The sequence below is a fragment of the Passer montanus genome, unplaced genomic scaffold (assembly GCF_014805655.1).
Source record: "Passer montanus isolate IOZ18808 unplaced genomic scaffold, ASM1480565v1 scaffold116, whole genome shotgun sequence".
In the NCBI taxonomy this organism is placed as follows: domain Eukaryota; kingdom Metazoa; phylum Chordata; class Aves; order Passeriformes; family Passeridae; genus Passer; species Passer montanus.
In genome coordinates this window covers 553,480-833,306 of record NW_024358278.1, presented here as the reverse complement: position 1 = coordinate 833,306, position 279,827 = coordinate 553,480, and the positions used below count along the sequence as shown (strand labels likewise).

The 279,827-nt window shown below is 50.8% G+C and overlaps 5 protein-coding genes across 18 annotated transcripts; 3 read left to right on the top strand and 2 right to left on the bottom strand.

Moving 5' to 3' along the window:
* The first annotated feature begins 10,122 nt into the window (after positions 1-10,122).
* SCAF4 (SR-related CTD associated factor 4) lies at positions 10,123-32,894 on the top strand. Of its 2 annotated transcripts, XM_039696967.1 has the most exons (20): positions 10,123-10,227; positions 10,819-10,863; positions 11,262-11,423; positions 14,051-14,186; positions 16,397-16,536; positions 17,041-17,217; positions 17,433-17,533; positions 18,016-18,063; positions 19,152-19,260; positions 19,600-19,767; positions 20,398-20,483; positions 21,162-21,352; positions 22,181-22,281; positions 23,239-23,352; positions 23,982-24,138; positions 24,753-24,907; positions 25,653-25,815; positions 25,905-25,985; positions 26,068-26,256; positions 31,748-32,894. In XM_039696967.1, exons 1-20 carry the CDS (start codon positions 10,156-10,158, stop codon positions 32,572-32,574), a joined length of 3,222 nt encoding a protein of 1,073 aa, XP_039552901.1. In that variant the 5' UTR covers positions 10,123-10,155; the 3' UTR covers positions 32,575-32,894. The 2 variants fall into 2 exon arrangements, with proteins under 2 accessions (XP_039552901.1, XP_039552903.1); XM_039696969.1 differs by lacking the exon at positions 18,016-18,063.
* A 2,080-nt stretch (positions 32,895-34,974) lies between these two features.
* On the bottom strand, positions 34,975-37,868 carry SOD1 (superoxide dismutase 1). The gene is made up of 5 exons (XM_039696970.1): positions 37,746-37,868; positions 37,288-37,381; positions 36,867-36,936; positions 35,516-35,630; positions 34,975-35,251 (listed from the first exon to the last, which is right to left on the bottom strand). The coding sequence occupies exons 1-5, from the start codon at positions 37,818-37,820 to the stop codon at positions 35,141-35,143; spliced, it is 465 nt and encodes a 154-aa protein (XP_039552904.1). The 5' UTR covers positions 37,821-37,868; the 3' UTR covers positions 34,975-35,140.
* Positions 37,869-43,183: 5,315 nt separating this feature from the next.
* Positions 43,184-194,142, top strand: TIAM1 (TIAM Rac1 associated GEF 1). 10 transcript variants are annotated; one of them, XM_039697027.1, is made up of 28 exons: positions 43,184-43,209; positions 82,363-82,422; positions 117,698-117,876; positions 122,706-123,676; positions 137,099-137,546; positions 139,288-139,460; positions 143,015-143,239; positions 144,445-144,630; positions 146,912-147,058; positions 149,360-149,434; positions 149,876-150,046; positions 154,904-155,008; positions 156,986-157,067; positions 161,101-161,187; positions 165,002-165,223; positions 170,890-170,993; positions 180,510-180,689; positions 181,087-181,155; positions 181,382-181,507; positions 183,293-183,401; positions 186,119-186,298; positions 186,411-186,529; positions 187,390-187,498; positions 188,482-188,540; positions 188,858-188,960; positions 189,097-189,184; positions 189,969-190,141; positions 191,849-194,142. In XM_039697027.1, exons 4-28 carry the CDS (start codon positions 122,717-122,719, stop codon positions 192,310-192,312), a joined length of 4,764 nt encoding a protein of 1,587 aa, XP_039552961.1. In that variant the 5' UTR covers positions 43,184-43,209; positions 82,363-82,422; positions 117,698-117,876; positions 122,706-122,716; the 3' UTR covers positions 192,313-194,142. The 10 variants fall into 10 exon arrangements, with proteins under 10 accessions (XP_039552961.1, XP_039552964.1, XP_039552963.1 ...); XM_039697028.1 differs by lacking the exons at positions 43,184-43,209; positions 82,363-82,422 and adding exons at positions 94,041-94,100; positions 113,710-113,990; XM_039697030.1 differs by lacking the exon at positions 117,698-117,876 and having other exon boundaries at positions 43,196-43,209.
* A 24,164-nt stretch (positions 194,143-218,306) lies between these two features.
* On the top strand, positions 218,307-220,089 carry LOC120496513 (claudin-17-like). The gene has a single exon (XM_039697036.1). It carries the CDS (start codon positions 218,483-218,485, stop codon positions 219,125-219,127), a length of 645 nt encoding a protein of 214 aa, XP_039552970.1. The 5' UTR covers positions 218,307-218,482; the 3' UTR covers positions 219,128-220,089.
* A 3,712-nt stretch (positions 220,090-223,801) lies between these two features.
* On the bottom strand, positions 223,802-226,522 carry LOC120496510 (protein let-653-like). Of its 4 annotated transcripts, none has more exons than XM_039697021.1 (2): positions 224,954-226,522; positions 223,802-224,812 (listed from the first exon to the last, which is right to left on the bottom strand). In XM_039697021.1, exon 1 carries the CDS (start codon positions 226,175-226,177, stop codon positions 224,960-224,962), a length of 1,218 nt encoding a protein of 405 aa, XP_039552955.1. In that variant the 5' UTR covers positions 226,178-226,522; the 3' UTR covers positions 223,802-224,812; positions 224,954-224,959. The 4 variants fall into 4 exon arrangements, with proteins under 4 accessions (XP_039552955.1, XP_039552953.1, XP_039552954.1 ...); XM_039697019.1 differs by having other exon boundaries at positions 223,802-224,449; XM_039697020.1 differs by lacking the exon at positions 223,802-224,812 and having other exon boundaries at positions 224,865-226,202; positions 226,308-226,522.
* Positions 226,523-279,827: the final 53,305 nt, after the last annotated feature.

Sequence of the window (279,827 nt, the reverse complement as noted above, 5' to 3'; positions counted from 1 at the left end):
TATATACATATTTGTATGTAAACGGTGAGGAGTGTTGAGTTGGCTTCTGATGGAATGGCACTGAGCTGTACATCTCTCGTGTCTCACTGTTCACCGAGGCCGAAAATGGAATAAAATCTTTTAAAATGCCCCTCAGCTGCCCCATCTCTGTAGAAACCAAGAGAGCTCCTTTGCATCCCACTGTGTTTTAGCCCAGGAACTTTCCCTTTCCACACCCTGCTCCTGTCTGGGGTGCAGCTCCTCCAGAGGCTCCCTGCTCCCATTTATTTCCAAGTTAATTTTCCCTTTCTTGCTTGTTTTTCAGTCTCAGGAGAGTTACCCACAATCCCAAGCCCCCTATCACCTTGGTTCAAGGAACACAGAGCAGGAGGAACTCTGGGACCATTGTTCCAACTTCCCCCTCAACAGAAAAGAAAAAAAAAATGTTGGTGAAGTCATATTTCCCGTGAGATTTTGTTGCTCTTTCTGCTCCTGGTGCCCTGGGTTCAGAGATGGGTTTGTTGCCCCCAGCTCCCACTGTGGCTGCTGCTGCTGCAGGCACTTGGGATCCGATCCCAGGGGTTCCAGGGGGATCTGCTTCAAACCCTCGGGGGGAGAGAGGTTCCAGTCCACACATTCCTGTACATTCTTCAGTGGAAAACTGGGAGACAGCTCCTGAATTATCCAAATTATTATTTTTTTATATTTTACTGACAGACTTTCTAGAAAGAATTAGAAGAAAACAAGAGAGATAAAAATACATAAAATATAAATAAAATATAATATATATTATATATATATAATATATAAATATTAGGATTTGGTTTATATATATATTTTAAATATTATTTAGGATTTTTTATGCTTGGGTTTATTTTTGGGTTAGGGGTTTTATTAGCTGTTTTAGAAATTTTAGTTTTTATTTTAGAAAATTTGTAGATTGTACAGAAAAAGTTTATTAGAGTAAATATTAGAAAGATTTTTTTAAATATTTAGGGGAAATTTAATATTTTTTTAATAGGGATGTAATAGATTGTCAATTTGTCCTGAGCAGGAAAGAGAAGCATTAAAATAAAAGTTCCTGGGCTTTGTTCTTCAGCCAGAGAAGTCTGATCAAAGCCATCTTTTACACACCGGCCCCAGGTTTCTGCTGGCACTGCTGGGACACAGTTTGGGGAGAAAAAATTGTATTTTCCCTCTTTAGTGCGGACATCAGGGCCATCTCCTGGCGGCTGCAGGCACCGGCGGAGCAGCAGAAAATGGGAAAAAAAAAACAAAAAAAGCTTTGAAATTGAAGGTGTGAAGCCTGGCAGGAATGATTTTATTTGCTCCCCAGTACCCGGAATGTTTAATAGAAGGCACAGGTCAGGGTTTGGTCAGTGCTTCACCAGAGTAGGAAGGAAATCATCTTTATCATCTCTGATCTTTGGCCTAAGAGGTGTCTTCTGCATGGGATTTATATTCCCTCCCTCAAATACAATACAAATATATACATATATACATATATAAATAAAAATGTATGTATGTGTATATATAATGTATGTGTATATTTAAAAACACACTAATATATATACATATATTTATATATATATAAAATATATATATATATATTTTTATACATATATATTTTTACACATATATATTTATTTATATATATATAAAAAAAAGTAAAATTTATTTATTTGTGTGTCATTTTTATATATAAAAGTAAAATTTATTTATTTCTTTATTTGTGTTTCATTTTTATATAGAAAAGTAAAATTTATTTATTTATTTATTTGTGTTTTATTTTATTTTTTGATTTTTTTAACCGGCGTACTGCAAACCCAAAAAATGCAAAAAAAGTTAATTAGTCAATAATTCCTCCTCGGGCTTAAGTACCCCGCGCTTACACGCCACAGAAAAGCGCTGACAGGACCCGAAGCTCGGCATTTCACGGCTCAATTTCATTGCACCCACGGGGCTGCCCTAAGGCCGCGCTTCCGAACCGAGCCGGGCCCAACCGGGCCGAGCTTAGCTAAACCGAGCCGAGTTCAGCCGAAAAGAGCCGAGTTCAGCCGAGTTGCGCCGAACGCAGCGAGCGGCTCCGAGTTCGGCCGAGCCGATCGGAGCCGAGTCCGGCCGAACCCGTCGAACCTAGACGAGCCCAGCCGAACCGAGACGGTCCGACCTCACGAGCGCAGCCGAGCTCGCCCGAGTTCACACGAACCGAGCCGAACCGAGACGGTCCGACCTCACGAGCCCAGCCGAGTTCACACGAACCGAGCCGAGCTCAGCCGGGCCCGCTCTGAGGGGCGGACCCGCGGCGCCTGTGGGCCGTGCCGCCACAGCGGTGCCGGTGCCGGTGGCTGAGGGCACCGACGCTGCCGCCATTCTCCCCCCGCCGCGGCGGGGGCGGCGCTGACATGGCGCCGGCGCGAGCGCGGCGGTCACGTGGCGCCGCCATCGCTGCCGCCCAACGTCTCGCGTGGGCCGGGAGGAGGCCCGGCCGCTCCCGGCGTGCTCCGCGCCCCCGCCCNCGAGCCGAGCCGGGCCGGGCCGGGCCTGCGCGGGGGAGGCGTGGAGCGAGCCCCGGCTGCTTCCCTCCGCTCGCTGCGGCCTCGCTTTCCTCCTGCCCGCGGTGGCAGCCGGGGGTCGGCCCCGGTGCCCCGGACCCGGCAGGTCGGGAGGCGTTCGCTCGCCTTCCCTGCCGCGCGGAACGTCCCTCCCGGTCTCCTCCTGGTTTTACTTTGGTTTTTTTTTTTTATTTCTTAGTCGGCCGAGAGGAGTTGGGAGCGAAGAGGGCCGCGGTTGTTTTTTTTTTTGCATGATATGCAGCAACTCAATTCAGCCCCTGCTGTGTAAAGTTTTCGACACGTGACTTTAGTGTGGTTATTAATTAGCGTTAGCCGTGCTTGTGGCTCGGTGGGGCAGCGCGGCTCTGCAGACCCTCCGTGCACAGAAAGTCACCTGAGGCCGGGCCAGGCTCCTGCTGGAGGCTGGCTGTGCCCGGGTTCGTGCTGGAGGCTGGCTGTCTGTGCCTGTTGAGCAGAAGCAGCACAAACGGCAGCAGCTCCCTGCCATGGGCTGGGGCTGTGCGAGGCTCACTCTGTGCTGGGCTTTGTCACACACACACACCTGGGAGCGCCCTCGTCCCTGCCAGACCTGTGCAAGGTGGACGGCATGCAGCTCCTGTTAGCGGTTCGTTTGCCAGTGTTTTGGGGGTTTTGTGCAGCTCTGAAGCAGGGGATGGCAGGGTGCAGAGACACCTTCCCCAAGAACTAAAACAGCACCCGCATGCCATTTTCGGTGTCGCTAGGAAGAGGGAGCAGCAGTATTGTGAGTTTCCTGCCTCAGTGTGAGCAGTGGTGGTGGCAGAGCCGTGCTGCAGGCCTGTCAGACAGTGACCCCCGTGCTGGTGCTGCTGGCAGCCCGTGGCCTGGCAACGCCGTGTTTGGATCCTGCCTCTTCCTCTCTATGCAGGAGCAGAGGGGCATGCAGTCAGGAATCCCTGCTGTCGAGCCGAGCCGGGCCGGGCCGGGCCTGCGCGGGGGAGGCGTGGAGCGAGCCCCGGCTGCTTCCCTCCGCTCGCTGCGGCCTCGCTTTCCTCCTGCCCGCGGTGGCAGCCGGGGGTCGGCCCCGGTGCCCCGGACCCGGCAGGTCGGGAGGCGTTCGCTCGCCTTCCCTGCCGCGCGGAACGTCCCTCCCGGTCTCCTCCTGGTTTTACTTTGGTTTTTTTTTTTTATTTCTTAGTCGGCCGAGAGGAGTTGGGAGCGAAGAGGGCCGCGGTTGTTTTTTTTTTTGCATGATATGCAGCAACTCAATTCAGCCCCTGCTGTGTAAAGTTTTCGACACGTGACTTTAGTGTGGTTATTAATTAGCGTTAGCCGTGCTTGTGGCTCGGTGGGGCAGCGCGGCTCTGCAGACCCTCCGTGCACGGAAAGTCACCTGAGGCCGGGCCAGGCTCCTGCTGGAGGCTGGCTGTGCCCAGGTTCGTGCTGTGCCTGTTGAACAGAAGCAGCACAAACGGCAGCAGCTCCCTGCCATGGGCTGGGGCTGTGCGAGGCTCACTCTGTGCTGGGCTTTGTCACACACACACACCTGGGAGCGCCCTCGTCCCTGCCAGACCTGTGCAAGGTGGACGGCATGCAGCTCCTGTTAGCGGTTCGTTTGCCAGTGTTTTGGGGGTTTTGTGCAGCTCTGAAGCAGGGGATGGCAGGGTGCAGAGACACCTTCCCCAAGAACTAAAACAGCACCCGCATGCCATTTTCGGTGTCGCTAGGAAGAGGGAGCAGCAGTATTGTGAGTTTCCTGCCTCAGTGTGAGCAGTGGTGGTGGCAGAGCCGTGCTGCAGGCCTGTCAGACAGTGACCCCCGTGCTGGTGCTGCTGGCAGCCCGTGGCCTGGCAACGCCGTGTTTGGATCCACCTGGGAGCGCCCCCGTCCCTGCCAGACCTGTGCAAAGTGGACGGCATGCAGCTCCTGTTAGCGGTTCGTTTGCCAGTGTTTTGGGGGTTTTGTGCAGCTCTGAAGCAGGGGATGGCAGGGTGCAAAGCCACCTTCCCCAAGAACTAAAACAGCACCCGCATGCCATTTTCGGTGTCGCTAGGAAGAGGGAGCAGCAGTATTGTGAGTTTCCTGCCTCAGTGTGAGCAGTGGTGGTGGCAGAGCCGTGCTGCAGGCCTGTCAGACAGTGACCCCCGTGCTGGTGCTGCTGGCAGCCCGTGGCCTGGCAACGCCGTGTTTGGATCCTGCCTCTTCCTCTCTATGCAGGAGCAGAGGGGCATGCAGTCAGGAATCCCTGCTGTGGGGCTGCTGAAGGGGTTTCAGTCGGCTCTCAGCCCTGGGGGAGAGAAGAGCACTCTCTAAAATCCCTGCTCTGCACTCCTGGTATGCCTGAGTGCTTCCCAGGAGCTGCTGGGGTGCGGAGCAGCACTTGGATCACTTCAGGGGAGCAGCCAGGAGAATTGTGGTTCTGCCATGGCAAATCCAGCTGCAGTTTGGTGTGGAGGTGGCACCTGCCAGCTCCTGGCCACTGCCTGGAACAGGAGATGCCACCCACTCCCTCAGGTGGTCCTGTCACTTGGGGTGTTGGGGAGGGTTTGGGGTTGGTGGCAACTTCTCACATGGTGGGAGGCAAAAGTTCAGAGTGGGGCTGTAAATGTGGTGTCCCCGTGGCTGTGGGGTTGGTGTCCTCACAGCTGTGGGGTTGGTGTCCTCACAGCTGTGGGGTTGGTGTCCCCGTGGCCGTGGGGTTGGTGTCCCCTCTTGGCAGAAGGGCTTGGGGAGGCAGAGAAGTGATCCTGGCTCTGGCAGGGGGTGGGAACTCCTGGGTTACGTAATTTATTGTGGTGCCAGTGCCAATCCTGTTCTTTGGACCTGCATTTTGAACGCAGCTCTGCCAGTAAAGGTCCCCTTCCCAGCCCTGGTGTTTCCACAGGAGCACGCAGGGGTTTTGTGTTGGCTGCTTTTTTTCCATGCAGCCGCAGTTTGGGTTCCAGGTGGGGTTTGACAGGTCTGGAGTGGAGTGTGTGCTCTCTGGGGGATTCACTTTCACCAGTTAGAATCTGTGTGCTCTTAGGTTATGTTACAGTGATGATACAGTGTAAATAAATCACAGAAGGTAGCTGGATAATGGGACAGAACTTCTTATGGTTTTAAGAAAGCAAGAAACATTTTTCTTTAAAAAAGAAATTAAAAAATCACACCCCCAAAACACAAGCAAACAAAAAAGCCCCCCCCAAACCCACACATCTGCCATATAAATCCTTGGCATGTCTTAGTTTAGGATGCCTGTCTTTTTCCTTACTCTGGAAAACTTGAGGCGTAGTTCACTGGTTGTAAAAGTTAGAAATAAAGATTTTTTTTCACAATCTTGCTGCTGGAACTAGAATAAGTCAACTTTCCTGTTTTGTAATCTTTTATTTGCATTGAGTAATGCACATCATTCACTTAGTCCCGTGTCTCAGTCATTAATGTGCACCCCTGAAACAATTGATACCCCACCTAAACGTGCCTGGGGACACAGATGAGAGGAGCTGGGGGCTGCTTATTTAAAGCTGGAGCTGCACGTTCCTTCTGTGCTGCGTGCCCTTCCTTGGGGCGCTGCACCGTGGAGGTTTGCATCCAGCGGGGCTGTTTCCTGCCCGTGGCAGGACTTTGTTTTGCCCTCGGTGACAGCCTTCCCCTCCATCCTGAGGAGCTATAAATAGAGCTCAGCAGGATATCCTTCCCAGTGCTTCTCCAGCACTCACTGGAGCTCGGGGTCCCCACTGAGGCTCCACGCGCACAGAAAAGGAGAAGGACACAGTTCCAGTGCCTGGCTGCAGGCTTTACCCTGCTCTGAACTGGCTTCCAGCAGCACTGGAAGTTGTGGCATTCTGGTGGGGATTCCTGGGAAGAAGCAGTGAGCCAAGCAGCTTTCCAGGAGCTGTGCTGGACAGGAGAGCCTGCACTGGTCCCAAAGCTGCGTTTCCAGAGCACATGAGTGGAAAACAGAGCTCCATTCTGTGCACTCGCATGATGTCATTTTCATATGAGTGTCTTTGTGGAGATGTTTCTCCCCAGTGGCTCGGGATTTGTGAATGGTCTTTCTGGGCCGCAGAAGTAGCTTAGTTGATGAAGTGCTGTTGAGCTTCATTGCCTGGGGGTCATAGCTGGTCAAAATCAAATCTCACTGTATTTCCCAAAGAATGCAGCCTGACAGCTCTGCACGCTACGTGTTCTCTTACCTTCAGCAGCACCTTACACTCGCTGTGCTTCACAGCTGGTGGTCAAGCATTTCAAACTTGCAGTGATCCTCTGAGATAGATACAGCTTAGCAACAGATCCCTCTCCTTCCCTTGAGGAAGAACGGGGGCCTTAAAATGTATAGAGCTGGCAGAATTCCTTTCAGAGGTCTGGTGGTGCGTTAACAATAAAGGTGTTTTGTTAACGAAATAGTGCAGTATCATGTCCTCCACGAGCCCTTCTGTAAGTCACTGATGGTTGGCTGGGTTGGGTGCTGTCTGAGTGCATGAATAAAATACATTCCAAAAGACAGTGGGTGAATGTGGAGCCTGCTTTGGGAAGGGCTGGTGGACACCTAAGGCGTGTTGGGATGGTTGAGGGCGTGTTAGACTGCTCTGGGAACTGGAGAAGGGGAGGTTGGATGAGGTGTCCTGACAATGACCCGGGTGCTTGACACCCACTGATCACTAACCACTGACTGGTTCAGTAGCTCCTGCTCCTCTGTGTGCAGCTGCTGTGCTCTGGGGTGTGTTTAGTGAGTGTACAAAATGGGCTCATAGCTCTTTATTTGTAAATAAAGACACCTTTTTGTGGCACAGACACTTGAGCAAGAAGGCAAAGCCAAGGAAGTCAGTTCAAGTCCTAAAAGGTACTTTTACTGTCTTACCTCACTTAAAACAGACTTCAGATCATACATCAGGCTGGGTAAATTTTAAAGTAGCGAAAGTTTTTTACTTCCAAACCCCCTGGTTCTCAAATTTCCATGTAAACTAAACCAGCAAAGGGCATTAATTATAGAATGAGAGAAATTAATAATTTGCTGCTCAAAAGGCTGAGAAGTAAAGGCCATCAGCACCCTGTTCCTTGTGCCATTACCTGCACGCGCAGGGCTCCTGGGCTGGAGCAGGGGCAGGCTGGGAGCTGGAAGGCCTCTTTTCACTCTGCCCGGTGTGGAGCTCCTGTGTTTCACACTCCCTTTGCATCTGGGGACACTCACTCTGTCCTGCTGTGCTTTAATAGCCTTTTTAGCCTGAAACTGAGCAGGTGGATTTCCTGCCTTTTGCATCCCTGGCTTTATAGGTGCTTTACCGTCTACTTCCATCCTGCTGGGAGGAGCACCCAGAAATATTCTTAAATCCATATTTTCGACTTAAATACCCTTTAACACCTCTGCTTCTGTTGTACCAACATCCTGTAAACAGGCAGTTAGGGGCAGTAAAAGCAAAAAGTCATTTCTAGCAGGTCACAGCATTCCAGGCACAGGTTCCTGTTGTGAGGCAGGACTTTGGAAACCTCTCAAGCTGTAAATTTTCTTTGCTTTTGTCACATACTTTTTTTGTAAATAGAGCATAAGTTCTCGTGTCCAAGTTGTTCCTTGAGCTGATCATGGTGTCCTTTGAGAAACTGGATGTATTATTGTGAAACAGTCCTCTAAAAATAGTGGCTGGGTGATTGGTTTGGGAAGTGTGGGTGAAAGAAGATCCAGGTCTGATTGAAGGAATGCAACTGGAAATACCTGGCTGTCCCTTCCAACAGGGAGAAGCCACAAGGAACTAGGAAGGGAGCTGAATTTTAGCTGTAGCCATCTCTAAAACATGGTGTTGACACATGTAACTCACTAGAATGACACAAAAATTGACTATAAATAGTTATTTGGTGTTCTGAGATCTTAGGTAATTTCAAAAAGAAGAGCAAAACTCTGAGGTAAAGCTACAAGAAATAGTGGGAGGGGGTGAAAAGAGCAGGGTAGATGGATAGGATGTGGACATTCATATATATGTGCCTTATTTCTCCCTGGCAGTTTATGTCCTGCTTGGGATACTTTAAAGACATTTCTTTTTATTATTTTGCTGCACTCGTTTCTTGTCACCTTGGGCCCTGCTCTGAGCTCTCCCAATTTCCTTGGGGTCTCTCCTTGTGTTCCTGGAACACAAACATCAAAGCAGTGCTTCCACACCAGCTCCTTTGTTCTTTTTCTGTGGGACTGGATCCTGTCCTGGAGGAACCAGTTGCTTCTTCGTGGGTAAAGGAGGGGATATGGAGTGCCTGTTGTAATGCTGGCTCTTTTTCTTCTCCTCAATCTCAGTTTTTGAGCCTTCTGGTGGTTTGTTTGTGGATGTTGGGGTTTGGATTTTCCCCCCTTTCATTACCTCTTCAGACAGATTTTCCTGAGTTTTAATGGTAGCACTGACTTTGTTCATCAAGAGTCTCTGTGCTTAATTCTGAAGCACTTAAAACAAAATTTTTTAAAAAACCCATATCAGCTCACAGAGCCCTCTCTCCTTCTGTGTTTTATTTGGCAGTTTTTATTTGTCCATACTGTGATTTCTCAGCAAGCAGTGATGTTAGCTGAAGTATCTCTTACAGCTGAAATGGCTTTAAAACCCCAACGTTCTGGCACAGGAACTTGCATTTTGTGGGCATGAATAATGAAAAGTCATGGTCTTGTGTTGGTGTTGGAAAAGGCATGTGGCTGCCACTGTCTGCAAGGACAGTTTTTCTTCTGTCCTGTCTCCTGGAATAGGAATCAAATTAAGAAAGTAAATACAAAATAAGAAAGCAAATTTCCTGCTCTTGGTGTTTTCTAGGTGTAAAGCTTCCTTTTGTACAGCTCAAAGCCCTGTTAGCACTTTCCTTTTCTCTGAGTATGTGGCCAATTTTTTATCTCCTTCATTGATTTTTTTTTCCTTAACTGAGACAGTGAATAAATCTGTGTAAGTTGGTCACTTCACCAGTATCTTGGAACTTTAATTAATAACATAAGAGACAAAGTTTTAAATGACATCTTACTTTCCATTACACTGATAAATGAAGACACTTTGATTCTCTTACTTTGCTGTGTGACCAATAATGGATGACATTTTTTACTCACATTCAAGGGCTCAATTTTTTCTTTATGATGAAGACAAAAAGGAAATTATGTAACACAAACCAATTTTTTTTCTGTGATTTGTGAGGAATATTTCAAGGTAAAAACAGTTCTGTGTGTGTGCTCAGGTTTCTGTGTCCGTCTCTGTGTGCGGTTCTGGTTTCCCTCAGTTTCTGAAACGTGGAGCTAATGTTTATTTTCATTTATGGCCAATGTCACCTATAAAGATGACACATAACTACTGTATACTTAATATAAACCTCTATAAACTTCATATAATACCTATAACTTCTGCAAAGGTTCCCCTTGGGGAGTGAACTTTTCCCCTGGGAGCCATGTGGAGGGTAAGGCAGCCAAGTGTGCAGAGCAGTTAACTTTTTTTTCTTTCTTTTTACTTTCTTTTTAGCAGTACCCTGGTCAGTGCTGCTTTCCTTGGCTTTGTGAAGCAGTCCCTTCTCCCAGGGCCAGCCAGCAGCGTGGCCATGCACAGTGTGGGGTGGCACTAATCAAATCAGCCACCCGAAATGTTGTTTTTGCTTAATTGCTGAACTTCAGAGTGCATTTTTAATGTTTGTTTTCTCTGTTTAGCTCTTCTCACTGATGGAGATGAAACCTCCTATTTCCCGAGCAAAGATGATTCTCATCACAAAAGCTGCCATTAAAGCTATTAAGGTAAAGTACAACAGAACAAAGATGAAACTGTAACAGCAGCAATGTTTTATTATTTCGCTTGTAAGTAAATACTCAGGATTTCCCAACCTCAGCTTCGGGGATGGTTTATGCTAGTTGCTGTTAAGGCTGTTGTCTAGAAACAAGTGGGTGGTGAATATCATCCCTTGGTTTTGGACTGGGAGCAAAATGCCAGCTTGATTTTTTTGAGTCGTTGCTTTTTCATGCTACACCCACTCGAGTGTTGTGATTTTGTGTAATAAAACTAAATATTGCAGGATGCAACTGCGCCTTAACATGTGAAACCAGTGTGGATTGCAGAGAAAGTAAATCCAGAAAGCTTTCACCAATACTTGGCAAGCTCTGTGCCTTGTGTGCACACTGACACACTTCTGACTCTGTCTGGGTTTCCCCATGGAATATTTTTCTGTTTGGGAACTTTCTGCTTTTTGGAAAAAAAAAGTCACATTGCATGTGACTGCAATGTTCTGTAGCCTTTCTGAAATGGTAGTAAGCACAAAGAGTTAAAATGCTTCTAAAATTATGTGCCACTGCTGAGGAGATGATAACTGAATGGATGTATTTATTTTCCAGCTCTACAAGCATGTTGTCCAGATTGTGGAGAAGTTTATCAAAAAGGTAAAAAGTAAAAAAAAAAAAAGAAATGTATTGATACGCTTTGCTAGATATTGCTAATAATGCTGGTAAATAACCAGAAAAGCTTCTGTTACTTAGGGATTGAGAGAGGAAATTCTGGTTTGTTAGGTTCCACATTGTAGTTTTCCATAATACATTTAGGAGGGGAGGAGAGCAGTAAATTGTGGGATTTCCCACCCTACACAGCAGCTGGGGAGGAAGCTGGAGGTGCTGAACTGGGAAGGAATCGTCACTAGGACAGCAGACAGTTGCAGAGGATGCATGCTCATGCCTGCCGGGCTGGCAGAGGCAGGGGCTGTGCAGAGCAGTGCCTGAGGCCAGGGCAGCGTGCAGGGGCTCGGGGCTGTCCCTGGCTCACGTGGCACTCTGTGTGTTTGCAGTGCAAGCCGGAGTACAAGGTGCCGGGCCTGTACGTCATCGACTCCATCGTGCGGCAGTCCCGGCACCAGTTCGGCACCGACAAGGACGTCTTCGGGCCAAGGTTCTCCAAGAACATTACTGCCACATTCCAGTACTTGTATCTGTGTCCCTCTGAAGACAAGGTAGGAGAGCCCTGCACTCGTGTTGCTGTGCACTGATGGGTGCTGCCGTGGTGCTTGCCCTCCTGTGGCAGTGGTTTGGGGTTCTCTCTGACCCTCGTGGTGTCTGCTGCTGAGAGTTATTTATCAAAGGCAACAGCTAATTCAAGTTTAAATTTATTTATTTATCAGTTTTGTTTTGCCTACACAGACACTTGAGCATTGCGTGTTAGTGTGCCAAAAGTTCTTCTTGAGGCTCCTTCAGAACTTTGGTGCTTGCCCTCCTGTGGCAGTGGTTCAGGATTCTCTCTGACCCTGGTGGTGTCTGCTGCTGAGGGTTATTTATCAAAGGCAACAGCTAAATGCAAATTCAAGTCTAAAATTTATTTACTTATCAGTTTTGTTTTGCCTACGCAGACACTTCAGCATTGCGTGTTAGTGTGCCAAAAGTTCTTCTTGAGGCTCCTTCAGAACTTCCTTTGGAAGGCAGTGTCTGCCACAACACTAAAGCATTGCAGGAGTAGCTTTGGTTTTCTGGGCAGAGACTGTTCTGTTCTGAAATGTTTTCTAAGAAAATCATCATGTTGGTTTCTTCAGTCTTTTCCAGTCCCATACCTGAGTTTTGTTGGTGCTCTCCACTGTCAGGGCTGGTCTAAGGCCTCATTTTTCTTAGTTCTGCTGTACATTTTAGTAGAACAGAGGCTCAGAAAGTGGTGTGAATTCCTGGTGGTCCAGAGAGGATGGTTTTTGTGACCTCTGTCAGAACAGTTTTGAGACTCCCAAGAACAGTGTGTTTTAGAAGCTGCCACTTGGTTTCCAGAAAATCTGCCCCTCCCTTTCTCCCTGTAAGGGTGAAATCCTCCTTTTCTACCTGACTTCCTCTGTAACTCTCTAAATAAGCTCCTGAAAGGCTTGGATGCTCTGCAGTTTTCTAATGTGGAACATTTAGACCTTCAGGCATTGAATCTGATATTTAGGAGCTCCTGGCTTGCTAGCCTGTGAAACAGAGCAGTCCCTTCTCCTTTCTGTTTCTGCATTACCATTTTGTTCATCTGAGTGAGTGAGATTGTCCATCTCCTTCATGGAGCTACTTGAAATAGGGAATATTATTATTTAAAACACACTTGCTTTGATGAAGTTCTAGTTCCTAAAAAAAAAAAAATACCCTGATCTGCAGATTCTCAATAAATGTGGGGGATATCTGAAGAGGATAATGGTACCTTTTTTTTTTATTTTTAAACAGCCTTTCTGTAAAATTAATACGTGACTGAAAATGAGAGTATTACATTTACCCATTTTTTTTCTGATATTTAGGAGCTCCTGGCTTGCTAGCCTGTGAAACAGAGCAGTCCCTTCTCCTTTCTGTTTCTGCATTACCATTTTGTTCATCTGAGTGAGTGAGATTGTCCATCTCCTTCATGGAGCTACTTGAAATAGGGAATATTATTATTTAAAACACACTTGCTTTGATGAAGTTCTAGTTCCTAAAAAAAAAAAATACCCTGATCTGCAGATTCTCAATAAATGTGGGGGATATCTGAAGAGGATAATGGTACCTTTTTTTTTTATTTTTAAACAGCCTTTCTGTAAAATTAATACGTGACTGAAAATGAGAGTATTACATTTACCCATTTTTTGGCCTTTGAATGATTTTCAAGTTTTCTGGAGAGACAGAATACCCAAAGCAAAAAAAAAAAAAAAGTTAACTGTTTTTCAGACCAAAATGTTACTTAAAAATAGACATTTCAGGTTTCTCTGTAATAGATGTTATTTTAGCAAATATTTTGTAAAATTCTTTAATCACTCAGTTAGAGGTGGATTTACATGGGTGTATATAAGTGAGTCACAGTGAAAGAACAGAATCAATTCATTTGAAGGTGCTTAAAGCTTCTGTGTGTGCAAGTGAATGACTAAGTCTGCAGAGAGGACAGCCATACAACGTGTGTTCTGCCTTCTACCTGCTTGCATGTTCCAGCTGAAGCAGCACAACTACTGAGACATTTTTGTTTGAAGGCTGGGCTGAAGAAGGAAAGGACAATTTCCAGCTTGTTCTTGGAAGCTGCATTGTTCTTCATGTCAAAAAAAAAAAAATAGAGCTTAAAATAACAGCTGACAATCAGAGATTCTAAATTAATCCTGCAGTGATCAGTGAGCATGTTTTTCACTTGCTTTCCTCATCTTTTGGGTAAGGAAGGAGATGCAGTTTCTGGCCTCAGCATAGAATTAGGGATAATACCAAGGAAGGAACCCTCAATCTGACTTCAGAGTGTTGTGGTGGCATTTTCTGGCCTAACTCTCTTCTGAAGGCTTTCCAGCTCATCTTCCTTTTCTCTTTCTGGTCACATGGGCTGCTTGTTTCATCCCTGTGTAGACGTGGGGCTGAAATGATGTCCTGGATTGTACATCACTCCTGGATTTCTGACTGGCCAGAAGAGTTTCAGGGAATTGTCACAGCTTGCTTTGACAGTAAAATAAGTTAGCAGTTTTTATCCTTGCCAGTTCAAAGGTGTTGCTGCCCTCTGTGATGACACAGGGTTTGTTAAGTTGGTGTGATTATGTCAAGTGCTGTTCAGACCTGCTCTGCATACAGAGATAAAACGGTGACTTAAGAAAGCTGGATTCAGCATTGGTGCTTCCTTTTGTTTCAACAGAGTAAAATAGTTCGTGTCCTGAACCTCTGGCAGAAAAATGGAGTATTTAAAATTGAAATAATCCAGCCTCTCTTGGATATGGCAGCAGGAACCAGTGCCACTGCACCCATGGCAGAGAATGCTACTAACAATGAAGGTAGGAATGACATTTCAACTTCTGCTCTCAAAGGGCAAATGGAAACAGCTTGTTTGCTTCCAGCACCAAGTGCCTGCTCTTAGTTCCAGCAGTGACATAGCAGTGAAGTCAGCTTTGTCACAGTGAGCAGCCAATTAATTTTAAATAAGTACTGATACTGTACTTCAGAAATTATCAGTGTGTGAATACTGACTTGGGAAATGTATTAAATGTTTTTCATGTATATATGCATGTGTACATTTATATACAGGTGCCCTCTTAAGCAGATTCTCTTTCTTCTTTTGCTTTGGAATGTTTTTATGTGATTTCTCAATTTTCTGATTCTGATGTCAATTTAAATGCCAGAATCCAGGTAAGTAAGTGGGATCTTAGATGTTAAATAGTTTCATCTTCCTTTCAGTGAGCTTAGTAGCTGAAAGCAGCAGCTGTCAGTGTCTGAGTGTGCAGCCCTGGAAGTCTTGGGCTGGTGTTTCACATGCAGGTTCTCAGACAGAGCATTTGTGCCTGGGATTTTGCACAGGCTGCTGGCTGGGAAGCACAGACCTGCAGAGCCCAGCAGTGCCAGCCTGCCCACAGTGCCTGCACTGACCTATTTAGTGCCACAGCAAAGCTGGGAGCCAGGTTCCAGGGAATATGCATTCCACAATTCCTTCTTTCTCCAGAGAGCAGCTTTTGGCTCTGCATTCTGTGTTTCACACTGAGCTGTGGTAACCTCCTTATTTACTGTGCTCATGGAGCAGGACTGGGAAAATGGAGCGGAGGGAGTGAGGTGTGGTGCGAGACAGCAAAACAGTGAAATCATTCCAGCTGTGTTCAGGGAAGTGTATCCCATTAAAGGGTTTCTAAACCTGGCAGGGCCAGGGAATGCCTTGGCATCCGAGCCTGGGGGCACAATGGTGGCTGTACAGTTGAGTTTTGGGACAGGTGAGGGGCACTGCCTGGCCAGCTCTGTGTCTCCTCAGTAGTGGTGAACAGGTTGGTTGCCTTCTGCAGAGATCTTCAGTGAGGTTATTCAGATGCAACAGAGGGGCTAATTTGGCCCTGCAATAAATATGCTAATGAATAATAATAATAATAAATATATTAATGCGTTATGTGAAGTACAGTCTGTTTCACCCATAAAGACAGAGAGAAATGCAGATTTTCTCCCTTGAGCAAGCATATATCCTGCTGAATGCATTCAGGAAATAATTGGGGAGTTACTTTATATTTAAAAACAACATATACCTTTTTTGCTTTATTTTTGTGTTTCATTTCACTTCTGGGAAAGTATTATTCAACACATTTGCCTGTACTTGCTGCCTGTCAACACTGGAGTTATTTGAAGTGCAAACAGAGGAAGGGCTTTAAAGGAGCTGCTATTGCAAGGCAAACATGTTTGCTTAGTGTTTCAAACTAAATATTTCTGTCTGTAGAGGTTTATTTTAACTCACTCCTTGTACAGCTTTATTATGTCCATTAAAACAGATCTGGTGAACAATAGTTACTCACAGTATGTAGGAATTGATGGGATTATTGCTAATTTACTTGGTACTGGCAAGATGTTTATTAAAAAAGGTGTTGTAAGGCAGAGAGAATGGGAACACTAATAGCATGTCTTAAATTGTGATCTCACAATTGTGAGTCTTTTCCTGGAAAAATGAGTAAATATAATTTTCCTGGTAGGAGGATTTATCCATCAGCTGCAGGTGTGGCATGTGCACGTGCAAAAGGGACATGTGAACAAACTTTGTCAAAGAAAACTACCTCTGAAGTAATCCTTAAAAACCTTTAATTATTGCCAGACTTCCCTGCAAAGGTTCAGTTACTGGTGGAAAATACTGATAGAAACTCAGCTGCTCTTCCAGTGAGCCATGAGGTGTTGATCCAAAAGGATGAGTCCAGTCTGTGGAAGCAGAGCCACCACTCCCAGGATATTGAAGCTCACTGCCAATGCTGTTTGAGGGGTGAGAGCTTTCCTAAACCTGCTCAGCTACAGACATGGAGCTGGGAGCTGAAATTCCGTGTGGGACCAGCTTTTCTGTCTCAGTGCAGGTGTGAGCAGTGAGCAGAGCAGTTCATGGCAGAGCGAACAGAAAAGGCAGCTGGCGTGCTGCAAGTAGGCCCTTTTGGGATAAATAGGGGGGTGCAGGCAGCAGACACTTGTTGTGGGGAGCAAGAGGGACGTTGTGGAGTCACACAGCCCTTCCTGTGTTCCTGCAAACCCCCAGGCTCGCCGCCCCCCCCGGCCAAGGTTCCCTCGGAGCCGCCGCAAGTGACCGCGAACTCGGTGCCCGCCGTGCCACAGCTGCCCAGCTCCGACGCCTTTGCAGCTGTAGCCCAGCTGTTCCAGACAACACAAGGACAGCAGGTAACCTGCTCACTGATCCCCTGCAGCTCCTGGGGAAATGAGGGGAAATGCTGGGGTTGAGAGCCTGGGTTTGAAGCAAAGGAGCTTCACAAAGGTCTTCAGCGGGATAGAGTATTTAAATTCTTCATCCAGTAGTTGTGATATTTGGTGATACTCAGCTTTATGTCCCTAAGTAATTAGTTATGAATTGATGCAGTAACAGGGTTTCTGGAGCAGGTGGAGTATCTCAAAGAAAACGAGGAGTTTTATTGTTCAGTCCATTTAAATGTTTGCTGTGTTGAAGGGCCTGAACACTGCAATGTTGGGATCTACTGAACTTTGCCACCAAAGTATTTAAAAAGGGGCTCGTGGTCTTGCTGTAAGTGCTCCACAGTTCAGTCTGGTTGTTGCTGTGTTCATCCCCTGCCACAATCTATATTGACATAAAATTTATGTCCTACAACTCTTTCAATACTTGGTGTTTGTATGAGGACATTCACTTCATACTGTCTCACGTTTCTGTAGCTCCAGCAAATCCTGCAGACCTTCCAACAGCCTCAGAAGCCCCAGTCACCGGTCATAGACAACACTGTGATGGCTCAGGTTCAAGCTATTACTGCTCAGCTGAAAACCACAGCAGCACAGCCCCCAGAGCAGAAAGCTGCTTTCACAGCACCTGAGCAGAAAACATCATTTGACAAAGTAAGTCTTGGTTTGCATTTTCTGAAGCTGAAGAAATCTGGTTTTGGACTGTTTTTATTTTGTATTGGAATATAGATTTCTATTTTTCCCCAATTTTAACCCTGTCTTTAGTTGCAGAGCTTACATTGGTTGTAAGAATGTGATAATAAGGATATTTTGGCTGCCAGTTGAGTAAGATACAGGAAAAATAGTTGTCCTGATGTGGTTTCTTTCAGAAGCTGCTAGATCGGTTTGACTACGATGATGAACCAGAAGCTGTGGAAGATGCAAAGAAAGAAGATTCAGCTCCTTCCCCTTCAGTGTCTCAGCCAGCTTTGTAAGTTCTGTACCACAATAAAACTAAGAAGTCTTTGTCCTAAAACGTTTTTTAGGTTAGAAATTAGATTAAAATTCCAAGTTAGTTCAATTTAACTGCTACACTGTTAACAGGTTTTGGTGGGGTGATTTTTGTGTCTCATTACTTTGGTGAGCTGGTTTTGCCTCATTGGTGGAGGACTGTGTTCTGTAGAGAAAAACTCTACAGAGTTTTGGTTGCAAGATAAGTTCCATGTTTTTACAGTACACCTGAGGGTGTCAGGGCATCACTGGATCAGCTGGATTGCTTTGCTGGCTGGGCAAAAGCTGCTATCCCAAACGTTGTGATAGTTTATGGTATTCAAGAGATGAAAATTTGCTTTACAGTTTTATGTTGGCAAACATTCCGTCCCCACACAAGCAAGCTCAGGCTCCTGTTTCCCTTTTGCTGTGCATTATGATAAAGTCTGGAATGACATGACCACATCCCAGTTTTTTCCACAGGACCTCTCTCTCATTCAGTGCACAGGCTGGATGGTGCTCAATGCCGGGGTTAGTCCATATTTCTTTTTTCCCTGCTTCAGTACGTGGCCCCATGTCTTACTCTCTGTATCTGCATCTAAACCCTGCTCTCAAAACCAGAACCACTAACTCTGTCATAGCTTTCTGACTGTGTCTCTCACCTCGAGCACTTTATGTCCACGAGTAGTAGCTCCTTTAAGGGTCTCTGAAGGAAATGGAAAGTATTTGCCTTAGAATGCAGATGGAGCTCTGGAGTGCAGAAAGATGAGGTAGGTCATAGGCACTGCTTGGTCTGCCCAGCTGGAGGCTTGTGGGCATGTTTATGTTCTGTAGGCAGTGCCTCACAGCTGTGTGAGGTGTCCCTGAGGGTGGCATTCCAGTGTTCCCCGTCTGGGGCACGCAAGCTCAGTAATTCTCTCTGTAAAACACTGATCTGTCCAGAATCTTCTCAGAATTGTCTTCAGACACTGCAAAGTTCCATTTCCCATCACCAGCAAATTGCTTTATCCCCCTGAAATCCTGCTGAGTTTCTTGCACAGGCTGCATCCTGCAAGCAGGTCGTGTTACCTGCACAGACCTCCAGAATTCCCTGAGCACTGTCCATTCTGTGTGTTGAATCAGGAAGTGATGGGCATCCCTGTAATAATCCTCCTGTGATACCCACCCCCTTCTACTCTGCCCTCTTTCCTCCCAAACCAAAGTGTTTTCTTGCAGCAAAAGTACAGCCAGTTTCTTTTCCTGGAGGAGAAAAGCATTGCTTCTTTTGTTCCCAAAGGAGGAACTGCAAAGGAAGAGAATGAGCCCAAGGCAGAAAACCTTCCTGAAATGTTTCTGTAGGCTGAGAACTGCAGCAAGCTCATATATCTGCAGGGGCAAGAGAGGCTCTAACCTTTGTGTAGCATTTCTTTAAATGTGAATGGACTGCTCTTGGAGTGGAGAAAAGATCAGGAAGCCACGCTTTCTTGCTTTTCTTTTTTTGTTGGAAACAGGATCATAGTAAAGATAATTGTTCTGTCTAAAATAACAGCAAGAATGTGTCAATGTGCATAGAAATCTGTAAGATAAAGACAAATCTGTGCGTCTACTGACTTGTCTCACCAAAATATTCCTGGTTTTAGTGGGTTTCCAGGAGAAGGCATGCAGCAGCCAGTATTTCCTCAGCTCCCAAACATGGATCCTTTTCAGCAGCGGATGATGGGAATGCAGCAGGATCCGATGCGGCACCAGGTAACCCCAGGCTTTTCCCTCGTCTCCCTGTTGTGTTTTCCATCCTTTGCTCTTTTCTGTGGTGCAGCAGGAAGGAGGGGATTTTCCTGCTGGTGAAGAGTGAGTGTGGCTTAGCCCTCCATCTTCCCAAAGAAACGTTATAAATATTTTTGGTGTCTGTCCTAGTCAGGCTTTGAAGGACAAGATTGTTACTTCTACACCCAAATGCTTGGCCCGCTTCATCTTTCCCCATCTTTTGTTGTGACTTCTGAGCAGACATAAAGCTTTGCTTGAGCCTGCTGGGAAAGCAAAGGTAATTCCTTCTCCTAGCTGGAATTCTGTGTTTTTTCTTCTCCCAAGGTGCCGCTTCCTCCGAATGGGCAGATGCCAGGCTTTGGTCTCCTGCCTACCCCCCAGTTCCCACCCATGGCTCAGCCAGTGATGCCTCCAGCAGCACCAGTGCAGCCAACTTTCCAGTCTCCCTTCCCAGTGCAGGCTGAGCCACACCTGCAGAAACCCCACCAGCAGGTGAGCAGCCTTGCAGTGAACAGACCCACTCAGATGCTCTCAAACATGTCTTTTCCCAAATGTGTGTGGATTGTCCTGAAGCAGAAGTGTCAGGGTGACCAGGACACAGCTGGCTGTGAGGGGAGATGTCCTTGTCCGTGACATCCAGTTGTCTCTGCTCTGCTGGGAGACACTGGAGAGCTCCAGGACTTAGCCCTTTCCTGTCTCCAGCATAATTCTGGCTTAAAGTAGTTCCTTATAACATCTTGGGGAAAAGTTGCAGCAGATCTCACTTTGCCTGGGATTTTGATGATGGAGCATGATCCACTGGCTGATCTTAAGGAATAGACTCATACTCTGTGGAGATGCAGGTGTTGCTGAAATGGGCTGAAATGTGGAAAACCAATAATTTGCAAATTGAAAATGGGAATTGTGTAAGTTATTTCTATGGTGCCTTTTCAGTGGCTGTGTTAAGTACTGGACCCTATCCCTGCTAGCAACCGCAGAGTGAAGCTTTTGAGTCACATTACTCTTTAATTTCACACATTTGAATATCCAGTATATTTCAGTGCTGTTAATTTAGTCTGAGCATAAAAAGAAATAAAATGCTTGTCCTGCTCACCCATAACACCTGTCAATTTCACGTTTTAGGACATGGAAGTGGAACAGCCACCCATTCAGGAGGGAAAACGGCATGTTTCTGACAGTAGGAAATCAAGGTCTAGATCTGCATCAAGGTAAATGAGTGAAAGTTCTTTTTGTGCAGCAATGAAAAGCAGATTAATGAACCTCTGAAGTCATCTCCCTTCTGGGGAAAATATGATATCTGTGCAGTTCTCTCTCACTGGGAGAGAGCGACTTCCATGCCTTTCAGTCCAGAGTAAATTTTAGGGATGCAGAATGTGATAGTTTTAATTTTCCTGTGCTCTAAAAACACTTTTCTTAGGAAAACATTTGTGATCTGTGATCTGTGACTTGGATAAATCTGTAATGGATAAATCTTGATGTCACATCCCAGCTGACCGAGCAGATCTGGCTTCACTCTCTGTTTAGTTGCCAGTCATCTTGTTCACAAGCTCCACACGATTTCTCTGAAGGTCTTCCACACCTGGAGTGGGTTAGAACTAGAACACGATGCAGAATACAATTTCAGTGGCAGAATTTATTTATAAATTGTAAAAGCAATAAACACTTTCCTCATTGACGTGGGTGTGACTTTCCCCGTGTTGAAGTGGACGCAGTTTTGATGATCAACTTCAGGACAAAATTAGTCCATGATGAGAAAAGGGAGAGGAGTCAGCTACCGCAGTAATTCACGAGCTTGGACTGATGTGTTCTTTGGGTGCTCTGTAACCGAGGCTGCGTGTCCGTGCCGGGCTGCCGGGCGCTGAGCACCGTGGCTCTGGTTCCCACAGGTCCCCCAAGAGGAGACGCTCGCGGTCGGGCTCGCGCTCGCGCCGCTCCCGGCACCGCCGCTCCCGCTCGCGCTCCCGCGACCGGCGCCGGCGCTCACCCAAGTCCCGCTCCCAGGAGCGGCGCGAGCGCGAGCGGGAGAAGGAGCGCCGCTCCAAGGGGCTGCCCCAGATCAAGGCAGAGACTGTCAGCGGTGAGTCCTCTTCTCTTCTCTTCTCTTCTCTTCTCTCTCCTTCTCCTTCTCCTTCCTTCTCTCCTTCTTCTCTCTTTCTTCTGTCCCCTCCCCTCTCATTTAGATCACTCTGCACCTTCCTGTAATGCCCAGTATTTTCACATTTCTGTGTTCCTTGGGTTTAATGCTGCTTCTTGTGGTTTCTGAGGCTCATCCAAACAGAACAGAAATTAACGGCCTTGTGATTCCCGGCAGGAATTTCACCACACTTCCCTGTGCTTCTTTACTCATATTTAGCACTTCTGGAGTATCTCCAAGTTTGAAATGTTTTGGCTGTAGAATATGAAAAAGCTGAAACCCTGTGTTTTTCTTTTCTTTCCTTCAAGACATATAAAGTGAAGGAGATTGAACAAAATGAATTTGAGTTAATTGTAAATTATTACAATTTTTCTAAGTATTCAGTCTTGTGTATCTCTCCAGCCCGAAGGGGAGATTTGACCTGGAAAGCACACAGGCTGAAGTTTGGATTTCTGATACAATCCTGGCTTTGCCAGTGTTTATAGACCAAACACAGTAGTTGTATTCTGAATATTCCTTGGAAGTGTGGAATCTTCTTCGGGGTCATCAAGTAAAATAAAAACATTCTCTCTTATATAAGAGAGAAAAAACCTGAGGTGTATCTCTCAGGTGGAAAACCTGGCTGAGTGTTGAATGTTGCTGCAGGAATCTGCAGCCTGGGGGATACCTTGAGCTCCTTTCCTGGTTATTACCCTGGCTTTAGCATGGGATGGGTGCTGGTTATCTGTGCTGTAAGGAGCTCTGACCTCCTGTGCTAACTCTTGCTTGTAGTTTGCAGTACCACACTCTGGGTAGGACAGCTGGACAAAAGGACAACTCAGCAGGATGTGGGAAGTCTCTTGGAGGAGTTTGGCCCCATTGAGTCCATCAATGTGAGTAGAAGGGGTGCAGTGTAAGCTGCTCTGGTGTGCTTGGGTGCAGAGCATCTCTCCAGGCTGCTCTGAGGCAGAGTTATTTCTGATCCCTTCCAAAGAGCTGGCCTCTCATCTCCTCTGCGTTGTGTTTGCAGTGTGAGCACTCAGATCATGTGGCTGACTTGTACACAAACAAGAAGGGAGCTGCTTTGGTTTCCTGCAGTATAAAAAGGCAGAAGATTACCCCATTTTCATAAAAATCCTGCTTTCCGTGCAGGATGATGGCTGCAGAATTACATCCCATGCTTCTGAGTTCCTTGGCTGCTTCATTTTATTTGATTATAGAATCATGGACTCTCAGCTGGTGTTCTTGTTACTCGTCTGTCATTTTAGCCATAAACACAGAGAACTATTGTTTTATTTTGCTGTATTTAAGGATATTTTATGTATAAATTATAGCTGTTCCAGTAACTTCAAAAATTTAATTCATTCAAACAAAAATAAGTGACTAATTTTCTTCCTATTCCCAAATTTTGTAAAAGACCATAGGAGTTTTTTCCTCAAATTCATTACAAATAAAAATTATGCCAAATCTGCAGCTAGAACTGAATGTGGAGGTGCAGCTGGCAGAGTGAAGGGGAATACTGTTGTGCATTCCACAAAGTAACTAATTGCCAGATGTTAGAATTTACATGAACACTATTGTTTAGCAATTTAAAAGGATTAAATATGCAAAAGTCAGCTGTATTTTAGAGTTTTGGAGGTTTTCAGGGGTTGTGGAAGTTTCAGTTCACTAGAAGTGTGAATTTCCAGAAGATACTGGCTTTCTTAGCCTCCTAAACTGACATTTCCTTCCATGCTTCCACAGCCCCTTTGGAACACCCCCTGATGTCCCAGCTTGCTGTAACTGAACATTTGTGTGTGTTCACTGTTTGTTTCCTGCAAAATGAACTTTTTCCCTCAAACCCCACCCAGATGATACCGCCCAGAGGATGTGCCTACATTGTCATGGTGCACAGACAAGATGCCAACAGAGCCCTGCAGAAGCTGAGCCGAGGCAACTTCAAAGTCAACCAGAAATCCATCAAGGTACTGCTTGAAAGCATCAGGCTTTCCAAAGCTGCTGTAATTACTGCCATCCTCTCATCTGTGCTGGGCCTTGGGGTATTTCAGACTTACATGGGTTCTGGAGATGATACTCTCTAAAATCCTGAAAAAATGAATCAGTGAGCTGGTTTTTGAGAAGGAATTATTGTTGCTGGTCTGTAGTGGGATTAGTGGAACCTTGTGTCAGCTTCCTGAAAGATTTCCAATAATTATCTGTTTAATCAACAGAAAGGGTGCCCTTTTGCTCTTTACAGGGGACTGGCACTGTGTGTTTCTTGTTTCTGTTATTTGTCTCCTAACAGAGTTTCATTACAAATGATAATCCTCCAAAGAGTACTAGTAAATAAGGAAATATGCCTCAATTAGTGAAGTTCTTCCTTCTGTAGAATGTCAAATTAGTGTGACATTGTCCTCCAAAGGGAAATGGAATTAATCTTGGTGGCTGGGGATCATCAGAAGAAGCTGGCTTTATACATTTTTACAAATGGTGTGCAAGAGTCAAGCCAAGAAATAGGAACTGTTTACCCTCTAATGCTGTTTTGTGAGAATGAAGTATTAAATCCATTAAAATGGAAACATTTTGCTGACCACTTGTGTATCCCCCACCCAAGATTGCCTGGGCTCTGAATAAAGGAATAAAGCCAGACTACAAGCAGTACTGGGATGTAGAACTGGGTGTGACTTACATACCATGGGACAAAGTCAAACCTGAAGATCTTGAAAGTTTCTGTGAAGGAGGAATGCTGGACAACGAGACCCTTAGTCCAGGTACAGTGTCACTGCATGTTTTGTTATTGAACCTGTCTTCCCAAAGTGCCCCCTCACTGATCCCTCTTTGTGCTTAGCTGGCTTTTCCCAGGAAGTTCTGACAGACAATAGGAGCTGTTTCTTCCATAAATTAAGTTTAAAGCTATATTTGACATTTTTGTTGTTTTGCTGCAATTCTTTATAGTTGTATTCTCCTTTTCCTTGTTTGAGACTTGAAGGTGTTGGGTTTTTTAGAAATGAGTTCTCAAATTAGTGGCAAAGCTGCTGCCTTCTTGCCCGAGAGCAATAGAATGAACCTGTTGAAAGCTTGTCCCAAAGAGCCTTACAGTTTTTGTCACAGATAATGTAACAGAATCCTGGGTGTGTATGAACACTGTCAGTGCAGAGGATTGTTACATGACTACTGAAAGGAACGAGTTTATTTGCTGTTTCAGTCTTTGCTGTGTTTAAATGAATTTGGAATTTTTATTGTCAGAAACAGTATAAATGTTTCTTAGCTGTGTGGTGCTTATTACCTGAGTATTTTCACTTAGTATTTTTGTAAACATGACCAAGCATGTTTCACGTGGCACTGCTTGTCTGACCTGTGTCTGTTGGGATTTTGTTTTGGACAGAGTGGAAGGGAATTCCCAAGAAGTCTGAAAATGAAGTGGCTCAGAATGGAGGTGCAGAAGCTGCACACAATGAACCAGTGTCACCTATTCCCAAAGCTTTACCTGTCCCAATTCCTGTTCCCATGCCTGCACCAATTACAGTACCTCCTCCACAGGTGAGAGTTGTTCCACAGAAACAAACAGAAAGTCACTTTTAATAAGAATTCAGGGAGGGAGGGAATGCCATGAATGGGAACTCTCTTCTCTCAGTCACAGAGAAATTACTGCAGTAGAATCTTTGTAATAGAAGGGCTGAATTATATCTTCAGGTTTTGTGATTGGCTTTTTTTTGTTGTTTGTTTTATTAATTAATGTTCCCCTAAAAGCTTTTCTTATTGGCAGATACTCCACTACTTTTATATCAGTAGTGTTAAAATAGTAGAATCCCTTAAATCGGAGCTAATTGAAATTGAGAGTTTGATATAAATCAGAAATAAAGGAAAAGGAAACACCAGTCACTCTAATGTGCAAACTCAGGTAGTGAGAAGGAGACAAGCAGAGGTTTTTAGTTGCTCTGAAGTTGTGAGCATTGCAGTGGATCCTGTCTGGAAATCCATCACGCTGGGTGCACATGAATCCCAGGCACTGTGTGAGGGGTGTGTGGAGGTGAGTTACTGACACACATTAGTACCCATGTAGCACAGAGGAAAATTCTTCTCTAATTACAAAGGCAGACAGGGCTGGTGTTGGTATTTCCAGTGATGGGAGTTCCTGGAGTGCTCCTGCATCTTCTGTGCAAGTGCCCCCTTGTTGCAGAGGAATTTGAGGTCGCTGAGATGTCCTGGAGAGAGATTCCCAGCGGGACACAGAATCATTGGGGCACTCTTGGGGTAACCCATCTTTCCCCTTCCTTTTTGCCAGGTTCCCCCCCATCCATCAGGGCCTCCCGTGGTTGGTGCACTCCAGCCCCCTGCTTTCACAGCACCTTTAGGAATCCCCCCTCCTGGATTTGCCCCCGGGGTGCCGCCACCGCCGCCGCCTCCGTTCCTCCGGCCCGGCTTCAACCCGCTGCATTTACCTCCAGGTTTGTGGGGTGTGCCAGCCCTGCTGGGCCCAGAGCTGCACGGGGGGTTGTGCAGGGGGGCACTCAGGGCTCTGCTCTGCTTTTTGTAGGATTCCTTCCTCCTGGGCCACCGCCTCCCATAACTCCTCCGGTCTCTGTCCCGCACACTCCGGCAGTGAACATCCCAAACTGTAAGTGCTGGGCCCCGTGGAAGGCAGGGATGCTGCAGGAATTGCTGGCTGGTGTTCAATGTGTCCTTGCCTTGCTCCTCAGCTACAGCAACTGGTGGGAATGAGGACACTACAAAGGAGTCGTCTGTAGGAAATCCCATCCCAACAGTGGTTTCTGGAGGCAGAGGGAATGCTGAAAGTACTGACACTTCCAAAATCTATGGCACTGTTCCACCTCCTGTAGCACCTACCAATGTCCCTGCTCCCGTCACCCAGGCTGTTCCACTCCTTGGTAAGTTCCCTCCTGGGTAAGTTCCGCACTCCATCGTTCCCTGCATTTTAATACCATTTTGGTTTGGCTACTGACTTACAGTCCAGGGGAAAGGGAAGCACATTCTTCTCAACTTGGTGAAATTTCTGTCCTACTGTTGGCTTTGAAATCAATTTTAAAGGCCTAGTTTTGCATAGAAGAAACAGTATTTTTTACTACTGAAGATCTGTTTTCTGAAGAAACAAAACCATGATGTGTAAGTTACAAATTCAAATGCTGTCCACTTTTAACAAGTGAAGGTTTATACACTCTAGAAAGTGAACTTACAGCAACACATGTGTGTGATAGGAACTAGCTCTTGGACTCACCTATTAGATGTATAAAACTAACATGCAGGAAAACTATTTTTAGTGTATTTTTGAGATCTCTGAGGATGGGGTATATTCTTGTTATGTATGGAATAAATTGTTTTAATAGAACAGAGAACCAAAAGCTTTTGTGCAGCCCTGCAGTAGGACAGGTTTTGAAACCTTTGTACGAAGATATTATTTAAATATTACCAAATGTTTTTTTGACTAGCAAACCCAGGGTAATGGGAGTATGTTGCTTAAATTACTTTTCCTAATAGGATACAAACTTGGTCAGGTTTTGAAAGGGAGTGTGAACTGTTACAGAACTCTGCTAAATGTTTATTTTATGATGGCGTGAGCCAGTGTCAAGAATTTACTCCAAAGACTTGTTACCTACAAATTTTTGAGATTACTGCATTTATAAGAGCCTAAGAAATTAATGAAAAGCTAATTTTGTGTTAGTGGGTTTCTGCCCAGAATTTTCAGTGATCACTGAAGAAAATCAGAGATGTGTCTCCCTGAGAGCTCACTGCTCTATTGGATGTGAGGGCTAAATTTTCCATCCATGACTATGATTTATGAATCCTGCATGTTGAAAACTTGACAGAAGACCCTTTCAAAACGGAGAAAAGCTTAAGAAACTCTGTGGTGACACCATGGAGTCAGGGAATTCTGTTAGGAATTTCAGAAATTCACACCTTCCTGCTGAATGACACTTTCTGTAGAGGTAGCAGAGTTTTGGAGTTTTGTGTCTTGGACAGCATAACCTGCACTTCATATTCCAGGCCTTTGGAATGTGTGTGATACACTTTGCTGTATCTCTGCACACATAACAAAAAGCTTTTACAAAATGAAGACTGAACTAAATTAGACACCCAGATCAGTTCCTTGAACAGCAGCTGCTTTTTATTCTTTAAAATCCAAGGAAGCTGAATTTGAGAAGCTGGAAATCAAGAACTTGCCTTTGCTTTCGTTAACTCATTCACTGAGTTGTTGAGGCAGGTAAAGTTCTCTGTGTGGTCAGAGTGACTTGTGTCAGTGAGGGGAGGGTTTAGAGCTCCCAGAGCAGTCCTGAAATCTGTGTGTTTGCCTAAAAGCAGTAGCACTGGATGTTGGGGAGTGTCTAATGTCAAGAAGTTATTCATAATTAAAGGGTTATGTAAAACCCATCCTGAGCATTCTGGAGTTTCAGAGCACTGTTCAGTCTGATAAAAGAGGAGAACCAGAAGAAACAGATGATAATATTCGATGTGATTGAAGATAGAAGGGTACTGTCAGTTGTCCTGGCTTTTTAAAACCTTTCAGTAAGTTAGCACAAATTACACTCTTCTGAAAAGCACTTGGAGTCACTCTTGCATTGAGTGTAGCTGTGCATGTGGGAGGCCAGAGAGTGTCCTGGAAGGATGAGGAAATGTTCTCTGGGAACTTGGGCAGGATGGGGGAGCTCCTGCAGCAGGCTGGACTCAAGATGAAGATTGCTGGGAAGAGGCTGTGAGAGCCAAACTTCTGGCTTGGGAACACTTCTGTAATCCCTACAAAGCACAGGAGCTCTTCAATAACTTTTGTAACTTCAAACAATGCCTCTTCTCTCTTGGTGCAGTTTTCTGTGGAGGACACATTACAAAGTAATTCTGAAGGGATTATTGCAGCCTTTCATACCTTTTCATAAGTTCTGTCTCAACTCCACTGGTTTCCTTTGTGCCTCCACTGTAATTCCTCCATCCGTTCCAGCCAGGACATGGTTGTGCTTCAGAGGAGTGATGCCTCTTGGACTTTGGGTCTGGATTTTTTGTGCTTTTTTCCTAAGCCCACCCTCAGGTTGTTGTGATTTAGTTGTGCCCTTGACCTCACTGTCTGCCTCTACACCTTGTTGTTCATGGAAACAGGACAGTCCAGGCTGTGATGGCTCAGTGAGTGTGTGCTCAGGGAGTTTGAAATGGTCTGCAGAGCAGGTATTTGTAGGTTCCTTTGGCATGTGTCTACTGCAGGAAATGACAGCCTTTAAATCCTTTGGGATTGGCCCACGTGTTCCCTGCATTGAGCAAATGCTGTAGCTCTGGCTAGAAATAAACTGTAGATGCTGTGTTTGGAATACTCAGATTCTGTGATCTGTTATCATGATGAAGTACACCCTATTGCAGTTGTAAGTCTTGATCTAATGCTCTTTTTATCCAAATTCTTACAAGGATCATAACATGTAATCAAAGCTAAGTTATTCTGGAGTTCCCATTGAATTTCACATTCACTTCCGGTAGTGCAAGGTCATATGTTACTCTCTGCTCCACTGATGGTTTGTTCTGAAGTGATTTTTGTAATCTCATTAAATCATAAATCACAAACATACCATTCTCTGAGCCCCTCAGAGTGTGACTGTCCCAAAAGACTGGGATTTTGGTAAGATTTTACAGCTGTGACTCCACATTTAGGCCCTTTAGTTCAGGCTTCTTCCTTTACAGTCCTGACTTGCTCTGAAAGATTCTGTAGCAAACTCCAGCAAAAACCCACCAGACTGACAACATGGTCCCTCTCTCAAGAATTCCCTGGCAGTATTTAATGCTCTGGCTGTAGGATGCCACATTCCCCACTGGAGAACATGCAGAGATTCAAGGTGGAGTGAAACTGCTGCTGTTGTGCTAGATCCGTGAGCTTTTGTCTTGTTCCATGTGTTTCCAGGAGGTTTGTGTGCTGGGACAGACAGAAACCACTGAGCTCCACGTGCTGGGAAGTGATTTGAGGGGTTGGGAGTTACTGGAACCATTTGGTGAGCAGAGTTTGTGTAAGAGTTAATCAGGTGTGGCAGCACTGGTGACATGGGAATTATCCCAAGGGAATGTCGGCTTTGTCCAGCTGGGGGAGATGAGCAGGTCTGGATCACAGTGACGTGGAAATCTGGCTTCATACCTAATTTATCAAAGCAGTAAGGATGGCTCCTGTGCCCTCTCTGGACAGGAGGTCCTTCAGGCCAGCCTGAGCACTTGGGGCTGTGTTGTAGGAGTCAGGTGAGGAAACCTGGGACACTTTGGGATGATGGTTGCTCCTCTGAAACCAATAAAATCTGTTGTGAAGGCAAGGTGTGGTTTTGCACATTGGGACAGAGGAGCAGGTGTCAGGTGTGAGGGAATGGCTCCAGCAGGACGAGCTGGGTCAGGAAATCCCCTCAGGGTTTCTCTCAGAGCTCAGGGAGTTCATACCCAGTTCAAGAAACTGCTGAATGTCAGGTACTTCCTAAACCAAAAGAGGACTTTAACTTGCCCCAGACCTGGTGTGTGTGTCTGTACCATGAATTTCCCTGATCTTTTGAGTAAACTGGGATGTGTTTCTGGACAGCTCTTTAGGTTTTTAGTTGGTGCCTGATTTTTCAGGAGAGTGAGGAAACTCCAGCAGTTCTACAGTTGCTTGAGCCTCAGCCCTGAAGGGAGTTGATATTTGAAATAAATTTAAAATAAAAAGCATGCAGCTCTCTAGCCAATGCAGTTCAGAGTGAAGGAGTTCCAGGTACAATTATGTTGCTTCAGTGCTGCAGTTTGTGTAGAAATAAGGTTGAGAAATTAAATGACTTGTACTTATTAAATGTGAAACTTCCCTCCCTCACCTCATGTTCATGCCCTTGTAACCCACATCTGCTCTGCTGCTTCTAAGCAGAAGCACAGGCTTAACTTCAGCTCTTTAGTTCTCAGTTACTCTATTCTGCCTTGTTTTAATCTTCTGAGGAAGATTAAAAGATGTTTTTACCAACAAGAATATCCCCAAACCTCAGAATTCCTGGGGGACATCATTAGCTATGAATCTGTCTTGTCAGATCTGTACTTCTGTCACAGGAGGAGTTTAAACTGGGTGATTACAGACTTGGTTATTGGCCAGGAGGGGAGAAGGCTCTGCATTTTAGAGAAGGGAAAAATGCTGTTGGTACTGGACCATTTCTCTCCAAGATTGGGAAGAGGATATAATGGGCTGGAAGATGTCACACGAGTCTTCTCACTGGCAAAATACAGCTTCCTTCCACTCTGAATTTAAAGAGCACTCGGGTGAAAAGGTTTCTGTCAGAGATGTCCCTCAAAGTCAGTGTTTTGGTGAGGGGGCAGCACAGAAGGCTCAGCTCTGGCTGGGGATAGGTGCCAAAGCTGGGCAAGGGAGGATGAACACCACAGCTGAAGGGGACCTGCTCCTGTCACTGCTTGTGTCACTGCTTGTGTTGCTGCACCCAAGTGCAGTTGTCACTGCTGACACTAATTCCAGCATCCATTCCCACAGTATTTCATCCTGGTTTTACCCAGGCAGGGCTGTGTTCCCAGGGCAGGAGGTGCTGGTGAGCAGGAGCAGAGGGCAGCAGTGCAAGGGCTCTGGGAACACCGGGCAGTGTTCCTGGTTCAGACTGAGGAGGCATCTGCCCTGGGCTGGTGGGAAGGGCTCAGCTGGAGCTCAGAATTCTTCTCAGAAGCCTTCTTTCTGGCTCTTTGTGTTGGTGTCCAGGAGCTGTGGGCTGAGCTTTATCTGACAGTATTTTTGGAGAGGGAGTTTTTTCCTCCTATGAAGAGTGTAGGAATAAAACTGGAAAATAGTTGGTGCTGGATATGTGCTGTAAAGGATGAAACACTATTACAAAAAAAAAAGAAGCCAGGAACGACCTGTTGCATTTCCTTTTAGTTTATATTGTAAGGTTTATTCTCCTGAAATGTATTTTGTGGTGTCCCTTTTCTCTGGAATGACAGAGAGCTGTGCTCCAGCTGTGTTCCAGCTTCCTCTCTGCTGCCTGTGTGCATGAGCCTCTTGCTGGTGCAGCTGTGGGCTGTTCAGCTGCTGTTTGGAGGGAAATGTTTGAATCTGACTGGAGGGGGTGAGGTATCTTCACCTGGAAGCACAACCCCAGGAAGGGGCTTTGGCTGCACTGGGTTGAGGAATCAGGAGGCTGAGCTGGGGCTGAGGGGCAGCCGTGACTGCACGAGGGCAAAGGCTCCCCAGGGCAGCCTCTGGGATCAGGGATGAGTTGCTGCCTGGGCACAGTCCTTGCTGCCAGCAGCACACAGCAGGTGGAGAGCCCAGCAAGCTCGGCCGCAGGTTCTGGGATGCTCCTTTCCCGGGATAACCGCAGGTGGGGTTCGAGGCTGGGGAACCGCTCCGCGTCCCTGGTGCCCGCTCTGACTGTCCCTTGTGTGTTCCTGCAGGCACCCAGGGCGTGGCCCCGCCGCCGCCCGCGCCCGTGGTGGGGCTGCAGACTCCGTCCACGGGGCTGCTGGGCGCCCGGCCCGGGCTGATCCCGCTGCAGCGCCCGCCGGGGCTGCCGCCGCCGCCGCCGCTGCCGCGCTTCCCCATGCTGCCGCCGCGCCACATGCCGCCGCACATGATGCACCGAGGGCCCCCGCCGGGCCCCGGCGGCTTCGGGATGCCTCCCCCGCACGGAATGAAAACCCCCTTCCCTCCGCCCGGCCACTTCGTGCGGCCCGCGGGCGGCCCGGGCGGCGGCGGCGGGCCCGAGGAGAACCGCGACGGGCGGCAGTTCAGGAACGACAGGCAGTTCACGCCCAGCAGGGAGCAGGAGCGCTTCGGGAGGAGATCCTTCGGGAGCCGGGCGGAGAACGAGCGGGAGCGCTACGGCGGCCGCGACGAGCGGGAGCACGAGCGGCCGGGCGGCCGCGACAGGCGAGACTGGGGACGGCGCAGCCCCGAGCGCGACCGGCACAGGGACTCGGAGGACAGGAGCAGGCGCTCCAGCGGCCACCGAGACAGGGAGAGGGATTCCAGGGATCGCGAGTCTCGCAGAGACAAGGAGGAGAGCCGCGGCAAGGAGAAGCCGGAGGTGACAGACCGGGCGGAGGGCGACAAGAACCACGAGTCGCACGGCAGCAAAACGGAGGGCGCGGAACTTGTTTCAGAACTCGCTGCGGGAGACGCCGACCCCGCGGGCGCCAAAGCCGCGGCAGAGCCAGCGCCCGAGGCTACCTCATCCCTGGAACAGGCGGACAAGGACACGGGCTCGGCGGAGCCGCGCTAGGGCCGCGGCCCGGCGCCGAGCTTTGGTTGTACAGTGCTGTAAATCCGCTTCCGCCCCTGCGCCCCCGACGCGGGGCACTGTGAGCAATCTGATTGCTTCCCTTCTATTTAAAATAGCCACCACATAACATAAAATACTGAAGAGATGATTAAAATATTACCCATTTTTGCTGTAACTTTTTTAAAGTTTTGACTTTAAAAAGTTTACGAATCAGAAGTAGAAGTGCTTTCTATTTTTTTTTTAATTTAAGAAAAGGTAACGGTGAAAGCTCCTCAAAACAATAGGGATGTGTTTTTAATAAACTCTATTTTCGTAACAAACTTTTAACGTGTGCTATTCTTCCTACGCTGCACTGAAGTGGAAAAGGAGTGTTCAGCAGCCTAAAGTTGGAACTGTTAATGCTGTACTGGAGTCTAAATTAGACTGGTTTGGTTCTGTTTGTTAAAGGAAATCCATTTGTTTGTGTAGCGATTCACAGAAGTGAATTTTTATTTGTAACAATCCTCTGGAGTTTTAGATTGCTGCGTTTTAATGAGCTACCTGACCACCCCGGGTAAAAGTTAGTTTTAAGATGTTAATTGCGGAGTTAACTGTTTTAGTGTTTGCAATGCAATCCATTCTTTGCTTTATTTTTTTTCCTCCCCCCTCAATTGGTTCTGTGGTTCCTGTTGCCTTTAATTTGCCTTTTTTTAAAGAAGTGACACCTTCAGGCACCGACGGTCTGCTCTGAGGTCACAGAGTGCGTGCCAGGCTGGACAGTGCCCGCTGCACAGCTTTTGTACTTGGTGGAAGTGAGACCTCGCAGGCACCACAATTCCAGCCTGGCTCTCCAGGCGGGCTGGACAAGGACTTGCCCTTCCTCCACGGACACGGGGCTGCTCCTGCGGGAACGCCGGCCCCTCCTCACCCTGCCAGAGGTAGGTTGTGCTCCCCTGGGCTGGGCACAGAGGGTGTTCCTGCTGCTCCTGGGTGTCGTGGCACCTCCTCTGCAGAGCACTTCCCTGTCCTGGCAGCTGTAGTTTCTCCGAGGCCGCTCCCTGGGGCAGGGACACTTTGGGAAGCTCTGCCCACCCCACGTGGCTCGGCCGTGGCTCAGAGCTCCCAGCAGTGCCAGTGTATGAATCCTGTGCATATTCAGTGGTTTCTTTTCTCCTTGCTATAGGTGTGTTCTACCTTTAAAGCTGGGGATTTGCCCCAAGGGAAGGGCAGCTGCTTCCTTACATCAGTCCTTTTTCACAGCTGCCCTGCAGCAGAGGGAACTGTCTCTGGGGGAGGGAGAGGGTGGGAGAGCCACTGGAGCTCTGGACTGGGGAGAGGACATCTATTTTTATGTTCTTGCAATAGCAGAATAAAGAGAGAAAGAACCTGTTTACAGATTGTAGTGACCTCAACTTCCATGTGTTAAAACTCGAGTCCTCACTGGTTGTTTCCTGCTGGGCCCACAGGACATTCTCTTGTCCCACACATCGAGGTTTGAGCCTTGGAAAAAGCTGCCCCAGCTCTGTAAAGAGGGTGGGTTTGTTTCACTGAGAACACCTCCTTAAAGAGCTGGAGACAAGGAGACACAGGGCTGCTCTGGAGGAAGGGTTTGTTTCACTGGGAACACCTCCTTAAAGAGCTGGAGACAAGGAGACACAGGGCTGCTCTGTTCCTGCAAATCCCTGTTCTCTGCCTCAGAGCCTGGAAAACTGGAACAACTCTTTCCCACCTTCTACAGCAGTGCCTGTGCACAACCCTCACAGCAGCAGCAGCACCAACCCTCTGGAAAGGCACAGGGAGGTGAAGACTCACACAGTGCTCTCTGGCAGCCACAGGGAATGTAAGTTCTAAGGATTTTTACAGTATTCCTGCTCTGCTACCCAGTGCCCTTAGCACTGTGCCTCAGTGGAGTGGGGTTACCACTACAGCCTGCTCCTTCCATGAATATCCATCCTCAAGTGCAGAAGAACGGAACACTGACACAAGTCCTCATTAAAATGACATTTTCTCCGTGAAGAGAGACCCTGAACTCTGTTTCAGAAGGACACACCAGAACAGGATGGAGGCTGGCACTGGCACACAGTGGGCACTCCTGGGACACTGCCTGGAACCTCCTGGATGGAATTTACCCACGCAGCTGCTGAAGCCCAGGCCCCCTTTCCCAGCAGGGGCAGGGCTGGGATGCTTCCCTGTCCACAGAGAGCCAGACCCGGGTGTATCTGCCCACAACATTTATTACGCAAGTGTGAAGCTACAGATGCTGCCCCTGCCCCAGGAGGAAGCCCTGACACACCCAGGGGCTGCTGCTCTTTGCCAGAGCCTGGGGAGCTCATCCAGGGGCTGGGATAGGAGCACATCGTCCCTGACAGCAGGGATGTGACATGGAATAGTGGCAGCAGGAGCGTGAGCACAGACCACAGAGCCATTCCATGAGGGACACTTTAATTGAATGTACATCATACAAAACTCGGTCAGTCTCCGGCGTGTGCGTGCTGCTCGGGCTGCAGAGGAGCAGGAGGTTAATGACACATGTTGAACTTGCAGGAGGAAGGGCAAGAGCAGCAGAAGAGCACGGCAGGTACCATGCTTAGCTCTTGGCAATCCCAATGACCCCGCAGGCCAGGCGGGGCCCCGCGTTTCCAGTCTTCAGGCTCTCGTCGTTGCCCCCCTTGCCCAGGTCATCCCGCTTCTCGTGCACCTGCAAGAGAATGGAACTGGTCCAGTCCTCACTGCTCTGGCAGCAGCAGCACACCAGACGAGTTACACAAAGCCAAACCCATCTCCATGCTGGAAACTTCCAGCTGGACCTGCCCAAGGGCCATTCAGGCACCCACAGCGGGAAGGGGCAGAGTTAAAAAGGGACATCTCCAGAAGGCTGGCAGTGAGGTGCCACACTGGGACACAGTAAGACACACGGGGATGGCTGTACATCCCTCTCCCTCCCCAAGGTCCCCTCACTCACCACCATGGTGCGGCCGATGATGCAGTGTGGTCCCGAGAGGGAAATGACGGAATCCTGCATGGACACCTCGGCCACGCCTCCCTTGGCAAGCACATTGCCCAGGTCTCCCACGTGCCTGCACAAACACAGGGCAAACTCACAGAGTGGCCTGGGCTGGAGGCTCTCCCCAGGGAAGGCTGGCAGTTTAGGTTACAACACAACAAAGGCTCCCAGATCCAGTGGAACAACCTTTCCTGCAGATTTGGTGGAACACTGCCACTGCTCTGAGCTCTGGCTGTCCATGACAGCTCAGCTATTCCACAGGCAGCTGCAGGCTCTGGGTTTAAGGAGGATTAGGAGAAGCAGTTTGTCAGGCAGCAGGTCAAAGGCAATGCAGGAACTGCTCTCTTCCAGCCAGCACCAGGGATGATTATTCCAGTCTGGCATTGCCCCATCACTTGGCACACTGCTCTGCCACACAGCTTCTATCAGAGCTGCATCTCTGCTAAGGCTTCCCTCGAGAGCTGAGCCTCGAGCAGAGAATTTTCACAGGACTCCTGGACATGCTGCTGTGCTGTGTCCTGCACACCTGCCCCAAGCACAGCATTCCCTCAAAATGATCCTGTTCTGTCAGGGCCCAGTGTCCAGATGCAGAACCTGGAACACTAACACATCCCAGCTCAGCCAGCCCAGGGCTGACAACCAGCTTTCTAGAAAAATTATTTTTAACCAAGTCCTACAAAACCAGGTTAATGGCAGCTCTCCCCTGAGGAATTTTCTTGAATTACGCTTCCAGGAAGCTTCAGTCCAGTTGCTTCTGTACACTGATAGAAGCAAGATCCACTCCTTGCACCCCTCTAAGGAACTCCCCTGCCCACAGCAGCAGGAGCAGGATGTGCCAAGGCTCCAGAAGCCCCGGTGTCCGTGCAATCCCAACCTTTAGCCCCGAGCAGTTGAGCCAGGGCCCCGACACACATTTCATGCTGTGTCATGCAGGAGCTGGCCCTCATCCAGCTCTGCCCGGCCTGTGGCTCAGGTGGGGTTACCAGCCACCGACAGGAGCATTCCCAGGGTGATCCCGATGCCAGGCTGGTCCCTGTGCCAGCCAGGCTGCCTGAGCCGGGCTCCCGGGGAAGAGCCAGGTCTCACAGCCCAATCCAGCACAGATCCAGCAAGAGCATCAGGCCCTCGCTGTCCCCTCCACCCAAGGCGTGACAAAACCACAAAATGCCCCCAGGAGAGCATTTCACAGCACGCTCTCAGAGGAACAAGCTGCCGGGGTTACCAAAGAGTGGCTAAGGGAACCCTGCAGGAATTCCCATGGATTTTCTGGCACGCCCTGAGCCCCGGCAGTGCCCGTGCCCGGACTCACCTCTCGGCGTCGCTGGGACCGCCGTGGTTCTTCTGCTGCGGGTTGAAGTGGGGGCCAGCACTGGTGCACCCTGGAAAGAGCACAGCGTCAGAGCAGGATCCCAGGACGGAGCCGCTGCTCCCACACCGCTCCCAGCGACAGCAAACAGCTCCTCTCCGTGCCAGCCCTGCTAATCCCCTGCAGATAAATCACCTGCTGCACCCGGGCTCAGCCAGGAGCTTGCTTATTTCATAACGCTGACTTATCCAAGCGTTCAGGTGAGCGCTCGGTATGCCAGCTCTTGACCACCAGCCTCAACACGCTCAGAGTGTGCTCCAGGAAGCGATCCTCGGGAATGGCCACGATTTGCTCACACGGATTTGCAGCCGTGAGACCCGAGAGCGGCTCCTCAGAGAGCCCGGGGCCCGCGGGCACATCTTACCATTGGTGTTGTCCCCGAACTCGTGGACGTGGAAGCCGTGCTCTCCGTCGGCCAAGCCAGTGATTTTCCCAGTCACTTTCACCGGTCCGGTACCCTTCAAAGGAGAGAGTTTATCAGCACAAGGACTTTGGTGTGACAGGGCTCCGTGTCAAGCGAAGGTGACGGGAAGGCCCCGCCGCGAGCAGCGCTGTCCGCCCGTCTGTGGCCGTTTAACGCGCTCCAGCACGCTCCTGCCCCTCTCTTATCGCTGAGAGCAAGCAGTACCCGTTCTCTGAGCGGGCCTTCCAGAAGGATCCCGCACGTTCCGGCGCAGCGCCAGTGACCCGCGGCTCCCGGCCCGGCCGCACGGCACGGCGCGGCTCCCGCGGCCCTTTGGAGCCGAGCTCGCCCCGCCGCCCGCGGGCAGGGGGCTGCAGCGGCGCCCCGCGGGGCTCGCAGCGGCCCGGCCGTGCCCTCACCTGCTGCTCGAAGTGGATGACGCCCTCCACGGCGCCCTCGCCGCGCATCACGCACACGGCCCGCATCGCCGCCATCTTGTGCCCGCCCCGCCCGCAGCGCCCGCGGACTGCCGGCAGGCCCCGCCCTCCTCACCGTTATATAGGGCGGGCGGCCGGCGCCGCGGCCAATCGCGCTGCGCGGAATAGGAATAGGAATAGGGACCGGGATCGGGAGGTTGGGCAGGTTTGGTTATGTTTTGTCCCACACACTTCTTTTTAACTCCTTTATTTTCTTAAATCTCGCCAAGAAGAGATTTAAAAAAAATAAACAACCCTTTCTTAAAGTAGGGAAAATCCACCCCCCCAGTGCAGCTGATTTTGACAGCACAAAAATCATCGTTTGACCATGCCACATCAAATGGTGACGTGATTGTTTTGCTATTTGGAGTGTCAGAGTCAGAGCTGAGAGGGGAGAAGAGAAAGCATCTTGGTTCTCTCCCAGTCTGCCAAAGTCAGTTTTGGCATTTTAGTTCTCTCCCAATCTGCCAATCTGCCAGTTTAAATAATTTCTGCGTGGAGCAGGTTAACAACAAGCAAAGCTACGTAGAAAAAAGTTAATTAAGTGCTCAACAAAATGTGACAAAGTAGCAAAACATCCCAACCCCCTAGGTCCTGTAAAATGTGGCCTAGAGCAAGGATAAAGCCCTTGAGGGAGCAATTCCTCAGTGAGATTTTATAGGAGTTGAAAAATAGGGAATTTTGAGAGTTGTGTTTCCCGCGGCAACCATGCACGCGGTGCAAATAAATCATATTTCCTGCCTGTGGTGATCCTGTGGGAAAAGCACGGAGCTGGAATGTCTGTGTCCCTGTGTCCTGAGCAGGAGCTGTGTGTCAGGGGCCATTCCCCCTGGACCAGAGGGTACCACCACTCCTGCCCCCGGGATGCTGGCACAGGGCAGTCCCTGACTGTGCTGCTGGAATTCCCGGGTGAAGCGCGCCCTGCAAACGATTCCTTCCGCACAAGCGGGTGGAAATCCCGCCGTCGGAAGGAGGGGAGCTGCTGCTAGCCAGCCAGAGCGATGGAAGCAGTGCCAGCAGGAGAACGATTCCTTCCCCACAAGCGGTGGAAATCCCGCCGTCGGGACGAGGGGAGCTGCTGCTGCCAGCCAGAGCGATGGAAGCAGTGCCAGCAGGAGAGCGTTTGCAGGATTAAACCCGCATCCACTGGGAGCTGAGCTGAGTTCATCCTTGTGCTGCTCCCGAGCTGGGCGAGCCTGAAACGCGAGCCTGGGAGCAGAGGTTGTGCAAACGCGGGCTGGGAACTTTGTCCCTCTCCTGCACCTCTCTGCCGAGCTCTGCCCACCCAGGGCTTGGATTATTGCAATGCTCCTGCTGCTTTTGCCAGCTCGCACTCGCCAGGTGCTTCAAGGATTCCACACAGCGCCAAAGCCTGCAATCCTTCCCCTCTGCAAACAGCCTGGCAGGCTGAAACTGCGACCTCAGAGCCGGGAATGCCAGGATGGATGAGGGAAATTTGGATTCTGGAGCTGCTGCTGTGCACAGAGGGATGAGCGCACTCAAACTGAAACCTAGCTGGAGTTTAAAATGGTTTAAAGCTAAAGCTTGGAAATATCCCCTCTGAAACTGGCCAAAGACAGAATACTGTCCAGAAAGCACAGCTGAAAAATGTTGGTTTTTTGGTTTTGGGTTTGTTTTTTTATTTTTTTTTTCTTTCTTTTTTTTTTTTTTTAATGAGAGTCTCTCAAAGTGTTTACACGCTCAGGAATGTTATTTTGGCCACTGAAAGGCACCTAAAGGAATGCAACCAAAACACTGTGTGTCTGTGAATAAACACAGAGATATATTTATGGGACGCGTATTTCAAAATATCAGCTTGGGTAAACATCAACAAAGTCCAAAGAAACCCCATACCTTGTCATTGCTTTATGACTGGATAAGGATTTCTTTCACAGGATGAGAAAGAAAAGCTTGGTCTTAGATTTTATTGCCAGGTTTTTATTTGTGAAAGTTCTTAGAGTGGTAACTAAACTGAACAAAACAAAAAACTTTGCAGATCCCAGCCCACGTGAGCGTGTGCCACAGGGAAGGTGCAGGGGGCTCCATTTTGGATTTATTTCAGACACAAAGTGCCCTGCACTCTCATTTCTGCCACATGCACACTTTAGCAGGTGTCAGGACACCCGAGAGTGAGGTGCCTTGGATTTAACTCAGCCCTGTTGGGTAATCCTTGAGATGCAAAGTACAAAACCACAGGGAAAATGCCAATTGTTACGCAATTACGAAAGAAATGCTGCCACAGGGTAAACCACCCCGTTTCTGCAGGAAAGCAGGAAGGGCAAACAGAATATAACAGGCAGGCGTCCAGAATAACAAAGATGTGGTTTTATTTGTGGTTTGAAACACGTGCTTTCTTCTCTGGGAGCTCTGGATGGTCGGGGACCACGCCGGGTTTGTAGAGCTGTCAGCAGAACGAGGCTTTTGGGTGCTGCTTTAATACAAGCAGTTAATAAGTGCTGGAAAATACACCAGCCACGAATTTTCATACAGCTTGCACGGCACCGTGGAGTATTTATTCATTCACATTGATGTGCCCTGCATGTGTGTGGAAGTTTTTCTGCAGTCTCCAGCCGTGCCCAGGGGCCGAAGGGCGCTGCAGGAGGCAGCTGCAGACTTTGCACCCCCGTGCCCACGGGCAGCCTGGGGCTGGGACACCTTCCCCAAATGTGCTCCCAGCCTGGCAGTGCCGCTCTGTCTGCAGCTGGAGCTGCTGGAGAGCAGCACTGAGCGTGGTTATTCCCTAATCCCAGCCTGTGGCTCTGATCCTGGCTAAGCCAGGCTTTGAAGAGCCGGGGTTTTCCGGCCAGGATTTGTGACACGGCTCCAGGTGCAGCCCTGCTGGGCTGTGCACAAATCCTCCTCACTGCAGCCCCCTGGCTCCTTTCCTCTCCTCCTGCCCCTGGCTGGGAGCTGTGGGCAGCCACAAGCTCCCCCCATGGCACTCACATTTCTGGGTGTTGCTTCAGACACTGAGCTCTAAGTTTGTACAGAAAACAGAGGTGGGAAAGGAAAAACCTGCTCTACACGAGCTAGAACCAACTTGTTGCTCCTTGCATTTTTTCAGGTTCAGCTTGGGCTCTGATGGGGGCAGAAGTGGCAGAGTCAATGACTGCAAATGGTGAGGGGGAAAAGTATAAGGAATTGGAGAAGAGGAGGCTCAGAGGTGACCTTACTGTTCTCCACAGCTTCCTGAAGGGGAGGCTGTACACAGGTGGGATCGGTCTCTTCCACCAGGAGCACCGACAGAGCCAGAGGACACAGCCTCAGCTATGTCAGGGAAGGTGTAGGTTGGATATTAGGAAAAAAATTGTCACCAAAAGAATAATAAAGCACTGGAATGCTTTTCCCTGGGAGGTGGTGGAATCAGCACCTCTGGATGTGTTTAAAACAAGGCTGGACGTGGCACTTGGTGCTGTGGCCTGGTTGAGGTGTTAGGGCATGGGTGGGACTCTTTGATTTTAGAGGTCCGTTCCAGCCTCATTATTCTGTGACTCTGTGTGATTCTGTGTGATTCTGTTCGGGGTTGTTTGCCGCAGGCAGTTCGGGTTTTTGGACGCTGGCAGGGGTCAGGGAGCGCCACTGGATGGCACCAGCGCTCCACGTTTGGGGGACAGGCTCTGCCTCCCTCAGTGCTTCTCTCTGCAAAATACTGTCAAATCGGGAGTAGCAACAACAACAAAAAAACCCACAAAAAACAAACAAACACCCCCCCCCAAACCAACAATAAATCCTTTTATGAGTGAGGGGTCTGAGGAAGCAAAGGGAAGGAATGATATAGGGATCAGCTCCACAATAATAAAAGTCTTTTTCCATCTAGGTTTGTAAATTGGGTACCTTGATGAATCTTGGACTGTGTGACAACATAAGCTGTGGAAAGAAGAAGAAAACAAACCTCCTTCCATGTCCCACAGGAACTGTGGAGGATAGCTCATCGTTTTGTGGAGGAGAGAATCTGCTTTGCAAGGGTTGAAAACACCTAGTCTGGAAAAAGATCCAAAGGCTTTCACAGGGCTAGAAATGATTGCTCTAATTCCTCTGGGGACACAGAGCAGATCTTTGCATGGCATCTTGCACGGACTGTGATAAAAACAAGGAGCACAGGGACTTGTGTTTGTGGGGGAAAACCCCTCCCATGATCATGAAATCAATTTTTTCTGGGGAAAGGGGATTTTGAAGTGAGTGGCACCACAGGTAGCAGGAGAACAAACGGCCTGGGCCTGCCCTGTTGGTTTAATTTGATTTTTTGCTTCCCAGTGCTAGGGTGGCGTTGGGCAGACCGTGCTATAACCCACTGTTGATAAAAGGTCACTTCTGCATGGCTCTAATATTTTAAATGAATTATTCAGGGGCGTACACGGGCACAGCCACCTTCCCATCAGCAGCAGGTAATCAGGAAAACATTAATATTTGAGGAGGAAAAGCTCTGGGCTAGTGATTTAGCCAGGTGCTCTCTCAAGCAGCTGTGGAAGGCACGGGAGGACATCTGAACATCTCATGGAAGTAGAACCATGGACTTGTTCAGGCTGGAGAAGTCCCTGGAGATGGCTGAGCCCAACTGTTTTCCTGTGGGAGAGCTATCTGATGTCTTTGCTGGTGACAAGGACGGTGGGGCGGACGGCACCGAGCGCTGCGCTGGTGCCACACACAGAGGGAAGGCGTGGGACATCCCTGGATGGGCTGCAGAGGTGGCCCTGTGACAGCCTGGAGGTGTTCACTGGAGCCAAGGGGCTGGGAGAGAGTGAACCTCCCGCTGCCAGAGGGATGGGATATTGGGAGGAACTGTGTGGAATTGTGTGCTGTGAGGGTGCCCAGAGCAGCTGTGGCTGCCCCTGCATCCCTGGAAGGGTTCAAAGCCAGGCTGGATGGGGCTGGGAGCAGCCTGGGACAGTGGGAGGTGTCCCTGCCATGGCAGGGGTGGGAATAAAAATCCTTTAAGGTCGCTCCCAACCGTCCTGGTGAGCATCTTTCCGTGAGCCACGGGGAAATCTGACAGGAAAGTAAGAGTTTCACCAGTACAGAACAAACATTCAAACCCGTTTGGATGGCCTGGTTTGTACTGGTCACAGTTTTGAAGAAACAGTTTCCTCAATTTATTCTTTTTAAACCCTTTTTCCACCTTCCCACTTGCAATGTCCCCTGTGGTCCCCGTCTCTCAGGAGCATTCTTTTGCGTGGAGGAGAAATTGCAAGGAGATCACTGCCACAGAACATCGTATTTAAGGGAATTTCGGCACATCCTGCATTTCGGGACAGAGGCAGAGATGGGCTGTTACTGTTATATTCTCTTTTTCCCTCCTGGGAAGCTGAGAAGCCTCACGGAAAAATGAAAACAATAATAATTAGCCCGTCGCCAGCCGGACACACATACACCGACCGGCCCACACACCGACCGGCCCCGCGCCGTGCAGGTCAGTGCGCCTCCGCTCGCGTCGCCGCCGCGCCGGGGCTCGGCGGGTGGCCCCATCCCCGCGGCGCTCCCGGGACGTGGCCCCGGGATGGCCGGCAGAGCCCGCTCCAGGCCGGGGTCCGTGGGAGCCCCGCAGGGTCCCGGGGTGCTCCAGGCCGGGGTCCCCGGGGTGCTCCAGGCCGGGCACGGCGCGGTCCCTATGGGATGTCGGGAGCAGTGCGTGTTCCCGGCGCTCCCACGCCGGCTCGGGGAGCCCTGGAGAAACTGACGTGCTGTTCCTCGTCCATGTCCCTCCGTTCCCCTTGGTCCCCAGCGCGGGGCTGCGGGAACCTGACCAGGGCCACGGAGCGGGCAGCGCCCGGGAGCTGTTAATAATGCTGGAATTCCAGCTGAGAAACGTGTTGGAATAAATCGGGGGAGGCCGAGACCTATGGAGTGGTCAGTTGGGTGCTGTGATTAGAGCATCTTTCCCCCTTGCCGCGTTATTAAAACGCTCCTGTCGTTTTCAATGACCCTTCGGCGCTGCGATGTAAACTAGTGAGCGAGGGCAGAGGGGACTTCCTTCACCTGTGCTGTAAGGGCCCAGTCCCACAGAGAGAGACTTCTGCCCCCTTCCCGGCTTGGCAGCTCCTGGAGCTGCTCTGCTGTGTCCCCAGTCGTATCCCTGTGCCGTCCCTGGCTGCCCTGCCCTGGAAAAGCCGTGCCAGGTGTTGCTGTGGGATTGCACGGAGCTCTGTCCTTGCTGCTTCCCCGGGAGCCGCAGGGATGGGACAGTCCCGTGGGGTTCTGGAGGTGTCAGTGACCTTGGCGAGCGTGGCTCCCTCCCAGCTTTTGCCTGCTTTGCCCTTCTGCAGTGGTTTGGGGACCCGGAGGTCCTGGAAGGGGATGGTCACCCTTGCACCTCATCCTGCTTGGGGGAAAAGCAGTGGGGAACGACTGGGGCTGCTTCTTCCCTTCCAGGAATGGTGGAGGTGGAGAGGGAATGCAGCACAGTTGGCTCACCTCAGCCCTGGCTGCAGGGAGATCCCTGCCGTTCCCACTTGATTCCCGTGGAGGAAAAAGCCATCTCCAGGGCAGAGCAGCTTGAACATGCCCGTTGTGACAGGGATTCTCCCCAAGATGGTTTATCCTGCAGCCTTGCTGCTGCTGCTGCTGTTGTTCTCGCATTAATGACCCAGTTATGCCTCCCTGGATTTTGAAGGCAATGTTCTGAGTCCTTGCACAAACAAATGGGGACTGACTTTGGGCTCTGGCCCTGCACGATCCAGGTGATGCTGGTTCCCTGGATTTTGAAGGCAATGTTCTGGAGTCCTTGCACAAACAAACACCCTAATGGGGACTGACTTTGGGCTCTGGCCCTGCACGATCCAGGTGATGCTGGCTGGGATTTGCCTTGAGGGAGAAGACAAGACCAGCTGCTGTTTGAAGCAGCCTTTCTGGTGTCTCGGGGAGCTCCTGACCCAGGCAGAACCCAGTGGCTCCTGCCCCGTGTCTGTGCAGGGATTCCCCACGTCCAGCTTGGAAGAGCAAAGCCACTGCTGGGTTTTTTGGTGTTTTCTGGTGCTGTGTGGCCCTGCGGTGGTGAGGAGCACTGGGAAGCCTCTGGTGTGGGGGATCAGTGTGTGTGTAAGAGGGAAGAACCGTGTTTGTGAGTACCAGGCTCTGCTCTCCAGGCGAAGTCCTGCTGCTGTAGTGGGGAGCAGGGTATAAATAGCAGCGCTGGGTTTTGGCCGCTGAATTCAAAGTTATGGTTTCCACAGCAACCAGCACTCGGGCCGAGGTCTGTGTGGGGAATATTTCCCTGTTTTTGAGCAGCCATGTGGCTGGCGTCTGGCGTGCTGCTGTGTCCGGTCCTGCGCCGTGATCCCCCTCGCTCTGCTCCCTGTTGGAGCATCCCCTCCTGCTCCCAGTGCCTGCTCTTGCTGTGCTCCCATCTTCCTGGGAGCAGCAGTAATGCATTCCCAGCCTTCTCCTGGGCCAGGAGTGTGGGCACCAAATCCCAGTGTCCCTTTGTCTCCCCAGCCCTCCTGTGTTGCTGACACCAGCACAGCTCTGCATCCCTGGTGCATCCCCCAGACTCCCACCCCTGCTTCCCTTACCTGGGGGTGTTATTTCAGCGGCAGACCCCTGAGCTGGCAGGAAAGCAGAGCTGGGGGCGAGCAGGGGATGTGCCCTTGCCGTGGGAGGAGGCTTGCTTTAATAAATGTTTGTCATACAAATGTGCAGCGCTGCTAAAGTGGTTTCATTTATAGCCGGGGGGCTGATGTATCTGCATGGCTGTGTCCAAGTTACAGTTTCCAGAGCAACTGGAGCAGCTTTGTGTCTTGGAAGACTGTTAGCTAAAGCATGAAACGTTATATCAAATTTTCCTTTCTTAAATTCTCTAATCTCGGCTGCTGTTAAAAACACAGCTGTGCTTATCTGAGAATGTGTTTGAAGGACCAAGCAGATCTTCCTCAGGTGTGTACCTCTGCCATGGAAACTGGGATGGGAAATGCCAGCCCCCAAAGTAATTTTGCTTAGAGGTAGAGCAAAAGGCACTTTAATTAAAAAAAACCCAAATAATCCACAAGAAAAAATCCCAGGCAAAGAAAAAAGACAAAAAGGAATGACATGTGCCCTGTTGAGTAGGGGTAATTTTGGACACCACAACATCAGAAAGGTCTCCAGCTGTTGGAGGGTGCCCAAAGGAGGGACACGAGGGTGGGGAAGGGTCTGGAGGGGCCACACAAGGAGCAGCTGGGGCTCCTGGAATGTTCAGCTGGAGGAGAGGAGACTGAGGGGATCTCACTGGGGTCTGCAGCTCCAGTCTCTGCCCCCTGGGACAGTGGCAGGGAGGTTTGTGTTGGATCCTGGAGGGTGCTGGCCCTGCCCAGGCTCCCCAGGGCACGGGCATGGCCCCACAGAGCTCCAGGAGTGTTTGGACACCGCTCCAGGGATGTCAGGGTGGGATTGCTGGGGTAGGTGTGCCGGGCAGGGCTGGATGATCCTTGTGGGGCCCCTCCAGCTCAGGACATTCTGTGGCTCTGGGAGGATATTCAGGCTCTTTGATCCACTCTCTCCAGAACTAAAGACAAAACTACAATCTGGGAAAACGGTGTGCAAAGGCTGATGTCAGCTGAAGGCTGGAATAAGAAGGATTGGGGCTCAGGATCCCCTGTACCTGGGGCAGGCATGGTGCCAAAGGCTGGTCTGTTGTTATTATTTTTATTATTTCCTTCTCCTTGCCCTCTCCTCTGGCAGTGTCCTTACCTGAGCAGTAATTTCAAGCCCTTGGCTGTAACAAGGAGTCCCTTTCCCAGTGCAGCTCGGTTAATTTCCGAGCAGCGGGAAGCTCCGTGTTGGTTTCTCCTGGTCCAGTGAGGTGTTGTGTCAGTGACAAGCTGCATTCCCTGGAAATGGACCTGCTGGGTGCTTGTTTGGTTTGGGCAGTGATGCTGTCAGTGCTTTGTAGGTTTCTTGGGGAAGCTCAGCCAGGAGACTTGAAGTGTTGGCTGGTGTTAAAAGCCAGTGTCTCAGGGGTGTTCCTCTCTGTTTTTATTAGTAGCCTTCAGCTCAGTGTTCTCTTCTTCACATATTCATGTAGTGTGATGTCCCACTGATGCTGCCCTGCCCGTGGGCTTTGCTGAATAAAATGGAGGAGGGATTCTTCTCCTACGAGATGCTTCTGGAATGAAACTTAAACCCCAGACCTTGTGATCTTTGGTGTGCTGCCCAGATTAGGGAAACAAAGTGATGGAAACAGCAGCTGGAAGGGAGCTGCAGTACCTTGAGCTCCTCCCTGAGTGGCTTCCAGGGAAGGGGAAGGTTTTTCCTTCTGCGTGCTCAGCCCAGGCTTTGCGATGAGGGAGGGGATTTCAGTCTGGAGCAAGGCTGCAGAGGGCTGTGCTGAGCTTCCTCCAGCGGGGCAGTCTGCCTGCAGCTCTGGCAGGTGGCACAGAGGAGAGGGAAGGCAAGGCTGCTCTCTGTGCGCTGTGATGGGGAGGGCACTCCCGAGCACTCACCTGGGGCAGAGCAGCTCCTCAGGTGCTGTGCTCTCCCCCACACACTGGGATTGAAAAAAAACCCAGTTTTAAACTTCTGCCCTTCCATCTAGGCAAAGTACCAACTTTGGGCTAGGGCTTGTGCTGGCTGAAAACAGTAATTTCCCCTCCCAGTGGGGAAACCTTTCTCCTGGTGGCAGCAAATCTGTGTTTTTGAGTTGTGCAGCCCGGGGACACCTCTGGCCAGGGTTACCTTGTGCGTGAGAGGATTCTCTGCTGCATCACAGCCTCTGGCACGCCTCTGTGCCTGTTTTCCCCTTCATATGCGCTCTGCCTGAGATTAGTGCAGTTTTCCTCCTCGTGGATAAATAATTTAAACACCTGGACTGATTAAGTGTGTGCATCTCAGCTCAGAACAGTCGTGACTTCTCTTTATTTCTTTATTTATTTATTTAAATTCCGAGACTGCCTTTCCTGAAGAAGATTCAAAGCGACTGAAAATAGCTTCATCACAGACACATCAAGCATCGCTGGGGATCGCTGCTCTCGTGGCAGGGATCCTGACAGTGTACATTTGCCTCCCCATTAACAACATCCCACTGAACGCCCAAGGCTTTATTGACAGCTCGTTTGCTTTGCCTAATTGTGTGCCTTGCTGCGGGGCAGGACTGCTGTCCCTGAGGAGCCACATCCCAGCTCTCCCAGCCCCGCAAACCAAGCACCTGAAGAGAGGAATCTTTCCCCTGCTGTGACCCTCTCCTGCTGCCTCAGCCAGCGCTCAGGCTGCCTGACAAAAGCGCTGTCAGATGACTGGAGTTTCCTCTCCCTTTGTTGTCAAAAAGTGCTCTGGGAGCTACCTTTATGGAGCAGCGGAATGTCTCCGGGCTGCAGTTAAACCACAGCTGGAAAGCATCTCTCATCTCTCACTCCAAACGTCTTCTAGCTGGAGATGTAAAACCTCGTGCCAGAAAGCTGCACTGGAATTCCTTTGCCCACGATTTTTCCTGCTACACCAGCGCTCCTCTGCAAGAGCAGGAATGCCCTGACTGCCCGTGTCTTGCCTGTCTGATCTGCAGGAGCAAGTGTGCAGACAGCCAGCAGCTTTAGCAAAGTTTTCCTTGGCTTTTGGGTATTTTTATTCTCCACTTCCCCCTTTTTAAGTATATTTTCATTGATTTTTTGTGTTTTACAGCGGCCTGGTAGATTTGTCAAGGCTTCAGCCCTCCCTCTGGCTTCCCAGCCTCCCTCAGCAGCAGTGCTCAGCCAGACACACAGCTCCCAGCAAGCCAGGGCAATTCCTGCTGGGATCCAGTCCCTGCTTGTCCCTGGGACCCATCCCCGGCTGCAGCAGCAGGCAGCTCGTGTTGTTTCAGGTTATCCCATACCCGGTGTATCCATCACACTTTGCCTCTTCTGAGGCCAATCCCAGCCTGGCTTGGGGAGGAATGGCCTCTCCATCCTCCACTGAACTCTGCTGGGGTTTTCCCTGGACGCTGCTGCCCTCAGTCTCCAGCAGGCCTTGGACAAAAAGCCTCTCCCTTGGACAAAAATCTTCTCCCTGCGTGTTCAGCCCGGCTCAGTTGGGCAGCACCAGCCCCTCACCTCAGCTTGCTTATGGGAGGTGTGTCTGAAACCCTGAGTCCTGCTTCCTGACCACCCAGCCAGCGAGATCCCGAGGTTTCTGTGCTCCGTGGAACTTCCATGAAAGCCCAAATTCATGCCCCACCTGCGTTTCTGCATTCCTGCCGGCAGGACTTGCTGGAGGCCTCCATCTGTGGCTTGTTCCTTCTGCAGGAGCCTTGCCTGATGTCTGGGCAGGTGTGATGCAGTTGCAGAGGCACTTTAAAACCCGCAGGGAGGGCTGAGTGCAGTTAACTTTTCCACTTAGCCTGATGGCACCAGGGATTTTGATTTTCTGTGGTTTTGCTCCAGAGGGTTTGGTGTCTGTCATCCAGGAGCTGTCAGTGATGGCCGTGGACTGAAACACAACGAGTTCACCTCAACCTGAGGAAAAACTTCTGTCCATGGAGGGGCAGAGCCCTGGAACAGCTGCTCAGCTGTCTCCATCTCTGGAGACATCCCAAATTCCTGTGCCACCTGCTCCAGGTGACTCTCCCTTGGCAGCAGGGTTGGCTGGGTGATCTCCAGAGGTTCCAGCCATCCCAGGACTCTGGGAACATAAATCCCGGCTTGTTTCTGCTGCACGTGGCCTGGCCATCCCTGTGTCCTGGCAGAGCCACGCTGACACCCCGGCAGGAGTGGCAGTGAGGTCAGTGGCTCTGGGATTTCCCACAAAACTTGGTTTATTCTGTGAGTTCACCCCTTTGCTCGGGGGGACTGCGAGGAAGGCACTGGAGCTGACAGAATCACCTGCCAGCTTAATGAAATGCACAGCTACATGGGTATAAACGCACCAGGCGAGAGAGCTGTTTTTGTACAAATCTCCTTTTGTCTCCGGTTCACCCCTTTGCTCAGGGGGGGCTGCGAGGAAGGCGCTGGAGCTGACAGAATCACCTGCCAGCTTAATGAAATGCACAGCTACATGGGTGTAAACACACCAGGCGAGAGAGCTGTTTTTGTACAAATCTCCTTTTGTCTCTGCTCCTTTGCCGAATGCAAAGATCCCTGTGCGAAAATAAGGCGAGCAATTAGCACGGATTGATCTGGGGCTCCACGCGGCTTGGGACCGGCTCGCCCAGGCTCAGCCTGGCGCTGGGTGCAGTTCCAGCAGAAATTGATTGCCTTTTGTCTCTTGCGTGCGTCGCTCTCCCTTAAAGCACTAATGAAATCCCCTCACTAATGAACAGGATGTTCCATTAAACGGGCATTCAGCTCCTAATCGGTAACAAGTGGCTTTTTAGGATCCCTCTGCCTCCCCAGCCCCTGCTTTGCTGGGTACACAGGACGGGATTTTCCTCTTGGTTTGTGGAGCTGTGAGTGGAGAGCAGGAGCTGTGTGTCCCTTCCTGTGTCCCTCTTTGCAGAGTTATTTTGCGTGGCCTGGCCGGGTTTTTGTGTGTTTTGCCTTTGGTAGCAATTACTGCTGCCTGCAGTTGTGGCTGGCAGTGCAGAACAAAGCTGGTTTGTGTGCTGGCCAGCAGGAATTGTTGACAATTGATAATGCTGGAGACCTCTCATTGTGGCCGGGATCTGAATTGTACCAACTTCTGCTGAACCCAAATTACAGGGGTTTAATTTTAGCTCCTGTGTTTGGAATATTTCCCTTTCCTCTGGTAGTAAAGCAAAGAAAAAAATGAGTGTTTGAGGTCTTTCCTAAACCTGCCGTGTGAGACACAGAGCTGAAGTGTCACAAAACCTGCCAGAATTTCTATTCTTGCCCTTGTCAGCTCTCAGCCCGCGTTGGTAACACGGAGTTATTGTGTCCCACGGGGTGTTAAACTCATTCCCTGCCTGTTCCAATCTGTTCTCTCCGTGTTAGGTGGAACACTGTGAGTAGGAGGGACTTGCTGGGGGTTCTGCATATCCAGTTACTGGAGCAGCTCATGCACCATGAACCATTCAAACCCCAGCCCCAGGAGCTGGATGGGACCCCCCAGTGTGGGAGCCTTGGCTGAGAATCGGCTTTTCTTGGAGCTTTGGATGGAGCCACTGGTGTTACCTGGGCGTTTTCCAATTTCTTTTCTCTTCCAGTTTCCCCGAGGAGGATGGTTTGAAGAGGAATGTGTCATTTAGGGGGGTTCAGGTTGGGCATCAGCAGGGTTCCTTCCCAGAAGGATCAGACGTGGGAAGGGATGTCCGGAAGGCAGGATGGCCTGGATGTGGCACTCAGGGCTGTGGCAAGGTGGGGATCAGACCCAGGTCAGATTCCCTGGCCTGGGAGGGCTCTTCCAGCCTGGATGATTCTGTGGTTTACAAATGTCTGAGAGCCCAGGAGTGATGAGGAGATTAAGTAATGGATTAATTGTGATTATTGCACAGGAACCCTCCTGATGTGCCTGTCCTCCCTCAAAGGGTTTATTCTGTGAGTTCTGTTTTGCTTTGGGCAATTATTTGTTGGCAATGCACGTTTTTTGTCCCTGTGTCCCAAATTAAAGCTGTTTGGCTTGCAGCTCGGAATTGGTGTGAAATTCCTGCTCCTCTTCCACACGTGGAAATTGTTTGTTGGCAGCGTGTGATTTCGGGGGAGTGCTCTGATTTGCATCACGGGAAGGCTTCAGAAGACAGGAGAATAAAAGGACAGTTTTCCTTTGGCCACTTGGAGGTGTTTGGGGCCGGATTTGGGGTGAGCTCAAGCTGAGCTTTTTGCGCAGCTCCCCCTTCCTGTGAAGGCATTCTGGATTTTCTTCCACTCTGAACTACATCTGTATTTCTATATTTGCAATATCAGGGTACTAAACAGTGCCAGACCCTTCTGTCCTGGGCATGAGGACAGACCTTATGACACTCCCCACAATGCTCCCCCAGCTTCCAGTGATGTGCATTTTGGGGGGGATTTTGCAGCCTGTTTGTGTTTAGCAGCTTTATTTTTGTTTTTCCCAGAGGGAGCCTCTCCCTTGGTTTTTAACAGTGGTTTTTGAGGACTGCATGGGTCTCTCCCTGGGCAATATGAGGTTGAAAATGGGCAGATGGCATCGTGTCTGTCAGGTGTGTGTTGTGTGAGGCTCGGGTGGTGCTGACCAGCGGGCAGCTGATGGCCACAGCCACGCTCCGGGTGGCTGGCCTTGGTTTGCTTGCTTTATTTATTTACTTTAATGTGTGTGTGGCTGAGGTGAGGGGTGAATGAAGTGTGGTGTAAAAGCTCCTGCAGCCCCTGCAGCCTGGCCTTGGGCACTGCCAGGATCCAGGGACAGCCACAGCTGCTCTGGGCATCCTGGGCCAGGGCTCACCACCCTCACAGCCAGGAATTCCTTCCCCATTTATATTATATTGTGATTAATATATATTATATCAAACATTTTTTATATATTTAATAATAATATTCAGGAATATATAACAATAGTTATACATTCTGTATATTATAGGTAATATATAGATATAATAATATTCTATAATGAATCTATTTAAAATATATTCTATATATAATGTTATATATTATATATATGTGTGTGTGTGTGTATATATATATATATATATATAATTGTTCCCCCTGTCCTTGTCACCAGCAAAGACAGCAAATAGCTCTCCCACAGGGAGGGAAAGAAGTGCCCCAAGCTCTCAGAAGCAGAGCAGACCCTGTAAAACAAATTCTGTGGGTTTGGGCACCCCTGTATCAAGCCAGGGTGAGAAATGTTTTATAACCGAGTGCCGAAAGAGACTCCCCCTCCCTTCCCTTCCTGGAAAGGAAGGGAAAGCACCCCTCAGAGGGACCCCGGGCTCTGATGGATAAGCTGTGTGCATTTTTGTGGCAGGAGTCATCTCCTGGCCTCAGCCCCTCTCCATCCATCCCTCCAGGCTTTACCTGCCCCAGCTCCCTGGTGTTCCTGTTTCACAGCACCAAACTTGCTCCAGCCCAGGGGGCTCCTGGGGCACAGGGATGTGGCTCTGGGGACCTGGACCTTCAGGCACTGCTGCTGGGAGGGGAGCAGTGCCCTTGCTGGGAGCTCTGCTGGCCCTGGCCCCTCCACTCTGGGCTCCTGCCCTGGCCCTCTGTCCCTGCAGAGCTCAGACCTGGAACCTGGGCTTGCTCTGGGACCCTCCCGCTGCCTTGGACTGTTCCATTCCCATGGAGCACGTCAAAAGTCCTTTTTAATTTTTTTTTTATCTGTCAGTGCTTTCTCCCTTGCCTCCTTTTGCCCTGCAGTGGGAGCAGGAGAGGCAGCAGCAAAGGGCACTGAGCCCTGTGCCTGAAACCCAACTCTCAGCTTGGTGTAGCTGTAGGGAGCACATCCATCGTTTTTTTTCTGCACAAAACCAAATTTTCTTGAAAAGAAATCATGCTTCAAGTTGTTCCTTGTGCTGGAAGTGTGGAAGGACATCCTTGATCCTGACCTGACCTCTTTGCCCCATCCTGGGGTGGGGGGCAAAGCCAAAGGGATGTGGATGGAGAAGAAAGAGGAAAGGATGTTTTTCCAGAAGGACTGGAGCTCTGGTGTGCTGCAGGGCTGGCAGCAGAGCTTTGCTGAGAGCCTGTAGGATCCAAATCCTGCAGAGGAGGCAGGGGCACCCTGGTGGGAATCCTCCTGTGGGGAACTGGGGCTGGCAGGACACGAAATGCCTGGGAGATGTGCCTGCTGCAGATGCTCCAGGTCTCTGGAATTCTGGACAAGCGAGCCTCGTGCACAGGGAGGAAATTCATCCCTGTCCTCGTGGGCAGGGGAGGGAGTGAGCCTCGGGATAAAATGTGAGCAGCTTGGGCTCTCAGACGCTCCCAAATCCGTGTTGACAGGAGGAACGTGTGGATTTCTTGCCTGGTGGCTCATGTGCAGCAGCTCAGGCAGACAGGGACCTGTGTGCCCCCTTGGGCCAGCAGGAATGAATCCTTTGGGAGCAGGGAAGGGGTGCTGTGCCCCCTTCACGTGGAGGGCTTTGTCAGCACCCCTTTCTGGGTGGGGACCTTGGGAAGACACGAGTGTGCTCTGTGACCCTGCTTGTGCAGGGAAGCCTGGGCTGGAATGGGGGAACAGTGGCACCAATGGTGGCTCAGAATCCTGTCCGTGGTGGGCACCGGTCTCTCTTCAGGCTGTCCCAAAAAGAATATAGCCCTTCTGCCAAGCTGGAGCTGGGAATTTTTGTGGTTTTTTGTACTTTTGAAAGTTTTGCAAGGAAGAAATGAGAGTCTGAGAGTTACCCAGGGGTGCTGCCCTGCCTGGGGTCTGCAGGGTGCTTTCCCAGCACCAGTGGTGGTGTGCTGATGCCGAGTGTCTCTCCATCCACTGAATTATTCTCTTGATCTCAGCTGTCATTGTACTTCAGTGCTGAACCTGCATCCTCTGGAGAGCTGTGCCCAAAATGGAAAAGCCTGTGCTTGGCTGGTTCTAGGTCTGCACTGAGCTTTGTGAGAAAGGATCATTTAATCACCAAAACCCCAGGGAAGGGCTGGAGCTGTGCCAGGGCAGGTTTAGGTTGGATTTAGGGAAAGGTTCTTCCCCAGAGGGTGCTGGCACTGCCCAGGCTCACCAGGGAATGGGCACAGCCCCACAGAGCTCCAGGAGTGGGATTTGGGGAGTCTGTGCAGGGACAGGGTGGCACTGGATGGGGCCCCTCCAGCTCAGGAGTTTCTGTGATAAGTGATTACAGAAATACAGAGGCACTTGGGGACTCAAGGAGCCGGGAGTGTTCTCACTCAGCTTGGGCTGGCAATTCTGGGTTACCCCTCAGCGTGGACAGAAAGAACAAGTTGTCCCAAGAGGAGGATTCTGTGTCAAAAAACAAAATCAAAACAAACCCCAGACCCCCCACTTTTAAAACATTCATTTCTATTCTGTCTGTGCACTTAGTCACCTCTTTAACACAGGGGACACAGAGCTGTCACCCCATCCAAGTGCCCGATTCAAATGTGCAGCATTCTCCCAGCACATCCTTCCTTCCTTCCCCAGCACTTTTAGTGCTGGAGGTGGTGGGAGGAACTGTGTGTGAAGCTCCTTATCTCCCTGAGAGAAAGTGTCTGGAGCTGTTTGTGCTCAGGGGCAGGCACTGCACCTCCTTCTGTGTCCCTGTGCAGGAGCAGCTTCTCTCCTCTGGGGTGCAGGGTGCTTTGGGCTTTCCTCTTGCTCTGCAGCAGTGCAGAATGGGAAGATGACAGAAGTACAGGAAAGGAGGGGCAGTTATGTGGTGTGTGCTGTTTTCTGCTTCCCTGCACAAGGTGCCTGTGCCCTTCCTTCCGTGTTTTTAATTACCTGTTGGAGAGAACTCTTAACCAAGAGCAGACAGCCAAGTGCTGCTGGACTGGGCTCGTTTTTGGGGCATTAGGGGTTTGTGTCCTGGAGGAGGTGGGAGGTGCTGGGCTCTGAGCTGTCTCCAGATCTCTCTGGCATGTGCCACTGCGTGTTTCAAGGTGGCTGCTGCTGGTTTGGCTGGTGAGAGGCTGGGAGGGAGGGCTGGGGTGCCTCAGAGGCTGCTCCTTGCTGGGGTCACTCTGTGTGCCACCAAACACCTCCTGGCTTGGCAGGACAGCTCTGAGATCCATGCAGCTCCTCTGGCTTGCCAGCAAAGCTCAATCCAGCCCTAAATCTTGTCTTTCCAGCTGGGTATGGCACTGTCACTCCCCACTGGATGCTTGCCTTTAAAATTATGTCAGCTCAGTGCAAAAAGATAATTTCTGCCCTTCCAAGCTTTTGAAAGAGATTCAATCAATTTGTCTTCTGCTAACCTGTGCCAATGTTTTCTCTGTTTGAAATACTATCTCTCCTAGCTGAGATGAAAATTTCCCATTCTTATTTAACTTTAGAACATTCTAAAATCCAGGGCCTGAAAGCGTGCCAGAGTGGAGCTGTTCTGTGTAACTGCTTTTTGCAGAATAAGATGTAACTTGTAGAAATGGTGTTTCAGGGGATTGAAACACTGATAGTGATCTCTCCATCCATACAGCTGAAATCACAGCGATGTCAGAGTGATTGTCAGACCTTAGGTTTTTCCTTTCAGATCTGTTAAAGGTTGGTTCTGCTCTTTGGGTCTGTTTTCATCTCCCTTTCTCCTTATCACAGTGCTGCTGCCACTTACTCTGCCCTCTTTGTACTTGGCATGCAATACCTGCTCCCACTCCAGAGGCCTAAAGTAAACATGCTGCTATTTTGGTTCAAGCAGTGTCTCTAGCTGTGTTTTTTGTATTTTTATTTGAGGTGAATATAACCCAGCATGGCCCTCAGTATTTATTTGTGCTCAAGTGGTGGCCAGCCCGTGACCCCAAGGGCAGCGTGCTTGAGCATTTCATGTACAATAGTGCCTGCCTCACAAAGAAAACACTGAAAAGAAAATAAATCCAAGCCTAGCCAGGAGGCTGTGAGCATCACAGAGTGCTGTGACCCTGCCAGGGGCTGTCAGCTCCCTGTCTCACTGGATAATGGGAATAAAGAGGCAGTTCTGGTCAGTGGGACTTCTCCTGGTCCCTGGCATGTGGCTGCTGCTGCAGGTGTGGCCCCAGCCCCAGGCAGGGCACAGGGGCTCCAGGCAGCCCTGTGATGTGGGTTTGCACAGCCCAGGGTGTCCCTGTGCCCCTGCTCTCCATGGGGCTCCTGCTGCAGAAGGAAATGGGTTTGGGTTTTTGTCCTCACCTTATTGCTGCTGGTGATCCCTTGAGTTCTGGAGGCCTGGTCCTAGAAAGAGGCTGCTGAGCTTCCTTAAAATAGCTAATTAAGTGTGTATTTAAGCTTGTGTGAGTTAGAAGGAGCCAGCCTGGCTGTAATAGGATTGCTGTGGCTCGTTTTAATTGTGCTGATCTGACCCGTGTGGATGCCTCAGTGCAGGACAGCGTTTGGGAGCAGACCTGCAGCCAGACCAACCCTTCCCAGAGTCACAGAATCCAGGATGGGACAGGCTGAAGGGACCACAGTGGGTCACTGGTGCCACCTCCCTGCTCCAGCAGGGCCATTCCAGAGCACAGGAACCTGTCCAGAGGGGTCTGGGATATCCCCAGGGAGGGAGATCCACACCTCTCTGGGCTCTGCTCAGGGCTGTGGCTCATCCTGGGCTGAGCAGAGGCAGGATCCCTCCCTGACCTGCTGGGAATGCTGTCCCCATCCCTGTCTGGCTTTGCTGATGCTGTGGCTGACTGGGGATGGATCCTTTTGCTCAAAGAGAGCCAGCAGAGAGAACATTCCTGCTGCTGCTCCTCCCTGCTGGCTCTGCCTGCTTGGCACTGCAGGTGACCCTCACTGGGGGCACTGACAACACTCCTGCATAAATATTTGAAGTCAGGGTTACTCATGCATCCAGCATTGAGTTTGATTTATTTATTTGCTGCAGTGGTAAGAGCAGAGGAGCTGAACTCTCGGAAGTGCAGGGGAAGCCCTGCCTGCAGACTCCTTGTGTGCTTCCAGCACAGGGGTCTTGAGTCTGAGCTGGGCAGCTGTGGCAGGAGTTTATTTTTATTTCTTCCCGGGGCCTTCCGTCAGGATGTTTCCTTTTAGCAAAGAATTAAAAGGGTTTTAGTTTGTTAAACATTCCTTATGTAACCTCCAAAATGTATTCTAAGCACAAGTCTCTTTTTTTTTTTTCCTCTTTTTCTTTCCTGCTGAAGTAGCAGGACAAGTCTTTGGTGGGAGGTTGTTGCTCTGCTTTGTGCCTCTTGTGGCTCTGCAGAACTGCTGTGGGAATTCCCACTGGAAGTGATTTAGGTGCTGTTTCATGTCAAACCTTTGCTGGGCTGCAGACAAAGTTGTCCTCACTGTTAAATTCCTCCTCCACAGGCAAGGAGATCAGGAGTAGCCCCTAATTAGAGCAGGGAGGCTCGTGTGACATCCCACTGACAGGAGAAGCTTTTGGCTCCTTCCCTGGGAAAGCAGCCTGCCTCTGGGGCTGCTGCCTGCTGAGGGAGGGTCCAAAAATCCCCCCTGCCATTTAAGCAGTATATAAAAATACAATAACCTGGTGTTTTCTCCTTTGGGGCTCAGATCGAGCTTTTGCTGCGACAGTGTCACAAACTGGGGAGGAAAAATATGAATAAATGAATATGTCAAAGCTCCCAAAACCCCCACTGCCTCTGAGCCCTTCCCTGCAGAAGAATTTGACTTTACTGGCTTGTTCTAAGCCTTGGCTGCTGAGCCCCTTTCAAATCAGAGGTGCTGCTGAAACCAGCTGCTAAAGGAGGGGAGTTCTGCTGCTGACTTTGCTGGGTGTGAGGGAATCCCTTTTTTCCTCACTGCCAATGGATTGCTATCAGGTCTCTTCTGGAAAAAGGTTTGCTTCAAAAGGCTTGAGGTATAAATTCTCTGTCTGATATTTGCCTTGAATGGGTAGCACTGCTAAAAAATTAATGGAGTGCAATAGCCTGGATGATGATTGTGCCTCTGATGTGAAGCAATTTTATATTCTTCTTTTCTTTTTAATTGCCTGCTGCACTTTCTTCTTAACTATCTGTATATCTCTCTCATTTTTCTTTTTTCCTGTGTGTGCAATTCCCTGGGATCCTGGTGATCATTGCTGGGTTAGCAATTCAGCCTGGCACGGTGTGACTGGGGCACCTTTGATGTTTGTGCTGACACCCCCAGGCAGCTCGGGATGCTTCAGCCGCGTGGAAATGCAGCTGAAATAAGAAGTTTGTAAACCTGAGGAGTTTCCTGGAGTGGGGGTGACAGTGATTTCCACTGCCAGGGCTGGGGAGGGGGTGCCCAGTCTGGGAAGTGCCCTCAGGAGCTCCCCCACTTCTCCCAGCTCATGTGCACGTGTGGATTTTTCCAGGGAGAAATGAGGATGGGGCAGAGCAGTGTTTTATGTCATTTTACTCTGGAGCAGTGTTTTATGTCACTTTGCAGCAGTGTTTATTTCCCCTGGGCAAAACCAAATGGTGAATCCCTTGTAGAGATTGCAAAGAAACATTAATTGCTGTGGCATATTCTCCTCTTTGGCTCGACTCGTGCCATTTTAAAAGCGTTTTCCATAGCTTGGATTTGTTTGTGTGGGAAGTCAGTTACATAATTAAAGCAAATTCTGTTCCATGGTTCTATGTTTTTCAGCCAAATGTTTTCCCTTAAATTAGTGGGTGAAAAAGAGGAGTGTCTTTGTCGAAGTTTTTATCTCTTTTGAAGCTTTTTTCATGTACTCTTCCTAATGGGCATTTCCCAATATTATTCTTTGTAATTGTTCTGTGCTCACTGTCTGCCCTGGTTTGAAAAGGCTCGTTAGGAAGCACAGCCCTTGATGCCCAGCTCGGAGTGGTATTTATGAGGTGTGAGGTGCCCTCAGTGGGGTGAGGGGGCTTTGCAGGAGGTGTTTCTGCTGCTTTGGGTCCTGCTGCCAGTGGAGGTTGTTCTGATGAGGAAATTGCTGCTTTCCTGCCTGCACGCTCCAGACTCGTGTGCTGGTGCTGCTGGGACGTGTCTGGGGCTGTCAGGACATGGGTGGCTTTTCCTGGAGCAGAGCCTGGGGCAGGGTCAGACCCTGCAGGGAGCTCGGGGGCTCTGATCCACTTGGGGCTGTCTGCTGTGAAGTGGAACAGCAAATGTGCACACAAAATCCAGGAGCTGGGCACGGTGCCCCTGCTCAGCCTTCCCAAAGGCTCGGGGGTGCCAGGGCGGGTGTGGGATGGTGTGGCAGCTCCGGGAGGCTGCAGCCCCCTTGGGTTTGTGGGGTGGGAACAGAGGTGAGCGTGTGTGTGCCAGGAGAGGGGTCTGGTTCAAGGCAGGCTTCACAAAACAGTGTGGGAGCATCTCCCTTCTGGCAGTGTCTTTCTCCTGGGTGTCTGGGCCATGGCTGTAACCCTTGAGGTGTTCAGGGAGAGGTTTTCCTGCAAATCACAGCAGAGCTGCCTTTGGAGGGGCCCTTGGCTGCCTCGGTGTGGGAGGATGTGCAGTGAGAGTGGGAGGTGCACCTCAGCTCACTCCTCACCCACCCTTCCTTGCTGTGTGGATGTACTGCAAGGAGCAAGCCCTGGGTTCTCCTGTTCCACAGGAGATCATTTCTTGTGCCTGCAGGGAATTGGGAAGGGCTCCCTCTCACTGTGCTCACGGGGCAGCCAGCCCTCAGAGCTGACCTGGGCTCCCGTGGAGCTGAAGGCATGAATCAGGGCCTGGGAGAGTGGATCCCTGTTGGAATGCACAGGAATGCCCCATCCTGGTGTGTCAGGCTCTCACCAGGGGGCTGGAGTCACACACACACACCTGGCTGGTGGCCAGGGGCGCGCCAGGAGGAGGGACCAGACGGAGCAGTTCTTCTTGTTCCTGCTATCCACGTTCTCCATCTCTCCAGAGCCTGCTTTTCCAGCAGCAGACATGCCTGTGCTGTTCCTTGGCACGGTGGGTTTGCCTTGCCAGTCCTGAGAGGATCCTGTGGGGTGCTGCAAGGAGCCTCCCCCCGTGTCCTCTGTGAGGAAAGCTTGGCACAGGCACCCACTCAGCCCTCACTGGCTGCTCCAAGGATTTTTGGGGGGATCTTGCCCTGAAAGCTCCCTGTACTTGGTGCATCATTATCTTCGGCTGCTCAGAAGCAGAAAGGTCACGTCCATGAACCATTCTTCCTTGCTGAGTTTCAGCATGACCATTACCCTTCCTGCAGTCTGCCCGCCCTGCTGAGCATGGCAACGTGTGGGACACGGCTCTTTCCTGGTCCCTTTGAGTAACTGTGGACAGACCACCTTCTCACCATCTCCTCACCCTAAAATCCCTGCTTTGCACTTGGGCAAACCAGGAGCTGGCTGTAACGGGAAAAGATCCCAGCTCTTGTATTGGATTCTGCTCCTGAGTGCATCCTGGGCTGTCTGGGATGGGGAGGAGCTGCCTCTGGAGTGACCACAGAATCACCCCCACCACCAATTCCAGTGCTCCTTTGCCACTGAAACAAGAAGCAAAATTCCTTTTCACATTCTTTCTTTGGAGCAAGCACTGGTGGCTGTGGTGGCACGGCCGAGCTCAGGGGGTGTTGAGCCACAGCTTACTCATCCCATTCCCTCCCCAGCCCCTCGAGTGGGCTCTGCCTCGTGTCCAGTGCAGGGCCACCTGTTTTCCTGTGTGTTCCCTATTCCCTGGCAGCCTGATCCCAGTGGAAAGGTGAGGTTGCACACACGGAGCAGCTCCTTTGTTCTCAGCTTGTTTGCCAGCAGAGGAACCAAATGACAAAGCAACAAAGCAATGTTGGGGTTTTGCTGTCCTGAAAATGTGCTCCTAATGCAAAGTGCTGGGGATTGTTGGCAGCTGAGCTGAGGGGCACCTGAGTTTTGGGGTTAATTTGGAACCTAAGACATAAAGGTCTCTTGCACTGGGCCTGAGCAGCCTTTAAAAGATGCTGATATCTGTATTTTGAGCTGACACAGATTTCACTGTGTGGTTCCTCAGTGTGCCTGCCAGAGACCCCCATCCCCCACGTCCCCCTGATCCGTGCAGAGCTGTCGCTGCCATCCTGGTTTTCAGTGCTATCTCCTTCTGCACTGTAAATGGTAATTTGATTTCCGCATTTGCAGGCCTTAATTAATTATGAATAAAATCATTTGTATGAATTTTAGAGCTGAAGGCTGGTGGATTAATGGCTCTTTGGGAACCAGAGGTCTCCTCAGCAGAGGAGTGGCTGTGCCAGCACTGCTGCTTCTGTCCCGTGTGCATCCCTGACACAGAAGGACTTGTGCTGTCTGTGCCCCGGTGTTTGTCTGTGTGCAGACACGCTGCACTGCCCTGCTCTCCCCTCTCATCCTCCTCAGGCTCAGGTGTTGCACTCCAGGCCCGAAGGGGTTTGTTTTCTTTTCCTGGAAGCCTTGCTCCGGAGCGAGCAGCGCACTCCCGCTCCCAGCAGTTTGGCTTGGCAGGTTTCCTGCTCTGGGCTGTCTCCAGCCCTTCCTCTGCAGCACCGGGGCAGGCTCAGCAATGCCAGCAGCCTCCCCAGAGCCCCGCTGCTGTGCTGCCTCCTGTGCCGGGCTTTGTCTCGGGTTCCAGTCCCCCGGGCTGGGCACGGGTCGGGGTTGCGCAAAGCTGTCTGCAGGGCACCTTGCCATCAGCAGCTCCAGGAGTTTTTTGGATTTTTAACTTCCCCGGGTCAGCTGGAGGTGATGGGATCGTGTTGCCTGCAGTGACAGAGTTTTGTGCTGCACAGCTCCTGGTTTTATTCCCACCCTAAACCCACCCGGCCCCGGGAGCAGCGGCAAAACCGAGCGGGGCTGAGGTTTCCATTCCAGGGCCTTCTGGTTTTGGGTCACTTCCTCCTGCTTAATCATTTCTTTTCCAAGCTAATAATTTCGTGGCAGCCTCTTGGTCCTTATACTTCTCTGCATGTTGTCCCTGACTATCATCCTGCTGTCCAGATCCTTCTCTCCGTGTTTACAAAATTATGCTTGGTACTCATTGGTGCCATAGCCTGGGCTCATCTTGGGTGAGAAGATGATTTGTGACTGGAGAAGGGAGGTGCAAGCTGGAGGCCTGTGCAGTCTGGGTGTTGTACCCCAGTACTTTATGGAATCAGAGAATCACAGACTGCTTTGGGATGGAAGGGGTGTGAAAGATCATCTGGTTCCACCCTGCTGCCTTGGGCAGGAGCAGCTTCCACTAGCCCAGGTTGCTTCAAGCCCTATCCAGCCTGGCCTTGGACATGTTAGGTTGTGCTTAAGTTTTCTTGAGGGTTTAAAGACAAACTTTTAAAAAGCCCCAAAGCCCCCCAAAAAAGCATGTTTGCATCAATGTATTGAACTGGCAGCAGTGGATGCAAACAAGAACGTGTTGAGCCACTGGAGTTCCCCCTCTGGCACGTGGCCACAGCCTCCTGCTGCAGTGCTCAGCTGCTTGGGAAGCTGATCCCAAAGTCTGGTTTACCCTGGTCACACCAGTGGCTCCAGCTGTGCCCAGGGCCCACACCACCAGCTTATAGTTAAAGGAAGAAAAGGCAGAAAATGCAGAACCTTGGCGTTTTCCTGTTCTTTGCCAATCCTGATTTTTTTTGTTCAGTTCTGCCTTTACAGTTCATGTGGTTGCTCAGTCTTGCTTCTGTGTGAAAGTGTACATTTTAGCTGCTGGTTTCCACAGGATAGAAATGGGTGGATTTTTAGTTTTCTGTAGCTAATCGTGTCACACCACAGTGGCTGTGCATGAGAGGGTGATACAGCAGGAGGAGGTTGCCCTGAGATTATGTAACACAGCAAGTGTTGCCCTTGCTTAGAGTGTTCCCAAAGAAAGGAAAAAGAGGGAAAACCGGAGGTAGGTGGCCCAGGGAGGACTGTGGATGTTGCACTCTCAGTTTGCCAGAAGGGTAAAAGTCCTGAGGTCCCTTCAAAGAGAAGGGACCAGAAAAAATCCAAAGGATCCTGGTGGGCACGAGAGCCCCAGGCTGTTGAAGGGAGCAGCAGAAGGAATTTGGGCACAGCTGGGAGCTGGGAAAGGAGTGTTGAGGGGTGACAGGGATGCAGAAACATGGGCTGGACAGTTTCTACCCTCACCAGATTAATTCTGCCTGATGATTTTTAATCATTGGTCTCTGGGAGTCCCTGCCCTCCTGCCAGGGAGGGGAATGACATTGCCATTAGGAGCCTGGGAGGTGTGTGAACCTCAGGGCTGCTCTGAGGGGCTCTCAGAGGTGCCAAGGTGTCATTGCTGAGTGAAATTGTGTAAAATTGTAATTTTACACCCTGGGTAGAGGTGTGGGTGTGGGTGAGCCTCCCTTGCTGCAGATGAGACCCGTCCCCATTAGTCTCAATCCTCACTCTGTTGACTTTTGGCCATTTCTTAACCAGCTTTAAGGAGTATCTGGAGCAAAAAGGGGTCGCCTAGCAACGAGGGCGGCCGGAGAATGGGTCAGTGATTAACAATTCTGTCTAATGAAGGTTAAAAATGCAGGGCAGCCTGCGCCGTCCTGGCCGGAATGCCTCAGCGCTCCCACCTGGGCTTGCTGCTGGTGGAAAGGAAATTTATACCAGCTGTAGCTCTGACCTCATGGACACAGCGATTCAAGGCCTGAAACCAGACCAAAGTCTCTTTCCTTACCGATATCTCACCAAAAAAAGCATTTAGTAACCCTTGGATGAGTAACACGGGCATGGTCTGTGTTTGACGTGTGTTTTTCCCAAGGCTCCAGGCTTTCCCCTGGCCGTGTGACTTTGCAAACAAACAGAAATAGATCTGCACAGGAGTGTGGGAAGTGTGTGGAGAATATGGAGTCTGGCTGTAGAGCAGAAATGGGGAAGGACACTGGTTCTGGTCACCTGTGTGTGTTGGTGCAGTGTTCCTCCAAGCAAGCAAATGACCAATGCCACGGGAGCTTGATGAATGTGTTCTTCTGGATCTTATTTGGCAGAGCGATTCTTTTCCTGAGACCCTGGTGATGCTTTGGTTTCTGCATGAGGAGGTCCCTGGCAGCTTTTTCTCTTGCACAGAGTAGGAAAGGAGGTGACTGGGCTGTGATTTCATTTACCCCCATGAATGTCCCAGCACTGCCCATGGCTGCAGGAGCATCCATGAGGATATCAGTCACCAGGGCAGCCCTGCATCTGTTGGATGTGATACCGGGGTTGTTCTGCCAAGTCATTTGCTTTCATTGTCTAATCAATCCCTCAGGTCTCTTGCCTGTTTGCCTCTTTGTTTAATTAACGCCTCTTTTCAGCCCTATCCCCCAGTCGTCATCCTGCTCTCAGAGGTGAGGATCAGCTGACAGTGCAGTCACGGGCAGCAGTGTGTTCCAGAGCCCTGGCTGAAGGTGATTTATATTCCTGAGCACTCATCTCCCATCACCGTCCCAAGCTGACAATGTCAGCTCTCTTCCTTCACTCCCCTGACCATTTTTCCCCCTCCCCTGCTCCCGCTGAATAGACTTATTCCCTGCCAACTGAAATAATGCATATTTTAAAGATGCCTTTCACTCTGATATTACTCATCACCTTCCTCACCTCCCACCGCTGGTCCAGGAGGAAAATCATCCTAATGCCCCTTTCCACAGGAGTCAGATGATGTCTTAATGAATGCTTTCCTTGCTTGGGTTTGGTCATTAAACACACTCTGCCACCGTTGGCTCTTTATGGCTTCAGCCCAAGTGGTAAAATCCATATGTGAGACTGCAGAGGCTTTCAGGTGTCATTAGGGCTCATTAATATGCAGAGCAGTGCCAGGCAGGAGAGGCTGCTGGGGTAGGCAGTATCCATCATCTGCTGCAGGATAGCTTCAGGTCAGCAGAAAGGGGGTGCAGGGGCTGGACTGGGGCCAGGATTCCTCACTGGTGTACCAGGGGAGTGTGGGGTGGGATGGGAGGGAAGAGGCACCCCTGAGCAGCTTGGGGTTCCTTCCATCCTCCTTCTGCAGTGCTGGTCTGCAGCGTCCTTTGGGTCCTGTAGCTCTCGCAGTCACTCCAATGACTCCTCACCACAGAGAGGCTCTGCCCAAACTTGATAGCTTGGACTGCATTTGGATAAATTGAATTAATACCCACTTTCAGGCTATCTACTGCCTGCTTCCACAGGCCAAAGGGGTTTTTTTGGTTTTTGTGGTTTTTTTTTCTCCCTCCTGCCTTCTTCATTAGCATCCTCATTTCTGCCTTACGAGCCTTTCCCTGGTTTTCCTTGTTAGTTTGCCACCAGGGATGGATTTCTACACCCACCACCCAGGCAGGGGCTTGCAGGGGGAGCCCTGGCACCTTTGTGGTGGCACTTGAGTGGCTTTGGTGACTTTGTGGGTGCAGCAGGGGCTGCCTGGGGGTGCCTGTGATGGTGGTCTCCTATTTACCTGTGGCTGTAGGTTTTCCTGGGATGCAGGGAGAGCTTTCTGCCTTGCTTTCCTTGCTCTGCAGGCCTGGGAGCATCAGGGGTGTTTCCTGTGGTCTGTTGTGGCTCAGCAAGGAAGGCAGACCAGCTGAGCAAGGATTTGTGTATCTCCTCTTTATTTAAAGAGTGTTTCTCCACCTTGCAAAGTTCAAAAGATGGTTCTCTGCGTGCTGGTTGCTGATACCAGACAGGCTGGAAATGTGAGTGGGTATGTTAATGCTGCTCCTGGCCCTCGTGGCATCCACCTCTGAAAAACAGGAAGGGTTTTAGTGTGCTCGGCCTGGGAGCTTTGATTTGAAATGAATACTGTCAGCCATGTGGAGCAGATGATGAATTACACTGGAAAACGTGGTTTGGTTTCCAGCAGCATTGCTGGGGTCGTGCCACAGCCCCAGGAGAAGCAGAGCCATTGGAAATGCAGGTGTTTGCCCTCTGCTGTGCTGCTCCTGAGCCACCTGGGCTGCTGGGAGCTGTCCCTGCCCGGGCAGGGGCTGGAGCTGGCTGGGTCTGTCCCATTCTGGGCTGGCATTCTGTGCTTCCAGGCTGTTCCCGTGGCTGGTTTGGGCTCCAGGTGAAGCTGCTGCCCGTGCAGTGACCCCTGCTCCTCAGGGGCACCAGCATGGAGGGGGCAGGAGCTGCCACATCACCCCAAGGGGCCTTTCCCCAGGTGGAATCACAGAGTTATTGAGGCTGGAAAAGACCTCTGAGGCCATCCAGTCTGAGCTGTGCCTGATCCCCACCTTGTCCCCAGCCCAGGGCACTGGGTGCCACCTCCAGGGGACTCCAAACCTCCCTGGGCAGCCCCTTCCACTGTTTAAAACCCTTTTCCATTAGGAAATTCCTGCCGATGTCCACCCTGGCCCAGCCTGAGGCCGTTCCCTCTCCTCCTGTTCTTGTTCCCTGGGATCAGAGCACAATCCTCCCAGCTGTCCCCTCCTGTCAGGAGTTGTGCAGAGCCACAAGGGCCCCCCTGAGCCTCCTTCTCTCCAGGCTGAGCCCCTTCCCAGCTCCCTCAGCCCCTCCTGGGGCTCCAGCCCCTTCCCAGCTCCTGAACACATTCCAGCCCCCCAGGTCCCTCCTGGGGCTCCAGCCCCTTCCCAGCTCCTGGACACATTCCAGCCCCCCAGGTCCCTCCTGGAGTGAGAAGCCCCTGGGCTCCTGCTTTTGGGATTTTTTTTTCTCAAAAAATGGGGAAAAAAAAGTTGCTGGTTGCTTTATATGCTCATGAAAAGCAATGGCAGTTTGTGGGTAAAAGGGAGATAGCAAATGTAACCCAGTGTAAGCTCTAATGTGTTTGTAGATAAAAACCAAGCTGACATGTTTCTGTGCTGGAGATTTATAATCTAATCATTCCTTCACTTGCTCAGCAGGAGCAGCATGTAGTTATTTACATATAGGGAACATTAAACAGCCACCTCTTTACACCAGATGTGAACATAAAGTCCTACAACCACTGCTGAGTTATGGATATCTGTGAAAGGCAGGAAGGAGAAAAGCAGAAAGGAGCAGAGTGAGAAGGTGTCACTGCCAGGAGAGCTGTGCCAGGGCTGTATCCTGTCCCTGTGCCATGACTCCATGTTCCAGAAGGCTGTTATTACTTTATGATTCTATTTTATATTAAAGAATACTAAACTATACTAAAGAGTACAGAGAGGATACTTACAGAATGCTAAAAAGATAATAATAAAAAACTCATTACTCTTTCCAGAGCCCTGACACAATTTAACACTAGTTAACCAGTAAGTCAAAATAATTCACAGCAAGCACTCAATGAAATAACCACCTGTAAATAATTTCCAACCACATTTCAAAGCAGCAAAACACAAGAAAAGCAAATGAGATAAAATTGTTTTCTTTCTTTTTTCTCTGAAGCTTCGCAGCTTACCAGGAAAAAAAAATCCTGGGCAAAATAATTTTTCCAAAAATACAAATACTACATGTCAGCACTGCATTGTCAGAAATGGTGGAACAGGGTGAAGCTCTGCTTGCACCTTGCCCTCAGGTGGCTTTGGCCGTGTCTGGCTGGCTCTGGCAGGGATCAGGGTGAATTTGTCAGGTGCTGGGCTCAGCCCTGTGATGGTGGTGTCAGGCACAGCCACCCTGGCTTTGTCACAGCTCCTGGGGACACCTGGCACTGCCGTGGCTCCTGCCAGGGGCTGCCACTTTGGGCTCTGGGCTGTGCATCTCTGGGGGCTGGCAAAGGGATTGGGGAATGTTAGTGGCTTTCCCTTCCTTTTTCCCAGGAGAGAAATGCATGGAAAGGGCAGGCTCTGGAGAAATCGCTGCTCTCTGTATCACAGGAGCCCCAAAATATCAATTTTAATGTGACATTGTTGTGCTATTCTAATGTGGTAGTGTTGTTAAAATATCAATTTTAATGTGTTCTTTCTGTTGGTGGCTTAGTTTCTTGCAGTGGACTCGCCTGTGCTTTCCCATTTCTTCTCCTGATTCTGAACAGGAGCTTGGGAACAATTCCCCAGCGCAGGGGAGTGGCTGCAGCTGCACCCTGCAGGAGCCTGGCTCACCAGGGCAGGTTTGGTGGGGTCAGCAGGTGAGAGACAGAGCTCTTGGAGCTGTGGATTTATCCCTTCCCCAGGAATCTCCTCCTTGCTGGGCTCTGCTGATGGTGAGCCTGAGAAGAACAACTTCTGGGGGGATTTAGGATGAAAGGAGGATATCCCTTTCTGTGATGCAGGGGGATTAGACAGTGAGTTTCTGTCACAGAAATAAAACTGTTTCCTACCTGTAAAACATCCTTTTGGTGGCATTTTGGCAAAAGCCTGACCTTTGTATCTCTCATCTTTTAACCCTCTGCATTCCTGGGCCCTGAAAGGAATGTGATAAAAAATGTGGAAAGGGGGAGCCTTAAGCAATGTTTTGTTCTTAAATCCCCACCACTTTAAAGCAGTATTTTCGAAATATCTACTATATTTTAAATTAGTTTGTCAGAGTATAATTACCACGAATAAGGTAAGAAACTCATTTAAACACTGCAACTGTAGTGGAGAATCCAATTTTCAGAAATCAGTGGAAGTTGTAATTGGAGTCATTAAGTGCCGACTTCGGTAATTAAGAGTCGGGCTTTGACATTTCAGGCTCTGTTGTTAATTGCCCGTGGAGAGGCCACAAAAATGTGGAAATGTTGTGTTTGCTGAGCATTTGGGGGCTCCCTGGGCCAGTGTTCCAGTGACCACGCTCACACAGGGCTTGGTAGCCCAGCAGAGCCTTCAGTGGTGCCTCCTCTTCATTTGTGTCACAGGACAGAGAGAAAAGCTAGAGAAAAAAGGATTCTTAGCCCTGGGTGATACTCAGGAGTTTCCTAAGCAAGATGCCCAGCTCCTCAGCCTGTCACGCTCTCAAACCTGGGCCTGGGAGTGTAAATCCATCTTGATAAAACATCTGGATCTCCCTGCGGAGTGGAAGTGCTGATGGAGTTATTCAGGAGAGGAATCAGTGCTGGAAGTGCATCCCTGTCACTCCTTGTTTGCAGAATTATCTCTGGGAAGTCAGGGTGTTCTGCATTTTTAACTCCTGCAGTTCAGGCAAGATGCTTTTATCGTAGTGATGGAGAAGCCATGAAACCCCTGAGATGCTGATGGTTATCAGCTGCAACAAGCCTTATGTTTACTTTCCTGGTAAGAATTCTAATTTTCCACAGCAATGCCATTTATGAGGCTTTTGTCTTTAATTTGTTGTTTTTCCAGCTCCCAGATGATGCTGCCTGGGCTTCCAGCATGGGAGCTGAGGTGATGGTTTTGTGCTTTTGAGCCTTTACACTCATAAACAAATCCATTGGCAGCAGCAATCTCCTGCTCTGGGTTGGAATTTATCATGACCTTCTGTCTCAGCAGAAGCCAGAGTCCAGCTAAAAAGTTTCCTAAAACATGTTTTTAGCACTCTGGCCATGCTCATTTCTTAGCCATGTGGAAGCCACTGGCAGTTAGTTAAACAGTTGTTTTACCCAGAAATCTCCTTTTTGCCATGGTGGGGTTTTTCCCAAATTGCACTTCCCTTCTCTGACCTCTAAAGCTGAGTGGGTGCTTTCTCCTGGACTTGCTCATGTTTATGATTAATGTGAGGATGTTTCATGTGGCATGGATGTTCTTGGAGTTGGGCACCTGCTGGGATGGACACAGGGAACAGGCACCCTGAGGCAGGCTCCAGGAGCAGCCTCAGCCACCCAGCACTCAGAAGGAATGGCCACAGAATCATGGAATAGCTGGAGTTGGGAGGATCATCCCCATGTCCCGTTGTGCTCAGGGTACCTGGCAGTGGCCGAGTGCTGTGTGACAGAGGGCAGGGAAGCAGCTGGAGCAGGCTGGAGCCAGCATTCCCGGTTTCCTGAGCAGGCTGCTTGGGAAGGGCTGGCTGCTCCTGCAGCTTGGGGCAGCTCCAGCCTGGGCTCTCCCTGCTCCCAGCTGAGCCCCTGCTGGAGCTGCGGGTCGGGCAGTAAGGAGGATACACTCTGCTTCAGGCTGTTTTTCCTGTTCCTTCTCCCTTCTCCTGCTTTCCTTTGGGTTCATGTCTCCAGACAGCCTAATTGGATTAGTGGGTCACTCTGCAGGGCTGGGGCTTGCAGCTGATGGGGGCTGGCAGCCTCTGAGCCCCCCTTGGGTGGCTCAGAGCTGCTGAGCCCCCCGGGGACCCCCTCCAGCCCCTTCAGTGGTGGGTGCATTGCATTCCTCATTTCTCCTGGCTCTGGCTGCCCGAGGAACAATTCCAAATGGCGTTGTTTGGGAGCGTGCTGCAGCCCCTGGAGGGACTGGCCTGCTCTGGGCAGCACGTGGGGATGGGGAGCCTTGGGTGCAGCTCAGGGGTTTGCCTGTGAGCAGCTCTCCGTGGGCTCTGTGCCTCAGACAAGGCAGCTCCCTGCAGTTCCCATGGCCAGCTGTCCTTCCCAGCCGGGCTCTGCGCCTGCTCCCCGGGCAGGGGGACCCTGCTGTGCCCACGGGGGCTGCTCTGCACACCCTTCTGCCCCCCTGCAGGAACCTGGGAGCTGAATCTGCTGGCAGTGGGACTGCCCAGCTGAGGGAAGCCCCATCCCTGTGCTTTGCAGGGATCTCTGCAGGCAGCGCTGTCCAGCTCCGTCCCTCTGGAGCTGCTGCGCTCCCCTGGGAGCTCTCAGACCCCTGGAAAACAAGATCATGTCAAGGTGAGTGCAAATGACATGTCAGACCATCACTCCGTCCTTCTGCTTTATTGTTTTCTTTCTTCGGTGGCTGAAGTGTTTTCAAGAAAGAAAAAAATGAAGGCTTTGCTACTTCTGGGACAAAACTCCTGTGCTGTGCTTCCTCTTAGGTTTCTGTGGTTTAAAGGTGTGGGTATCTCTTTTGGCATCATGTGTGTCCCACCACACGGCCCCCCCTTTTCTCTGCCTCTTTAGTCATGAGGATTCAAGTCTCACATGCTTAAAATTTGTCACGTGGACCCAGTAGCAGCTAAAAAAACCAACCCACTAAAAAAAAAAACTCAAAACTCAAAAACCCCAGGTGTGAAGCAGAGCTCATGGTTTGGATGCCTGCAGCTTGGCCACTCCGTAATTCCAAGCATGATTTGCAAGGAGGGGGTTTCTCCAGTGTGTCCCTGAGCCCAGGGTGCAATTCCTTCCCAGTATCCCACCTAACCCTGCCCTCTGGCAGTGGGAGCCATTCCCTGTGTCCTGTCAGCCTTTTAAACAGTCCCTCTCCATCTTTCCTGGAGGGCTGCAGTTGGGTCACCCCAAAGCCTCCTCTTCTGCAGGCTGAACAATCCCAATGTTCCCAGGCTTGCAGAGGATGTGGAAGGAAAAACCAAGGAGGAATTTTCCCTTGAACAATGCCTCGTTGCACAGGAGCAGCATTTCTTGCCCTCTGGCACCCTCGAGTCGGGAGGTCAGGGTTTGGGGAGGGGGGAGTGGTGCAGGCTGAGCCCTGCTGTGACCCGGGGAGCACAGTCCCACAAGCAGGGCTGTTGCTCATTAGAGTGTTCCAGGGAGCAGGGGATGAGGAGGACACGGAGCACATTTCCTTCCCTGGCTGTTTGGGAGACCCTTGAGGGAGCAGGGATGAGTCAGGGCGCAGGGGAGCTGCAGAAAGTGCTCACTGAGCTGCTCTGTGTGGGGCTCTGCCCTAAGAAACAGCAGTAAAAACCACCAAGGCAAAGAGCCAGGTGGGTTTAGAAGCTGTGCAGCTCGGGGAGGAGGCTGGAAACAGGGGTGCAGCAGCTCAGGCTGCCCTTCCCATCCCATCCCATCAAACCCTGCAGAGGCTAACAGCATCCCAGAGGGGTGACCCAGGGCTCTGGGGCAGCCCCCAGGGACTGGCTTCTCCTCTCTGCCACACTGCAGGGTCCAGGGCTGGCCTTTGGCCACGCTGTCCCTCCCTGGGGCAGCCTGTGTCCCCTTGGAGCAGCTGGTGCCACTGGCCTGTGCTGCCTGGCACGGGCAGTGGTGGCTGCTGAAGGGTTAATGCAGAAATTCCTGGTGTGGGAATCACCCTTAACACAAAGGAATCAGGCTTGTTGTGTCCGGTGTGGTTCCTCTGCTCCCATCTCCTCTCCAGCACGGAGCTGCCCAGTGAAAGCTGCCAGCAGAATTCCACAGGCAGGAATTTCCATGGCCTTTGTTTATATAGATCTGAGGCAGATGAAAGCACCTTGAAACTCAGAGGCTGTCAGGGGATGGGGTGAGTCTGTGTGTATCTCACCCAAAACATCTCAGACCTCCTGGTTCCTTCTATCCTCCTTCCCTGAGAATTCTGTGTCCTCCCCAGGAGATTTCTGACCATCCCAGTCATGCTGCAGGCACCTTCCTTCCCAACATTTATTACCCTGTGTTTCCTCTAATGGCAGCTGGAGGAGGGAACCACAGAATCATCCAGGTTGGAAGAGACTTTCAAGGGTCTCCTGACTGTGGGGGATTTCAGCAGGTCTTCCTCTTAGTCCTTTACAAAGTTATTTTAAAAAAGCCCTAAATTGTGATAAGTGGATGTGTTCCTGTACAAGTATCACATGGACACACACATATATATATATATATATACACATCTATATACATGTATATATGGATAGTATTTTTAATGGCATCTTAGCAGCTTAGGAAGCAATTAGTTTACTTTAGAGCTGGTGTTTTTGCCTGTGTGGAGTGGGAGTTCTTGCTGACATGTGCTGGAGTCCTTCTCTTGCCCTTCAGCTGATGATGGTTTAAATCAAAACCACTTTCTTTAGGAGTGTGGCAGAGGAGTTCTGTTTTGAAAAGCTGTTTTCTTTCTTAAGTCCATGTGCACATATGTTTTTCTCTTTATGGTCTTAGGTTTCAGTGGTGTTTAAACCCCATTTTTCAAAACTGAGTTATTTAGAAGCCTAAGTGACATTATTGTATGAGTTTCTTCACTGTTTGTGGCAAAAAGGGAACAGATTTTATGCCACCCCCAAACTTTGTCCCTCTTTGCCACCTTTGTCCTGTTAACTTTCTAAAGATGTGTTTTGAGCTGAAAGCTCAAAACAAGGGATAGAAATGGATGGAAAACTGTCATGGTCTTTTGTAAACTACGTAAGACTATCCAGATGTGTGAGGGGCTGGCGCAAACCAAGGCTCCAGCAATTCTGAAAATGAGAAGCTGTCCATGCCTGCAGCTCCTAGAAACCCGATCCACCAGCTATTTGTGGGCTTTTGAGCATCTGGAGCGGTTTCCTAATTTTGCAGGAGACTTGGTGTGCAGCTGGGGGCTGAGTGCTTCCTCCTGTCTGCCTTGCTGAGTGTGGAAGCAGCAGGAGCAGCATCCCAGGAGAGCTGTGGGAGCCCAGGGTGGCTGGGATGGAGCCCATCCTGCCTGGGGGCAGCAGGAGCCTTGGGAATGTCTGGGAGGCTGCTCTGGGCTCTGCTGCCTCGCTGCAGCCAGGCTGCTTTCATGGAGGATCCAGGGAGCTCTGCTGGGAGCCATGGCCATGTTTTTCTCCCCAGGCTGGCATTTTGTTTGGTGTCTCACGTTTGTTCCCCTGCTTAGTCATCTCTCCTGTGAATGCTTCCCCCTCTCCTGGCTGGCACAAAGACCCTGCCTGGAGGATGGTGCTCGTCACTGGGAGCTTGCCCTAGCAACCAGAGAGATCTCCCAAAATAGCTGCTCCCGGGGTGGCAGAGCCCCTCTGGAGCTCAGCACCTGGCTCTGGGGCTGGATGGGACAGAGCTGGCCAGGAATGGGCTCTGTGCAGCAGAGGGAAATGCCTTTCCTCCCGAGTGTTCCTCCCCTGTATCCTCGTGCCTGTCACCTGAGCTGTCACCTGCCTGGCACCGCGTGGTGCCAGCCTGGCTGTGCCAGCTCTGGAATTCCTGCTGGATGCCTGCTGGTGGCCCTGGAGCAGGGCAGCCACTCCAGGAGGGCTCTCCTTTCTGGGAGCACACGCTGCTGTTTGTTTTTGTCGTGGGCAGCACGGGAAATATTTTAAGGCTCTTTTGGAGCGTGGCTGTTTGTCTCTGTCTCTCCAGTGTAAGAAGATTCCTGTGTTTGGGATGTCACTGCATTTCCATGGCACTGAGGGATTTAGGGAGAATTGTTCAGTGGACATCTGTTGCATTGCACTGAATGGTTATTTAGTTATTTGCACCCGTCACCTTCTGCTGAGGCAAAGCTTTTTTGCAAAGATTGTCTTTCCATTGGTCTTGGAGGGTGTTCTGGAACCTGGTGTGTGGTTCCATTCCTGATTATCAGCTTCATTTTCCTCCAGATCCTTTCCTCTAGCCATCTCCATTTTTGTGCTATATTTAAAACAATCCCAGGTAGCTCATATGTATTTTTTTAAAAAATCTTTCCCTTAATGTTTTTTGCTCTTGGTGCAAACTCACAATGAGGAGTTTTAGATAACTTGATTTCACTCCTACATTTTGTGCATAACTTTTATCATTCGCAGTTGCGCTGGAAGTGTAAATACTGCTTATAAAATATGGAATAATCCCAAATGTTCTCAGTGGTGTGCTGGGGTTTCAAACAGCTTTTAGGTGATAGGAGGAATGCTGAGTTTATGCTTGGCTTTGTCTTTGCTGGGATAGCTGTGGGGAGCTGAGGAAAGGAGACATTGCTGGGGTACCAAGGGCGTTGTGGCTGGATCAGGCTGTACCACGCCAGCTCCTGGCACTCCCTGCCACACTAAAACGTGTCTCTGACACCATCTGCTTGTTTGTCTGTCCTGCTCCTTTGTGGCACAGCTGTGACCTGCTCGAGATGGAGATGCAGCCCAGAAGGGAGTGGGAGCAGTGGCAGGGAACTGGGTTCTGATGTGTGGTGACATGCAGGATGGGGGCTCTCAGGGCCAGAAGTTATGTACATTGTTGGTGTAAGGAGGCACAGCACAGCCCACGTGAAGGTGGGGGCACGGATGTTTATTTGTGTGTGGGAGAGAAGGGACCATCAGCTGTGATATTTACACTCGATTAGCCAGGGAGGGCTTGTAATTCCTTGTGTTCTCTGGAGCATTCTGTGTTCCCCAGCATATTCCTGCCATATGTGTTTGCCTGCCAGAAGTTTATATACATTTTCTGCCTTCTGTTCCAAACAATGTAACATTTATTACAAGTTTCACCAGTTGTTGTTTCGAGGGGTGGAAAACAAAGAACCTGCACAAAGCTGTGCTCTGGCACTGTCCCATGGCTGTGTGTATGGTGCAAAAGTGCTGGATTTGCAGCCCTACAAGCAACAGGCAGGAAAACTCTGCTGGCCACAAGGATGGACCCGTGGAGGAGCCACTGCAGTGCTCTGGCATTGTTTGCCATGCTCACCTCTATTTTTTCTTTCATTTCCTTTCCCTGGAATTACTTATGCTTGATTGTTGCAATTGATTGCAATTGTGAGAGCTAATTTTAGTGGATAAATTTGACAGTGGAAGCCTGCCAAGTGTTTGTGTAACGGAGGAGAAGAACTGCACAGGATTTGGTGTGGGGTGTGCTTGTCTTCCTTTCTCCAGCCAAGCACCAGCAACCAATCCATGGGCTGATTGAGGCTTATATATTGGGAATATTTGTACACAGCCAGTGTTCTCCAACAGGAAAATTCAGCCTCCTGTGGAGAGCAATTTACAGAGCTGTGATGAGCTCTAAGGACAAGATGATTTTATTGCCAGTGATGAAGTGGCCACTGCCTTGGTTTTAAGACAAATAAGCAACCTGAGCTGACTTTTTAACTTTGTGTGATGGAACAGAGAGCAAAGAGTGTAGTTCCAGCCCTAGGAGGCAAACGTGGTGTGTTCAGCTGCTGGAGTTGAAGAGCAGCACACGGGTGTGTGGATCTGGGCCCTTGGAAAATGTCACAGCCCAGTCCATTTCCACAAAGCTCCAAGGACTGGCAAGGCTGAGTTACCACAGGATGACAATGGAAGCTTTATTTCTGAGTGAAATTTTAACTCAGGGGTAAATTTGGCTTTCTACATCCATGTTTTCATCTATCCAGGACTCAGGATAGAGTGAAGTTGGGCTGCTTTGTAGTTGGAGTTCCCTCCTTTTCCACCTGCATTTGGCCAGAGAGGAGCAAGAAATGTGAGGGGAAAGAGAGGATGTGCAGATTGCAGTGGTTGGTGCTCAAGGCTTTTTGGGATAATTTTGACATGGATTGAAAATTGATGCTAAAGAGGAAAGCTCATCGAATGGATTATTTTTGGTGCTGGAAAGATGGGCTCACTGTAAGATTAGATAGCAGAACTCCGTGGAACTTGTGTTATCTCTCTCCCACGGGTTTTTGGTGTCTCGTCTCGCTTGGTTTTTTCCTGTCATTCCAGTTGTGATTTATCTCACATGCTTGTTTCAAAACAAGCTACACTGTCAAGCTGCCATTACACAAACGTTTGTCCTGGTTATCCTTCCAGAGTTATTCACAGATAGAAGTTCTGGCAAAGGCAGGGACAAGAATGATGAGAGGTGGAAGATCCACCTGCTGGAAATATCAGTTCATTTCTTGTGTCATTTTGGGGCTGTTTAGTTCACCTTGGTGCCATATGGGTTTTACTTAAGGACATGGTTTGTCCCTGGAAAAGTGTCTTTAGAAAGGATGGAAGAGTTGAAATATGTTCAAGACAATTAATTAAAATGCCTTTCGATGGAAAGGGAAGGAGAGGGGATTTTTTTCCCAAATGAAAGCTCCAGCCTGGTGAAACATTTTGTATCAGTTACAAAAGGAGCTGCAGCACATTGCTGTGAAACAAGGGATGAGCCAACTGCGTCTGCGAGGTGTGGGAGTGACATTTCAGAGCCCACTGACAGTCTCATTGTCAAACTGAACATCATCTCTCTGCTGCTAGCTGAGAGCTCCTCACTTTCCAGGGGCAGGGTTGCTCCTCTGGAAAATGCCACTGCAAGGCACCTTTGGGCTGGGAACTGCCTTAATAAAATAAAATCAAAGCTTCAATTGAAAGAGCCTCCCTTCCCTGTCAGAGGGCACTGGGCAGAGGGAAAAGCATGAAGTGTTTTTTGAGCAGTGGGGACTTGCCTGGCGCTTTCTCCATCCAATTCTTCCAGGTGCTGCAGTAATTGCACGTTACACTGTGCAGGTGCAATTATCTCCTTCCTTGCGGCAGTTTCCTGAGCTGGAGCACCAGAGAGAGACCTTTGAGGTGCTGTGTGAGTAGTGCTGGCTTTGGGGAGGGAAGTGCCACGGCAGAGGGGACAGGGAGCTGCCAGACCTCTCTGCTGTGCTGCCAAGTGAGCAGCCGCTCCAGCTCCAGCCTGGATCACTTTGTTTACAAGAAGCTGACAGAATGGTGGGATTGTGTAGGTTAGAGGAGCTCTCTGGTCCCACCTCCCTCTCAAAAAGCACTTAGCAGCGTTCTTGTGTGTGTGTGTGTGTATAAACAGAGATCTGGTGCAGATTGCCACCTTGCTGCGTGCTGCTGTGCCATTCCCAGAGCTGGGCTTTGCCACAGGGCACAGCCCTGGAACAGCCCAGGTCCTGCTGTCCTGCCACAAAGAAAGCATCACCTGCACGGGACAAAAGTGTCTGGGAGGAGCAGGTGCAAAGGTGGGCTCTGAGGGAGGAGAAGAGTGGGCAGGCACTGATGAAATATTCCGGGTGATGGAGCTGATGGTGTAATCGAAGGCCAGAGCCATGGACAGGAGCAGGGGCACCAGGAGCAGTGACGGGAGGGAAGCAGCACTTCAGAGAGGCTGGTTTGAAGGCACAGCTGCCCTGAAAGCACAGGGCAGGTTCCCCTCTTTGAGCTGTTTGTCCAGCACCTCCTGCAGAAATTCCAGAGCACTGCTGAGCCAGGAGACATTGCTGCAGGGCTTTGTGCTCCGTGGGCTTGCTGCAGAGCAGGAACCAAAGGCAGAGCCCAATCCAGGTGTTCTGCGAGCAGAGGTGAGCTGGGTGATGGGTGAGGAGCGTGTCACGGTCAGTGGTGTCTGTCTGAAATAAACCACTCAGCACACACTCAATTTTATACATTTTTCCCTCTGGGAACTCTTCCATGTTCCTAAACTTTGCAGTGCTTGGGTGCCACAGGGCCGTGGGGAGAGGGCAGGGGATCAGAGGTGCCTGCAGGGGAGGACAAAGGCTGGGCTTGTTGGCTGCTGGGAAGGGGCCAGATGGAAGAGGAGGGGGAGGAAGGGATGCTGGAAGTGGTGGGTCAGGGGTGAGGGGCTCAGCAGCCCCACCTCAGCTCTGACCGTGGGGGCAGAGCCAAACAGCACAGCCAGAGGAGTTCAGGGTGCTGCAGGGTGGGGAGAGGATGTTTTCCAGAGGAAAGAGCTGGGATCGTTCCCAGGAATGTTGGAGGGTTTTATTTCCCCGTGTGAGTGAAACTGTGGGTGTTCCTGAGAATGGCTCCCTGTGGGGCTGCTCCCAAGGTGGGGTGGGCTGTTCCCCTTGGAACCAAAGCAGCAAGGGGAAAAGAGGGGAAAAGAGGAGAAACTCTTGTGAGAGCTTCAGTGGGACTGCTTGTGACCTGCTCCCTGCTTCCCTTGGCGTGTCTCCCAGGAAAGAAAAGAAAACTGCATCCGCAAGTGTCAGGGTGATTTTATGTTTTTAAAATTACTTTTTGAAGTAACTCCAGAACCGAGTTGCTGTGGGTTTGGGCAGCTTGATTTTACTGACACATCTGCACAGCCATTGTTCTCAATCCTTCCTTGCCTCTCCACATCCATCCCAGAATGCTCCAGAACCGAGTTGCTGTGGGTTTGGGCAGCTTGATTTTACTGACACATCTGCACAGCCATTGTTCTCAATCCTTCCTTGCCTCTCCACATCCATCCCAGCCCGTGTTCCTCGGGTGGAGCTGCTGCAGGATGAGCCCAAAGCCCCTGGAAGTGCCTCTGCTGCCCTGGCAGCTGTGCCTGGAGAGCTCTGCCTGCTCCTGTGGGAGCAGGACCCAGGAGGCTGGGCTGATGTTCTCACAGACACAGAGGCAGCTGGGGTTGGATTGCCAGCAGTGACTAAAGCATGAGTTGACAAGAAAGTGTCGGAGGTGTGATGTGAGGTAAGAGACAGGTGTTGGGCAAGAGCACGGGGAAGAGGCAGGTGGATGGGAAAACAGCCTCAGAACTGGGTGTTAGATGGAGGAGATGGTGATTCAGGAGCTGCACACCTATCTCGTGGATGGAGGCCTGTGGGAACAGTGCTCCTGTGGTGCAGCTCCAATTTATTGTGTTTTTTATGCAAGAGGTGGGTGTGTTGCTGAGGCACGGGGAGGGCTCAGTTTGCTGACAGAAGCAGGCAGATGAGTGGGGCACAGGAGGGGCCCAGAGGCACCTGGAGTTTGGGATTTGGTTTTGTGTTTTGCCATCTGTGCTCTGGGTGGGCTCTTTGCCCTCCAGCTGGTCAGACCTGTCACCTCTGAAGCCACCAAGACCCTTGGGAGGGTGACAGGGCTTCCCCCTCCCTGCTCTCCTGGGAGGGTGCACAGCAGCTCCATGAGCTTTTCCCCAGATTTTCAGCAAAAACAGGAGGAGCATTTGGATGTGACCCGTCTGTAGCCCGAGATGATTTCTGCCCTGACGCAGCCAGAAAGAGATAAAGCAATGGAGAGCTAAGAGCTAAATCTCTGCTGTACAAACGCTGGAGCACGTGTAATAGGATTGCTGAATTGCAGTGACATGTTTTCCAGGATCACTGCTGGCTGATGACACCGGGCTGTTGGAGCCATGCTTAAATCAGGGACAGAACTGGGGATTTGCAGCAGTTCTTGGGGATGCTGGGCTTTCCCTGCGAGCCTCCAGAACTGCAAAAGGGAAGAAAAGGCTTTTGTAGATAAGACAAAACAGATCCTTGAGAAGGCTGGAGCTCCTGGGGGGAGAAAACATCAGTGCTCTGACCTGAGGGTACTTGGGTATCACAGGTTTTTCTTACACTGAATAAAATCACTTTTAGATCTTCTAGCTGAACTTCCATTAGTCTGCATGGGAAAATAGAGTTTTTTAACAACACTTTCATTTGTTTTTCTGCTCACCTTTCAAGAGATGCATTAAAAACTCTGCATATCCCAAGCACTGTGTTAAACACTATTATTGAAATACAGCTCCAAGCTAAGCTTAGGAGCTGCCAGAGCTGAGCTTGTGTGCCTAATCTGGCCTTGGTCTCTTGCCCTGTGAGGGCTCTGAAGCAGTGTTAATTACAGGACAGCTCCTGCCTCACCCAGAGCAGGGGTGATTCCTGAGCCACGGAATGGGATTGCATTCCATCCTTGTGCTCTTCAAGGGAGGGAAATGCCTCATGTCCCAGGGAGCTGCTGGGGGGCAGGCATGTGTGATGGGACAGGGGCTGGGAGGAGGGGGTTTGGGGCTGGGAGAAGGGGTTTTTGGGCTGGGAGAAGGGTTTTTTGGGCACCCACTGGTGTTGGGTGTGTGCATGCTGGCAGAGCCCGTCTGTGCTGAGCACAGGGTGCTGGTGGGGGCTCTGTGGAGCTGCTGCATCCCCAGCCCAGCTCTCCTCGGGGCTCTCCACACCCCTCCTGGGACAGGGAAGTGCCTGGCCCAGACCTGAGAATCAGCTCAGATTTGATCATGGCACAGCGACAGCTCTGCCCATCGTGAGGACTCAGGGCAGCAGGAATTGAGGCTTCCAGGCTGATCTCCACGTCCTTCCCAGGGTGAAATGTCCCAGAAGTGTTGCTACTGTGCTGCTGCCTGTGCTGAGCTCCCTGCAGGCACTGTCCCTCTGGTTCCAAGGCTGTGTGGGACAGCCTGTGCTCAGCTGCACCTTCAACCCCATCCCATCCCACCCCCTGGCACAGGCAGGAGCACCTTCCAATGCTTGCACCAAGCCCTGTCCAGCCTGCCTGCTGGGACAATCTCCTTCCCAGCCTGCCTGTCTCTGCTCTCACCCTCTGTAAGATTCCTTTCTGTGTCTGAGTTTTTCCAGGAGCTCCTTGTTCATCCACACGGGGCTCCTGGAGTTCTTACCTGCCTTCCTGCTTGGAGGAGGTGAACACTGAGTATTAACCAGGTTTCATGGGTCCCTCTTCCACCCAGGGCTTCATCCTGTGCCACTCCACCAAGCAGATCTCTGGGATAATGTTTACATCCAATTGTTGTTGAGTTTTTGAGGAAAATCCCTTTTTTCTGGCTGTGCCTCTTCTTCCCTGTGAGATCCCATACTTTACCTGCTGTAAAAACCTGGGAAATTATGCTGTTTTCTGGCAGAGGGGAGGTGTAGCTGTGACCCCAAATCCCTGCTGGGGTGAAGGGAATCCCTGCAGGGGGTTTGGGTGGAGGAACTCCTGTTGGGTTTGGTGGATCCTGGAAGTGCTTGTGCTGTGGGATGGGGCTGCTGGCTCCTGGCAGCTCCCTCCTCTCTTTCCCAGCTCTCTGGCTGCTGGATTGTCAGCGAGCAAAAGGCCATTCCCATGGAATTATGGATGGATAAAACAGAGCAGGTGTTTCCTCCCGGGGTTCGAGTTACCAAACTCATCAGGACATTCCAAGTTCTTGCATTTTAAATTCCCTGATCGCCAAGAACAAAGTCGTTTTCCCAGCTTTGGAGGCTGACATCTGCTTACAAGGATTACGTGTGTTCCTGGAGCCGTGGGCACAGATTTTCCTTGTGGAAAGGGATGCATTGGAGAGGCTATTAAGCCCCAGTACAAGCTTCTGCTCTGGAATGGAAATTGCTGTGCAGGTTTGGAGCAAGGCAAGTTGGAGCTGGCTTATTTCTTTGGCAGATGTCTGATGGTGTTACATCATCCCCAGCCCTCGGAGCTGCCAGTGTCTCCTGGTGGCTTGGCCATGGGATGCCCTGCTCTTCCCACTCCCCTGGTGTGGGAGAAACAAGCATTTTCCATAAGGAGCTGTCAGGCAGCTCTGCCTCCCTCAAATCCTGAGGTGCTGGGAAGCCCTGGTCAGGGAGAAGCCACAGGGAATCTCTGCTGGATGGCAGATGTCAATGCACTTGTGTTTCCAGTCTCTGAGCAGCCTGTGGGGATGGTGTTTGCTGGGGATGAGTGACCTTTTGCTGCTTTCCTTGTGCAGGCATTCTAGGGATTTGTTTTTAAATACATTCTGTTTTGCTACCTGAGACCTCTGCCAGTGCTTCCAGGTTATTGTTCTGTGAGATCCTTGCTAATTTTGCTGAGAGCATTGAGCTGGGAGCCAAGCTTTCTGTAAATCTCCAGCTCCATGGCAGGGGCACAGCTAGCAGAACCCAGGGCCCAAGGAAAGAGGTGCTTTAGAACAAGGAGGTGCTGCCTGCAGCCCTCAGTGTCTGAGCTGAGCGACCACAGAGCAAAGGGAAACAGCCTGAGTTGGTGTTTGTGGCTCTGGCAAATGCAAGCAGTGAGGAGGAATTTGGATTGGAATTGTTTCCCCCTGCACTAACAGGTCGAGGTGGTGTCAGTGAGACAAGCCTGGCTGCTGGAGGTTGGCTGAGGTGTGTTTCAGGGCTCAGCAGCTGAACAGCTCTGTGCATGTGGATGCTTCCAGCTGACCTTTCCATCTCTCTTTTTCACTCCAGGAGCTCCGTGGGACAGCCAATGTTTCCCTTTGGTCCCGTTCGCTGCTGTGACAGCCTCATGTGAGTAAGGGCTGGGGTGCATTTGGTGCAGGAGTGTGTTTGCAGCTCCTGCCCAGCCTCCTCCTGCTCTGCCCACCTCCCCTTCCCCTGCCCGTCCTGGGGCAGAGCCCCCAGCCTGCAGAGCAGGACCAGCGGTCTCTTGGGAAGAAAAATGTTCATGCTTCCTGGAGATGCAGAGTGAAATGTTTATGTTCTCAGCAGCTGCATGTTTTATCCCAGCAAGCAAGTCCAGGAATGTTTACAGGAACATGGCAGCACTAAATCGGGACAGTTGGTCGCTAATCTTTGCAAAGATACAAAACTGATTAAACAAAAAAGATTCCCTGAGGCAGCCTGGAAGTTGCAATGTAAGGGTGAGCCAGGCTTCTCAAGGCTCCTCTCTGGCCCCTGTTCCTCCCCACACTTCCTCTGTGTGGTCACTCCAAATTGCTGCCAGCTGGCCCGTTCCTCCTGGGGGCTGTGCTGCTCCTGGCTTCTGACCTGTCAGAGACAGACAGAGGCTGTGGGGTTTGCAGTGACAGGGAGGGGTACGGGGAGGTTAAATTGCAGAGAGAAGAGGTTCTGTCCTTCAGTGCCTCGCTATTGACCACAGACCCCAGTGTGCCCATAAACGAGTCTGAGCCTTCTTGCCTTGCTGTGCTTGAGGTTTTCTTGCCTCTGTGTTGCCTTCTACCCTTGTTCCAGACATCAGGTTATGGTGTGTTTCCAGCTAGACAAATATGAGCTGGTTTTTTGTTCCAGGGCAATTTTTGTTGGTTTTTTTTTTTTTTTCCAGCCCAGTGGTTTTGTAGTGTGGTGCCTTCACAGAGACAAAAACAGAACAGAAAAACAGGATTTAAAAAAATGTCAGCATCATAAAGGAGGAAGAATGAAACCAGAGGTCTGCTCTGTCATCAAAGTGAGCGTGCCAGTGTGTGAGCTTGTGGCAGGGCAGCCAGTTAACAGAAAATGATAGTGAAATTGGGTGATATTTCCAGTCTCCCCAGGGGAAAGCACATGTGGTTTACAATGGATAATGAAATGTTATGGTTTTTATGCCTAATACGTTAAGTCTGCCAGGGCAGTAATCCCGAGGTTCCAATCCACATTTAAGTTGGAAAGATATGCACAGGCTTTTATTGAGGACATAAACTACAGTGCATTTAAGGCAAAATAACAGAAGATTATTTTCTGGGAGAGGTTTCCATTTCTCTTCCCTTCTCTGCCACTCTGTTGTATCAAATACTGACTGTGCCAGAGGGGCTCTGAAGCCTGGTGCTTCTTCCATGGCAAACACAGAAGTTAATCCCTTTTTTTTTCTGGTTTTGGGAGGGACACATCATTTGTGATGGTTTTGTGCTTGTGTGGGTTTTGTAAGAGCAAGTCTGGAGCACTTCTAGCTTGAATCACCTGCAGGGCCAGTGGTTGTGGCTCAGCCCAAGGTACTGATCCAGATGTGACCCGTGTGTTGTGCACCTGGCTCACCCACTCCAGCCCCAGTTCCCTCCTGTGTTCCCCTGCCCAGTGGTGCAGGGGTGGCTCTGAGCCCGAGCTGGCCTTTTGATCGGGGCCTGTGTTCCCTCTCCCCTCCTTGCAGCAGCACCAGGGCTTTGCTCAGTGCACAGTTCAGGGAGCCAGAATGGCCAGGAAATAAACTTGTGGTGTTTTGGCCAGCTGTGTTTTGGGAGCCAGGTTGCTGGAAGAGGTGGGCAGGATGTGGCAGCCCTGATGTGGTCATTTTTGGAGAGGTCTGGGGAGGAAGGAGGCGTCTTGGAGCCTGTTTGGCTCTCTGGTTGTCCCAGTGGTGTCATCAGAACAGTCAGCAATAGATGGACACCGTGGTTTAAGCTTTCCTTGCCAGCTGTGGGGCTGCTTAGCTGTGGCTTTGAGAGCTTCTCCACCTGTGTCCTGCAAGGCTGTCTCAGGGGACACGTGCTGTGAGGAGCAGGGGAGAGGGAGGCAGAGGAGGCTCCTCCTGGAGAGGCCCTGGGTCACCCGGATGGGGAGCGTGCAGGAGAGCTGCTGAGCTTCTCGGGGCTGGTTCTGCTTTCCCAGGGCTCTGTGCAGGAAGCCCTGAGCCTGGTGTGTTACTGGAATGGGAGGGCAGGGATGCTCACGCCCTCTGAGCTGGGCTGGCCTCAGCTCGGGGAGCTCGGGCGGGTTCTGCAGAGCCCCAAAATGAGGAACGAGGTTATTTGTGTCTGGGAGTTCCCTCCCCTGCCCCACTGTGGCTGCTCTGGGGGAAGTGGGCCACCTTATCAAAGTCATTTCTCCCAGTGACCAAGCCCAGCATTCTTGACATGCCTCAGCACACTTCTGCTTTTGGGCAATCAGTGCAGCCCCTGACACTGAGCTGCTCTGTTTCTCTGCAGTGTTCTTGTTCTCCCTGCCTATTTACTGCACTTCAATGCCTCTCCACCACTAGCCATCCCATGCCCTGTGCATTAATCACGTCTGTGTGCGTGTGTGGGGGAATAGAATGAAGGGAGAGCAGCTTTGGCCACACAGACTTACCCAGAGCAGGATCTGCCCTGATATCTCTCCGAGCTTCTTAGGGCTGGAGCAGTGACAGCAGGCAGCATTGGAGTGCACCTCCCAAACGTTGTGTTTAATCCTAAATCTGGCTTTAGCGTTCAAGTAACAGACAAATACTGAAAAGCCTCATAAGAAGTAGGAGGAACAGGCAGGACTTTTTTTTAAAGTACAAATGAGGAAAAGTAATCAGCAGTTCTGGAACTATTATGGTTTTCAGAATGCAAGGCTTTTGCCAGTAAGAGGGACCAGGTCTCTGCCCTTTTGCTTGCTTAAGAAGTTAATCTGTGCATGAACTCTCAGTCTTAGGGATCACCCAGAGCAGTGATGGCTCTCTGAGCCTTCAGCCTCACATTTGTACCAGTAGGAGGGCAAGGTCACACAGCAGTGGCACCAGAAGCTGGAGGCTCGGGTGAGACCCCAAAGCACCCCTTCCAGGGGTGAACATGTAATCCATGGCTGCAGCTGTTGTCTGTCAGGGTTGCTCCAAAAAGCAATTTGGAACAAGGTTTATTTAAGAGGCTCTTTATTTTCTTTCAAATGTGCTGGAACCAAAAGATGGCCAAAGACTTGTACTGCAGTTCAGAGAAGATGCCTCCAGTTGCTCCATGCTTTTCTTCTGTGCTTGTTCCTCTCCTTCCCTGCTGGCCATGGAGAAGAGTCATTGTTTAAAGGTGTGCCCTGGTCGTGCTTCTCAGCTCCTGCCATTCCATGGACTGTGAGGAGGCTTCCAGGCAGTGCTCATCTCCCCTTGGTGCAGAGATCTCTGCCTCATGTCCTCTCTGCCAGGCACGGGAGGCCCTGGGCATTTGGGAATTGCTTGGAGAGTTCCCCTGAGCTTGGGGTCACCGTGTCAGTCAGGTGGGAAGGGATGTGTGGGGTCCTCCCCAAGCAGGATCAGCTCAGGGACCAAGCCAGGCTCTTCTCCAGGCAGGGCTTGAAAACCTCCCAGGGGTGGAGCAGGTTCAACCTCTCCTGAGAACTTGATCCCACCTCTCTTTTTGTCAGGAGTGTCTCCATGGTGGAGATCTCAGTGTATCCCAGCTGCTGTGCAAGTGATTCCCTGTGTCCCACTGAAATGTGGTGCACCACTGTGGGTGCCTGACAGAGGCCACAGATGGGTACAAACTGTGCTTTGAAATGAAAGGTTTGTCCCTCCTGAGCAGCACAAACAGATACAGGGAAATGGAATTATATGGGATGTTGTGGCATGGCTTTGAGTGAGGGGAGGATAAACAGGGAGGGTTGAAAATCAGCATTTACTTTCCTAGAAAGTTGTGCTGCTCTTTCAAATAACTGACTTGATGGGAGTCTTAAAAGGGAAAAAGACCCCTCAAGGCAGCTTAGCTCAGTGACTGGAGAGGAGGAGCAGGAAGGCACTGAGGCAGAGCAGAGCCATGTGGTCAGTCCAGTTGTGATGGTTATAGCCCTGAGTCAGCTGGGACAGTCAGTGCTGGTGGCCCTCTGGGCCGGTCCTGAGGTGCAGATCTGTGCTCACCCCACAGGGCTCTGGGCCAGGCTGTGAGTGGGGTCAGGCCCCTCAGAGAGGTGTTAACAGTGAGCTCCCTGTGCCGTGCTCTGGTCCGTGAGGTTGAAACCAGGTCAGGGCTTCTTTGCATTGAGGTGACATTGAGGGGACATTTGTTGGCTTTTTTTTTTCTTTTTAAACCATCTGGCTGTAATAGAAGAAATAAATTGGAGCTTGTTTTTCTAAAAATGAGAACATGTGCAGTCAACCAGCATCTTTTATTTTTGTGCAGCACATCTAAAATAGCGCGAGTCTGCCTCTTCCTCAGCGCGCATCCGGCACGGAGGCACAGCAGCCTGGGTGCTCCTGCCCTCCTCTCGGGCTCCCTCCCTCCCTCCCCTGCTCCCACCGCTTGGCAGGGAGCTGCTGAGGCAGCCACTTGGGTTTGGAGGTGCCAGTCACCCCACAGGGCAGGGGAGGGTGGCAGGGACACGAGGAGGGTGTGGGAGGGTGGCTGCGGCGCTGCTCTGGTCCCTGCTCCCTGAGGAGGCTCTGGGGGGACAAGGCGGGGACAAGGACACTTGTGGCTGCCCTCCTGCTCAGCTGGAAGGTAGAATTGGATGGACAGGGAAGGAGCAGCTGCTCACAGTTGTTTTCTTTGGGTCTGCTGGCAGTGGAGAGCATTTCCTCCTTTCAGTTCCTGCCTCCAGCACATGGGGAATCATGGAATCACAGAATCATTTAGGTTGGAAATATCTCTGAGACCATGGAGTCCCAGCTGTGCCCAATGCCCACCTTGTCCCCAGCCCAGAGCTCGGAGTGCCACACCAGGAATTCCTTGGGCACCTCCAGGGTGGGCTCTCCAAACCTCCCTGGGCAGTTCCAAGGCCTGAGCACCCTCTCCATGGGGAAATTCCTGCTGGTGCCCAGCCTGAGGCTGTTCCCTCTCCTCCTGTCCCTGTTCCTCTGGCTGTCCCCTCCTGTCAGGAGTTTTGCAGAGCCACAAGGCTCCCCCTGAGCCTCCTTTTCTCCCTTCCTCTCTGATGTCCCCCGCTGTGTCTGGGCAGCTCTGCAGTTGTCCAGGGCAGGGGAACAATCTGCCCAAACTGTGTTTTTTATTCCATTGGGGCCATGCAGGAGATGGGGACAGTACTTGCCTTGCAGAGCATTGTGAAAGTTAATTTGCTAATTATTTACAAAGCACAGCAGAGTGCTGCCTCAGTTACACACAGGGTTATGATAACAGCTAATTAGTAATTCCTTATGACACTTCATTTTCTTTCTGCCATAAATATTGGCCTAATGGAGGGACAGCCCTGCCTGTGCTTGTCATCCCAGCACCTCAGAGGGAATGAAAAAAGCTGGATTTGGTTTGTAAATGGTGCCTCTTATCCCCCTCCTCCTATCCCAGCTGACCCACAAGGCCACTGAGCCTTTGGTGAGCTGCTGCTGCTGGCCTGGGGTCCATCCATGGTTACTGCTTGGGGAGAACTCACCCCTTCCATGGAAATCTCATCCCTCTGCTCACCCCCTGCTCGTCCCTGCTTTCCCACCCTTCCCAGCCTCACAGCTCTGTGCCCTCTCTTGCTGGGCAGGGGCAGGTGAGGGGTGAAGGGCAGGAAAGAAGGAATTGCTGTGGGAAGATCTCTGCCCTCCCTCTTGTGGGACCTGGACCAAGAGCTGGGATAACAGGGAACAAGGTTTTCTCTCTCAGCTTTTCCCTTTCTTTCCCTCTGTCTTTGCCCAGGTTTGCATCCCATGTTGTGCTGTTCTGTTCCAAGGTGTGTGTGCAGCATCTTGTCTTTGCTTTGGCCAGCGTGGATAGGAGATTTCATCCTGTGCTGTGTTGTTTTCCCTCCTCCAAATAAGTAAAACCCAGAGACCTTTGCTGCCCATCACACGCTGCTGGTTTTACTCGGCAGGGAGTGGCTTTGGGCGCCTCTGAGGGTGTCAATATCCTGTGTGTTTAATGCTTCAGTGCAGTGAGTCCAGAAGCTTGTGATACCTATTTTTAGCGTTGAAAAGTTTTGACAGCTAAAGTAAACCTACATTATCCATCACTTGACAGCCTCGTCACCAGCGTGCAGCTTGTCACTCTCGCTCAGAGCTGATTTTTCCAATGAAATTAAAACTATTGGCAGGGATGTGGTGCCAGTGTGTCAGAACGCAGCGTGAAAATGACAGCAGCTACTGCCTGGTTTAAAAAAATACATGAGAGGAGGTGTTTGCATTAGAGGTCCTGAATAAAATGTTCCTCCTTGAGCATTCCCATGGGAAGAGGAAGCAGGCCCTGTTCTGTTAAGCTCTGCCCATCCTTTGGAGAAGGCTCCCGGGGATGCCCAGGGTGGGATTGTTGGGGTGTCTGTGCAGGGCTGGATGGTTCTGGGGGTCCCTTCCAGCTCAGGAGGTTTTTGGGTGTCTGGAAGCAGAGTGCCCACGTTGGTGTGAGAGCTGCCAGCCAAAACCTTAAATTTTATCTTGTTCTTGGGCCAGAGGTGGCTCCTGCCTCTTGTCACTTGTCTTGGTTTCACAGGCAAAGGTGCTGGCTCGCTGCCACCATCCACTCCCTGGAGCTCATTAGGAGCCTTTTTCAGCTCCCCTTGTAGCCAAACAAGAGGGATCAGCTTTCCCAGGAGCTGATATATCTGCTGACCTCTCCAAAGGGAAAAAACCCTCCTGTAATTCATTACCTGACTTCTGTAGAGGCTGAAAGGGAACCATTTGTGACTGAACAATACTTGCCTTTCACAGCTCCCTTCCTAATCCCAAATAGAAACATGAGGCTGAGAAAATCTTTCTGATAGCAGGGAGTGTGGATGCATTCAACCCAGTATAATTTTTCATGGCATTAATGTTCTGTAATTGCCAGGGGTTGGTTTGCAGGTTTTTATTGGACAAAGTGAAGGCAGGCAGTGTTAAACATCAATTGGAGGGGGTAGAAACAATTCTGGTGGTGGTGTGATGGTTTTCCATCAGTGCCCTCTTGTGAGGTGCTGCTTCACAGATATCCAGATTGAAAGCTGAGGTTTCAAGAGAAAACAATGCAAGCTAAGTCAACTTTCTTCTTCAGTTTATGACTGAATATGAGATGGCTCGAGTCAAACTGTCCCCTGCTACAGAGACAGCCCTTTGCTCCTGCCAGGTGTGTGAGGCCACACAGAGTGGGATTCCAGGGTGAAAGTCTGGCCACATCATCCACAGGGAGCTTTGAAGGCCAGATTATGTGTGTAGGGCTGCAGTTTCTCCAGGATTCCCTGGAAAAGGGCACCAATGTCCCAGTGATGTGTGCCCGGTGTCATCTGTGCTTGTGGGATGTTTGGAGAGGCACCAAAAGTGGCCTGGACATCAGCTCCTTGGTGTTCCCAGGGGGTGTTCCTGAGGGATGATTAGTGGCTGGCAGGCCCCAGGTCATGTCCTGAAAGGTGCTTGATCAGAGAGGGTGATGATCACCTCAGGAACTCCACCGTGACTTGCAGAAGGACCCGAGTGGCTCCAGCTGTCTGGGTGGTGGAGACAGAACGCTCCTCCAAGGGCACCTGTGTGTGCAGGTGAAAAATAAGACAGATACAATCATGAATTTTTGAAGCACCTTGGCTTTGTAAAGTAAGCCTTAGTTAAGGAGATACTGTGAGCACAGCAGATGCTCCTCGTATCTCACCTTCCTGCTGTGCTCAGGGTGACTCCCTGGGCTGAAGTGACTCCCCTTCTTCTGCCCCGAGTGCTAATCCATTGTTAAAATGATATTAACTCATGTGTGCTAATTAGCAGGTGTGCCAGGGTGTGAGAGGCCCAGGATGTTAATTAGGGTTGATAAAAACACCTTTGTGCAGGATACAGACCTGGATTGTGTCTCCCTTCCTTTCACCACAGAGGAGTGCTGTGTTGGGGGACCTTTCTCCTCTGGGAGACATGGTGGGATCTCCATGTCTCAGCTCAATGTTTGGGGGAGCCTGGGGGCTCCCTGGAAACTTCACAGCATCACGGAATGTCTTGAGTTGGAAGGGACTTACCAGGATCATCCAGTCCCACTCCTGTCCCTGCACATTCACCCCAACAATCCCACCCTGAACATTCCTAGAGCAGTGTCCAAAGACTCCTGGAGCTCTGTGGGGTCATGTCCATTCCCTGGGAGCCTGGGCAGTGGAAGAACCGTTTCCTGATATCCCCTGACACAGCTCCAGCCATTCCCTGTGTCCTGTCCCTGTCATAGGGAGCAGAGATCAGAGCTGCCCCTCAGGAGGAGCTGCATCCCCCATTGAGTCCTGACCTAAATCGGCTCCAGACTGGTGGGATTCATCCTGCCAGGAGGATGGAAGGAGAAGAGGCTTTCCCCAGTGCTGTCATTACTCAGCTGAGGAGGGAAGGGTCATTTTGTGCCCTGCTCCAGGGCAGAGCCCATGGAAGCTGCTGGAGGAGCCGTTCCCTGCAGCCATCCCCCTCGGAGCTGGCCGGGCTGTCTCCGTGCCGTTCCGGGCTGTCTCCCAACAGGTTTTGGTAGTTCCTGGCTGGCACAGGGAGCACGGCTGTTTACACAAGCTCGGAGGAAGCCCACATCAAAAGGGTGTATCCCAGTGCGTCAGCAGGGCCGGGAGCCAGGGCCAGGCCTGGAAGTGCCTGCTCTCCCCAGCGGAGAGCCTGGCACTGCCCGCCGGGGCTCCTGCTCAGGCTCCTCCACCCCTTCCCTGCTCACCCAGCATCTCGTTTCTCTTGGATCCTACACAACTCAGGAGTCCCTCCATGGGTCTCTCTCCATGTTAGGATTGATGTTTATGGCTTGCTGGTTTTTGCTCCACTGCTCTGGGTCATGATGGAGGGGGAAGTCGCTGCTTTTCTTTTGCAGATCTGCACTGAACCTTGTGGCTCTGCACAAGAGGGGACAGCCGGGGGGGCCAGGCTCTGCTCTCAGGGAACAGGGACAGGAGGAGAGGGAACGACCTCAGGCTGGACACCAGGGGGAATTTCTCCATGGAACACGTGGTCAAGCATTGTCAGGGACTGCCCAAGGAGGTTTGGAGTGCCCATCCCTGCAGGTGCCCAAGGAATTCCTGGATGTGGCACTCAGTGCTCTGGGCTGGTCACAAGGTAGGCATCAGGCACAGGCTGGACTCCATGGCCTTGGAGGTGTTTTCCAACAAAATGGTTCTGTGATTTACAACCCGCCAGTGGTTACACCAATGTCTGAAGCTTTCTGCAAGCTGCTCTTAGAGCAGCTCATGCTTTCCTGGAGTTGTGGCCATGCCCAGGGTTTGCCTGGCTAGCAGGAAGAGATGTCCCCCAATGCTGCTGTGGCAGGGTGCAGATGGCGCTGGCAGCAGGAGGCTGGTGCTGCCTTTTGCCCCCGAGTGTGAGTTCATGCAGACAGTGACTGCTGCTCTGTGGCAGGAAGAGCTGTCCCTGCTCTGCAGCGTCATGGGAGCTGGCATGTGCACACCGTGGGTGGGTGCAAGCCAAGGCCGCTCCAACGGCAGCGATCCTGCTCCAACGGGAGCGATCCCATTCCAATGGGAGCAATCCCACTCTGACAGCAGTGATCCCCTTCCGACTGGAGCAATCCCACTCTGATGCCAGTGATCCTATTGTGATGGGAACGATCCCATTCCTATGGCAGCGATCCTATTGCGACTGGAGCAATCCCACTCCAGTGGGAGTGATCCCATTCCGATGGCAGTGATCCTATTGCAACAGGAGCAATCCCGTTCCGATGGGAGTGATCCCATTCCAATGGCAATGATCCCGTTCCGATGGGAGTGATCCCATTCCAATGGCAGTGATCCCGTTCTGACGGCAGCAATCCCACTCCAGTGGGAACGATCCCATTCTGACAGGAGCAATCCCACTCCAGTGGGAATGATGTCATTCCAATGGGAGCAATCCTGCTCCGACAGCAGCGATCCCATTCCAATGGGAGCAATCCTATTGTGATGGCAGTGATCCTGTTCCGCTGGGAGGGATCCCACTCCAACAGGAGTGATCCCGCTCCGGCGGCAGCCATCCCTGGGCGGTGTGGGAGCTGTGCCCTGCTCCGGCGGGCCGGAGGCGGCTGATCCCGCGTGGAGCCGCGGGCAGGCACAGCAGCCCTGTCGCCCTCTGAGTCACTGGTGGCTCGCCAAACCTGCTCGTCCGCTCGGGGTTTGCGAGTTCCCAGCGCCGGGAGCTGCTCTCCCTGTGTTTGTCCTGCAATGGGAGCTGCCGGTTTGCTCATTCGGGGTTTAAATTCACCATAGTGCTCAGCATTTTCCAGTGCTCCCCAGGTCTGATCCCATCCCTCCTTCAGCCTTTGCTGCTGTCCAGGTGGAGCTCTGGTGCTTCTGGGGCGTGCTTGTGGTCACGGGGGACCTCGTGCTGGGCGTGGGTGGACCTGTCGGAAACATCTGAGATGAGAAGTTAAAGCCAAGGTGCTGTTTGAAGTGGGCTCAGCCTCACTGCTCACTCCTGTTCCTGGTCACGGGGGCTGTAAGGATGGCTGTGCCATGTCAAATTGCTTCTCTGATATCTTGTCCCTCTCCCAAAATAGAATCATCTCCTCCCTTGCTCCGCAGCCCCAGGCTGTGGAGCCCCACAGCCTCACTCCAGCTGTTAAATCCATGTGGTGCCACAGCAGCGTGTCCAGCCCTGGGTCACAGCCAGGCTCCTGCACGTACCTTTTGCCTTTTTGTTTTATTATTTTCCTCGTGGTTCTGTCCTGTTCCCAGCTTGTGGTCGCTGCTTGGTTGCAGAGGGTGGGACTGCAAAGGCAGGGGCATTGCTCAATAGTCGGTATGTGTGAAGCATCAGGCAGAGTTGTAGCTGTTAATTTGTTAATTAATTTGATTTCTGCTTGTAAAGAATATTTACTGTGTTGTCTGCCTCTTTTTCAGAGCAGTTTCATACCTGTTTTTCTTGTCCCATATACGTGGTGCAGAGCCAAGTTGGGGGATAAACACAGATGGGTTGGGTTTTGTGTTGGTATTTCTTATTTATAGCAACCATTAGCCAGCCCTGGCCTGGAGGATGCTGCTGCTCAAATCTTAATCCAGGGACATATATGTGGAAGTGGGAATTAAGTAGAAGCAGATCGCTGTAATTTCTAATTCCCTGCAGTTCCCGATCCTGGGAACCCTTCTGCACCTGTGTGCAGCTGACTGGGAGCAGCTGCGGGCGTGTTCTTAACGAGTCCCCTCCAGAAGCCCCATCCCACCGGGAGCAGGGACACCCGGGAGGGCAGAGGCACAAGGCACGGGCTGGTCGGAATGTTTTATGTTCTGCCGTGCTGCTGAGCCGGTGCCTGCGAGCACCGCAGAATCCCGAGGAGTGGGAGCTGTGCGCCCGGAATCGGGAGCCAGCCGCCTCTCCTGCTCCTGGGATACAGCTCCTGGCGGCTGTCGGTGAGTTAAAGCCACCCCGGAGGGATGTCCTGGGAATTCACGTTTCAGGAGCCAGCGGGGCTGAGTGGCAGCTCGTCTGAAGCCTGCGACGGGAGGAATTAATCAGGAGAGGGAGGGAGGAAGAGACGGAGGGAGGGAGGAGGGGAGGGATGGCAAAACCCCAAACCTTCAAACACACCCAACTGACCCATCTCATCTCGGCGTGAAACTTCGCCAGTTACACCCACTCCGGAGCGGCAGGGAACGAAATGCAGGCGCTTCCTCCTTTCTGCTAGCGGCGGCCGGGGCTCGGGAAGCACGGAAGGAGAAGATGTTCGTGCTGCTGATGATGAGCGGTGAGATTCAGACTGCTGGGGATGCGTTTGGTGTACAGCACAGCCGGGCTGCCTGAGCTGTGTGTCCGGGAGGGCTCTCCCCTCCCCATTCCCATGTTTTGTGGATAGAAGTGTTGCTTTCTGCGAGTTGTGTGTCGTGGGGTTGTCAGGTACTGTTTGCTTCTCCAGTTTTTGTGCTGCTCGGAGGGCTGGAGCTGATTGAATGGGAGCTGGGGAGTTCATAGCTGAATTCCCTAAGAGAGAAAATGTGGTATCGTGTTACTGACTGGAGATGTTCCCTTCTCCAGCTGTCTGGCTTTATTTTCCATAATTGCAGGTTGCCATGCTCTTTAATTGTTGAAAATGAGCCCCGTGAAAGGTTTCAACTTGACTGCAGCTCTGTTGGGTGTCTGTGCAGGGCAGTGCTGCTCCCCGAGGGGGGAATGCTGCCTTTTGGGGGGGCTCACACTTCCCAAAGATTTGGGAACACCGCGCAGCCGGGACTGGGGGAACCTCGTCCCTGTGGAGCTGCTCATTTTCCTCCCGGTTCCTCCAGCGATGGCTTATCAAGTTATTTAATATCCCGGGCGCTATCTCTGAATCTAAATTGCCTAATTCTTGGGTCGGTGACAGGAAATGTGAGCACAGAGCCCTGGCTCTGCAATTACTGTGACTAAGCATCGGGGCTGAGCACGGAGCAGCAGCAGCAGCGCTGTCTCCTGGCCCTGCTCCTGCCCCGTCCCGGCTCCCCAGCCCGAGCTGCTGTCCCCAGGGCTGCTGGGACAATGTCAGGGATGGCTCCTGCTTCCCCAGGGCCACGGGCTTGCCTTCCCACGGGCAGGGTTCAGCCCTGACTCAGAGCCCATCAGCTGTGAGTAATCCTCCGGGGCAGAGGCAAAGGCTAATGCATACCTTTTTCTGGGGGTTAAGTCACTCTGGGGCTGTTGGAAATGCGCTTTCAGAGTTTTGTTTCACGTACCAGAGCCCCGTTGCTGAGCTGGCTGTTGGCTCCTTGGAAGGTGTTTTAATATTGCAGGAGGGATTTACATTTCCACACGTGATGGGCGCTGTGGAACGAAGCGAGCAGGTTTGGTGGGTGCCACTGGCTCGCCTGCTTTCCCCCGTCCTTTCAGAGTTTAAAGTGATCTGTGCATCATGGAAAAGGTGTGGAAAATTGCTGTGCTCAGCACAGCACGTGGGGCTGAGGGATCAGGTGCCCAAACGTGGCAGGCCTGGTTGTGCTTCCTGGGGAACTTGCTCTTTAAAGGGTGCCTGTCTGGTTTCTGACTTGTTTTGAGGCAGAAAGGCTTTATTTTTCCAAAATGCCTGACAGAAAAAATTCTGCCAAACCACAAATTTGCATCATTTAAGCATTTGCTTGAGCTTAATGCTTTTGCTCTGGGAAATCAGTGGTAGGACTCCTGCTGGAATTGGTGTTGAGAAGAAGCATTGATTTTGCAGTGGCACTGAGTCTATTAGGCAGCAGTGTCTGGAGCAGGCTCGTTTGTCTCTAATGAAGTTACACACTGTGGCTTGACTCATAGGTGATGGCTGTTTGGAAAGGAACCCCCAGGAAAACAGCTACTTCCCTGCAGGATCAGTGACCTGGACTGCTCCGGGGAATGCCTGGGAATCCTTCTGCCCAAAGCTGGGGCAGGAGGATGAGGTGGCAGCAGTGGGAGCTCCCAGCAGCTTGGCTTGGGTCTGAACTGTGACCTCACTGCTCCCCTTTGGCTCTGATGAGTGCCCCAGTGCTGGTCTTCTCCCAGCTGTGAGGGTTATTAGCTCAAAAAATTAAAGGCTCTTTTATGGGGGGCAGAAAAAGCTGCTGGAATAAAATAGCTTCTAAATAATTAACTGTAAAGAAAAATCCAGTGCAAAAGTAACAGTGGCATTGAATTCATCAAGGAGGAGGGTGAGACTCTACTGATGTGTCTTCCTGGGTATTATTTTGTTAAACTGGCGACTGTGCAGAGCATTGCAGGGAGTTTTATGGCCCAGTAATCCATTGCTGGATGAGGGGAATGCATTATTTATAGATGAGAGTGTTTTAACATCCTCGCATGGGGTTGTTTAAGGAGGTCAGAACGCAGAGCAGTGGGAATGGGATTAGCCCGGCTGTGCCACAAGCAGGGGGCAAAAGGAGAAGTTACCACGTAGATGTTCATGTTTTCATCGTGCCTCACAAGGCACAGGTCACAAAAGAGGGGTTTCTAGAACCAGAGTGGAGTTTTTATTGGTTGTGACATCTCAAATGCTAAGCGAGCTGGAAGCAGACACGAGCATCCTTTTCCCTGGTTCAGCAGCCCCGCTCCCGGCTGCGTGTTTGTGTTCCCAGTGGGATGCAGGCAGAGGGCTCGAGGAAGGGGATGTTGGTGAGAGCTGCCAGCCCCTCCTTCCTTGCAGGGGCAGGAAGCTGTGGTGTTGTTCCACGTGTGGAGGCTTTCTGCGTGCCGTGTCCCAGAGGCACAGCCCCGTGAGCCGGCCCCGCGGCTGCCAGACAGGTGCTTGATTCACTGCAGAGTGCTTTTAGTGTAATTGCTTCTTGAGGCTTCCAATTAGGCTTTGCCTGAGAGCTGGGATGTGATGTTCTCAGGCAGCTCGAAAAGCCCTCGCAAAGCCAAGCAGGGGAATGATCTGGGCAGGGGAAGGGGTGCCCATCAGGCAGGACCTGCAGGCTGAGCCCAGGAGAGCTCTGCTCCTGGGAAGGGGCTCTGCTCCTGCTTTGCCTCAGGAATCTCCCTGCTTCCAGCACCCACAGCAGTTCCCACTCTGCTTTCTGCCTTTGCTCTGCCCAGCAGTGAGCTCTGGCAGGCTGGAGATGGGGAAAGCAGCACTGGTTCAACTCCGGCACTTTGTAGTAGTGTCTAGACAGATGTCCCATGGTGGCACTCCACGGTCTCAGAGGTCTTTTCCAGCTGTAACAACTGTGTGATTCCATGGTTCTAGGGGTAGTTAGGAGACTCCTGGTGATGTTACAGAGTTTAGCAAGTGGCCAGGCATTCTCTGGGCTGCAGGAGCCTGTTGTTAGGAGGAGCACGGAAAATGTGCCGTGGTGCCACTTGAGCAAGACTGGTGCGGGCTGAACTGCGTCACCTCGCACTGCCAGAGCTGCCCCTGAGTTACAGGGAGTGAGCAGCAGCTCTGGAGGCTCATCGGGCTGACCACAAATCACCCTGCACACGTACATCCTGCTGGAAGGGCACGAGTATCTGCAGGCAGGGACATTGCCCAAAAATGTGCCGTGGGGACACAGGAATGTGGAAGTCGCAATGGGTGTGCTCTTCTGTGGGTGTCAGGGCAGGAGGGGTGCCAGTGGGCAGCCACGGGCTTGGGAGCAGTTGTGTTTATTTCTGAAGAGGCAGAAACAGGTGTTTTCTTCTGAAAGCTGCTCTGCATTTCTGTTTGTATTTTCCCTTCCTAACAGTGTGGAAGCGACGGGCTCAGTTTCTCTGTGAGGTGCAGTAGAATGAGTCACTTGTTGAGGGGATGTGATACTGGGTAATATGTGCAGAACCAGCTCTGGAATAGCAGAGTCTTTATGCAGGAGGTGTTTTTCCTGTGTGTGTAGGGAAATGTTCCTTTCAGCCAGTGCTGGAGCTGTTGTCCCCCTCCAGAGATGAAGCTCCCTGAAGTTGGGCAGTGTAGGGCAGAGCTGCAGGAGCTGGGGAAGCTGCCAGACCTCTCCTGTAGCTTTTTGTCCAAAGCCAGAAAGTGGTTTTTGGGTCTCTGAGATAGCAGAAGTTGGGCAGAAGAAGGGAAGTATGTAGGTTTTGCATGAATACCTTCTTCCCCTGTTTCTGGGGGATGCCAGGATCTCCCTGCACACCTCACACTGCAGAAACACCCTCACAGCAGCTTGGCTTCGTGTATTGCTGTAACACCCAGCAGCCCTGCTGTCCTGCTCTCCCAGGTGAGCACACAGTGCTCCCAGTCCAGTTCCTCCGACAGGGAGAACAAAGAGCCTCCTGCGCCTGCTTCCCAGCCGGGGATTGCTCTGCTGCTCGTTTGCATTAGCCTGGGTGGGGAAGGTGTGTTCAGAGTGTGCCCCAGGCCCTCAGACACTGAGATGGAGACAAAGGCTCCCATTGCGCAAGGCCACCCCGGCAGGGGAGCTGGGAATCTGCTGGGAATGGAGCTGGGAAAGGAGCTGGGAAGCTGCTGGGTGCAGCCACCTCACAGAATCTTTTAGCTGGGAAAACATCTCCGGGATCAAGCAGTCCCAGCTGGTCCTGCTGCCCACCTTGTCACCAGCCCAGAGCACTGCCAGGTCCAGGTGTCCCGTGGGCACCTCCAGGGATGGGCACTCAGCTGGCTCAGGAGCCTGGGAGACCCAGCCCAGAGGTTGTGCCTGGTCCTGCCAGCTTTCCCCAGCTGCTCCTTCCCTTTGCCAGTGGTTTCCCCCTCTCCTGGTGAGGGGATCCCCCTGGGCAGGAGCTGGGGTGCTGCAGTTTCCCAGGGGTGTGTGATGTCTGGGCAGGAATTTCAGCAGTGGCTGAGGGCCCTTGTCAGGCATCCTCTGGCTGCAGGTGATGTGTAACACATGCCAAAGGTTGTTCTGGTGAAAAATGACTGATGGGCTGTTTTAGCACTAACAAAGGAGCCTTTTCTTTCTTCCTTTGCGACAATGAGAATCTTGTGGTGTTGTTTTTTTTCCTCTGAAGTGGGAGGAAAGTTGTGTTTTTGTTGACTCCCTGGTCCCCCATGGTGAGTTAGAGGGTGCTGCTGTAAGAGCTGTGAGGTGGGCAGCAGAAACTCACACAGCCAGGGAGACTTGAGGCACAGTCCAGAACTCTGTTCTCTTGGAAGTTGCAGGATAAAATTTATGACAACAAAAAGCCTGTGGGAGTCAGTTCCTTGCTGATTTTTTTTTCCAAATTAATCTTAATGCTTTAGTAACATCTGGATGATTGCTTGGTAATCTTTTTCTGGGAAGTGCTTTTGTGTGTGTGTGTACTTTGTTGTGGAGTGATAAATCACTGTAATTTACCAGCCTGGTTTTTAAAAATTTGGAAAGTCATGCTGTGTGATGTGTTCCTTCGAGCTGTCATTCCTGGAGGCACCTGAATGAATCCATGACATTTCAGCTCCTGTTTACTGCTTCAAACAGGTCTTTATGCCTGACGTGCTTACCTGAGTGTACCTTTAAGTTTGGAGTTTATGGAGAGTTTTGTAAAAGGGAAATTAAAAGGAATAAGGGATTTTTGAGGAGGAGCAAGATGCAGCCACTTTTTTAAAGCCACCTGGAGTTGGGGAATTCATACAGATGTCCAGAGCGCCATGAAGAGTGAGAAGCTATTGGGAATATCCCTGGGAGCCCCTGGTCCATTCCCACTGGCTCTTGGCTGAAATGTGCCCTCCAGCCCTGGTGCAGCAGGGCTGAGGCAAGACAAGGGCAGGGTTTCACAGCCATGCAGGTGCTCCAGGAGCTGAGTCTGTATTTCCAAACGAGGTGAAGCAATGCAGGGAACAGGCAGTGGCTGTCTGGGGCCATGAGAAAATCACAGCGCCCTTGGTTTGTGCTTCTGGCAAGGAGAGAGAGAGAAACCAAGGCTTTTTTGGCAGCGTGGCTTGGAGGGTAGATCCACCTGCAGGGCTCGGGCTGCATCTTTGGGAGAAGGGGCTGGATTGTTTGGAAATAGAGGCATTGCAGGGAAGGTGTGCTGGCAGCCTCATGGGGCTTCACAGCTAAGAGAAAAACCTCGTGTTTGCCAGCACCCTACAGCTGTCCTCCTTGGGAACCCATTTCCAGGCAGAGGTTTGGGTCGGGAGCTCAGAGAGGCTGGCACTGAGCAGGGTAAAGATTTGGGCAGGATGGAGGTCAGGCAGAGGGCCTGGGCTCTCTGAGTCTCTGCAGGGACTGGGATCTCATCAGGCATGCATTGAGTTCTGCTGGAGAACAGGAGGCTGACCCACTTAGTGCCTGCCAAAAGCCTGGCTCCGCTGTTGGGTAGCACTGATCTCTGCTCTCTGGGACAGGGACAGGACCCAGGGAACAGTGGATCTGTGCCAGGGTAGGTTTGGGTTGGATTTAGGGAAAGGTTCTTCCCCCAGAGGTGCTGGGCACTGCCCAGGCTGCCCAGGGAATGGGCACGGCCCCACAGAGCTCCAGGAGCCTTTGGACAAGGCTCTCAGGGTCAGAGTGGGATTGCTGGGTGTCTGTGCAGGGCCAGGAGTGGGACTGGGTGATCCCTGAGTCCCTTCCAGCCCAGGATATTCCATGGTTCCATGATTCTGTTGGGTGCCACAGGAAATGGGAGCTGGGGCTGTTCTGCTGCCTGAGGCAGGACAGCGATTGCCCCGTCAGCACCAGAGAGATGGAAACGAAATAATTGCCAGTCCCAGGTCTGTGATGACAGGAAAAACAGCTCCAGCTTTGTGTGAGCCCCTGGACCCAGGCTCACATATCCTCACGTGACTGTGGAGCTCTGGTTTCAGCCCGTGCAGGAGCTCTGGGGTACAGCTGCAGGATGGATCCAGCCGGGCCCCTGAGCAGCTCCTGAGGAGGTGTCCCACAAGGAGGACTGCTGCAGACAGCACAGCCCTGCTGTAAGGCACAGATCCATCTTGCAAACCATAGGAAGCGTGGCTGTGGAATGTGCTCTTTCTGCAGAAATCAGCAACGCAGAGCCTCGAGGAGAAGTGCTGCAGCAAATGTTGGTTTGGTGCTGAGGACAAATGTGCAGGGCAGAAAAGCCTCAAATCTTTGCAGGAACCCAGTGAGACCCACAGCTCCTGGACAGCACATGGTTAGGCAGGCAGAATTGCTAATCAATCTATTGAGAGGAGAAATAACCCCTGCAGACCAAACTGTGCAGGGCTGTGGGGACAGCACGAGCAGTCTGGGATTCCAGGCTTTTCCTGAGGGTGCTTCTGGCTGGAGGTGAAGCTGACTCCCTGCTCATAAGAGGGGCAGGAATTGCCATGGTATCCCACAGGGGCTTTCCTCAGGCTCAGAATCACAGAATCCCAGAATCACTGAGGCTGGAAAGGAACTCAGAGATCATCAGGTTAAAACTGTGCCCCTTGTCACCAATCCAGAGCACTGAGTGCCACATCCAGCCTTTCCCTGGACACCTCCAGGGATGGGAATCCCCGACCTCCCTGGGCAGCCCCTGCCAATGCTTAATCACCCTTTCCATGGGGAAATTCCTTCAGATGTCCAGCCTGAGCCTGCTCTGAGGTCAGTGCATTTTGCTGGGAGCTGTTGTCTACAAGGGGAGCAGGAAGTCTGCGGGATTGCCTTTGGAGTCAATTTGGGGTCCAGCCAGCCTCATTTCTGGGACACAGACCCGCCATCCCTGGGAGCACGTTCTCCCTTGCACTGGGATGGGGTCCTAGTCCCAGCTCCAGGGTTTCCCAGATTGAGGGGCTTATCCTGCTGGTCCCCAGAACCTGCTCAGGCTGTGCCGTGCTTATCCCAGGTTTGATTTGATCACTCTGTGTTTGAAATAACTGCCCAGCCCATGCTCCCTCAGCAGCTTTAGGAGGAGCACAGCTCACCTGGCATTCACACAAGATTGCAGATATTTAGCTCTTTCAGAGCAATCTTGAACCTGCTCATCAGAATGTGCATCTCACTTGAAGCCACTCCAGCTGTGCAGAGCTATTTTTGTACAGGAACCCTTTGAAATTTTAATGCACTTTTTGCTCGTTGAACCCCAAAATGAGTCACTTAAGGGAGCAGCAGCAGTTTTTCAAAACCTCTGCCTACCTGTTGCTTCCGCTGACTTTTCTGTAATCTGCTTTGGGCCTTGATTATTCATGGAAAAAGTGAAACACATCCAGGTGTTTCTCAGGAATGCGATGGGATTGTTGGGGTGTCCTGTGCAGGGTCAGCAGTTGGACTCAATCCTTGTGGGTTCCTTCCAGTTCAGGATATTCTGTGGGTCTGTGGTTCGAGGTTATGGAAGCATGTAATACTGCTGAGAAGGAATCGAGGACCAAACCTTTTCATCAGGTATATAAAATTACCCTTTCATCAAATTCTTCTCAAAAATAAGATCTGCATTCGAACACAGGAAGACAAAACCTCGTTGGGGTTGTGCTGCTCTCAGAGCTCCTGATTCATTGTCTAAATGGCAACGAAATGTCTTGCCTGGCTCAGCCTGCAGCGGGATGTGAGTCACGTCCCCACGTAGCTGGGAGCTGGGGACAGAAGGGACAGACTTCACGCCTCCCTGGCAGCTCCTGCTCCTCGTGGCAGACGGCAGCGCCACGTGTCGCCGCGCGCTCCGGAGCACAACGCTCTCAGGAACTCCATCCCTTTCTGGGGAAGCCTCCCCAGGCTCTCCCCCAGCTCCCCACTTCCAAAAGCCCCCAGTTCTCAAACTGCTGGAGCTCCCAGCCGGAGCTCTTGGGAGCCTGGAAATGAAAATCTGATTTTATTGCTCAAGCTGGACCAAACTTCACATTTAGAGTCTCTGCTAGTGAAATTGACAGAGCAATAACAGGATTATCGTTGTCCAACCTCTCTTTTTAAACCTAGTAGAGGAATGCCAGAGGCCAGGGATTTGTATTCCACTATGCCTGACCTACAATTTATGGCAACATTATCCCAGAGTAATTGAGTGGGTCCCACGGGTCTGTGTAGCAGCCAAATTCTGGAGGTGCATGTGACTCCTTTCACTTGAGTTTAGAGTGAAATTTTTCACTTTTCTTATTGTATTTGCGGGGTTCTCAGACGAAGGAAGGAATGATGAATCTGACTCCATGTTCTCAGAAGGCTAATTTATTATTTTATGATACTATAATCAGCTAATTGTTGTTTTCCTTTTTCTCTGAGGCTTCTCAGCTTCCCAGGAGAAGACTCCTGGGTGAGGCGATTTTCCAGGAAATGTGACTGTGGCATTTTCTGATGAAGTGGCACCGTGCTGAGCACAGCCCCTGCTGTCTGAGGAGATGTTTGTCACCACCACGTCCCCTGCATGGCACCTCACCTGGATGGAGGGATGATTCCCAAAGCATTCTGTGATTCTGTGATTTATTCTGGCTTTCTTTCAGTGGTACAGGAGAGGAACTTCTCAGGCTGTGAAAGGGGCTTTGGGACTCAGGGAGATTTCAAGCTCTTGCCTGTGAATCCCTGGAGCTGGGTTGAAGAGCAGAGCCCTAATGTAGCACCTTTTTTGTCAGACACAGCTTTGGTTAACCCACTAAAGCTGTCAGGCAGCTGGGGTGCTGCACGCTGAAATCCTTGCCTTGCAGTTGAACAGAATCTCTAGAATTTAAAAACATGGGGAGGAAAAAGGAGCCATGAGCATTAAATACCCCGTCCTTCTGTGATGAACATCCCCACATCTGGGCCGTGTGTTCTCTGGGAACGTTGAGAAGGTGAAAATGAGCGGTGGTAGGGAAACACAGAGGGGATGAACCCGCCCTGTGCGAGCACTGCGGGTTATTCCATGGGAATAACGGCACAGAAGGGGCTTCCCCAGGCCCAGCTTTGTGTGAGGCCGGGTTTATCCAGCAGCACAGAGTGGTGTTCCTCTGAAATGCCACCTGTTGGCACGAGCTGCTCCCTGGGAATCGGGAGGGATGGAGCTGCCTGGTTCCTGCCCGGCCTGGTGTCATTATCTCAATAGCTGCACTGGAGAGCTGGTCTTTAATTTCCACTGTGGCACTGTAATAGTGCTCAGAGGATTACGTGGAGATGGATGTGAGCAGCTTGATCCCCGAGAGCGGGAGGCTTTCGTGCCTGGGCTGGGTTGTCAGGGTTTCTTGCAGAAACTGAGCTGAGAAATTGAGAATTTGGGCTAAGTGACCATTTGTGCCTCGGCTTCCCCCAGCCCTGTGCAGATAACTCTGTTCTGTGGCTCCCTCTGCAATCAGGGAGGTGGATGCACGTCGGCTGTGCTGCTTTTAATGTTGAAAATATTCTAAATATAACTCTTTGTTAGCCCAGTGCACGACCATTTTAATTCTAAATCAGCAAATATTTCAGCTGGGCTTCCACAAGGGGTATTAGTTTTTAATTATTTCTGGCATTTTCCCTGATTAAAAATGGAATTTATTACTCTTCTAGTTCTAATTTTGTTTACTGACTTGGCAGGTAGCATTGCTCCTGGTTTCTTTCATGAAATGCACTGTAATTTTGAAAAAGCTGGATGGCTCTTGTGTCGATGTATTTTTTCACCTGAATGGATTGGGAAAATATTGGTAGAATTTTCACATTTTAAGGCTGGTGGTACTAACGGCTTATTAATTGTTGTTGTTTAAGCATCAGATTAGCTTTGTGTGACATCAGTCAAACTTCATGGCCAGTCTAGTCCAGGATGTCAATATTTGGTTTCCCTTCAGCTAAATTAAAATTTATAGTTGGCTGTCATGATAGTAAATGGGATTTATTTTGATTAATTCTTCTTTGTGTGCAAATCCCAACCCGTTGTGGTGCATATAACCTGTTGTGCATCATCTTTTGCTGAGTACATCCCTAAAAATTGTCCCAGCAGAGGCTTGTAAGGTCCTTATGAATGATATCCTTTCTGTGGGAATTTATCAACCAGTTACAAGTGGCACAGCAAAGGAATCAACAAAATTAGACAGTGTTTGGTTTTTTAAAATTTTATGTTGGTGTTAAGAACTGTGTTCAGTGCTGTTATTTATCGCTTGCCTTAAATACAGGCTAAGTTAGGAAACATCGACAGTGGGACATGTTATTTATCTGCTCACAGCATGTGGCATTCTCCAGAATATTCCCCCCAACTCCTTAATGAATTAATTGGGCAAAATCAGCCCCGACAGATAAATAATTCTTGTCTGTTTGACGTGGGTGTATGGTGTTTAAGCAGAGAAAACCTCCAAGCAGTGTTCCAGTGGGATTCCCAGTTCCTAATTCAGTTTAGGATGAAGTCACCGGCTGGCAGGCTGGACTGGGAGCTGTCCTGCTGTCTCCATGAATCCCCACCTGGAAGTTCTCTGGGAAAAGCACTCCAGGGCAGCACTGCAGTGACATCAGAGCTGGGATGGAGCCTTCCCTGGGCTCTGCTGGGAGCACTTCCCACTCCAGCAGCACTCGGCTGTGCCCAGCTCTCCCATCACCACACTTCAGCCTCTTCCTTCTGAGTGCTCAGAGTGTTTCTGGGGCAGAGGAAAGATGGATTCTGGAAGTCTTGCATGAACAAATTGCACTTGGCAGGCAGGATGCTGCCCTGCTCTTCCCTGCTTGTTAAGATTCCAGTAGAACGGGCTCTCTGATACAGAAATATCCCAGAAGAGAGGCTGGGTCAGGAGAAACTGGAGCCAAGGCAGGGCTGTTCCTTCTCCCTTTGAAGCACCATCCTGCCCGTGTTTGCATTTTCTGCAGTTTTCCTCATGTGTTGGCAAAGAAATGTCAGGGTAAGTTTCCTGAAAACAAAGGATTGGAATGAATGAAGTCTTTTTCTCTGTTATTCCTGAAACTGGTTATGGGCTTTTCTTTTTTTTCTCCTAAGCCAGTTAGGTTGGGCTTTAAAGAACAAACCTCAAACCCCAGACAATGCAGTAAAGCCAAAAGCTTGGAGCAGGTGTTGCCCACTTGTTCAAACAAGTCCAGGACTTGTTTCCTTTTCAGAAGGCAGTTGGAAGTCAGGCCTGAAGGAGAAAAGCTAAAATGGAACTATGGAGCATGAGCTCAGAGCGCCAGCCCTGTGCCCCAAAATTGTGTGTTTACATGGGGGCTGTGAGAGGAGCAGGTTATTAACCCTGCTGAGCCCTGGGAGCAGAGACACTGAACCTTCCCAGAGTTCTCCAGCCTTTTGTTTGCTGAGAGGGGTAGCTGCAATCCCTTTGCCTTCCCTGGATCCCTGGGAGTGCCCAAGGCCAGGCTGCACAGGGCATGGAGCCACTTGGGACAGTGGAAAGTGTCATTGTCCCTGTTAGGGGGTGGCTCTGGGTGAGCTTTAAGGTCCTTCCAACCCAAACCATTCCATGGTTCTGTGATTCCCATCCTGCAGATCTTGGCTGCCTCATGGGCTGGTTTTTTTTCCAGAGTTTGCTGCATCTCCTGCAGAAACAAACACTCATTCTTTCTAATTTCACGTCCGTGTCCAGATCCCATCAGGACATGCTTCCTCCATGTCAGGAGCTGTCAGCCTGTTCTGTCAGTGGGCTGGGAAGTTGTTTCCCTTGTAAAGCTGGAGGTGCCCACTGTGTAAAAAATTTCACAAGTCACATTGGGCTGGGAAAAGAACGTGGTGGGGCAGAGCCTGCAAGCTGGAGCAGAGAGGTGGCCTGCCAGGTGATTATACATTCCTTTTCATGGCTTGTTTGGGTTTTTTTTCAGAGGCAGAGAATAAGTTGAGGCATGTTAGAGCCTGTGTGAGGAGCGATAATGGAGTGCTGCTCTCCTTTCCCACAGCTGGGCGTAGGGAGGACGTGCCAGCCCTCAGTGCCTGGCTCCTCGTGCTCACAGCCCTGTCCCGAGGGGGCTGGTGGCACATGGGGAGGGCTGAGGTGGTCGGGGGGCTCTCCTCTTCCCCGTGACACCCACATCCCTGTGCCCTCCTCACCGTGGTGCTTGCTGTTGTCCCTTTCCCATCCACCACCCATCCAGGGAGTGAGCTCTGTGCTCCCTTCTCCCCCATCCTGCTGCCCAGTGAGGTCATCCTGGCTCCTCAGGTAAAGCAGAGGGGGTGGGGGTGCTGGAAATGGGCCTCAAGCCACAATTCCAGCCATCCCTGTAGCAGTTTATTTGTCTCATTTCAAAGCCATTCCACGGCTGGTTTGAATTACTCCTCCCTCGTGACCTGTTGTGCTGGTAAATGGTCAGGCTGAACAATATCCCGATATTAATTGGTGCCGTGGGATTTCGGGTGGTGCTCGGAGGAGCTGCGCTCTGCTTCTGAACATGAAGTTACACTGCAAGTGTTTTCATTGTCTTAAAAAGGACTTTACTGCCTGTTTACATAATTACTATTCTAATAATTATAGTGGAATTGAACCCTGAAAGTTGGTGGATCTTTCTGAAACACTGAACAAAGGAAGCCCATCAGGTTTTTGTATCTTTTATAAATATAAGCTTCTGGACCAATCAAACCAACAGAAATCCCACAAAAATGTCCCAGTTAATGGATTTTCTGTTCGCAGCACTATATAGGGTTACAGAAATACTGGTAGCTAATTGCAGCCTTACAGATGGCACCAGGAGGGACGGATTTCTCCAGCCTGTGCTGCCTTCCTTTGGCTCCCTGCAGTTCGGAGCCAGGAACACTTTTTGCAGAGGGAGAAGAGTATCTGATTGCTTTTTGGGTGCTTTGCTGGGAGGATTTCAGGTATTTAAAAAAATTATACGTACGTTGTTAACAAGGATGTTTTCAGGGCTTATTGTGCACTTCTTTTGAAGGGCACTTTTTTGTTTTAATGGGAAAATCAGATGGGGATTGTGACCTGGGCTGGTGCTGGGAGATGGTGTGGGAATCTATAAAATCTGAGGGTTTTAGGAAAGCTGTGAAAGGTTCACAGCTGAGGGTGGCTGTGAGTCAAAGAAAAGGTCCTAAAATGGACCTCTGAAGAAATGGTTTGTGGAAAACTTGTTTTAATGGGAAAATGAGATGGGGATTGTGACCTGGGGTGGTGCTGGGAGATGGTGTGGGAATCTGTAAAATCAGAGGGTTTTAGGAAAGCTGTGAAAGAGCAGCTGTGAGTCAAAGAAAAGGTCCTAAAATGGACCTCTGAAGAAATGGTTTGTGGAAAATAGAGAAATAACACCTTATTTCTCTGAGATTTCCCCCTGTTCTTTGCTCCCTTTGGCCTTTTCCTCCTCGCTGTGACCGTTCAGTGCGCGAGGCAAGGCGAGATTCCCGCTGCGACGTCGGAAGCTGGCCGGAGCTTTTTACTTCCATGTGCCTCTCTCTAAACCTCGTGGCTCCTCCGGGGGCCCCATGCAGAGCCCAGGGAGGGAGTTTTGCCCTCTCTCAGCCTGGCTGGCGGCAGGGTGCTGGGGAGCCGCTCTGCGCGGGCGGAAGCCGCTCCTGCGGCGGCTTGTTCCCAGCTGCCCCATGCGCAGGGGCTTGGCAGCTCCCCGGGCAAGGAAAGGCTGCAGTCAGCACTCTGCAGCCGGGGAGACACTTCTCCTTGCCCTCTGCCCATCCCTGCTGCAGCCCTGCAGACGGGGAGCCCTCGGGAGAACTCCGCCGGGAGCGTTTGTGTTGCTGCGTCACGCCAGCGAAGCTGTGCTGCTGCTGCTGCAGGAGCTTATCCCCAGCTGGGCTTCCTTTGGGGCTTAGAGATGTGTTCCTGTGAGTCACATCATCATGTTGCTGCTGTGACCGTGTTGCAGTGGCCTCTGCAGGCTCAGTCAGAGGTCGTGTCCCAGCGCAGCAGCGGATACAGCTGTGCTGGCAAATATTTGTGATGTAGATCTGGGCCCAGTGTGGAGGCTGTGCTTTGATTCCTGCAGTGCACAGAGCTCTCCTTGCTCCTTTATGTACAGGGAATAACGTCTTGAAAAAGGTTTTGTAGGAGATGATTAAAAACTGTAAAAAATAAAGTACAAAATATGGGGTTTTTAACCTCTTCCCCCTCTTTTCATGTAGGTATGTCAGCTCTAAAAAGTGGTGGAAAAAACCTAAGAAAACAAGTAAGGAAGGGAATTGCATTTGAAATATTTTGATATTGCTCATGGGTGACTTGAAAGGATGTACAGCCCACGAGTGATGTGTGACAAGGAGATCTTTTCAGACCAAGGCTCTTTGATGACAGAACATCCAGAGGTCTCCAGGGCACCTGTAGGGCAGACTCTGCAGCAGAGAGCAGAAAAGTTCAAGGGAAAACCCCCTGCACTGGCACAAAGGTTATTGCCTCCCAAAAAGAGATGCAAGGGCTGGTGCAGAGCCACGGAATCTTTGTTTAGCTCTGCTGTAAATGTGTCCTTTGCGTCTTTCTTTTGTCCCCTCTTTGAAGGGCTTCCCTTGAAAATGGCAGCAGTGTTTGAGGTGCATCCACTCCCTGCAAAAATAGTTACTGCTTCTGCCTGGGTCTGTAGGATCAGTGTGGAGACGTGGCTGTGGCTGCTGGTGGAGTGGAAGGCACGGGAGAGTCACCTCTCCTGGTGGCCTTGGCTCAGGAGGGTGGAAAAGTGTCTTTCAAGAGGAAATTCCTGGTCCCTGATGTTATTTTTAACACCCTTTTGAGTAAAAGTTGCTTTAAGCAGTAACGCAGTTATGGCTGTGTGCATGCAGACAAAAACAGTGCTGGGAAGTTACTGGGAAAGGCTGGATGTCCCTGCAGCTTGGAGGTGGCTCTGTGGGGGGACAGGAGCCATTCAGGTGAATTGAGGAGCTGTTGTGAGCTCAGGTGGGTGAGTAATTCCCTGGTAGCACAGGCAAGGTGACTCTGGTCAGTGTGTGCACAGATAGACAGAGTGTGCATCTGCTGCAGGGTTTGCTTTCATTTGGCTGGGAATGGTGCCACAGAAAACACCAGTGGCTTTGGCAGCCACTAAAATCATCTTCTGCTCTTTAAATGTAAAGAGGAAACTGTTTTTTTCCTTGCAGGGTTATTTTGGAAAAGTGAAGCACTGAAATGATGGAATGGCACTTGCTGCTGCTGCTGGAAGTATCAATCACAGGTTGGAGAAGACCTCTAAGGTCGTGGGGTCCAACCTGTGCCATGGCCACTCATTGCAGTGCTGGGTAGATTTACTGCCTTTTGTTTTGCTGATACCTCACCAACCTGGCATTTGGAGGAGGCATAGCTGTTGTTTTACCAGGAGTTTGCGTTCCTGACGCATATTTCAGAATGCCTGAAAAAAATTCCCACTTCTTCATACTTGAGCTCAGTGTTTTGTTTCTGTGGCTGTAGCCAGCAGTAAGTGCACGGAAAGGAGTGAGAGCCTGGTGCTGAAACATTCCCACTAGGGTTTGGTGCTGAAATATTCCCACTGGGGTTTGGAGCATCTCTCCCTGCTCCTTCTCTGGCACTGCTTTTTGAGTCATTCTCAGGGGAGGGCTCGGCTGAAGCTGGTTTGGCAGCGTGCTGTGCAGGATGTGGGGAGCTCACAGGTACAAGCCCTGCAGCTGGTCACCTGGCACCACTCACAGGCAGCTCCCTCCTGCCAGCAGCAACATTCCCCTCTGATTGACCACAGATTGCAAAGCCAGAGGAGGACCTGAACCAGCTGTGGTGCTGCCAAACTGAGGAGGATTTGTGTTGTTTTTTTCCCATTGCTCATGAGCAGCTTGAGGTTGGGAAGGACGAGCTCTGTCCCTCTGTGTGATCCCTGGGTCTCCCGAGGCTGGTCAGGGCTCCAGGGCAGTGCTCAGCCCCTGAAGCCCCAGCTGGATGCTCTGGGGCTGCTCAGCTGCCTCTCTGCCCGTGTTCCACTTGACAGCAGCTTTGGTGTTCTGAGCTCCTCTCGGAGTGAAGCCTCACTTTTCTGAAGGTGTCTGGTCTGTGTTAACCTTGGCCACGGTGAGGATTGCACGTTCCAGATGAGGTCAGTGTCTTCTGCAGCATCAGGCACTGCTGTTTCTGCTGGGCAAGTCCTGCTTGGTGCATCCTTTGATTTACATTTGCTTTTCTTGGCATTTCTGTCACACACAGGGAGCTGATGGCCCTCTGGGATCAATGAGACAAAAGGTCTGTTCTGTGCTCCGACTTTTCCCAGCTTTGTGTCCTCAGCACAAGTCACCAGCACATTTCATTTTTATGTGTCTGCACTAAAAACATGAAAAGACTTGAGTGAGGTAATTCTCTCCTCAGCACAACCTCTGTGCAAAGTTTCTTATGCAGATCATAATTCCTGTGCCAGTTTTTGTCATCTTCAGCTCCACTAGCAGTTTCCTGGAAAGGTGTCTTCTGCCTTTCCTCCTCTGGAAAATGGGTCATCTTCTTGCAGGGAGTGATCAAGAACAGCAGGCAGAAATTAATTCCCATTTTTTCCCGTGTCACTCCTGGTTCCATCTCTCAGCTGTGCTCCCCAGCCTTGCATCCCACTGACAGACAGATGGATACATCACTGCTGGGATCACTTGTTCTGCAGTCCCAGGCAGGGTCCTGATCCACAGGTTTTAATATAAAAATTCCTTCCCATATCCCTGTGGTTGCTTCTCTCATAGTTTTGGGATGCAGATTGAAAGCTGCTGCTGACTGGCACGTTTCAAACTCTGGATTTTGCTCCTGATAACCTCAGATGTGGTGATTCACATGCCTCTCTCCACCATGCACTCTGTGGAAAGGAGGCAAAGCCTTCATTTCAGTTGGAGGCCACACTCGGAGCTGATGGTATCAGCTTTCCACGCTGAGCTGCCTGGCTTTGGGTAGCTCTGGCTTTTCCTCTCCAGAACATTTGCTGATCCATCCCTTTTCTGTCCCTTCCCAGGGTGGGGGCTCACCCCCTGAGCCCCGAGGGTGTCTTCTCCTGGGATTTCCACCCCTCATGGATGGGTTCTGTCCCCTGTTCATTAAAGAAGCAACACCCAGCCGTGTGGCCCTGGAGTTGTGTGCTCCTCCCTGGGGGAGAGCCGTGTCAGGAGCTGTGAGGGACGAGTCGTGACAGGAACCGGTCAGCCCAGATCAGCTGAAGCCATCAGGTTCTGCCAGGACGTGCAGGATAAAACCTGAGTGCTTCCTTCACCTTTGGCAGTGCCAAGCTGGTCCCAAGGAGCCGAGCTTTGCATGGTTTGGAGGGATGAGGCTCTGCCATGGCAGAGCTGCTCTGCTGGGGCTGAGCAGGAGATGAGCACAGCAGCCACCAGGGCACTGCTTGCTTGCTTCCTCCAGCTCTTCTTAAACAGCAGGCAGCATTCCCAGTTGGGATTTGGGACATTTGGGCTCTGTTTGTTGCTCCCATGGTCTCTGCCAGGAGCACTGGGAGCAGGAGGAGGGTGGGCAGTCCTGGCTTTGGGCCTGGCTGAGTGGCTGGGTCAGCATCTTCCCTTGTCCCTGTCCCAGCAGAGAGCCCTGTCCGTGCTGCACTGACACGCCAGGCAATAACCCCCCCTGGTTTTGGGAATTTAGGATGTTCAGTGCGTGCTTTCTGCTGGTGGGACACAGCTTTCCTCCTTGGTCACCCCGTACCCTTTCCCACTGGGATGGGGCTGTGCTGGGTCTCTCTGCACTCTGTTCCCAGAGAGAAGGGAGCTCTGGGGAGCCTGGCAGCAGGAATCCAGCCCTGGATTCCTGCAGTGCTGGCCTTTCCACCCCAGTGCAGTTTTGGTGAAGGACGAGTCCTGCATGGTGCTGATTTCAAGCAGGAGCTCCCAGAGAGATCCTGGTGCCAAAACCTGTGCGAGGCATGCTGTCATCTGCAAAGGACATCCTTTGCTTCATCCTTTTTCTTATTCTGGAAGTAGTTGTGCTGTTCTTTCTCCTGACTCCGAAGCAGTGATTGAGGAAGCTTACACAGCTCTGGTGCTCAGTGAGGATCCTCACCCTCCCTCAGGGAGAGGGACCAGAAAGGGAAAGCTCTGCTGATCTGCCCGAGTTTGTATTTCACACCGGTTTTTCCACAGACCTCTGGAATCCCTCCCTAGTACTTAAGTCAGGGTATCTAAAATTAGATACTTCATATCTCAGGCACCATCTTAATGATCTGTGTGAGGTCTTTGGCATTGCTTGAAAATCAGATTACTTACCTCAGTGCTTAAATGAGGAGATACACCAAGCACTTCCTCTGCAATTCCCCCTACCACAATTATTGCCCTTAATTTTTTTTCCACACCATTTTAATCCTTCACATCCTGTCTCGTCGGTCACTCAAGCCAAGGGTTTCAGTTTTTATTGCTGGAGCCTGTGGTGCTGGGTGGTTCTTCTGTGCAGGCAAGGTCCCACTCCTTGGCTGTACAGGGAGAGCTCCCACAGATCCATTTGGAGCTCTGTCTCCTGGCCTGAACATTTTCTTGTTACTTCTCAATCTTTTGAGTGCATTTGGCACGTCCCACCCTTGCTGTGTATCAGCAGTTCTCGGCTCATTTGGCACAAGCAGAAAGCCCTTTTTAAGCTGAGTGTAATAACAATAACATAGAACCTAAAGGTAAATAAACAAGCCGCACCTTATTTTTTGTTTCTGCTGCGTTTTGGGAATTCTTTTCATTTTTCAAGTATCATATAAATGTACATGCAGTCCTCAGAGCCTCCACGGAGGCCGAGTGGGCTCCTCCTTCCCTGCAGTTCCCTGTGGCTGGGCTTAGTCTGCCCCACAGGCTCCAGGGAGTTGCCCTCGTGGCTTCCCCATAGATTTGCTTATGTCTGATGATCTGAAATTAGAATCCTTCCCCTGCTCTGCCCTTTGCTGGAAACGTGTAAAGCCTTGCAGATTCCCCCCCAGGGTAGAAAGGGGGATTTTCCCACCATTAAAAATAAAAGGGAAGGGAAGGAGAAAGAGTTAAAACATGCTCAGATAGTTGTAAGAATGATTGAAAAACAAACAAACCCACAACCGTGTCAATTATTCACATCCCCTCTATAAATAGAGACACCCTGGAGAGGGGGCTTTCCCTTGGGCTACCTGCTCTGCTCTTTGATTAATTTATTGCCAAGGCCCCACGGTGCTTTCTTGGTGCTGTGCTCCTGGTTTTGCTTCCTTTAGCAGGGATTTGGGGATGGCTGGCTGCTGCCTCTGTGGAGGTCTAAAGTCTCTCGACAAACCTTCCTCCCTCCTCTCTTCTTGCCTTTTCTTCCCTCCCTTGGGAATTGTCGTGGGGTGGTGCTGCAGCTGGAGGAGCAGGGCTTCCCACACCTTCCCCGTGAGGAGCTCTGCTCAAAGGGAACGTGGGTTTGTTTTGCTCTGCCCTCCTCTTCATCTGGAGCATCACCAGCGTTGTTCCCGCGGCCCTGACAGACACGGAGGTTGCGTGCTAGCGAGACGCTTGCCAAGAGGCTTTGCAGTTGGAGCTCTACCTGCCCATTCCTGGGGATGGATGGATGGATCCTGACCTTCCTGCATGGTCACTGTCGTCACACTCCAGCTTCAGGAGCAGCCATCCTCCTCAACAGGTAGTGCAAGCCGTGCTTGCTTTGAAATTCATTTTTCTCACAAGCAGTGCTCGGTTTGAAATTAATTTTTCTCACAAACAAAAGGCTTCTATGGCATTTAAAATGTCATAGGAAGAAAACACAGAGAGGAGCACGTTTGTCATTTATTTTCGCTGCTTTAAAAGTCAACCAGCTTCTGCAATCCTTTGAAGTTGGTCTTGGGGCTCAGTGTCTGGAGTGAGAGTGGGGAAGCTCAGAGCATTTCTGAATTGCATTTCTGAGCAAAGATCTGAGCACAGAGCAGTCTCTTCTCCATCCATGGATCCAGCACTGCTGCAGCCTCACCTCAAGGCGTGGGGCAGCTTTGGGCACCACAGATTGAGAAGGATCTAAAGCTATTGAGAACAGCATCCCAAGGAGGGATGGTGAAGGGTCTGGAGGTTTGACAGGGTGTCTGTGCAGGGCCAGGAGCTGGCCTCTGATCCCTGTGCGTCCCTTCCAGCTCAGGATATTTTGTGCTGCCTCTCCTGTGGGATTTGTTTTGCGGAGGGCAGCCCAGGGACATGGCATGGGAGAGGCAGAGCTGCCAGGCCAGCAGAGCCCTGGAGCACAGGAGAGCGTTCACCTGGGTCTCAGGGCAGGGCACTGGCTGGGCTGACCTCAGCAGCACTCATGTTAGCTGACTAACTATTAACTAACAAAATGTGGCCTCCAGTCACAAACCGAGGGCCTGATTGTCCATTTCAGGAGGTGGGATCAAACACTGGAGTTACTGTGGCGTGGAACTGGGATGGTGGGTGGGGGATAGAGCCCGGAGTTGCTGATGGATATTGGATGGTTTCTGTAGGGAATGCCTACTGCTTCCTGTCTCTGTATGTACATCCTGCTTGATGGTAGCATTACAGAGAGCTTCTCCAAACTGGATGAAGATTTACTTAACAACCAACTGATTGCATTTGAAATCTGACAAAAACAATGCCTCATAAAATGGAAAAGTAAAAATAGAATTGAAAGAGAGCTGTCGTCCCTCTCGCCAGCTTTTCCTGTTCACTGGACAAGGGGATATATTTGCATACTGATTTGTTTCATTCTGGAAAGGAAGGGTTGTGCTTTGGAAAGGAGGCTCTTAGAAAGCTACAGTTTCCATATTTTTCATCCATTAATGTTCCTGTCAAGTGTCCGCAAGCAAACAGAAAACAGGCGTGCTGGATTTTTCCCCAGACCCTTGGCAGTGCAAACTGCTGCAGCACGTGGAAGCCAGAGCTCTTTGCCATACCTGGAGTTGCAGGTAGCAGATGTGAGGAATAACAAGGTGCTCCTTTAAGCTGTTCTGCTTGCCTGCTCTGCGTTTAATCCATGCGTGGAGGTTTCCTGCGCTCCTGGCCGGGATTGGCAGCACGACGAGCCCTGTGGGAGCTCCTGGCCTGGATTTTGGAGGCTCTGTTGTGTGGCTGTGCAGTAAATACAGCTGTGCTGCTGCAGCCCTTCAAAGGACGGGGAGCTGCACTGACGTGTGCAGGCGTTGGCTGCGCACACCAGGGACGTGTCGGTGTGTCGGATGTGTTGGGAGCGGTCGGCGCTGACAGGGGATGTTTTGTCTCCAGTGCAGAAGTTTCAAAATCTTTATTTGATTATTTTTAAAAATAAGATCAGTTATTCCACGTGTTGATGTGTACAACTGTCCATCTCCCCTGGTGGGTCACTGGTGAGCTTCTCCCTTGGCCAGCATCCACGGGAGCAAACGTGTCCAGAAGGGGCTCTGTGCTTGTGTTTGCTTCAGCCCTTCCTCCTGAACAAGGAGCATAGGCACCACTTTTTGCCCTGTTGGACCTTCCAAGACCTTGCTAGAAGGAAGGCTTTGCTGGAGGCTGCTCCAGATCTCCAGAAGTTCTGTGGTGGCAGAGCCTGGGCTGTTGGAACCAGGACACTGAGGACTGTTCCAGTGCGCATTCATGTCAAAGTAGGAAAAACAAATGTTCTTCTTGAGCAGTACGAATTGGTTTCGTTTAGGAAAGACTGTCTGAGGTGTAAAAGTTAGTGGGAGTAAAACTTTTCAGGAAAGAGTGGATGGGTAATGATAAGCCCTTGTCTCCTGGAGGAGCTGTGGTGCCCAGTGCTCATCTGCTCGTGGCAAAGGATGTTGCCAGCCCTTCAGATGTACTGGAGCAGCGTGAGCATTGGGATAATGCAGGATCCAGGTGTAAACATCCCCTTTTTGACAAAGGACTGCCAGGAGAGAAGGGGTTTAGCTGGAGGAGCACAGGTGTGTGGGGCTGCCCTGGAGCTGGTTTCTCAGCAGAGTGACCAGAGTTTGTGTCACCCTGGAGCAGATTTTACCGAGTTACAAACTTCTCAAAAGCCGTGTCAGGGTGGAAAACCTGACAGAATGCTGGGCTGTGTTTGTTTTGCTCTTCTTTTGGGCAGGTTTTTTGAGGCAGTAGCAGGCAGATCTGAACAGGGATGGTCACAATTCCCTTTCCTGGGAGGTGAGGAATGCTCGTGGCAGGGTTCCTCCCTGTGTGGTGGGTGCAGGTGGGGAGCCTCTTGCCTGTAGGACCTTTTTTGTCAGCAAGATTCCCCTCTTGGAAATTATTGGCAGCTGGCATGATAATGAGTCCATTTCAATATAAATGAGCTTCATTTTATTAATTTCTGCCAGCTCCTGAGCAATTCATGAACTGTTTTTCAGATCTCTACCAACAGCTTGGGGGAAGAGGGGGAGGTAGGGAGCAAAGAAGGGAACATGAAGGAAGAGAAAGAAAATGAGAATATTTTTAATTTTAAAAAGAGCCAGTGACTCTCATCTCTTGAGAATCCAGCCAAGAGTGAGGATCACACTTTCTCCACACGAAGCTCCAAGAACATGAAGGGCAGGAGTAATCCCTCCCCAGGCTTTTGCTCCTTGGGACCTGTGGAGAAGTTTATAACTCTCCCAAGTTTGTGTGCAGTGTTGAGGTGACGTTTTAGTGCTGGTGATTGGCTGGGAGAAGGGGGAGTTGGGTGAGAGCTGGATTGAGAATGCATTCAGCCTCTCCCAAGCCTGGACTAGAGCTGGGCTCCTTGCAAGGGAGCTCACCAGTGGCTCTGGAAAGGGCTGGGATTTGGCATCCACATGAGCTCAGTGTCTGACTTGAGGTCTGTCCTAAGGACTTGTCTCAGGTCTAGGTAAACACAGACTGGTCTCTTGTATCTGTGCCTTTGTGAGCACGATTAACCCGAGAACCCTTGCTCACAAAACCAGATGTAAATGCTCTGCCCCAATGGCTGATTCGCCCTTGGAAAATGGAAATGAAATCCCTGCCTGGAAAACTGCCCTTTCCACAACGGAGACAGTCTGCAGGGAAGTCTCCTGCGAGTCTTCCAGCGTCTCCTGGGTTCCCCTTGCTGCCAGAAATCCAGCCCTGCTGGGCTGGAAGGTGCCTCTCCTGCTGGTGGTCCTCAGATGCAGGTGTGGTTTTGGCCCTGAGCTGAGACAGAGCGGCCTCAGCACGGCAAGGTTACAGTCTGGGGGGATTTTGGTTGGGAAGAGGAACTCTCCACATCCCGTGGCTGGGGCTGGCGGTGCTTGGCGGGGTTTTTCATTTATTCTGCCACCATCAGCTTTCATCATCCCAATGTGAGCACAGCATTCCGTGCCGTGCTGCCCAGTGCTCCTTGGGTAAGTGCTGATGACAGGCCCCGGCAGAAGATGCTCCTGTCTGATTTGTTTTTCTCCCCTTTCTCCCCAGGTTTTTGGCATGTAGTCATAGCCTCTGACGCGGGAGTAATGGAGTCGCTGAGTGGCAGGTGCTGACAGCTTCTGCAGCCCCAGTAACTGCTCCTTTTGGGGTCATTTGCAATTCTGTACCTCTCAATGCCACAGCTCTCTGGGGGAAGGTTGCGCTGGATACCGGGACTGCCTCGGAAGGTACACGTGTGTTTCTGCAGGGCTTGCTGTGCTCTGGCTGCTGGGGAGGGCTGCTGAGGCTGCATGGCTGGGTACCCGGGCTGGGCAGCACAGGGCAGCTCCTGCTGCCATCCCTTCCTCCCTCCTCCTCCTCTCACCCCAGCTGCCTGCGGGCTCTTTCTGGAGTCCATCCCGTGCTTTAACACATGTGAGAGAGGCTCACAAAAAAGAAGTGGCTGGTTAAGAGGTTCTGATGTGAAAACAATGAAATACGCTGCTGGAGTTTCTGAGAAACTCAAAGGCTTTCTGTGGAATTTCAGCCTCTCTATTGCCCTTATGAAAAAGCACATTTTAATTACAATAAAATGTGTGTGTTCACACTCGGTTATTAGTCTTGTACATTTTTCTATGTGGTTCTGGTGAGTTCAGTGAAAATCTTTGTTGTTGGCTGGCAGATTTTAGCAGAAGTTTATTTCTGTAGGCTCACTGCCCGCTGTGGATTTGATCATTGTTCTGGTTCTCACAGCCTTCGAGCTACGCTCCAGGAGAAAAATACAGATTTGTCACCAGGGCCTCCCACTAGAATCTAATTTTAAATTTGCAATCTGTTGTCTTGTGAGGTGCTTCAAATTTGGTTGGAAATTTAGTATTTTTCAGATATGCTCCTGGAATGTGGTGGTCCAACCTTTTGCAGGTTCAAGAGTTAGTAACATAGGTTTAATTGAAATGAGTATTCTGGTTTTGTAATTATTTTAAAAATTAATTTAATATCAGGGTAGGGGAAGAGGAAGGAAAATTGCTGTTTTTAAAGGAAATTATGTTCTCTGAGTGGGCCATCATCAGTGGTCATCTAGAATGTGATATAATTTATGTGTAACCGTTTCATGTAAGAGTCATCCAGCAAAACCTCAGCAGTTCAGCTGGAGGTCAGTCTGCTTTTCCCACATACCCAGTGTAGGCAACACTGTTTTTCCTGCAAAATTCATGCTCTCCCTGCTGGCAGCCTAATCTTGATGCCAGTCTGAAGTTTTAACTTTCAGAAAACATATCTCAGCCCTCTGTCCCGTCTCTTGATGTGCAAGCTGGCTTAGAGGTGACTTTATTAAAGTCACCACATTTCTGACATTTTCCCTGCACCAAAGCAGGAAGGAGCAGGTTTTCTGGGAGAGAAAGCGCTTTCCCAGCATGGCCACCTTTTGGGGATGTGGAGGCAGAAGTTGCCACCCCTCATTTGCCTGGCTGGGGCTGCAGATACAATCTGCATCTTCAGCGAGCGCCTGAGTCAGGGCGCTGGTGCCTCTTCCAGAGACGTGCCTGTCTCCCTGCTTTGCTTTTCAAGCCTCTCCCTCCCAGAGAGAGAGAGGGAGATTTCGTCAGAGGCCCTCTGTTCCCACAAAAAGTTTGGGTTCTGATGAATCGACGTTTTCTGGGGAAAAACGCCCAGCCAGTTGTGCTCTCAGTGCGTGGCCCCGTGCTGATCCTGCGAGGTTCAGGGGCACTCACAGAGATTCCTGACACCACCACAGACCTGTCTAAAGCATGGAGATGTGTCACACTTGATCTGTGTCATATCCTGGTGGTACCTTGATGGGTCTTTAATGGTGGCCTTTGCGTTTGGCAGCCCAGCTAACAAGGGGAGCCTTTGTCCTACCAGCACTTGCGTGCAGCTCCCATTAACATTACTCATTTTCTTAATTTGATACAGATTTTTTTCATTGAGTGTGCTAAATGCAGTTAAGCCACAGACAGGCAGCATCTGGCAGTTGTAGCCAAGCACTTTGAGACGCTGTTGCCCCAGGGTGTCTGCTGTGGCCCGTGGGAGGGGGAGGCTGGGGCTCCCCTCCCCTGCCCAGCTCCCGCTCGCTGGGGATGCTGGAGTCTGTAGCAGTGCCAATTCCCCTCTCACGATGCCTTTCCACATCTGCCTGAGCTCACCTCTCAGCTGCCTGCTGCCAAAAAACGTGGAGGTGTCACTCTCCAGATGCGTTGTCCCCTCCTGTCCCCACTGTGTCCCCAGACAGGCGCCCTTGTGCTGCCTCTGGCATGTGCCAGGCCAACTCTCTAGCTCAGCACAAACTAAGTAATAAGTTCTTCTTTTTGTTGTTTTTTCTCCCCCCCCCCCCCCCCCCAGATTTGTTTTCCGCTGTTTTAGTGGACTCTGCTGCACAGCACTTGATTTGGTTCAGGGTAGCTGGTGGAAATGCTCAGGAGGCAGAAATGGGGTGAGAAGGTAGGATTGGGGGGTCCCTTTCAGAGGATCCCCCTCAGCCTGACCTGGTGGGGCTGACTGAGCCACCCAAGCTGTGTCCTGCCTGTCCCAGGGGAGATGGGCTCTGCCAGGGGATGGTGACAACCTTGGGGATGGCACTGTCTTGCATGGCTGCAGCTGGACCAGCTGCACTGCCTGCAGCCCTCCTGCACCCTCGGGCAGCATTCCTGCAACCTTGCAGCTGGGAATTCAGCGGGATTAGGCAGGGCTTTCCAGGGTGCAGGGCTGAGGTGTGGGCTCACTGACAGCCGCTTGTGGATTTGCAAACTCCTCACCCAAAGCGCCAGCCCACTGAATAAAAAAGGGTCGGCTCTTTGCTTTGAAGTCTGACACTTCTTGCCAGTCTGTAGCAGATACTTCATTGTGTGAAATCATTCCCTGAACATTCCTTCTGTGGAGGGAAGGCTTCCCTCCTTCCAGGAGAGTGTTATTTCCTCACAGGATGCAGCCTGAGCTGCTGCTCCTTTCCTCACTGAGCCCATTTGTGGTCCTGTTGCTTTTCTGGCTTGGGGAAATCTTGCCTGGTGTGTCTGGAAGGTAAAGAACCATTGCAGGTTTCAAGAGGGCTTTTACAACTGCTGATTCTCCTTGGGGTGAGAAGGGATGGCTGGAGATGGGATGGATGGATGGAGGCTGGGGGTAAATGGTGCAGGCTCTGCCGGGCTGTGCAGCCAGTGGAAATCCCCCTGGATGGAAGTGTGGTCAGCAGGAACCAAAGCAGGGAAAGCATTGCCCCGAGAGGGTTTCTGCTGCAGGACAGAAGCACTGAGGGCTTGGTTTAGGTATCTGCAGAAGAGAAGATGCAGGTTTTGTGCTTTAAAATGTTCCATTGCCAAAAGCTGGCTGATTGTTCTTCAGTCTGTATCAAAGAGCTGTAGCTCTTGGGAGATAATAAACCCTTGTCTAGGGATTGATAAAGCTGTCTTTTGGTTTTTTGTTTTAAGATTTAAACCTGCCCTTTATTCAGTTCTTTTATTTTTCTAAACAAGTCATGGCAGCCAAAGGGAGTTCTGCCATTCATTTCAGTAGTTATAGGGCATTTCCTCTGTAGTTTACTTCACCTGCAATTGTATTTATGTTCAGCGCAGAAATGCTCAGATATTCATGGTGTTGTCTGTTGCCCCAGCACTGAACAGACTTCTAGTCTCAGCCATGAGCAGCTTTGCTGGGCAGAGGAGCAGAGGCACGGTCCTCTTGCTGAGGTCAGAAGTGTCAGTGCAGAGCTCAGTTCTGCTGAGCTGTCCCATTGTTTAGTGCCATCAGTTCCTCACTTTCCGTGTGTTTGTGTAGGGCTGATTCACTTCTCTGCAGCAGCAATTGTGTGTATGTAGATAGTGAGGGAAAATACGTGGTTGCATTCATCCTGCCAGCATCTGGTGCAGTACCCACCAGCATCCTGGCAAAGGAGAGGAAATTGCGCCAAGAAATTAAAAACTCAAGATCATTTTAGTGTCAGGGCAGCTTTTTTATTTTCAACCAAAACTGATGGAAATGCCTCAAAACAAAGAAGTTTTGTCTTGGAATGTCTTTTCAAGACTGATGGAGTGTTTTTCTCTATGTAGTTGTCTCGTGTGCAATTCAGGATCTCCTGTTTGATTTTGAACTTTGGCATTTGCTTTTCTTCTTCTGCTTCTTGCTGTCAGGCCAGAGAGGAAGGACCCAATACTACTGATAAAATATTTCTGACATTTGTTGAGTGAGATCACAGACCTCAAAGTGTTTTCCAAGGTTGAATCAGATCATCACTCCCACCTCCTGGATGGGAAACCTGTTCCACGGCGGGACGTGCACAGCTGAATAATGCAGGAGGCTGGGCTGGGGCTGGGGACACCAACCCCATCCCTGCGTTCCAGCTCAGATCAAAGAGCTCAGATCTGCTTATCTGCTTCAGAGGGAGTGGGAAGGAGAGGTTATTTTTGTATAGTCTGAGTCACTCATGCTAATTTATTTTTCATAATATGGCTTTCTTGTGGGGGACTCTCCGTACCTGCTTAATGTTGCACAGTTTTTTTGTTCCAGAAATCAAACCTGTCATTAGCTCGCTGCCAAACGGGTGGGTTTGTACTTTGCTGCTTGGTGCTTTGCTTTGCAGCTCCTAGCCAAAAAAAAAGGTGAAATCTCAGCTAAAGGTGTACATCCCTCTCGTTTTCAGCATCTGTTACCTGCAGATAAACAAGAGCTGTTGATTTTTTGAGTTTGTTGGCTGGAAGGACGATGCTGAGGGTCAGGTGAACGTGCACAGAGCTGAGATGGCACTGTGGTGCTAAACTGGTTCCAGTTCACACCGAGCTCCAGGCTTCAGTCCTTTGCTCTTCTGCACTCGTGGTTTGCACCAGCAGAGCTGTCTGGCTGTTTGCTACCTTCTGATTTAACTGTATTTCTAGGTTTGCTGGTACAGCCGCTGGCTCCCCTAATTAATTAATCTGTGGGGTTATTGCTGCAGTTATGGAAGTCCTTGCAAGAATCTGTGGTGTAGGTTTTGGGAGGGGCTCGGTAATTAATGAAATGAACAAGCAGCTGTTGTTGCACTGGGATGTCGTGTGCCTCCCCGCCCTAACGGTGCCCGCTGTGTCCCTCGCAGACCGTGACGCCATGGGCAACGCGGAGAGCCAGAGCGTGGAGCACGCCTTCTACGGGGACAAGCAGCCGGGGCTGGGCCGCAAGCACACGTCGCGCTCGCTGCGCCTCTCGGGCAAGGCCTCGCGCCGCACGCGCCACGCCTCCTCGGGCAAGATCATCCACCGCAACTCCGAGGTGAGCACGCGCTCCAGCAGCACGCCCAGCATCCCGCAGTCGCTGGCCGAGAACGGCCTGGAGCCCTTCGCCCCCGAGGCCAACCTGGAGGACTTTGGCAGCGCCATGTGGGTGGAGCGCGTGGACATGGGGCTGCGGCCCGTGTCCTACCACACGGACTCGTCGGTGACGCCCAGCGTGGACAGCAGCACGGTGCTGACGGCCGCCTCCGTGCACAGCATGCCCGACTCGGAGGAGAGCCGGCTCTACGGGGACGAGCCGCCCTTCCTGGCCGAGGGCGCCGGGCGGGCGCTGCGCTACGCGGCCAACGGCTCCGCCTTCGCGGACGCGGCCGGCTTCAAGAAGAAGCGCTCCAAGTCGGCCGACATCTGGCGCGAGGACAGCCTGGAGTTCTCGCTGTCCGACCTCAGCCAGGAGCACTTGACCAGCAACGAGGAGATCCTGGGCCTGGCCGAGGAGAAGGACGCCGAGGCCGCGCAGGGCCCGCAGGCCGGCGGCAGCCCCCAGCCCCTGGCCGCCTGCCAGCGCGCCAACTCCATGAGTGACCTGTACTCCCCCAAAACCCCCGGGGTACTCCCCCAAAACGCCTTCGGGGGGTACTGCCGGAACCTGGCGTCCGACATCCCGGAGCTCGGGAGCCACAAGATGGCTTCGGTGGCCGCCGAGGACGCGCCCTCCTCCTACAGTAACTACAACACGCTGCCCTGCAGGAAGTCCCACTGCCTCTCCGAAGGGGCCTCCAACCCCCAGATGAGCCACAGCAGCAGCATGCAAGGCAGAAGGGCGAAAACCACCCAGGTAAGGCAGGTTTCTTCTGTGGTTTGGCATTTGCTGGGCTGGGTCTATAGATGAAGGTTTTCTGGGCTCTCCCAGGCCATGTTTTCCTTCAATATCCCCTTTCCAAGCAGAGAGCTGAACTAGCCAGTCTCCAGAGCTGGCTCGATTCCATCACTGTCCCTTCTTTATCTGCAGCTCTCCTTGGACCTTTTGCACTCTTCACTGCCTCTGAGAAGGGGAAATGTGCATTTGCCAGCAGAAGATTTCCCTGCGTGTTTTGCAGTGCTGACGGTTCCTTTTTTTCCAGGGTAGCTGCCAAAACTGATCACTCCTCTGCAAAATTGTGTCCCCCCCTTTTGCCCTCCCCACATTGTCACCCTCCCCTGCCTGCACTCATGGCTGGAGGCAAAGAAAAGACCTGTCAGTGTTTCCCTTCTGTGCTAAACACTGGGCTGAAATTTCACTCTTCTAATTAGCTGATGTTGGTGTCTCTGCAAAACATCTCCCCAAAACAGCGCTGGCACTGCCAGGCCTGCTGTAAACTGAGAAATGCTGGGGCATGGAGATGTACGGAGAAGATGCTGCTTCTCTGAGCCAGGGACAGCAGAGAGTCGAGAGAAGCTTGGCTGTCAGGTGCCCCTCCTGCACTCCAGACACCAGGCCTGTGATTTTGGGGCTTTCTTACATCTTTCCCTACTTTTCCCAGGGAGTTCCTGCCTCAGGCTGCAGGCAGTTGTTCTGCTGGCAGTTCAGTGACAGGTGACTTGTAGAGAGGGGCAGGAGGGAGTTCCAAACCCTGCCCAAACTGGTGCTGGGATGGGGCTGCTCAGGGACTCCCTGGCTGAGCTTGATCTGTGGAGATGGGCTGCTGCTAAATATAAAACTGGCATGCTGGAACACATGCTGCATCGTCCCACAACAGCAGCTTTGTTCTTCAAAATCAGCTCTTTGCTCTCCGAGGTGAAAAGCCTTTGGTGTGCCAGTGCAGGATAAAAACCTAGAGAACAACAAGAAGAAAAAAAAAATAGATGGGTTTTGGCAGCCTGGGACCTAACAGCTTTCCTGAAGATTGTTGGGTGCAACTGCTGCCTGCAGCCTGCTTTCGAGGGTATTTAAGGAAAAAGAGAATAGAGTTGGTAATGAGCAGCCAAGCATTTGCTTTTCTTCTTGGTGCCTATGCTGGCACTCAGAAGATTCCTCTGAGGCATGTAGTGAAAGCCTGGAATTTAAGTAGTATTTTGTGAGGCCTCAGCCATACCCAGGGAAATTATTTCGTGGGGCTGGTTTCACTAGACAGATCTCCCGAGACTGGAGATGATGGCTGTAAGGAGTCTTAGCAGTGATTATTACTCTGGATAAATTCAACAAAATTAAAGCTTTGCAAAGGTCAAAATTCCTCCTCCCAAGTCTCTAATCCCAGCAGCACCCTGTAAGTATAAGATAGTTGTCAGCAATGAAGTCATGTCAGCCCCAGCCTAGCCTGAGCAAGCTTAGGGAAATGACTGCCATTATGTGTTTGAAAAGGCAGAAATGAAGTCCGAATTTGCACACAAAGTGAAAGGAGTTCTTGGTGAGGTGGCTTTGGGTGGGGTGAGGGGAGGGCAGTGACCAGTCTGTCTGTGCCAGGTCTCTCAGCAGTGTCTCACACTTCGCTCCTCTTTCCTTGGCACTGCTGCTGTGGAGTGTGCTGGGGGCTGAGGCTGTGCCACTGCCCTGCTCTTACTGTGCTCCTTGGCACTGTGCTGGCCTCTGCCAGCTGGCACTGGGCACCTTTGGGCAGTTTTAGTTCCCTCTGCCCTCCCAGCACTTTTATCTTTACACCCCTGATGCCCTGGAGCCTGCCTTGTGTGTCCTTCCTGCTATAAATGTGTGTTTTGGCCAGCCTTTTAAACTGCTTCCCCCATCCCAATCCCACAGAATAATTGTTACATTTTAGAGCCACGAGGCCAGCACACAAAGGTGACCCAGGGCCAGGTGTAATGGGGTGTTGGACACAGTTTTCCCTCTTGGCCTCCGGGCCAGTGAGGTGTCACTGCTCCATGGAGTCACCTAATGGTCTTGATGAACCCCTTGCCCTGGAGCCTGCCTTGTGTGTCCTCATGCTGGAAAATACTTCCTGCTATAAATGTGTGTTTTGGCCAGCCTTTTAAACTGCTTCCCCCATCCCAATCCCACAGAATAATTGTTACATTTTAGAGCCACGAGGCCAGCACACAAAGGTGACCCAGGGCCAGGTGTAATGGGGTGTTGGACACAGTTTTCCCTCTTGGCCTCCGGGCCAGTGAGGTGTCACTGCTCCATGGAGTCACTTAATGGATTTTCCTAGCCAGGAGTGAAGTTTCTGCCCAGATCCCTCTTTTCAGGCCTCACAAGACTTTGGGGTTGTGTTTGTCAGTGGTTTGGTGGTTTTTTCCCACTTTTTGGAAAGCTGTAGCAGGGGTATCTGCCTGTTTCTTTAATCTCAGCTGCTGGAAGAGCCTGATGGTCACTGGTGGGTGACTTTTGACTGGTTTAATTCCTAAAGAGGGTGAGTCTGAGAGCACAGCCATGGCCCTGTGCCCTGGTGTTTGGTTCCCAAATCCAGCCATCATTCCATGGCATGCTCAGCTGCATTCCATGGTGCAAACCACGGTGAGCACCACCATGGTTTCTGTAAGTTCAATTTGCTGCAGGTTCTCACTAGCTGTGCTTTCTGGGCTGTCCTGGAAAAATGCATCCCAGAAAGAAGATGCCAGACTCATGGCTGCACATGTTTTGTTCTAATGCTCGTCCATGGGTTCTTTGCAAGTGTGTGGTTTACATTAAAGTGAAAAACACAACACACCAAAAACAGGCAGGAAAATCTCTCCCCGTCCAAATTTAAACCTTCAATTGAACGGTGGGAGTCACTCTCCAGTAATGGAAGGGAGCTTTTTCCCATGGAGAGACAATTCTATTCAGTATGCACAAGTGATTAGTGCTCCCAGGGTGCCTCTGGGGCACCCACGCAGCAGTTCTGCTTTTCCCAGCACTGTGCCATTGAGGGCTCAGCTCCGTGAGCCAGGCTTCCCGGAGAGCTCTGCTGGGATCTCTCTGGCTTTTGGAGCTGATGGGCTGTGGGTGGAAAGGCCTTAATTGGCTGCCATTTGCACCCATTTTTTCCTGGAAGGGAGGGAGCACCGCTTGGATACAGCTTGTTCTGACTGTGGGTTGTGAGATCCCCAGGATCCTGCAGCCTGTTTTGTGGGATCCAGATTTTATTTAGTGGCCCTGTTGTGTCCTGGGGCAGCTAAACATCTGCCTGCAGGAGACTCCCTCCTCCTCCTCCTCCTCCTCCTTCTCCTGGTAGATGTTCAGGGACAAATGTATCCCATGCTTGCCTGCTGTTATGAGCCCTAATTGACATTTGAAGGAGGGAGTTTCCCAGAGCAGCTGTGGCTGCCCCTGGATCCCTGGAAGTGCCCAAGGCCAGGCTGGACAGGGCTTGGAGCAGCCTGGGACAGTGGAGGGTGTCCCTGCCATGGCAGGGGTGGAATGGGATGGGATTTAAGGCCCCTCCCAACCCAACCCATCTGTGGTTCTGTGAATTAAGGGATGAAAACCTTGAGGTGTGGTTTTGTGCCCCTTCCAAGCCTGTCTTGCCACCTCCTTATTCCATATTCTTTGTGAAGCTGAGTGGGGGGGAAGGAACAAACTTCCTGCCTGACTCACTTGGAAGCTGTGCCGGCTTCAGCGCCAGCCCCAGGCCATGTCCTTGGCCTGTTAAATCCCCTTTTGTCCAATTTGCACATTGATTACTATTTTTAGGCCTCTCTAGGTAGCCTGCAGGAATCTGGGATCTCAAACCTTAAAAAAAAATTCCTGCATTAAAATTTTTGCAGAATATGCAGGAGATGAAACCAAGTGGGTTTGTGGGAATTAGATCAGGATGTACAGAGAAACCAGTCTAAAATGAGACAATCTTTCCAGTTGATATTATTTTTTTACTATCTCAGGGAATTTTGTAACTGGTTACAGTGTTCCACTATGTTCTTGGGGTGTTGGACACAGTTTTCCCTCTTGGCCTCCGGGCCAGTGAGGTGTCACTGCTCCATGGAGTCACTTAATGGATTTTCCTAGCCAGGAGTGAAGTTTCTGCCCAGATCCCTCTTTTCAGGCCTCACAAGACTTTGGGGTTGTGTTTGTCAGTGGTTTGGTGGTTTTTTCCCACTTTTTGGAAAGCTGTAGCAGGGGTATCTGCCTGTTTCTTTAATCTCAGCTGCTGGAAGAGCCTGATGGTCACTGGTGGGTGACTTTTGACTGGTTTAATTCCTAAAGAGGGTGAGTCTGAGAGCACAGCCATGGCCCTGTGCCCTGGTGTTTGGTTCCCAAATCCAGCCATCATTCCATGGCATGCTCAGCTGCATTCCATGGTGCAAACCACGGTGAGCACCACCATGGTTTCTGCAAGTTCAATTTGCTGCAGGTTCTCACTAGCTGTGCTTTCTGGGCTGTCCTGGAAAAATGCATCCCAGAAAGAAGATGCCAGACTCATGGCTGCACATGTTTTGTTCTAATGCTCGTCCATGGGTTCTTTGCAAGTATGTGGTTTACATTAAAGTGAAAAACACAACACACCAAAAACAGGCAGGAAAATCTCTCCCCGTCCAAATTTAAACCTTCAATTGAACGGTGGGAGTCACTCTCCAGTAATGGAAGGGAGCTTTTTCCCATGGAGAGACAATTCTATTCAGTATGCACAAGTGATTAGTGCTCCCAGGGTGCCTCTGGGGCACCCACGCAGCAGTTCTGCTTTTCCCAGCACTGTGCCATTGAGGGCTCAGCTCTGTGAGCTTCCCGGAGAGCTCTGCTGGGATCTCTCTGGCTTTTGGAGCTGATGGGCTGTGGGTGGAAAGGCCTTAATTGGCTGCCATTTGCACCCATTTTTTCCTGGAAGGGAGGGAGCACCGCTTGGATACAGCTTGTTCTGACTGTGGGTTGTGAGATCCCCAGGATCCTGCAGCCTGTTTTGTGGGATCCAGATTTTATTTAGTGGCCCTGTTGTGTCCTGGGGCAGCTAAACATCTGCCTGCAGGAGACTCCCTCCTCCTCCTCCTCCTCCTCCTTCTCCTGGTAGATGTTCAGGGACAAATGTATCCCATGCTTGCCTGCTGTTATGAGCCCTAATTGACATTTGAAGGAGGGAGTTTCCCAGAGCAGCTGTGGCTGCCCCTGGATCCCTGGAAGTGCCCAAGGCCAGGCTGGACAGGGCTTGGAGCAGCCTGGGACAGTGGAGGGTGTCCCTGCCATGGCAGGGGTGGAATGGGATGGGATTTAAGGCCCCTCCCAACCCAACCCATCTGTGGTTCTGTGAATTAAGGGATGAAAACCTTGAGGTGTGGTTTTGTGCCCCTTCCAAGCCTGTCTTGCCACCTCCTTATTCCATATTCTTTGTGAAGCTGAGTGGGGGGGAAGGAACAAACTTCCTGCCTGACTCACTTGGAAGCTGTGCCGGCTTCAGCGCCAGCCCCAGGCCATGTCCTTGGCCTGTTAAATCCCCTTTTGTCCAATTTGCACATTGATTACTATTTTTAGGCCTCTCTAGGTAGCCTGCAGGAATCTGGGATCTCAAACCTTAAAAAAAAATTCCTGCATTAAAATTTTTGCAGAATATGCAGGAGATGAAACCAAGTGGGTTTGTGGGAATTAGATCAGGATGTACAGAGAAACCAGTCTAAAATGAGACAATCTTTCCAGTTGATATTATTTTTTTACTATCTCAGGGAATTTTGTAACTGGTTACAGTGTTCCACTATGTTCTGTAGGATGGCTAAACTCCAGAGAGCTGACACTTGCTTTTAAGTTGTGTAAAACTTTTCCACCAAATCATTTTGTGGCTTAGAGGACATAATCCCAAAATGGAAGAGGACTACATTGGGTCAGTCCCACGGAAGCACCATCCACCTCAGTACCTTGTTCCCCAAATAGCAACTGCTCAGGAAAAAAAAAGAGAGAGAGTATGGGGTGAATTTTCCCTCAGGGATTTTTCCCAAAGCCAGCAGGTTAGAGATTGGAGCCTTCCTGTGCAAGGATTGCATCCAAGGCTCTCAAGTTGACCTCTCCCCTATGGATTCTCTTCTCTGAAATAATTTTCTGCTTCTGGCTTCCACTGCATCCTGTTCACTCTCTGCAGAGCACTTGTGGCCTTCCAGCCTGCTCTTCCAGCCCTGCCCAGCCATGGCTTTTCCAGGCAGAGCATCTTCAGCAGCTGGAGCTCTGCTCCTCTAGAGGAATGCTGCCTGTAGTCTGGAAAACGTGGCTATTTCCAGCCCAGGTGTGATTCCTAGTCAGATGGACCCTTAATCTGAGCTGTCTGACTCCAGATGGAATCGAGGAAGGAAATTAAGACGAGTTGCACCAGTTCAGTGATGATTGCTGGCACACAGGTTAGTGAGTAGCCAAAACCAGGGTGCTGCTGCTTGGCAGCTGCACTGTGGGGCTCACTGATCCCAGTCCCCTCCTGACAGAGTCTGTTCCCAAGGTCTCAGATGTAGCCCGAGCCACATTCCCAATCCCCAAAAGATGGGAATGAGACTGTTTGGCTCGGCTGGATCCCACTGAGGAGCAGGGCTCGGCTGGTCACCCTCACCCTGCTGAGCCTCCAGGCAATCCACCCTGGAAAACCAAATATCTCTGCCTTCAGCCCCAGGGCAAGGAAGGGCTGGGGATGGGCTGGGGGAAACAGGAACCACTGGTTTTTGGGGCAGCCCAGGCTTGCACAGGGCAGAGTGCTGAGGATCCACATCTTGGGTCCTGTGTGGCAGCTCAGGATGACCAGAGCCCTGGAATGTCTGAGCCAACGAGCTGTTTATAGCCTGGCTGACTGGGAGTGGATTCGGTGAGGAAGAGAGAGGGATTCAGTGGGACAGAGAGCTCCAGAGCCAGACTCAGAGGTCTTCCCTGCCCTGTCACCCAGATGGAGGAGATTAGATCGGGTATTTCCTAGTCGGGATAGTTTAAAGCAAATAGTCACTCCCTTCAGAGCACACAGCTCTGCCCCAGCGCTGTCAGGGAAAGGAGCATGTGAAAATTGGTGTTTTGGCCTTCACTGGCAAATATTTTGATACTTTTTCAAAGACCTTAATTTGTTTTTCTTCCTTTGCTCTCGGCCGGAGGCCAAGGGAAATCAAATCACCAGCCCTGATATTTGATCTAGCTCCACTCAGGCATGTTTTCTTAAACAGTAGGACTTTGTCATTTATACGTCTGAAGTGTGTATAACAACATTGGCAATAGCTGTATTCTCTGGGAAGCTCTACACCCTGCGTGGTTTTAGTTCCAAGTGTTTTGCACTTCAGAATCACAGACAGGTTGCCCCAGCTGCTTGTTTGCTGGGCTGAGCTCGCTTACATCGATGCAGTTTGCAGGGAAGTGCTCCTTTCCAGGGAAGTGCTCTGTTGAAATGCTCCTTTTCAGAGAGTTTCAGCGTGTGGTGCTGTGCCTGGTTATCATCCCTGCTGACAGGCACTTCCCTGCCTCCTGGGTGGTTCAGGTGAGCTCCTCCCAGCCGATGTGTTTGGGTTTCAAGCTGCTGTTCCAGCTGCTGTCCCCCATTTCTACCCTCTCCGCTGCATTTCTCAGGAGGAATTGCCTCTTCTTGGCTTCAGCAAACAAAAAGTAACCCAACCCTGTATTTTAATTTAACTGGGAGGATTTTGATGGCACGCTGCCCTTGGTTTAGCTCGAGCACAGTTCGGCTGCTTTTATGAGTTTATGGTTAACTCAGCTCCTCTCGAAACTTCTTCAGCTGGGTGGTCCTGGGATGAAAGCAGGGTAAATTTGGGGGTTCCTCGGTGTGCCCGTTGGGAACAGAGGCACTAAAACCCTGCAGCACCCCAGAACTGAGGGGATGGAAAGTGGGAACTCACCTCAGATCTGTGCAGGTGTTGGCAGCTGCAGGCAGGGACCACACTGCAAGAGGGGATTAGGGCTGGATTCTCCTTCATGGAATTATGGAGTTAGCACCCCTCAAAAGCCAGGGAGGAGCTGGTAGGGACGATTTTATTTTCCACATTTTATGTCTGACAGCTCCAGGGCTGTACTCTCCTGCCTGCTGCAGGAGTCCCTGTGTGTCCATGATTTGCCTTTAGGGCACCCAAGATAAGAAAGGCAGATTCCCTGGGGAGGCACAGGGATGATCCTTCTGCAAGGGCCCGCATATTGGCTGGAAAACATCTGGGGAATCAGTGAACCAGAAGTGCTGCCCAGCCTCGTGCCTAGAGCTGAGGTGACAGCTTAGCCCTGAGACTTTCCCAGGGATTGTTGCCCAGACACCTGTGACTGATTCATCCTTTCATCATAAGGCTGCAGTTGATTGCCAGAAGTGTCTGGAGGTGTGGGTTAGTCCCTTTTGTCAGGGGCAAATCTGATTTCAGAGAACCATGACCCAAACCTGCTTGCTTATTAAACTAACCTGAGCAGCTTTTAATGGCACATGGAAGGATTTGTTTATTTTGTTTTTCCTAAATTTAAATTTTTAAAATTTTTGACTCTTTCAGACATCTCAAGAGCTGCTGCCCCGGTGCAGTGAGTGCAGAAGCAGGAATCAAACCATTTCCCCCACTCAGGTTTCAGTTGCACTCCATGATTTATTTTTGCTTTTCAACGTGACTGTGGAGAAAGGATTCAATCTGGATTTGCAGCAAGCCATACCTTGACCATCAAATGATGGCAGAGTCAGTCCTGAAAAGAAAGGAAAAACACTTATCAGGCCAATCTTTCTCCACAGAGGAGCTTCAAAGGGACACCAGTCAGATAAAAGCATGCAAACCATCAGGCTGCTGGCCCATTTGAAATGTATTCTGTGGTGCTCGCCCCAGGAGCAGCCAGACAGGTTGTGTGCAATCACTCTTGCTGAGTGTGAGCATCTGATTGCTCTCTTGCTCAACAGGACGGGGAACAAAGGATGTGCATTGGCTTGGAGGGAGCCCCTTCCCAGGCAAACCCCCACTCAGCTGTACTTTTAACGTAACGCTTCATTTAGAAAGGAGTTTTAGCCATGAGGAACTGTTTATATTTATGGAAGTAAGATATTTTTCCTACTAAAGCAGCCCCAAGTGCCCGTGAATCAGCGCTGTTGGTGGGGCAGGAGAGGGTGATTCACCCAGGCCTGTCAGTGTCCGTGTCCGTGGCAGGGCTGGTGCTGGGAAGTGCAGCTCCTGCAGGCACTCCGAGTGTGCCCAGCCATGAGCCAGAGCTGGGCAAGGCTTGTCCCATCCTGTGGTTTCTTCCAGCAGAGCCACTACCAGGTATGTTCAACATGGGGACACCTGGAACTGTCCCAAAGCTCCTCCCCTGATTTTTGCTAGCTGAATGTAGACTTTTTTCCTGAAGCAAAGGGGTTTTTTTCTGTTTATCTTTTAAATTTAGCTGAAATTATTTACCAGATATGGCTGCAGCAGACATGCAGAGTTGTGAGCATATGCCAAAGCTACAGCACCAGGGTGTGAGTACCACGTGAGCATATGCCAAAGCTACAGCACCAGGTACATTAGCCTGATGTAGCTTGTGCATTACAGCTCTATTCCCCACTGCCTTGTTTTGCTTGTTTTGCCTGAAACCCCGTGTTGGTGTGAAGAAACAAGCCTGTATTTAAGTGGGTAGCTGATGCTTGCAGCAGCACTTTACCCACTTGGTTCAGCAGTTCAGTTGCTCTCTGCCCTTGATGGGGCTGTGATAACTCATTGCACTTGGCTGCACTGGGATGCTCCTGGGGCTGCCCTGGTTGGTGACAATGGCCCCATTCAGCCCCTGGTCCCTGTTCCAGGGCTGATCTCTGTGGCACTGGGCATCCCACCTCTCCCTCCTCCTTCCCTTCAGGACTGTGAGCTGAGCCTCCTTTCATAGCCCTGGGCACCTCAGGGACAGGATGGTTCCTCCAAGCCCTTTGGCCCTGCCAGGGATCCCAGGTCCCAGTGGGAGCTCTGCTGCTGCTTCCCACATCTCCCCATCCCAGCAGAGTCCAGAGCCCCTTCAGTTCCCTTCCTCAGCCCCTGCCCTGCACGTGCCTTTCTCCTGTCCACAGGGTGATCTCGAGTCGAGCCTGTGCTCACAAGCCCTGCTGTGGTTTGTTCCTGCCCTGGGACTGTTCCGCCCTCAGCCCCAGCAGGTTTCTGTGGGATGACAGCATTACAGCTTTTGTGCTTTGTGCAGAACCCTGAGCCGAGCGTGTTCCGTGCAGCGCTGCGAGGCTCCCGAGGATGGGAGAGAGCTGGCACTGCAGCAGGAACTCAGAAGCAGAGACCTCTGAGAATGCCCTGAGCCCTGCTGAGCCCAGCCCTGCTCTGCTCCCAGGGCACACGAGGCTCCCTCCATGCACATTTTGTTTGGTAACTCAGAGCAGAGCAGTGCTGGCAGCTCCGGGCTCTGAGCTGCTCCCACCTTCTCTGCTCAGACCCTCCTCCTGCCAAGGCCTTGAGTGGGCTGCCCACGAGGCTTTGATAAGGGGTGTTGAGGAGTGGAAAGGGCAGCAGAGGGAATTTAGCAGCAGGGCTGTAGCATTGCACTGAAAAGATCTTTTGAGTCCCGCCTATCAATTGTGGTAAAGATTGTGGAGATCTTTGCAAAATGTGCTACAATTTAACCTTATGAGCAAGTGTAACAAATATGTTTACTCTGAGTTCTCCATTCTTGAGGGTTTTTCGTAAGCTACTTTTTGTATAAGCTGATATGCTCATATGTTAGTTACAGAGGAATAAGCCCCAGATATTGACAGGGAAACTGATGCAGTTAAAACAGTGTATCACCGAGGTCATCTGAACAGGCTGTAGCCTTACAAATCCTATCTCCCTCAAGTTGGTGGTCTCTTCTAGTAGTTCTTTGTTTTCTTAAATCAACTCATTTTAACTGGAGCATGAGATATGCTTCCTAAAAGTTACATCGGCTAAGATTTTGGAACTAACTGTGTGCTTTTTGTAGAGCACAGAATCATGGAATCACAGGATTGTTTGGGTGGAAGGCACCTTAAAGCCCATCCAGTGCCACCCCTGCCATGGGCAGTGACACCTTCCACTGTCCCAGGCTGCTCCAAGCCCTGTCCAGCCTGGCCTTGGGCACTGCCAGGGATCCAGGGACAGCCACAGCTTCTCTGGGCATCCTGTGCCAGCCCTGCCTACCCTGCCAGGGAACAATTCCTCATTCCCAATATCCAGTGGAGGTAGTTGTGTTCCCAAAACCAAGAGCCTCGGAGCAGCAGGGTGCAGGTGTGGCTGTGGCAGGGCTGTCCTTCCAGGAAAGCCTGCTCAGCCCATCCGCACGTGGAGCAGCAGGGCCTGGCCAGAGCAGCCTGTCAGTCACCCCGAGCTGCCTTAAATCACCGCATGGGCCAGCGGGGAAGGAAGGGCTGCTTCTTCCAGCTGGACCCCGAGCCTCCCTGGGGAAGCCCTGCTTGTAAAGAGCGGGCTCATCCACTGCAAATTAATGCCTGGAAAGTTAGTCAGCCCTTGCCCTGCCCCTGAGCTCCCCTCCAGCCCCTGCTCCGCAGGAGGATGGTTTCACACTGAGCCGATGGAGGGTTTCTTTGTTTCCACAGAGCTGCTCTTGGATACAAAGAAAACTGGTGCTTGAACCAACATCTGGAAGCTTGTTTTCTCTCAAAATAAATACTCCATTCTGCTACCTCTTCTCTTCTTTTTTTTCTTTTTTTTCTTTTTTTCTTTTTTTTTTTTAACTTGTGAATCAAGAACTAGCTGCTCTTGCAGGAGAGGTAGAGGCTGAAATTCCTGTTGGTTTTGGCCATATTTCTCACTTCTTTGCATCCTCTTCGCTCAAGTACCTAAAATATTTGTTTCTATTTACAGAGTTTGGCCTTCATTTGTCCTCTAAAATCTGCCACAGATGCCTGTAGATACCGAAGTGGTGATGGGCATCCCCCTGGGGGGATTAGCCTTGTGGCAGGGGCCAGGCTGAGTCACAGCCTTCAAAACCCCAATTCAGTGGGGTTTTCTCCTGCCTTGGTCCAGCTGACTGTACTCTTGTCTCTTCTGATCCTTGCACTGCAAGTTCCTGGGGACCAGGAAAGGTCTGTGGGATTTGGTGGGGAACATCACATGGCCCATCATTACAGTTTGTGATGAGAACAGAAATAATCTCAGCCACGTTAACCTGTCAGGAGGAAAAGAAAAATAAGAGCCTTTTTGGTTACGTAATTTTCAAAGGTCAGCCTTGGGGTGTCTGAAATGTGTGTTCAGCTGTAGGTGTGAATGCACAATATCAATGTTTTCTCCTCAAAACGCGTAGGTTGGGCGCTGCTTTTCTCGACACTGCCAGTTTTTGCTGCCATATGTTCTCCTTTTGCAAAACCTTTAGCACCGTTAACTTGTCTTAATGTAAACAGATGATGCTGCATCTTATATCCCAAATTGCCAAGGCCGTGGAGGCACCAACTGGAGTGGCACATGTTCTTTCCTAACCTGTGCTGGAAGCTCTGCCTCCACCCCACCCTGGAGTGGCACATGTGGAACTGTTCTTTCCTAACCTGTGCTGGAAGCTCTGCCTCCACCCCACCTTTTCCTCCAGCTGTTTGTCTCCAGGAGAAAGGAATCTTGCCTTAGGTGCCCCAGCGGCAAAGTGTAGACCCACAGGGACTCCTGCAGCAACTGGGAAAGTACAGCCCTGGAGCTGTGAGATGTTCAGTGGTGAAAACTGGAGGGAAACGCATGGGGCAGCTTCACCCTTGTGTCCAAGGTGGACAGCGCCTGTTTGTCACCATGTCACCTTTTCCCTCACCCTTCTCCCCAAGGTGGACAGCAGTTGTTTGTCACCATGCCACCTTTTCCTCCACCCTTCTCCCCAAGGTGGACAGCAGTTGTTTGTCACCCCCCCACCTTTTCCTCCCTCCTCTCCAAGGTGGACAGCCGCTGTTTGTCCCCCCCACGTTTTCCTCCACCCTTCTCTCCAAGGTGGACAGCGTCTGTTTGTCACCATGCCACCTTTTCCTCCCTCCTTCTCTCCAAGGTGGACAGCGTCTGTTTGTCACCATGCCACCTTTTCCTTCACCCTTCTCTCCAGGGTGGACAATGCCTGTGTGTCACCATGCCACCTTTTCCTCCACCTCCCTCCACCAAGGTGAACAGCAGCTGTTTGTCCCCACCATGTTTTCCTGCACCCTTCTCTCCAAAGTGGACAGCAGCGTTTGTCACCCCCCACCTTTTCCTGCACCCTTCTCTCCCCCCCCACCATGTTTTCCTCCATCCTTCTCTCCAAGGTGGACAACCGTGTTTGTCACCCCCCACCTTTTCCTGCACCCTTCTCTCCAAAGTGGACAGCAGCGTTTGTCACCACCCCACCTTTTCCTCCACTTGTTTGCCTTAGGGATGAGAGGAGACACGGGATTTCCATCTCCAGCCAAAATGGAGGCGTGAAAACCCGCGGCGCACGCGGGCTCTCGCCAAGCTCTCCCCTCACCCGTGTCTCTCTCCCGAGCAGGACGTCAACGCGGGCGAGGGCAGCGAGTTCACGGACAGCGGCATCGAGGGCGCGGCCACGGACACGGAGCTGCTGTCGCGGCGCTCCAACGCCACCACGGCCAGCTACTCGCCGCCCGCCGGGCGCGCCTTCGTGGGCAGCGACAGCGGCAGCAGCTCGGCGGGCGACGGGCTGCGCCAGGGCGTCTACGAGAACTTCCGCCGCGAGCTGGAGATGAGCACGGCCAACAGCGAGCACCTGGAGGAGGCGGGCTCGGCGCTGAGCGACGAGCAGAGCAGCGGCACGCTCAGCTCCCCCGGGCAGTCCGACATCCTGCTGAGCGCCGCGCAGGGCACCGTGCGCAAGGCCGGCGCCCTGGCCGTCAAAAACTTCCTGGTGCACAAGAAGAACAAGAAGGTGGAGTCGGCCACGCGCAGGAAGTGGAAGCACTACTGGGTGTCGCTGAAAGGTACGGGGAGGGCAGGTAGGGGTGTGTCCTGTAGGGTGGCCAAACCAGGGACTCTTAAGAGGAGGTGCTGTGAACTTCAGTTGACGCCAAGTGTGGGGAAGTGGCCCTGCTGTTCTGCAGAGGTTTTAGTGGTGGTTGCTGATGTGCTCAATGTAGGCACCCCAAGTGTGTAGGGTCCATGCCTTGCTGGGAGCCCTGCTGGCACCATCAGGGCATTGGGTGTTCCCTTGGATGAGGTGTCCCTGGCTCGCTGGCAGCTGAGTGAAACCCGTGTGCCCCTGCAGGCACACAAAGGTGTGTGTTGGTGACAGTGGCTGGTGTTCACACAGGGGCTCTGCCATGCTCTGCATCCCTCCTGTATGTCTCCTTCCCCCAGAGGTGCCTCATGAGTATAAACACTCACGTTTGCAGGCTGGACAGGAAGCTGTGGTTGGTCACCAAGGCTGGCATGTGACTCTGGCCGTGTCACCCACCCTGTGGTGGGCACCCAGCTGCCCTGCTCCCTCGGCCACAGACCCTCCTCTCTCTGGATTGTTGCAGTTGCTGCTGGGCACATGCTCAGAAACTCATCTTCATGTGCTTCATCAGCAGGGAAACGGGAAGCCACAGCTTTGGGACCGGCCTCCCTCTGCTGTGCTGTGGCCAGAGCCAGCAGAGGCAGAGCCGTGTGTCCTGCTCTGGCTGGGGTCACCCAGAAGCTCAGTGTGGTCAAACCCTGCCCTCCCCGCAGAGAGCTCTTCCTAGAGTGCTTGTTTGTTTTTGATTTGCAGCGCTATTTTAAAGCCAGCAGCAGAGTTTGGAGCCAGCTCTTCCTTGGGGTGGCTGCAGAGCTGGGGAGGGGGGAGAGGAGAAGGGAGGTGAGGGCAGCCCTGGTCTCCTGGGAGGGGCAGGAAGGTCTTGCTGTGAGGAGCTGGCGAACAAAGGGCCATCTGGGAGAAGAAAGGGGGAGGATGAGCAGGGGAGTGATGTTGTTTTGAAGTGCTTTGGCTCAAGTGGAGTGTTAACTCCTTGGATTGCCGTGCCTTGATGCTGGCAGTGTTTAACCGGGGCTTTGAAGTGAACAGCTGCCATTGTTTGGCTGCAAATTGTTTTTTGGGAGGCTGGAGCATCCCTTTCCAGTGACCAGAGCATCCCTTTCCAGTGACACAGCAACTATGTGCCAGCCTGTAAACAACTGGAGACAGTGTGGGAAGGTGGGAGAGGAGGAGACCCTTTTCTTTTTGGAATCTCCCAAATTGCACCCTTGCTCTGCTCTTTGTTTTCCTTCCTGGGGAGGATTGTAAAGATTATTTTGTAACACCGAGCAGGTTGTTTGCTGTCCCCAGCTAAGTTTTTTTTATCCATCAGTCTTTCAGCAAGCACAGCTCATCCCAGCTACTTAATTCCAGTTGCTGTCTGCATCCAGTAATTAAATGGCTTGATCTTTGCCTTGGGGACACTGCAGCTGCAGAGGCTGAGGCTGGGCCATGCCCGGGGGTCCAGTCTTTTCCCAGAGCTGGCTGTCACCCCCTGGGATCTCACCGTGTGTGATGGGGTGGCCATGGACAGCCCCAAATTTGGGATTTCTTACGCTGTTTCTCATCTGGGAGTGTGTTTTACTGCCCATGACTTTTGGCAGTCCTAGAGAGTGCAAAGCTCGGGGTGCACAAAGCAGCCGGGCGTCAGGGCTCACAGCTCGTGGCGTGCCTGCTTGGCAGCAGCACCAGCAGAGCCTCTGCAGTGCTGCCCCTGTGTCCTGCAGGCTGCACGCTGTTCTTCTACGAGACGGACGGCCGCTCCGGCATCGACCACAACAGCGTCCCCAAGCACGCCGTCTGGGTGGAGAACAGCATCGTGCAGGCCGTGCCCGAGCACCCCAAGAAGGACTTCGTCTTCTGCCTCAGCAACTCCCTCGGCGACGCTTTCCTCTTCCAGGTTGGCTTCTGCAGAGTTCCCTTCTGCCTCTAGCTCTGGCATCTAGCTGTGGTTGAGGTGGGTGGGAAATCCCGCTGGCTGCAGGAGGTTTGGGGTTTTCTTTGGCAGCACTAGAGGAAGAACATGAGCTGAACGTGATCAGTGTCAAATCTGCTTTTTTAATAACTGGCTGGACCCCCCTTGTGTAGATGGCTGGGGCAAAGAATGAAGAAATGCTCTTGCATCCCTGGTTGGGCAGCATGCTTAGAGCACCCAGACCAAGCCAGTCACCCCACAGGACATCCAGCTGGGCACTAAATGTGCTGTGCCACTCTCTGTGTCAAAGGAGGGCCTTGCAGGGAGGGGCTCGAGGGGCTGACAAGAGCAGGAGCAGCTGGAAGTGCAAAGGGATGTCTGGAGGGGCTGCAGAATCCAGCTGCCCCTTGTTCACACACCTTGCTGCTGCCCCAGAGGAGACTGGAAGTGCAAGCTTTGGTTCTTAATCAGGAAATAGAAATGTCTCAATTTTGCTGGGTACATTTAAAAAAAATAAATCCCAGGACTTGCATCAAAGGCCATAGATTAGTTGATGTGTTTCACTTGAAAAGATTTCTGTCATTTGGTAACCACTGCTTCCCTGAGTGATATTTAGGTTGTCATCCCCTTTCTTATGTCAAGCTGGCACTAAGTGGGGTGTGACATTCTGTTATTTGCAATTGGCAGCAGTGCTGAGGTGAGTGCATTTCCTCCACTTGTGATTCAGTTTTCTTCATGGAGGAATCCCTTTATTTCTCTTTCCAGTGACAATGGAGTTTCTTGCCTTCTTAAGCCAGAAGCTACTCTGGGGCAGGATGTGTCCCCACATCATCACTCCCCTCTATTCCAGAGCAAAAAACTCAATTTGTGCTGTGTTGTAGGTCCTTGCAGCTGTCCTTGCAAAGGGCTGGGTTCTCAAACTGGTGCAAAAAAAAGCCTTTCTGATTCTTGGGGGCACTGAGTGTCTCACTAAAAAACCCATCTCTTTTTGTGGACTAACTTCCCTGCCACCTCAATAGGATTTTTCCTTCTGTAGTACTGCTCTGCCCCTCTCTCCTTCATGTTTTCCCTGGGAAGGGGATGAGTATTTTGGCACCTGGAGACCTTCCTCCAGGTGAGAGGGAATCATAGAGCCACAGAATGGCCTGGGTTGGAGGTGATATTAAAGATCACCTTGTTCCACCCCTGCCACGGCAGGGACACCTTCCACTGTCCCAGGGTGCTCCAGGTCCTGCCCAACCTGGCTTTGCACCCTTCCAGGGATCCAGGGGCAGCCCCAGCTGCTCTGGGCACCCTGTGCCAGGGACTCAGCACCCTCACAGGGAGGAATCCCTTCCCAGTATCCCTCGGGCAGTGGGAAGCCATTCCCTGTGTCCTGTCCCTCCATGTCCTTACAAAGAATCCTTCTCTGTTTTTCCTGTGGGCTCCCAGACTCACCCCAAATCTTATTCCCCCAGAGCCCAGTGTCATTATGCCACAGGTGGGTGTTTGTGTAGGGAGGAAGCAAAACTGAGCCTTTTCAAGCAAAACCCAGTCATTTCTGCTGGCAGAAACGTTGTGTGATGTGTCCCTCGTGCCAGGGGAGCAGGGCAGAAGGAGGGGATGCTCAGAGCAGTGGCTGCTGTGCCCCACAGCCAGCACAGAGCTGCAGCAGCAGGGGCTGTTTGTATGCTGTGCAAGGGAAAACAGGGCTGCTGGGCATCCCACACACCCTGGGCACCTGGAAAGGAGCCTGCCCACTGCACTGCGCCCTGAGACATCCCATCCCTCCCACGTGGCTCTGGCTGTGCCCACACAAACCCTGGCACATGGCACACGCAGCTCCCAGCAGCTTGTGACACCACGAGGTGTTTGCAGCTTGGTGGTGTGTCCTTCCCCTCGGGAAGGGCAGCCATTCCATCCCTGCTTATCTGCCAGGGGCGTAAAATCCACTCCAGACCCTTTTTCCCCTCCCTCTCCCCAGGAATCCAAAAAGAAAAATGAATCTAGTGGTATGCAGATAATACTTTGAAATTTAATAAGATAACAAACGCTGTTAGGATTTTGCTGGGAATTAACAAAGCTCATTCTAAGTCCAGTGCTGATCTCTTCTGTGCTGGGGATGAGGTTTCAGCACCTGACTGGGCAAAATGTCTGCTGTTATGGCAAGTAATTCCTGTGTTTCCAGCAGACATTCCTCAGCAAGGGGGTCCCAGTGCCCTCAGCAGTGGGATGAGAGCTTGCTGGTGCTGCAGCCTGGGCAGAGAGCCTGGCCACCCTCAGCCACATCCTGGGGGCAGTGCCAGCTGAAGGCAAGGGCTTTGGGAAGGAGGAGGCCAGTCCTTCTGCAGGAGATCCTGTTTCTAGCCTGAGTGAGGAAAGTGGTGTCATTCTGGGACACACTTGTGCCACCAGAGTTTGGGGAGCAGCAGTGTGGCCTCTCTGGGGAGCCCTCCTTAGCTTCATCCTTGGCTGCTGGTTGTGACCTCAGCGAGGATGACCTTCCTCCTCTTCTCCAGCAAATGGAGAAGTCATGCTGGGCTGTCTATTAATAGATCAGGCATCATCAGAAAGTTTAATTAGAGCAAGGTGGTTTGGCACCTTGCTGCTTTTCCAGCCAAATACCAGTGTGATTATTGCCACAGGCTGACACTCACACAAAGTCCTCTGCAACCCTGAGCTGTCTGGAAAGTTTGTTTCATGACCTGCTGTAAGAAGGAATGGAGTTCAGTAAAAGGCCTAAGAATATTGACTTTTTATTTCAAAAATCTGGAAAGAAGAATCTGGGAAGATTCTTCTTTGTGTGTCAAAAGCCTCTAATCAGAGTAGTTCTCTTCCAGAAAGAAGTGCTGGTGTCCCGTGCTCCAGCCTGGTGTCTCATGGTCTGGTTTGGGCTGGAAGGGACATTAAAGATTATCCAGTTCCACACCCTGCCATGGGCAGAGACACCTTCCACTATCCCAGGTTGCTCCAAGGCCTGTCCAGCCTGGCCTTGGACACTTCCAGCAAGGAGGAGTGTTCCCTTTTCCCAAACTGCCATATCCATGCTTGGGAAGGGACAGTGCAGAGCTGTGGAAACAAGGATGAGCCTGCCTTTAATGGTAACAGGGGTGTCTTCAGAGTGCTTTGGGACCTTCAGAAGCAGAAAGCTTGTTTGTCTGTGCACCCCAGTAAACCACTGATACGCTCATGGTCACATTTTCTGCCATTAATTTATTGTTAACTGCTGCATGCCAGAAGAGCTCTCCATCCTGGGAAGAGCGCAGCACTGGTGCATTCCCCGCCTTAAGGAGCTGCAGTTCAGAACCATAGTTAAATGCCAAGCTGGGAATGATGGCCAGGGAGGTCATTGCAGAGGCCTTGCTGGGAAGCACCCCCGGCTGCAAAGCACACACAGAGGTGTCATTCCAAGTGCTTGGTGCCGAGTTAAAAATGTCCTGCTTAGGGATGATGGGGGCATATAAGTGAATTTAAGGCTTTGAATCTCGAGGTGAAAGGGAGCTGCTGTGTTAATCGGCAGTGGGTTTGGAGGAGGTGCTGAGCTGCTGTGCCCCTTGCAGACGTGCAGCCAGACGGAGCTGGAGAACTGGATCACGGCGATCCACTCGGCGTGCGCCACCGCCGTGGCACGGCAGCACCACAAGGAGGACACGCTCAAGCTGCTCAAGACTGAGATCAAAAAGCTGGAGCAGAAGATTGACATGGACGAGAAGATGAAGAAGATGGGGGAAATGCAGCTGTCCTCCGTGACAGACTCCAAGAAGAAGAAGACCATACTGGACCAGGTAAGCTCAAAAGGCCCTAGCGAGGGTTGAAGGGTTTTGGGAGCTCCCTGGAGCAGGTGGGAGCAGGAGAGCTGTGCTGCTGCCTTAGCTGCACCACTGCTCCACTAAAGTCCAGCACGGGCTGTCTTCTGCTGCCTCCAGGAGACTTGGATAGCAGGAGGCTGCCAGGCCATGGCTGAGGATGCCTTGGGGAACAGCTGTTCACACACCAACAAACTCTGCTGCTGCCTTAACTGTGCCAGAGGCTGCTGCTGCTGCTGGCAGCTGGGCTGAAGAAGCCGTGCCTGGTTTCTGCTTGTCTGCCTTGACCTCGTGGCTGCATCCCTGGCTCCCCTGGGCCCGCTGCTGCTGCCTTCAAGTGGACAGCGTGGCTGGGCTTCAGAAGCAGAGAGCCTGGAGCAGATGTCTCTCCCACTGCTGCAGCAGCACCTTATTTTGGGAAACTTAACATATGGCTGCTGCTTCCCTCGTTTGGAGCTCTCCTGCCACGGCTGCCAAGTGTGCCTGTAATGCAAAGCATGGGGGGAAGTGGCTAAAGGGATTTGTACCCCCTGGAAGTCTGTGAGAAGGGGAAATGGGAGAGAAAAGGGAGGGAGAGGCTAAAGAGCTCCATCAAAGCTGTCAGTCACAGTGAGAGGGCAGAGCAGTCTCTCTCTTTATGTAACTGAGTTTGTCTGGATGCTTTGAAACTGTTTCCTATAAGCTATTTGAATTATTTAAATAAGTCCTTCCATAGGCTGATTACAGCACTCTTGCACTGATCAGATTAATTATCCCCAGTGCATGGCACTTTTTCAAGCTCTGCTGTTGCTCACAGCAAAGCTGCTGCTGCTGATTTAGGATGCCCTGTGCCTGGAGTTTGGTGGGGTTTGCTTTTGTGGTTCCTCAGATGCTCTTGATGCATGAAAGAAGCCTCTTAAGGGACTGCTGAGCAGAGAATCCTGGAAATACAAAGAAAATTAAAAATGAAAATTTAATCCTGTTAATTAGCATTGTATCAAAGGAGCAGCAGTCCCAGGAGGAGACTTTTGCCACGAACGTAGAAGAAGTTGTTTTCCATCTAATCAAAACTCTTTTAACTGTTTGCATCCTTGGGGGGGTTGGGAATGGGGAAAATCAGCAGTTGGGGTTTGTTGGATGAGATCAGCACCGGTGTGTCACTGGGAATTTTTTGCTAGCCTGTTCTCCCCTGCTCTCCCTGGCAGATCTTCGTGTGGGAGCAGAACCTGGAGCAGTTCCAGATGGACCTGTTCCGGTACCGCTGTTACCTGGCCAGCCTGCAGGGCGGGGAGCTGCCCAACCCCAAGCGCCTGCTGGCCTTCGCCAGCCGCCCCACCAAGGTGGCCATGGGCCGCCTGGGCATCTTCTCCGTGTCCTCCTTCCACGCCCTGGTGAGTGGGCAGGGCTCTGGGACCCGGGGCTGCTGCCACAGGGGCTGGCTGTGGCTGAAGGAGCAGCTGCTTGCTGCCACGGCCTTGGGGAAGGGCTGTGTCTGTCCTAGATGTGTCGTTTGGGATTTCCACCAGAAACAGAGCTTCTGTTACAAGAGCAGGGCCATCTCAAGTGTCCACAGGCTCAGGCGTGATCCAATACCTCCCATGAAGTCAGTGGGAGCCATTCTGAAGCCCTCAGCATGTGCTGGCTGAGACCTTCTTGGGCCTACCTGGCTTTATTCCAACTACCGACCAGTTGGTCTCTGGTCATCAGCACCTGATGCTCCACAAGTGTGCTGCCTATGGTGTGGCAAATAATGGTTGTTTAAATTTAAGTACTCTAACAGCCCAGCTCTTAAAAGTACAGGGAAATATTTTACAAAGTGGTGGGGTCTTAGTGAATTTGAATCAAGTTCTTGTAGTGTCAGCTTGGACTCCTGGAGGTCCACAGGAATAGCTGAGCTCCACTGTTGTCTTGTAGATGTCAGCTGTAGCCTTCAATTGAATGCAGAGCTGTAATTCTGTCAGGGGCGTTTTTATTCTTTCCTATATGAAAAGATTAGCGTCATCATCCTGCTAATTGCTGGTGGATTTATTATATTTTTTAAGTGGCGGGCTGTAATTTGCATTTATGCCTTTTTTTTTTTTTTTCACATCAAGCAAAGCTCTGAGCGTTAGCCTGAAAAACAGTCTGCCTCTTCATGCTGGTGTCTCTGGAGAGCCAAGGGAAAAAATGTGTTTGGAAAATGTTGTGTTGGAAGAGACACGTGTTTTCTTCTCCTCTCAGCAAACTCTCATGTCCTCTTTTGCCCCCAGGAACGTGGGGAAATGCAGCCTCATGCTAGGAGCCCTAACTCAAGTTTCAGGAAGGGAATTTACCCAGAGCAGCTGTGGCTGCTCCTGGATCCCTGGAAGTGTCCCAGGCCAGGGTGGACAGGGCTTGGAGCAGCCTGGGACAATGGAAAGTGTCCCATCCATGGCAGGGGCTGGGATGGGCTTTAAGGTGCCCTCCATCCCAAATGATTCTGTGATTCCATGACCCAAGTCCCCTGAAGATGTTTCTCAGTACATTCATCCAAGGATGTGCTGAGTTACCCCAGGTGGCTCTGCATGAATGTCCCAGGTACCTCTCACAGGCCAGGCTGTGGACGTGGAGGTGTTGCTGTGGTGCTCAAGTTCTCCTTTTCCTGCATTTCCCCCCGTTTCCCAAGGAGAGCCCCCATTCCTCACACAGCTCCCTCTGTCCATCCCACTGTCATTTTGGATGTGCTGCATCCAGCCAGGCAGTTCCTCAGCTGGGGACATCCCTCAGGGACGTGGCTGTTCCCGGGGCCATTCTGCTGCTCTGGGCTGTGGGAGTGCAGCCCTGAGGTGTTCCAGGAGGTGCAGTCAGCAGGGTGGGTCTGTCTGTCTGTCTGTCTGTGCCCTGCCATTCCCTACCGCTCCCTTTTTGGCAGGAGAGGAGCTCCTCTCCTCAGGCCACCTCCACGTGGGAAATCTGCTCTGACAGATTATTTTTTGGGCCTGGACTCTTCAGCCCTGGGTGATGTCCCACTGCTCTCCTCCAGAGCTTCCCAGATAGCTGGGCTCAGTCAAGGCAATGTCTCTTGTTGCCATGGGGCATTTTGTGGCAGAGCAGCTGATGCTGCTCTGATGGGAAGGGTCATTTCAGCTCACTTTTCCCCTTCCTGTGCCTTGCTCAATCCTTCAGATGTCACTTATCTTTAAGGAAGTGCAGGCTTAAATGCCATGAGCTCCCTGCAAGCCTTTATCTGGCCTTGCTGCACTCCTGAGTCAGCACCAGCATGCTCAGAGTGTTTCCACAGGAAAGAGCAAAGAGGAAGACCGGGCTTTTGGGAAGGAACAGATAAGTTTGGAAATCTCAGATTTCACATGTCCAGCTTTGAAACCTTGCTAGGAAAAGGAAAGAAAAACCCCAAACCCTTCACTGGTGTTGAGGTTTTTCTTGATGATGATGCTGATTAGGTTCCTTTGAAATAGCTCAAGTGCCACAAAATGATGGAGGTGGTGTGTACTGTCCGTTTCAATATTTGGTACTGGATGCTGGGAGAAGTGAGTTAATTTGCAGTGAGAAGGCAGCAGCCTGGCAGCATCCCCACAGCCCCAGCAGTGGGACCCCTGGGTTGCCCTGGGATGTGCCTTTTCCCCCCAGACCCCCAGCTGGGAGGGGTGTGCTGGGGTGCTGCAGCTCTGGAGCTGAACCGTGCGGCATTGGCAGGTGGCGGCGCGCACGGGGGAGTCGGGAGTGAGGAGGAGGACACAGGCCATGTCCAGGTCTGCCAGCAAGAGGAGGAGCAGGTTTTCTTCTCTCTGGGGCCTGGACACTACCTCGAAGAAGAAGCAGGGGAGGCCCAGCATTAACCAGGTAAGAGGTGGGAGTTTGGGGAGGTGTTCTTTGCAGGGTGGTTTGTTAGCAGGCTGAACGCAGCTCGCACTGGCACAGAGTCAGGCATTCCTCATCCCCTCCAAAAGCAGGGACTGCAGCTGCACATCAGGGCACAGCAGCTCCCACCAAAGGGTTGGAATTTGCCCTTTTCTTTAGCTGAATTCTGTTGTTGTATTTCTGCTCCTTCTGCTTTTCCTGCAGGTGCCCTCCCTAATCTCAGGAGCAACAAAGCAGCAGTGTAAAACAGACACAGCTTTGGAGAGAAAAAACCCCAAAGCAATCCAGACTTGTTTGGTTATTTTTAATTTAAAATGATGAGTGTACAGTGATTTAAATGTAGCTGAGTTTGGTGAAAACTTCCTGAAGTGACAAGAAGCTTTGCATCTAGTCGGGATGCTCCCTGTTCTGCTTCAGATTTTTAAAAAAGCAGAAGTTGTGCAGTTTCCACCCAGTCACTGCCCAGATCTTTCTCTAGAAAACGTGCTCCAGTGTGGTAGGTAGAAGGTGCTTCCTTGTTGTTTTTTCCAAACATCCCTAATTACAGCTTTCACTTTTTGAGAGCCGTACCTCACCTAATTGCAGGAAATGTAGGCTCTGCCTTTTTTCTCTTCTCTCGCTCCTTGCGGGGAGAAAGGCTGGGGACACACGCTGTTCTGTGCCCTGTGATTTCTTGTGCTGTCTGTTCAAGCAGCAGTGGGTGTTTGTTTTGTTCAGCAGAGGATGATGAGCCTGTTTGGAGCAACACGCTGAAAGTTCACCTGATATTTAGAGGCTGAGCAGAAGCCCAGGGCTTGGCTGGAATGCAGCTCCAAGAGAACATTCCCAGTTCCTTGTGCTGATGCCGTTGCTTTGCATTTACTTGCCCCAAATCCCTTGTCCTGAGCTGGGATCCTGCCCGTGCTGTGTTTTCATACCTGTTTTTTCCCCCCACTTCTGTTTTTCCTTTCAGTGGAGATAATTGCATTCTTCACACTGCCTCCCCTGCTCCTGCCCCCCTCACTCCTCCCCAGCACAGGCATGGAGAGGGATTCTGTTCCAGGTTACAGGAGAGTCATTGTGGAGAGAATTGTAAAAATTTCAGGTTTTCAGGAAGCAGCAGAGTATGCAGTGCCTGAACACATTTCTCTTGCTTGAGCAACCAGCTCCAATGGGGGAGCAACCAGCTGTAAATCCCCAAAAGGCAGAGACCTTTTCCATCCTGCCTGGTCCCTGCTTCATTTTAGCCAGGCAATAATTAACAGCCCAGCAGCTTGATCCTAGAGCTGTGCTGGTGTGGAGCTATCAAACTGAACTTTTCAGTTCTCATTATTGGGTTCTGCTGCAGCACCAACCCTGCCTGTGCTGGTTTGGGGTGGATGTTGCAAATATTCCTGTCTGGTCATTCCTCCTGCAGGGATCCTGTTGGTTTTGGCTCCCTGGCTCGTGCTGGGTTACCAGCTCCTGTTTCATTAGAGAAGGGTTACACTGCCTTGTGCCTCAGTGTTTGCTGAGTACGTTTTGGCAGCTGGGTCATTACAAAGCCAGCCAGAAGCAGAGCCCTTCTGAGTCCTCAGCATTGGCAGAGGTGGGGAAGTGTTCATTTCCCACTTCTGCTGGTGGAGAAACCCAGCAGAAAGAGAGATAAAATTAGTTCAGCTCCACCAGGGAAGTCAGGACAGACCTGCAAGCAGAAGTGGCCTCTAATCTTCCTGTACCACCCCATCACCAGCTTGTTTTTCCCCTCACCCTCTCTTCCATCAGGCTGCTATTTTCCTTTTCTCCAGTGCAGCTGCAGCAGAGAGGCAGGGACTGCTGGAGAGGTCCCCCAGGTCACTGCCCTGCAGGCCTTGTTGGGGGGCCAGGTCTGGACAGACTGGTGCAAAGGTGTGTCTGTGTCAGTAAAGGCACACCTGTGCTCAGGAGGAATGGGGTGGGGGACACAGGACAGCACTTCCCTGTATTTAGGGAATGGCACCTGGAGTGAGCTGCCCTGGTGTTTGGGATCCCCTCTCTGCTGAAAGCACCTCCTTGCTCTTGTGTTGTTTCTCTTTGGATGACAGGCTCAAGCAGAAAGAGGTTAGAGGGGCTGCTGGATGTGACTTACCCACCCTGAAGGAGGTTTCCCCCATCCCAAATTTCTACAAGAGTGAGACATTTCTGCAGGCAGTGTGTTTGGAGATGGCTGTATCTCTCAGTTTGAATTCCATGCTGGATGTGAGGCAGGCTGTTCTGCCCGGGGCATGTGCTGTGCACAGGGAGTCACGTTGGTGTTTAAAGCAGATCCCCTCTCTCGTTCCTCAGGTGTTTGGAGAAGGAGTGGATTCAGTGAAGAAATCTCTGGAAGGGATCTTTGATGACACAGTCCCGGATGGCAAGGTAAAACCCCAGCTCTCCAGCTGCCTCCTCCCCCCACGTTTGCAGCCAGTCAATTCAGAATAAATACAAATATTTACTATTTTGCTATTTCTAAGCACTGGAGCTGCAGTACCCACGACAGTTTTGTTGTGGTTTGCCCAGAAGCACTGCACATTTTGGTTTTAAATTCAAATCTGCTTTCATCCCTACTATTTTGTTGTTGCATTCCTAGCATTCCCAGTAGCCATAGGGTGGAGGCACACTGCAGCAGTGTAGCTGTGTGGGTGGCACAGGAGGCACACTCTGCCCTGCTCAGGGAAAACTGCAGGTTCCTGTCCAGACAAGCCTTCAACCTGGGCTTAGGAGCAAAATATCTTCTCTCTAAGAGGGCTCTGATGCAGCACATAATGCACTAGTTACTGTGTTGGGCTGGCATTGTCGTGATGGGTTTTGTCTCTTTAGAGGGAGAAAGAAGTGGCCCTGAGCAGCGTCCACCAGCACAACCCCGACTGTGACATTTGGGTCCACGAGTACTTCACGCCCTCGTGGTTCTGCCTGCCCAACAACCAGCCTGCCCTGACAGTCATCCGGCCTGGGGACACCTCCAGGGACGTGCTGGAAATGATCTGCAAGGTAAACGTGCCCTGGGGCAGCTGGAAATCAGTGCAGCCTGGTGTGCCAGTGCAGGGACAGGCAGCAGGCTGCGGTTTGCCTTCCCCACTCTGGCTGCTGTGCCACGAGCCTGGAAGTGCCTTCACACGCTGGCTGTGCCCCTGCTGCTGCCCTTCCCTGTCCCTGCAGTGGCACCAAGCTGATAGGGTTCCCCTCTCCCAGCCCCCCTGGTGCCCCAGCTCTGCATCCCTCCCGCAGCCACCTCCCTGCAGTGGCACCAGGCTGAGTGTGGTTCCCCTCTCCCAGCCCCCCTGGTGCCCCAGCTCTGCATCCCTCCCGCAGCCACGCAGCTGAGGTGGCCTCAGCCCTTTCCAGGAGCCAGGGGACCTGTTCCCAGGAGCCATCCCTCCTTCCCTGCCCTCGGGCTGGCACTGGGAGAGCAGCAGCCCCAGGAGTGGGGAAGGTGCCTGTGTTTGCTGCCTGCAGTGCAGAGCCAGACCCAGCCTGGCGTGGGTGGCAGGAGGGGACAGGGGGAAGCTTTTATCCGCATTGGAGTAGGGGGGAAGGAAAACCACCTGGGTTTCTTTGCCAGATGAAGTATCAGAGATGTTGGGCCATTAAAAAGAGTTACATCTCTAAAGAGTTGGAAACTTTGACAAATTAAACACAGGCTTTCAGCTCTGGCAGCTGCATAATGTGTGTTTGCTGAGCGAGCGAGACCCAACTCCTGTCACGTGCCGCTCTGAAAAGTGAGTCTGCTTTGTACAACAACAACAGCAGGAGAAAAGAAAACATTTATTAATGTTGAGAGCTTAACTTCGGGGACTTTCAGAGCGTGTTGCATGTGCCTCTAAAGAGAGGGAAGGTGAGAGAAAGGCGTTTGTTTCCAGTAATTGCACGGTGCGCTCGTCTCTCTGCCAGGTGCGCTGCAGCTTGTGAAAGCCCTGCTTTGTCTTCAGGAAAGGATGACATTTTTGGAGAGAGGCATAACAGGGAAGCTGGGTGACACATGCTTAGTAATGATTTATTTTTAGGGTCGATGTTCTCCTTTGGGGGAGGATGGTTAGCTGGGTGGACTGAATCCTTGGCTGGTGTAGCTCCGTGGCCTCAGCAGGTGCCTGATGGGGTCTGGTCTCTCACTGCTTTTGCTGCTCTGGGTGGGGGTGCTTAAGGAGAAGGGGAGGTTGGAGAGTGTTTTTTCAAGAGCTACTATCTGTTCCTTTCCTTTCTGTAAGAGTTTTCAGCCTGAAAAACGCTGTCGAGATGCCTTTTTTCCTGTAGCATTTAATAATCAATCTCTTTCTTCTGTCTCTTGCATTCAGCTCATTTTCCCCCCTTTAATATCCGATCCACATCATTTCACATCAGTTTGCCATCTGCCATCTGAGAACCAGTCAAGTTCTGGTACAGTAAACATTTCAAGCTCTACATTTCATATCAGCCTCCTCATGTTTGTAGATGTGGTTAAATCTGTGCTGCTAAACTGAGCTTGATTCTTCTGTTGGAGAACATTCAATGCACTAAAGTCATTGTGGAAAATGTGTTCTTATGCTAACATTGCTGCTTGTTATTATACAGCGAGTTAGGCTTTGGAGGATGCTTTGTGACACTTTTATGATTCAAGATTGGTGGGAGGAGTGTTTAAAGCATTTTTAAAGTGGTTTCTCAAAGATTTCTCCTCAGATGTAACTAGCAACATCACTTGCAAGGCAGGAGAACTCAGTGTATATGCATTAAATTGCTTTCTGTGGCTGATAGGAAATAGTTGGTCCCTTCCAATCTTAACCATCCTGTGATTCTGTGATGACACTGCTCAGTGTGAACGAATGTATATGCATTACTAACATTTGCATAATGGTATGTCTTAAAATGGAGGAGGAAATCACACTCTGTATACGGATTTAGGCAGAGCCAGTGTGGAGATAATAACAGCAAATCCCAATATGGAGATAATAGCAGTCAAAAACAAGCCCACATGACTACATGGCATTTTGTCTTTTGACTGCATAAAGAGTGAGACAAGAAAGGTTTGGGTGTTTTTCTCCCCTCACCATTTACATTTTTCCATGGGACCTGCATGAGGGGCAAGAAGCAGATAGCCCAAGGTCTCTGGGTTTGTGCTCAGAGCCTCTGAGAAGTTAAGGCTGATGCTCTGGGGGCTTACTTTGCTTTTGGGTGGTGTTCTCCTGCTGGGAGAGCTGGGGCCACACAGGAGCAATGGCATGGCCACGTTCCTGTGGTGCTGCCACAAAGGTCTCCCCCACCAAGCTGGGAGAACGTGCCAGGCCCTGTCCTTGGCCAGAAGGGAGCTGGGCTTGTGTGCCAGCCCACCGTGGCACTTGGAGCCTCCTGGATGGGATCCCAGCCCGGCTGTAAATTCTCCTTGTTGAGCTGTCGGGTTGTGCTTTAAACGGGTTAGCTGCTTAATTTAGTCCAGACCTAGCCAGAGTTATTAGGAGAGAAATAAATAAACCAAGAAGCTGGTTTGGACGGCTGAAAGGTATTTTGGGTGGTCTTGAAAGGATATTCGTATCATTAAAGCTGCCCTGTTTCTGCTCCCACCTCCCCACATGTGGATGCAGCTCCCAGCAACAAAAAGTGGGTTAATGGTTTGGCTTTTAGGGCAGCCTGGCTGTGTCCACATTGCAGGGACCTTTTCCTTTCACTTCAGTAGAACATCGTGGCCCTATTTGAAACACTTTAACCAGTGTCAGATTCTGAGGTAGACACAGCCCTGGGGCAGCTGTAGGATGTTAATTAGCTAAATGGGGTGCACTGTGGTTGGGACTCTCATTCCTGACCTGGATGGGGTCACGGTGTACTGGATTGATGGCATCCACTTGGGCTGATGGGGTTTGTTGGAAGAAACGCTTGGCTTTGAATTTTTACCCAGTTTTGTCTTCAGCTGATGCTCTGCCCAGCGCCTGAGGCCCCAGACTGGAGAAATCCATCACAGGTGGTGATTTCTGCCTGCCTGGGCAGGCTGGAAGGCATCCATTGGGTCTCTTCCACAAGGGCAGGACGTTGGTGGGCTGTGGATGGGGTGTCTGTGCCAGCCCTGGGCTTTGGTGGTGCCGTGGGGCTGGGCAGCACAGCTGGCACTGGCTGTCACACCCCCTGGGCACAGGACACGGGGGGAGATCCTCTGGGGGCAGGAGGAGGAGGCTGCCAGGCTCCTTTTCCACAGGATCACAGAATGCTTCTGGTTGGAAAAGACCCACGAGGCCATGGAGTCCAGGCTGTGCCCAGTGCCCACCTTGTCCCCACCCAGAGCACTGAGTGCCATGTCCCAGCCTTCCTTGGGCACCTCCAGAATGGGCTCTCCAAACCTCCCTGGGCAGTTCCCAGGCCTGAGCAGCCTTTCCATGGGAAAATTCCTGCTGGTGCCCACCCTGAGCCTGCCCTGGCACAGCCTGAGGCCGTTCCCTCTCCTTTGTTTTTGTTTAAGACACCTCTGTGTCCAGGGACAGTTAACTAAGCTGACTAGAAAGTGACCCAGGACTCCTCTGTGTCATTTCTGAACCTTTAATGGCAGTTCTGCTCCCCTTTAGTTTCTGAAGTGTTTGTGGAAAAAGAGAACTACTGAAAACAGCTACAGTAATCAGTGAGAAAAGCAAGCAAGAAGCTGTCCAGAAAAGAAAAGCAGGGGAGCAAGGATATCTCCTGCATTCAGCTGTTTTTCTTTTGGGCCCTGGTAGATTTCAGTCATTATTTAATTAACTGGGAATTTGCCTGGATTGCAGAGGTTGTTCCATTTCAGGTACTCCATTTCCTGCAAGGATAATTTGATCTTTGGGTTGGACATATTTGAACAGAGCACTGTGCAGAGTGCAGCAGTAGGTCTGTTTTGGTTTTCCCTCTTATTATTGGTAGCTTTTTCCACTCCTGGGCTAACCCAGACTTTCCAAAGTGTTTCCTGTTCTCTGTGTGTTTGCTGGAGGGTCAGGGTGGGATGTTCTCCACAGGTACATTGCTCATCACCTCAGTGCTGGAACTGGAAATGCCAGGCTTTAAAAAACAGGACAAACAGGCAATAATGATGCTTTTGCATGAGTTTTCAGATAAGCCATTGTTTTCAGCACAGCCTGAGAAACCTTGGTAATTTGCTGGGGTAAAATGAAAAGGCTGGGGTATAAAAGCCTTTAATAGTGGGATTTCAGAAGTGAGAGTGAGGAGAATTTACCTCCTGTATCTGTGAATCACTTTGGGGTTTCTCATTAGATTCAGTTTAGGAACTTTGAAAGTAACTTCTGGATGATATCCTTTGTGTTTATCATACTTGTAATGTGTTTTGATTACACACTGCATTAACCTCTGCTTAAACCAACCTTATTAATCATGCTGAGAAAAGGTCGTTAACATCTCCCAGACCAAATGCTGTATCCTCAGCTAATTATAACTAATTCATTAAAATGGTGTGACCTGTTTCCACTGGGATGCAATCCAGGATGCAACTCTTGGCTTCTTCCAGCCAGTGTAACCTGAGCTGCTTGGAATTTAGAGGACAGACAGATTTTTTGTGTGTTTATTAACCTTGCTTGAAATCTGCCACATCATATTTACGTGCCAAATTATGAAGATGCTAAAAAAGCCCAAACCAAACAGAGAACACCTCTCCTGCTCTGTTAGCAGAGCATTCAGTTAGATACCCTTCTATCCAGAGGTGTGCTCTGAGGTTCCTGTTCCAGCATGGGCTTCTTTCTGGAATGCCTTGGGAGGAATCAGTGCCCTCGGTGGGTACACAGATCTTATTCCTGGGGGAGAGCAGGAGCACCGGGTTTGCTCAGCTTTCAGGCAGAGATGGTGGGGGAAGGTGCTGCTGGGGGGTCAGAGGTGAGGAAGAGTGCTTTTGTGTCTGAAGGCTCCTGTCTCTTGCAGACACACCAGCTGGACTGCTCTGCTCACTACCTGCGCCTCAAGTTCCTGCTGGAGAACCAGATCCACTTCTACGTGCCAAAGCCAGAGGAGGAGATCTATGAGCTGGTAATGCTGCCCGCTGGGCTAATGAGGTGACACCGGCTAGGACGCTGTTAATTAGTGTTTATCTGACCTTCTGGAGCACGCAGAGTTATGCTTTTCGCTTTGCAATTATGGTGCTTTGCAGACCATAGCAAATTGGCCTTCAGCAAAGGGATCTCTCCAAACCTTTCATCCTGTGTTGGTGTTTAGCTCACATTTGTGTGGGGCTGTGTCTGGGGAGAGAGGAGGGATGGCCACGGGCAATGTGTGAAAGTCACTCCGAGGTACATTGAAGCTTAACTTCCCTCCAAGTTGTCTTTTCCTGTTGTTCATGTTGTCCATTGAGGTTTCAAAGACTGTCTGAGTTTTCAAGAGGGGGAAAATACACAAGTTGTTGGGTGTTTCTTGGTTTCTTTTCCTGATGGTAAGGTAAAGATTGAGGTCAGGGAGGTCTGGAGTTATGTGTGAGAATATTCTTCCTTAATTGCCTCAGCTGGCTGTTTTCATCTCGCTCATCTCGAAAGCAGACTTCAAAGGAATTTTGCCATGAGAGATTAAAAAAAAAGACCAAACAGGATTAGTGTCATGCTTTAACTGTGATTTTACACAGGCATGCTGTAAACCTTTTTAAGGTCATTTTCATTGGTGGCTGGTTTACTTAGAAAATGTAAAACTTTGCTAGTTATGGAGCTTTTGCTCGTTTAGCAAAGGACTTCTGGGATTTTCCATTAATGCTGTCAACAACAACAACAACAAAAAGTAGTGAGAAAGTGCTAAAGGAGTGCTAGGACTGGCAAGTGTGATACAGTTGGGGAAAATTAAAGCTCAGAGGAGACAGCTTTTAGCTGTCGTTGTCTGGAAGGACTTTGGGGACTTGTCTTGTGTTGAGAGGGTGTTGGATTGACAGTCCTCACTTACTGTTTATTCTGAAAAGCTGTAATTAACCCAAAACTCTGTCAGTGGGACTGTGCAGGGAATGGTGGAGATGGGTGCTGCAGGATGATGTCTGATGGGGGGATATTAAATCAAAAAACTTGGTTTGTTTGCTGCTCTCTGTGGGCTTGTTTGGGCAGAGCACGGAGTTACTTCTGTGGGGCTGTAGCTCTTCTGTAATACTGATTTTTGCAGTGCTGGTAGAAGCAGGAGATAAAATGACACTTTTATTAGGAAAACCTTCTGCAAACAAGTTCCTCTTCTTTTCTAAAGGAATAGTCAATACTGCAGTCCAAACACTGAGTTTCAAAATGTTAATTATTGCGAATTGCGTTTTTACACGCTCACAGCGGCATGTAAACAGAATTAATATTCACCTGTGGGCTCTCCTTCACCTGGGGCTGTGATTTTTTCCGAAGACAAAGGCTGGTTTGTTACTTCAGTGCTGAAAGGCTGAGGGATTTGCAGCTGCATGGAGGGACTTCTGGGCTGATGCCTAGGTGTGAATTTGTGCTGGTCTCCCAGGAAGGATGCTAATGACCATTTCAAAGACTCGGGGGCTTTCCTTGGTACAAATAAACATCAAGGTGTTAAAGGTGAAATGTCAGGCTGAGGTACAGCAAATCTGATAGTCTGGTAATGCAGAAATGTATTTAAGAAACAAAATCACTCCTTGTGATTTTAATGCTGTTGAATAGTTGAACTCCTGCAATGTCTTCATTAAAATAATATAAAACATTAAGCTATTACTACCTGTAAATTAGGAGAACAGGAACAGAAGCTGTTTCTCAAGATGGTATTGACTGAGGGAAATAGATGCGTGCTCTGTTTTGTGGTGGGGGTGGGAAAACACTGCATCCTCCTCTCTAACTGTGTTCTAACAGCAGAGCTGAGTGGCACTGCTAATGCCTCTCACACAGGTGGAGAGAAACTGTTTGGTAAATAATGACCACAGTCCCTCTCTTCTGCCTGTAATTAAAAACCAAAAATCTGTTCCAAACCATTACAATTGATGTGTCCTCCCACGGTAACATATTTTTGTGTTTGTTTTTTTCCCCCTCTATTCAGCTGTACAAGGAAATAGAAATCTGTGAGAAAATTACCCAGCACATTCAGATGGAGAAGTCTGATGCATCCTCTGATATTTATGGTGAGTTGCTCCCTGCCTTGTTTGGCTGTTTCTCCCCAGTCAGTTCCAGCAGGTTCTTCCCTGCTGTTTGCTGATGCACCTGAAAGGTCTCCTGAGCAGCGAGAGAAGCACTCCTGGTTCCTGAGCCGCCCACAGCAGCGTTCAGGTGCCCTGGAGGAGGGCAGCTTTGTTTGGAGTGCTCTGAACGAGGCTCTCCTGGAGCTGCAGGGTGTGCAGGGGATCAGCGTTTGCTCCTTGCTCTCAGAGCCACCCACGGAGGCTGGGGGTGGGAGCAGCGTCCTGTGCCAGCTGTCACATCTCACAGGAGCCTCCAGGGCCCTGCTGGGGCTGCCACGCTGCCCACAGCCTGCAGCTCCACTCCTCCTCCTCCTCCTCACTGCTTCCTCCTTGCCCCTCCTCGGGAGCATCCCTGGGAGCATGAGGCATCTGAGTGCTGTGGCCAGGCAGCTCCAGAGAGGCTGTTTGGGCTTCTTCTCACCTGCCAGGGCACCCAGGGTGGGCTCCTGCCTGCCCCGTGTTCCTGAGGCTGGGATGGCTGGCTCCAGGGTGGCCCAGGGATGCTCCAGCCCCCGAGGATGTGCCATGGACACCCGAGCCAGGACCTGACACGTGGCAGAGCCGTGTGAAACACCAAGCAGGGAAGGCTCTCCTGTGTGATTTCAGCAGAATCTCTCATCTCTGTGCAGCTCACACTCCTCAGCTTTCAGGCATTTCAGGTTGCAGCCCCCCAGCCTGTGAGCTTGCCCTTTGGCCTGGCAATTACAGTTCTGGAGTGGGTGTTAGAGTTATCTGTGCAACCCCCCCACAGGAAGCCAATCTGCATCTTTTTGCTGTTTATCTCAATATTCTGCTTTAATGACTAGAATAATTCTGAGTCCCCAAACTGTTTATTATACAGCTGCAGGCCATTGGAATATTGAGCTCTGCTACAAAGCAGTGGGACTGACTGGGGCTGGAATACTGAAGGCCTAAGAAAGAAATACTCACCAGCCCAGTGGTGGTTCAGGGTTCATATTTATGCAGTGCCTGAAAGCACTGCAAGAATTGGGGCTCTCATAGCATTTCCTGGTTATTTCTTTTTCTTCTTTTTTTCTAAGGGATAAATGGAAAAAAAAAAGTAAAATCGAGTCCCGTGAGATGAGATCAGCTTGTGAGGTGTGGGATGGAGCTGGCAGTGCTCTGACCCTGCAGCAGGGAATGCTCAAAGCACCCCAAAAAAGCTGACTTCTCTCCCATTGAGGGAAAACAGCCAAGTGTGGTTTGCCTCTAACTGGCAGAAGGATTTCTGTGGTCTGTGTGTCTCCTTGTGTGCTCATCCAGTGACGAGTGTGTGCTGAAGTCACACAGTCCTGGGGCACTTTGGGCTGGGCAGGGCCTTAAAGATCACCTCATTCCAACACCACATCTCAGAGAGAGCTCACCTGGGAGCATTCTGTGGTGTTCCTGCTGCCAGCAGTGTGTCTGGGGCAGTGAGAGGCACTCCTGGGGGGTCTGGCCAGGATCTCTCATGGGATGCTCTGCTATGGCCTGAGCACAGATTTCTCCCCTCTTTGCTGGTCCTCTTCTCTTTGCCAGGGCTGTGAGGGCAGAAGTCAGTAAGAATCCTTGGCTTCCAGCTGGTGGGTGTATCAGGAAGGTGCTGGCATGGTCACCAGCCAGGGGCTGAGGGGTTCTCTGGAGGTGGATTTGTTCAAAGCCACTCAGGGATGCAGGTTTTTGTTCTCCTGCCATGGGAACTTTGCAGTGAAGAGAAGGCTCTGCCTGGGTCAGCACCCATCCCTTCCCACCTGTGTTCCAGAGTCCCTGCACAGTTTGATGGTTGTGTTTTTGCCTCACTGTGGCTTGCACCCACTGCTGCCCTTCCTCTCTTGTGTGCAGCCCCTGTGGAAGGCAGCCAGCTGGAGCTGCACATCCCTGCTGTCCCCGTGGGCTGCACAGCACTGGCCTGAGGTGTTTGTCACCTGAGTGCCTGGCAGGGACAGCCCTGGCATCCAGGTCCAGCCACTGTGACAGCCGTGGGGATCCAGCAGGGCAGGGTCACAGCTGTCTGTGGAGGGTTAACTGTGTGTGTGAGATCAGCACTTCAGGCTGCTGCCAGCTGCCCATCCCTCATCTCTTAAAGCTGATGACAACCTGTGTAATTGCTCCTTATGCCCTTTCTGCCAGGAATAACTGCAGGATTTATGGGTATGGCTGAAGGATGAATTAAGAAGGAACTGTGTGTGCATTCAGGCCTGATGGATTGAAGGAGGCAGAGGTTTTCTCATGGAGGAATCCAGAATCCCAGAATTCTGTGGGTTGGGAGGGACCTTAAAGCTCATCCCTGCCATGGCAGGGACACTTTCCACTATCCCAGGTTGCTCCAAGCCCTGTCCAGCCTTGCCTTGGGCACTGCCAGGGATCCAGGGGCAGCCACAGCTTCTCTGGGCACCCTGTGCCAGGGCCTGCCCACTCTCACAGGGAATTCCTTCCCAAAATCCCATCTAAACCTGCTCTCTTTTAGTCTGAAGGCATTCCCCCTCATCCTGTCACTCCTTGTCATGAGTCTCTCTCCATCGTTCCTGTGGGCTCCTTCCAGGAAAGCTGCTTTCCCAAAGCTTCTCTTCCCCAGGCTGAACAACCCCAGTTCCCTCAGCCTTTCCTTGTAGGAGAGGTGGAGCTTGGGCTGCTTGGACATGCTGATCTCCTCCCAGTGAGAGCCTGAGCTGCCCCTCAGCCTGCTTTTAATGTGTGCAGTTTGGCCCAAAACAGCATTTCAGTGGCAAAGGGCTCTTAGAGCTGATGCCTTGTGCTGACTCAAACTGCAGCCTTGGGCACACTCTGCTGTTCTTCCAGGGTTTTCCAGGTAGGCTTTGTGGTGATGACAGCCAATAACTACCACGTTTTACAGCTGCTCTTTTAGTGGAGAGTTCTTCTCTCTGCCAGAGCTGGAGTGTTGAGTGAGCTTCACCAATTTCACTTGATTCAGCCCCAGTAGCTTGCAGGCAGGTTCCAAGTAGCTCAGTAAGTCATGAAAGGCCATATGCTTCTCACTTCTGAGCTGCCACGTTCTTCCCCCTCTTTTCTTCTTCCTTTTTAAAATTTTATTTTAAAATCGTGGATGAAAAAAATAACTCTCAGCCATAAGGATCAGCTTGAAAGGAGTCCTAAAGTCAGGATAGGCTCCCAGCACATCTGCACCGCTTGGCTGGTGGCTGATTCCATGTCAAAACAAACGACTCCCCCCAGAGGTTTGTAAATGTTTTTCTAGTCGCTAGAAAAAGAGAGAGCAAATGGTTGCCTGCACTCATTTGGGGAGTAATGAAGTTTCAGAAAGGCAAATGTTCTGCTTTAGATAACTCTCCACAGTAAACAAACAACCTGCATTTCACTTGGCAGTTGTATTTCCTTTACAGTTGTTATCTTACTGTGTCACCCACAAATGGCAGGAAAATCCCCAAATCCCCCAGCCCAAAGCCCCCAGTCCCATTTGCAGTGTTCAGCATGAAGCTGTGGCAGCACTACCACTCCGAGAGTGCTCTGCAGCTCTCTGGTGACCATGAAACGTGTGCCCAGAGACCTGGCGAATGACAGGGTGTGCCAGCACGGGGGGCAGAGGGAAAGGGGCATTTTTACAGACCTGAATCTCAAAAAGCAGAGGTCAGCACTCTGTTCTAGCAGGAGGTGGTGTGCCCTGCCTGAGTTTGAGGTGGTGCCTCTGGGATTCCCGACTTTGTCCCAAACCACGGCTCTGTGCAGCTTTGGTCTGCAAACAGCAGAACCCCCTGGAGTGACCTTTGATGGCAAGAGAGCTGGGGGTCTGTCCCAAGGCTCTGCAGCTGTGGTGTCCTCAAATATGTCTGCAGGTAACTCGTGTATGCACTCAGGAATTCAGCTCAGGTTTCTGTTAGAGCCACTTTCCCTGCTGAGCTTTGCCTTTGTGTTTATAAAGGTGAGAGGGGAGGGATTCCTGCCTGCTCACAGGCTGCAGGGCAGGTGGCTGGACACCCTGGAAGGGGCTGGCTCCCTCTGAGCTCTCGTGGTGTCTCCCCAGGTTTCTCTCTGTCCTCGGTGGAAGAGGAGGGGATTCGCCGGCTCTACGTCAACGGCGTCAAGGAGACGGGCCTGGCTTTCAAGAAAGGTAAAACACTCCCCAGAGCCCTCCCAGCTCAGTCCTGCCACGTGAATACACTGAAAGCATCCCTGTGCCCCTGTGGCTGGGGCAGAAGGCAGCAGGGGCAGCCGGGCTGCTTCAGTGCAGCTGCTCCCAGCTGAGGCCAAGCACTGCATCTCCCATCCGCTGCCTCCCTGCTGCACAGGGCAGCTGCAGCCCACCCACATTCTGAGCTAGAGCATGGGGACCACGAGGGCTGAGAAATCCTCATCCCTTCATGGCCACTGGTGTGCGCAGAGCCCTCGGAAGCTCCTTCAGAGCTCTCTTGGCGAGGCTCACGTGGCCTTGCAGAGCTTACTCAGCAGCTGGCCCTCGCCAAAAGCTGCTCCAAAGGCTGCTGAGCCCGGGCTGCTGCAGCCCCTGGCCTGGTGCTGACCCTGGCACTCCACTGAGCCAGCCCAGCTGATGGAGAGCTGCCCTGGCAGCTCTGTGCCCTGGGCTGGCCACTGTGCTTGGGCATGAGTGGCCAAAGGGGCACAGTGCAGGCAGCAGCAGTGGTCAGGGAATGGGGCACAGCCTGGAGGTGCACCCCAGCCTCAGAAACCCACGTAGCTGTGTGTTGGACATGAAAAGATTCTGTCGCTCAGACCTGCAGCATTCCCTGGTTAACAGGAGGGATATCCTGCCAAAAGCCCTGGGCAGGGCTGGGGGGCTCCTTGCCAGGCTGCCACAGGGAAGGGACACCCTGTGTGGGTTTTAGGAGAGGAAGGATGGGGGTTTCATCAGGGCTCCCCCGCTTGCTTTTGGAGCCTGCTGGCAGAGCAGCTCGGGTGGATGTGTGAGCACAGAGTGCCTCCTGCGGGGCTGCAGTGCAAGCACAGGCACTGGGAGCAGCTCAGGGAGCGTGGCTGCCCAGAGCTGGCCTGGAAAGGCACTGCTGTGTGAGCAGCAGGACACTGGGACAAGATTCCCTGGGGGAAAAGCCTCTGTGCATCCCATTGTTTACGTGCATTGCCTGCATTTGACTGCCCTCCATCAGATGAGGTGCTGCATTTCATTTTCAGTCTTTCCTCCAGTTAGAAGACTTTTATTTTCTCCTGGTAATTTTTGTGGTTTATCCTTTTGTTTCTTCTGTTGGGCTGCCTTAGGAGGGCAGGCATTCCCTATTGGAATGGGAGCTCCTGGACTGCACTGAGATAGATGTGAGGCTTTATTCCAAATGATCCAAAACAAAGACTGCAAAGAGTAAATTAAGCCCAGATCCAGTGTTTATGGTTGCAGGCCTATTAGTGAGCTACTATAATGCCACAGAATCACTAAGTAGAATAAATTAAATAATGCGGAATGCTTGACTTGCCTTGTTTTGTCCTTCTTTCAGCTATGATTTTACAGTCCATTTACTCTGTAGCTACTCTATCTAGTTCATTTGATTCTCCCTGAAACTGTACACTGGAGTTTCTGGGCACAATTACAGGCATTTAGGGAGATCTCCATTTTCCTGAGGAAGCTCCCTGCTGCAGTGTGGGTCAGCACTCTGTCTCCTGGAGGGTTCATGCAGCTTTCAGGGTGCCAGCACATGGCAGGGATGGTCACCCCTGTTCTGTGGCCGCTGTAAATCCCAGCTGTCATCCCTGTGAAGGCAAGGATGAGATGGGGATGGTCCAGCAGCCGGGCTCTGGCACTGCCTGCCCCTGGTTATTTGGGATTAAACCCCTCTCCAGCTTGCTGCTGCTGCTCAGGGAGGGCCCAGCTGGCCGTGGGGAAGGGCAGGACTGCTGTGTCACCTCAGGAAAAGTCAGGAATGCTGCGTCCCCTCGGGAAAGGGCAAGACTGCCGTGTCACCTCAGGAAGGGCAGGATTGCCGTGTCACCTCAGGAAGGGCAGGATTGCCGTGTCACCTCAGGAAGGGCAGGATTGCCGTGTCACCTCAGGAAGGGCAGGATTGCCGTGTCACCTCAGGAAGGGCAGGATTGCCGTGTCACCTCAGGAAGGGCAGGATTGCCGTGTCACCTCAGGAAGGGCAGGATTGCCGTGTCACCTCAGGAAGGGCAGGATTGCCGTGTCACCTCAGGAAGGGCAGGACTGCCATGTCACCTCAGGAAAAGTCAGGAATGCTGTGTCACCTCGGGAAAAGTCAGGAATGCCATGTCACCTCAGGAAGGGCAGGACTGCCATGTCACCTCAGGAAAAGTCAGGAATGCCGTGTCACCTCGGGAAAGGGCAGGATTGCTGTGTCACCTCGGGAAAAGTCAGGAATGCTGTGGCACCTCAGGAAGGGCAGGACTGCCATGTCACCTCAGGAAAAGTCAGGAATGCTGTGGCACCTCAGGAAGGGCAGGACTGCCATGTCACCTCAGGAAAAGTCAGGAATGCTGTGTCACCTCGGGAAAAGTCAGGAATGCTGTGTCACCTCGGGAAAAGTCAGGAATGCCATGTCACCTCAGGAAGGGCAGGATTGCGGTGTCACCTCAGGGAGAGCAGGACTGCCGTGTCACCTGGCAGGGCTGCAGGCTGCCCTCAGCATCCCGGGGAGTCAGCTGCTTCCCTGCACATCCCCTTCTCCCTGGGGCGCTGCTGCTATAAATAACTGCTGGAAGCAGCTGAAGGAGCCATGACCGGCTGAGCAGGGCTGACTCTGCCTTCTGAGGAGCCCTGTGCTGCCGTGGCGGTCAGCAAGGGTCGCTGTGCTGGGGTGCAGCCTGCACAGTGGCTGTGCCCTGAGGAAAAAGGGGATCAGGGATGTCTTGGTTTGGAAAGACAGGTGTCTGCTCAGGAAGGCAGGAGCCTCCCCTGAAATGGAAAATGTAAACCCCTCCCTCCGAATTGCTATAGATTTTAAATTAAGGGGCCCTCAGGCAACAAATATAGGGCAGGAATAGCAGTTCTTTATTAGGGAAGGAAATGAAAGGATAAAATAAGCAGTGCAGTAAACCAAAACAACAGTGATAGAGTCAGACACAGCCTGACACCCTCTGGGTTAGGGTGTTGGTAGCATCCAATTGGAATGGTGGCTGCAGTCCTCCTGCAGTGTCAGGGGTGGTTCTGCTGGAGCAGGGATCCTGTAGAAAGGTGTAGTCTTCCTCTGAATATCCAGTGGAAGGGACAGCTGTTCCTCTGGGAATCCAGTGGAGAAGCTGTGCTGTTATTCCAGAATCTGCAGATTATATCCAGGTAGGAATGCTGGGCTCCTTCCCCTGGGCAGAGCATCTCCCAATGGGATGCTGTGGTTCTTATCAGCCATGCAGGGACATTCCATAGCCTGTTATCAGCAGGAGTGGGTGTGGAAGAGATGAGCTGTGCTGGTGTCCCCACATCTGCAGATTATATCCAGGTAGGAATGCTGGGCTCCTCCCCCTGGGCGGAGCATCTCCCAATGGATGCTGTGGTTCTTATCAGCCATGCAGGGACATTCCATAGCTTGTTATCAGCAGGAGTGGGTGTGGAAGAGATAAGGAAAGCTGCCCACTGAGCAGAAGACAACAGCCATACAGATGGCAAATAGAATCCAATTTGTTAGCAATCCAGGACAGGGGACTTGTCACCCTGGGCACTCAGCCCTTGGGGTGGCACTGGGGCAGACCTCACCCTGTCCATCCCATCTGGGTGCCACTGCAGTCATTGATGATTCCGCCCAGCCACAAGCACCCCCGGAGCGCGCGTGACCCGCTGCCCTGTGCCACTGTGTCCCTGTGTCACCGTGTCCCTGTGCCCAGGCCTGAAGGCTGGCGACGAGGTGCTGCAGATCAACCAGCGGGCCGCGAGGAGCGCGCGTGACCCGCTGCTCTGTGTCACCGTGTCACCGTGCCCCTGTGTCACTGTGTCACCGTGTCCCTGTGCCCAGGCCTGAAGGCTGGCGACGAGGTGCTGCAGATCAACCAGCGGGCCGCGGCGGAGCTGGAGCCGGCGCTGCTGAAGGAGGCGCTGCTGCAGCCCGCGCTGGGCCTCACCGTGCGCACCCACGCCGAGCCCGAGGAGCCCCAGCGGCTGGGCCGGCCCCCGCGGCGCCCCGAGAACCCCCCGGAGCCCGGCGATGGCGCCCTGCCCTTCCCCGGGGGCAGCCAAGGTACGGGGGCAGCACGCAGACCGTGCTGAGGGCTCATTCCCCGCCGGGAGGGAGGGAGGGAGGGAGCCGCAGCCTGAGCTGGGCACGGGGTCCTTTACCCTGGCAAACACCCCTAAAATAGCAGCACCAAGCTGGGCTTACTTGCAGTGTGCAAAGGTTATCAGGCTCCCGGCTCTCGGCCGGGCTGTGTCACTTTCTCCTTGCAGAGGAGCAGGTGCCAGGTCAGTGTCTTTGGCTCTGTGACTGAAGTCCTGCTCCTGGGCAGCCAGGCACACACAGAGTGGTGTGAGGCCGTGTTTGATGGCCATTATTGCTGCTGGGATTAGCAGCAGGCACACAGACTTCTGTCTTTTCCTTTCTCTACCTTCTCTCTATCTGCCTGCACCCACTGTTACTATAAATTGGTTTCTCCCTGGCAGCTACAGCCAGGCAGTGAGCAGAGGGACAGGGCAGGAGTGAGGGGCAAGGATGGCTGTGCCATCAGCCTGTGACACCTGTGTCATCACCACAGGTACCTCTGGCTGGGCCCAGGACAGTCCCAGAACCAAGAGCTCCCTTCTGGGCAGCTCAGGAGGTGCTTTTACCTCTGGATATGCCCACAGGACCTGCGTGTGGCGAGGGGAAGAAGAGTTAAAGCATTCTGTGTGCAGTTTGGGACACCACCACAACATAAAAAAGGTCTCCAGCTGTTGGAGGGTGCCCAAAGGAGGGACACGAGGGTGGGGAAGGGTCTGGAGGGGCCACACAAGGAGCAGCTGGGGCTCCTGGAATGTTCAGCTGGAGGAGAGGAGACTGAGGGGATCTCACTGGGGTCTGCAGCTCCAGTCTCTGCCCCCTGGGACAGTGGCAGGGAGGTTTGTTGGATCCTGGAGGGTGCTGGCACTGCCCAGGCTCCCCAGGGCATATAGCAACTGGGAATTGTTTGCCACAAGTTTGGCTCCTGAATTTCTATGGGCTCCTCTAGATCTTACAACAGAAGAGGACACTGGTGGTTCCTCTTGCTTCAGTTTTTTTGGATCATTTAAAATACAGGAAAAATCAGTGGGATTGCCAGAATGAAGTAGTTTCTAGGTAATCAAAAGTGTTCTGAGCTGAGACTGGTTTTGGGGAGTGTGATATTCGTAGCAAGTGGAAAAGGGGGAGCCAGAAAAGCTTCCACACAAAATTATTGAAAATCCTTCTGAGGGGACTGCTAAAGGCAGCCTTGTGTAAGATGTGGACTAAACCTACACAGGCAGTGAAAATTCAACATTTTCAAGAAATTTTCCCCTTCTAAATTGCATGGAAGCCTTCCCAGTTAGGCTTTTGTGCTTGAAAATCCAGGTAGTCTTGTACATTTTCCCAGCTGGCCACAAGATGCCCCCACTTGCTGCTCAGCAGCAGCTTCTCACAAGCCTGTTGTGATTGTCACTGAAGCCCTGAGTGCTGGGGCTGGCAGCTGAGCTTTTCCCTGAGGTGAGTGTGCCCTGGGAGCACAGGGTTGGGAGCTGGCATTTCTGTGCTCAGGGCTCTCCCGACACTCACATTCCTTCTGAAGGCAGGGATCAGGCTGGGATGTGCCTCTGTCCCCCCCAAATGGAGGGGAATATTTCTCCCAGCCAGCAGGAGGAGTGCAGCTGTCCCTGGCAGCTTCTGTAGCTGCCACATGAAATAATTTGGGATGGCTTAGCCCGAGGTGGGAGTGAAATCAAGGCTCTACACTTGCACCCAATGTGTGACTGGGAGGCGGCTGATCTTCCCCACCCATTTCCTGCTGTTTTACTGAAGAATTTCTTTTTCTGCTCCTGTGCTTTGGCAGGGATGCATTACCTACATGACATTTAAAAAGGGGTCTCTGCTTGCATTTGGGATATTGTGGGGTTACCTTGGATTTTTGTTCATCTTGGATTTTTGTTCTTGGCTCCACAGCTTCTTGCAGAGAGCAGTCAAGTATGAAATACCCACTGACCTATTTATTTGTGTCCTTGTTGGTTGCAGGCAGCCTGGCTGGCCAGGCAGATGAGCTCCAGGATTTCTGCTGAATGCTTTTTTTTGTTTCCAGGCCACAGATTCAGTCTGTGGCCGAGGCACTGCAGCCCCCTGTGCAGGGTGGCAGTGCCAGCACCTGTGGGCACATCCCTTCTCCAGGAATCCAGCACTGGTCCAGGATCATGCTGGATTATCTCCTTCCCTAGCAGTCCCTCAGCTGTGAAGGCAGCAAAGGGTAGATTTTATTTCTTGTATGAGGCAAAGGATATTGTTTATTTTCAAAATATGAAAGATATGCGTCACTTTTTTTTTTTTTTAAAGGTGTTTTGCTGCTCAATGGGAGGTGCAGAGGAGCAAAGCAGGGCTGTGTTTCTGAGCTCCCTGGAGTGTCTGCCAGAGCTCCTGTTAAATCTGCCATCTCTCACAGCTCTGCCCTCACCTGGAGCTCCCTTGCCCGTGCTGAGCTGGGGGCTGGAGGTGCAGTCCAGCTCTGAGGCCGTGGGTACCTCACCGTGCAGGGTTAGCAGGTTGTTCTGGGAGTGCCCTTGGGTTTGTATCTGTGATTGATGTGAGAGCTGCCACCCTGGGCACGATGGATGCTTAAAGCCCTGTGGAGCTGCACTGCCTTTGCAGAGCCACAGGTTCTGTTCCTTTCATCTGTTACTGCTTTTCCTGGCTCTGGTTCTCTCCTGTAGCACAGCCTGCATAAATTTGGCTGAGGAGGATTAGCCCACAGCAGGTTTTCCTGATTGCCTAAAAGGATCGCTGGGGTCTGTCTGCCCTCCCCTCAAGGAGTGTTCTGCTCCCCTGGGTGCAGGGAATGAGCTGAAAGCTGGGAGCACAGCCTTGGACCTGCCCAGGCCATCAGGAAGGTATTCTGCTCTTGGAAGGGGATTTGGGAATGGGAGTAGCACCCAATTTGTTTGTTCCACTCCCTTTATTCAGTGTGGAACAGTCTCTGGGGTTTAGACTTTGCCTGCCCCTGGATTTTGGAGGCCTTTAGCATGGGGGATAACGTGAAGCTCATAAATCACCATGCAGAGTGGATAAAGGTTGGAAAAGAAAGTGTCCCCCTGCTTGGAAAGGGTGTTTCAGTCTCCTGGACAGGAACAGGTTTAGTTTTAGGGAGTTTGTTGTTCTGGGGCTCAGAGAGCAGCCAGAGGCTGGAGTTACTCTCACACAGGCTAAATCCATGCTGTAAAACTGAAACAAGCTCCTGCTGCACTCTAAGAACAGCCACTGGTTTTCATTCCATCCTCGTCCAGCACAGGCCCCCTTGGGCTGAGGAATTTGGATTTCAGAACCAGCTGAGGCCACCAGTGACCCTCATTTCTTCAGGGTTACTTTCACGGAGCTGATTTCAGACTTGCTGTAGCACAGTTCTTGTTCTTGATGAATAAATTCCGGGGCACTTCCTGCAGCAGCCACCGGAGGGCTTTGGGATAAAATTTCATTTTTCATCCCCAGTTCCCCAAATTGCTGCGGTGCTGCCTCGCCCTCTGGCGGCCTCTGTCCTGCACAGGAGGCAAGGCTGGTGTTCCCGATTTCCCCATGGAAGATAATCCCTCCTTCCCGATTTCCCCACGGAAATAAATCCCATCCCCAGCATCCCAGGGCACTCCTTTCATGGGTCACTGTTTCAGAGCTAACCAGAATTCTTCTGCAAGGAAGAAAAAAGGACATACTCCCCTGTTTCACTGCAGATTTATAGGTGAAATGCCATCTTAAATAAAAATTTAATCCAAGACACCATTCCCTAACAACTCCTGTCAAAAATGGTGCATTTAATGGCAGAGCCTCTTCAGTGAGGCACTCTCTTGTCATAACAGGGCCATTCCCTGGCAGCATTTGGATTAGGGAGCTGCTGTCAAGCTGCCCAAACAGATGATATTGGGGTATTTTTGAAGCTTAGGCACTGAGCTGCAGGATTCCTGGTGTGTATTTTGTGTTAGCAGGGTGCACACTTGGAGCTTTGTGCTGCAGCTGGCAGAGCTTGGCTCGGGATATTTATTCCCATGGCACTAAAATAAATCTACAGATAGTAAGAAATAAATATATAGCCTGGCAGCAAGAAGGAGGCTTTGGGAGAGGTACCACACCTTGTGGAGTTCTCATTAAAACCTTGAGTTATGCCAGCCCTGCAAACTGGAAGCAGCAGTTGTGGAAAATTCTAGCCAAGTGCTGGGCTGTGCTGAAGCTTTCCATGATTTTCCAGACCTTTAAGCCCCAGCACCTTTGCTGCAGTGATGGAAAACTTCCTTCTGTTGTGCTGGTTGTAGCCACAGGTGGAGTTGTTTAATGGGCACTGGTCACACTGTCACAGGTGAGGGGCTCCTGAGACCTCCCCCTGTGCTGGGGCCACACGCAGGGGTTTGAGCCCCTTTTCCTGCTGCTTTTTGGATTTCCCCTTCTAATTCCTGAACATGCCATGGAGGCAGCAAATGGCAGTGGTCAGCAGGAAGGGAAGCAGCACGCTCACTCTCCTGGCAGAGCTAAATAAGGATGCCCAGGCAAAAAGGAGGTGATGGAACGATCCTGACAGAAGTGGGGCGGGAGCTGGGAGCTTTTCAGGGGCAGGAACGTGCAGCTTTATTGCTCTGGCTGCATTTAACGAGCAGCAGATAAACCTGCTCAGGTCCCTGCTGGCCAAAGGCATCAGGAACAGCCTGAGCACACGTGCTGTGTGTCTGCTCCTGTGGGAGATCCCTGTCTGCTGGCTGGAAGTGCAGGAAACGGTTAAACGGGGCTTTGGCATGCAGGAAAAGGAAAAGGGGTGCCTTAAAATAAACTGAACAAATATTATTACCTTGGTTTGGGCTGAGAAACAGCTGCAAGGTGCATTTCACACGGCTTGAGAAGGGAAATTAATTGCAGTGACAAAACACAGACTGTCCCATGCAAATTAAGGCACACGGCACTTACTTTCTCTGGTTTTTTAAATGGGCACCTTGAACATTCTTTTATACACATTAATAGAGAGAGCAGAAAGCTGATAGTGAGATTTGATAAAATCTGGGCAAGGCTCAGAAAACCAGACTTCTTACAGACAAAACACTTCTTCAAAGAGATTCTGTGATGCCAAACAACCCCTCCAGGCACATCTTTTTCCAAGGTAAGCCCTCCCTTTTCAGAAGAGGGGCTTGAGCTCTGAGCTGCCTTTTATGTCCTTCCATTTCATCAATGCCCAATTTGGCTCCATCCCAGCACGCAGAATTTGTTCTGAAGTTATTTCCAGATTTCTGAACTCTGGCTTTTCCAGATTACCTCTGGACATAACAAAGTGGGAAATCTTGCACAGTGGTGCAATTTATTTTTAATAAGAGGGTCTAAAAGCTTGCCTGAACAGCAGCTGAATGTGGGCAGGGCAGGCTGGCCAGCACCAAGAGCTGCATACTCCCAGTTTCCACGTGAAACCACTGGGCTGGAAAGCTCTTGGCACTGCTCACCAGCCAGGCAGTGCAAGCTGGATGTCAGGACTTGAGTGTGACATTTTAGCCTTATCTCTGAGTCTGTAGCTGCCAGGGAAATGATGTGTGGTCGTAACCTGTTTGTTGTTACACCTGTCTGCAAACCCTCCTCGCAGGTCCTTGGGTGCCTCTGGATGTTGGTGTTCCATGGGAGCTCCAGGGCTGCAGCAGCTGTTCCTGGGGATTTTGGGGAGCTCTGGCCATGTTTTCACACCCTTGTTACTCTGGCAGGGCACTCCCTCTGCAGTGACCCCGACAGCTCAGCTGAGACAGCCCCGGAGGAGGCGGAAGCGCAGGACCTGGAGTCGTCCGACGAGGCCGAGAAGATGAGCAAGGTGAGCAGGTTCAGTTCCCACCTTTCCTGGGAAAACTGTGAAGGATGATCCCAGGTGGGATCTGTGAAGGTGTCCATGGATGATCCCAGATGGGATCTGTGAAGGTGTCCGTGGATGATCCCAGATGGGATCTGTGAAGGTGTCTGTGGATGATCCCAGGTGGATCTGTGAAGGTGTCTGTGGATGATCCCGGATGGGATCTGTGAAGGTGTCTGTGGATGATCCCAGATGGGATCTGTGAGGGTGTCTGTGGATATCCCGGATGGGATCTGTGAAGGTGTCTGTGGATGATCCCAGGTGGATCTGTGAAGGTGTCTGTGGATGATCCCGGATGGGATCTGTGAAGGTGTCTGTGGATGATCCCAGGTGGATCTGTGAAGGTGTCTGTGGATGATCCCAGGTGGGATCTGTGAAGGTGTCTGTGGATGATCCCAGGTGGATCTGTGAAGGTGTCTGTGGATGATCCCAGATGGGATCTGTGACGGTGTCTGTGGATGATCCCAGGTGGGATCTGTGAATATGGGTGATCCCAGGTGGATCTGTGAAGGTGTCTGTGGATGATCCCAGATGGGATCTGTGAAGGTGTCTATCGGTGATCCCAGATGGGATCTGTGAAGGTGTCTGTGGGTGATCCCAGATGGGATCTGTGAAGGTGTCTGAGGAAGATCCTGGATGGAACAAGCCATGGCTTTGGTTGTGGCACGTCACCTGCTGCCTCTTCAGATCCATGCCCTTTTCCCAGGGTGGGTTCACATCTCCAGTACCTGGGATACTGTTCCCCACAGTTTGTAGAAGGGCTGGTTTATCACCTCCATCCCCAGAGCAGCTCCTCTAAACCCCATTATTAGGATTATTAGGATTTCTTGTTCTTTCTTGATTGCTAGGCTTAGTACAAATGTGAATTAAACTGTGTTTCCTTACAGCAGTAGCATCCTCACGTGCAGGTTTCTAACTGCAAACTAATCACAGCCAATCCACCTCAAACTGAAGCAGAACTCTCCAGCTACAGCCGAGAGCTTTGCAAATGGCTTGCTAATTGCCATCGATTTCCACAGTGGTCGGTGGTGACAGCAGGTGATGATTGGTGGCGCTGAGGCACAATCCCGGAGATTATCTTGATTGCTTTGAGGTATTTGTGATATAGGTGATGCTGAGAGCTTACAGCTGTTTTTCTCCCCAGTTAATGAGAATTAGATCTCGGTTTGTTGGTGTTTCCCCCCCGTGCCTGTTTTCTCTCCTGCTCTAACCCAGCTGTGTCGCAGCGAGCTCTGGGCTGGTCCCTTGCTGCTGCACTGCAGAGAAAGGAAGGAAAAGACCTTGGCCTCTTGTTTCCTGATCCCTTGTGGCACTCCAGCCTGGCCTTGTGTCCTTGATAGGCACACAGTGCAAGGGAAACGTGAAATGCTCAGGGAAGGGGGTTACAGCTTGTTTCTAGCTTTTATTGAGGAACTTCTTCTTGTAAGTACAAATAACTCCTTCTTCAGTCAGTGGCCATGTCTGTCGATACTGTGGGATTTTTAACTGTGGATTTCTTCTCCAGTAAGTGGAAGTCTTTGTGGAGTCTTTGCAAGTCTTTGTGGAGTCTTTGCGATTTTTAACTGTAAATTTCTTCTTCACTCAGCGGCCATGTCTGTTGATACTTTGGGATTTTTAACTGTGGATTTCTTCTTTAGTAAGTGGAAGTCTTTGTTGGTAGTTTATGAGTTTTACCTGTAAATTTCTTCTCCAATAAATGGAGATGTTTGGTAATAGTTTGTGATTTTTAACTGTAAATTTCTTGTCCAGTAAGTGGAAGTCTTTGTTGAAACTTTGTGATTTTCAACTGCAAATTTCTTTTCCGTTAAGTGGAAGTGTTTGTTGATATTTGGGGATTTTTACCTGTAAATTTCTTCTCCAGTAAGTGGAGATGTTTGTTGATACTTTGTGGTTTTCAACTGTAAATTTATTTTCCATTAACTGGAAGTGTTTGTTGATATATGGGGGTTTTTAACTGTAAATTTCTTCTTCAGTCAGTGGCCCTGCTTGTTGATACTTTGTAGTTGTTACCTGTAAATTTCTTCTTTAGTAAGTGGAGATGTTTGTTGATACTTCGTGATTTTTAACTGTAAATTTCTTCTTCAGTCAGTGGAGATGTTTGTTGATAGTTTGTGATTTTTAACTGTGAATTTCTTCTCCAGTAATTGGAGGTGTTTGTGATACTTTTGTTACCTGTAAATTTCCTCTTTAGTAAGTGGAGGTGTTGATAGTTAGGGATTTTTACCTGTGAATTTCTTCTTTAGTAAGTGGAAGTGTTTGTTGATACTTTGTGACTTTTTACTGTGACTTTCTTCTCCAGTATTGGAGGTGTTTGTTGATACTTTTGTGATTTTTAACTGTGAATTTGTTCAGCCAGTGGAGGTGTTTGTTGCTGTTTGGCGTGTCTGACTGTAAATCCGTGGGATTTTCACGTGCTCTGGCAGAGGAGCTGTGGCAGAGCAGCAAGCCCAGCCCATGGAAACCCGTGCTCTCCCTGGCTTTTCCAGGCCTTTCTGCCCTGCTGTGCCACAGGCTGGGCTTTGCCCCTTGGCTCCTGGGTGCTCAGAGCTGGAATTGCCTGCACAGGGCGTGAGGATTACCCGATTAGCTCTGCAGCTCAGCAGATTTAGTCAAACTGAGAAATGGGTGTTAGCAGCCTTAATGCTTAATATTCCATCCTGGAGGAGTCCCTCCCAACTCTAAGGAGCCCTGCTTGCCGACAGGAGGAGCTCCTGCCTGCCTGCCTGTGAAATGTTAACTTTATCCCTTTTGGGATACAGAAATATGTATCTGTATTTGTGGGGGGGTGAGTTGTTTGTTTTGTTTTGGTTTTGGTTTTTTTTTCTGTTTCAACTGCTTAATGTTCTCCCTCAAATGAAGGACCACAAGTACCTGTGGAATAGATCTAATATCCTCAGTTTGGCAGTCTCAGGGATGCTGCTGTCCCTGCTCTGTACTCAGTGCCTTCCTTGCTGACTGCAGAAACCCCCAAATTATTCTGCAATGCCTGTAGACAATTCCATGTTTGGTAGTGGGGAAGAAAAGAAGCTCAGCTGAGGGTTTTCCTAATCCCTTGGCTTTTCTGTGTGCTTGGGAAAGCTGATATGCATGGGAGGGAAGGGTTCTTGCAGTGTGTGTTTTCCCATGGGAAAATTCCAGTGTATGCTAGTGGGGAAGAAAAGAAGCTCAGCTGAGGGTTTTCCTAATCCCTTGGCTTTTCTGTGTGCTTGGGAAAGCTGATATGCATGGGAGGGAAGGGTTCTTGCAGTGTGTGTTTTCCCATGGGAAGTCAAGGAGGAAAAGAAAGATGTTTTCCTGTCCATGCACTCCCACACCTTTCCATGCTTGTGGGATTATGGCACAGAAGATTAAGGTGGTGTCCTCAGGGCTGTTCCACAGGGGTTAGTTATTTCTGGACATGGCAGGGGGAAGGCTCTGCCCTCGTGCCACCTTCCCCTTTATCCCATCCTGCTCCCAGCTGTGCCTGCTGGAGCTCAGAGGAGACTTCCCTTCTTTTTCTGCCCTTTTTGGGTTTGGCGGGGCAGGAGCACTCCCATGCCCTCACTGCTGGTCACAGGGGAATTCCCATTTGAGCAGCATCAGAGCTCCCCAGGTGCACACAGAGCTCCCCTCCTTCCAGCACAGAGGCAGCATTCGGAGCTGGGGATCCCAGAGCAGCCTCTGGGGTGTCACTCCTGGGGCGGGCAGGGCTCCATCCCTGCCCAGGGAACACTGCAGCAGGGACAGCTTCCCCAGGAAGCTCCCTGGCTCTCCAGGCAGCAAAGAGATGCCAGGGCACATTAATGATTGATGGGAAGAGGAGAGGAGCGAGGTGCCCAGCCGCCTTCACCTGCTCTCGTAGCACAGGCTTTGTGTGAAGGTAAGTGGGGCAAATCCCACCAAAAGCTGGCCTTGGGCCCCTCTGCCTTTGCCAGGCAGGTGGCAGGGGGCTGTGTGGCACAGGAGGCACTGGAATGTGTCCTCCTCCTCCTCCTCCTGGTGTCCGTGGCTGCCTCTGTCCCTTCCCCCAGGGCAGCATGTGTGCACGTGGGTGTGTGTTTGCTCAGGAGTGGTGCTTTTGCTTCTTAATCTGCAAAAGCCTCCGAGCTGTGGTGGTGCTGAAGGATTTGGAGGTGCAGCAGGAGCCCTCCCTTTTTCTGAGGAACTTGTCTTCTGTGTATCCTAAAGGCCTGCTAATGCAGAGCTTTCTTCTCTGTTGCTGTTGTCAAAGCAATGGTTCCATTATACAGAACAAGGAAAGATGAGTGTCTGCTCTGGTAAAATACTGGAAACCCTTCTCCAGGGCTGAGGTGTCAGTGGTGTGGGATAGCTGCTGCTCTCTGGACTCACTCCCTATCTAATTTCACCTCTTATCTCTTGGGGTGACATCTCGGTGGAGGGTGGCGAGCGAGGCGCTTTCCAGGTGCAGCCCTTCTCCTCAAGCCAGGCAGCTGGCCCTGGCCTGAGGTTTTCCACAGGTTGTTTTTGCTCTGGGGTGGACTTCTGCCTTTCCTTTCTGTCCCCATTTCATGTGGGGGCCAAGGGGAGGAGAGAGCTGGGAGGGAGAAGAGTGGGGGAAAGGACAGCTTGCTCTCTGCCACCTTTTTTGGCTTATTTTTATCTAGCACCAATTTCAGGCTGTTTGTAAAACAGGGGGCCATACCCCTCTGCCAGCCTCTATTCAACAGAGCATCAGAAACATTTCACACCAGAATTTCTTCAGTGGTTACTTGCCCTGGTGGTGACCTGATTATTTTGGCCTTTTCAGTATTGAGGTTCCAAGGGGGCACCCAGAAAAATGAATGTATGAATTGCAGGTTGTAGATGATGTTGCACGTTGCCAAAGGCTAAAATGGGTGCTGTACCGAATCTCAAAATCAGTCTTTGTGTATTTTCCTTTCCTGCCGTGGTCCTTTGAATGTACCTGGGGATGTGTAAGAAGTGTCAGCAGTTAAAATTGCTGCAGGACACCGGTTTCTCCCTGTTGCTAATTGCAGACCCGTGCCTGTGCAGTAAAGCCAATTACCTGGCAGCAGTGCTGCTTGGGGAGCGTGGATGGGCTCTGTGTGTGCACGCCCGTGCCTCTTGGAGGGATTTTTTTTCCAAGAAAAGTAGGTCGGCTGCTCTCTGCAGCATTACTCGAGACCGGCGTAAGTCTCCAAACCTTCCGTGTGCTGCAGTAGACGTGACGGGATTAAAAGGGGGATTTGCGGGGTCGCTTTCCCAGCGGCAGAGCCGGCTCTTGCAAGTTCCTTTCATTCCGTGCCGTGTTCCTTGCGCTGCTCGGTGTTCCCGAGCCGTGGGCTGGCAGGCAGCGGGCACCGATATTCCCGGTATTCCTGCTATTCCCGGTATTCCCCGGCTGCCCTCCGCATCCCAGCAGCGCCCGGCTCGGACCCCCGGACGCGGTGAGCAGATGGCGCGGGAGGGAACCGGGGCTGCCGGGACCGGGAGGGCGCTGCCCTGCCCCTCACACCCCGGGGAGCAACCGGGGGGAGCAGCTCGGGGTGCCCGGGAGGAGCAGGAGCAGCTCGGGGAGTCTGGGAGGAGCAGGAGCAGGTTGGGAAGCCTGGGAGGAGCAGGAGCAGCTCGGGGTGCCTGGGAGGAGTAGGAGCAGCTCGGGGTGCCTGGGAGGAGCAGGAGAGCATCTTGGGGTGTCTGGGAGGAGCAGGAGCAGCCCGGGAGGAGCAGGAGAACGGTTCGGGGTGCCTGGGAGGAGCGGGAGCATCTCGGGAGGAGCAGGAGCAGCCCGGGAGGAGCCGGAGAGCATCCCAGGGTGCCCGGGAGGAGCAGGAGCCGGCGCAGCCGCCGGGGATGTGCGGCCCCGGGCCGCGCTGCCCGCCCGGTGACAGCCCCGCCGCCTCCCCGGGATGTCGGCGCTCCGCAGGGGCAGCCGGAGGGTGCGGAGCGAGAGCGCCGGCAGGGACGGGGACTCCCTGTTCCGAATGCTGTACCTGGTGAGCGGGTCCGAGGGGCTGGGCTGGGAACTGGCGCTCGGGGCATTGTCCTGCGCTTGGTTTATCCCTGCAGGGCTGCTGGCTGCCGTGCCGGAAGGATGCGGGTCGGTGGGCTTTGTTCGGGCGGGCACTGCTGCTGGAGGGTGCTCCAGAGGTGCCCTGCTGATGCCCGGGCACCTGGGTGTCTCTCACAAGCAGGAAATGGCTTTCAGCACTGCCCCTGCGGGCAGCAGCCCCGGGTTGTGGCTGTCCTCCATCCTCCTCCGTGGAAGGGTGGGAGCTCGGCTGCTCTGCTGAGCCCCTTCCCGAGGAGGGGTTCATGTCTGTGAACTCCACTTTCCTGTCGTGGCAGCCCTCAGGCTCATTTTCAGCTTTTTGAAGGGATTGCCTTCGGGATTGTGCCTGAAGTGTGATGCCGTAATTCCCCATGAGAAATCCTGGTTTAGTGCTGTCATTGTCACTGCTGGCAGAGCTGGTGCGGGGAGATAAAAGGATGTTTCTCTTGCAGACCTTCCCTGCTTATCCACTCTCTATGGGAAAATGGGGACAGAGGGGTTTTTGTGAAATCTGCTTGAGAGTTTTCACCAAAATAGCTGTGCCCTGAAGCCCCCGTGTGCAGTGTGTGCCTGCTTTGTGTCTGGAAATGGATTTTTTAAAGGGAAGACTGGGTAGACAGGATTGTGCTTGGGGATGAAGCTGCAGGTGGAGTCATGCATTTCAGTTCTAGGAGAGAAACCTCAATATTTTTATTGATATGGGCTGATGAGGTAACTGAGTTTGCTGGTCAGTATGATGGTGGTTTAACAAGGCTTGGTGGTGAGGCTCACTTGGTTGTTTACTGCAGCCTCCCACTGAGGGATGAGGGTCACAAAGGACCCTCTGAGTTGCTAAATTCAGCGGGGTTTAGGTGCAGCTGGATCTGCTGCAGTCCCAGGCTCGGTCAGTGGTTTATGCCTGAAGGATTATACAGGCACAGCCAATGCTTTGCATCCCTTGCTGAGAATACAAAGCTCAGCACGTGCTGCTCTCTTCCCAGGGCTCTGCGGTGGCCAGGAGCCCCCAGCCTGGAGGGGACACCTGGGGACAGCTTCCCACTGAGGTGTGCTCACCAGCACAGCTGTTTGGTCAGCGGAGCAGCAGGACAGGCTTGTGGAGGTGACTGTGCTGGCAGTGTGGGGTGTGTGGGCAGGCAGGGCTGGCTGTGGCTGCAGCCCTCCAGCGGTTTGGTGTGCGTGCACAAGTGGAGATAAGGCTTTGGGAAGTGCTCCTCACTTCCTTCCTGCCATATGGGTGTCTGTGCTCCTGCTGGGGCACGCCACACGCCTCGGGGAGCTATTTCAGCCTCAGTGCTGAGCTGGTGTTTCACACCCCGAGCGGATTTTCGCTCTCTCTTTTTCTGGGTGACCCATCTTTCCCCGCAGGAGCCTGCACAGGATGGGGGGATCTGCAGAGGGGCAGGCAGGAGCTGCTTAAACATTTGGTTTATTTGGGGTTTGATTCCAGATTGTGCTCTGTTCATTAGAACTGGATTTATTTGTACATTTAGATATTAAAGTAAAACACTGGGCATGTGTGCCTCAAGCAGTGCTAGCAAAGCCAAACATGGCTGAGCAAAGCCTGTGCTGGGTCTCTGCAGTCTGAGACTATCACATCTGAGCTGTCAGCTCTCTGTGCCTTCCAGCAGAGCAGGGGGCTCGGGAAGGTGTTTTAACCTGGCTGCAGCCAGGCTTTCACCCACTGCCCTTGGAGGGTTTGGGGCTGTTGGGCTCAAGGTCACTCCTGCTGAAATCTGATGCAGATCTAATCCAAAAGTTTGGGTGGGCTTTATAGTTAAAAGTACGTTAAGTATGGGTGGAACCTTGCTGAGAAACAGCAGGAATTACTGAATAATTAAGATTAATAAATCTCAAATCTCAGTGACACAGAGCAGAGTGAGTTGGGGATGGACTGGTCCAACTCACTGCTTCCTCCTGCCTTCAGCTTGCAATGTTTTTCCTTTCTTCCACATCTGAGCTAATCCTCAGAAACTGAAGGTGAATATTTTCCCTGGAATGAAGTGTGTCCAAAAGGCATTTTTTTATAGACAGCCAGTTACAATGAGTTCTGGCTTACCAGAGTGTCCTGAAGAAAAGGATCCTTTGTGTCATGAGCATCTTTGCTCATGTGCTGTGCCGTGGCAGCTCAGGGGAGCATTTGCAGCCCCAAGAGACCTCTAAGGGAAGGGGGTGGAAATCTTTCCCTGTCCTAACATGGATTGTAGGTGCATGGAGAGGAAATAGCTCTGTGTGAGCAGACTGCATGGCTTAGAAAACATGGAGATCACAACTGCCAGTGGGTGGGAGTGAAGTGATGTCCCAGGGGCAGAGCTTTGTCTCCAAACTGCAAGGTGAGAATGTGCTTTTCACTCTCTCTTTTTCAAAAATATTTTTGGTTCGTTTTTTTCTCCTCTGCTCTCTTCTCTGATTGATCAGGCTGATTTTGGGTCAGTTGTTCCACAGAATTACAGAATTACCCATGTTGGAGAACACCTCTGAGACCATGGAGTCTGAGCTGTGCCAAATCGCCACCTTGTCACCCAGCCCAGAGCTCTGAGTGCCACCTCCAGGAATTCCTTGGGCACCTCCAGGGATGGGCACTCCAAACCTGCCTGGGAGCCCTGGCCACCCTTTCCATGGGGAAATTCCTGAACTGGGGGCTGCAGAGGCAGAGCTGGGGAATCACTGAGCCTGGATGGAGGTCCTGTGGCAGGATGGCCAGCTGTGGTCCCTGGAGCAGCTCCTTCCCTCCAGGTCTCCAGGAGGGATGGGGCCAGCCCACGGCTGCCGTGGCAATCCTGGAAGCCTGGGGCTGTCGTCACTGACACCAGAGACTATTCCTGCTCCAAACTCTGAAAGATGGGAGGAAATGATCTAACACGAGGGGGTGAAGTGAGGATAACTGCATTTTTATATAGGCAGCTGATTAAATATTAAAGGAGGCAGGGAGGTGGAGCAGCTCTGGGAAATGCACTCAGGGGAAGAAGTTCACCCTGGCAGGCACATTTCCAGACACAGCCCAGGGACACAGCTGCCTGCCCAGAGAGTTTCTGCTTGGAGCCTGGAGGGGCTTTGGCAGGGAGGCTCTGCTTCCCCACAGCCCAGCCTGGGTGGTTTGTGAGCAGAACTGTTCCCAGCACTGCTGCAGCCCCGGCTGGGGAACTGCCAGGGTGTGAGTTTTGTTTGCACAGGCATTTTTGGTTCCCAATTCTTGGGCTTCTCTCTGAGTTTGTCTGTCTTAAGTGCTGGATGAGCCTGTTTTATTAATTAAAATTCACATGTGTCTGAGACCAGGAATAGAGTTGAACAGCACTTCAGTTAATTAAAGGAGTTCTGCAGCTCCTTTTTTTTTATCCTCAGTCACAGAGAGACCCAGTAGACATTTGTGGTGCCTGTTGAGAAGTCCCCAAACTGCAACTGCTCAGCTGCAAACCCTCCTCAGCCCCTTTGTTCCTCTGCCTCTTACTTCCAATATTACCACTGCTCTTTCCTCTCCCTTCTCTCCAAAGAGCACAGAGCAGGTCGCAGCTTTCTGTCGCAGCCTGCATGAAATGAACCCCTCTGACTGCAGTGCTCCCCCCCAGGACTGTGCAGGGCCCCAGCTGAGCACCATGAGGCAGCTCACGGACGCAGACAAGCTGAGGAAGGTCATCTGTGAGCTCCTGGAGACCGAGCGCACCTACGTCAAGGTGAGGGCTTCAGCCTCAGCTCTGCTGCAAGGCTCCCCTGCTCCCTGGCTGGGCTGCACCTGTTGGGGAACTTGCATTCATTTCCATGATAGAAATATAGTCTATATATAAAATATATTGCTCCTAGAATGTCACTCCAACCACGGAGCTAAGGCATTTCCAAAGGCTCGGTTGTTAGGCTTGGCTGGTTGCAGTCACTGCTTGCTGAGGTCTGGTTTTGTAACCAGAAATGTGTGAATGTTTCCTTTTGCTGTCTTACACGGTGTGAAATCCAGCTATTTCGTGTTGTGTGTAAAAAGGGAAAGTCCTCAGATCAGGTGAGCATCATTTGCCACCTCAGCAAACATCCACAGGCAGTCTGAGGGACCAACGTGGGAATCTTTCTCTGAATTTTTAGGATTTAAATTGTCTGATGGAGAGATACCTGAAGCCTCTACAGAAAGAAACCTTCCTCACACCAGATGAGGTATGTTGAGCCTTGTTTGTGTGAAATCCATTTCACTGAATTCCATTTCTTTCAAATAATGGGTTAAGTGGAGTATCAAGGTGCTGCTCAGTAATGGCTGCAGCTTGTTTTTTCCTGACATCACATTGTTTTACAATTGCACTGGGAATTGCTGCAGTTCTAGAAAACACAATTTAGCCTCAAAGTGATATTTTCAGCATTCTGCTTTTATTTCTCCTTTTATTAGCTGGATGTTCTCTTTGGGAACCTGACTGAAATGGTAGCATTCCAGGTAGAGTTCCTGAAAACTCTGGAAGATGGAGTAAGGCTGGTTCCAGACCTGGAAAAGCTTGAAAAAGTTGAGCAATTTAAGGTAATAATTGTTCACTTTTATATATTAAAACCACATTATTTGCATTATCTCATTGTTTAAATTTTGAGGAAACCTTTAACACTCTGCATCCTATTTTCCTGACTATTGCCACTGTTCATGTAAAAACCTGCATCTTCTTCCATTTAAGATGAATTTTCAGCTGATGCTGGTGCTGCTGAAAAATGATTCTGCTGCAATTGTAGTTTATGCTGCATTTAGCCATATAGAGCACTAGAAACCATGTGCTTTTTGGTTCTATTCTTGCCCTTCTGCCAGATTTCTTGCCTTCAGCTGTCAGGAAATGCTAGAAATGGAAAGTTACATAAAATCCTTGTCCTGACAAGTCTCATGTTCAGAAGCCTTCTGGGGCTACAGATCAGAGCAATACATGGAATTTTGTATTTCCCCTTTCAGTGCATGGTGGCAAACTCTTCTGCCTTTCAGCAGGTGTGCATCTTCACAGGTAGAAATGGCAACTGCAGCTCTGTGAGCTTCGTTTAAAACCCAGGGGGATGTGGAGCCAGATTTCATTTTGTGTCTAACGCAGTGGTACTGGTAGTGGAGGCATGGCAAGGAGATGATGGAATCATTTTCCTCTGGGGAGTTCCACTCTGACTCTGAGCACCACTCACCTTGGTAAAGGACAGGATGAGTAGTAATAATAATAATAATAATAATAATAATAATAATAGTTCCTCTGGCCCCTGTGTGCTCTGAGCTGTAAGGGAGGAGTGCCAGGGAAGGTCCTTCCAGGCAAACTCCATCTCCCGAGTGCTGCTGGTCCAGCTCTTCCCACAAACCTGCACCCAGCTCGCTTTCAGTTCTGCCCTGGGCCCTGTCTGAAAGCAGCTGGGTGGGAGTGAAGTGTGGGGCTCTGTGCTTTCAGTTCTGCAGTTTGCTTCCCCTCTCCCCCTCAGTGTCCCCAGCTGCCCACGTGTGCTGTCTGGTTCCCAGGGTGTTTTGGGATGGTGGTTGACCCTGAACACCACCTCATTTCCAGGCAGGTGAACCCCTGGCTGTGTTTGTGAGGGATGGGTGTTGCCTGCAGCTCCTCAGTGCCCTGATCCACTGCAGGGTCAGACACATCCAGTCCCCCTGTGGCCATTGCTGAGGGTTTTGGATGCAGTCAGTGCAGCCTCCAGGCTGGGGCTTGGCTGGTGATGCTGATCACAGAGGCTGGATCCACACACCAGGGCTGGGCCTGTTTCCTGGTGGATGAGTCATGGAGTCACAGAATGGTTTGTTTGGAAGGAACCTGAAAGATCCCCCAGTTCCATCCCTTGCACTGTCCCAGGCTGCTCCGAGCCCTGTATAGCCTGGGCACTGCCAGGGATCCAGGGGCAGCTGTGGGCACCCTGTGCCAGGGCATCCCCACCCTCACAGGGAAGAATTCCTTCCTAATATCCCATCTAAACCTACTCTTACTTTAGTTTAAAACCACTCCCCCTTGTCCTGTCACTCCAGCCCTTTGTAAAGGGCTCTCTCCATCTTCCTTGCTGGCTCCCTTCAGGCACTGGAAGGCCACAGTGAGGTCACCCCAAAGCTTCTCTTTTCCAGGCTGAACAATCCCAATTCTGTCAGCCTTTCCTTCCTGCAGAGCTGCTCCATCCCTCTGACCATCCTGGTGCCTCCCTGGGCTCACTCCACACTGATGTCTTGGTGTGCAAGAACACTAAAGCTGAATTCTCCTGTCCTCCAAAGGCTGGATGCAAGCTTCAGACGACCTGGCTGAAGGCAAGTAGCTAAATGCCTTTTTACTAATTTTTTTTCTCCTTTTAATCTCAGAAAGTGTTGTTCTCCCTGGGTGGATCCTTCCTGTACTACGCTGACAGGTTCAAGCTGTACAGTGCCTTTTGTGCCAGCCACACAAAAGTCCCCAAAGTCCTGGTGAAAGGTAAGAGCCCCTTTCAGAGTTGCTGTGGGAAGTGGATTTGTAGAGAATTCTCAAAGCCTGACAGAAGGCTCACATAGTATACATCTGTCTGTAAACTTTGAGATAAGAAATGCTGACTTAGTGAGGCCATGGAATGGGACAGACATTGTTGACAGAGAAATGGAGCTAGAAATGAGTTTTAAAGGATGCGTTTGGAAATAAGACTGGATACTTTAGAGAAATAGAACTATGAAAGGTGGATTGTAGTAGGACCCATGAGGGATAATTTTAGATGATTGGCTTTAAGGCCTTTACAGCATGGTGTGACAAAAGCTGATAGGGCAAGAAACACTTAAAGTGTATTGTAATTAGAAATAGTTGGCTTCTGATTGTGAAGGCTTGAATTATAACATCTGTATTGTCTCACCCTTCACGTGAGACTGAAAATGGAACCAAAGATTTTAAAAGGCCTCTCAGTTACCCCATCTCTGGGTCAGAAAAGGGCTTAATCCAGCAAGTTGTCACAGCCATGTGCTGGTTGTGGTCACTGCACCCCAAAGCTCTGAGGGCAGGACTGGGGGCACACCCATGCCTGACTGCTCTCCAGCAGCCCTTGGAGCAGGGAGCTCAGTCTGGAGAGGCTCCTGAAGGGCTCTGTGCTGTGGGAGCACCCCATGGTGACACCTGAGCAGCTCATTGCAGAGCTGGCTCACCCTGCTTGGCAGTTTTTCTCTCCCCACCCTTTGTTTGCTCTCCCTTGCTGTGCTGGGTTTGTTTCCAGTCACTGGGAAGGTTTCCCGAGTGGGAATCACATCGTGGCTCTGGCTCTGTGCTGAGGGGTCACTGTGCTCTGGAACCAGGGGTGCTGGCTCTGTAGTGACCTCTGCATCCTCCTGGGGGTTGTGCCAGGAGTCCTTGCTGGTGGCAATCCCATGGAAGCCCCAGCCAGTGTGGTGGGACACTAGGAGAGGATCAGCCTGGGGGAAAGTTTTATGGAAGCTGGCGAGATATTTCAGCCCTCTCTCCTTCCTCTTGCCTTCACTCCAGTTTGCCTGAGAAGTGTCCATGGCAGAATTCCTAGCAGAGCTTGGCTTGCTGGGCTGCAGATGAAAGCCCTGTGGTCTGGCTCCTGGGCCAGCTTGCCTCGCAGGGATGTTTTCCCCTGTGGAAGTGTAAATCTCAGGGAGCTACCAGGGCTTCCTGCCATTCCTTTTTGGCCAAGACATTAAACAAATGCTTCCAGTTGTAGCAGCAATGCCATTGAGGGAGGAACTCTGGTTTTTCAAACAACATCTGCATGTCTGACAGTCAAAAATGTTGAGGTTTTTTCTTTCTTGGTTGTTTTGGGGTTTGGGTTTCTTCTGTGCACTTTTCCTTTTTTCATTTCTGCTAGTAAACTTTTATTCCCTGTGCTGCAAAGAATACTTGGCAGCTCTGTGGAATACATAAATAAATTATTTGCTGCTAGTCACATCTGTGCTTTCTTTTGGCATTATTTTATTGGACCCTAATGTTAAAGCTGTAAACCAGGTAGATCTGGTTATTTTGCTTTTCTTTTCCATTGCTGACTGTATTTATAAATGAGACAGTGTTGTGCTTGAATTATGGCATGAACAGAACTTAAAATTCCATTCCAGAGGTAAATCTCTTCGACAGCCTGGGAATATATTTCAGGTATCACTTGGTGTCCTCAGCTGAGGTGCAAGTGGCTTTTGCATTTGAAACTCAAGTTACTTTATGTAAATCAGGTGACTGCCTGCAAAAAAACCCCAACCCCGGCAGGGGACATGACTCCAATAAAAGCAATTGTGTGGAATTGCTCCTGCACTGAATAATTTGTGTGTCTATAAATACCACCTCCTCCTTCCTTCCATCTTTGTGCTCCAGTGGAGGGAGCAACAGAGAAAATGGCAATTTTGTAAATTCATAGCAGTCAGGTAGAAAAGATGATGGCAGTCAGGTGTCCAGTCTGCCTGTGCTCCCAAAATCTGGTGCATTAGCCTCAGTTTCTGCTCCTGCCTCTCACCAGCTCCTGCTGGTTGCTGTGACTCAGTGCTGCATTTGGAGGTGTAATGAGGTAACAAGAACCAGACTTGCCAATGTTGTGGGTGCACCATGGCTTAGAAGCAGTGACTTCTCACAAATGTCCAAAGTGAGACTTGGCTTAGAGGGAACAGATGATTAAAACAGTTTGTGCTGCTCTAAAATAGCTGCCAGGCCAGAAGTACCTACTGCTCCTCCTGAGAGGCAGCTCCCATGACCAGGGACAGGACCCAGGGAAGGGCTGAGCTGTGCCAGGGCAGGTTTAGCTTGGATTTAGGGAAAGGTTCTTCCCCCAGAGGTGCTGGCACTGCCCAGCCCCCCCAGGGAATGGGCACAGCCCCACAGAGCTCCAGGGATGCCCAGGGTGGGATTGTTGGGTGTCTGTGCAGGGCCAGGGGTTGCACTGGATGGTCCTTGTGGGGCCCTTCCCACTCAGGAGATTCTGCCATGGATAGTGCAATTAAAATTGCCCATGCTGGAGGTGGATGCCTGCTGTGAAATCCTAAATAGCACATCCGGGGAGAGTGGCAGTGACTCAAATCCTGGAGGGCGTAAATCGAATTCTGCAGGCCCAATAAATCTGCACTTCCTCACAAAATGCCTCCGGATAAACCAATTTAAACCTGGAAAAGTTGCTTTCTCAGGGCAGCAGCAATGCTTTGTCACTGATCAATGGCTTCCCTTGAATCTGGCAGCCAAGACAGACACTGCTTTCAAGGCGTTCCTGGACGCCCAGAACCCACGCCGGCAGCACTCCTCCACCCTGGAGTCTTACCTCATCAAACCCATCCAGAGGATTCTCAAATACCCCCTCCTGCTCAAGGAGCTCTTTGCTCTCACTGACGTGGACAGTGAAGAACATTATCACCTTGATGGTAAGGACTTAACCCCACTTTCCTCTGGCTCACCTTGCTCTTGAGCCTGCCCCCATCCCTTCCTCTCAGAGGGTCAAAATTCCCTTTTGCTCATCCCCTGCCTCTCTTCCAGTGGCCATCAAAACCATGAACAAAGTTGCCAGCCACATAAATGAAATGCAGAAAATCCATGAAGAATATGGGGCAGTGTTTGACCAACTCATAGCGGAGCAAACGGGGGAGAAAAAAGAGGTAACAATCAGATTTAGAGGGGAAAGGGTTATTTTGGTGCCTGTTAAACAGGATCCAGTATTTACCTTTTCTGCTGTGCCACTGAAGTAAATCATGCCACAAACAGATAAATCCCAGCTCAGCCGAAGACCTGAAGTGAATTCAGACTTCACTGAGGGGAGGGTGGAGGGATGGGATAACATCCCCTGAACTGGGGGTGGCCCTCAGTTTGTCACTCTGGGCACCATAAGGACAAAGGTCTGGTTGCTGCACCTCCCAGCAGCTGGAAACTCCTTTCTTAGTGTGTTCCCAGCAATGTGGTGGCCAAAGAGGAGCCTTGGGGCAAGGTCAAGCCCCTCAGTTTGTCACTCTGGGCACCAAAGGTCTGGTTGCTGCACCTCCCAGCAGCTGGGAACTCCTTTCTTAGTGTGTTCCCAGCAATGTGGTGGCCAAAGAGGAGCCTTGGGGCAAGGTCAAGAGCCACAGCAGCTGTGGGGAGGGGCTGCTTCGGCCACTGCACCCGATGCCGTCCCTAAACTTCACCCCAGACTGAATATGTGCTTAAATATTCCAGCAAAACACAAAGAAACTGGTAGGGAGAAAAAGGGACAAAGGGGAACAAAAGGCAAAGAAAACATCTGGTTTTGACCTTGGCTTCCAAGAGCTGGACTCTTGAGTTTAACTGACCCTAATTTATGCTCGTTAATTAAGGGTTTTCATGCATCTGTTTGCAGTCAGCTGATGAAATACTCCTGAAGTTTGCTGGGGGGGAATTTTGTTCAGGACTAGACTTCATGCAAGTTTCCTTGAGCTGCACACTGCCATCAGGTTCCTTGAGCTGATTCCAGCCCTTGTCTTTGTGCCTGTGTTGGTGTTGGCAGGTGGCCGACCTTTCCATGGGGGACTTGCTCTTGCATAACACAGTGATATGGCTGAACCCTCCTGCTTCCCTGGGCAAGTGGAAGAAGGAACCTGAGCTGGCAGCCTTCGGTTTGTATCCCAGGACTTTCATTTCACATGCCTTGGAGACTGGCAGCTGTGCCTTGGCAGATGTTGGAAGTATCGGAGCATCGCCTTCCCAGGGCTGGCTGCAATTTAAACGTGGGCTTGTCCCTTTGCTGCAGGGCTCAGTTCTGCTCTCTGGTAGTTATCCTGGCTCAGGTGAAAGGTTTGTGTGCTTGGGAGTAGAGGACACCCATCCCAAGCAGTTATGGATGCTCTGGAGGACAGGCTGTGGGAGCTGGGCCTGGTCCCTCTTGGCAGGGAAAAGCTGGGAGGGGGTCTGTCAATGCACACAAATATCGCATAAATTCACACAAATGTCCCATTAACTCACACAAACACCCCATCAACCCACACAAATATCCCATAAATTCACACAAATACCCCATCAATGCACACAAATACCCCCTGGTCCCTCTTGGCAGGGAAAAGCTGGGAGGGGATCTGTCAATGCACATAAATATCTCACCAATCAATCCACACAAATACCCCATCAATGCACACACAATGCACACAAATACCCCATCAATGCACACAAATACCCCATCAATCCATAAAAATATCCCATCAATGCACACAAATATCCCATCAACCCACACAAATACCCATCAATGCACACAAATACCCCCAGGGCTGTCACAGGATGGTCCCACACTGCTCAGTGGTGCCAGTGCCAGGATGAGCAGCAGTGGCCATGAACTGAAACACAACGAGTTCCACCTCAGCCTGAGGAAGAACTTCTGTCCATGGAGGGGGCAGAGCCCTGGAACAGCTGCCCAGGGAGGGCCTGGAGTCTCCATCTCTGGAGACATCCCCAAAACCCCAAATTCCTGTGTCACCCGCTCCGGGTGACCCTGTCTTTGTGGGGGGGTTGGACTGGGTGATCTCCAGAGGTTCCTTCCAACCCTAGCTGTCCTGGAATTCTGGGATTCTGTGACTCCATAGCTTTTGTCTCTAACTTTCTCCTCCAGTGTTCAAAACTGCCGTGGTCCTCGTGTACAAGGATGGTTCCAAGCAGAAGAAGAAACTGGTAAGTGTGCAGGGACTGTTTGGGTGATGCTGCGTGCATTTCTGGGGCTGTGATGGAGTTCTGCTTCCCACAAAGTCATGGAACTGGAATGTGCTCTGGCATGTGTGGTCCCTGGTGTGTGAGGAGCTGGGTGGGCACAGCAGGCATTGCTTTATCCTTTGTTGCTACGCTTGTCACATCCATTCCCAGAGGGAGATATGAGGTGGGAAAAGCAGGATTGCAGCAGGTCTGTAGCTGGGAGCCCTCAGCACAGGGCACAGGACTGTCTGCCTGCCCCAGGGCGTCTCCTTTCCTGACAGTGCTTGAAATCCTTGCAGGGAGGATCCCACAGAGCCTCGATTTATGAAGACTGGGATCCGTTCCGGTTCCGCCACATGATCCCTTTGGAAGCGCTGCAGGTGCGGGCCCTGGCCAGCGCAGGTAATGTCCCAAACCCGGGTCTGCCAGCCCTGCAGTGTGCCCTGGGCACCCTCACTGGGCACTAAATGCAGCTGCAGTAAATGCTTTGCAGTTGCCTGTGAAGGCAGACATCAAGTCCTGCTTGGTTTCCCTCCAGATGCAGAGACCAATTCTGTGTGCGAGATTGTCCACGTCAAATCTGAGTCTGAGGGCAGGCCAGAAAGGACATTTCACCTCTGCTGTAGGTAAGTGGCATTCCCTGTTCTCTGTTTTCCTTCACAGCTGCATCTCTGCACCCCTGCTTGCCTGTGTGTGTCCTTCGAGGCAATCTGGGAGCAGCCAGTTAGGGAGAGCAGGGAGAGGGTGTTCAAACCCAACTTCTGGGAGGTAGAATTTTGTACAGCCTCTGAAAATAACTTGATCAGCTTTGCACCTTTAAGGGAAAAGCCTTATTGCAATTCTCCAGTTAAACTGCAGCAATGGCAGGTGTTGTGTTCATCTGGTTCCTTTCATGGCACCAGGTCCCAGCCTCTGCACCTAAATGAACATCCATTGTTGTGGTGGTGGTGGTTTTAGGGTTCAAGGAAGAACTTGGAACACACGTTCATGAGTATCCAGCAGAGCTGGTGTCAAGCCAGTTCCTGCTTCTAGGAAGAGTTGCAGGAGCTGTGCAGCTGTGGGGTGTGTTTGCAGGACAGCTGGACTGAGCCCCACAGGTCACTGGATGTGTGCTGCCCACAGCCAGTGTGGGTGGCACTGCAGGGAAAGGAAACCTCGAGAGGGCTGAAAGGCTCAATGTTTTATTAACGACCTGGGTGTTGGTTTCCTTGGATGCCCACTGCAGCGACCATGGATTTAGGTTTGCTTTGAACATACTGAGTTCAGGGCAGTGTTCTTCGGGGCAGCGCCTGCCAGTCAGTTTGCACTGTCTTAAATCACAGAACTGGCCATTATTTGCCTCATTTACAGCCAGCTTTTAGCAGTTCCCAAGGGGTAACTCTGCCTTTTGTATTCCCACCTCTTTTTCAGCTCTCCAGAGCACAGGAAGGACTTTCTGAAGGCAGTGCACTCCATCCTGCGGGACAAACACAGAAGACAGCTCCTTAAAACCGAAAGTTTGCCCTCCTCCCAGCAATATGTTCCTTTTGGTGGAAAAAGATTGTGTGCTCTAAAAGGTGCAAGGCCAGCCATGAACAGGGCAGGTACTGTAGGGCTGCAGACTTTCAAGATCCCAGTAACCCCGGCAGCACTGTAGGACACACGGTGGTGTCTGTCACTTGTATATAGGATTAGCATTCTCTCCTGTGTGTGTAAAAACTGCTGGTTTTCCATGCTTCACTTCCCTGAGAGCCTTAAATTGCCTCTATTTACCTTGCTTTGCACTCGAGGCTCAGCTCCAGAGCAGTGCTTGTGGCCTGGAAGGGAGATGGGATTCCTGGCTGTGCACTCTGACTCTGACCTGGGGCTCAGCTGAACAGAGCAGAAGCTGTGTGATCCTTAAAAGCATGTACAGAATTTTGAGGGAACCCGAGCACTTTGGAACTAAAATGCACAAGGAAAAATGGCTCCCCTGAGCTTGGTTTGAAGGGGCAGCTGTGGGTGTCCTCCACCTGAGCCTTTCCAGCTCAACTGCTAAAGGGCACGTGCTCCTCCTTCCCACATTTGGAGAAGCATGCACTTGGTACTCCTATTTTTGTAATGGCCTGTCCTAAACCATGGATTTTCCTTTGCAGTTGACTTCAGGGAAAAGCAGGTTTTCATTTTCAGACCTCTAGATGCTGGAGGGAAGAAACATTTGCTTCCAACCCCAGAGTACACGGCACCGCTGCGTGTTTTGTTCTGGTCTGTTGTGTATTTCTTGTTCTGCTCAGTAGATCCAGCACTGTAGACAGCCAGGCTTTGTGCTGCTCCTCTGACCAGGGCAGGCCAGCCCAGCACCAGCTGAGCCCAGCTTCTCACTCGGGTGCTGCTGGAGATGCCAGACCTCCTTTTGGTTTGGCTCCGTGGGGCATTTGCGTGATGAATTCTGCAGGGATTAAAATCCCACCTTGCAGTCCAGACCTGTTCCTACAGTTAAGCAATTGCAATTAATGCACCTTGTGAGGCTCAGGGATGTTGAAATGTGACCTCAACCCCAGGCAGAGCTGGATAAACTCATCCTGCAGTGCTGAGGTGCTGTTCAGTGCAGGGAACTAACTCCAACCTCGGAGCTCTGTGTGTGCCCCTGAGGCACCGTGGTGCCCGCAGGATTTGCCCCTGCTTGGGAAGATGTTCTGACACAGAGGATGGGAATTTGCTAAGGGGCCAGTTGCTGAGTAGATGCTGAGCATGGAACTTCTGACAGCTCTTCTGGGTTGGGGGATTGTTTTTGTCCTTGCCCAGTAAGGAGGAAATGAGGAAGGGAGTAGCAGAGCTTGGTCAGGGAATGTAATTCCCTGTAAATAACACAGCATCTTCAGCACTGAGCTAGCCCCTGGGGAAGCTGTAGGAAAGCTGCTCTGAGCCCAGATGTCCCTCTGCAAGGTGTGAAGCTGCTGGATTTTGTGGTGTGCTGGCAGCAGGGGCTGCGAGTGAGAAGCTGAGCTGAGCAGGTGCCCTTGGTGGTGCCCGGTGCTCAGGAGGAGCAGTTGAGGGCCATGATCTGTGGCACGGTGGATCCAGAGCCGTGATCTGTGGCACGGTGGATCCAGAGCCGTGATCTGTGGCACGGTGGATCTGAGCAGCAGGAACTCCTTGTGTGGCCTCAGAGGCCTCATGCCGAGGAGCTGAGGATCCATGGCCCCTGGGAGATGGGAATGACCAGGCCCTGCCCGCCCGGTGCCCGGCGTGCCAGACAGGACTTAGCTTTATCCCAGAGTTGTGCCGTGTGTGTGTAAAACACCTGTGGGGTTTTATCTTTGTGTGTGCAGTGTCAGCCCCGAGCAAGTCTCTGGGGAGGAGGAGGCGGCGGCTGGCCCGAAACAGGTTTACCATTGACTCGGAGGCCGTCCACGGCAGCAGCCCCGAGAAAGAGCCCGCGCAGGGAGGGGACACTGACCGCTGGGTCGAGGAGCAGTTCGACCTGGCGCAGTACGAGGAGCAGGAGGACATCAAGGAGACCGACATCCTGAGCGACGACGACGACTTCTGCGAGGCGGCGCGCGGGGCGCAGCGCGAGCTGCGGGAGCGGCTGCAGGCCGCGTCCCTGGCGGGCGGCCGGCGGCCCGAGCGGCCCTGCCCGCCCGGCGACGCGCACGCCGCCAGGATGGCCCAGCTGAGGAAGCAGGCGGCCCTGCCCGCCATCAACGGCGCCGCCGAGGCCCACGGCGAGGAGGTGATCTGGGTGCGGCGCGAGGACTTTGTGCCCGGCAGGAAGCTCAACACCGAGCTCTGAGGCGGCGCTGCGGGTGTCCCCGAAGCCCTCGGTCCCTCCCATGACCCCGCGGATTGCACACTTGCACACGCCGTCGCGGCAGCTCCGCCAGTCCCAAGCCATGCGGCCACGCTTCGGGCAACTGTCAAACGCTCAAAAACCGGGAACGAAACGAGCTCGAGGTCCTGCCTTGCGTTAACCAAGGGCTTTCACACTATTTTATTTATTCTAAAACAATCAGGGGCTGGAATTGAGCATGGGGAGAAGGTAATCACTGGAAAACAAATTGCTCTGGGTGTCCTGAGCTCTGTGCGGCGAATGGGCTCCGGCAGGAGCGCGAGGACAGAGGGGGCGGTGGCCGTGAGAGCCGGCGGTCGTAGGCTCATCTCCTTCACGAGGAATCTGCCTTTTTAACCTGTACAGTCGCAGTATTCTGACTCCCTTTCCCTCTCTACATGTAAGAGAATATCCATGTATTTTAGGAACGTGTGAGGAAAGGTTTGGGATTTATGTCGTGTTCAGTCCTCTTGGTCTGTGGCTGGTCTAATTTAATGTCGATGTTGGAAGCTCTAGTTTTACATACTCTTGTAAAGATGCCAAACTCTCTTGAAAGAGATCCAAATTTAACACTTGAAGAAATATTTTTTTGTATTTTACCTGAGATGCAGGGGCACAAAGGGGTAAGAGATTTAGGGTAGCTCCACGTCTAGGATACGAGGCTAGCTTTTTGCAGAGGGTTAGGAACGGTGGTTTTATATTAAAATATGAACTGGAAACTCTTATTTAGGTATAACTTTCTTCAGGAAAAGGTTTATTGTATAGGTTTGAGACTGGAGTTTAGTTAGCTAATAAAAAGAATAATAAATAAAATGACATGACTGAATTGCAGTGGAGCAAAGGGATCTCTGGTGTGCTCTTGCTGGAGCCACAGATCCCTTTGCCCCTCTCTCTCTGGCAGAGTTTGGGCTTAGGGGACAGGGAATTCATGGCCAAAAAACTGACCTCACCCACTCTGCTACCATGGGTGAAACTAGTGTATTTTAATTCCTTTATAAAAGCTTTTCCACTGCAATAGAGGATGAAAAAAGTTCTACACAGGTAAACTTCTTTAACATTTTAAATCTTTTATTTAAACATCTAAAACAGGGTAAAATGTGACTAAAATCTCGTGGTTTTTAAGTAGACTTCCAGATACGAAACACAAAATAGCACTTTTTTTTAAAGGATTTATATAGCTTTCCCCATTGCAGTCTCACCTATAGGAAAAAAAAAAAAAAGGAAGATTATATGAAATTTTGTTTCGTTTTGCTGGTATCTATTGATGTTTGACACATCACTGGGTACTTTGAGAACCTGAAATTTTATAATAGCCTTAGGATTATATTTTATAAAATCCACTCTGACTATATTTTAAAGCATAACAAAAATTATCCCCTTCCCCCAAAACATCCATCACTGTCTGTGTGTCCCAGCTGGCACCCTCCCCTCCCCTGGTTTCTGGTGCACTATACTTACGAAAGCTTTCTCTAGTAACTTTTTTGCTATCTCCTGGTTTCTTTTCGTAAGAGCTTTAGAGGAGTTTCTACCCCCTTTGTATGACCTCATGGTTGTTTTTGTACCATCCCCTGTCGGTGTCCTGGGCTGCTCCCAGAGCATGCAGTCAGCACTCACGTTCTGGAAGGCTGGTACTGGGAAGGTACCGTGGCTCTTGTACATAACGTCATGACATGTCTATGTCAAAGGTTCTTATATATTTCTTTTATAAGCTGAAAGAAGGTCTATTTTTATGTTTTTAGTTCTATGAATGGAACGTTGTAAATGCCTGTCGGAAATAAAATACTGGAGGAAAAAGAAAAAAAAACAAAACAAAAAACTGCAGAGAGTGGTGCATGGAGGCCACAGGTGGTGTGGAGCCTGTCACAGGAGGGCTCTGAGGTGGGAAGGGTGATCCAGGGAGGAGGTCCTGCATTCCCACCTGGGGCAGCTCGGGAAGGAGCCCTCAGGTAAGGTTGTGGTGAGGGGACAGCACACATTTCACTTATGGCACCCATATCCAGCCATTCCTGCTGCTTTTCCACCTCGGGAAGGAGCCCTCAGGTAAGGGTTTGGTGAGGGGACAGCACACATTTCCCTTATGGCACCCATAACCATTCCTGCTGCTTATCCACCTTGGGAAGGAGCCCTCAGGTAAGGCTCTGCTCGTGTTTTGGTGAGGGGACAGCACACATTTCACTTATGGCACCCATACCCAGCCATTCCTGCTGCTTTTCCAGGCTGGTCACAAGGATCCTTCAAGTGAGTGTTTCAAAAAATGAGATAAAAAGCAGCAAATTCCAGAAGAATTCCCACTGCATTGGAGGAGCTCCCCAGTCTGTCCGTGGCCAGTTCCTTGGCCAGTCCCTCTCCCTCTGGGGAGCTGGGTTTGGCCCACACTCGGGGAGTGTGCTGGGGGTTGGCACAGCATGGGAGAGCACGGGCACCCACAGATGGAGCTGGGATGGCACTCTGGGGGATGACAAAAGTGACACAATGGTTAAAATGGGCCGGGGTGTGTGCAGCACTGCCTACAGCGTGCCTTGCAGCAATGCAGTGCTTGCTGCCTCAGCCAGGGTTATTTTTGGCTTGTAAGGCCACCAGGCTAATCCACACTCCTCAGGAAGTCGGGGAGATGGTGAGAAGAAGACAGAGTGAGGACCTCAAGAGGAAAGCAGCCCACGAGTGGTGACAAGTGACACGGGCATGCCAGCTCCACAGCTGGAACGCTTTGGCTTTAGAGCTGTGCTGCCACCAGCCAGGAACAGAGGAGCACAGAGGGAAAATCCTCCCGCAGGTAATTCCCTGTGCAGTTTGGAGAGGTGAGCAGCAGTACCTTGTTCCTGTGCCAGGCCAGACCCGGGTGTGCCCTGTGCCAGAGCTGTGCCAGAGCTGTGCCAGATCCCCGGCTGGCAGGGTGTGCATGACCCCTCTGCCACCCCACCTTGGTCCAGCAGCCAAGGGGGCTGCTGCTGGGGAAAACACTGAAACAAAACAGCTAACCCAAGGAAACAATTAGAAATACCACGTTGAAAAATAAGGAGGGCTTGAAATTAATTAACGTTGCAGGAAACGGATCAAAGGCAGAAACTCGGATCCATAAAGCTGCAGAGAGGTGCGAATGGAATGTTAAATATGTCCATGGGTGGAGGGCAGGCTCTGAGTCGATGCCTGGGGTGCTCAGAGTGTGGCAGGAGAGGGCATTTTGCCCATGGCCTCAGTGCTGGGGAGATGGAGGAGCCCCAGAGAGGGACACGGGCTGTTCTGGATCAGCTGTGCCCAGGGCCCAGGAGCCTCTGGCGCTGCCTTTTAAACCCAAGTGCCCAGCTCTGCTTCCAGCAGCTTTTTCCTTCAGTTCCTGGAAAAAAACCCGCTCTGCTGCCTTCTGGGTTGGTACAGCAGGAATTGTTGCTCCTTAAATTTCCTCCATGGGAGCCTGGGGTTGGGGTTAGGATTGGGGTTAGGGTAAGGGTTTGGATTGGGTTAGGATAAGGGTTAGTGTAAGGATTAGGGTTAGGCAGCCCTGTGTGCTCCCCCCAGTCGTGCTGAAGGCTTTTCCTCGCTCATCAGAGCTGACACCCACAGCACAGCACCCCGGCATTCCTGAGTGATCCCGGTGGTTCCTGCTGGGCTGGCAAGGTCCTTGCTGTGCCCGTGACAGGACTGACCACTGCCATGGCCACTGCCAGGACCAGAGTGACCATTCCCATGTTCCCTGCCAGAACACCAGTGACCATTCCCATGCTGGCTGCCAGGACGGAGTGTCCACTCCCGCTGGCTGCTGTGCTGCTCTCCCTGTCCCTGTCCCGGGTAAATCCGGGATTCTCCGCCGCTCCCGCTGGCTGCTGTGCTGCTCTCCCTGTCCCAGGTAAATCCGGGATTCTCCGCCGCTCCCGCTCCGTTCCAGCCGCGGCCGCCGGGCGTCCCCCTCGCCCCGCAGATCGCTCCCGGCTGCTCGGGAATCCGAGAGCTTTCCTCTCTCAAGGAAACCCAGGAACAGAGTGACTGGCAGGCGGTGCTCAGCGGCATCCCCCGCTTTGCTGGCGCTGCGGAACCCTCCCATGCCATCCCTCCGCTGGCTTTGAGCGTCATTCCATTAGGGAAAGTCATTTCCAGGGATGGGTTCGGCTTCTCTTCATCTCAGCAGAGATGAAACCCCTCCAATTAACTCCTCAAGGGGCATTAGAGAGCCGAGGAGCTCCGTGGTTGTCTGGGGGTGGTGAGGCTGGGAGTGAGCTCAGTGCTGGAGGTGGAACAAAGCTTGGGTGGAAATGCACTTAAATCCGCTCTGTCCCCACTAAAAAAGCCCTTCAGATCTCCAATATGAAATTAAAAGCCTCGAGCAGAGGGAGAGCATCAGCTCTCTTCGAGGTCACTGCAATACCAGACTCTATTAGCTGAATTATACACTGGAATGCTCCAGGAAAAGGAGATTAAAAGAAAGTTACTTGAAAAGATAAGAAAACCCAACACTCTGCTCCCTCTAACCCTCAGGAGACATGAGAAAACGAGCAGCTGGTAATGAAGAGATTTTTAAATGACCCTTCTTTGCCTGTCTCCTGTGTAAAAGAACAGAGAAAGAGCTGTTGTTGAAGGTAAAATGAAATGGCAGTTCTATTCAGTTGTGGGGGAGTTAGGGCTGTTTTATTTGGGATATTTAGCCCTCCTGCCACCAATAACAGCAGTTACACCTGGTGTGTGGAGCAGATTTTTCTGGGGAAGCACAATGCACCAATTAAACTTCCTCATGGATTCCTGCTCTCTGGTCCTGAAGGCAAGGAAATCAAACAGGGATGAGGAAGGGCTCTCCCCACATTTAACTATTCTTTTAGCTTTCACAGGAGGGAAAGGGCTTTTCTGTGTCTCACGAGGAGCTGGGGTTGTTTGGAGGTAGCAGTGCCACTTCCACCAAGCTGAGGCTGCATCACTCCCTGCGGTGTCAGGTTTGGCCAGAGCATTTCCTTCCTGGGGCTCCCCCAGCAGCCAGAGCCAGCCTTGCCTTTTGATGGCACCTCTGGGGACGTTGTGGACATTGTGTGTGTTTGCACGGAGCCAAAGGGACGGCGTCACTTGGTGCCTTTGCTGGTGCAATGAAATGCAGCCGAGTTTGGGACTGCTAGCACAGCACACAGAAACGCTGAGAGATGCAGGTGCACACCCGGTGCTCAGGCTGGTGAAACCCCCCAGAACAATTTTTGCTGGTGGCTCTCTTGTTTTGGTGACAGCAGAAGGGCCCTCCCAGGAGCTGCAGTGGATTTAAGGGGATGAGGAGGTCTGGCATTAGTTCCTGTGAAAACTGGTGTCTGAGCATCGAGGCAGGAGTGGGGAGCACACAAAAGGCACAAGGCTCAGAGTTTCCCTGACAGCCTCGATTGGAACAGCAGTAAATCCAAATCAAAGGGTGCTGGTGGCTCAGTTTGCCTGCTGTGGCTGGGGAAAGCTCTTCCCACTCAGCCATCACAGGTAAATTTATCCTGCTGAAAGGAAAAGTGCTCACCTGCCTGGGGCTGGAATGTGCAGGGGGCAAACAGCTTCGTTTTCTCCTCTAAAGGCAAAACACAGAGAGAGGTGTAGTTTGTGTGAGATATATCCCAACAAATCCACCTTTTCTCCAGCGTGGTAGGGGATTTTGTTTGGCTTGGCACTTTGGGAAATCACTGATTTCACTGCCACCAGTTCCTGTATGCCAGTCCTGGGGTTAACTCCCCCATTTTTTGCAGAGAAAAAACAGTGGGCACAGAGGAACTGGGGCAGTGCAGCTCAGCCCAGGGGGGACACGTTGTGCTCTCAGACAAAGTGACGACTGTGTTTGTGTCCTGCCATTCCCCACGGAATGCTGGATGTGCCCAGCAGCTCTGCACCCTGTGGAATTCCCTGCCTGCTCTGGCAGAGGCCGTTCCACGTCCATGCTCCTGGTGGCACCCTGGCTCTGTGAGCTGCAGGGGCACAGGAGCAGAGGAGGAGAACCCCCTGATCCCCAGAAACAGAGGAGAACACCCCTCCCTGATCCTCAGGGGACTGCTGGGGACTGTGTGACAATGGATTTCACAGTCAGATGTCACCCCTGAGCAGTCTGCCTTCCAATGATAAACAAATTGTAAAAAAAGACACCCCCCCTTTTTTTTTGCCCCCTTTCCCATTTTCCTCTAGGCTTTGATCCGTCTCTGAGCAGCAGAATGAATTTCTCAAGGTGAGATCTGCTGTGCCACCTCTGGAGCCCTGAGCTGACACAAGGTCTGAGCGTGCTGGAAACGAGGGAGCTTTCAAAGAATTGGAGGTAATGGGTTTAATTACCTTTTAAACTGTTGCTTTAATTAATCATAACCAACACATGTATAAATTGTGTGTTATTCTGAGGTTACTCTCAGCAAAGTTGTCATAAGCTACTTTGGAGGGATGAGAGCTGGGCAGAATGACTGAAACTTTAACTTTTGATGAACTAACTCTGATGTGCTCCAAATCCTGGCAGAGGAAGATGGATTGGACACCTGGAACACAGAATTTACAGACCACAAGGACACTTGCAGAAAGCAGAAGGTAAAGAAGATGCTAAAAAAACCCTCACTACGTCTTGGAATTTGGAGGAAAAAGGTACTAAAAACACACACTAATTAGCATGAGGAGTGAGAAATAACAACCAATAGAGGAGAGAATACTAATTAATGAAAGAGAATGATGTAATTCAGAACCAATGAACAGGAATTTCTTTTTTTTTTTTTTTTTGCTGAGAATGTCTAAATAAGTGGGAAAGTTATGTATCAGCATCCGTGTGGAGGCCAGGATTTTGTCAGCCACACACAGAAGCCCTGGCCAGGAATAAAGCCATGCCTGGCTGGCTGGCAGTGCCAAGGGGCTGTGAGAAGAGGATTTGGTGCCTTGGGAGTGTTGAGACAACCAGCTCACACACAAACACACAAAAAATAGCATTTGTCACAGCAAATATATTTACAGGGACAGCAGCTCCCTGAGGAACGAGGCAGCCCTGGAGGGCAGAACCATCCACCAGGAGCTGAGCTTTGGACAGCCCGTGTGGGAACTGGATTGTGGAGAGCTCTCCAAGTCTGAGAATTCAGCAGAAGCTGATATAGGGCAAGAAATGCTCACAGTGCATTAGGAAACAGCTGTGTTTTGGTTGTGGTGGTGTGAATTATAGCATGTGTATTGTCTCACCCTTCATGTGAGACTGAAAACTGAGTAAAAGTTTTTCAAACACCTCTCGTTTGCCCCATCTCTGGGTCAGAAAAGGGCTCAATCCACTCCCCTGACCAGCAGGGAGTTGACCCCAGGAGCTGATCCTGCAGCATCCCGGGAAAGCCCAGGGACACTGCTGGGCTCTGCTGGGCTCACAGCCCCCCTGGCTCCTTGTGTGCCCACAGCTCAGCGCTGCCCAGCCCCACGCAGCAGCAGAGCGGGGGAAACGGCTGAGAAAGGCTTTGTAAAAAAAGGAAAGAAACAGCTGGGTGTTTCTTAGGCACAAATGGGAGAGAAAGGACTAATCAGGAGCCCATTGATGGCCACACAATTCACAATCATTCCATCTGCCTTGCCTGGAGCTGCTCTGCTGCCTTCAGTGCGGGGAAAACCTGCTGGGGAAGAAGCCTGGAGGAGGCAGGATGGGGCAGAGCTGGAGACTTTTCCTTGGATGTTTATTGTAAGCACCTTTTTAATTCCTGGGGGCTTTTTTTGTGTTTGTTTTGTGTGTGTGTGTGTGTTTTTGTTGTTGTTGTTTTGGTTTGGGGGTTTTTTTTTGTGGTTTTTTGTTCGTTTGGTGTGGTTTTTGGGGGTTTGTTTTTGTTTTGTTTGGGGATTTTTTGTGTGTGGGGGGGGTTTTTTTTGTTTGTTTGGTGGTGTTTTTTTGTTTGTTTTTTTTTTTTTTTCCTTTTGAAATTAACCTCTTAGTTCTGCTACCAGATTTCTGCACTTCACAGCCTGGTCTCCCTCACCAGAGGTCTCCACTCCCACAGTGAGGAGAAGGGGAGCTGCTGTGGTCCCTCCCAGAGGGAAGCTGAAGGGGGGAAACCCAGCAGGGCTCCGAGGCTGAGCTCAGCTGTGCTGAACCTCAGACCAGGCTCAGCCAGGATCCCTCCTGGTGCTGAAGGGGGGAAACCCAGCAGGGCTCCCACTGCCACCCCGAGGCTGAGCTCAGCTGTGCTGAACCTCAGACCAGGCTCAGCCAGGATCCCTCCTTGCCAAGCCCTGCACTCAGCAGGAGCCAGCAGGGGAGAAGAAGGAGCATTGCTTTCCTCCCCCTGTGCAGGTGCAGCCCACAGCTCAGGGCTGCAGGGGAGCATTTGGGGTGATTCCCCAGAGAAATCCTGTGTAGCCTGAGCCCCTGCTTTCCTCTGGCTGCAGGAAAAGCCCCATCCATGTGGGGAGAGCCTTTCCCAGGGCATGGAGAGCTGAGCTCCTTCAGGAGCCCGGAGCCCCCCGTGCCCTGCAGGACCTTGGAATTCAATTTGGGCAGGGGAAGCCCAGCCCTGACTGCTGGGAAACCAACCTGCTGGGAAAATAATCCACAAACAGCAGAGCTTTATGTCCACAGAGGAGACAGAGGATCCTTTTGCTTTATTCCAATAAAGAGAGAGGCCATGGGGCATTCCCCTGGGGTCTCTCCAATTTTTGGAGGATGCAGCCTCCCTTTTTATCCCAATTTCCCAGCTGCATTTTCCTCTCTTTTCCCCCATTGTCTGCAATACTTGAGAGGTACAAACTTCCCAGAACGCCTGATACCAATAATTCCCCTCTGATGCTCAACCCTCCCTTTTCATTTTTGATTCTTATGGAATTTAGGGGTTTTTCTTCCCCATTGTTTCTTTCATCTTTCAATGTCTAAGTTCATTTATCAGCAAACCTAAAGTTTATTTGCAAAAGCAAACATCTTTTCCCACTCATCCATCAGTGGAATCCTTCCCACTGTTTTATCCCCCAGTGCTGGACCCCTCACAAAATGCTGATAAAATGGGATTTTGGGCAAGGAGGGTTTTCCTTGGCGCAAACCACAGCCACATCAAAGGCTCTGAACTAATTTGCTTTTTGTCAACTAGATAAAGATATTAAGTTAATGCCTTTTGCTTTCCTCTCTTTTTCCCCATTGTCTGCAGTACTTGAGAGGTACAAACTTCCCAGAATGCCTGATACCAATAATTCCCTTCTAATGCTCAACCCTCCCTCTTCATTTTTGATTCTTATGGAATTTAGGGGTTTTTCTTCCCCATTGTTTCTTTCATCTTTCAACGTCTAAGTTCATTTATCAGCAAACCTAAAGTTTATTTGCAAAAGCAAACATCTTTTTCCACTCATCAATCAGTGGAATCCTTCCCACTGTTTTATCTCCCAGTGCTGGACCCCTCACAAAATGCCCCACTCATCCATCAGTGGAATCCTTCCCACTGTTTTATCCCCCAGTGCTGGACCCCTCACAAAATGCTGATAAAATGGGATTTTGGTATCTCCCAGTGCTGGACCCCTCACAAAATGCTGATAAAATGGGATTTTGGGCAAGGAGGGTTTTCCTTGGCGCAAACCACAGCCACATCAAAGGCTCTGAACTAATTTGCTTTTTGTCAACTAGATAAAGATATTAAGTTAATGCCTTTTGTTCCTCTGCAGGATGTTTTAGGCGGAGAACAGAATTAATTGTGTTGACATAATGGATTTATTGTTTCAACAAAATGCCTGTCTGCTCTCACGCGGTGGATAAGGGACTCGACAAAACGAATCCTGATACCAGGGGATTCTTATAAAGCTGAATTATCAGCCTGATAAAGTGTAAAAGACAACGTGAAGGGGAGCCCAGAGGCTGGGAAGCAGAGCACAAAGAACAGATGGATTTTAGGAGCTGCTGCAAAGGTGAGGATTCACTGCCAGGGCTGAGCCTGGGGCACTGCTTTGGGCTGCCCAGGGATGCAGGGCTCTGTGCTCCTCTCACTCACAGTCCTGTGCCTGCCTGAGCATCCCGGGCACTGCATCCAGCTTCATTCTGCTTCCTCCCCTTCTCCCCAAACTCAAGGTAATTCTCTTGTCAAAAAAAGTGCCCACGAGAGGGAGGGGAGATCATGTCAGCTGAGGTGGCAGATTGGTTTTCATTCACTGGAGCCAGAAGCAGCCCAGGTGTGCTAAAAGTTCCATTTCCCATTCCGAGGGGTTTGGGGCACACACCTGGGCAGTTCCTTCATGCCTGGAGAGGCTGCTTGGAACAGAAGTTAGACACGGCTAAAATAATAAAGCAGGGATTCATTAAAATGGCTTCAAAGGATCCACCTTGGGCAGCACAAGAGGCTATACCCAAGATGAACCTAAATGGTCACAAAATGGACAACCAGTCATTAATTTTTCACACTTTTATAAGTTTTCATCCATTTTCATGTTGGGGTTCACTGTACAATTCCAGCTCCAGGCTGTGCAGTCCCATCCTCCCAGTTTGCTCTCCTCAATTTGCCATTTTTTACACTTTTTTGGGGCTGAAGCTGCAGCAGTGTCTTTGGTTCTGGGGCTGGAAAAGGATTTGTGTGACTGAGCTGAGAGGAGAACTGCTGACACTTTATATGGAGTTCAAAATTATATATTAATGCAATATAGAATCTGGAAAAAATAACATCTAAAACTTTAGGCATCAGTGGAGCAAAGCAGCAGTGCTGAGCAGCTGCAGGGGGGTCCCTCAGACCCCTGACTTGTCTAAGTCTTAAACTCCCTTAAACATTAAAAAAAAAACTTTCAGAATTCTTGAAATCCAGGTAGGTTTCACTCTTTGCTGCCAAAAGGTGACTCATTAAAGGCTACTTTCCCATCTGCCTGCAGAAACAATTTTGTGTCTTCTGAAAGGTGCAGGGTCACTGGAATAATGGGTTTCTCTCTTAATAATGGGATCCTGATTGCATGTGATGGCCCCTTTTTTTAACCTTAATGAAGTTGCTCTGTGCATTTGGCAGGAATAAATGATTTGATGGAGGCCCTCACAGTTTCCAAAGCCTGGCTCTCCTGGCTCTTGCTCCGTGAGTGTATGGACTGGAATTAATTTCCAGCACGATCTTCAGAGGCAGAGCACAATGCAGCTCACTGGGTCCACTTCAGCCCTCTTCAATCCCAGTTCCGGAGGCAATTTCCCCCTGGAAACACCATTTGCTGCGAGGAGAATGCTGCTGTCTTTTTGGGGAGAGTGGCACCTCCCAGAAGCCAACCCTTCCCAGGGGTTAGGGAGCAGAGGGGGAAGCTCAGCACGGACAGGAGGAGGAACAGAGCTGTGAGTAGAGAAAAACCCACCTCCCCTTCCTGGGGGGGTCTGCAGCTCCTCCCTGGGCATGGGGGAAAGGATCTGTGGCTGTGGGATGCAGCTCAGGGATCCCAGAGGCAGGAGGGTAACGGGGTTGTCACACTGGTGTTGTCACACTGGTGTCGTATTTGCAGGGTGACCCGTGGCAGGGAGGAATGGTGAATCAGACTCCGTGTTCTCAGAAGGGTGATTTATTATTTATGATACTATATTACATTAAAGAACACTATACTATACTAAAGAATACAGAAAGGATACTTACAGAATGCTAAAAAGATAATAATGAAGCTCGTGACTCTCTCCAGAGCCCCGACACAGCCTGGCACTGGTTGGCCAATGAGTGAAAACAACTCACAGCAGAATCCAATGGAACAATCTCCAAACACATTCCAAAAGAGAAAAATACAGGAGAATCTGAAATGCAGGGAACTCCCAGAACTTTGGGCCTGTGATGGGATCTGAAATGCAGGGAACTCCCAGAACTTTGGGCCTGTGATGGAAGCTGAAATGCAGGGAACTCTCAGAACTTTGGGGCTGTGAGCCAAAGCTGAGAATTAAAGCCAGGATTTGGTCTGAGGCCCTGGAAAAGGCTCCCAAGCTGAGGTGCTGGAAGGGAGGATGTGGATTTGTGGTTTAAAGCAGAGATACATTGAGCTAAGGAAAGGAAAGTTTAGAGTTTTAGAGTCTAAGATATAGAACAAATAAAAGTAGTTCCAGAGGTAAACAAGGAGTTCAGCACTGTGGGTTTGTTGTTATAACATGATTGGCTAGGAAAGCTCACACTGCAGGTACTTTTAAAATATCCCATTGTTGTTTTTGGCCAGAAATACCAGTCTCTGTATCAAAGCCCTTCTGGTTCTGCAGGTTAAAATATCCCATAAATGTAAGATCTGACGAGTCAGCAGGGGTGAAAATCCTCTGTGGGACCCCATGGGCAACATCCCTCTCTGGCCATCAGCGTTGCCATTTCTTCTTTTAGAAGGAACTTCCAAAGAGCAACAAAAAACTCAGGGAATCCTTTTTTGCCAGGTTGGAAACAGCAATAAATGAAACCACGGGCAGTGACAGAACTGGGAGGTTAAAACCCCCAGCACCTGGGGGAAGAGGGGCACGCCAGCCTGGGGCAGATCATGGAGAATTACGCTTCAGAACATTCCCGTGCACGCTCCGAGCGCGCGGAAAAGCGGATTTTGGTGCAGCAAATTCCCCCCAACCCGGCAATGCTAGAGCCTTGCAAAGCCAAAGCAGATTTGCCTGCATCGCATAAAAACTCTTAAATTAATCCTTAGCCAAAATCTAAGCCTCTCTGTGGCTGGCTAATGGAGCTTGGCCATGGGCTGCCGTGTAATCAATACAGCAAATGTGCACCAGGAGCTGCAGGGCTGCTCCAGAGGGATGGGAGCAGCTCCTGGCATCCCTGGGAGCCCAGGCTGGGGCTGCAGGGCTGCTCCAGTGACCTGCAGCTGTGCTCTTAGCAAACACACCTGTGCTGTGCATGTGTGTGTGTGTATAAATATAAATTTAAACCAGCAAATTAAAAAAATTTCTAAATTGAAAAAAAAAAAATTAAAAAAAGAAAAAAACTTAGAAAAAAAATTAGAATTAAAAAAATTTAAATTCACAATCGGCAGCCAGCTCCTTTGCTGTTTCCTCATGAAGCTGCCCTGGTCTCTCTCCATCCCTCATATTCCACTCCTGGAATGCAATTCCCAAAAAAAGGGGGGAAAAAGGCAAATTTCCTTACCCTTGCCATTTGAGGTGAGGGAAGACTTTTTTTCCCGTCCAGCAGGAACTCAAACTGACACCACTGCCTATCTGCACCTTGTATTTTTTAAATCTTTTTTTCAGGCTGCCTGTGCTTTTAACTATTATTATTAATAGTATTCTTATTGCTGCTACTACTACTACTGCTATTATTATTGCTATTATTATTTTTGAAGTCTATAAGGGTATTTTTCTCCCACCTTTCCCCATTTGTGTTTGGTTTGCTGCTTGGCCCCACTGTTGAGGGAGCATTATCCCGGCCAATCTCACTTTGGGATTTATCTGGAGGCAAACTCTGTTCAATCACGGTGCTGCGTTATTAACAGGCCATATGGGCATCGGGCTTGGGAGAGAGGAGCTTAGCAAGGACACAGGAAAACAATCTTCCAGATCCTTCCTTCTCCTAATCCATAATCCCGGGGGCAGGAAAGAGATCAAATATTGGAGTGCCGTGCTGGAGGGCTGCGAGGGGCAGGGTGCTGCAGAACTGCCTCCGTGGCAAGGGTTTGGGTTTTGTTTGGTTTGTTTTGCTTGTTTTGGGTTTTGTTTTGCTTTGCTTGTTTCAGTTTTTGTTTTGCTTTGCGTGTTTCAGGTTTTGTTACTTTTGTTTTGCTCGTTTCCCTTTTTCGTTAGTTTTTACACGGCTTTTAGTGGTTTGTTTGTGTTTTTTCCTGTTGCAGGCACAGAGGCTGCCCCGTGTGAGCCTCCCCCTGCCCACCCCATCCCTGCAGGACTGGGAGTTTTGGGGTGACCCTGTCGTCACCTCCTGCAGGACTGGAGCCCCCTGTGTCTCCAGCACATGGATGAGGTGTTTGTGCTTGTTTGCCCTCCCAGGTGAGTGGAAGGCTCAGGTTTTGGGCTGGTGGCACCCAGCAGTCTGCAGAAACAAGTGACTAAGTGCCCACGTGTGTTCTGCTCCCTGGGTGGAATTTTAATGCCAGGTTTGTGTGGCACTGCCCTGCCTGGAGCTGCCGTGACCCCCCTGCCCCGGGGCTGGGGAAATTGCCCTGTGTGCATCCTCCCTCATTCCCAACCCCCTCTGACCCCTCCAGCCAGGCCATCACTCCGAGAGAGGCTCCACTCCCATCCTCTGCTAATTGTTATTTTTGAGCTGCAGCTTTCCACACCCAGGGAACCCTTTGTGGGATTCCATCCTTTGTGGGATTCCTCCCTTTCCCCCGCTGTGCTCAGGGAGCAGGGAACCTCACCTGGGGCTCTCTGAACAGCTTCCCCCCAGGCTGGCTGGCTACAGAAAAGCAGAATTAAGAACAAAAAAGGGTTGGAAATGGGTTGTGCCTCCCCGTGGGGCTGTCACTTGGCCTTGCCTCTTTGCTGTAATGAGTCTGTGGCCAGGAGCAGCTGAGAGCTGCTTTCAGCAGGAGAGAGGAGAGCAGCCAGCGCCTGGCACCCTCTGTTCCCGTCCCCGGGACGTGCCAACAACAATCCCCGGAGCCATTTGCGGGGCTGGGCTGCTCCCTGGAGCCCAGCAGGGCTCGGTGCCTGCTAATCAGGCAGGGAGCACATCCAGCACGCTCCTCCTGCTGCCCGGGGCTCCGGGGAGCATCCTCGGGCTGGGAGCTGGCACAGGCTCCCTGCAGTGCCCCTGGACAGGGCTGGAGCAGCCTGGGGCACTGGGAGGTGTCCCTGCCAGGGCAGGGGTGGCACTGGGGGGCTTCAATGTCCCTCCCAGCCCAAGGAATCTTTCCGTGGCTGCAGGTTCCCCCTTGCCCAGCTGGTTTGCATGTGAAGATGAGCAGGGCAGAGCTGGGAGTGCTCACAGTGCAAAGCTCTGGGGGAGAAATCCTGAAGTGCACAGAGGTTTGTGGCTGCCACCGATGAATCAAGACAGGTTTTATTAAAACCCAAAAATCACAGCGCTGGCCGAGGCATCAGTGATCACGTGGCTGATTTTGCATCATGTTTTGCTAACACTGCTCAGTAAAAATGCAGTGATTCCCCTGAAGCAAAGCCAGCAATCTCTGGCGTGATGCAGAGCCAGGATCGTGCACCAGCCTCCCGTGAGGTGCTGTGGGAATTTGTGACACACAGAGATGGGAATTGTCCTCGGACCCTTGAGCTGCCTTTCACTTCGGTGCCATTTCAGTCACCTAAACATCATTCCAGTCACTTAAACAGCTGTGGGAATTTGTGACACACACAGGTGGGAACTGCCCTCGGACCCTTGAGCTGCCTTTCACTTCGGTGCCATTTCAGTCACCTAAACATCATTCCAGTCACCTAAACATCACTTCAGTCACCTAAACATCATTTCAGTCACTAAACATCATTCCAGTCACACCCCAGGGGAGGAATCCCAGGAGTTTGTAAGGGAGACACTCCTGCCTTTGGCTGGAAAAGCTTTTCTCAGCGTGAGGCTCTGTGAAATACGAGCACAACCAATTAAAACACGAATATAGCAAGTGCACAAAGCGCTGGAGTGACAATGACAGTGAGAGGTGACAATTTGGGTGCTGGGGACAGGAGTTCCTGGTGCAGCTCTGTCATGACCGAGGTGGCCGGGAAGCCAAGGCCAAATTCCTGGAAATAGAAGCACAGGGACTCATCATTCCCGGTAAATCTTTGGCACAGGGGATTTTTGCAGGTATTTCAGCACAGTAATTGCTGCCTCTGCTCAGACAGAAATTGGTTTGGGCTGGAAGGGACCTTGAAGCTCATCCCATTCCAGCCCTGCCGTGGGCAGGGATGTTTTCCTCTCTCCCAGGGTGCTCCAAGCTGGTCTGGGACATTTCCAGGGATCCAGGGGCAGCCCCAGCTGCTCTGGGCACCCTGTGCCAGGGCCTGCCCACCCTCCCAGGTGAATTCCTCCCCAAAATCCCCTCCAAACCCACCCTCTTTCCTTTTGCAGCCATTCCCTGTGTCCTGCTACTCCCAGCCCTTGCAAAAGTCTCTCTCCATTTTTCTTGTGGGTCCTGCAGCTATGAATTCCTGATTATCTTTGAGGAATTCATTGCTAACTGCACGATCTGTGGTGTTCTGGGATGATGAGAATTAATATTCACCAAGAGCCTTACACGGGGATTTGTCACAGCCTCCACAAAAACCAAAAAGGCTTGTTTGGGATCTGTGATGATAATGCTCCCTCACAGCTGCTCTGGTGAGGGGGGATAACTGAGCAGCCCGGGAGCTGCTGCTGCCCCTCCGTTTGTGGGGAATTCTGGAGTGGGTGTTCCCTCCCGGGCTGCTGGGAGAGCTGGGGCAGCTCTAGAGAGAGCCTGGAGCTGCTCTGCTGCAATTGTCATTGCGCTGCACTGCCCCCATCCCGCATCCCACAGAAAGGGAATTACCTGGATTTCCCTGAGCTTCAGGAAAGTGAATTCACGCTAAAATGGCCTTATCTTTTCTTTTCTTTTTTTTTTTTTTTTTGTTAAGTTTTTACTGATTTTACAATGGGTTTGGACAAATTTCTCGACCTGTCCATGGCAACTCTCCATTCACACCTATGCTAAAATGGCCTTATCTTATCTTTTCTTTTTCTTTTTTTTTTTTTTTTTTTTTTTCTTCCCTCTACATATAATGTTGGACTCCATGTGATAATTTATCCACAGAAACACTTTTTTTCTTTTTTTTTTTTTCTCTACTCCTAATGGGAAATTTCTGCAGACAGAAAATCCTTAAATGTGAAAAGGCCAGAGGCTGGTACAAGCTAAACAGAGGAAGATTAAGATCAAATACAAAACCTTGGTGTAACAAGATAAGAGGCAACACAGCCTCAGAACAAAATATTTAGATAGAGATTATTCGGGGCACTGCAGAGGAGGGAAGAGAAGGGGTTGGAAGTGGAGGGCTCTACTTTTCCTCCCCACATTCCTCATCCTCTTCACCCTCTCCAGCACCTCCCTTTGGTTGTTGTGCCACAGATTTATTTATTTGTTTACTTATTTATTTATATAAAAATAAATATATTTATTTAAATATATTTATCTATGATATATCATATTCTCTATTATAGATTATTATATATAATATATATTTACATATACATCTAAAATATAGATATATAGAAAATATTTTATATATTTATATATTATTTATGTACACGTTTTATAGAATAAAATTTAAGAAATATTTTATTATATAAATGTAGGAGTGCAAAACCACGGCAGATGAGAGTTGCCATGGGTGTGAACCTGTTTCCCATTTAATTTTAATTTTGTGACAGGAGCCAGCACTGTTGGTCAAATGCCTTGGGTAAAATCAAAAGGGAATTTTTTTTTTTAATATGCCAAGTAAAGTGATTCTAGGGGTGGCATTTATTTAAATAATTGCAGGGATTTGCTGGCATGGCCAGGAGAGGTGACCTCGCTGTTGTCACTGGGTAGCAGAGTGGCTGCTCTGGGCCACCCCACCCCGGAGGGGAGAGCATCCCTCGGCTGGGCTGCAGCAGGACAAAAGGCTCTGCACAAAAGCCAAAGCAGTGGTTTTTACCTGCGGTGAGCTGCCGTGCCACACCGCTGTCAGCCAGGATGGGCAGCCCGGCACAGCGGGAATGCCAGGAATGCCGCACACAAACAGCCGGGGACCTGTGAGAGGAGAAAATGAAAGGTAATGTGGTGCTGTGGCCTCCAAAGGGCCACCAATGACAGGGTTTGTGCAGGGGTGGGAAACTTGTAATCAGAGCTTAGGCAATGTTCATGTGAGGGTTCAGCTCTCCCTGAGCCACAGACCTGAGGGAGCTGAGCCTCTGGGGCTCTCAGCCACCGCAGAAATCCTGCTTTGGAGCTGTTCCCCTGTTCCAAGCCTGGAAAATGTTCCAGGCCCATATTTTTAGGACATTTTGGGTCCAAATACACAGAATAAAAGTGCCTGCAGCTCTCAGCCTCCCTGGAGAGGAGGAAGGGGAGGAGGGCAGAGCTGGGAGCTCCAAGCAGGAAAAGTCACAGGGTGTGCAGAAACGTTGGAAACTGACTTCAGGGATATTAATTCTGTAACTTAGCAGGAATGGGGAAAAAAGGAAAGGTGAAATTATACTCCCACATATTTGTTTCCCACCACACCAGCAGGATCCTGTGGCTGACAGTGAGCTATGATCAGCTACTCACAGGCATTTTTGATGTTTCCCCATGATGAAATGACCTGTCTGAATACTGAGAAGAACAACTAATGAGATTCCTGACTTGCCCCTTTCCTGTGTTTTAATTATAAACAAGCAGATGCAATTCATGACATTAAATAAGATTTCCCCACATTTCCTTTTTGAGCAAGATAAGGCACTTAAATTTAATCCTTCCAAGAATACACAAATACTGAATGCTTGATGCAGACACAATCTCACCATGAATTTATGTGGAAGCTTAATGCTTCTGTAAATTAATCAATAACATGGTTAAATTATATTTGCTCAGCTAATTATTTTCTGTGTCCTGTAAATTAGAACTCCATCAGTCCCTGGGAGAAAGCAGCCCTGCTGTTTGTGCCCTGGTCGTGTTTACACAAATATTCCTGGTGTATTTTGGAAGTGTTTGTTTGTTCTGTGGGGCTGGCAGCTTTTCCTTTGCTGTTGGAGTGGCTGAGGAGCCGTGCAGTGATAATTCCATTTTTTTTCCTGTGTTGACCCTGCCAAATCCATTCCAGCAGGGAGCTGCTCTGCATTTCCAGGCTCTCCTCAGAGCCCTCCTTGGGGGAGCAGGATTTAACCCCCAGGAAACCCCGGGATAGTTTGGATGCTGGGGATGGACTTGACTGCAGGCTGATTTTGAAGGGCACAGCTCCCAGCGTGGGGTGGATGAGGTGATGATCAGGGGCTCCTCCCAACCTGAATTATTCTGTGATTCCAGGAGTCTGGTTATCCAAGAGGTGCCCCCTCAGTTTTCCTGCAGCCCACACGCCCGGCAGCCACTGCAGCAGGCAGAGCAGCAGAAACCCCAAAGGACAAACCAGGGCTCAGCAAGGGCCAGAAGCAGCAGGAGAGGATCCCTGCTCCCCATTTTCCACGTCCTCATGGGCAGCAGCCAGCTGCAGAGGTGGGGTAAGGCACTGGATGTGAAAGACAAACTGAACGTGGAGAGATTGGTGGAATGCTCCTCGCTTTGGCTGCCCTCCTCACCATGGCTCTGCACACACAAACACGCCTGGGCAGCAGAAAACACTGCCTGGAAATGGCATTTTATCCCAACTGCATCCCTGCCATGCCAGAGAGCTGCCACATTCAGCACTTGTGCATTTGAGGAGATGTAAATGGCAAGGGGAAAACTAGAGGCAGGAGAGTTCAGATGAATAGCAGCAGGCTGGTATTTCAATATCCAGCTAGTTATACCCTAAATGGTTCTTTTACCGTGGAGCAAATTAGGTTTTCTCTCAACATATGGAGTTCAATTTTGCCACAGAAGTATCCTGGTTTATGCCTGGGTTTTTATTTCCCGTTCAGAGATTAGGCTGAATATTTCATGCATACATTCATAGCTATAAGAATTTGTAAAAAGGATCTACTGTTCCCTGTTTGGTTTTTTATTTTTCTCATTTTTTTTACCTGTGGTTTCTGTTGTTCTGGTTTTCACAAATATTTTCACCTGGCATTTTCCAGGAAAGAAAAAAAGAAAGACAAGAAGACTTCAATGGGCAGTTCACCTTCTGGCCATAAATCTAAAGGGTTTTGGGGTTTTTTCCCCAATAGAAGTGGTGTTTTTCTGAACTCTTGGTGCAGGCCTGGCTCTCTCAGGTCCCGGGGCAGCGATGCTTCCCACTGCACTCCCATCACGGGCACACTGCTGATTGCTGCAGGGGAAAACAATTTGTAACGTGGCCCAAATCCCAGGCTGGGGAGCTGGATGTGCAATCCTCTGAGCACGCGGGAGTCTCTGGAACCCTGCCTGTGCCACGGCTCCACGTGCAGCACAAGCAATGTCTGGAGGTGTGTGTATATATATTTATATATATTTATACACACAGAGGCACTGGCAGCTTTGGATCTCAATGCAGCTCTGCAGCTTTGCCTGTCCCCTGCAGAGCTGTTTCAGTCTGGGGCCAGCTCCTCTGTGTCCTGCAGGTTTGCCTTGTCCCTGGCTCTGCAGGGCTGTCCCCACAGCACCAGGGACAAAGTGGCAGGGAGCTGCCTCTGCCCTCGCTGGCACTGAGCTGAGGTGGAATATTCCAGATTCCAGCACACCCCAGGGACTCCCCAGAGCTTCCCATCCCTCAGCACGAACACAGCCCGGTCCAGGGCAGGGCTTGGGGCTTTTTTGGGCTGTTTTTGAAATAATTACTGCAATGCAGAGCACTTGCCTCAGCAGGGACATTCATCCCAAGTGGCTCTGGCTGCTTGCAGAGCAGGGCAATGAGAACCTGCCTTGGCCTCTTGCACATCTCTGCTGTGCCTGGGGCTCAGCCACCCCAGAGAGCTCTGGGAAATGCCATTTTGGCAGTGCCTTGTGCTATTTTGGTAGTACCCTGGGTTATTTCGATAATAACCTGGGTTATTTCGATAATAACCTGGATTATTTTGATAGTAACTTGGGTTATTTTGATAATAACTTGGGTTATTTTGATAGTACCCTGGGTTATTTTGGTAGTGCGTTGGGTTATTTTGATTGTGCCTTGGGTTATTTTAACAGTGCCTTGGATTATTTTTATAATACCCTTGGTTTATTTTGATAGTGCCTTGGTTTATTCTGACAGTAACTTGGGTTATTTTGGTAGTACTTTGTGTTATTTTGAGAGTAACTTTAGTTATTTTGGTAGTAACTTGGGTTCAGAGTAACTTGGGTTATTTTGGTAGTACCCTGGGTTATTTTGGTAGTAGTTTGGGTTATTTTGGTAATAACTTGGGTTACTTTGATAACAACTTGGAATATTTTGATAATACCCTGGGTTATTTGGCTTATTTTGATAGTGCCTTTGTTTATTCTGATAGTAACTTTGGTTATTTTGGTAATAAATTGGGTTGAGAGTAACTGGTAATTCTGGTAGTACTCTGGGTTATTTTGGTAATGTTTTGATTATTTTGATAGTAACTTTGATTATTTTGGTAGCACTTTGGGTTATTTTGATAGTAGTTTGGGTTATTTTGGTAATGTTTTGTGTTATTTTGGCAGCACTTTGGGTTATTTTGGTAGTCCTTTGGAACAGCTTTTGGATGGTGAGGCTCTGCTCTTGCTTTGGGCTGCATTTTGTGTGCCAAACACTAATAAAAGGCCTGGGATTACACCATGGTACGAAATTCTGGCCTGTTGCAGTGAAGAGCTGAGTTAAGCAGCTGAGGGGTTTTTTTTTCTGCCTGGGAAAGAAGGGATAACAGTGAATAAAGACAAGATAATAATGGTTTAAAAGAAAAGCATTCACTGAGGGATTGATTTACTGTAGGCTTAATGGAGGGTTGCCTGGAGAGTTTATCCAGCAGAGGAAGGTAAGCTGAAACACATGAAAAAATATCCCTTATTTCAGAGAATAAACACAGCTCTCTATGTACACCCTAATTACCCTCCTTTCAGGGAAAGTTAATATTTCCTTTGTAGCCCATTTAGGTCAAACTCATTCACAACCTTTTTCCAGAGGCAGCTCACTTGTGCCTTACAGCATTTCTTTTCCAGCATTGCACACACCACAAACACTGCTTGCTTGCCACAGGACTCTTGTGGTGTATATATAAATTTTATTTATTATTATTTTCACTTTTTTGTTTGTTTGTTTGTTTTTTAATACAGGGATCTTCTGTACAATCAGGCCAAGGTTTTTGCTGAGGCTCATTCACACCAGCACAGTTTATAGGCATAAGGAATATCAGCAACCACAGTATTTGCCCACAGTTCCCATTAAAACAGGCTGAATTATATTATTTGCTCACATTTCCCATTAAAGCAGGCTAAATTATATTATTCCCATTAAGATCGTGTGGCCATGATAAGCAATGATGTAAAAAAAACAAAGCTTAGTAAAAAATGAGTAATTGCAGACAAATTGATTTAATGAATGACCCAAACCAATCAATAGCAGCAATATTTTAATAGAACTTTGCAGCCAATTAATAAAGTGCAACTCCAGCCCCGCAGAAATCAATGGGATTTTGCCTCTGACTGAGCTGGGAGCATAATCCAATTTGTGGTGTCTGATGGAGCACAGCACTCCTGTTCTGGAGCTTGACTGGCTCTTTTAAGTGTTTCATTGGAAGTTTGTGATGTCAAACCCTTTTTTCCTGCTTAGGGACAAGAGGAATGATGTGGGGAGTGAGCAGTGTGGCTTCCAGGGCTGATCCAAGGGGCTCTGCCCTGCACTCTGGGCACCCCGTGGAAGTGGAGCCCTTCCAGGTGACCTGGGGACCCTGCAGGCCAGAGGAGAGGGATGCTGCTTTGGCTCGGGTGGGTGAAGCTCCCAAACCTTCCAAAAGTCCCAGTTCCATTCTGGAGCTCTGGAACATCCCCATCATGGGTGGGTAAATACACCACAACTGTTCCTGAGGGCTGCTCCTGCCACAAAACCTCCCGAGCTGGCTGTCCTGCAGTGCCCTGAGAAGTCCACCCCATTGGGAAGGGTTCCAGCAAGCTGGAGCTCAATCAGCTGAGGCTGCTCCCTGGTTCCCTTCCCAGAAACCTTCCCTGGTCACCCCTGGCTTGTGGAGCCTCCCCTGCCCGGGTCCTTCCCTTTCCCTGCAGTCCTTCCCTCCCTGTCACCCTCCTTACATTCAGCCCCAAGCTCATTTATCCCTCAGCTTGTTTTTGGCTGCTTCTCCTCTCCCTTTTCAGGCTTGCTGCCCCAAACCCACACAGAGAATTCCAGGGAAGCTGCCCAGAGAATTCCAAGGGAAGCTGCACAGAGAATTCCAAGGGAAAGCTGCCCAGAGCATCCCAGGGGAGCCTCCCCACTGCAGAGCACTCGGAGCACGCTCCCCCAGGTGGTCCCAGCCCAGGTAAATGGTTCCCAGAGCCAGGAGAGCCCTTCCCAGGGCGGGTGGGATTCCCTGCACACCCCAAAGGGGGGGGTCTAAAGGGGATTTCCTTGCTGCCCTTCCTCCTTTGCTGTTGGATCCCTGAGGGGAGGAGGGTGATCCCCAGGGAAATCCCTGCCTCCAAGAGCAGCAGAAATCAGTGTCTGGCAATAGGAACGTGACAGTTCTCCCCCAGTACTGCCTTTTGTTGTTTGTGGGTTCTGCCTCACTTTTCATCCCTGTTCCTCCCTGCCAGCCCTCCACGTCTCTGTTCCTTCCCACTTTAATAAGGTCCAAATGGAGCAGATTTTATCAGCTTTTGACACCAAACAAAACCTGAGCTTATTTTTTGCTGCATCCATGCTGAATTTTAATTTGCTTCCCATTTACTTCCTGGGCAATTGTTAAGCCTCATCCACGTGTGCATCCCTCAGGTGTCCAGTGTAATTAATGAAGAATAACATGACCAGGAGCAGAGGAGCTGCTCTCCCTGGCTGCTGCAGGCTCTCTCCCCTCACTGCAATGGCCTTGTGCAGAGATGCAGCTCCTCTCATCCTCATGATCCTTCAATCCTCTGCCTGCAGTGTGAGCCCTGCTCCTCTCCAACACAACAGCACCAGCTTTCCTGAGGAAAAAACCCTTGGTTTTAAGTCAGGCTGCACTCAGCAGGCTGTTTTCCATCTTCTTTCCTTCCCCTTCCCTCACTTCCAGCCCCCAAACCCCCAGCACATCTCTGGGATAAATAGTTATTAGACATTCCTCCTTCTCCTTGTGAGAGCTGCAGTTCTCGGGGGGCACAGGGCTGTGGGAGCCCCTCCAGGCTGCCCCACACAGGATTCACCTGCAAAAAATGGCTTTTCCTCAGGTGAGCAAAGGCAGGGCCTCGCTGGCATTTGGGGGAGGGCCAGGAGCTTTACCAGGTCCCAGGCACTCACAGTGCTTTGAGGTTTTATCCCAGCCTGTCTCCTGTACATTTGGAAAGCTTTAAAGCCCTTTTCAGCTCCTGAAATTTGCCTTTAGATTCCATTTGGAGCTTTCCCTCTGCTGCCTCCTTCCCCTCGGGTTCCAACAGAAGGAACCATCCTGCAGCAGTGTCCCCTGGGTGTTCCCTGGACCCACAGCAGTGTCCCCTGGACCCACAGCAGTGTCCCCTGGGTGTCCCCCTCTCCTGCTGATGGGTCTCACCCTCCAAAGGCTCTAATTCCTGCTGAAAGGAACCCCACCCAGCCATGGGGCACTCCCTGGGCGTATTGCTGCGTTTTAATCCTATTTCTCTCAGAGTTTTCATCCTCTCTGCAGCCTTGCCCTGGTGATTTTCTGCATGGCCTCAGCTGCTGCCCCTCCCAGAGCATCCAAGGCAGGATTATTTCCAGCACCCTGATGGATAAAGCAGCCAGGAGAATGGATGCAGGGCGTTAGGCATGGTCTGTGCTCACCTTCAGGAGCTGCCTGCCTGAAAACGTTGCACAAAGGGTTTTCCTGTTTAAAAAAATGACATTTAAATGCTGGGTTTAAGAGAGATCTTCCATCATAAATTGATTTCTGGTTCTGGAGTTAAAATAAGGAATGTTCCTGTAAGGGAGCAGTGTCCTGCCAGGGAAGGGAGCTTCCCTCAGACCCACCTCTGATTTCTGATTTCATCTCCTTCTTTGTGGCAGGGAGCAAAGTGCCTCAGATTCCTGCATCACAGGCTCCTTCTCTTCTGCCTGTGCCAGAGTGATGTGAAGCTCCTCTCCCTGTAAGTACAAACCTGGTGGTGGATTTCTCTCTGTGTTTCACACCTCAGCTCAGGACTTTTTATTCTCACCAGATTCCTGGTTGTAGACTCGAAGCTGAATTGCCCACATCCCTTGGGAGCATTTTCCACACGGAAATGTAACATTATAATGAATAATTTGCATTATCTGGCACTTCCTTCCTTCCAAGAAGTAACCGGGCTGTGGGTGGTTTGGGTGGACAGTTTCCTTTTCATGGCTTTAGCTTTGGCTTTGATGATGTTGTGTAGGCACCTAGAGTTGTAATTAAATTAATACCATCACAGACAATGCCTGATATTGCCAAACACACCGGCAAAAAACCCAGGATTTGTCTTTCTTCCACAGCACTTCTAGGGCTCTTTATTGTCTTTGGTGGGCCAATTTTTTACCTTATGTTTTCTAAGAGGTTCAAAGAGCTGGAGAAAGCAGCAGCACATCAACTTCCCCAGCAGCTGTGAGCTGTCATTGTCCAGCCTTGTGTCAGGCAGGAGCAGAGAGCAGCCAAAGTGGGTTCAGCAGCATTTCCTGGGCTGCCCCAGGCACAGCAAGGGCTGTTTGCCCAGGCTTGCAGGGCTCTGGGCTGCAGCTCTGTGGGAGGGACTCTGGATCTGTGCCTTGCACACCAGACACCCCCAGTGTCCCCTGGGACCACTGGTGTGGCACAAAGTGACAGCATTTTCCTTCTGGTTCCCATGAGGACTATCCCCTACCTGTGCCTTTGCTCCTGGATGCAAAAGCAGCAGCCGTGAGGCTCAGCCACTTCTTTGCTTGGTTGCCCTGGTGAATTTTGGAGCTGGGAGAGCGAAGCTTTGATGTTGGCTGGAATACTTGACTTTCCTGTACCTGTCTAACATCATGATTAGGCTTTTGTGTCTGATCAAAACGAGAAATCTACATTAAAGGGCTACACCAAGTACCTGTTGGCTTGGTCTAAAGGAAAATAACAATCAGCTGTCTTCCCAGGGCTGCAGCACTCAGGAAATGAGCCCCACTCAAGCCTCAAGTTTAGCTTTTGTTGTAAGAACAACTGTAATGACCCATTTTAAACGATATTTCTGCAGGTGGAAGTTCAGGCCTTCTGTACTGGATTTCAACAGAGTTGCAATCTTGCAGTTAAGAAATTGTCAGCCCTGCAATTAGGCACCTTTAATTGAATCCCTGCCACTTGCTTAATTATAGCAGCACTTCAGCCGCCCTGCGAGGAGCAGTGGAGTCAGCCCTGCCCCACCTCTGCAGGCTGCCATTGGCTGCAAACCTGCCGGGCTTGACGGGCTGCAGCCAAGGGGATTTCAGAGCAAATAAATAGCCGGGCCTCGGAGCAGCCAGGAATGGATTTCCACCGGTTGGAGCTCCGGCCTCTCCCCAGGAACCCGAACTGCTGCGCCGGGAAACCGCTGGAGAAGGTGTTCGTGTCCTGCAGTGCATGGCTCGTGTGAGCAGGTGGCTTGGGCAGTCCATGTAGGTGACTTTTTGGGGCAGCAGCTGTGGGGCAGCATGGCTTGCTGCGTGCTGCAGATCGCCGGGCTCATCTTGGGTGGTGTGGGCATGGTGGGCACGCTGGCGGCCACCGCCATGCCCCAGTGGAGGGTGTCTGCCTACGTGGAGGGCAACATCGTGGTGTTCGAGACCATCTGGGAGGGGCTGTGGATGGACTGCATCAGCCAGCTGGGCCTCAGGCTGCAGTGCAAGTTCTACGACTCGGTGCTGGCGCTGCCGCCGCCGCTGGAGGCCTTGCGGGCCCTCATGTGCCTGGCGGCGGCGCTGGCCGTGCTGGCCTTCCTGCTGGCCATCGCGGGGGTCAAGTACAGCCAGCGGGCCAAGCAGGGGCCCCGGGCCCTCAGCCCCTTCATCCTGGCGGCCGGGGCGGCCTTCCTGCTGACGGGCACGCTGGTGCTGCTGCCGGTGTCCTGGACCGGGGGCAGCGTCATCCGCGACTTCTACGACCCCGCGGTGCCCGCGCCGCTGAAGCGCGAGCTGGGCGCTGCCCTCTACGTGGGCTGGGCCAGCAGTGCCCTGCTGCTGGCCGCGGGAGCCATGTACTGCCACTGCTGGTGCCAGGCTGCCGGGCATGGCCACCCCCGGCTGGCCCGGGCAGCGCGGCTGGGAGCGCCGGCCCTGGGCGTCCATGCCTACGTGTAGCCGCTGGCCCGGCCACCGAGAGCTCTGGGCTGCACAGGACCCCGAGGATCATCCCATTCCAGCCCCTGCCACACCAGGGACACCTTCCACCAGCCCAGGGAGCTCCAAGCCCCATCCAGCCTGGCTTTGGACACTGCCATGGATCCAGGGCCATGCTGTGATCTTCCGACTTGACGTGTGCTGATTGACTTCCTAATTTACCTCCAGGAGGAGCAATTTTGTTGCTTTGCTGTTTGCTGGTGACTCGGATCTCTGTCTCTGGTGCCTGGCAGGACCTGTTCTCACACAGGTGCCTGGTTAGAGCACAGCCTGCATTTCTTTGGGAATGAGGAACGGCGTAGGACAGCAGCGGTCAGCAGGCTCTCGGGGGAGATGAGCAGCCCGTGCTGGGCTGGGGGAAGGAGCTGCTGTGCAGTGCCCAGTGCCCTGCCTGAGGGGCAGAGGGAGCAGGGCATGTCCCTCAGGAGTGGATTGTCCCTAAGGAGTGCCCCGGGAGAAGCCTGGAGCTGGCAGCAGGGCTCAGTGAACGGAGAAGCCTCCAGCTTCCACTCCTGGCACAGAGATGTTTGTGCTGCCCCAGCAGAGGCCTCTGGGACTGTCCATGGATTTCTGGTGCTTGTGGAGCTGCTGTATCCTCCTCATCTCCTCTGCAGGGCATGGAACGTGGCTCACAGAACAGATTTTTAGCCATTTCCCGGTGTTGGTTTCCCTGCTGCTCAGCACCCCTGCTGCTCTGTAGGCAGCACCTCCTCCTTGGCAGAGCCTGGCACAGCCTGTGCTCAGGAAGCCCTGTGCCCGTGCAAAGTGCAATCACCAGGGAATTACCAGTGCAATCACCAGGGAAGGCACAGGCAGTCCCACCTGCCCCTCGGAGCACAGAGCTGCTCCCACGGCTCCCAGCACGCCCAAAAGCCAAGCCCTGACATTGCTCCTGCTGCTCCGAGCTTGCCAGGCTGCCTTGGGAATGCAGCCTGATCCTGTCTGTCCGTCCTGCAGGATCCTACAGCATTTGCATGGTTTGGAATTTCAGTACTCCCAGCTGAAAGCCTCGGAGACTCCATGTCAGTGGTAAGTGCCCAAGGAAGCCCAGCCCAGCGGGGTTTTCCTGGTTCTTTTCCCAGCAGTGAGGGATGGCAGCACTTAAGGGACAATTTCACACACAGGGATCAGGCTGGCCCTGTGCTGTGCCTGTGCCTGCAGTGGCTGTTTGGGCTGAGCAGAGCAGTGTCTCTGTGTGTTCATTTGACTGCTCCATTTGAAAGAGAACATGGAAAGCTGCATTTAATTAAAGAAGCCTTTTATTAACTGGGCTTCAGAGGAACCTGGGTGAGGCAGCACCGTGCTCCACAGAAATTCATGGCATGGATTAACTCAGGAGCATTTGCATGGAAGGCAACCAGCTCAGATCTTGCAGGGGGAATTTTCCAGGCCCCACAAAACTGGTTTGATGTCTCCGGCTCATCACTGGAGCAGTCAAATCAGCGCTTATTAATTCTAGATGGAGATTGAAGAAAGCACTCGTAAATAGGTTTTTCTAGCACTAAACCATATTTTTTTTCTGTTGTCTTATGAAGTCTGTCACGGCAGCTGTCACTGACAGCTGATTTCAGTGGAGTCGTTCTGGTGACTTTGGTAATAATTTCCAGCACCCTGAGGAACTCCACCTCCTATTTAATTGCGATTTTTTTCTTATAACGCATATTTTGTTTAATATGGAACTGTTTGGTGAGTAAGCCAGAACTGCACATTTTGGAGTAATTTAGACATGACATTTGTGATTAACAAAGCAGAGGATGAAGACATTTGCAATGCAAATCTGATACATATTTATGTGTAGGTAATGGATTTAAATGATGATGTATTCAGTGTAATGCAACTTTATGCAGATGTAATGTGCTTAAGAAGTAATTAAGTGCAGTTTTCTATAACATTAATTAGAGGATCCTGTGTACTTCCACTATCAGTGGGCTCATCTAGGAATCAAACTGGAACTGGGCGTGCCATCTGCACTGGTAACTTTATTTTCAAAGAGCAGAAAGATAGAACTGTTTTATTTGAGCATTTGACATCGATTTCAAAGCAAACCTGAGCTTTTCATGTCTCTCATTAGCACCTGATGACTAAATATTTCCCCATTTCTCTCTTTTTCCAGCTGATCCAAAGAGGAGATCAGACAGAGTCCCTGAGCTCAGACAGCCCCATGCTCGTGTGTGGGCTTGGAGCCAGCCCTGATCCCGAGGGCAGAGCCAGGCTGGGCTGAGTGGCACACCTGGCACTTCCTGGGCACGTGCTGGAGCATTTCGGGCTCACGGGAATACGTCTGAGAGGGTGGCACTAACATTTCAGAGTTTGGGCAGAGCTGGAATTCCCACACTGTGGATTCTGGTGGGGAAAAGCCCCCTTGGAGCATGAGTGGATGTTTTATGTCTGCAGGCATGAAGGGATTTGGCACTCACTGGGTGCATGTGTGCCTGCTGAGGGACACAGTTTTTCCTCTGCCCTGTTCAGATGCTCTGAGCTGACTCGGAACTGCTCAGAGTCTGGGAGCAGGAAAAAGAAGCTGTAAGACTTCAGCAAAACCCTGCAGCTGGACTTTGCAGCTGCCCTGCTGCTGTGGATGAGTTTCCTGAGGGCAACAGGAGAAGTTTGGCTGGTGGAGGGGCTGGGCCACACCCCGTGCCCAGGGCTGCACCTTCTCTGGAACATCTCTGGCTCCTGCTGGGTTTCATCCAGCCCAAGCCCGTGTCCAGGGACCCTGAGTGCCCAGGGGGGCTCCTGCAGCTCATCTGGATGCTGACGGGCCCTTCCAGGACGCCAGGAACAAGAGCAGAGGCTTTTTGGGAGGGAAGGAGCCCTGTGTGCCCCGGGAGGGAAGCAGGCTGGGAATAATCCCTGCGCTTTTCCCTGCCAGGGAAGGGCCTGCCCCGGGGCTGTCACCGTGTGCGTGCTGGCTGAAGCCTCGTGCAGGTTCCTGTGGGCTGCAGCTCTGCTCTCCTGCAGGGGGAAGCTGCCCTGTGCTCTGTGCTCACAGGTGCTGCAGAGCCTTCAGCCTCCCTGCACTGCTGGGAGATAACTGATTAAATACCATGGGCAAATCTCTGCTGTGATGTCCTGGTGTCCTTGTATGCTTTGGTGATTGCAGGACAAAGTGACTTTGGAAACAAACGTGTCTAGCTGTGTGTTTGAAATAAATGTATGGACTTGTCAGAAAACCCCACAAACACCAGAGTGTTTTTTTTTACAAATTTATTTATTTTAACGGGAGACAGAGGAGTTGTCGAGTCCTGCAGGGCAGGGAGAGGAACGTCCTGGGTTCGGACAGGGAGTGCTGCGGCTTTGTTTGAATAAAGGCAGAGTGCCCCCGGGCACGGCCCGCGGGGTTTTCCCTCTCTCTCTCTCGGTTTGGGAGGGCGCCGCCTCCTTTCGTCCCGAATTCCCGGCTCCTCCTCTCCCCTGGCTGAGGCCCCGGGAGGGTGCAGCCCTCATCCTTCATCCCAGCTGGGAAATCCCAACCCCGCGGGCTCTGGAGCCCCTGAGCCCAGCGTGGCATGGCCACTGCTGTCCTGCTGTCCGGGCTGTGTCCTGCTGTCCTGCTGGCTGTTCTGCACACCACAGGCAGAGTCTCTGTGCACTGAGCTGCCTGCCGAGGAATCCCAAACCAACTCAGGGACAGATGGACAAGGGAATAAACTAAATTAGAGAATAAATGTCAAAATACTCAAATGACCTCAAGTAACCCCTGTGACCTAAAGTAACCCCTACGACCTGGAATAACCTCGATCGTGACCTCAAACGACCCCTATGACCTGGAGTAACCCCGACTGTGACCTCAAATGACCCCGAGCAGGGTCTGAAATGACCTAAAGTAACCCCTGGAGAAACCAAAAAATTCTCAAACGACCTCAAGTAACCCCTGTGACCTGAAATGACCCCTACGACCTGGAGTAACCTCGATCGTGACCTCAAACGACCCCTACGACCTGGAGTAACCTCAATTGTGACCTCAAACGACCCCTATGACCTGGAGTAACCCCGATTGTGACCTCAAATGACCCCGAGCAGGGTCTGAAATGACCTAAAGTAACCCCTGGAGAAACCAAAAAATTTTGATATGACCTCAAGTAACCCCTGTGACCTGAAATGACCCCTACGACCTGGAGTAACCCCGATTGTGACCTCAAATGACCCCGAGCAGGGTCTGAAATGACCTAAAGTAACCTCTGGGGAAACAAAAAAATTTTCAAACGACCTCAAGTAACCTCTGTGACCTGAAATGACCCCTACGACCTGGAGTAACCCCAACTGTGACCTCAAACGACCCCTGTGACCTGGAGTAACCCCGATTGTGACCTCAAACGACCCCTATGACCTGGAATAACTCAACTTGACCTCAAGTGCCTTGTTCAGGGTTTTATTTTGTTTTAACTAAGGGGGGAAAAGGCACTTGCCTTTGTTGAGATGCTCTGCAGCAGATTTATGTGATGATGAAGATGATGAAGATGATGAAGATGATGATGAAGATGATGATGACGATGAAGACGATGATGAAGATGATGAAGATGATGATGAAGATAATGAAGACGATGATGAAGATGATGAAGACGATGATGATGACGATGATGAAGACGATGATGACGACGATGAAGATGATGAAGACGAAGATCTGTTGATGGCGCAGTGTTGCTGTGCTCGTTGGCTCCTGTTCTCCACCTCTCAGCAGTCCCACAGTAGCAGGGGCTCATCTCAAGGCCCGGCAGGGTGTTGAGGTTTCTGTCTCTGCAGCAGCAATCCCAAAGGCCAGCGAGGTCCTTTTGGGTCTCTGGGATCCCCATTTCTGGGATGGGCCTGCTGAGGGTGCAGGGCCTCAGGGCCAGCCACCGTGGGGTGTTTGTGCCCCTCGTTCCCAGACAAATGCACGCCAGCTGTGGGACCCTCCTGCCACCCCAGAAACACAAATGGGTTCCACTCCCACATGCCTTGGTGGCACCAGGCTGCCCTGAGTGCCAGAGCCCACCAAAGCTGTACCTTTGTGGGGCAGACAGGCCATGGCATCCACACAGTCCAGCAGATCCAGTTCTCCTTTTCCTCCACCTGCCTGGAGACAGGGCCCCTCTAATCCTGGTCAGGCACACGCTGGTGTCCCCTGTGAATGTGTTCCTGAGAGCAAGGAGAACCAGTGATGTTCCCATTCCTGTAGGGTCCAGAGGTCTGTCCACGGGAGGCCAGAGCACTGCTGACTCGAGATGAGCTCTGCTGAAATTCCTCTTCAAAGTTCAGGCACCCAGGCTGCTAAGGAGGAGGGGGCTTTTCCATCCCGTGCTCCTGAAAGAAAAAGCAGAGGTTACCTGGTGGAGTGTATCCTCTCTGCCTGGCTGGGGGGCATCTGCTCCTCATGCAGAGACTGGCTGGTTCTGGTGAGTGTGGGAAGTCCCTTCCTGAAGCTCCTTTCTCAGGTTCTCTCCCAAGCTCCAGATGCTCGCAGCCAGCTTTGTTTCCATGGATGAGACATGGTGCACAACAGGGCAGTGACAGAGTCCTTGTAAGTTCCCAGCTTGCTGACCAGGGCTCCCACCTTGTCCTCTCCTTCCCTCCACGGCACATCTCCAGGTCACGGGAGGATCTCTCTGGTCCAAGGCGTGCAAATCTCATCCACATCTGCAATGTGCACTGTACATCCTTGGGGCTCTCAGGGAAAAATTATCTCCTTGTGCTCCCTTTCCCCTGGTGCACCTGGAGATCTTTACAAAGGTGTCCATCCCTCTCCATACCTTACAAGGGCGTCCATCTCTGTCCCTACTTTACAAAGCACCCACCCCTCACACTCACCAGCAGTCACTGCCAGAGGCTGACAGTTCCCTGGGCTCTCCTGGTCCCCTGGGCACTGACCACAGCTGGCAGCCCACCCAGGGCCACAGTGACAGTGATGACCACTGGTGCTGGCTCTCCTCGGTGTGAGGGTCCCGCCACCTCCTCATCAGCCACACTTTGGATGGGTCTGCTCTTGGATTTCTTCTTCTGAACGGGGGCAGCTGCTGCTGGCTTGGGCTGCCCTGGCTTGGTGGCGGTCTGTGTGGAAGCACTGACTGCCCTTTTGGCTCCTCTTCTCTCCATGCCAGGCTGTGCAGTCGTGGTGCTCGTTGCTTTGCTTCTGGTTTCTTTTCTCCCTGTGCCAGGCTGTGCAGTCGTGGTGCTCGTTGCTTTGCTTCTGGTTTCTTTTCCCAGTGTGCCAGGCTGTGTAGATGTGATGTCTGCTGCTGTGCTGTGGGTTCCTCTTCTCTCCATGCCAGGCCGTGCAGTCGTGGTGCTCGTTGCTGTGTTTTGGGTTCCTCTTCTCTCCATGCCAGGCCGTGCAGTCGTGGTGCTCGTTGCTGTGTTTTGGGTTCCTCTTCTCTCCATGCCAGGCCGTGCAGTCGTGGTGCTCGTTGCTGTGTTTTGGGTTCCTCTTCTCTCCATGCCAGGCCGTGCAGTCGTGGTGCTCACTGGCTCTGTCCTTCCCTCCTCCTCTTCCTCGTCCTCCAGACCCCGCTGCACCACCCGGAGCACTTCTCTGTCTCTGAGCATGGTGCAGAGGGTGCAGAGGGTGCAAAGGGTGCAGGCTGCAGAGAGAAGACAAAGCAGAACTAACAAGATGATTATGCCGTCTTTGACACCCAGAGGGAACTCGAGATTTTCAAAAACTGCATTGTCAGGTCTGAAAGTCGGGGAGAAACCACTCTCTGCTCTTTCCCCCTGGGGCTGGGTGAGATTGTTGAGGAGGATGCAGATGGAGCAGCCCAGATTAGGAAAAGAAAAGGAAAGTGAACTTGTATTCCAAGTTAGGCTCACTTCCTCAGAGGTTATCATGCAATAGACACAAAAAGCCAACAAAGCAATTTTCATACCATTCCCTGAACTCAAGAGGAGCATTGCAGCAGACAGGTGGTTCCCCATGTGTGGGAAAAGACAGAGAGCAAGGCATGAGACCCACAGAAGCATGGAGAGCATCACAGTGAGCAGGAGGTTTCTGCAACACAAAATTGTCATTCTGACTTCTCTCAGGACTGGCTCCATGCAGGGTGTCAAAACATGTACCAGTCTGAAAGCAAACCAGGAGGAGACCCCAAGTCAGAGCTACAATTTAACAGGAGAATGAAACAAAGGCAGAAAACACCAGCTTAAACTGACAGGGTCAGAATACAACCTGGCACCCCGGAGGTGTGATCAGATGGTGGCTGCGGCTCTCTGGGAGGGATGGCCGGGTTCTGTCGGAGCACGGATCCTGCACAAGGGCCTGCTCTTCCTCTGGAGCTCCCCTGCTGATTCTGGACCTCTTCTCCTCTGGGAACTCAGCAGGCAAAGTGCTCCTGGTGCTCCAAGCCCCAGCTTATATGCAGCTGGGACTGCTGGGCTCCTCCCCCTGGGCGGAGCATCTCACAATGGGATGATGTCACTAGGGAGTCATCCAGGGAGATTTTGGGGCCCCCTGCACAGAAGTATCCCTTGGAGAGACTTCTTGGAGATGAGTCATGGAAGAGAGAAAGAACACTGTTCTAACAGCTGATGGAGATGGGGACAGCATTCATGCTTTCAGTTTCATTTCTTATTCTCACCTAAGACATAACCCCACCCAGGCACTGCAACGACCTCAAGAAACCCCAAATGACCTCAAGAAACCCCTGTGACCTCAAGCAGCCCCTGGGGTCCTGCACCCTCACTCCTGGGGAGGAGCAGCCCATCAGATCCAGGCTGGCAGGGCAGGGGTGCCAGGCAGGCTCTCCCACAGCTCCCCTCCCTGCCTGCTCCCTCAACTCATCTTCTTCCTGAGGAGTTGGCTCCTCAGCAGCAGGATCTGAGCAAGCCCTTCAGTTTTGCTGCACACAGCCAGTACAGAGTCTTAAACTGGGTTAAAAAACCCCGAAAGTGATGAATATTGTTCCACAGAGAAAAAGCGTAAAACAACTCAGTGAACACAAGACTGCTCATGTCTCATTCTGCCTGGCCTCTGCCAATGCTGTACAATGTGTTTGAAGGGAATGGGCAGAGGCAGCTGTGGATGTAACACACACAGTGCTCATTCCCATCCACTCACACATTCACCAAGAGTGCTGGAACCAAATGCACCTGCTCATCTTCCCCACTCACCAAAAATCATCTGAATAATTGTTCCCCCTTTGGCATAAAATCCAAATCAGACAGAGAAGTTCCTGTGCCTACCAGGAAACACTTCTTGGTGCAGCAAGGGCTCCAGCGTGGTGAGCCCGGGTACAACAGCAGATCTGACACCATGAACAATCCATTTCTAATGTTCTTTTTACAAAAGGCACACTGACTCCTTCCCAGTCACTGTCCTGGTGGCTGCCCCCTTCCATATTGTCCTGAGGCTCGCTGTGCTTTTCCCCACTGGGGGCTGTAAAAACTGTGCCATTATCCTTGCCTGTACCTTTTCCTCATCCCTTCTTTCACACCTCTCTGAGATCCCTTTCTAACCAATTCCTGGCAGGCTCAGCCACCTCTCCAGCCCCTGCTCGCACTGCACGTGGGAGTGACACATTATCTCTTACAGGGTACACCAAAGGTGGTCCCTGTGCTTCACACTGCACACCACAGCCTGTCCTGTGCCTCACAGGGACACCACAGCCTCCTGATCACACAGCCTCCCACTTCCATTTCCCTAAATCACATTTCTCCACATTTCCCTTCCACCAGTCTTTCCCAAACCAACACCATATTGCCCCCTCTGGGTGTGCATTGCCAAGACCCTTTCCTGGCCCCTCTTACTGTCCCCTCTGGGTGTCCATACTCACCTGGGAGAAGTGCAATGTCTCCTCCTGGACAATGTGCAAACCACCCCAACATTTTCCCAAAGGCCCCTTCAGGGGTATTTTGGGACCCACCAGTCTTTCCCAAACCAACACCTTTGCCCCCTCTGGGTGTGCATTGCCAAGAGCCTTTCCTGGCCCCTCTTACTGTCCCCTCTGGGCATCCATCCTCACCTGGGAGAAATGCAATGTCTCCTCCTGGAGAATGTGCAATGTCTCCTCCTGGACAACGTGCAAACCACCCCAACATTTTCCCAAAGGACCCTTCAGGGGTATTTTGGGATCACCATCCCTAAGTCAAGCCCCTGATTCTGACTCTGCTGCCATGCACCCTGCCATGTTTTACTGCCCACAGCTGCACTCATGGGTGAGATTTGCCAAACCCTTCCTGACTCTCCCTCAGTGCCTGCTCTGGACATCCACGTGGACTCCCCCATGTCCCCTCTCCTGTGTCCTGGCAGTCTCGGGTGCCCCATGACCCTCCAGGTGCCAACCAGCACCCAAGGGAGCTGGGCACCCAAACTGGGGCACCAAACTGGGCTGGCACCTCTGGCCACGTGCCAGGAGCTGGATGGTGCGAGGATCCCGGACGAGCCCCACCTGGCAGGAGATGCCATGGGTTTGTGCCCAGAAAGGAGACAGCCTTGCAACTGTGTTCCAGGAAAGGGAGAAGCCCTGGGGAACATGCCCACGGGGTTTTTCCTTCCTCCCTTTCTCTCTCTCTTTGTTTTTTCTCTCATTCTCTCTTCCGTTTTTTTCTCTTTCCCTCTTTCTCTCTCTCCCTCCCTCTCTCTCCCTCCCTCTCTCGGGGTTTTTCCTTCCTCCCTTTCTCTCTCTCTCCTGGTTTTTTCCCTCATTCTCTCCCTCTCTTTCTCTCCCGGTTTCTTTTCTTTCCCTCTTTCTCTCTCTCCCTCTCCCAGTTTTTTCTCTCCTTCTCAGTCCCTCTCCCCATTTTTTCCTCTCTCTCCCATTTTACTTCCCTACCTCCCTCTCCCCCTCCCATTTTTTTTCTCTTTTCCACACTTTCTCTCCCTCTCCCATTTTATTCTCTTTTTCTGTCTCTCTTTCTCTCCCTCTCTCTCCCTCTCCTGTTTTTTTCTCTCTTTCTCTCCCTCCCCCACTCTCTCTCCCTTCTTCTCTCCCTCTCCTGGGTTTTTCTCTTTCTCTCCCTGTCTCCCCTGCTTTTTCCCCTCTTTCTCTCCCTCCTTCCCTCATTTTTTTCCCTCTCTTTTTCTGTCTCCCTCCTTCTCTCCCATTTTTTTCTCTTTCTCTCCTGTTTTTTTCCTCTCTCCCATTTCATTCTCTCTTTTTCTCTCTCTCTCCCATTTTTCTCTCTCTCTCTCCCTCCCTCTCTCAGCTGCAGCCTCCTCTCCTCCCAAACTCCCGAACCTCCCTGAGCCAGGTGCCACACTCCCCTGAAGCTGTTATTTCACCCCAAAGTTCAGAGCCTCAGCCTTGTGCAGACCCCAGAGTGCCTGGGCTCTGCCCCAGTCACAGAGACACCCAGAGCCATTCGAAAGCTCCACAGCTGTTTGTGAAGACATCAGCTTTCCTCCCAGACCCTTTGCTTTCATTTCTTTACCGTTGTGTCATTTCTTTTTCACATTAAAGTGAAGCAATGTATTTCCCCACTGCCAGGGAAAGGCAGCTTCGGTATTTTTGTAATGCTCCTTTCTCATTCAGTCTGGGTTTTTACATTCTGCTTGGGGTTTTGCTAGATAATAAACAAAGTGGGTCTGATTCCTTGGGAAATAAAATATACAAAAGTGATTTAGTGCTGGCTTCCCAGACTCGCTCATAAGAAGTTTCCTGAAGCAAACTGGTATTTCAAAACCTGGTCCCGAAATGTATATTCATCTCTGAGATGAAAAGGAGAGATTCTGGAGCAAATAATCCACCACAAAGATGCAGCCAAGGGAATATATTTATGGTAAAAACAATGGCTTAGCAAAACACTTCATTATAGCAGAGAGAGGACTCAGACAGGCTCTGAGACAAATAAATTCCAATCTCAGAGTCTGACTAAGACTAACTTGACATTTTCTGACTACTTCTAGAAGCAAGAGCAAGAGAAAACGAGGAATGTACTGGAAGGGAAGGGAGGGCATTTTCAGCTGGAGATTTCTGTCAGTGCTGCCTGTATTGGGCTGCCACTTGCAGAAAATGTTCCAGCTGTCAGTGAGGACAAACAAAACGTATTCAAAAGCAAAAATGCTCTGGTTTTTAGCCAGAAGTGGCTGGGGAAGGGCTGTGACAGGAGGCTGTACAAGCCATGTACAGCCACAGAGTTTATTCCAGTCCAGGGATCAGAGGGGGCTGAAGCCACTGTGTCCTCAGTGACACCAAACACAACCAATTGTCTCATCTTAAAAACTGTTCAGGGGGAAAGGGAAAATGGGAGATTGACCTCAGCTGTCTGCAGCAGAGCAAAAGCAGAGCACAAATGGTTACCTGAGATCTCAGCCCTCCACTCCCAGCCCTTTAAAAATGAAAGAGGGAGCTAATTTTACCATTAGGCTTTTTATTCTTTTATCTCATCCTGTGCCTGTCACTCCAAAAAGGCTCCTCACTCCAACGTGTCACCACCTGAGCAGTGGGAAATTCTGAGCCATTGTGGAAAAGTAAACTTTGCTGTAAACTTTTACTTTCCTGTTGTAGGCAGCGAGCCCCAGCAGGGTCTGGCCAGAGCACCTCCCTGCCCCCCCAGAACAAATGCTGCTGCTGAGGGGAGTTCCCTGAGGTGCAATTTTAACCAAACACAATCTGTGTATCGATGACCACATCACACAGCTCCCTTCAGCGCCCCCTTTCCTTTAATTCATTCCAACAACAGCAAACAATGAAGAGCTCGCAGCAATTTAAGTGACAAATCCAACACCTTTGTGCCAAAAAGACTCCAAAAGCAGAGAACTCACCCATTCCCTGGAGCAGGCACAGTGACTGCTTGAACTCTGTTCCCCACTGCCTGATGCTCCCAGCTGCCCTGAGGTGCTCCCTGATTGCCAGAGGTGATGAGCCACCAGCTCCAGGCCCTGGCAGGGCCATGCTCCTGCATCTGGAGCTTCCAAATTTCCAAATGGGAAACATTTTTTTCTTCCTGGGGGAGGAAATCACCTTCAGAGCCCGGCAAGCGCTGCCTCCCACACTGGCACATCCAGCACAAACCCCACCAGTGGAGGCCAAGGGCGCTGGCAGCTGAGTGCCTCCTGCATGGCCAGGGTGTCCCGAGCCCTGCTCTCCCTCTGGGACACCCAAAAGCCCCCAGGGGCGTCAGTCCCAGGCTGGGCTCCCTGATCCTCGAGGTCTTTCCCAGCCCAAATGCTCGTGGGATTCCAGAGCTCCTGGTGAGCAGAGGGTTCCCAGGACAGGTTCCCAGATGTCTGTGGGCTGCCCCGGGGTCTCCAGCAGCCTTCACTCCACCTCCCAGCTCCTGGGCACGTCTTTTGAAGCAGAAAGTGCAGTGATGATCCTGAAAAAGGAGTTTGTGGAGCAGGGCCATGAAGCGCTGCCTGCCCAGCCCTGTCAGGGGTTTGCTGTCCCTGGGCTCAGCACACCAGCAGGGCTCTGTGTGACACCCAGAACCTGCTTGCACCCGTGGTCTGGAAACCCTGCCCTGCCAGAAGGAACACGGATCCCGTGACAGACTGGCTGCCAGCAGAGCCTGCTCACAGCTCTGTGCCCCACTGCCTTCTCGTGGCACTGCCCGTGCCATTCCACAGGGAGCCAAAACACCCCCACACCCTGGGGTGGCACAGAGCCACGGGGGTGCCAGAGCTGGCACAGAAATGCTCCGGTTCTGCTCGTACCCTCACCAGGAGGGCGGGGGGCAGAGCTTTCTGCAGCCCCCGGAAAGGCTCTTGCTGGCAGCAGTTGATCTTTTAAGGTCAGAAGTGTCAGCCCCAGTCAGAGTTACCCAGGGTCAGCTGCCAGGAGCCCTGGACATGTTTGGTTGGTTGTGAGGACACAGCCCTGCAGCCCTGGAGATGTTTGGTTTGGTTATTCTGAGGGGATGGACAGAGCCCTGCAGCCCTGGAGATGTTTGGTTGGTTATTTCTGAGGGGATGGACAGAGCCCTGCAGCTCTGGAGATGTTTGGTTGGTTGTGAGGACAGAGCCCTGCAGCCCTGGAGATGTTTGGTTGGTTATTCTGAGGGGATGGACAGTGCCCTGCAGCCCTGGACATGTTTGGTTATTTGTGAGGACACAGCCCTGCAGCCCTGGAGATGTTTGGTGGTTTCTGAGGGGATGGACAGAGCCCTGCAGCCCTGGAGATGTTTGGTTGGTTGTGAGGACACAGCCCTGCAGCCCTGGAGATGTTTGGTTGGTTATTCTGAGGGGATGGACAATGCAGCCCATCCCCTAAAATCCCTTCCCAGATTTCACAATCTCTCGTGTCACTGGTGGATCAAGTGCTAAACCTGGAGCTGTCCCAAAGCAGGAAATAACCAAGCACAGATCACTCACTGGGTATTTACTCCCCTGACAAGTGACAGAAAATCCACCCCGCCCTTTAAGGTACACTTGGGGACTTTTAAAATGATGTCATTCTTTTGTTTTGTGGAATTCTTTCACGTAATTCTTTTTTGTTTTCTTTTGTTTGCTTTTCTTTTACTCCCTTTCAACACCTTCCCTGCAGTCTGTTGTTACTAATTTGTCTCTGAGGTTTGACCCCCTGTGGAACAGGAGAGCTGGAAATATCTGTTTAATGGGGTTTGATGCTGCCATGTTTCCCTGTATAATTCACGTGGTGGCAAAGGCAGTTCCTAGAACTTCTGTGAGAAAATCTTAGTCAGTGTCAACAGTGGCACTCCCAGGATGAGTACCAACATTCCATACTAAGAGAAGGAAGTACAGAAAAAGAAATGCCCAGGGGGTGGTTCCAGTGGCCCTCTGTGTTCATTTTATCTCTTCTGTCTGCTTTCTTATCTTTTCTGTCTGCAGCCTGTCTCAAAGGGACAGCCCAGCCTAAATATCTGCCCAGGGTCCCTCCAAAGCCCTGCAACAACCAAACAATTCTCTCTTTCCCTACACACACTCAAACCTGACTGACAACATTCTCTCAGAACATTCAGGCCTTGCTCTGTGCTTTTCATAGGATCCTTTCACTGCTGTAATTAATTCTCTGCATCTGGCCAAAGATTGCATTTTTTATCTTCCTGAGCATTAAGTTATGCTATTAATATGGAAATCAGCAGTTTGTGGTTTTCTTGGAGCAGAAGAACTTTTCTTTAACATTTTAATGCTAATTTCACCACGGTGGTCCCTTTCTGTGCTTCAAAAGTGTAAGTTTTGCTTCCATTTCACTCCAGAAAGCCAAGGTGAAAATCAGATTCCATTAGAGCAGGGAGCACTGACACTGGGCAGCCCTGTCCCCTGCCAGTGCCAGGAATAAATGTGCAGGAAATGGGTGAATTTGGGGAGGTAAATCCTGAACTCTGTAAGGAAAAGAACAACGTGTGGGGTAGGAGCCAGAATGATCCAGCAGTCACAGAATCCCAGAATCCCACTCCGGCAGTGTCCAAGGCCAGGCTGGATGAGCTTTGGGGCAACCTGGGCTAGTGGAAGGTGTCCCTGCAAGGACACAGTTTCAGACCTAAATTTGACTCCTGCTTTGCCACTTGCATTCTAGGCAATTCAAAGGGTAGATAATTTTGTGTGTAAAACAAATAATAAAAACATTCCAAACAAATAAAAAATAGTTTCCCCATGTTTATGTCCTAGATAAACTCTGTTGTGATTTTAGGAGCAGAAGAGTTTGGCCCACCAGGAGAGTTATAATTTAGCAAGTTTAATTTCATCCACAGACACTTCCAGCTTTGTTTGTCCTTCATCACTTAGCTTGGGGGGGAAATGGGGCAGGGTAACTCAAATTCTGCAGTTATTGTAAGAGAAACCACAGGTTCAGTCCTGGATTAATAAACCACATTGCTGAGAGCAGAGTGATTGAACCCACTTCTGTCTGCTGTGTATTGCCAGAGCCATGTGTGCAGGACACTGCTCCTTGGGCTATTTCCCTCCTCCAAATGCATTTCTCTAATATTTGGCAGGGTTTTTCTCCCCCTGCACACGGCTGGGGTTTCAGCACTGGCCTCAGTTGTGTGTGCCACGTGTGGGGCAGATTCTGCTGCAGCCCCTGGCTCCTGCTGTCCCCTGGTTTAACCCAGAGCAGTGCATGTCACACCCCAGGGCAGCAAACACTGAATATCCCACCCTGTCCTCCGGGATAAAAAGAGTTTGGTTTTCACACAGTTGCCTTAAAAAATCGTAACTCAGCAGGGCAGGGAAACACAAACAAAGGCATTTATTTGTGGCATGAACACCAGCATGGAGTGAGAACATGTCATTCACCAGGAGCTGCTCACTGGGAGAGCATCCAGAATCTCCCACTGCTCAGGAACCTCCAATTCCTGCAGCTGGGCATTCGGCACTGCAGAGATGGACACACTGCATGTGCCTCACTTGGGAGGGTCTCACATCAAACTGAGTTAAAGAAACCGGAATGTTGGCAAATTAAATTAAATTCAAATTTAAAATATATTAAAAATTAAAATAAAATTAAATATGGGGGGTTCTGAAGGCTGGCAATCAGAGTCTGGGACCTGAACCAAACTCGCTGACACCAAAGCATGTAGAATTTTTTTTTGCCACCACCACGAAATTTTTCAAATTGGCTTAAAATCCTATTTTATACCCAAATGACTGACTTGGACTTTTTGTATGTGTTCTGGATCTCAAAGTCCTTAGGTTCTTCTTCATGAATTTTGCATTAAATCATTAAAGCTGGAGTTATGTTTTAAGTTAGGGAGAACTTCAAAAGTTTGGATTCTTCCTTAATCCATTGACTCAAAGGATTTTAAGAACATCAAACACAGCTACACTTCCAACTAAATCCTAATAGCTGGCGTAATAAATTCATATATATATATGTATATATATGCATATATATTTGCATATAGGCACATAAGTGCAATAAAAACCCTTATTCCCTTCCTTAAAGGAATTTCTGAGCCTGGATTCCTGTAGGCCATGTGTGTCACTTCTGGCATAAACAACCCACAAATGTTTGCAACGAGGTCCTTTGATCACTTCTTGATCTCTTTGTTTATGTCCCCCAGGGCTCATTTGGGGTTTTGGGGTGTTTTTTGTCATTTGGTCTGGCACTGCTGCGTCCAGCCAAGGGAACAGAGCTTTAACATTGGCTCATTCTGCTCTGGAGCTGCAGGGCTCTGCTGCCTGCACAGGGCAAGGGTGATTTCCCCTGGCCTTGCTCCAGGCCCCTTGGGGTGTCACCAGGATTTTCCCAGCTGCTCATTGGGATGGGATGCCCCATCCCGAGCCAGGGGCTGCCCTGAGGAGCAGCTGCTGCTGGCTGTGCACCTCAGTCCCTGCCCAGCTCTGGGAACAGAAATTCTTAGCCTGAGCCCTATTTTAAACTAATTTCCCCCGGGAACTGAAAACTCAGCAGCTCTGCTACCAAAAGGTGAAATATTGGGGAAGCATTAGGAAGGCAGAAGGGCCTGTGCTAAACCTCGGGAGGAACCAGAGCTGCACTTGACAATTCTCCGTGTTAAGTGCTTGCTAAGGGTTGTATTTTTAGAGCTGGGAACACATCCCTGCTCCAGAGTTGTCCCATTTCCTCAGCTGCAGCTGTTTCCTTGTGCTTGTGCGTGGCAGGACGGCCAGAGCTTCTAGCAGAGTTTAATTCTCCGTGAAAATGTTTGGCTGAAATGTGTGTCCAGGGCCCTGTCAGCAGCACCGTGACAATAAAACCCAGCTTTGCCTTAGTGACCTCCAGAAGTTCCTGCAGCACAGAGAGCTCTGTTTTCTCTGTGAGCCGTTCCCTGTGCTCAAAGAATGAGGGTGTTGGCATGAAATAAATAAATCTTCAGCCACCACAGGTTATTACCCAAGCTTGAGTGGGAGTGGATGTCACCTCTGGCTTGGCACTAAGCTTCTTCCCTGAAAACCTGGCCTTCCTTCCCACTGAGTGGACATTAAAAGGCACCCTATTTGTGGTGAAACAGCAGTTTGTCAGTAAAGGATCTCGAGTTCTCAGCCAGCTCCAGGGCAGTGCAGACTCAGGGAATTTGGAACACCCCATCCCTGTTCCCAGCTCCAGGGCAGAGCAGACCCGGCTCTGGGAATTTGGGGATTTGGAACACCCCATCCCTGTTCCCAGCTCCAGGGCAGAGCAGACCCGGCTCTGGGAGTTTGGAACACCCCATCCCTGTTCCCTGGATCCCAGGGCAGAGCAGAGGGAAGCCCAGCCTGGCCAGAGCCTCCTCTGGAGCCGGGGTGGCAGGACAGGGTCACTGGGCAGGTCCTGCCAAGCCCACACTCATTTGCCAGGTGTGTTCCAGACCTGTGCCACCGCCTGTGTTCAGGATGAGACGTCATCCTTTCGGGATTAAACCCAGCTCCTGATTTGCAATTCTGAACGGGGATAATTGCTTCAGCAGCATTCCAAACCGGGCTGCAATAATGGAGTGGGCACGCGTTAACAGCAGTAATTTAATTTGTGTGTCCGTTTGTAACACAAGCAGAGAGTCTTTCAGGCATCACTGTCAGGGATATTTCTGCCTCTGGTACACATCGGAGGCCACATTCACAAGAAAGACTTGCATGAATAAAAGATGAGAGCACCGATTCCTCTGCCCAGCCAAACAAAGAAAACAAACATTGCCTTTGGGACACCAGTACAAACAGATGCGTCCAGGCTTGCCTTACCTAAGGAGGGGAGAGGAGCTGCCTGAAACAAACATTTAATTTGGGTAGAACTGCCAGGATTTTGACACTAAGTGGTCTTGAACATCAGCTAATCAAAATAGCTGCTAACCAGCTCGGGAGAGGAACTTGTAATTAGCAGCATAATGAAATTTGCACTCTAGGCTTCCACTGCCTCTCTCCTTCAGAGGAATAAAAGCCTCCAGTGGTCAGTGACACCTGGTTTTTCTAAGAGATGGGAATTTTCAAAGGTGCTGGAGTCACTTCTACAGAGAATCACAGCGATGGAAGGGTTTCTGTCCCCCAGCCACAAAAGCAGTGCCTGTTTCCCACAGACCAGCTTCAAATGCTCAATTCCCTCTGAGAATTGTGGCTCGAGCCCGCTGGGGTTTCATGGTTTCTGAGCTACATGCAGGTTTTGTCATCCCAAAACAAGTTCTCAGGTAGTTTTTTGCGAAGTATTCCACAGAGGGGTTGTAGCTGCTTGTTCCCTGCTCTCCAGCCAGCAGCTGCCATTGCAGCCAGGCTGGGAACTGGGCCCTTTGTCACCCTGAGATGAATGTGACAGAACTGCCCTGATGTCACACTGATATTGGGATAACTCATCTGATACCACACTGATATTAATGTGACAGAACTGCCCTGATGCCACACTCATATTGGGATAACTCCCCTGATATCACACTGATATTAATCTAACTCCCAGATGTCACACTGATATTGGGATAATGTCACACTGATATTGTGATAATGTCACACTGATATTAATCTGATATAACTGATATCACACTGATATTAATCTGATGTCACACCGATATTGGGATAGCTCCCCTGATATCAATCTAACTCCCAGATGTCACACTGATATTGGGATAATGTCACACTGATATTAATCCGATATAACTGATATCACACTGATATTAATCTGATGTCACACCGATATTGGGATAACTCCCCTGATGTCACACTGACACTGGGATAACTCCCTGCACTCTGAGCTGCCTCCTTTGCCCAACACCTCCTCCTCCTGAGCTCAGTGGCAGTTTCACAGCAGAAGAATTCTGCTGGGTCTCACATGTCCGGTGGAGGCCCCCCTTTAGAGGTTTAGGATGGAGACCTCAGCTCCCAGGCAGTAAAATGGTCAGTGCACCAATGACTGGCCACGTTCCCCACTCCAGAGCCTGGAGCAATGAGCCATTAACCCAAGCACATAATTAACTTGGATGAGGGACACATTGCATTTACACTGAGCATGGAATAAAAACCCCAAACACAAGCCAAGGAACAAAAATCTGCCAAGGACTCAGTGTGGAATAAAGCAGAATAATGCAGCCCACTTCACCCCAAGGATGCCCAGGGCTCTGCAGGTGACCCACAGCAGCACTGGTGACAGAAATCCCCCTGGCAAAGGGCACCTGCTCTGCACTGGGAGGAGAGCCAGCAAGAATCATTTTGGCTGGAGGATGTGTGGAGAAAGCTGCATTCTGAACAGGCCCCCGGATTTCCTGTTTGCAGGGAGAAGATGTTCCCTCAGATGGGAGGTGCAGCTCTGCAGCTGCAGTGAGAGCAGCTCTTTTACTATTATTAATATTATTTACATAGTCATATTATTTGTAAAACTAGTGAAGAAAAGCAAAAACAACTTTGGAAGTGAAGACTGATAAAATCACAGCCTGATTCTCAGAAAATGCCTGACAGCATCCCTAACCACAGTGGAGATGTGGAACAGCAGAGCCCTGCCAAAGTCAGAGATGTTTTTATTTCCACAGACAGGTAATGACAATTATTATTGCATTGTACTCTGCCCCCTTGCAGAGCCAGACACCCTGTTTGCTAACCCTAAGAATCAATAATTATTGCAGCCAATGATCCATCACACCTTTGCTGGGGCTGGCCATTGTGCAAGTTACATTTGCCCAATTGCCAGAGGACAAACCAAGGAGGGCCACTGGCAAATCTGATCTGGATGTGTCAAGACACAAAAAACAAAAACATATTTAGGAAATATTTGTTTAGAATGCATGCAGAAATCGCTTTTTGGGTGCACTGATGGTTCATGCTCCAGTTTGTCACCAGAAAAACCACACCAGCCTAAATCACTCTTCAGAAGCAAATCACACCAATCAAGGGTTGTCCGTGCGAGAATGAAAGTGTGAAAAATTAACTCCCTCAGTTTAGCCTACAGGGAGCTCTTACCCAAAGGTGAGAAGAGAGAGTCTCAGGCTGGTAAATGTATGAATAATTCCATGGCTCCTGCTGATCTGGTGTGGGAGGTGCTGGATCACAACAGTTCTGGGTGGCAAAGTGACACAAGTGAGGAAGGGACTGCTGTCACCCCAGGCGTAAAGAATGGCAGTGGCAAATTACTGCTTATACCCAATTTGGATGAAGTACATTTGCTAAAAACCACTTAAAACTGGATAAAAACCAGAAAGAGAGAAAGACTCTGGGAACTGGAAACCAGTAATCACACAGATGGATTTACATTTCACGGTGAGTCTGACTCATGACCCATGAAAAGGAAAATCCAAACTCCTACACCAAAAAAATGGTTGTGGAGGGCTTCACAAAGCCTTGGCCTGGTCAGGGTGGGGAAGGGGAGGCTGGGAGGGGATCCATCAATCCATAAAAATATCCCATCAATGCACACAAATACCCCATCAACCCACACAAATACCTCATCAATCCATACAAATATCCCATCAATGCACACAAGTAACCCCAGGGGCTGTCACAGGATGGTGCCACACTGCTCAGTGGTGCCAGTGCCAGGATGAGCAGCAGTGGCCATGAACTGAAACACAACGAGTTCCACCTCAACCTGAGGAAGAACTTCTGTCCGTGAGGGGGGTAGAACCCTGGAACAGCTGCCCAGGGAGGGCCTGGAGTCTCCACCTCTGGGGACATCCCAAAAACCCCAAATTCCTGTGTCACCTGCTCCAGGGACCTGGGTGATCTCCAGAGGTCCCTTCCAACCCCACCATGCTGGAATTCTGGGATAACAGATGTGCCAAAGCTCCTGTAAGTGCAGCACCTCTGAAATGTAGAAGAAGCAATTACTGACTCCAAGGAGGGGCAATAACCACAAAGCTGGTGAGGGAAACTGGGTGGATTTCATGCAAACACTGCAGCCTCTGAATTCGAATGTTTGATCCTCATTTTCAAAAGGTCATGTTCATCCTCAGTGCAGGGACACACTGGAACTGGGGCAAGCAGCCCTAACAGGCATGGAAATATGGAAATCAATACATTTCACTGCTCTGTGCTCAGAGCCTGTGCTGAGGGGAGTGGTGCCAGTGCCACGAGACTGGCTGCCCATTCCAGCCTTCAATATCCCCTTCTGACTCCCTCACCTGCCTGTCCAGAGGCACAGGGCAGCACAAGAGCACGTGAACTGCTCCTGTTGCCTTTCTCTGGGAAAAAAAGCTTCTCCTGCTTTTTGCTGCAAAGCAAAGCACTCATTTATTTGAAATAAATGTGATTTTACCTCGCCTGTGTCTGGGAGAACACAGAGAGCAGCAGAGGAACACGGCAGCCGAGTGCCTCAGCAGAGGATGCTGTGGGAGGCACAGAAGGGAGTCAGGCTGCTGCTCTGTGTCTGGAGAGGCAGATGGGGTCTGGGCTGGCCTGGGGGAGACAGCAGCTGCCACTCACGGAGCTGGGCTCAGCTCCTGTGACATTGCACTGCTGGCCACCAGCAGATCCTGAGTTCTTAGCCGGAGCACTCAGAGTGCTTGTCTTTTACACAATGAGCGGGTAATTAGAGAGTCCAGAAGCATTATTAATAAGAGAAGCCTGTTTTAGAAAGAGCTCAGCTCACTCCTGTCAAGCAGCTGCAGATCACTAAATGGGGTTTTTTGATGCTGCTCTCTCAAATCCTGCTCTGCTTCCTTCAGCCCCACTGGCAGCTCAGACTCAATTAACCTTTGATTAGACCAAAGGGTGACACTGGTTCTATCCTGGGAATCTCTGCCTTGCTGCTGGACCTTCAAAAACCAACACTGTTGCAGCTTTTCTGCTTCCTGAAGCACCCCTTGAGATAACATTTTTTTTTTCAGAACACTTTCTCTGTGCCTGAAAAAAAAAGGCAGTGCAAAGCCACCTCAGGCTCGTGGCCCAAAGCAAAGGGAGGAGCAGATTTCCTGAGCTAAAGCAAAATCCCTGGAGCAGAGCCTGCAAGGAGCATCTCCTCCCTCGTGTGGGTTCCTGCAGGAATGTGTGTCCTCCTCTCCTGACCACACGCATTTTTGGGAAGCATGGTTGATTATGCTGCGTGGCTAAATGCACCTTAGATAGGCAGGGAACATTAAATGTGGCTGCAAAAAAAAAAGGGGAGAGAATCTTTGAACCGAACAGAAACATGCTCAGGAGTCTTCTTGGCTTTCTCTGCTATTTTGCAGCCAAAAGCTGCAGGAATATTTTTGTTTACAGCCCCCACCCCTCCCCAAAAAAGCCCTCATCAGCATTCTGTGCAAGGAAGAGAAAAGCAGCAAAGTTCTCTCGGAGGTGTTTGCTGCCTTTGTTGCTCCATTTACCATTTTTAAAGAATTATGCAGCAGGGATTATGCAGCAGGAACCGTGGAAGCACAATAAATAGAGACTCCTTCAAGGTCTAGAGAAGGAAAAATACTGATTTTCAGTACGTGGGAACCCTCAGGTTTATAATTTATTGTGAAGATGACTTTCAAATCATGGAATTTTAGCAAGCATAGGCTGGAAGAGACCTCCAGAGGCCACCTAATCTGGCTTCCTGCTCAACACTGGATCAGCTGCTTTCTGTAATCAGAATAACTCAAAGCACAGACACTCCACAGCTTCTCCACTTCAGTGCTGTGCCAGGAAAATACAAAAAAAAAAACCCCAAAACCAAAAAGAAAAATAAAAGAAAGATGTCTGCAGCTATTTCTGCTCACTTTTTGGACTCAGACTCTTGAAAGTTCTTGTATTAAAACACTTATTTAAACCAGAATTCTTCAGTAAAACACTTCAGCTCTTCCTGCAGGAGGGTGACTGCAGCTCAGGAGAAGTCGCAAGATTTTGCAAGCCCACCTTTATGAAATATTATTTTTATTCATGTTTTGCTGAAACAGTACAAGCCTAGTAACAACCTCTGCTGTTCTGAGAGAGTCAGAGGTGGAATTTCACCTCAGCAGCCTCAGCAGCCAGGCAGGGAGGGAATGACTGACAGACACCTCATGTCACAACCAACACAGTCTTGTACCAAAACACCCTTATGAATTTTAAAGAGCCCTTTCCAAAAACCAAGACAGTGGTTTATAGCTAAAAATACATCAATCCAAATTAAATATTTGCATGACAAGGGTGACTTTAATTAAAAACCTTTGGCATAATTCAAATCTCATCCATGAAAACAGTCATTGCAGAATGAAATGACTCAGAGCAATTGAGTCTTCCAGTTCAGGGTAATTGGAAGGGAATGTCTGGGGCATCACTCCCTGCAGTGATTTTATACCCCTGAAAAAAGCTGATTGCGAGATCCTTTTAATAGACACTGAAGCAGCTGAGCCCAAAGTGATATGTGATTCTGAAAAGTCATAAATTTCTATTTGCTTCAAAGGAGAATGATTTTGCCCAGGTACAGATGGGTCTGGATGAAAAGCCCCCAGGTGCAGGGGCAGCTGCTCCCTGGAGGTTTGCAGGATGCTCAGCTGAAGGGAAAGTGAACGTGCACGAGTTCCCTCTCTTCCCTGCCTCTCTCGAGGCAAGAGGGTTTGAGCATCCTGCATTTCCCAGCTGGGTCCTGCAGGGCTGGCTCTTCCCTGCCCCCTGGGCACTGCCTTGGGGTGTGCACCCCTCATCCCTGGCAGTGAGCACCCCTCATCCCCAGGACTGTGCACCCCTCGTCCCCGGGACTGAGCACCCCTCGTCCCCGGGACTGTGCACCCCTCAGCCCTGGCACTGTGCACCCCTCGTCCCCGGGACTGTGCACCCCTCCTTTCCTCCCAGAACTGCCCCAGCTCTGCCAGAGCTCCCTGCAACGTGGGCAGGGGCACTGAGCCCAAACCACAGGCAGCCCTGCCCTACACTCATGTGCCTGAATTGTGCCTTGCAGCCACAGAAATCCTCCTGGAGATATCACCCATTCACCCGGGGCCAAAAGCTGGCTTTTAAAAGCTGGTTTTGCTCACTGCCACTGCAAACCTGTGCAGGGAATGTGCACAGAATGGAGAAACAGCCAAGGAGCTGCTGTCACTAAACCATGGCACACACATTGGGGTGTGTCAGGGGCTGAGAGGGCCCTGCTCCAGCCTGCTGAGGCTCAGGGGGAAATTCAGTGGTTTGCACTCCTCAGCCAGGCACAAGGAGGGGTTTTGGCCTTTGCTCCTGCCCCACAAGCTCCTGAGTGCTGGGGAGAAGCAGCTGGGAACCTGCACCGGGTGCCACCCCTAGAGAGGGGACTTCTCCTGACTGTCCCCTCGCCCCCGTGGCCAGAGCATTGCCTGCCATCCCCAGCCTCCCCTGGCTTGACAGGATTTGGGAGGAACACCCAGATTTAGGATGGAACTGGGCACAAAGGCTGAAAGGGACACCCAGATTTAGGATTTGAGCTGGCACAGAGGAACACTCAGGTTTAGGATTTGGGCTGGCACAGAGGAACACTCAGGTTTAGGATTTGAGCTGAACACAGAAGCACAGAGGAACAAGCAACCCCTGACAAGGCAGGAGGTGGAACACACAGCACAGCACGTTGTGTATCCCAAGGAATGGCCCAGGCTCTCCAGAATGCAAATCAGGCAAGAAAAGAACATCATGCTGCTGTCAGAACGCTGTATGCAGCCTGTGTGACTGCAAGAGTTGTAATTATTTCACATTTTGAGCTCAGCCTCCCCAAGTGGTGAAGCCCTTGCCTGTGCAGCTGCTGCAGCCCCGTGGCACACTGACAGAGCAGATTTCAACCCCACAGCAGCTGAGGAGTCACAGGGCTGTCAGAAATGCATTAATCTCTCTGCCAGGCTGTGCCTGCACTCAGCAACACGAGGGTGGGGTTGTGCAGACCACTAACACACACAGGGTGTGCTTGCACTTTCCAGCTCCTGCAGCCTCTCCTGAGAGATGCTCCAGATCCTCCACTGGACTCCAGCAGCTCCAGGAGATCTTTTGATTTCCTTGCTAATTGTGCTGCACCTTCCATCTAATCCAAGGCAGAAAAACCTATTCTCATTCCCTCCCCAATAAAACCACCTCCAGTTGTCAGAGCTGGCAGCTGCCCTCCCTCCCTGCTCCCCTGGATTCTGGGCTGCCTGGTTCCTCGGGAGGGGAAGGGTCAGAGCTGCCCCCAGCTGCAGGAGGTGGCCAGAGGAGCCCAGTGCTGGCTGTGGAGGCCCAGGGGAAGGAAAGCAGCTCAGAAGGAACCCAGTGACCATTTCAGTGATCAGGGCAATCCCTTGCACTCAAACAACCTCCCTGCAGTGAAGACAAGGCTTTGTGGGGTGGTCGTGCCTTGGCTGGTGGCACACGGAGTAAACACAGCACCTAATGAACTCACAGGAAATGTCACACCCTCTGAGCAGGACAGAGAGCTGAAAATGGGACTGTTATTACTCTATCTTCAGGAGTTTAAACACTTATAATGTTATTCCTTCCCTTCCTGTGAGTGTCCAGCCATTTCCAGATGTTCCCCTTATTCCCCCGCCCCTGCCCTGGCTCCAGATGTGGCTGCATTTTGGAATCTGGGGATTTATTACTTACACAGCCCTTATAAATCACCCAGGCTTGCTGAAGACCCCATTTTCAAAAGAAGGACAGCATGCTTTTCCTTTTTGCTAAATGTTGAGGCTCAGACTTGACAATAATCTTTTCCAGGGAGGCAGTTGGCCACTGGAAGGCCACATTTCTTCTCAGTGACAGCACACTGCTTGGAGAAAGACCAATATAAATGCATATGCAGATTATGCAGCAATTTTGGCCCACGTTGGCCTCTGAATTTGCTGACCCAGCCACCCACTTATTGGAAGTGACACCTAATCATTTTACAAATTTTCGACTTTCTGGTTATCTATTTAGATTGTAATTTTTTTTTTTTTTTGGTGTAAGATGTGTCCTTGAAAACAACCAGGAGACACAAGGAATAAACCCAGTACAGAAAATAAAAACCTTTCTGTTGCTTGATCAGCTCTCTTTTGCTCTCAACATGTGCACAGATGTGCTGCAGCTCTGCAATCTTGTTTGTGTGGAAAAGCAAACACCTGCTTGTTAATGGGAAAATCTTGCTAATTTTAGACTGAAAACTCTCAGAATCTGCAGCCCCAAAATTCCTGCACGTGAGGGGGCTAAGAAAGAAACTCTGAGCACACAGGCCTTGCAGAATTCCCAAATATTTGTGAATTTTGACACTCGTGCAGGCTGTGTCATGAAGACATTTGTTTTAAATGCCAGCTGTAGGAGTCTGAGCAACACACACACCTTCAAAGCCAAAGAGTGAGCAGCCTAAGGCAGCTCAGAGAAAAAGGAATGTCCTGCCATGTTTTTCACCTCTGGCTGCAGCAGGTCAAAGGCTGAACTCACTGCAAGTGAACTGGGGCACTGTCCAGATTTTTGCTTCTTTTTGGTGCTGTTCCCTTGTTTGGCTAAGGGATGCTGGGCAGAGCAAAATGACAGTGAAGGGATTTTAGAAAGAGCACAAATGCATCTCTAAAAAAAAAAACAACAAAAAACAACAAAGGCTAATTCAGAGTTTTTGAGGGAAAATAAAAAAAGGATATATCTTTTTGTATTCATGCATCACAATTGCAAAAGAATTAGGAAAGCAAGAGGATCTGACAATAGACTGGAGATCCTTATCAGCTACTAAGCCAGATTAGCTCATTTTTTTCCCAGCTGTTAATTAAATAGTCACAATTCCACGTGCTAGGACAAAGCTTTGACCCAAGAACAAGGATGCAGTCAAAGCAGACCGGGTGAAACGAAGACACAAGTGTGAGAAGAGCCCATTCCCGGGGCTCAGGATGGAGCCAGGGATGATGGTTCCTGATGGCAGGAGCTGGATTCCCAGCAGGGCACCTGATTTCCCAGGCATTGGATGGATTTCTGCAGGGAGGGCTGGGGCTCCAGTCCTGGGGCACGCTGAGCACAGGGAAGCAGCGCACAGCTTTGGGGGGATGTGGGGTGAAGCATCCCTCGGTGTCCCCGGTCAGCAGCTGCTCAGGACTGCCCCTGCTCGTGCTCTCCCCAGCCCAGAGCTGAGATTCCCTCCCTGAGCCTGAGAAGCTGCTGCACACACAGGGTCTGGCAGGGCAGGGCTGGTGCTCCAGAGGAGGAGCCCCACGACCAGGGCTGAGCCTGCAGCCCCTCTGCACCCCAGGTGTGAGAAAAGGGATTGCAAAGGACTCTCAAAACCTGGCACAAAGCTCACACAGCCCTGGACACCTGCACGCAGACCCTGAGATGAGGTGTGCTGGCTTGAGGAAAGCACAGAACAGAGATGGCATTGTTTAGAGAGACACAGCTAGAAACAGCTTTCAACAAGTTTCAAAATATAGCCTTACAAAAAGACCAGGTATTTTAGAGAATTAGGACTGTGAAAGATGCATTGTAGCAAGACCACGTGGGGTAAAATAATGGGTGATTAGTGATAGAAGTAATAACAGCATAAGGTAACAGGCTAAAAAACATTTATAAATTATTGGAACCAAAAAATACATTTGTTTCAGATAGGATAGCACTGAGTTTTACATCTCTGGTGTCTCACTATTCATTGAGACTGATAACAGAATAAAATCTTTTAAAACCTCTCAGCTAACCCATCTAATAGGTGATTAGTGATAGAAGTAATAACAGCACAAGCTAATAGGCTAAAAACATTTATAAAGTATTGAAACCAAAAAGTAAGTTGATTTCTGATAGGATAGCAGTGAGTTTTACATCTCTTGTGTCTCACTATTCATTGAGACTAATAACAGAATAAAATCTTTTAAAACCTCTCAGCTAACCCATCTCTGTAAAAGCTAAGGCACCAACACCCATGGAGATGATTTGATCCTGCCTGGAAAGCAGAACTCCAGCTGCTCCCACCCCTGGCAACAGCACTGCTGGGCATTGCACCCCCTGGGACAAACAGGGACATTGTGCATTCCCCTCTTTTCCCTGGCTTTTCAGATATTCTGGAGCATGGAACCTCCAAACCTCTAGCTGATTCTGTGGATTATTTCACCACTGAAAGCCACCAACAGTCAGGAGACTGGAAACACAAAACTGAAGCAGAGACTGTGAGCCCAAATTTAGAGACTGAAACAAAGGCTCTAAACCCAAAAAAGCCCCCCCAGAAATCACAGATTTTCTTGCTTTACCTAAATAAGAATGATGGAAAAATCTAGGGGAGTTTGTTTGATTGGTGCTTCCTCAGGATAAACAATGCTTGGAAAAGAACTTTGAGCCCCTAAATGATGTTGAGGTCTGTCCAAAAGGAATGGGACCTTCCTGGGTCAGGCAGCTCCTGCCAGGGATCATTGAGACCTTCCACGAGACACTTGAATCTTACTACTGGGCACAATGAATCTTCTGCACTGTCTTAAGGTTATAGAGATCTTTTTACACTATGTAGCAGAGCCTGCTTCATGCCAGAGAGAATTATCTATTCTACCAGGGTAGAAAGGAACTGAGGCAGTTTAAAAAAACAGTTTTAAATCAAAATAAACACTGAGTCATTAAAATGCTACAATGAATTAAGAAATTATTTGCTTTAATACATTGACTTTTGTGGTTTACTAAATCAAGAGCTGCTGTAGTCTCCATGGAAAAACAAGCTCCATTTGTCGACCTTTGTATTTATGTGCAAAAATATTGGAAAGAGACCAGAGCACTGTCTGCCTGTAAATCAGCTTTTTCTCATTCTGAACTCTTACAAATGAAATACATTATTTTGACACCTTCAGCATTTATCCAGGTAACGAGTCCTGCACATCCCTTAGCGCCATAAATTCAGGATAACGCAGATGAAGGCACATCCATGTCTGACAGGGAGTGCCTGGGCTGCTCGGAGCAGGCCTTGTGGTGCCATGCCCAGAGGAATGGGCACGGCCAGCCTGCCCTGGGAGCCAGAGGGAGGGACACAGCCCTTCCCCGGGGTGGCCAGAGGTGCCATCCATCCCTGGAGCTGCAGCACCCTGTCCCGTGGAACAGGAGGCTCCCGAGCTGCTCCTGCTGCTCAGGGCCAGGGCTGGAGCCTGATCCTGAGCCAATCCATCACCCTGAGCACTGATCAGGGTTCCTGCTCCCTCTCATCCCTGTCTCAGCACCTGCAGGCCTGCATTTGTCACATCAAAGCCACTACAGAGCAGCTCCCGAGGCAGGCCCCGAGGCTGCTCCTCAAAGCCCAAATAAAGCTGCCTGCACCTGTGGATCCACCTGCAGGGGCTGAGGATGAGGAGCCCCAGCTTCATCCACCACAGGCCCTGCACAGGCTGGGAGACAGAGGCACCCTGCAGTGTGCTCCACAGGGAAACACCTTCCAAACCCGGCCTAAAATGGGATCCAGGCTTGATTTCTGTCTCAGGCTGCAGGGAATCCAGCCTAAAACAGGACCAGCCATGATTTCTGTCTCAGGCTGCAGTGAATCCAGCCTAAAACAGGATCCAGACATGATTTCTGTCTCAGGCTGCAGGGAATCCAGCCTAAAACAGGATCCAGACATGATTTCTGTCTCAGCCTGCAGTGAACCCAGCCATGATTTCTGTCTCAGGCTGCAGAGTGTCCCTCTCTGCTCCCACAGCCCTGCTCTCTGGGAGCTGCTTTATTTCCAAGCACTGAATGCACATTTTCCCACAGCCTCCACTATAAAAGTGACTAAACCCCATCCTGAGACTGTTTAGGTAAGGACTAAAAAAAAAAAAAAAATCACAGTTTTTTCTGGCAAAAGTTACAGTGTGGGGAAAAGGGGTTGTTCAGCACAAGTATTAGCATCATTTGCTTCACTAATTACAAACAAAGAGCTGTACCTGGTAGAAATGACCAGGTTACTAATTAGGAAGTAGAAATCTCTTTCATAGCAAGGCTTTGCTGCCTGCTAAGCTTGAGGAACTGGGCACTGTGCATGAGAAGAGTCGAGTCAATGCATTTTTATTAACTGCACCTTTTAAAGGAGCACTCAGACAATGCATTGGAATAATTATTTCCTGTGAAGCAGCGTTTAACATGCTCCTCACTTTGGCTTTTGTGCTGGGAACGCTCCCTGACACAGGCAAGCAGAGCTCCTCACAGCAGCACCTCCCTGGAACAGCAGAGGGAATTATTTGTAAAAGGGAGCTGGAGAAGGAAACTATCCCTTCCTTTGGTGCTTTGAGCCCCACTCAGCAAACACCCAGCCACATGTTGAAGCCCAGCTTGCTCCTGGAGCAGGAGAGCAGCACTGGGATCCCAAGCAAGCCCTTCTCCTGTCCCAGGTGGCTGGAAGTGTTTCCCTGCCCAGACTGACTGCAGGAGCAGAGGAGGCTCCTTTGGCACCTCAGCCCCTGCACTGGGGAAGGGTTTGTGAGCTGCATCAACTCCCTCACGTGTGTTCTGAGGCACTTTGGATAGCATGGCAAATGAAAAGCTGGAGTGCCAGCTGTGCTGAATTCCAAGGGAAGGTACAGCTCTTGCCAGCTCGGGTACAGCTGTGCCTTCCCAAAGAATGTGAGTGCAGAGAAGAGCAAAACAAATCTTTGATAGCTTCCCCTTTTCAGAAGCATCACGTTCACATCTCCATGTCCTCGCAGGTGCCCAGAGGGGGCTGCAAAGCCAGCCTTCATTCCAGAGCCGCCTCACTGGAGTGTTTCCTCGGGGTGGATCCTGCTTGTTCCTTTTCCCTTTGTAAAGCACGGCCCCAGCACTGCTGAGGGGATGGCACGAAGGGCCCCTGGCTCGTGTTTGATTCCAGTCCCCTCCACATCTGCACGTACAATATAAACATGTCTGTTGCTGCAGGGATGCGACAAGAAATTGATCCTGGGGATGTGAGACTCGGTTTCAGGTCAATGCTGAACCACTTCAGGAAGACAGTTATTGCAAACAAAATGCTGTGCAGGGTTTTAATGTCTCCTCTCGTGCCTTTTGTGCTATTTATGGTTAGAAGCAGGTAGAACTCACCCTGTTCCTCTCTGTCTCAGCAGCAGCTCTGACAAACACACCTGATGTGTAGCTGATGGCAAGCATGGCATAATTTATGTCATTTGGTTCAACCATGTCAAATTATGTCCATGGCTGTGCCACCTGCAAAGGAAATAGTTGCACACAGGCTACTTCTTCCACCTAGAATGCTAACACTCATTTGCAGATGGAAAGTGCTTTTGCCATAAAGCTCTGACCCATTCCAAGCCGTGTTTTCATTGTCCTGTTCACAAAGCAGCAAAGGCAGAACAAAACCACGCCACTAAGGGCAAGTGGCCAGCAACAGAGAGACACTGAGAGCTGGATCCTCATTCTCATCCTTCACTGTTCCAAGGAGCTGTGGTGCTGAAGGGCCTTGCAGGACCAAAGGATCCCTGTCCCTTCTGCTGGGACCAGAGGGACACACTGGAGGAGAGGCTGGTGCAGGTGCAATTATCCCTCCCGGTTCCAGCAATCTGCATTTCGGGGCTTTCTTCACCTGAAGGCTGTGACTGGAGCCCCATGCCTGTGTCCCAGAGGGGCTGCAGCCCCTGTCTGCACTCTGTAAGTCCCAGCCCGTGGGTGAGTGCCACACTTGGGGGCTTGGTGACAAAGTGCTGCTCCGTGCTCGCGCTGAGGTGCTGCCAGTGCTGGGCTTTGTGTGAGCAGCAAGTAGGCAATAATTATTGTCATTTCCCTTTTCCCTGCTGGGCAGGACCTCTGCTCCCTTTTTCCCGAGCTGACGCGTCCTGCTCTGTTCAGTGGCTCCCAGAGGAGCTCTTCCCTCCACCCGAGCATGTCCCTGCTGCTTTCCCAGGCTGGCAGGGGGGGCACAGGTGCCCAGGCACCAGGTGACCCCTGCACTCTCAGTGACACAGTGGTGTCACCTATTTCCTTCTCCCTGCCTCTCTAAGCAATTCCTGAAGACCAAATCGAGCTGTAAACTCACTTTTTCAGTGCATTTAATGCAGTGATTCCAAGATGATTTCCCAGCTCATTCCCACTGATGGCTGAGCACTGTGCAAGGCTCTGCAGGCACAGGGGAACAGTGGCAAGAGCGGGAGGATGTCTGACCCAGCTGGGTTTGGCACTTCCCTGTGCTGCTGTCACACCCCTCGGTGGATAGCAAGGCTGTAATTATGTGACACACAAATGTTGAGGTGGCTGTGAGCTCTGGGATGGGGAAAGCCCTCCCTGGCTGCCCAGTGCAGGCTGGGGAAGGACATCAAGGATGGGGATCAATGGCAGTGATGCCTCAGGTTTAGATTTTCTATTTTTCACATTCTGTGCTGCTTTAGTATGTGGGTCTGAGCTTCATATCAGGGGATGGTTCTGATGGTGTGTAGTTCTGAGCTCTCTGCACAGAGCAGGGAGACAAAACAATTCCTGCTCCAGCTGGGGAACAAATGATCCAAATCTCAGGCCAGGAGCACAAAGCCCGTGGGCTGCAGAGAGAAAAACAAGCAGGGTGGGACTGCAGGGGCTGCAGTGGGATTGGACACTGAACTGCAATGTGCACATGGAGCAGAGCTGAGCCCAGGGAGAGACCCCGGCAGCGCTCGTGCATTTTGGGACCATTTGGGTTCATCCTGGGGGCAGCCCTGGCTGGGCTCTGGTGCTGCCCAAGGTGGATCCATGGAGGAGATCCTTGGAATCAATCCCTGCTTTATTCTGGAACTCTGCCCAGCCTCTGCTCCAGCTCAGCCTGCACAAGGCATCAGCCGCAGGGCTGGGGAGGCAGGAGGAGGCTGGGGCTCCCCAGAGCTCCAGGTGGACAGGCAGAACCCCAGCCCTGCATGGAAAACACGAAGGACAGGGGACTGCTGTGATCCCAGGAGATCCCAGCACAGTGGCTGGGAATTAAGATTGAAAAGTGAAAGGGAATTGCAAAGCTGAGGCTGGGAGGAAGGCTGGACGTGGAGGAGCATGCTGCCTGCAGGACTGTGCCCTCCTGGGGTGGAAAATGCAGAATTTCCAGGGACAGGATGGGCTGCAACAGAGGCAGCAGTGACAGCAAAGCCCAGCTTAGCAAGGCTGTTCCCACGGCAGCACAGCCAGAAAACAGGGAAGCAGGAGGGGATGTGCCTGTGTGCTCAGTGCCACAGCTCCCAGCAGAAACACGGCTGGCTGCCCAAAACCCACACAATGAACCAAGGGACATCACAGAAAACTGGGGCAATCAGGCCAGGCCTGGCTTCAGGGAGGAAAACAAGGATTTAAGGAGTGTTTGAATAAAAAAAGACAAATGTTCTGTGAGCACTGGTGTGGCTGGGACAGAGCTGAGTTTTGGCCTTGGCTTTGTGCTGACAAAGACCCAGAACCCGTCAGGACAGGGCCTCTTGCAGACAGTATTCATTTAAACACTGTCAAGGATTGCTTCTTCAATTAATTGGCCCCAAAACCCACAAAGGAAAAGCCATTCTTGATTTAGTTTCAAGCAGAGTATGTGACCTGTTTCAAGATGCAGCCACTGAACTTTTTCTCAGCAAAGGAGGCCATAAAGTATTCAAATCTGACCTTTTGGGAGGCTGAGAAGTCAAAACACAAACCCACGATAATAACATTTAACTTAAGTGGAATTACAATTGGGGAGAAAAAAAGAAGATGGAGAAGCCATTAAAAGGAGCTACTGAAAAGGTAAAATGTTTGCAGGTAACCTAAAGACCACTTCAGGACATCACCATATTCCAGGCAGGGAATAACATTTTAAAGAGGCTTTTCCAGAGGGGAAAATCACCACCCCAAATGCACCCCTAGCAGGAATGATTCACAGGAAGGATTGAAAAAACCTCTGTTCAGAAATGGGAGCTTTATCAGTGTTTGGGAAATAATTGATTAATGAATTCTTGGTATTCAGCATGAGATATGAGAAGTTCCAGAGTTTTGCAACCACGGCGAGAGCAGGGTGAGGCACTGAGTGATTCCAAAGGGATTCACACACACAGCAGACCCCTGTTCCCTAAAATCTCAGAGCAAGAGACAGGGATGTAGGTGAAGACATTTAAAGCAAACACAGAAATTAATCCTGGACAGGAGGAATTCGGGAATTTCAAAGAAAACCCCCAAAGCTCTCCAGTTTCTGTGTGGGTAAATCAGTCAGAACAAGGATAAAACCAATTCTGCACTTGAATAAATGGAAATTGGGCACATATCCCCCTGGCTTCTGGGCAGGGAAGAAATGCCTGGTGAATTTGAGATTCTTTTCAAATTAGCAATAACTGTAACACCACATAACAAAAGGCAGATGACTTTTTGTCTTTTTGGGGTTTTTTAGCTGGCTGGCAGAGAATCTGAATCTCTGCACGTTCCTGATTTAATTTGGAACTGTTTCTACAACAGCTCAGCATTTTAGAACTGCCCCAGAGTACACCAAGCTGGCAACAAAACCCTGACACATCACAGGCAAACATATGTCTGCTCTGAAAAACACAGCCCACATCCTCCCAAATGCAGCACTGGGGGGATGGCCGTGTCTGTTGGGAAACACAAGGAAGGAAAAACACACTTCAGGATCTGAGATTTTTAAAGTTCTTTTGTGATAAACTTAGAATTCATCACCAATTTAACCCTCCTTCCCCACTAACTACACTATCTAATTATTTAGTTTTAGTATTTTTTGCTCTAGATTTTATTTTCTTCCTATGTCTGAAGCTGTGTTCTGGTCCTTTTTTATTCCAGGAGCTTGGAAAATTCCTGTTGTTGCCGAACTTTCCTGAAGTTTTTTTTTTCATTTCTCCAAGGAGACTACAGATTGTAGCAGGCTCATTGTTTTAATTTGTGCATCCTATAATTCCAAATCAAACCTACGCAGACTATTTCATCAGAGGAAAACAAGAACATGGCTAAAAAGAAAAAAAAAAGCCAAAAGAATAATGGCCAGTCCAACAAATAGTTTCATAAGGGGTTTTAAATGTTTACTCCAGTGTGTTCCAATTGTGCCTGGGAGCAGTAAAATGTAAATTAAATTAGTACTCAAGCTTATCATTAGGAAACAAGCTGTTTTTTTTAAAGATGAGGAGAAAACACCGTAAATTAAGCCCGATGTGGGTTAGGCCCACACGTTACATAAGCCCCTAATCCACATTAAACCCTTTCAGTAACATATGGACCATAATAATTCCCAGAGCTCTCTGCTCCTTAAGCATAACAAGCTGTTAACTCGGGGCCTTGCCCTGGCAGCTCCTGAGCTGAATTCTCCCAATTTTCCCATCCGGATCCGAAGAGCCCACTGGAGAATTTGGGATTCTCAGTTCCCAGTGTCAGTGCTGGGGCACCAGGAATGGGGAACCCAAACCACAGCCACAGAATCGGGGGGTCACAGAAGGTTTTGGGGTGGGAGGGACACGAGGGTCCTCTTGCTCCCCCCTGCCATGGCAGGGACACCTTCCACTGTCCCAGGCTGCTCCAAGCCCTGTCCAGCCTGGCCTTGGGCACTGCCAGGGATCCAGGGGTGCTCTGGGCACCCTGTGCCAGAGCCTGCCCACCCTCACAGCCAGGAATTCCTTCCCAATATCAACCCTAAACCTATTCTGTCAATTTGAAGCCATTCCCCGTGCCCTGTCCCTCCATGCCCTGTCCCCAGTCCCTCTCCAGCTCTCCTGGAGCCCCTTCAGGCCCTGCCAGGGCTCTGAGCTCTCCCTGGAGCCTTCTCCTCTCCAGTGAGCACCCCCAGCTCTCCCAGCCTGGCTCCAGCCCTGGAGCAGCTCCGGGGCCTCCTCTGGGCTCTCTCCAGCAGCTCCAGGTGCTGCTGCTGTGTCCCCAGGGCTGGGGCAGCTCTGCAGCTGGGCTCTCACCTGAATCCCCCATTCCTGCTGCCCCTGGCACACAGGCACACCTCAGGGCTGGCTGCTTTCCTCGGGGTTGTAAATCCAGCTGCACTGTGTGAGAACACCCCTGGAGCATCAATGTCCTGCAGAACACAGCCCCTGCTTCACCAGCAGCACTTCAGCAGTCCCCGTTAATTGCTCACTTTGAAGCAATCAGGAATTCATTAATTTGCAGGAGTGTGCAACAACAAGGCAATACTCCTGCTCGGTGTAATCCCACTACTGGTGGGAGCAGGTTTCAGCTCTGCCCTGTCCCACTGATCCTTGTGCACCTCCCAGACCCTTCCTGGAGGCCAAGCAGCCTCTCATTGAGGCAGGGCTGATCCCAAGGCTCAGATGAATGGAGCCACCACTGCTCCTCACCAGTGCCAGGACTCACTTCCAATGCTGAAATATTTGCAAGTGCAGCCTGAACGAGGCTTTAATTTTTTTTTTTTTTTCCTGAAGCTGTTCAGGGGCATGGAGGGACATCAGTGAAACATTTAATGTGTCCCTGCAGGGAGGAGAGTCCAGGCCTCTGCTCTGTTCTATAAAAGGGCTCTGAAAACACAGAATGGGAGCTCCACACGGAAATGTGGAGCTCTGCAGAGGAGAGGTGGTTTTTTATTCACCCACAAAGGGCCAGGCCCACCCACAGGGCTGCACAAACCAGAATAATAGCCATGATTGAAAAAGGAAAATATAGGCCAGAACCTGGCATTAACAGAACTCTAAAAGCTGCTGCACTGCCTGCAACCCAGACAAAAGAGATGAAACCTGGTCACACCAGTGAGGAGGGGAGAGGGCCTCCAGGCACAAAGCTGATTTCTGCCCTTTATTGGTATTTAGCTCATCTGAAGGCAAGCTGAAGGTTTAAAAGCCATTTTTCTCAAATGGGAAATGATTCATTTCTTTTTCCCCCCAACAATATGTTCTAATCTTGTTCCCTTCACTGAGAACATGGTGACACATGGGGAAGGACTGTGCAGCAATGGCCTTCCTGAATGGAAAGGAAATGTCAAACAGGATTCTTCTGCATGCACATGTGACATTTCCCTGCCATCTCCCAGCAGAAAAAGCAAAAAGGTCACAGGTGACAGCCTTGGCCACATCTTCCCAGGAATGCTGGGCTCCTCCAGCACCACCTTGAGCAGGGGGCTCCTCTTCCTCCTTTCCAAAGCACAAACTCAGCCTTAGATAATGCGAAATTCCGGCCAGAGGGTCTTCTTTATGTATCAGGATTTACCCCCCCACACACACAAAGGTGTTTTTTGCTTCTTGTTTGCCCTCTCAGAAGTGCCCAGCACCCTCTGCCCTTCCTCTGTCCCCTCAGGGCTCCCTGTGGAACACAGCCCTCCCTACAGCAGTATCAGGTGTCCCCAAGGAAGCTCCATGCTCTGTAAAAACCCTGTTCTCCTTTCCCTTCCATCCCTGCTAGCCTCTGAAGGAGAAAGAAAACATCTCAGACAACCACAGAGAAGGAGGCAAAGTTTTGCCACCACACAGCCCAGGGAAGACCAGAAATGAGACAGCTGAATATAAGGTGGTTAAATGACCCTACAGAACCTGAAGCACGAAGAGTCTTTTAGGGGGATAAGGAAGCTTTATCTTTGCCCTGAAATGGTTTGTGAGAGCAGCCTTTAGGCTACAAAACAGCTAAGTTTTCTAGAAAACGCTTAACTCTGAAGAGAACTAAGAAAAATGGAGCTCTCCAAGGAATCTATTTTTCTAAGACCCCCTCCAGGTGTGCTGGCTATAGCTGCTTCCTTTGCATCACCCAGGGCCAGCAGAAGCCACCTGCACGCCCCAGAACTGTCCCTTGAGAGATGCCCAGCCTGGATCCCAGCAGCCACAGACCCACAGGAAGCCAGCAAAGACAAAAACCAAGCTTGATTTCAAAGTCACAAACCTGGCACCACACAGGGCCCACCTGCCTTCTCAATACATCAAAGAGACACCACGGAAATGATAGCAAGGAATTATGACATGAAGGTAAAACACATTTTAATGAATGCAAGCCTGCTGCAAGCTCAGCCTCAAGGACTGCCATGGATGAGGGGAGTTCTGGTGGTGTCCATCTGTAACACCACTCCCTCCCACCCCTGCCTCCTGTCAGCAGCTCTTGCCTTCCCTCACACTCTTCAGATGGAGCTAGCAGGAAGGAATAAAACACCCCAAAGCCTTAGGATAACACTGTGCAGCAGAAATGGAGTATTTCACAGGTTCTTCTGCTTGTTCTGTTCAAGGATTCACAGGAGCAGAAAACTGAAGGACACATAATGAGAATTTTGTGTGTTCCAGTCACTCAGTGCATTTGAATCCTCCTAATAAAATGAAAGGACCCTTCCTACCTCTCTTGCCCCCTTTAATTCTCAGCACAGCATTTAACACTCTCATTGTAAGAATGTCTGATTTCTTTCTAGCAGAAAAGATGTTGAAGTTATAACAGTGATGCCACTAACAATTAACCCTTCTTTTCCAGAGAAATCCTGTTCATCACCTTACCCCTGAAAACCTGTAAAAGTTTCTCAGGTTTATTTTAAGGGTGGATTTGGAAAAACCACTCCCTGTGTGGTGCCTCTGGGTGGGGGCTCTGAGTGTGGCTGAGGCAAAATAGAGATAATAAAGGATAGAAATAGTAAAATGGCACTGTCCATCAGTACCTCTCTGCAGAGGGCTCCTGTCAGTCAGACCTGAGGACATCCCCAGCTCACCTGAATTTTTGTCAGAGGTGTCAGCACATCCTGCACTGGGGGCTTTAGATAAACACTGGCTGGACCTGATGATCTCAAAGGGTCTTTTCCAACCTAGTTAATTCTCTGATTTTTCAGGGTTATTATTCATTTCACCAAACCTCAGCACAGATTCAGCTGCTCTCTGGAAGCATTGTCAGAAGGGCTCTGAGCACAATTCATTGTTACAAATAACCCCATTACAAACAGCCAAGGCCTTCCAATTAAGCAAGTGCAGGATAATAGCAGAGCACATTTTCCTGAGGTTATGGGGCAAATGGAAAAGTTTAGTCATTGTGTTCACATCTTGCAATGCCACTGACATCCCGATACACTAAAATAAATCCCCTGCTGGAGGATTTTGAGCCTCTGCCCCCTGCAATGGGAATTTCACCAGGCTGACAAAGCAGGAATTAAATCTCACCTCTGTGGCACATGGCTGCGGAGCGCTTTTGTGCAAGAAAGTACTCCCTTTGACATTTTCGATGAAAGGGACACATTTGGGGCTGTTCTACAGGCATTTCACACAAGGGCAAAGAGCTGCTGTACCCACAGAGTCCAGGGGGGTTGATAATTCCCTTTTCTTCTTCTGAACACACAGTTCTGTGCTGCAGCAGCATCCAGAGTCCTTCTGCCACCAGCAAGACCTGGTTTGTTTTTGTGCCAGCAGAAAGCTTTGCTTTCTTACATTGCTTAGGATTAAAATAGCCTGACTCAGTTGCAGAAGTCACAAATTGTTACAGCTGGCAGGTTACTCAGGTGAAAACACCGAGAGCCCTGTGCTGATTGCACTGGAAAAGAAAAGGAATAGTTCCCGAGACTGCACACCAAATTTCCCTGAAGCTTATGGAATGGTTTGGGCTGGGAGGGACCTCAAAGCCACCCAGTGCCACCCCTGCCATGGCAGGGACAGCTCCCACTGTCCCAGGCTGCTCCAGCCTGTCCAGCCTGGCCTTGGGCACTGCCAGGAGGTCACCAGACCCTCAGTTACAAGATCTTTTAAGGAGTTATTGATTAATAAAGCACTGCCAACAAGGATATTTATGTTTTTGACCCAATCCTTAAATATTTCACCTTACAGACCCATGTCACAGTGTGAGCTTTCTTAGCCAGTCATTTTATAACAACAAACCCACAGTGCTGCACTCTGAACTCCTTGTTTACCTCTGGAACTAATTTATTTTTCTATATCTTAAAGTCTAAAACTCTAAACTTTACTTAGCTTAACATGTCTCTTTCAACTATAAATAAATCCACATTCTTGCTTCTAGCACCTCAGTCTGGGAGCCTTTTCCAAGGGCTCAGATCAAATCCTGGGTTTAATTCTTGGCTCACAGGCCCAAAGTTCTGAGAATTCCCTGCATTTCAGACTCCAACACCCCTGAGTAGCCAGATGGAAAGAGCCCTACAAAATTCATGCTCTGGAACATGAAGGAACAATTCAAAGAAATATCTGTAAGATTTGATTGTTGTTTTATAACCTTGGGGAAATATAGACATTTTTCTCCCAGAAATGGCCAGGCTGCTTCTTGTTAACTTTTCCAGAAAGAGGAAGCTAAAAAGCAAATTTATTCAAGCCCTAAGAAATTGCCTTTAGAATTTTACCTGTATCTCCACTAGACCATCATTAGTGACAAAATAAATCTGCAGTGATTGCCGAATTCCTGTTTAATTTATGGACATCTTTTTGAAAAATGAAGGCTAAAATATACACAGGTACACGATCATAAATTATAGATTTGAAAAGGAATATGCAAAGGCAGGAATCTGAGCAATCATTTTTCTCTCTCTTGGTTTCAGATGGAGAATCACCAAGCTGCAAGGAGCTCCATGTATCACAACCCTGCCTGGGAGACTTTTTGACCATAATTATTTAAATTAGGAAATATTACACAATGCAAATGTTTTCCCTTATTCTGTGCATGCCACGCTATTGCACACAGTGAATTTCTTTGTTATGTGTGTTAACTCTTTGTTTTTATATGCAATTCCTTGCCAGCCAGTCTGGTTTTCTTTTTTATGTATTTCCAGGGATCTGGGACTGGGAATTGCTGTTCCTGGTGCTCCCCTGCACTCAACAGGTTGCTAAAAGTCAGACTTTACATAGGGCACTCGTTCTGTAAAGGACAAGAGGAGCCCTAATTTCAGCTTTTTAATAGAAATCCTGCCCATAGTTTTGTATGGGTTTTTTTTTCCCCTTTGTCAATTCAAGATTAATGAGATTCAACATGAATTAATGTGGACACTTCAGAAACTCACAGAGGACTCTGTGATCTTAGAAGCCTTTTCAGACCTAAGTGATTCTGATTTATGGGATGTGAGCAAAAGTTTTGAGCTCAACAAACAAGCAAGAGCATATGTAGGTCACCCCTTGTGGAGCTCACGCTTTTCCTGCTGCTGAATAAAGGAAGGAAATATTTTTTACCTCATTTTGCTGTTGCACAGAGGAAATTTTTAATATTTTTAGAAGATTTTGCAGCACCAAGCCTTTGTCCCATTTTTAATCTGGTTTAAGATGGCTTCTCACCTGGATCTGACTTGTGAGTGTAAGAAAAGAAGTTTTCCCTGGCAGAGTGAGATCAAACACTGCCCCTGTCCTGGGAGATGCTGAAAACCACTGGAAATGACCTGAGCATCCTGGTTTGGGTGAAGCAGAGGATTCCCAGGGATGTCCCCCAGCTTCAGCCCCTCTGTGATCCAGAGGGGATGCTTGGTTGGGACTGTGGATCCCACACCCCTCAATTTAGTGGGAGTCTTTGTTAATGAGGCCATTAAAAGTGAGTATTTTCGCAAGCCAGGTGGAAACACAAACATGGGAACGTGGCCTGTCATCCTGGCACAGCCTTCCCAAGCTTTCTCCTCCAAGAAATCCCAGGTGATTTTCAGAAGGGGAGCTGCTAGCCAGAATACCTTAACAATCTCATCCCTTTTGTCAATATTTTTAATCAGGAATCTCCCTAAAATATTCCCCCGTGGAGATGGCCCAGCAAGGTTATCACAGAATTAGCAAAGCTGATAAAAATCGCAGTGCAGGAGCTAATGCCACCATAAATAACATCAGGGTGAATTTGAGCAGCAGCTCAGAGTAAACCCAACCCCACTGAGGCTGAAACCCACTGCAGTGAGCACCAGGTGAGCACACAGAGCACAAAATACCAGAAAAGCATGTGAAGGATTTTGGCCTCTGCCTGCTCTCAATGCTATGTCTAATCTGAGAAAGAAAAAATTAAATCTTTTGAGGCCAGTGGCAGCAATTTAATCCCAAATGCCCAGAGGGAAAGCTCTCATGCTTCTGGTGAGGATGGATTTATTTGGGTTTTTGGCTGCCCCACAGCTGAACTTTGGTGCTGTGCCCAGGACCCCGGGAATTCCCTTCCCTGCCACAGGGGACAACAGCAGCTCCTTGTTTTTAATGGCACTCCTCCAGGGCCAGAGGCTGGATTTTGGGGTCCCTGGACTGGGTTGCAGCTCAGGATAAGAACGTGACTGATTTCCCATCGTTATGTGTGGCTTTCACGTTGTTGCAGCGTGCAGCACTGGAATGTTACATCAAATGAGCCAGTTCCAGTGGTTTGGGGGATGGAACATTCCCCTGCCACTGTCACAGCCCCAGGGACCCTGCCAAGGGCTGGGTGGCACAGCTGTGCCCTCAGCAGCACAGGCTGGCACAGGAGGCACTCAGAGCTGCTCAGAATTGTCCTGCCCTGGGTTCTGTGCACGGTTTAATGCTGTTAATGTGGATAATCATTGTAAGCACATCCACTTACAGGCACAAAATAATGAAGCTTTCTCTGCTGCTTCGGGGGTTTTTTCCAATATGGTGTGCAATACCTCTCAATTTTTCTTTCCTCCTTGGTCAAACATGTAAAACCAGGAGGGAGAAACAATTTATTTACCATGGTGAGAAAATCAGATTTGTATAAATTACACGAGTAGGAGAGAATCAGGAATTAGTGCTGTGAAGGAAGACTTAAGTAACCCAAAGCAATGAAAATAACTGTGCTGATTAACTTCTCAGCTTGGACATTTCATTCATTCCTCAAAGACACTGCCCTACATCAACCAGAATATTTCATTTGCACTTCAAGCTACTTAAGAACTGCAGAAAAAAAAAAAAAAAAAAAGGCCATCTAGGAATGCTGCCCTTGGGTTTCTCAGTTACAGCTTCATGGTTTCAGAGCTGACCAATCTCCTCCTGCCCTGGGTCAGAATTTCAGTGCCAAGGCTGGAGAGGAAAAGATGCCCAGAGGCACCTGAGTTTGTCACGACAGGGCTTTTGCCAAAGGGACATTCCAGCAACTGACGGTGCCAGCCTGAATTTTCTGACACAGCAGAGGGGAGAAAAAGAGGGAGTTTGGCTGAAACGGATTGTCCTGTCCTGTTTCCAGCAGAAAAGTGCCTGCAGTGCTCAAATCATGGTCTCTCATCAGCTCACTGCAGAGAGCACTCATGCAGCAACACAACAGAGTGGGCAGAATGTGAATTAGCCAGGACAAGAAAAGCCCAAGCCAAAGCCAAACCAGGCAGGAAGGGAGGGCAGAGGGAATGTGACTCTTTCCACCTCACAACACAACGCTAATACCAAAGTCTTCAGCATCACCAAAGGTGCCAGAGGCAGAAGGCAAAACATGCAAGGAATTGGCTTGCAGCTGCACCAGAGCAGCTGGAGACCCATGAGAGCAATAATGCAACCCAGGGGCCCCTCAGGCTGCACCACAAACAGGATCTCAAATCCAACTCTCTCTTCTTTCTCCAAGGAATAAAATCCTTGTCCTTCCTCCTGCCACGTGCCAGCCTCTGCCCCCAGCCCAGGGGCTCCCTGCCCAGGGGTGGGGACCAGGAACGGGATGTTCCCAGACACATTCCTGCCTCCCTGCAGCTCCACTCCCCCTCTTCCCTCACCTTTCCTCCTCGGGTCCAGCTCACAGGAGTAAACTGACACATTATATATAATATACACACAGATGATATTTTATATACATGCAATACACAGATCTTAAAATATTCTACGCATCCTCTCAGCTGTGTGCTGACACACATAAATCTAAACCTGTTTATACACACCCTCAAACCCCCATACACTGTTTTTATCACATATTTTATTGTATGTGGGTATATAAAATAGATCATGCAAATGCCAAGGGAGAGACAAAACACTCACAGAGTCATCCTTCGAATGCAGAGATTTAAACCCAAAAACTGCAGCTGTCTGTGGGTTTCATTTTGCCAGGTGCTATGTAAATGATGATAGGGGCTATCAAAGCATACATTCCACATGTTTAAATTGAAACACTCCTGCTTGTGAGCAAACTTTCAATAGTTTTTAAGCATGGATCATTTTCCAAAATCCTGCCCCACGCCTGTGATGAGTGGAAAAGGGTCTACAGAGCCAGGACCAGGGTGAACAGAATTAATAAAGTGAAATACTCTCTTGTTAAGATCTAAGTCACTCTTTTGAAATCAGTGTGGAAGGAGGAAAATGTGTTGGGACACATTGAAATGATGCTGGCAGAGATTTGGGACAGTCTTTAATTTATCCCAACAGCTTGCTCATAATTAATAGTAACTAATGGCAGAAAAGAGAAAACAGAGCAGTGGAATAAAAACATTAAATGGATTCTTCTCCCTCTCTCATTATCTGCTAAAAGGCTGTTGGTTTGGGGTTTATTTCCTATGGGAAGACCTCCAGGGAGCAGAAACTCTGCCCTTGGTCAGAGGCTGGAGGCTCCCACCCATTTGTGGAGCTTGCCAGGTTCCTGTGAGTGTGACCAAGCAGAATTTGACAGAATTTGCCAGAATTTAACATCCTTCCTGGATGCAGGATGTGCCAGGACTCTCTGGGTATGTACAGGGGGGTTCTTTCCCAAAAGTCTCTGGTGTATCCCTCATTGGAGAACAACCTCAGCAAGGCTCAGGCTGCTCTGAGCTTCTCTCTGGCATTTTTACTGAAAAGGGAACTGCTTTCATGGCTCTGGGCAAAGAAATAAGGACAGCACTTCAGCCAAAAAGAGCTTTCTAAAATGTGATGTTTAAACTTGCTGTGATCACAGGGATCTTTTCATTTCTATTTGCTTTCTTATGGGTTATGGTGCTCCAGCAAAAGTACTTGGGGCTTAACATTTTTGAGTTTAAAAACTAATTTTACCTCCTCACTTCCATGGAACTCAGGGGTGTTTTGGTCAGGTGCAGTTAAAGAGAGAGGGGAAAAACTTATAAAAATATTCTGTAGTATGTTAAGCTGGGTAAGGCATGGTTAAAGTCCTGAGGGCAACAGTTAAGATTTCTCAGAACTTGACCATGAAATTGAGAAAACTGCCAGGTTTTTTTACGAAAACTTCCACATTTCCCAACATATTAGAATATACTTGTTTTTCTAATATTGTGACTGCTTCCAAACTCGAACCAGAACTCTGGAAGGACACAGAGTGGGAGGGAGGTGTTTTACATCCCCAAATTCAGTCATGAGGCCCTGGTATCAAACAAGGTTTTAGCTATCAACCTATCAATATTATATAAGCTGTAATTTGTCTAACAATCACACACTGCATCCAATAGAATTCCACGTTGTGGAACAAGAATAAAGACTTCAAATCCCTGTGCAAAGGACTCTGTCAACATTGGTAATATCAACGTGCTACATGTTTACCCTCAGGTAAACAAACAAGAAATCAACATTGCTCATTTCAAGGGAAATTGTCCTGGAGAACCCAAAACATGCCTGAGAAATGCAAATTGGGGCTCTGACCCCCAAAAAACATGCCACGAGAAATGCAGAGTGGGGCTCTGACCCCCAAAACATACAGCAAGAAATGTAAAATGGGGCTCTGATCCCCCAACACATGCCTGAGAAATGCAGAGTGGGGCTCTGTCCCAAATGAGTGTGCTTGAGATAGCTCAAAAAACCCAGGGTATGAGATAGAAGTCAGAATTAATACTACACTAAAGCACATAGAGCTCTGACCCCCAAAACATGCCTGAGAAATGCAAAATGGGGCTCTGTGAGATCGCTCAAAAAACCCAGGGTATGAGATAGAAGTCAGAATTAATACTACACTAAAGCACAACAGGGTCTCTGGCAAGATTCACTCCACTCACAAAGGCCAGCTAAGGCACAACAAGGAAAGCAAGGAACAACAAAACCAAACAAAATCCAGGCAATCAAAGCAGGGATGAATTGGAACTACCCAGGGGTGTGTGTGTGTGTGGAGTACAAACAAGGATGGAAAGCATTACAACACTTAAACTTAGCAGCACTTTACCTTAACTTGTACCTGCATTTATAGCTTAACCACAACAACCTAACAGAGGAACAATATTTAACAGCATTTAGGCTAAATGAGAAGTACAACTTTACTGAACTCCCAGATTTCTGGGGCACAGGGCCAAGGGTGCGCACACACAGTCAGTGCAAGATAAAAAAACTCGCAAAAAAAAAGTGCAAGTAGAGAAACCCGCCTCAGGGGCGGTGCAACACTCACTTTTGGATGTCTCTGCACCTCCTGAGGGGCGGGCGGTTGCTGCTCACAGCCGGGTGGCCCAGGACAGAACGAAGGGTGCCAAGGGCCGGGATTCAGCACAGCCATGGCTCAGCCCGGCCGCTTTAGGATCGGCACTCCCTCAAAAGTGCAGGACGGGAATGTTGTGCCAGCCAGGCCGCAGGAGCGCTTCCCAGCACGAGGAAAGGGGGAGCGGCCGCGGCCGGACTGGGCTTTATGCTGAGCTCCGAGCGAGCCCAGGTGCTCCTGGGCAGGTCCGAGCTCAGGTTACACCGCACCTGCGGGGCTTAAAGGGCACCGCGCCACCTCTGCTCCCACCCCACAGCGCGCCTGGGAAACGCGGCTGCGGCTGCCATCCTGCCGGGAATCCAGCACCGGGAGCCCTGCACAGCCCCTGCAAGCAGGAGGCAGCTCTTTCCAGGTGCCTCTGAGGCAGACATCATGTGCGTGCTTCTCCTGCCACCGCGCTCCGGCGTGTGCTGCCGCTGCTCGGAGGAGCTCGTTTCTGCAACAATAGCTAGGCAGGCTGGAGAGGAGCACTAAGCAAACAAACCGAAATTATTTCGGTTTTGGATCTCAGCTATGCCGTTTTAGTTCTGTTGCTAGGTGGGAGTCATTCTCCTCTGGGGGGTTTTCTTTTTTCAGAGCAGCTCGGGATCCATATGTTCGCTATATGGTGGAGCACTCTGAGTTCCACTGAACCCGCAAAAACCAAATTTAAACATTTACTGGAGAACTCCGAGTCACCAGGGGAAAGCGATCTGGCCAAACCAAGGCCAGGGGATGTTCTGGTCCCTGTGACAGAGCTCCAAACCGGCCTCGGGCATTCATCACTCTGCGGACACCGGGCCCAGCCCTGCTATCCCCCCGAGGCTCCTGCCACGCCTGGGGACGGGCACTGAGGGGACAGACACATCTCCTGTCCTTGCCTGGCACGCTGCTGGAGGTGCTTCCTTCCCTGCCGCTGGTCCCTCAGCCCGCACACCGCGAGTGTCACCCTGTGACGAGCTGCCCCGCACGGGACATCCCTCCAAAGCCACCGGGAGGGCAAAACCCGGGAGCTGCGGGGCTGGAGGGCACGGGGGGGACAAGCTTCTCCCGTGCCCAGGAGGGGCTGCGGGGAGAGACCCGCGGGGGCTGGAGGGACAGGGACAGCGACACCTCTGCCGCTCTCCCTGTCCCAGAAGCGCAGAATCCCAGCATGGCTGGGCTTGGAGAGCATCCACCCCTGCCGCCGCCTGGAGCGGGTGACACAGGCACGCGTGCGGGAGGGTTCGGGATGTCCCCAAGGATGGAGACTCCGACGCGCGCTCCCTGTTCCAGGGCTTGTCCCTGTGCGTGTGCGCGCGCGTGTCCCCGGGCGCGCGCGGAGCCCGGAGCCGCCTGGCCCCGCCCGGGGCCGCCCCGCGGGAGGATCCTCCCGCTCCATCCCTCCCTCCGTCCCTCCGTCCGTCCGTCCCTCGGGCGCGGGGGGCGCGGCGGCGGCGGCAGCGGGGGGGCTCGCCCGGGCGGCAGCGGGACCCGCGCGGCTCCCGCTCGGCCCCGCCGCCGCTCCGGAGCCGGGGACGCTCGGGGATGCTCGGGGACGCTGCCCAAAGTTCTCCCGGTGAGCGGAGCCGGGGAAGTCGGGCGCGGGGATCCTGCGGGGTGCCGGCTCCGGGCGCTCCGCGGGGCACGCTGCGAGGGACCCCCCAAGCAGGGCGGGCACCTCTGTCCCCGCCGCAGGAAGGGTGCGGTGACCCTAAAACCTGTGCCGAGGGGTGCGGAGTGTCCCGGCTCCGGCGGCTGTGGATCCCGAGGGGGACTGGGGGGATGTGGGACGCCGCTACCCCCGGGCAGGGGCAGCTCCGCGGGGCTGCGCGGAAAACTCCGCGGAACGGGAATTTATTTTTTAAGTAGAAAACTCCGCACCATGGAAACGGGGCTCGGCTCACAGGAAGCCTCTCTTCCTACAGTGGGTTTCTTGTGGCAGTCAAGTGAGACGGTGAATACAAAGTGTCGGAAGAGTTCGGGGTTAGGAGAGACTGTGGGAAAGATGTAGGCAGAATCTGGCACGCCGCTGTTTCTGTCTATCCCTTTTCGCTCGGCAGACACTGAACATGAGGCGGGGGGAAAAGGAAACAAACAAGAAAAAAAAAATTAAAAGGAAAGAAGCTGTTTGCGGCCCCGGGGAGAGCATCCCGCAATTCCCAAAGACGCGATCGGTGCCTTTTGAGCCGCGGGCCCCATCCCCGCTCCGCTCGCCCCAGGGAAGGCTCCTCCTGCCCGGAGAGCAAGGGACGCGGGTCGGAGCACTGAAATGAAGGGTGCAGCCCTTCCGAGTGCTGGGCAGCGCCTTGAGCGGGCACTCAGCCCCATCCGCCCAGGATGCGCCCTCGGCTCCCGGCTGTGCCCGCTCGGGGGGCGCTCCCCTTTCCCGGGGGTCCCGGGGGCAGTGCGCTGCTCCCCGCTCACCCCTGCCGGCAGCACGCACCACGCAAAGCTGGGCGATCCCAAAAACGCAGCGGGGATTCGGGGACGTTTCCCCCAGTGAAACCTGGGGAAGAAAATCGTGTTGGAATCGCCGAGCCGCCGGCGCCAGCGGGATGCTCTGGGAACGCACAAAATGCTGCCTGAACTTCCTCTGGTTGAGTGGAATAGCTCTGAAGGAAGGAGCAGCGTGCCGGTGTTTAAAGGGCTTGAGCTGAGCCTAAAGGCCGTGTGCAGGACGCAAGCTCGGCTTTGTGCTGCCGGCAGGCTCGCAGGAGCCGGGCGGGGCTTTGGGGCGCTCCCTCTGCCGCCCTGTGCCCTGCAGAACTTGTGTGCTGCTCTGGTGCGCCCAGCCAGGCTCCGGGCAGTGCCCGCCTTGCCCTGACTGCCCTGGGGTGAGGGCTGTGCCGCAGGGCCGCTGAGTTCCCGGGTCAGGTTGGCTCTGCCAGGGCACGCAGGGATGGGAGCCCAGCGCTGACTGCCCCTGGCACTGCCACCAGCACTGGGCGAGGCACAAAGCTGGCAGAGTGCTGGGCTTCCAGTCTCACCCGGGCAGAGGAATGTGCAGGGCACTCGATGTGTCAGGGGATGGGAATGCATGAAATATTGAGTGGATCCTTGGTGCCGTGCTGCCTGTGGAGAAATGACGTTATAAAATATGAATCCTCCACATCCCTTCACGGCAGCAAAGTTGCTCCGTGGAATCTGTCGCTCTCGGAGGTGGCAGAGAGGAGTAACGGCAGCAACTCCTCCAAACCTCTGTGATAACATCACAAAGTCATCCCCAAGCGTTTCTGACAGCGAAGGAAATGCCATTAAGCCATCAGATTGTTTCCCCCGTGTTTTAGTTAATTAAGGGGAGAAAGTGCAGCAGTTTGTGCCCGGATTCATACACGGAGAGTTTAATTGCATTTTCCGCTGTCAGCGAGCTTTCAGATTTGTTTTTTATTAATTTTTTTTTCTGGCTTGTAATGGGGATGGATGGATTGTCTTGCTGGTGTTTAATTAGTTGAGAAAGGACGTGTGAGTGATATGAATTCTAGTTATTCCTCAGCACTGACTAACGACTCCTTTTCCAGCTCTCCAAACAAAAGATGAGGGATGACAATGTGACCGAGTCGAACTGACTCATTAGGATAAAAGTAATGGATTTGGAGATAAGATGGAGTTTGAAGTTTCAGTAATAAAATAAAATAAAATGCTGGTGTCTTATTGGGTATTTCTTCCCCACTGCTGTTCAGAAGCTTTTCCCTTGACACACAAGCTAATGGAGCTGTTCAAGGAAATACCATCTTTATCTGCACATTACCCACCAGACTGTACTACATAAAAGTGTATTTAAAGTCCATGACCCCAATATTTCTTACTGAATTCCAAGGAATTTTCAGTTTTTACACCAAGTCCTTCTTATCTATGCTGCTTGTACCACTTGTATGAAATAAGTGATCTCCAGGGAAGAATGGTAATGAGCTGGAGCAGATGCTCAGGTGCAGAAACAGCTTCCAAAGACATCTCAGCAACAACAGAATAATCCATTTGTTGGTGCTGGATGCAGAGCTCTCATTCCTGGACAGATTACAGAATCTGCATAGGTTATAAGGGTAAAATCCAGTGATATCATGTGAAAATGTACAGATGGTCATCATCTGAGCTTCATTCTGAGTTAGAACTGACCAACAGCGAGGTCTTAACAAAGCACTGGAGTTATTAAAAAATAATGGATGGATCTTGGCATTATCTCTGAAATTACCAGCTCCTGGAAATGAGCAAATAGACAGGTTTTCAGGAATTGCTTGGGGTGAGGAGATAGGAGCCAGAAGGATTTTCAGTAATTTGTGTGTTTCTGTAAATGGAATATTTACATAAGGGTTCATCCTTTGCACTGACCTACTCCTTACTCGAGCAAAATTCCCAAATTTAGTGAATTGTATTTTCCATAATAGAGGACTAGCCCATAACCCTCATCTCCAAGTGAGAAATATCAGATTTACACCAAATGCATGCAAGTCAACCCAACCCACAAAATATCAGTTTCTAATAAGTTGGAATTTTTAATATAGATTTCAAAATCTCTGTTGGATTTCCCCAAGAAGGGCTAAATCCGTGAGTTCTTTTCCTGTGTGGAATTGCCATTTTCCCCTCATGAGAATGATAAAGGCAGAAACCTCATTAATTTCTCTGCAGATCTGCTGCTTTTTGACAACTCTTTTTGAGGTTTTGTTTGTGAAGGGAATGGTACAAACACACATCTCAGCTTCATTAGTGTGAAATGGCAAAAACCCTTCTTGGAAAGTCTCCTATCATATTTGAACATCATGAAAAGTGTTCATTTACAGTATTTGTTACTAGATTTCTAAAAGTTGTTCTATTTTATGATATGACAGGAAATGCAGCTGCATTTTTCTCACCAGATGATGAGACATTAAATACATTTTGCTCACTAGACTCTGAGTACTCAGTGGTTTATCAATTTTTTGTGATACACTTTGCCTAAGTTTCCTTATTCTACACTTAGGGAAAACTATTTTGCTGCAGATATTTCTAAAGGATTGTTACCAAAGCATCCAAAATTTGATTTTCACGCCTCTCCCTCCTCACTGGATTTGACAGCACCGTACAATTGGGAGGCAGGGCAATGTTTGGCTGGCTCCAAATGGGTAATTGAGTTTAAAATCCCTAAAAATGCTGGTGCAAAATGCTTTGTAGTCCCTCAGCAAGGGAACTCCTGCTGCCTCAGCGAGTGGCTGTGCCAGGATGCCCTGGCTGATGGGGACGGGGAAACTGTGAAGGGGGACCTGCACTCTGCAGAAAATCAGCAGCCTGGGCCTCCTCTGCCAGAACCTCCCAAACACCTCCTTGGGCAGGGAGGAGATGAGTTGGTCCTCAAATATTCTGTAATGCAGGGTGATTTGCAGCAGCCAGCCAGGGCTGTGTGGACAAAACCTGAGGGTGTGAGTGGCTGCTGTCCCCACCCCAGAGCCTGGGAACAGCCAAGCAAAGGTCCCGAGGCCGGACGGTGCAAACTGAGGGAGGCAGGTTGGGTTTGGGCTGGCTGAGGGAGAGAGAAGCCTGGGAAACGTGATGAAGTCAGATACAAATGTGGCAGTGCTGCGTTTCCCACGTGGGTGAGCGTGCCGAGTTCCCCTCGCTGTCTCTGGGCTGTGGGACAGGAGCTGGTGCCTGTGCTGGGTAATTCATCACTCCCCCTCACCGACACCGGGCTGGGAAAGGGGACACCCTGCAGCCTCCCTTCTGTACCCCTGGGAGCAGCTTAAACACGGGATGGAGTCCTGGCAGCGCTGGAACCGCCCAAATTCCGCCAGGGAGCTGGAATCGCCAGAGTTTGCCATCAGGTGTTTGGGGCAGGAGAGCCTTCCTTGCAGACAGAATAAAAAGCCATTTCCCAGAGCTCATCTCTTGCCCACAGGCTGTTTTCAGGCGCTCAGGTGTGCTAATTGTTGTTTTAAGTCCCCTGGCTTCCCCACAGCAGCCGATTTCCAGGGCATTTCCCCTTGCCTGAGCCCTAAGCTCCTCCATATGGCCCTGTCCTCTCTCAACATTTTCCATTTGGGCTGAAGTACAATCCCAATACTGTTTTTTCATTACAGTCTGTTTGGTATGTCCTGGTCAGTAATAAAGCTTAAATCCTGCTCCCCCCTCAATACTTTAAACAACTGCCTCTAATCTTCTTTTCTCAGAAAGGCTTGATTTGACCAACTAAACTATAGATTGTACTGCAGCAGAAGAAACAAATCCCATCCCAGAACTGATTAGTTTTACTGCACAGCTTTGGGGCTGTGACCAGCAAGCCCAGTCTGTCCTAGTTTGGGTTGACTTTAGATTTTAGGTTGCAGTAATGAGTTTATGATCTTGGCAAGCTTTGCAGAGGGAGGTTATTACCCTTCCCTCTCTCTCCCTGCTGAAGGTTAGAGGGTATTTTCCAGGAAATTGTGAGCTCTCAAATGATGAATTTGCTTTCTTAGGGCAAAATAAAAATTCCAAATCAAAACAGCTTCATTATTCCACACTGGCATTGTTTTCACTTCAGCTACAGGAGCCGGTATCTGATAGGGCTATTAAAGTAACTTCTTCTTTTCTTTCTTTTTACATTCCTCTGACAATGCAGAAAGTTCCTTAGAGCTTCACTAAATTAGGGTGGCACAAACAGTGGGAAATAGGAATGGATTATATGGCCAGAGAGGCAGAACTGGTGTCAAAGGCTCAGTTTTGAGCTTCTTTTCTTGGTCCATCAGGCTTTTTGCAATCACACCTTTTGGTTGGGTTGTTGCTGGGTTTTGTTCTTCCTTTGAGCTTTCAGACTGCACAAGTTTAATAGAGGAGAGTTATAAATTCTTTTAGCGCTGACATTGTTCCCACATCCTGCCCCCGGCCCTGCACGCCCAAACTTGGCCAGTTTCAAGGCAGATTCTGTTTGCAGCACCCTGGTTCTGGCTGGGGCTCGGGAGCAGCCCCCTCCCACCCTGCAGGGAGGCCCTGGTGGGTGGCAGTGACAGTCAGAGTGCAGAGGCACCTCCTGAAATGCAGAGCTTGGGAGAGCACACTCCCCACACAGGGCCAGGGCCATGCCAGTGTGTCCCAGTGTGTCCCAGTGTGTCCCAGTGTGTCCCAGCTGGAGGCTCAGCACAGCTCTGGGCTCTGCTCTGGCTCTCAGTGGAGCAGCAGAGCTCAGGCTGCTCAGTTCCACCTGTTCAGGGCAGAACAAGCAGGCACAGACATCCCTGGGCGCTCTCCATCAAAGAGTTTGGGGGGAAAAATCTGTTTTACAAGGGCAGCATCAGGCAGCCATAAGAAAAGAAGGAGAAGCATTTGAAGATACCACGGGAAAGGTAAAGAGCAGAGTCCTGCCAGGGTGTTCTGGATTAGAAAAGTCAGGTTCAGTGTGATTCGGCAAGCCAGTACTGAGAAGAAAAACTTCTACACCTTAAACTCTTGGATGGCATAATTAGAAGGCAAATTCATGGAAATTGGTGCTTTTGGGGTCTTACAATGCAATTTTTTCCCCCCATGTTGGCACTCCCACAGATTTCTGCACTATGGCATGCAGGCCCTCTGTAATTACAGGTATTTTGGACGCAGCAGCAGCATTTTGGCTTTCAAGGCCTTTCCAGAAGGGTATTGTGCACTTTGGGAAGGCAGTGAAGGGTTTTCCTGGTCTGTTGCTCAGTGGCAAACACGGAACTGCCCTGACTTGTTCTCTTGCACCCTGTCTGTTCCAGCACAGGCTTTGCCTCTTCTGCTCCCAGCAGGGGCTTTTGGAGCATCCACAGGGATGTGGGATGTGCCTGCAGATCCTGAGGGGTGTGCCTGCAGCTCCTGAGGGGTGCGCCTGCAGATCCTGAGGGGTGTGCCTGCAGCTCCTGAGGGGTGCGCCTGCAGATCCTGAGGGGTGTGCCTGCAGCTCCTGAGGGGTGCGCCTGCAGATCCTGAGGGGTGTGCCTGCAGCTCCTGAGGGGTGCGCCTGCAGATCCTGAGGGGTGTGCCTGCAGCTCCTGAGGGGTGCGCCTGCAGATCCTGAGGGGTGTGCCTGCAGCTCCTGAGGGGTGCGCCTGCAGATCCTGAGGGGTGTGCCTGCAGCTCCTGAGGGGTGCGCCTGCAGATCCTGAGGGGTGTGCCTGCAGCTCCTGAGGGGTGCGCCTGCAGATCCTGAGGGGTGTGCCTGCAGCTCCTGAGGGGTGCGCCTGCAGATCCTGAGGGGTGTGCCTGCAGCTCCTGAGGGGTGCGCCTGCAGATCCTGAGGGGTGTGCCTGCAGCTCCTGAGGGGTGCGCCTGCAGATCCTGAGGGGTGTGCCTGCAGCTCCTGAGGGGTGCGCCTGCAGATCCTGAGGGGTGTGCCTGCAGCTCCTGAGGGGTGCGCCTGCAGATCCTGAGGGGTGTGCCTGCAGCTCCTGAGGGGTGCGCCTGCAGATCCTGAGGGGTGTGCCTGCAGCTCCTGAGGGGTGCGCCTGCAGATCCTGAGGGGTGTGCCTGCAGCTCCTGAGGGGTGCGCCTGCAGATCCTGAGGGGTGTGCCTGCAGCTCCTGAGGGGTGCGCCTGCAGATCCTGAGGGGTGTGCCTGCAGCTCCTGAGGGGTGCGCCTGCAGATCCTGAGGGGTGTGCCTGCAGCTCCTGAGGGGTGCGCCTGCAGATCCTGAGGGGTGTGCCTGCAGATCCTGAGGGATGTGCCTGCAGATCCTGAGGTCTCCATCAAAGCTACACGTATCCTCACGCCATCCTCCAGCCAGGCTGGCTGGGGTGAGCCCTGGCTTTGGGGAAGGCTCGGCTCAGTGCTCACAGGCCTTGGCTTTCACTGCCTCCCTCCCAGCCCCAAGAAAGATCTGGAGAGCTGGAAATTGGATACAGAGATGTGTAAACACCCAGAGGGAAAACAACCCCCAAAACCGCAGCTCCTGCTCGCCCAAAAATACCCTTTTCTGTGCTCAGGAAAAAATCCAATAAAAGCCAAATCCACGATGTAGCTCCTTGCTGTGGCTCAGAGAGGTTTCTCCTGACCGTCCTGGGGCTCTGTGCCAGCCCAGCCATTCCCACAAAGGTTATGGATGAGGGAGGGGGAGCCGGAGGAATTTCGGGAGTAGTTTCCCCGGAACAGTCACTTCATTCTCGAGGAGCTGCAAATGATTTCCCTGGCACAGTCCCAGGGGATTAATCTGAGCCATCTGAGCCCGGATCAGGCAGAGCTGTGCCTATCAGCAGTCAGAGCAGCCAGGTTGCTGCAGCAACAGGCTGACACATGTAAAACTGCCTTTGATCGTGCCACTGTCACACGGGAGGCTGCTTGAGAGTTAGGTCAGGTGTGGAGCTGTACTACACTTTTCCAGGCACCGGCAGTCACTGCCACATTGGGGCTGAGCCCTTGAAATGCACCGGGAATAACTTCAGCAGCCCCATATGGATCACAGCTCAGCTGGGCACAGAAAATAAGGGAGCAATAAACCAGCAAGAACTGTTAGCAAACCATGAGGAAGCCACCTCAGAATTCCTTCCCGCAATTTGGAGGCTAAATTACAATTTCTGACCGAAATATTTTTGTTTTGGTTTGCCTTTGCCTGTTTTTATTCATCTTAGAATTCAGAAAGCGCATAGGAACAGACTTAAAAAATCAAAGAGATGATCCTTGATAGCCTGTGTGAATGGGAGAGGAATGAGTAAATAGCTGGTACAGGGCACAAGGAGGACGTGGAGTCACTGCTGGGCTGTTTTCACTCAGAATTGTTCAAACACATGTTGTGTGATAAACTGGGCTTGTGCCAAACAGCCCCAAGCCTGTCTGAGAGCAAGGAGGGCTTGGACAGCCAGGCACAGGGTGGGGCTCCTGGGGTGACCAGTGCAGGCCAGAGCTGGACTGGGTATCCCATGGAGCCCTTGCAGCTCAGCATGTGCTGTGATTCCCAGCAAAACGCCCTAACAGGGTGCTAAAGCCCAAATTTATCTGCCTGTACTTACAAATATTACATGCAAAATGCCACAGTGAAACGCCGCAGTAAAGAGGGCAGAAGCTTGTGGAGTTGGGTGAGAAAAGTGGGATTTGGAGTTGCTCAGTCAATGTTAGTGTGGTGTTTCCCATCCTCCGGGCTTGCACTTTTAAATCTTGGATGTTTATAGGAAAGGTTTGAGTTCAGCTCCCTGTCCCTGTGTGAAACACAGCAGAAATGTCCTCTGAGCTTCCCAGCCTGTCCCCTGTGTCCCCCTGTCCTGTGGGGCTGCTCAGCTGCCCTGTGACAGCTCTGTGCCTGAGCCTCACCCCTGCCACCCAGGCCACTCTCAGAGCTCTCCTGTAAAAATGATGTCTTTCTTCTTGCTATCTCTGATCCAACAACTTGTACACAAACAGCTTTTTGTTCTTCCGGCGCCACTTCCTTTCAGCTGTGCCAAACCACCCCAAAACCTTATCAGTGGGGCACTGCAGCTGCAGTCTGCTGTGAGCTCCTGCTTCCCTGGCTGTGACTATCTCAGAAAGTCCCAAATTGTTTACTTATCTGCCAGAAACACACGCCGAGGGGAGTTCAGGCTCTGCTGCCCAAGGTGCATTTTAAATCAGGGGGAGAACTGCTTCAGATATTTCACATTACATCTCGCAGCTTTATCTGCTGCTGTAAATGATGAGGCTGCTCCATTGAGCTGCGCGAAGGTTCAATTTCTGAGCAGTGTTTTGTGAAGAATGGAGGTTTTTCTCTCTGCAGTGAGTGCCCCAGCGTGGCTGGCTGTCGCTCTGCTGCCCAAGCCCTTCCCTCTCCCATTGCTCCCTGGGGACACGGCCGGGGCTGAGCCATGTGCTGGCACTGAAGGCATCTGCAGATGGGCCGAGGGTGGGCTGTGCCCTGGGCTGCAGGGGCTCTGGGGAGCTGCCATCCTGCTGCTGCCATGCAGGCGTGCCAGCTGCCGTGAGGAAGAGGAGCTGGGGCCATGCATCCTCTGCCGTGTGCAGCCCTTCCCCTCCAGCCACCGCCGTCCTGGGGGCAGGGGGATTGAACAACCCAGTGTGAAACACTCCCAGGCAGGCTGCTTTCCTGCCTGCAGCCCCTCCTCTGGGCTCTGCATGGTGGGAGAGCCCAGCCTGCCGTGGCTGGTTCTGTGCCCCGCAGCAGCCCCTGGCACAGAGCTGAGTGGGGGCCTCCTTTAAAAACACACAGCACCACGGGATCCAGCGTGGAAAACAGTTTTGTTGCCTCTTTTGGAGCTGGATTGAGTGCAGTTTCCTCCTAGGAATGGTGTCCCATGGGTGCAGGGAATGCTGCTGGCTGGAAATGGCAGCACAGCTCCTGAGGTGGGCACGTGCCAGGCTGGAGGGCAGGATGGGAAGGGCTCCCCAGGGCCACTTCTGCCACCCAGCCCAGACCCCCCTGCAGAGCTGCCCAGCCTGGGCACAGCACAGGCAGGAGCTGGAGCTGCTGGAGGAGCTGGAGGATGAGCCCTGCTGGGAGAGCTGGGATTGTTCAGCTGGACACAAGGCTTTGGGATGACCTCCGTGTGTCCTTCCAGGGCCCATGGCTGCTGAAGCACCTCCCTGTCTCAGCCCTGACCCAGCTTTTCCATCCTTTGTCCTTGTGTCCTGGTGAGGAGAGGCACTGAGAGCACTTGGGAGTCATCACCCCTCCCCTCTGTTATTTTCCTGACATGTTTATTGGAATTGATGACTCTTAGCAAGTCCTATTAGGAAGAGTGTGAAGCTTTTAGCTGGGGCTGAGCTGCTCTGTGGTACCAGAGCATCTGCACAGTGAGAACTGGAGGGTTTAAAGAATTTAAATAAGGTAGTTAAGGAGATGCAGAGCAAACTTTGCTGGGGAGCTTTAATTAATGCTAAAAATCCAGGCTTTTATGTCTGCACTCATCTGTTTGCAACACCAAGAGTGTATTTTATGGCAGTTCTTGGAAGGAGGCTCGATTCCTGCTAAGGAAAGTGGTGCTGACAGGCTCATGCCTCACAGTTAAAATCATTTTCTACTGTTGGCAGGGCTGAAGAAAGGGGGCACAGGCTTTCAAAGAGTCAAAACTTGGTCCTTGTCCCATGGGAGTCACCTTGTTAGAAACCTCCTTGGCCACAGGCAGAGCCCAATGAATTCACATCCAGCTTCTCCAGGAGATTTCAGTGACAGGAGCTTTGAATTTAATACATTTAACTGCAAAACTTCTTTCAAATCCAAGCCCTTGCTCTTCTCTGTGAGTTCTTGCAGAAAATCTGTGAGAAAATTTGGTACAAAAATCATCTCTTCTGGCTCCCTGCCCTTTGTTTTAAGTGGCAGAACACTTTTTCTCAGGAAAAAAAAAAAAAGAAAGAACAAATGACCCACAGACTCTTTCAGCTCTGCCTGTGCTGGAGTCAATGGAGCTGCAGCAGTTTATAGTGATGAGGTTCTGGCAAGTGCATTATTCTGGCAGAAGAGAACAGTTGGGCAATTTACTGCAGCTCGTCCAAACTGCAAATGAAGGTTCTGTATTCCCTCCGTTCGAGGAAATCAGCAGGAAAAGGCCTCCTCCTATTTCTCTTTTGTCTCCAGACACTGATTTTGCCAAGGTTTCCCCCTTGTGCAAAGGTTTCCTTCTCTGCCTGCCTCCCTCCCCGCAGCAGAGGCAGGGAAGGAGGCCCAAATTCCCTGGTTTGTAGCAGGGCCATTGCTGTTGGGTGTGAGTTATTCCTCCTGGGATGGGATGAAGAGGCTGCAGTTGAAGAGCTGGGGTGTCTTGCAGCCACAGTCTCTAGAAATAACATTTTTATTTACATGCAATCCCACGGCTGGAGCAGTAAAAGCACAAACCTGCCTTTAGATGGAAAAATGTGTTATTGGGGAAGAGTCTGGCCCTGCTCTGTGCAGCTCAGCACGGATTCTGTACACGGATCTATCAAATAGGGTCAAGCATGACACAATTCTGGTGTCATGCTGAATTGGTGCTGGAGCTAATATTGTTACAGCCCTGTTGTGGCTGACATAAAGCTGTCACTTCTTCAGGAGGGTGATTCATGAGAGACACGGGAGAATCAATGGAGATAAAAATAGGGAATGCAGTACCACCATCCATCTCATCACCATTTTGCTCGTATTACACTGAGTAACCTGATTAAAAGGGTCATATTTAAGCATCATCTGGCACAACTACTCAGAGAAGTGAGAGTGGGAGAGGAGGAACCCAAACTGGGGAGCCTTGGAGGGGGGGAATCCATCAGCCTGCACAGCCCCCACCATTCCCAAAGCCTGGACTCAGCTAAAGAACAACAGCCTGGCACATTCCTGCTTGGAGAGAGCCAAAGAGAAATAAAAAAGACCCAGAGTGGTGAGCTGCACAAAGTAGAAAATCCCCTTTGTATTCATGCCTAGTGAATATTAAAAAAAAAAATCCCTCCAGAATCAATCTCTAGATGCACACAGATACTTTTCCCTAGAAAACCTGTCTGAAAAAGGGACTTGAAGTATTTGGATGAACCTTGCCCATGAATTAGCTTACATCTAGCTAGCCAAAATGCAGCTTACACCTAGAATAGCCAAAACCCACACTGCAGGCTCTGAAGATGTGCAATCAGAAGCACAGTTGCACATGAAGTCTGTGCTTTGCTGAAGGTTGGATCTGGGGGATCCTCATTCAGGGGTGGTGCTGCTCCCATCCAGCCAGCAGAAACACAGCAGCACCCCCTTCCTTCCTTCCTTCCTTCCTTCCTTCCTTCCTTCCTTCCTTCCTTCCTTCCTTCCTTCCTTCCCTGCAGCCCGCTGTGGGCACACAGCAAGGGAAGGGCTTGGACAGCAGCTCCTGGCCCAGCAGGAGCTCAGCTCTCTCTCCAGCAGAGGCAAACCTGTCCAGGGAATCTGGGAGCAGGGGAAGCTCACAGTGCACTGGGGCTGTTGTTCCAGAAGTGGGATCTGCATCTCCCCACAGCTCAGTCTGCACTCATCTCTTGGGGATGATGAGCACGAGATCAGAGAGAGAATTTCCCCCTGCCCTTCTGGAGGTGTTGCTTTTCCTGGGATTCAGGACTGGAGCCCTGCAGTAGCTCTGAACTGCAGGCTCGTGATCTGCTGTCATCGTGGGCTCAAGCACTGGCTTGATACACAGAGGGGATAAAGAGAAGGAAACAGAATGGGAAAGTCTCAGATAAGAGGGAATTGGCAGGTTGATGATAATCTTAAGTACGTGAGAGCTGTGTTTATGCCTGGTTTTTAGTGAAACTCCAGTGCTTTCCAGCATGCCTCATGCTTAAGGGATTACAGGGTGTGGGATTTCGTGCCAGAACTGTCTGGAAATCCTCAAACACTCTTCTCTCATCCTGGCACGTTGTGCTGTGCCCCAAACTTGGGAGAACACTGCAGTGGGAACTCAGACATCCAGCGACTCATGGGATGTGCTCAGAAAACCTCCAGGGCAGCACCAGAATGGATTTGCAGCTCACAGGGAATAAAGGGTTTCTGATTTTCCTTTCGGGGGTACCTTTGAATTAAGAGTCAAAGACATTCAGTGTTTCTTGGCTATGGCCAAGCTGTGAGGAGGACAGGGAGTTTCCTGTCTCTGGAAGTGCTAAAAACTTAGTGGCAGTGCCCAGGCAGCTCTGGGTGCTGCTGCCAGCCTGTCACTTGCAGTCACCTTGCAGGGCTTCACTGCCGTGCAGCAGCAGCCACAGCACTTGGAACAGACAGGTTGCTGCAGATGACAGCATCTTTACAAGGGGCAATCACGATGGCATCAGTGTTTATCCTCTGCAGCAAGTGGATAAATCACAGCAAATGGGCTTCCCCTCCGAGCTGGAATCTGCTGGGTTATTTCTGCCCAGCCACAAATGTTTATCCAGCACATGGTGCGAGTGCCAGGCACAGCCCGGCCAGAAACTCCTGCCCTCTGAGCACAAACCTGGGAGCAGGATGGCACTGGATGCTCCAAATGCTCCATCAAAGGTGGTTTGGGCAGTTATTGAGAGGTGTCCCACCTTCCTGGGGGCCAGAGGTGCTTTGCAGTGTGTCAGGGTGAATGAACAGGGGTTTAACTGGGGCTCCTCCTCTTAGGAGGCCTTTGGGGGACACTGAGGTCACACACCTGGCCAAGGGGCTGCAAGTGGGCCCCAGGCACAGATCAGATTCACTGCTGGCTCAGAAACAG

Excerpts from the sequence above, each read along its gene's own strand:
- SCAF4 (XM_039696967.1), top strand. The coding sequence starts at position 10,156 with ATGGAGATGAAACCTCCTATTTCCCGAGCAAAGATGATTCTCATCACA. Across the intron at positions 17,218-17,432 it reads AGAAAACATCATTTGACAAA|AAGCTGCTAGATCGGTTTGA; the intron begins GTAAGTCTTGGT and ends GGTTTCTTTCAG. Across the intron at positions 17,534-18,015 it reads TCAGTGTCTCAGCCAGCTTT|GACCTCTCTCTCATTCAGTG; the intron begins GTAAGTTCTGTA and ends TTTTTTCCACAG.
- SOD1 (XM_039696970.1), bottom strand. The coding sequence starts at position 37,820 with ATGGCGGCGATGCGGGCCGTGTGCGTGATGCGCGGCGAGGGCGCCGTG. Across the intron at positions 36,937-37,287 it reads GTTCGGGGACAACACCAATG|GGTGCACCAGTGCTGGCCCC; the intron begins GTAAGATGTGCC and ends TGCTCTTTCCAG. Across the intron at positions 35,252-35,515 it reads TCATCGGCCGCACCATGGTG|GTGCACGAGAAGCGGGATGA; the intron begins GTGAGTGAGGGG and ends ATTCTCTTGCAG.
- TIAM1 (XM_039697024.1), top strand. The coding sequence starts at position 94,076 with ATGTTCGTGCTGCTGATGATGAGCG. Across the intron at positions 157,068-161,100 it reads TGCATCCTCTGATATTTATG|GTTTCTCTCTGTCCTCGGTG; the intron begins GTGAGTTGCTCC and ends GTGTCTCCCCAG. Across the intron at positions 187,499-188,481 it reads ACCTGAGCTGGCAGCCTTCG|TGTTCAAAACTGCCGTGGTC; the intron begins GTTTGTATCCCA and ends TTTCTCCTCCAG.
- LOC120496513 (XM_039697036.1), top strand. The coding sequence starts at position 218,483 with ATGGCTTGCTGCGTGCTGCAGATCGCCGGGCTCATCTTGGGTGGTGTG.
- LOC120496510 (XM_039697021.1), bottom strand. The coding sequence starts at position 226,177 with ATGGAGCCAGTCCTGAGAGAAGTCAGAATGACAATTTTGTGTTGCAGA.